At 36.9% G+C, this 288,358-nt stretch overlaps 1 pseudogene; it reads left to right on the top strand.

The window, feature by feature from the left end:
- Window positions 1–78,417: 78,417 nt before the first annotated feature.
- Window positions 78,418–208,480, top strand: LOC114649387 (uncharacterized; annotated as a pseudogene).
- The last annotated feature ends 79,878 nt before the right edge of the window (window positions 208,481–288,358 follow it).

Below are 288,358 nucleotides of genomic sequence, written 5' to 3'. Positions count from 1 at the left end.
TGGCTCACCTTGCAGAGGAGCTTCGTTGTTGCTTCTTACAAGAAAAGGCGATGGAAAAAGAAAAGGAGGATGCAACATCGACAAGATTCTGTTCCAAGACTGCCGCTTCCCCCAGGAAAGCAAACTCAGTCAGTGTCAGTTATAGGAACGACAGCATAGAGAGAAGTGTATACATTGCAACGTGTACATGTCGTAAATGTAGGGAGGACGGTCCTTGGGTGTGTGGGAACTGTTAATATTTGTATTTGATGATTGCATATAGCGCGGAACTGACCTCTCTGTACTGTATTCTTTTCTCTGCATGTCCTGGAATACAAAAGAAATACCACCATGTGCCAAAATGTGGAGACTGGGAAAGATGGAAAAAAAACCCCACTCTGATTGTCACTTGTTACAACTGCAAGATGGTATGTGAATGAATATGAATAATATGAATAATGTTGCATCCGTGCCACATTGTTTTCCGAAATGTACTATACAGGTCATAAAATGAATAATTTCAAATATCATATATAAATATGTCACTGTTTTTTGTCAGTGCGGCTTTGACATCATGGACCATAAAGTGCATACTAATTCAGTGTAAGCAGGAACACTCAATAAAGTTGAAAAAAAAAAAATCAAGTGACAATGAGATACGAATATGGCAGATTCACCAGCGTTTGTGTGTCAGCCTTTAGCCATCCAGAATTTCCAGTTCAATTGTCTCAAAACACCACTTGCATCTACAGTTATTCCCAGTTTCAAATAAAAACAAACAGCGTCAGATCCCTTAGGGTGGGGTTGTATGTATCGTGATCATGACTGAGAGAATAAATGTGAAAAAAGTACAAGTACTATAAATTTACACCAGCTGTTACAGACGCAAATCAAATATATGTTTTTATTGTATAATATTAACAATAAGAGCAGCTCACTACTCAAAACGGTAAATATACAAGGTAGTCAGGATCGAACCAGGGGAATTTTGATTACAAGTCAGCAATTCTTACCACTGTGCCACGGAAGCTGTTGCATCATCCTTGAACCTTTTGTGAAATTGTTTATTTTATCTTTGGACTTCAGGTTTCACATTGCATAGTTTATGTCTACATTTTGTCCTTTATTACTAAAATATGAAAAACGTTTCTGTTTTAATGATGTGATTACACAGATTATTGTAGAAACAGAAAACACACATGAAATGCATGTGTTCCAAATAACGATCTATTATTTCCATTCTAAAACTCTAGCACTTCACTCCCAGATAATTAAGTCTGGAACTGGGAGAACTTCGTGCTTGCTCTGCTGTGTTGGGGGGATGAATAGTAGGCTGCTTGTCTTGATCGGCACATTTACAAGACAAAAGGCGCTGATGGAGAGGTGCGAAGGGATTTAAGGTGGGCTGGATTTACGAGTTGTTTCATAGGCTTTGGTAATTCTAGTGTTAAACAAAACCTGCCCAATTTCCCTCATCTACCACCTACCTCCATTCTGGAAAAAATATTGATCAGTCTCGAGGCCTCAGACAGCATCTCCATAATATATAAAAACATTTTAAAGTGCCTCCCTTTCAAAGATCCCAGAGTACAGTGGGAAAATGATCTCTCACCCAACATCTCAGAAAAGGAGTGGAATGTAGCAATGCACAGAATTCATTCAAGCTCCATATGCGCAAAACATACAATTATTCTACTTAAAATTATATATTGGGCACATCTGTCTCGTTTAAAATTGTCAAAAATGTTTCCAGGGCAAGATCCAACCTGCGAACATTGCAATCAAGTTCCAGCCTCATTGAGCCATATGTTTTGGATATGCACTAAATTTATATAATTCTGGGTCAAAATCTTTAAATGCCTTTCAGACAGCCTTGGTGTCACAATCGCTCCTTATCCACTAACAGCTGTGTTTAGTGTACTTCCAGATGGGCTTAATGTGGAGAAGGACAAACACACTGTAATTGCCTTTACTTCACTATTGGCACATAGACTTATCTTACTCAACTGGAAGAATCCTACCTCACATTTTTTTTGTCAGTGGGTAACTAATGTTATATACTGTATTATCTGAAGTTGGAAAAAATCAAATTCTCGCTTAGAGGATCTGTACAAAACATTTTCAAAACTTAGCAGAATCTAATCAATAACATTTTAGAATAAACATTTAAACTGAGGAAGCAGATTCTCTCCCCTCTTTTTTATTCTATTTATTTTTATTCATTTATTTATTTACTAATTTTTACTATTGTTAAAGGTTTGCTCTGCTGGCCTGGCTCTCTTTCTCATGGGTAGAAATTGATTCGTTTCGAACCTAGTTTTGTTAAACTTGACTTGCTTGCATGGATTGTTGTTTGATTCCAATAATATTAATAAAATGTTTTTTTGGTTTTTTTTAAAAGAGCAATATAATCTCTCCTCTGGTTGGGCACACCCGAAACACATGCCAGGAAGGTGTCCTGTGGGCATCTTAATCAGATGCCCGAACCACCTCAACTGGCTCTTTCTGATGCAGAGGAGCACTGGCTCTTCTTTGACCTCCTCCCGAAAGCCTATGCTCCTCACCCTATCACTAAGGCTGAGCCCAGACACCATGCAAAGGATACTCATTTCTGCCTCTTGCATCTGTAATCTAGTTGTTTGGTTACTACTTAAGCTCGTGACCATTGGTGAGGACAGGAACATAAATTGACCTGTAAATTACAAGCTTTGTCTTTCAACTCACCTGTCGCTTTACCAGGACTGACTGGAACAATGTATGTATTACTGCTCCAATCCACCTATAGATCTCCTGCTCCCTTTTTCTTTTTCTTGTGAACAAGACCCCAAGATACTTAAATGTTTCTGTTGGAGGCAGCACCTCATCCCAATCTTGTAGTGCTCCAGGTGTGGGCAGGCATTAATACAACTACATACTGTAAAATCCTTTTGTGATATAACATGCTTTACATTTAAAAATATTCACAAGATCTTCAAAAGCACCAAGAGTGTCCTCACAAGGCACAAAACTTAAAGCTAGAAATAGTTTAATGTCCACTGAACTCAACACCTGCATTGTTTTCCAGAGCAACTACCCGAGATGAAAAGAGCAGCCCATCAGCACACATTTTATCTGTGCAAATGTGTCGCTGTGTTCTTTTGTTGGTGCCTTTTTTTAACACTTGTTTGTGTGCCCGAGAAGACCCACCAGTCTCAGCATTTTAATCAGCATCCTCAGTGCAGTGCTGCTATTTCTAAGGTTGTTACATATTACTCTCTTATATTGCTTTTTAATTAATTGGAATTGTTTTTGAATTGCCATTACTAAGTCTTTTAAAGCTGCCTTCATCCCATAAATTCAAAGTGCTTAATCCCAAGATGAGAAATGTGCTGATCAGCTTTGGTGGTAACACTGTGTTAAATGCTGAGCTGTAGTTTATAAATAGGCCACTGGCATATAAGTTTTTATTATTTAAGTATGCCTGGATGGTATGAAATGCGAGGGATATGGCATCCTCTGTGGAACAGTTCTGACAGTATGCAAACTGGAAGCAGCCCAGCCAATCTGGAACATTCTGTTTAGCATGTTCCGGCACCATTCTCTCACACACTTTATCACAAGACTACCTATATTTTTTTTCTAAGGCTGAAGGATTATTTTTAATACATGGCATGTCATTTTGGCCACTAGTCTATTTAACTTATACTGTATATCATGTTTCAAGTGTAAATATCAAAACACTTTCCCCTAAAGAAATAATAATAAAAGAATAACTAAGTACTTCAACAAAAAGGATAATAAACCATTAAAATACATTATACATAAAATCATAGTCTTTCTTAGCTGTAGCACTTCTTGTAGAGCAGTCTTAGGATATACTCACACTGACAATTCATTCCGTGCCTGAGCATGTTTGTCAGCAAAGTCTAGTTTGTTGGACTAGTGTGATCGTTTTGTACCAGGCCAACCATATCATGCCCTGGCCAGCTTGGAAGAGGTGGGCCTGAACATGGTTCAGTAGCATTCAGGAACATTGTGATCTCTGAACGTGCCCGAGCACGGAAAACAGACATGATGTCAATGATGCGACAAGTCAGATAGTGCATTTCTCATTTCACTCAATACCATTTGAATTGTCCTCACCTTACACATGAACATGAATTGTAGTTGGCAAGAAAAGCTGCAAATTCCTCCCTTAACATCATTTGCCTCCGGAAACATTTTCTCGTACGTGCAGCATGATTAACAGCAAAACACTGCTCTGCACACTCAATAAATCTGTATCTGCCCTACACGACTCCAAAACAACCACAAAAAAGTAAAATAATTTTGACGTGCATGCTGTCACTCCATGTTTGGATCTTGTTTTGGCTTTACACAAAGATGTATGGTCGTGGCAAAAGAGTGCCCAGGCCCAGAATGTTAAGCTTACTGTGAGTACAGGTCAGTGGGGGAGTAGGGAGGGGGAATAATTGCGCTTGGGCATGGTACTTAACAAACGTGCCAAGTGTGAGTACACACTGTGGTGTGTGGCCGGCTAAATATTCCGGCCCTCACCCCCAGGCCACTAGGTGGAGCTCTCCCAACAGCGTAGATGTTCCCCGAATTCCAGCAGGGCCTCATGGACTTTGTAGTTTATATGCACAGCCCTGCTGGATACCATGGGGACCACCAGGAGTCGCTGTGGGGAGGCTGCCGGACTCTTACTTGCCCTATAACCCGGAGGTGCGTCATGATCACATGACAAGAGGAAACGACGTGCTTCCAGGTTGAAGAAAGGAGCTTTTTATCCGACCCGGAAGTGTTCATGATCACATGGACAGAAGGGAGAAACACTTGGACTATATAAAGGACTCTGGGAAACCAGTACGCTGAGCTGAGCTGGGAGGAAGGGTGGCAAAGTGTCTGGGAGTGTGGAGGATTGATTAGTGTATTGTTTAGTGATTTATGAGTATTGTGGAGTGGAGGGTGCTTTGTGCATGTTATTGTTCCAATAAAAGTAATATTTGGACTTTTGTTTGGAGTATTGTCCGAGGGTTCAAGAGGACGATAAGGGCCTCAATCTGTCACAACACCTAGATGACAGACATTTGTCTGTTTTTAGTTTACAAAATTGTATTCTGGGATTGAAGAGGTTGAGAATATTAAAAGCCTGAAAAAAATGATCCCAATAGATGTGTGTGTGTGTATGGAGCACAGCCATTAGATGGTGCATGCATGCACTTTTACATTTTTTCGGCACTTGCATGCACCTCACCTCTCACTACAAAAGACCTGTGTGCAGCAAACCCCGCCATGCAAAAACAACATTGTGCTAATGACACAGATGAAGAGACTCAACATCAAAATGAAGCAATAATCGCGACTCAAAAATGTGCAAGTGAAACATCTCAGTAATGGAGGGCAAGACTTGAAGTTTTCACTAAAAACATTGTCTATCTGGATGTATTTTCTTGATAAAACATTAATAGGCTTCATATGCCAGATAAAATGCCAGAGATACAGCTAATACTGTATATGGTATCACCTGTGTCTCCTTACAAAAGCCAGTGTGGCAGCAAGCACAGGTAGGTCCACGTCCTCTGCACTAGGTAATTCTTAAGAGTTTACAAATTGGATATTAGATGTTTACAAATTTAGTAAAACCACTAGGGAGTCTTTGGGTTGTGAAGACCATACGCAGCTAGTTATACTGATTTAGTTTTCTGCTTTTCAAAAATTCTGCAGAGGGATTATAAAAACAATTCAAATGTATTTTTGACTTTACATAAATTTGTAGCAGGCATGAGCTGTTTCTTTAAGGGTTGCATTTGCATTAAAATAAAGGGATGTATTGACATCTGATTAAGAAACTAGTTGGACTGAAAATTAGGAGGAGTGCCATTTTAATTACCAAACAGAAAAACAATTCTTTTAGAAAAGTAGATTTGAAAATGAAAAATTAATACATGAACAGATTTTCTAAGAAATTTCTTTAAATGAAAAAAGGACGTTTTCGTCATTTTGTCATGCAACTGTTTGAAATCACTTAAGTGTCTGATTTCTTATTGAAAAATCTTGCATAAATGAATTGAAGGAATGGGATAATACACTTAAATGTAATAATGTTTTCATGATGTCTATACTAAGGTTAATTTCTCACTTTTGTTAAAAGTAGGACAATAAGTTTATTCAAGTTTAGTTTATATAGCTTCAGACGTCTATGGCCTTTCAAAGATTTGCCTTTGAACTTCCATAAGCTGAATTGTTGAAAAGAGCACCTGCCACTACAGTTTGCATTCTGGAGCCTTGCAGTGCAGTCAAACTTCAAAGAGCTTCACTGCAGTGGTTGATGTGCTTTTTCTGCATCTAATTTATTTTTATTAGATATGCCAGTCTGAAGTGGGTTCATGTGTGGGGCACAGAAAATCAATTCAAAACAGAGCTTTGGGAGCAAATTTATTTTAATAACACTGGTTATACATCTTTATATAATGTGCAAATGACATTCAACACATTCCTCTCCTGAGAATGTTAGCAAATATACTATGTATAGCAACATACATATAAAAAAGTAAAAGGATCTCAAAAAAATTAATAAAGTTACTTATATATGAATACAAGTTTTGATTATATCCATAAATGTAGGATTTTTCCAATTTAATTATGCATACAAGTTAAACACCAATTTAAAGAAATTCCAAGGAAAAAAGTGTTTTATTCTTTATGGCAAAATATAATAAAATATATCAATCTTACATCCTTAGGACAAGTTGTACAACTGTTATGTGGAAAGTTCACTTATTGTCTTTAAAATATATACAAAGAATGTAAATATATATATATATATATTTTATTTATATATATATATATATATATATATATATATATATTTACATACATATATACAGTGAGGAACATAAGTATTTGAACACCCTGCGATTTTGCAAGTTCTCCCACTTAGAAATCATGGAGGGGTCTGAAATTCACATTGTAGGTGCATTCCCACTGTGAGAGGCAGAATGTAAAAAAAAAATTCAGGAAATCACATTGTATGATTTGTACAGAATTTATTTGTATTGCACTGCTGCACATAAGTATTTGAACACCTGGCAATCAGCAAGAATTCTGGCTCTCCAAGATCTATTACTCTGTCTTTAAGAAGTCCACCTCTACTCCACTTAGTAATCTTAATTTGTAGCACCTGTCTGAGCTCTTTAAAGACACCTGTCCACCCCACAGTCAGTCAGACTCCAACTACTACCATGGGCAAGACCACAGAGCTGTCAAAAGACACCAGAGACAAAATTGTGGACCTCCACAAGGCTCGAAAGGGCTACGGGGCAATTGCCAAGCAGCTTGGTGAAAATAGATCAACTGTTGGAGCAATTGTCAGAAAATGGCAGAGGCTAAATACGACTGTCAGTCTCCCTCGAACTGGGGCTCCATGCAAGATCTCACCTCATGGGGTATCACAGATGATAAGAAAGATGAGGAATTGGCCCAGAACTACACGGGAGGAGCTGGTCAATGACATGAAGAGAGCTGGGACCACAGTTTCAAAGGTCACTGTTGGTAGAACACTATGCCGTCATGGTTTCAAATCACGCATTGCACGGAAGGTTCCCCTGCTCAAGTCATCACATGTCCAGGCCCGTCTGAAGTTTGCCAATGACCATCTGGATGATCCAGAGGAGGCATGGGAGTCATGTGGTCAGATGAGACCAAAACAGAACTTTTTGGTGTAAACTTCACTCGCCGTGTTTGGAGGAAAAAGAAGGAGGAGTTGCATCCCAAGAACTCCATCCCTACTGTGAAGCATAGGGGTGAAAACATCATGCTTTGGGGGTGCTTTTCTGCGAAGGGGACAGGACGACTGCACTGTATTAAGGAGAGGATGAATGGGGCCATGTATTGTGAGATTTTGAGCAACAACCTCCTTCCCTCAGTCAGAGCACTGAAGATGGGTCGTGGCTGGGTCTTCCAACATGACAATGACCCGAAGCACACAGCCAGGATAACCAAGGAGTGGCTCCGTAAGAAGCATATCAAGGTTCTGGAGTGGCCTAGCCAATCTCCAGACCTAAATCCAATCGAAAATCTTTGGAGGGAGCTGAAACTCCGTGTTGCTCAGTGCCAGCCCCGGAACCTGACAGATCTAGAGGAGATCTGTGTGGAGGAGTGGGCCAAAATCCCTGTCGCAGTGTGTGCAAACCTGGTCAAGAACTACGGGAAACGTTTGACCTCTGTAATTGCAAACAAAGGCTTCTGTACCAAATATTAATACTGATTTTCTCAGGTGTTCAAATACTTATGTGCAGCAGTGCAACACAAATAAATTCTGTACAAATCATACAATGTGATTTCCTGAATTTTTTTTTTTACATTCTGTCTCTCACAGTGGGAATGCACCTACAATGTGAATTTCAGACCCCTCCATGATTTCTAAGTGGGAGAACTTGCAAAATCGCAGGATGTTCAAATACTTATGTTCCTCACTGTGTATATATATATATATATATATATATATATATATATATATATATATATATAAAAAAAATATATGTAAAAAAAGGGGCAAGTGTGTGCACCGCTGCTAAAAATGCAGTTTCTTTTCTCCTCTGTAGCTCCAAAAGGCTGCCCAAAGAGGGCACCTGTGCAACACCCATTGTCAACTAAATCCCACCTCTGTCTGTTGGGACTATACAGTATATATTTGAGGGCTTCTGGAAGATAGCGTCTTAGTCTGAGGAACACAGCCCTGCATGACAGAGTTCCCTGAAACAGACACACTGGAGAGTGACACTTATCTGAGAAGCCACAGAGTCTGAGAAGGCATTTGTTGCGCGTGATCTCTGTTGTGCCAGCACAACTGAATATGTCTTCTAATGGTAGACAATGTCATAAACTTTTCAAAAGGTAAGAAAGACATAAGTTTTGAGGTAAGCTTGTTATACTCAAAAATCATGGTACTGGAGAGGGGCAATGTATTAACTAACACATGTAAATAAGAATTTTACTATACAGTAATCCCTCGCTATATCGCGCTTCGCCTTTCGCGGCTTCACTCCATCGCGGATTTTATATGTAAGCATATTTAAATATGCTTACATGCGGATTTTTCGCTGCTTCGCGGGTTTCTGAGGACAATGGGTCTTTTCATTTCTGGTACATGCTTCCTCAGTTGGTTTGCCCAGTTGATTTCATACAAGGGACGCTATTGGCAGATGGCTGAGAAGCTACCCAACTTACTTTTCTTTCTCTCTCTCTTGCGCTGACTATCTGTGATCCTGACGTAGGGGGTGTGAGCAGGGGGGCTGTTCGCACACCTAGACGATACGGACCCTCGTCTAAAAATGCTGAAAGATTATCTTCACGTTGCTACCTTCTGTGTGCAGCTTTTAAGTATGCTGCACGGTGCTTCGCATACTTAAAAGCTCAAAGGGCACGTATTGATTTTTTTATCTGTCTCTCTCTATCTCTCTCTAACTCTCTCTCTCTCTCTCTCTGCTCCTGACGGAGGGGGTGTGAGCTGCCGCCTTCAACAGCTTTGTGCCGCGGTGCTTCGCATACTTAAAAGCCAAACAGCCCTATTGATTTGTTTGCTCCTTTGAAGAGGAAGATATGTTTGCATTCTTTTAATTGTGAGACTGAACTGTCATCTCTGTCTTGTCATGGAGCACAGTTTAAACTTTTGAAAAAGAGACAAATGTTTGTTTGCAGTGTTTGAATAACGTTCCTGTCTCTCTACAACCTCCTGTGTTTCTGCGCAAATCTGTGACCCAAGCATGACAATATAAAAATAACCATATAAACATATGGTTTCTACTTCGCGGATTTTCTTATTTCGCGGGTGGCTCTGGAACGCAACTCCCGTGATGGAGGAGGGATTACTGTATTCTATACTTTTGACAGTAATGACCCTATAAATATATAAGCCTATAATAATTAAGGTGGATTATAGGCTTATATGTTTTAGGGTCATTACTGCCACAAGGTAAAAGAATATGTGTCTGTGTTTCTGTGTCCGTCCAGTTGCTATGTCTCTTGTCTTTACATCACAAACATTTTTAGTAATAGTATGCATTGCATTTATCATTCCAATAGATGGTGTATGACAGCATTAAGACTGCTTTTACGAATCTGATACCAAACGGCATATAACACAGGCATATGCATTACATGGTGCACTGAAAATGTTAATGCCGAGATCTTCATTGATTACCGTATTTTTCTCTTCTTAAGATGCACCTAGGTTTAGAGGAGGAAAACAAGAAAAAAAATATTCTGAACCAAATGGTGTACAAATACAGTATATTTAATAAAATATAGCAGAATAATATTTCAACCATGTAAAGTCAACAGCGGTATTAACAACCATCATCACTGTCATTAACAAATGAGGAGAGACTTTAAGGTTCAAGCACTGTTCTAGTTTTCTGGAAACCCCAAGAACTCCTCATCGTTAGTCTCAGAATTTATGAAGGTCAGTTGCTCACAATCACTTTGCAGGAGCTTATACCTATCATCACACGGCATAACCTGTCCAAAGCCACCAGGGGACAAAGCACATTTGGACCAATGCTCCATGAAGTTATATTGCCAGTCTAGTTCCATCCATATTTGTAATGCCACAAAGCCCTTCATCTCATCTTTTGTTGTGGGTTTCTACTTTGAAAAACAAGAATGGCGTGCAAGCGCAGCCCGCAATTCAAAAAATAGCATTGCAGACCTGTTTGTCTTGTCTGACAGTAGCTGAAAGGCAGCTTCAGGAAAGACCAGCCTGAAGTAGTCCAGCAGCTGGTAATCTGTCAAGTCCAACAGCAAGCCATGCTGTCTTGTGAAGTCTGGTAGCCAGTTTGGCTCCCACGGATCAATGTCTGGGTATTCCTCCCACACAAACCTTGCCATAGGTGCATCGGCTGCGCGAATGCACTCAGCTGGGGCGGCATCGGCTGGTGTCCGATCAGCTGATGCCAGTTCCTCGCTCTCTTGCTCGATCTCCTGATCACTCTCAAAAAAATCAGATTCTGAAAAACCAGAGTCCAACTCAGCGATAATGCGCAAAACATTGTCTGCTGAGTATTTTGTTTTCTGCACTCGCCTCGCTCCCTCGTGAGATGTCGATACCATCTTGCCTTTGTTTACATTTCATAACTCACGCACACGCAAGGATTAGATGCTGAGTCAATGAGTCTAACATTCCTCCAAGCAGAGAGGGAATGCCTGTAACGTAATGGTGAGTTTTGTCGCCATTAACAGCTGATTGTTGCCCTCTACCCCTGGATGTCAACTTTTGTCAAGTAATACACATCACGGTCTGTGACGCAATATTCACTCCTTAAGATGCACAGACATTTCCACCCTTCTTTTGGAGAAAAAAAAGTGCGTTTTATGGAGCGAAAAATACGGTACTTAGATTTCAACCTGTCTTAGACTGATAGCACAGTTATTGAACTCATAAATAGGGACAACATTACCTGATATCCAACAGCAAAAGGTATACAAAGTACATGTAAAGGAAAATTGTAAGCTAGGATCTATAGGTTTTATAAAAAAACTGTGGAAGTTATGATAAGTAATGAACGAAGCAAAGCTTCCATTTTATAATTTCATGGAATTCTAATAAACAGGAGTACATTAGATATAAAATTAAAAATGTGTAAAAGAAACAGGACCAAAATCAAATTTATGGAGTATGATGACCATTAAATGCAAAATGGAAAAATAGTCTGAAAAGGTACATGAAAAAAAAAATATGGCTGCTGCTATAAAGAATACAGATGTACACATGCAAGAAAGGAACAGTGCCAGCCATGAGGCACAAAAATATACCATAGAGCAGCTTTTGCAAATTTTCATTGTTCTTTTTCTGTTGCAATATAAGAGATAAACAAAATGAGGTAATTTTATTAAATATGAATAAACATTACAAAATCACATGACTAGACAACATGATGTACAACGTACAATCGACAGCATGTTTTGAATCAGGTCTACAATTGATTTAAAGGTCTCTGTAAAAGTTACAATATGTAGTACTTAAAATTAAACATTACAACCAATTATGCTAAATTAAATGTGTGATGTGAGCTGCAAGGTATTTAAACATTTAGAGACTATGCTTTAATATTGTAAAAGAATATGATAGAATGAGAACACAGAAAGTCTCAATAATGAATTCTATGATCAAAATGATGCAGGGCTCCACACCTGACATTTTTGTGATGTTTTGTGCATTTTATTTTTTATTTTCTGCATTTATGATTTATTTTCTACATTTTATTATTTATTTTCTGCATTTCTGATTTATTTTCTACATTTTATTATTTATTTTCTGTTTTTCCTTGTGATATTCCATTGTTTAAGATGGCCACAATGGGAGACAGATTGAAAACAGATACAAACTAATGTGCTAACGCCATCCTTACAAGTTAAATCTGAAGAAGAAGTGTGTCTTGTGTTACTGCTCTGTGAGAGTTAATTAAAAATAAATTTTGCTCCTAAAACATTTTGGTAGTTTTTAATGCTTTTGTCCCTTTCAAAGGGTTTTAGCAAACGTAGCTGAGTGTTTGGGGAAATGTGGTAAAATGAGGGAGGTCAGAGGGTAGGGTGTAGATGGGTACAGAATTGACTGAAACACCAGAAGCAGAGGGTTATGATGTGAGGAACCTCATCAGAAGTGGGTTAGGATAGATTGGATTTGGATAGGAATATAAAATATAAAACACAAATTGGGGAAGTTTGCAGATGATACCAAGCTAGGAGGATTAACAGATAATCTAGAATCATTACAGAGGGATTTGGACAGCATACAGGTTTGGGCAGATTTGTGGCAGATGAAATTTAATGCAAAATATTGCATGTAGGAAGTAAAAATGTTAGGTTTGAATACACAATGGGAGTAATGAAAATTAAAAGCACACCTTATGAGAAGGAATTAGGAGTCATGGTGGACTCATCATTATCAACTTTCAAACAGTACCCATAAGCCATTAAGAAGTCTAACAGAATGTTAGGTTATATAGAACCATGTGTAGAGTACAAGTCCAAGGAGGTTATACTCAGGCTTTATAATACACTTGTGATGCCTCATATGGAGTACTGTGTACAGTTTTGGTGTTCAGGTTACAAAAAAGATACAGAAATTGCTAGAAAAAGTTCAGAGTAGATTGCCTATGCTCATTCCAGGACTGCATTAAAATTAAAATAGCTAAGCCTTTTCAGGTTAAGCAAAAAGAGGTGACATGACTGAGGTGTTTACAGTTATGAAGGGAGTTAGTACAGTGGACCAAGGCTGTTACTTTAATATGAGTTAAATGAAAACATGAGAAAAGTTCCAGGACTGCATTAAAATTAAAATAGCTAAGCCTTTTCAGGTTAAGCAAAAAGAGGTGACATGACTGAGGTGTTTACAGTTATGAAGGGAGTTAGTACAGTGGACCAAGGCTGTTACTTTAATATGAGTTACATGAAAACATGAGAAAAGAGTCAGAAACTTGCTAAAGGTAAATTTCGCACAAATTTTAGGATGTTTTTCTTCACATAGAGAACCACAGACATATGGAATAAGTTTCTAGCTAGTGTGGAAGACATTAGGGGTATAGAGACTTTGAAAACTAGATATAATTTTGGAGAAATTAACTTTATAGGACTGTGTCTCTACAGAGAATCCTTGGATACCCCTGGTTTGAATTTGTGTCAAACGAGCGGTTACTCACGGAGTCCTAAATGAGGCACATTATCTGCATTGTGAGGGAGTGTCAGTTACTGTACGACAGCCATGTGGTGTTTTTCCCCGTGGGTGAACCGGCTTACAGGATCCTCACTGTTGGAGGCCAAGGGGACGCCCACATAACATCTGGCTGCAGCAGACAGATGGCCAACCAGGATCCCGAGCTGTTTTGTTGTGTTCTGAGTGCAGCAACGCTCTGTACCAGTGCATGCTCCCCAACCTGACCTGACCTGATCTGACTGGCAAGCTTTGTTGAGCTGAATGGCCTATTCTCATTTAGATTATTCTAGAAAATCCACAATTTTGGAAATGTCTGCTATTGCACAATGAGAGCAGCAACAAGCCATGAAATTAAAGAACGGGTTTAATTAATGACAAGACTCAGCACCTCATTAAGGAACTGGTTGGAGTGAAACTGGTTGGAGTTTGAGGCCCTGATTTAGTTGGTCTTCTGTTGGCTCACTCACTTCAATTTGGGTAACATTTAAGGAAAGAAATGAAGCAATTCAGAGGAATGATGAAGAAATTCAGAGAAACGTTTCTTAAAAACCAAGTCAATTAAAATTAATTCAAAAGAAGTTAATTAGCAGCAAAAACAGATCACTAATTAAGAAAAGGGTTAGAATGAAAATCTGCAGCCACTGTGGCCCTCCAGGACTGGAGTTGGGCATCCCTGATTTAACACATCACAACATGGTTTAAATAGAGGCAAACGTTTTATAACCAGGTAGGGAGGATTGTTTACATTTCTCTGACTGACCCAGACAACCTGACTACAGATCCACATTGTATGGAAAAACTCATCAAAAACTTCAAAAGACTTTGTTGGACGGTTATCATATCAAAAGATCTTGACTATACATTGTTCTCCTCTCTTGCTGAATAAATATGAGCCTGGAGAGGGCTATTAAATAGATAGATAGATAGATAGATAGATAGATAGATAGATAGATAGATAGATAGATAGATAGATAGATAGATAGATAGATAGATAGATAGATAGATACTTTATTAATCCCAAGGGGAAATTCACATACTCCAGCAGCAGCATACTAATACAAAAACAATATTAAAGAGTAATAAAAATGCAGGTAAAAACAGACAATAACTTTGTATAATGTTAACGTTTACCCCCTGGGTGGAATTGAAGAGTCGCATAGTTTGGGGGAAGAACAATCTCCTCAGTCTGTCAGTGGAGCAGGACATTGACAGCAGTCTGTCACTGAAGCTGCTCTTCTGTCTGGAGATGACACTGTTTAGTGGATGCAGTGAATTCTCCATAATTGATAGGAACCTGCTGAGCGCCCATTGCTCTGCCACGGATGTCAAACTGTCCAGCTCCATGCCTACAATAGAGCCTGCCTTCCTCACCAGTTTGTCCAGGCTTGAGGCGTCCTTCTTCTTAATGCTGCATCCCCAGCACACCACCGCGTAGAACAGGGCACTCGCCACAACCATCTGATAGAACATCTGCAACATCTTATTGCAGATGTTGAAGGACGCCTGTCTTCTAAGAAAGTAAAGCCAGCTCTGTCCTCTCTTGCACAGAGAATCAGTATTGGCAGTCCAGTCCAATTTATCATCCAGCTGCACTCCCAGGTATTTATAGGTCTGTACCCTCTGCACACAGTCTCCTCTGATAATCATGGGGTCCAAGAGGGGCCTGGATCTCCTAAAATCCACCACCAGTCCTTGGTTTTGTTGGTGTTCAGGTGTAATTTTTTAATTTTTTACATTTAAGATGTAAAGATTTACATTTAAGATGATAAGGGGCCTGAGTTACCTCAAAAGCTTGCATATTGTAATCTTTGTAGTTAGCCAATAAAAGGTGTCATTTTTGCTTGACTTCTCATTATATCCAGTTTAGATAAAATGCAACCAAAATGCATTGTACATGACACTCTGTATCTGCATTTTTTTATCCATTTGTAAATCGAGTAAACATTATTTGAAGGTTTTGATCTCTCTTTTTATGAGCAGTCTGTAACTTTCTCTCTCACCACCACTTCAGCTACATAAATTCATCCAATTCGTTCTGGCATTCATTGTATCAGCATTGACTATATGATTCTCGATCACTGCAGTACAACTCCTCCTCAGACTAGCTTCATCTAGGCCTCAATATCCATCTTTTATTTTTCATCTGACACACTACTGATGTTATTTTGGAGGGTGAGAGATTAAGTACCTAACTATTTTGTAAAATCACATTCAAAAGCAAAAGAAAAATCATGATCAACAAGTGCTTATAAAATTCCCAACACTCAAAATAAAAGAAAAGAATTTAGAATTCATTGTCAGGAAATATATGGGTCTGTAGCAGAAATTCATAATTCCAAATCAGTGAAGGTGTCAGAGTTCCTAAAAGAACCAAAACAATTTGCTTCAAAAAGAAACAAACAAAAGAGCTGCTGCTTTCTTTAAGATTATTAGATAGAGAGAAAGAGAGAAGGGCTACAGAAATGAGGCAATTGCCACCTAAGCTGAGAGAAGACCTGCTGTGGAGACAAAAGAACAATGTCACCTTGGGAATTTTTGCATGACTGAAACAAGACAGTTGCTTTACTGGACACTCAGCTGAAGAGTAATTAGAGAACCTCAGCATTACTGGATGCCTGTCTACACAGGAGTGGGATAATCACAACTCAGCATTACATGGCCAGATTTAAAAGTGGTTTCTTTGTGAATGTAAGAGTGCACACCGATTGCTTATTTGAATCACACACAACTTTGTAAAAGCAGTAAAAGATGCAAATAGTTTAAGTTCTATGTTGGCAATGGTTCATGGAAACTTCTGGATTTTAAAATTGAAATAGTTGTTGCTGAACATGTGAAAAGAATGTGTTAGATGATTTAATCCATTAAAAAATATCAGATTTTGGCCAGTATTAGGTTGTTGATGTCTGTATGCCAAGATATAAAATATAAAGGTTTGCCCACAATGTGTTTGAGCTTGACAGCACTCACATAACATTTACAACTGTCATTCAAATTATAAAACAGGACGTGAGTCAAACTATTCAACACAGCCCTTGTCTTACAGTTTGAAAAGCATTATTTGAATATGTAGGTAGCTGTGAATTAATAACTGAATTCAGCCTCTCAAATGTGTCCTTTCTTCCTGAGCTCCTCTACTTATAAAGCAAATGGAAAGCTAAGGCCCTGCTGATCACCAGCCCATTTTCTTTTTAGTCAAAAAAACTGACTTAAGTGGTCTTAGATATTTTTGCATGTTTTAGGATTTTCTCCTATTTTCCTGGTTTTCCATGAAACTGTGAACAAGCAAACTGTTGGCATGTTTAAACTAGACATTTAAATGCCTTCTTATGTAAGAAAAGCTCATTTCTTTGCTTTACAAACAATTCATCCAGTCCATAGGAAACTTGTTTGAACTGTGTTTTAAATTTGGCTTTCACTAATCCTTATGTAGTATTGCAGATTTTGAGCCTTCTTGAATCTGATATTGATATTTATGCTCCAGATTTTTGTATCTATACTATAGTAGAAAAAAAAAGATATTGTATTGTTATTATTATATTTGACTGACACCTTTATTTAAAAACAGTTACAAGATTGAGATACAGTAACTTTTGTATTTTTTTTAAATTTTTTTAACAGTTGGAGCATAGGATGCTGAAAAGATTGCACAGGGTCACACAGTGAGTTTGAAGCAAAAGTTGAATCAGCAACCTTTCAGTTTAAGAATAATGTTAGCTCTACAATAGCATGCTCTCACTTCCTGCCTCTGATATAAAATATATTATTTAAATAGAATTCACACAATTATTCTTTACTTTTATAAAAAAAAACCTCTGACATAAGCAAGATATATGTTACGGAAGGCTGAAGAAGGATATTTGTAATTTAAAGACATCATTATCTTTAGAATGATTGAAGGATTTAGTTAAGAACAGTTAATTAAAGATAAAGATTAAGAAAGATTGTGTAACACAGTGTACTTTTCTGAAAGCATGAAATTCAGTTTTTACAAAACTTGCATCACATAGTTTTTTGAACTCTTTCAAATTGTGAAACTCTCATTTGTCCTTTGATTTTCATCTTGTGTCTGCAAAATTATACAAATCAGTGGTATTCAAGTTCTTCCCTTATACATTTAATTAAAGCTTTTACTTCATTAACATTTACATTTTGCAGTTTCATCATAATGTAAATGTCACTTTCTTGAAAATTCTGACATCTACTGTACTTCATGCTCAAATTATATTTTCATAAATTATTGTTCTTACTGTGTTGTACTGCATACTCGCATGTATTGCATTATAAATAATAAAAGTAAAAATCTTAAGCACTGTATTTAAATAGCTCAATGTCCTTTATGGTAATTCTCATAATTTATACAAATATACAAAATAATTTTCCTATGTAAGAAATATACAAACGATGGGTTAACTTAGAAAATGAAATACAAAACAATACCTAATGATAATGACTTTAGGGACTGGTATTTCAATTTCATTCCCCAGACCAAGCTTTGACACACGACTACAACTCAAGAATGCAACAAAGTGCTGCCCTAGAAATGAAACCTTAGGATGAGGACAAAATGAGCATTCTCAAGTAATGTTCATTGAGCTGGATGTTTAGAACTATGTGGAGGTGAAGGTTCACAACTGTATAGGTAATATCTAGTGTAGAAGAAAGAGATGACAAAGATAAATAACTTGGGTGCCGAGATGGCCACCCAGTATAATTTTGATACAGCAAAAGTCAAAAAGCATATAATTATTGCGGTGTCATCTATGCAGATGTAAGTTCAAACAGAACTGGCAAAGATGGCGGAGATTCTGGCTTTCAGTCCTCCCAGTATGAAGAGGTGGGTCCAGGTGGACAGACACCAGAAGTGACGTCAGAGGACTTCTAGCTGTCAACCATCTGATCTGCAAATGGGGAAAAGAGAGAAAGATGTTAAGCCAGAGCGCCAAACCCTGGTGTGGTAGTGGAATTACAGTCACTGGAGCCCTTTAGCAGTCCCCTGTGCGCATGAACATGACACTAAATATGTTTTTGTTTTTTTAGGAATGATATCTAGACTCTTCTCAAAAGGAAAATCATTGTGACTTCTCAAGCACTCATTAGATAAGCCACATTCTCTCAGTCAACAACCATAAATTCTAATGAGACAAGCCTGTCTCATTAAACCATTAATCTAACAGGACAAGTTATTTTGATGGGATATCAAGGAAAGAGATAACAACAACAACAACATTTATTTCTATAGTGTATTTTTGAACACTAGATATAGCTCAAAGTGCTTTACAAGAATCAATTACCAACAAAGAAAAGCTAATGAAAATTAGGTAAGAATAGCAATATAATGCACACTTATATAAGTTAAATATATAATTAATGAAATAGAGTCCTTATATATAGAATTGTTTTTTAGGTTTCTACAGATGAGTCTGATAATAAGGTCAGTTGACCGGGGAGGACATAGAAAAAAAACAGTAATCCAGATAAGCTAGAGAAAAAAAAACAAAATCTGCAGGAGATCCAAGGGCTAAAACACCACCCAGCTCTCACTGGCAATTCTACCTAACATACTGTAAATATTCTTAAGGGTTGTATCTTAACCCTTTGAACCCAGCAGGCTAATAATGTTCAGGACAGCTGCAAAGTGGCATACATCCAAAAGACAAGTATAATGGCCCACCTATCTACGATCATAACCCTGCTGGCCTGAATAATGGCCTGTGAATATCTGTTACACTATGCTACTGTTACACTACTCTGCTCTTTAAATATTATAATCAGCTGCCGTAAAGACATATTCCTGAAATGTCGCTACACTCCTTTGCATTCTATATTGCATTCTCTATTAGACAGTGCACGTAATATACCACTGTGTAGTTACGCAAGAGATGCTGCTGTTTTTTAGCTGCAAGTTAGTTCATACTTCATGCAGGGTTCAAAGGGTTAAGTATCCACGCTGGTTTTTTTTGAACGCAGTGGGACTTGTGTGACGTGTCATAGATCTGTGAAAGACAAATTTCTTCACCATATACTCTTGTGTATTTTCCCTTCTTCACCCTTAGCCATACTGCTCATCATTTATAAAGTAAGAAAATATGCTGCATCAACCTGTTCAAAATATTTTAGAACTTTGTTAAATGACTCATAATTACTACTTGTGTTGGCTTTCCAGTTCTGTTGTCAATAGGCAGGTTTTCTTTTATGATATAAATTATTGATATAATAGTTATTAATTTATAAATTGCTGTAATGTGTTTTTCTATTCCAAATGTAAAATGATGTTAGAAAATACAAGTTTGGTACATTAATATATAGAAAAGCTCAGGCATGGTAGGGACTTTTTTAGTATGAGATACATTAAATACACTTACTCATAGTAAAAAATACATGTGTTAGTTTAAAGTATGTCTTTACTTGCTTGGTTTATACTGGGACAAAGGACTCTAAAAAGTATACAATAGAAAACATATCCCTAAGAAAGATGGAAGCCTGCCAGTGGCGAAAGGATGAAATACCTCATGCTGTTTCAAAAATGAAACACCCCCCCTCCTCATCCGATGAGAAACAGTCACAAATATCTCATATTGATTTTTTATTTTCAGCAGTAATTACTCAAGAGTATAAACTAACAGTTTAAAAACAAAGGGCATCTTTAGCATACCATTTTGTTTCCTTTTACCCACCAAGAAGTAAAGGAATTTTTGGTCTATACAGTATTTCTTTACTCGACCACTATATTTAAACAAACTGATTTCCCTAGGAGCCAGCACTTTTTGCTGAATATTGATGGATAACATTTTGTTGCTAGTGATGTTTTGATTTTATGTTAATTCAGTTCAAAACCATGTTCTATATAAGATTTCCTCTTTCATTTCTGTTATAATGCAAAAAATTATTATGTGGTATTACAAACATCTTCTTTTGGCTGCTTCCGTTAGGGGTCGCCACAGCGGATCATCTTCTTCCATCTCTTTCTGTCCTCTGCATCTTGTTCTGTTACACCCATCACCTTCATGTCCTCTTTCACCACATCCATAAACCTCCTCTTAGGGCTTCCTCTTTTCCTCTTCCCTGGCAGCTCTATCGTTGGCATCCTTTTCCCAATATACCTGGCATCTCTCTTCTGCACATGTCCAAACCAACGCAATCTCGCCTCTCTGACTGTCTCCCAACCATCCAACTTGAGCTGAACCTCTAATGTACTTATTTATAATCCTATCCATCCTCATCACACCCAGTGCAAATCTTAGCATCTTTAACTCTGCTGCCTCCAGCTCTGTCTCCTGCTTTCTGGTCAGTGCCACCGTCTCCAACCCATATAACATAGCTGGTCTCACTACCATCTTGTAGACCTTCCCTTTCACTCTCGCTGATACCCGTCTGTAACTAATTACTCCTGACACTCTTCTCCACCCATTCCATCCTGCCTGCACTCATAATGTGAAAAAAACAAACTTATGCAAAGCTCTTTCCAGACTGTACTGTATATGCACAAGATTGTTTATACCGCACATACTTTGACTACACGACTCTTTGACTACACCACACTAAGCAAGCCACAAGTGGAAAACCACTTTGAACCAAATGTACTCAACTCAGCTTCGTATATATTAACTACACGGTGGTGATGAAAACTGTGCCAAATACAATGTATGTCCTTTATAACATAACAAAATCTAATATTCTCAGACCCACTCAAGGTTACAAGAGACAGAGGCCTGGCTTAGAATGTAAGGCAAAAACTAGCATTTTATATTTTTGCATAACTAAAAAAAATATAACAATGTTGCTGTTTCTATTTAAAAAAAACACCAATATAATTGACTATTGTGAAATTATGTTGATTTGAAAGACTGTGTAGTCTATGTAAGACGTTCAGATGATGAAAATTCAGCATGTTTAGCGCTTTAGTTATGCACAGAACTTTTGACAGTCAAACAGTGTCTTAATTTCAGAAAGGATCTAGAAAATAAAAATATCCTAATGATTATTTTATTCAGTCATTCTTTACAAATGAGAAGAAATGATAAACTGAACAATACGTAAGTCAGAGCACTATGCCCTGCGCTGCAACGCCTATGTTTTTGAATAGATGATAAATCCTGAATTTCAGCATGGGATTTCTAGAATTATTCATTTTATTGCAGAATGTCATACAGTTCAGCTTAATAAAGCAGTCAAATTCTGCTGCTCCTTTAAAGCAATTAAACTTGAAATAAATCCATCCATCCATTTTCCAACCCGCTGAATCTGAACACAGGGTCACGGGGGTCTGCTGGAGCCAATCCCAGCCAACACAGGGCACAAGGCAGGAACCAATCCCGGGCAGGGTGCCAACCCACCGCAGTGAAATAAATTGAAACCTTTATTTCCAATGTATCTAATCTCAATGAAAGTTTGGTGAGTTCAATATCATTGGGTTTCTGTTGTACCTGGTGCAACATTACAGTTGTCACTCCATGGCTGTAATTTACCTTTAGCCAATCAGTTTTAAACTCAGTCTTCTGATATCATAAAGGGCAGATTTATGCTTTAATAACAGATGAAATCTGTTTAATCTGGTAATCTTTTAAGAAAAGTCGAAGTTTCTCCTGTCATTTGCCTTTATGGATTTCAATTTGTTACCTTGTTTATTGAGAGCACTGGAAAAAAATCACATTGCATAAACACCACTTCCAGGCACTTGCAATTGTATGCTTTAATTAAACAGTCCTGGTCCACATCAGTTCTACTCTGTAGTGTCAGAGGCTTTAAAAGTTCACTCTCAAAAAATGTTCTAATTAGTATGGCTGTTAAAAAATAACCAGCAGTGTGCCACTAAAACATCAAAATGTAATAAATGCCCCTTTTCACATTTGAACAATATGGGAATGGCTGAACTGCAGTCTGCAGTTTGTAGTACTTATATAATTATATATTTATATAATTATATAGTTAAAAATTATATAATTACTGTTAAACCTGTTGTGTTATTCGACTAATCCTGGTTGTATCTGTTGAAATAAGCACTTGTAAATGTCTGATCAGTTATATGAGGGTCTTGAAAACGAAGGAACAAAGTAATCTTTTTTAGGAATCAATTGATAGGTACACACAAATCATTATTAAATTTTATATTTCATTAATTCTATTAATCAATTAATGTTTCCAGAAATATGAAGTAGACAATACACAACATCCAACAAAAGCAAATGTAGGATATCTGGCAAAGTTACTTTTTGGCAAACATAAATGAAAAATATTACAAAATCATCTTAAAAGAGTTGTTGTGAATGTAAATCCCAAATAATTTGTATTTTCTGGTTCGTGCAGGACCGATACGATGATGTTTGTGTACTTATATCAACACTACTGATTAAGTATTATTTACTTTTCCACTACATAAAATAAAATGTAAATAAGTAATTTATGTGGGGAGGCACGGTGGCGCAGTGGGTAGCACTGCTGCCTCACAGTTAGGAGACCCGGTTCCCTTCCCGGGTCCTCCCTGCGTGGAGTTTGCATGTTCTCCCCGTGTCTGCGTGGGTTTCCTCCAGGCACTCCGGTTTCCTCCCACAGTCTAAAGACATGCAGGTTAGATGCACTGGTGATCCTAAATTGTCCCTAGTGTGTGCTTGGTGTGTGGGTGTGTGTGTGTGCCTTGCGGTGGGCTGGCACCCTGCCCGGGGTTTGTTCCCCGCCTTGCGCCCTGTGTTGGCTGAGATTGGCTCCAACAGACCCCCGTGACCCTGTAGTTAGGATATAGTGGGTTGGATGATGGATGGATGGATGGATAATTTATGTCAACATGTGCACTTTCTTACTTTAAATATTCTATAAAGAACTTTCTTTCTAAACTCCTTGCTAAAATTCCCCCCTCCACCAATTCAGTCTCAAAATCCATATCATTTGCTGCTATCATTAATAAAATCCTCACTCTTGGTCAAAAACTAAATTTAGGATCTGGTGTGATTGTGATTGTATTTATGATTGCATTACATACACAACATGGTGTTTTGAACTTAAGAATAAACATTACTCTTGTTTATTTTTGTGATCATTCAAGGGCCATTGCTGGACACTCACAGACACAAACAAATAAAACTACAGTTAATAAAACCATTGAAATCGGTAAATCAATGAAATCAATGATTTTGGAGTCATTGATTTCAGAGAAGCACCGCTTTCTCTGGGAAAAGGCAGAGTAATCCAAGAATACATGTGATATTTGAAAACCCTGCAGATACTGACCATGCTGGAATTTGGACCCACTTTCCGGGAGCTATGAGGTAAAAGTGCTACCCCTTGTCAGTTTTATTATAAAAATATATACTAGACCTTAAAAACTATTTGTAACATTTACTGATTGATTACTTATGCCTCATATGTAGAATTTTATATACTGTAAAATGAGACAGCAATGATACTAACTAGGAAAGTCACTTTGCTAGACATTTGTCTAGCAGTTTTACTTTCCATCTCCCTCAAACCAACATAAATCACAGCAACAAGATGTGGAAAACTGTCACAAACTGGCAGATTGTTCAACAGGCATGTAAAATAAAAAAATATTATGGCACAAATGTCTCAAGAGTCATGTTAATTCAATAGAGACAGAGATAAAGAATATAAAACAATGACAAATTAATATATCCATAATTGGCAATAATTCTGTGCAAAATGACACTTCAAAAAAGCTCATCCACCCATCCATTTTCCAACCCGCTGAATCCTAACACAGGGTCACGGGGGTCTGCTGGAGCCAATCCCAGCCAACACAGGGCACAAGGCAGGAACCAATCCTGGGAAGGGCGCCAACCCACTGCAGGACACACATACCCACCAAGCACACACTAGGGACAATTTAGGATTGCCAGTGCACCTAACCTGCATGTCTTTGGACTGTGGGAGGAAACCGGAGCACCCGGAGGAAACCCACGCAGACACAGGGAGAACATGCAAACTCCACACAGGGAGGACCCTGGAAGTGAACCCAGGTCTCCTTACTGCGAGGCAACAGCGCTACCATTGCACCACTGTGTAAAGTTTGGATGATAAAAAAAGCTCAAAATAGTTAAATATTCCAAACAGTGTTTCCTCGTTCATGTAGCACTGATATTATAATTGGATACTTTTTTCAATAGCACTAATTAAGCATTTAATTTTTCACTACTTCAGTTTCCACTAAAAATTAATAATTTAATTAATTATTATTATTTAATTAAAAATTAATATGAATTAGGACAGCTAATGGTCTATCATGTCTTCAAGCCTCCTTTTATAGGAAAGAATGGCTGGCTTGATATCAAATATTAATGCACATGGCCACACACCACTTGCTCACCATGTGATGTCATATGTCATGTATACCTTGATGTTTGGAGTAAATGTGAGATCACCAAAAAAAACATAACAAAAAAAAGCAGTGAGAAAAGTAAGAAATCCTCTCAACCAGCTGCATTACCTCTTAATATATATATCCTCACTGTCTACAAGTAAGTAAAGTAAATCTTGTAAAAACTGTATGGTCACTGCAAATTTACTTTGGATAATGGGCTGCATAGACAAGACAGAGACAAGGAAGCAGCTGCCAAAGCTGTGGATCAGACAGCTATTTAGACAAGGAAAGTTGAGATTCAGCTGATTGTACAGTTTAACCATACGCAAGCCGAATAAAATTGAAACATAGTCTTCTCAATGGACAAATGACAACTGTTTTCTGGCTGGAGGTTGAAAGAAAAGAATTAAGACACGGGATATAACACTGATTAGCCACCCTAAAACAAACTGGATGCTCATTTCATAGCTTGACAGCTAGGATGGCAGCGATAGGATGTGATGGGTTATTGCACGAATACAGAATGAGATGGAGAGGCACTTAGGTTTTAAGCAGTAGTACATGGCTCCTAGCTACAAGGGGAAGACAATGGCTGCATAGGAACAAAGGTTTTATAAGAGTGCTGACATGAAAAAGATACTGTCAGAAACAGAAAAGGGTTCAGGGCAAAAGATTTACCATAGAAGCTTACAATGAAAGCGTAGAGGCGAGTCTCACATTCTCACAGATGGATGTGCAACATGAGGTGAGAAGCACTTTGAAAAGTCAGTAAAGTGTGGAGTCCTAGGTTAGGGAGCACATGTTTCCCTATTGGAGGACTGGGATTGATAAATGAATGGGATTGAATGAGCAATCCCCACGGTGATTTAAAAGCCTATACTTTAGGATTACAACTGGTCTTTTGTTGTCTGGATGAAGAGGAAGAAAGCCCTGAGGAGCAGAGAGCATGAGTGTGAAGGGAGCTGAGGGAGCCAATATTAAAGTACCCAAATACCCTTGAGTAATAGAAATAATGGCTATCTTGATATCAAATATTGATGCACATGGCCACACCTCACTTGCTCACCATTTGAGGTGTCATGTGTCACATGTATCACGGGGGTAAGAGAGGTAATTTGGACAGTTGTAAACTCATTGCTTACTTGCAAATATTTTTATTTTTTGAAGTTTTTTTTTCTCGTTTACTTTTTCTGGTGAAGAAATATTTGTGCTTTGCTTTCTATTATTTCCTTTTTGTAAAGAATTTGATCACTGTATTATAAAGCACTCTCTGTTTTTTTTATATTTTGTTTTTAACTTTTCACATTTGTGTTTGTCTCTTGGTGTCACCATCACTGATTGGTTTCAGTTAATGAATTACAACATACCCACGTTTTAAGGTCATGCCAGGGGGTGAATGGACACAGAGTATCACATAGGACAGGTTTTCCTAATTTTAGCTTGATTCTATTTTGACCTGATTGATTCTGTTGGATTTTCAGCTATTATCTTTTTATTGATTCTGACCTCATTTAATGGACAGGCTAATTAGCCTCTTTAGCTTGATATAGTGAAATAATTTGTCAACGAAAAAGAATAAACACAAGATAAATAAAATTGATATACAAATGACGGCACATTCAAACAAGTAATTTTCGTACTTTTTCAAAGCATGTAATAGCTTGATGACATATTTTTCATTTATATAAAAGCTGATCCTGTCGAGATCTGAGAATATTTGAGGGTTTTTTCTTTTGAACTGCTTTCTGATTTGTTTTAATGTTTTTTTGGCTGTCAATCATGCTGTGTCTGACTGATCACTACAGCTTCCTTCATTAGGAATTGAACAGCACATCCTACTGTCAGATCACTAATAGCAGTTATGAATTGCTAGACTCAATAACAGTGGAAACAGAGAAGGTCCATTCAGAAATAACTGTAGCCAAGAGTTTTAAAACATATAACTGCTTAATCTGTTTAAAATTATTTACACTGTAAGATATACTGCTTTATATAAAAGTAGTGGTAGATTTCATATTGGAAAGGTAATCAGACCTGCTGACGGCAGAAGGAAGTCTGTGGCAGTGTGTGGTGATGAGGAAGTGTAATGCAGAGTGGCAAGACAGTGTGTTTTAGTAGAGTCGGTAGTGTGACATGATATAAATATTAACTGTTGCTGTACACATTCTCTGGAATTGGAACAGCCCAATTCAGAGCCCTAGGTCAAGAGTAATTAAATTCTTTATATTCCTTTGTGATGATGAATATTTTCTTTATTTTTATGTAGTTTGGATGATAAATATGTAAAACTGCTGTCCTTGTATAAGAATGCACCAAATGATTTGTAGTGCAGAGTGGCACTTGCCAGCGCTGAACCTGACATCCTTAACACTAGAATTACCAAAGCCTATGAAAAAACTCATAATCTTGGCTCACCTTAAATTCCTTCGCAGCTCTCCATTAGCGTCTTTTGTTTTTGTAAATGTGTCGATCAGCACAAGCAGCAAGCAGACTACTGTCCCATCCCCCACATTGACAGAGCTCAACTTGGGCAAAAAGTTCTCCCAGCTCAAGCCATGGCTCCTTATCTATGTGTGAGAGTGCCTGGAGTTGTATAGGGTAAATAATACAGTATATCATTATTTGAAATACATGAATTTCATGTGTGTTCCGTGTCTATAAAGATCTGGGTAAATGTAGGATGAAAGGAAATGTGAGGCAAGAAATACTTAACACATACCTAAAGCAGAATTTTTTTCCATGTTATGCTAATAATAACGTGAAGTGTATAACGTGTGAAGACTTTAGTCCAAATATCAAATAAACACTTGCTCTTTTATTCGAACATTTAACCAAAGAAAAAAAAAATCGATTTACATGTTGCTATCAATGAGTTAAAAACCCAAGCTCAAATTTCAATTGACAGGAAGTTGATACGTTTTCTTGAATGGCGCAGAGGTAAGAACTGCTGTTTATAACCCAAAGGTACCGGGTTCGAGTCTTGGTGCTCCAAGTATTGAACTGCTGCTATTATTATTACTATAATATAATAAAAACATACATTTGATTTGAGTCTGTAACAGCTGGTGTAAATTTTGGCTACTTGTTAAAGTTAACACTTGTTTTTTTTTATTATCCAGTTTTATTCTGTTAGTGATGTTCACACGGTACAACAAACTTGCCTCTTCCTCTCTGAGTAGATGGCATTTACAATTTGTCCATTCTTTTCACAAGAGCAGCAGTAACCACAATTGGTGCTGTGGCTGACGCCTGCTCAGAACTATCTGTTGTACCAGCAATTTTGTTGAGAATTGTGCTTTGAGTTACAACTCAAGGCAAAGACTTTCAGAGTCTGTGGTCATAAAGCTTATGGAGCTGTTTCTGGACAAAGGCAGAACCGTAACAACAGACAGCTTCTTCATAGCGCTTTCCCTAGCTAATAGACTGCTGCACTGCAACACAACTCTGCTTGGCACCAGAAGTAAAATGGGACATTCCACTTGCAGCTAAAGTCACTTTAGTATGCGAGCAATTTGCCATGCTTGTGTTTAGATCAGATGGTGTTTATGCCCAAAAATAAGAAGCTTATGATTTCATTCTGCTTACATGTATTTAAGTGCACATATCCCTTGATTTTATATCATTTAATTACATACACTCAGCAAAATCAACAATGTTAAGTTTATCAGTATAAGAATTAATATAACTTCTACATAATAAGGTTTATAAAATAAGATTATCTTTAAATTTTACCAATCACAGTCACTCAAAACACATCAAGGGTCACTATCAAATAGCGACTTAACTGAATTTACTAGTTGTGTGGGTAGGACTTCTTGGAGGGAAACCATTTAGGTTTTATTAGCAAAGAAAACAAACAGAACTGCAAAACATTCTGATGTCAGCAATGAACATTTTTGCAATGCCCCAAAGGCAAGTAAAACTCTCACCATTAGCTGTGTTAACTTTAGTGATGGATTTGACACCAGCACTACTAGTGAGTATATTGGAAAATCTAAAACCACCAATGCCAGAATGGGCCACCAACTCAGTCAGTATTAAAGTTTAAGTATTATTCCAACTTCTGTTACAGCCAGTAAGGTGTACAGTTCTGTGGCACATTACTACAACAGATAATAGTACATGGCTGTAACACAGAATATCAGATTCATGATTTCATTAAGTGGAAACACACCCATTAGGTATGCATGCATTAATTACAAGGAGTGGCAAAACAGTAATTCATCTGTTTGCTATTATATAATGCAGATGGTCAAAAAGGTAAAAGATGTAATTTGAGTGTGTTTGCCTTGTGATAGGCTGGTATTTTGTACTATATGTACATTTTCAAAAAGGTAAAAGATGTAATTTGAGTGTGTTTGCCTTGTGATAGGCTGGTATTTTGTACTGTATGTACATTTTCACCAATTATAAGTGGATTTTAATTAGTATTAACAAAAATTATTGATGGTAGACATACAAAAAAAGATGGCGCCATTTGTGGTGGTATGAGTGGAATACAAAAATATTCTTTTAAAATGAACGTGCATTTAACAATAACCAAAATAAAATTAGAACCACTTGTGATGAATTTAGGTCCACCATCGTATGAAATCCTGGCACTGTTACTAGCATGCGCACTAACCTTCTCTTTAAAAACTTTAATGTTTTGTTCTCTAGCTCATATGCAGTCAATATGCACAGGACAGCATGAAAACAAAAATCTATAGGCACACAGACATGCACATCTGTGTAAAATGACCTCTGATGAAATTTATGTTATGCGTGCCCATGTGGCTACAAGGATACACGAAGTACAAATGGGCCTTTACACAGCCCATCCCCTGAATAGTCAGTTGTCCTTGCAACCATTTCTAGTTTTTTACATTGGTGCACAAACCCTTCCAAATATATATTGAGGGCACAGTGAGGGGGAGTATTGAGTGTGCACTGTTAAGTGGCTCAACACCAGGATGTGTAGCTTCTGGAGATCCAGATATGCCAGGACAGCCACCAAATACAGGGTCTCCTGCAATTAACAGAAGTCTGTCTTACAAGGGTGTGTCTATTGGTTGTAGTAAGTGCATGTGGTGGAACTGCTATAGCCATAAAGGCTCTGACTCTTCTTAGACAGTAAGACACCAAAACCAAGAAACTGTCGAACTTCTGTACATTACTGGCCTGTGGCCAGTAACATATGGCAGCAATTGAAGATGTGAGTTCCAAAATCTGCTAATTACACCTTTTGGTAAAATTCAGTGAACACGTGATTGTGACTTTTCATGCTGTTGGTCATGCGGCGAAAATATGTTTGAGCTTCAAAACCTGCCAATTGCAACAGTGTAGCACTATAGTTTTAGGGATTTAGTTTCAAAATCTGCTTACGGACCCAGATTTTCCTATTTATCTCCAAAATTTATCTTTTGTACTTAGCTGATTTTGGAACTGAGCTCTTCAATTGTTTTAGAGGCAGTAGCTATCCCTGTTGCGCTAACCAAATTTAGTCTGCCAGCTTGGAGAGCTACAAACATTTCTGAAAAAAGTGGTCTTCTCATGTGTCTCAGGTGTTAAAGCCAATTGCCAGTAGCCAATGGATAGATCCGGGGAACTAAACTACCTTAAGCTGCTCATATGGTCCAGGGAATCATAAAATCGAGATAGCTGCTATGACTTTGGATTTGTAACAGCATTTAGCTAGCTGTAGTCAATGCAGAAGTGTAAGATGACATCCTTTTTCTTGACTAATACTGCTGGAGATATCAACTCACTTGAATGGGTCTCTCTCATGCTTGTCACTGACATTTCTTAGATCTTTTCTTCTAGTATCTGGTGCTTGGCAAGTGGTCAATGGTATGGGAATAGACAGACTGGAGCAGCACTACCAATGCTGAGGTAATGCTGAATCAGATCTGTTTTATTGCAGTCCTCATCACAAGCAACAGAGATGCCCAAAAGGCTCTTTTAATAGACGGTGACTGTACTGCACAGCCACAAAGCCATGACAACTCTATTGATAGTCACAGATGGAGGCCCAGTAGGTGGGTGTTCATGTGCCTATCAGTGCTATGGTCCTTAATTGCACACAGTACTTAGGAACTACCTTGACCCAGATGTATATTACAAAAAGATAATGCGACAGTAAATACAAAAATAGAAACAAACAGTAAAATAAAATTATTTCTTAACCACATACTGAAAAATTGTAAAAATAAGAAGGCTACCTTGAAAATGAGCTAATTTAGAAATGTTCATCCTCTCAGAATTAACATGTATTTTTTAAAATGATTTTCAGGTTGAATAACATTTTAAACCCATATATTGGCAGGTGTTCATTTTTTAAATGTTGTCATAATTTTCATGCTGTTTTTTATGATTGTATGAATATCACATAATAATATGTTACTTATAAAAAAAGGAGGCTCGTTCATTAAAAATTACTCAGTTTTTGGCCTTTCACAAAAAAGAATGCAGATATACATTAATAAATAAAAGTCTTTGAATATTTATTGAAATAAACACCTTTTTATTCACCAACAAGTTACAGTTTTAATGATGTATAGTAATTTAAGGATAATGACAAAGAAACTAAAAAAAATATTAGGTAGGCACAACAGAAAGTTGTCTGTGATGAAATTTTGAAGAGGTTAAATATTAACTTGGCCGAGAGATTCAAGCTGTCACATGTCATCCATAACTGTTTACCTCAAACCTTTGAGAAACTGCCACCAGGAGATAATCACCAGACTGTTCAACAACAGATATGGCAGGCAACCTGCCCTGAAGCTGGCTTTAATGAGTTCATATAACAACATCCTACAATTTGTTGGTTATAATAACTTAGAAAAAACATATACAGCACACTAAAATCACAGCTAGGCAGATAAAATGTTATCTATTTGGAATATGTTGTTGAATGATCATTCTTAGTAAACTGTAGGTATTAATTACAAATCAGTAATTATAAATATCACATCTTTCAGAAATACCAGTAACCATGTAGCACCTAATAAATAACCTGTCAGTGTGTCTGCTGTGAGGCAGTAAGGAAAAAAATATCTGAAGAGAACATTTTAGACCCATTAACCCTGAAATGCTATCTGTTAATGTCCAAAGCAGTACTTTTAAGAGCATATCTTGTGTAATTTAATGTATTATGATATACAAGGTGCTTCAGCTATACATTAAAACATATCAGAATGGTATTATCGTGAAGAATCTATCCATCCAGCTATACATATAGTTATTAATGTATATTATATGTATTATACAACAGAATACTTTTCACTTGATCTTGTGTCTGACTAGGAAATAATACACACTATGAATACTATTACTAAATTTACTTTCAAGGTACTTGGGCAATTACATATCCAAAGAGTGTCATATTTATACTTTTGTTTTTGTCAGTCAACTCTAGTCAGTGCAGTCATTGGTAAGATATGAACAGTTCAGCACTAGTTGTTGTGTTAGAGTTAGACACAATAATTTGAAAAATATTTTACCAACAAATCACATTTGCACACACATTATGTAGCTTTGTTGTTAAACTCAAAATCACAAAGTGTCAACAGTATTATGTAGAACTTCCTGATGTTTCTGCAGCATCCAATGAATAAAACAAGTGCCAACAGAGATGGGTGCTTGCCTATATTTGTCCAGCTGGGCAGTACCTCCAACTTCAGAGACACTAAATCCACACCATTGAGGAACATTTAAGCTGCTTTCCACTGTGGAAATATTACTATGCTTCTGTGCTCATGTAGTTTCTCATTGTTAGTCTGTCTTTCCAAAGGAATGAAACAAAGTTATTAAAAATATCCCTTTAGTTCACTTAAAGTCACTATAGTAAGTAAGTCTCTGGGTTTGCATTGATTGCAACCATTAATTCATCTGATCTTAATAAAGTGAATTTTGCTCCCAAAATGTTTCCATCTTTACCATTGTGTTGTCTCAGATTATAATATGAAATAATGAAGGTGCTACATCAAATGTCAGGGGTGACACAAGGTAGATTAACAAAAGACCTAGACTGTGTTCAGGTAGAAGACCCCCTGGGCTAATGTTAAGAAAACTAATGTTAAGAAAGATGGGATCACAGTATTCTTGATTATCGGTATTTGCCTCATGAAAAAGCAATTGCCTCAGGTGACACTTTGTTAAGGGTGGCATTTTTTTTTTATTTATTTTTTTACTAAAAAAAATATTAAAAAGTTAAGTGTGAACCTTAAGAATTACATACCCTGTAGCAAGCTAGAAAAAAGTGGCAATGTTAAAAAGGACTTGAAAATTTTGGGTTAAGCACTGCTGTTTTTGTTTCTATGCTTCCAAACTTGTTTTTGTAGTTGTTGTTTTGTTTGTGTGCTGTTCTTGTGGCGACCAGCACAGGAGTATGACTAACTAAAAGCTGAGGTGTTGTTGAGATATGGTGTCAACCTGGACCAGCAGGCGTATTGTGAGTGAAGGTTTGACCATGAGCAGCCAACCCGCTCCCAAGCATTTGGACTATGGGGCAGAGTTGGGTGCTGGTTGGGATCAGAAGAAGCAGTCCTAAAATGTTCATTGAAAAGTTGGCCTGTGACTACCTGGTGAATACCCTCCCTGATTTTCTCGTCCGGCTGGTCCGTAGGCAAGGAATGAAAACCATGGACAACCGCATCACAACCCTCTAGCGACATTGGACACCCTCATTACTTGAGTATTCAGAACAGCCTGCTAATCACAGAAAATCCCGGATGGAGCATGTCGCCAGCCATGAGCCTATCTGATGCGAGATGAAACTGGTGGTCAGTTCATGGGAGAAACACATTAACCCTCACCGCTACCACAGGTGCAAGGAGGTGGTGCAGGAGGTCTTAGTGAATTCATGGATCTCCTTAGCTCTGGTTGATTTGTGAAGAAGTGACGCCTTCTTCTGGGTTGTTGTGTTTTTATAGTAGGAAAGGGTGGAGTCATTTGCCTTCAATGGGTGGTTTCAATAAGTGATGCCTCCTTTTGGATGGCTGGGCATTTATGGTCCTGGTACCATAGCCGTGCATTCATGTCAGATGGTTACCTTCTACCGCAGGCTGAGAGGGTGCTCTGCTGCTGTGTTATTTTCCTTTGCCTCCACAGTGTAGAGGAGCTGCATGGTGAGGACAACTAACTCCACCCTTTTCCATCCCAGCACCATAAAAGCCAGCTGCCCAGAAGGAGGCTTCACTTGGTGAATGCAGAGTAGAAGAGATGGAGGTCCTTATAGCAAACCATTTAAAGAAGCCTTGACAGGCAGTTATTATGTTTGTAAGAACACCAGAGGACGAGCACTGTTTCTTTAATAGTTTGGAACTAAATGGCGAAAGTGAAGTTGGTGCCCGAACATTTATCTTTTGACCCATCATTCCCTAGGACAAACACAAAAATATATTAATATTGTGAGGTTTCTGAACTCTTTTAGGATGCCCCCAAATGGGACAACACACTAAAGTTGCCTGTCGTGTTTATGGAGGATTGCTTCTCAGTTGCCGAGGCAACCACAGGTTCGCAGCACAGCAGCTGAGCATCGCGGGAACAGCTATCAGCTGATCGAGACCAATGGGTGATGCAAGGGACATTATAAATGCAGGGAACAGTATAACTTGGCCACTGACCTGGCCACAACTATGCCTGTTTGCTGTGTCTGTGTATAGGAGAGTAGCAGATCCTGCTACAATAAATAACCCTGCTCTTCCTGTTTGAAGTTGAATAAAGCTGGTTTTTCTAAAGTACTGAGCCTCGTGTTTACAGTACTGTGCAAAAGTTTTAGGCAGGTGTGAAAACATGCTGTAAACAAAGAATACTTTCAGAAATATAAATAATGATTGTTTATTATTATCAATTTACAAAATGCAAAGTGAGCAAACAAAAGAAAAATCTAAATCAAATCAATATTTGGTGTTACTACCTTTTGCCTTCAAACCAGCATCAATTCTTATAGGTACACTTGCACAAAGTCAGGGATTTTGTAGGATTATAGTCAGGTGTATGATCAACCAATTATACCAAACAGGTGCTAATGATCATCAATGTCACACGTAGGTTGAAACACAGTCATTAACTGAAACAGAAACAGCTGTGTAGGAGGCTTAAAATTGGGTAAGGAACAGCCAAACTCTGCTACCAAGGTAGCAGCAACAACAAGACACAAGGTAGTTCTACTGCATCAGCAAGGTCTCTCCCAGACAAAGATTTCAAAGCAGACTGGGGTTTCAAGATGTGCTGTTCAAGCTCTTTTGAAGAAGCACAAAGAAATGGGCAACGTTGAGGATCGTAGACACAGTGGTTGGCCAAGGAAACTTAGTGCAGCAGATGAAAGACACATCAAGCTTAATACCCTTCGAAATCGGAAGATGTCCAGCAGTGCCATCAGCTTAGAACTGGCAGAAACCAGTGGGACCCAGGTACACCCATCTATTGTCCGGAGAAGTCTGGCTAGAAGTAGTCTTCATGGAAGAGTTGCAGCCAAAAAACCATACCTCTGACGTGGAAACAAGGCCAAGCGACTCAAGTATGCACGAAAACATAGGAACTGGGGTGCAGAAAAATGGCAGCAGGTGCTCTGGACTCAAAATTCAAAGTCAAAATTTGAAATATTTGGCTGTAGCAGAAGGCAGTTTGTTCGTTGAAGGGCTGGAGAGCGGTACAATAATGAGTGTCTGCAGGCAACAATGAAGCATGGTGGAGGTTCCTTGAACGTTTGGGGCTGCATTTCTACAAATGGAGTTGGAGATTTGGTTAGGATTAATGGTGTTCTCAATGCTGAGAAATACAGGCAGATACTTATCCATCATGCAATACCATCAGGGAGGCATATGATTGGCCCCAAATTTATTCTGCAGCAGGACAATGACCCCAAACATTCAGCCAAAGTCATTAAGAACTATCTTCAGCGTAAAGAAGAACAAGAAGTCCTGGAAGTGATGGTATTGCCAACACAGAGCCCTGATCTCAACATCATCGAGTGTGTCTGGGATTACATGAAGAGACAGAAGGATGTGAGGAAGCCTACATCCACAGAAGATCTGTGGTTAGTTCTCCAAGATGTTTGGAACAACCTACCATCCGAGTTCCTTCAAAAACATGTGCAAGTGTACCTAGAAGAATTGATGCTGTTTTGAAGGCAAAGGGTGGTCACACCAAATTTTGATTTGATTTAGATTTCTCTTTTGTTCATTCACTGCATTTTGTTGATTGATTAAAATAAATGATTAACACTTCCATTTTGAATGCATTCTTTGTTTACAGCATTTTTTCACACATACCTAAAACTTTTGCACAGTACTGTACTGTCTGTATATATATATATATATATATATATATATATATATATATATATATATATATATATATAAATTAATTTTTTTCCTCAGAATTCTGCACACAACACCCCATAATGACAACATGAAAAAAAGTTAACTTGAGGTTTTTGCAAATTTATTAAAAATAAATAAATTGAGAAATCACATGTACATAAGTATTCACAGCCTTTGCTCAATACTTTGTCGATGCACCTTTGGCAGCAATTACAGCCTCAAGTCTTTTTGAATATGATGCCACAAGCTTGGCACACCTATCCTTGGCCAGTTTCGCTCATTCCTCTTTGCAGCACCTCTCAAGCTCCATCAGGTTGGATGGGAAGCGTCGGTGCACAGCCATTTCCAGAGATGTTCAATCGGATTCAAGTCTGGGCTCTGGCTGGGCCACTCAAGGACATTCACAGCGTTGTCCTGAAGCCACTCCTTTGATATCTTGGCTGTGTGCTTAGGGTCGTTGTCCTGCTGAAAGATGATCCGTCGCCACAGTCTGAGGTCAAGAGCGCTCTGTAGCAGGTTTTCATCCAGGATGTCTCTGTACATTGCTGCAGTCATCTTTCCCTTTATCCTGACTAGTCTCCCAGTTCCTGCCGCTAAAAAACATCCCCACAACATGATACTGCCACGACCATGCTTCACTGTAGGGATGGTGCCAGGTTTTCTCCAAACGTGACGCCTGGCATTCACACCAAAGAGTTCAATCTTTGTCTCATTAGACCAGAGAATTTTCTTTCTCATGGTCTGAGAGTCCTTCAGGTGCCTTTTGGCAAACTCCAGGCCGGCTGCCATGTGCCTTTAACTAAGGAGTGGCTTCCATCTGGCCACTCTACCATACAGGCCTGATTGGTGGATTGCTGCAGAGATGGTTGTCCTTCTGGAAGGTTCTCCTCTCTCCACAGAGGACCTCTGGAGCTCTGACAGAGTGACCATCGGGTTCTTGGTCACCTCCCTGACTAAGGCCCTTCTCCCCCGATCGCTGAGTTTAGATGGCCAGCCAGCTCTAGGAAGAGTCCTGGTGGTTTCGAACTTCTTCCACTTACGGATGAAGAAGGCCACTGTGCTCATTGGGACCTTCCAAGCAGCAGAAATTTTTCTGTAACCATCCCCAGATATGTGCCTCGAGACAATCCTGTCTCGGAGGTCTACAGACAATTCCTTTGACTTCATGCTTGGTTTGTGCTCTGACATGAACTGTCAACTGTGGGGACCTTATATAGACAGGGTGTGTGCCTTTCCAAATCATGTCCAGTAAACTGAATTTACCACAGGTGGACTCCAATTAAGCTGCAGAAACATCTCAAGAATGATCAGGGGAAACAGGATGCACCTGAGCTCAATTTCGAGCTTCACGGCAAAGGCTGTGAATACTTATGTACATGTGCTTTCTCAATTTTTTTATTTTTAATAAATTTGCAAAAACCTCAAGTAAACTTTTTTCATGTTGTCATTATGGGGTGTTGTGTGTAGAATTCTGAGGAAAAAAATTAATTTAATCCATTTTGGAATAAGGCTGTAACATAACAAAATGTGGAAAAAGTGATGCGCTGTGAATACTTTCCGGATGCACTGTATATAGTGTCGCAGGTGGCTGGGGGGGCGACCCGGCTGGGACACCCAGGTGGACCGGAAGAGGGCTTACGCCCACCTCAGATCACGTGGGGGCGACCACCCTGGTTGCTATGGGGACCACGGGTACAGAGGTTTGAAGCTCGATCCTTTAGTGGCCCGCCAGGGGGTGCCCCGATGCCTTGGAAGCCCTGGGCCTCAGCACTTCCGCCATACCCGGAAGTGCTGGGGGGAAGAGGAGCAGGGACACCCGGAGTGCTTCCGGGGATGCAGCTGGCACTTCCGCCACACTGGGGCGTGTCAGTGGAAGATTGCCGGGAATCACCTGGAGCACATCCGGGTGATTATAAAAGGGGCCGCCTCCCTTCATTCAGTGCTTGAGTCGGGTGGAAGAAGGACGAAGCTGGAAGGCGAGGATTGGAGGCGGCCTGAAGAGACAAGGCAAGAGTGTGAGGCCTGGACTTTGGGGGAGTTTGGGGTTGTGTGGCACTTTATTATTGTAAATATTAGGACTTGTAAATAAACGTGTGGTGATTTAAAACATGTCCTCCTATCTGTGTCCGGGGCTTAGTACACACTATATATATATATATATATATATATATATATATATATATATATATATATATATATATATATATATATACTGTATAATGAAGTAATAATAATAACATTTCATAACATGGTTATGTACTGTGTATGGTTGGAATGTTTATTGTTGCACAGACCACAATGACATATTGATTGAATTCCAACAGTATATTCCAACATTCTTTATTTTATTCTTATAATCCTGAAAACATCAGTTTTAATTTGTGTGTGTTACTCTAAACTGGCCCTGTGTGAGTCTGGGTGTAAGTCAGTCCTGGAATAGACTGGCACCCCATTCATATATTTTCCTAAGTGCTCTTTAGGTAGGCTCTGGCTCCCTATGACGCAAATAAGATTAGGCAGTTTTGAGAATATTGTGTTAGGTTATATTATTATTCCTTTGTTGACATCAGAGTTATCTTCGTCTACTATGGTTATAAGATATTTGATTTTTATTTTCATACATTCTATTCATACTAGACAGCAGAATACAGTTTACTGAGCAGATAACATATCAGAAGAAACACAACATGCTTTGCTTAAGTTAAAGCATATTGTTTTACATAAGGTCCCTTGTCAATTACTAGACACTCTATTAGAAACAGATTTTCATGGCGACTAAATGGTGCACCAACAGAAGAATACCGTGACATATGTGCATAGAAAAAATATGCTCATCAAAAATGTGTGCAGTTAGTGGAATGTAATTTATTGAACACTTGAAAAAACAACAAAATGCACATTAAAATGATATTAGCTAGTTTAAGGCATTATGATATAGTGTATATGCTCCCTCCAGAAGTAGAGGCACCCAAATTAAGATTGTCATGCTTAATTTCCACCTGCAGCATATGGACAGGTGCCACATCTAGTCTTTTGCGAATGGATTGCACAATTTGGCTGTAAAATTGCACAGTACAGTTACTCTTTTATTTACATGGTTCTGTGCACCCTATTAATTTATGTGCAGTGTTTGTCCACATATTATATGTTTTGTTTTTTTACATTTCCTTTTTTCATTTATATTATTTTTTCTAAGGAACACTTTCTTTCTAGAGGTTAAATAATAATTCAAAAAAGGCTTATATATTATAATTGAAACAATTATAGGCATGTTGTTTATGCAGGGATGTGGAATCATTACAAAATATCCCAACTTCAAATGAGACTTCAGCTTTAGTATATGCCACATCCATGTCAGTGAATGAGATAAAGTACAAAGGAAGACAAAGAATAATGTGGGTGATGGTATATAACAATGGTCAGCATCAAAAGATTGGAAAACAAAAATAAAGGCAGAAGATAAGAGGAAGTGGAAGGCCATGGTTGCCAGTCTTCATCAACAAAGGCACATAAGAAGAAGAAGAATGCTGATAGTGAATAAAGATGTGTGTCAGATATGTGCATTGGGCGTGGGATCCTGCAGAACTCAACCTGAAAATTGTGGTTATGGGACTTTTTCATACCATTAATGAGAAATGCAAGATGACTATTGAATACATCTGGTGCCCATACCTTCAATCACCTCTTGTGACTGACGCCTTCACCCAGGAGAAGATGTTGTCAGGTGGTGACCAAATTTCATTGGATGTTTCAAACCTATATACCACAGCATAATCCAGCTGGTGGGTCAGAAGTGGTGGCCAGTCACTGCTCATCTTCTCCTGCAAACTCCAGAGCCAAAAAGAGGCTCCTTCTGCTGCATCCCCCATCCTACGAGCATTCTCTTCCTTCTGTTCCCAGGGCTGTGAACATCTTCCACGCTGATTGTGCCAGGAAACCTCTGCAATCTACCTTGACTGGTAGTAGCCAGACATGACACCTTTTGTCCCTGCATTGTTGGACCAAATCCTGATACTTGGTGGCTTTCCTCTCTGAGACCTCTTCACATCCATCTTCCCATAGAACAGCCAGTTCTATCAGAATGATCCTCTTCGCCTCCTATAACCATATGACTATGTCAGGCCTTAGAATTGTTTGAACGACCTAGGGAAAATGTAGTATCTTACCCAGGTCCACCCTCATCTCCCAGGAACGGGCCAGCCGCAAAAGACTTTTCTTGGTCTTCTTGGAGGAGGATGGCTTCTTCCCCTATCTGATAAACTGGATTGATTGAGCTATAATCATGGTGGTTGGACACTTTTTCCATCTCTCCTGCTTGCTGATGACACTAAACTGGCCCTAGTGTGTGTTTGGTGTGTGGGTATGCGTGGTTGTGTTCACCTTGTGTTGGACTATGTTGCACTCTATGCGAGCTAGGATATGCCCCTGCTACACTGGTCTGGATTAAGCAGGTTAGAAAATAACAGATATTAAATGCATATTGAAGAAATCAACTGGACACATAATTACAAAGAGGCAATATTATACACTAAAAATTGAAAATTTGATTGGTTGAATGTGACCAGTCAGAACTCCTACTATAAAGTGCTCAAGCAAGGCACTGAAATGTTTTGTTTTTTTTCATAAAAATTAGCCATTTATTTTTCAATGGAATATTTTTGAATACAAAAGATTATCAAGGGTGAAAAAAGCTAGTATATAAAACTTAATGATTTAAGCCTTCAAATCAGCAGTGTGTAGACTTATATTTTTCACTATATAGGAATACTAATGCACCTATGAAGAGTAGCTGTGCCTCCTATATTCAAACAGGCACACAGTTTAAATGTAAACTATTAATTTAGCTAATATTAAACATTATTCAGTGCTTAAACAATTCCAAAATGAAAACCAAGACAATAACTACATGGTGCATATTATAAGCATCTCCAAGTGATTTTCTGCAACAACTTTAAATGAAACTATCAGATTCCACTGAAAACAACATGCTTAAAAAGTGAGGATGCAATAACCTTGCAGATGAATCCCAATATCATGAAGATGTATAACTGGACAGATCTCTGAAGAAGTCTGGAGAATGAGCCAAATATGCAATTTACTCGAACTGAGTGACAGAATGTCAAAGATTACTTCCAGCTGGAAGAATGGAGACATCTGCACAAAAGATTAAATTAACAAAAACACGGTCACTACTGTTGGGAGCAAAATTAAAAGCTTTCTATAGTATGCATTTTAAAAAAAGAGGAAAAGATAATCAATGGTTTAAAATATTTTTGAAAATGCACTTCAAAAAGTATATTTAGGAATTACTTGCTTGTTCAACATGATACTAGTCTCTGTTTTATTAAGTGGCATAACATATTTAATCTGTGTTAAGTTTAATATGATAAAATACACTACAGATGTGCAAATAACAGAATCTATGTATAGATATTTGGGGTAACTGTACAGAATTTTACACACCTTGCCATTTATGGATATTTTTTTTAAATTTGACTTCATATTTATAATTAAGCTATTTTCATTTCCATGTCATAATGACAGGACATTCAGATAACTTTTACTTGTTTTAAAGACTGCTAGGCTAACACTAATACATACCGCATGATTTTAGAGATCAAAAACTAATTAAATAAAACAGTAAATGTGTATATTCTTTTTTCTTAGACATAACTGACCATTTCAGCAGCATGAATTTATATTATAAATTTCTTTTGATCTTTTTAAATGTATTTGTCGCTTTGAAAGAAAACATTTTTAAGGAAACCATATTATCCCTAGTGATACCAAATGAAGGTGATACATTAAATATTTTGTCACTGCAGCTTAAAACTTGCATGATAGCGGATTTCTGTCATTTACATTTGAATAGGCTGTTCAATTTTTATCCTCAGTTGTTTTGTGACCGGCATTTGCAATGGTCAAAAAACATGCTTTATCTGTTGAAGGCACCTTATTAAATCCTTTTCAGTGATATAATAATAAGGTGGAGTGTATAAGCTTTCCCATCAGTCACTATAACAATAGAACCATGATAATGTTTCTTACAATACAGAACTGCTATCTTTAAAAGGGAAAACACAATTTTATTACAAAAAGGAGATATGACTGATATTATTGGTTTTAATCAGATAAGCAAATCTTTGATACATATCATCATACAACAACAAAATTAATTGATTAATCTTTCTATAACAGGTCTCAAATATAATATTTATGAAGACTAGGTACTATTTATAAATTTCTTGTGAAATATAAACCTGCTTATGTAGAAAAGACTACTTCATAACTTTTATTGCAGCTTTTGTTCTCATGATCATTATTACTTTTATAGTTCAACACAAAAATATTGTGTTTTTCATCATCATCCTACTCTGCAAATGTCCCTCTAATGCAGCATGTTGTCAGTTATAGGGTATTGCAATGATGATTATATTAGAGTACACATAGGTTATTTTCAAATGCTTATGGTATAGTGCAGGGGTGGGCAAAGTCATTCCTGGAGGGCCGCAGTGGTTGCAGGTTTTTGTTCTAACCCAATTGCTAGAAACACTTCTGCTTCATTTTAGTCGTCTCCCTCATTAAGATTTTGAACCCTTATTGCTTATTTAAGTCTTAAACAGCTGCATTCTCTGTTTTTCATTATTCTTTATTAGCAATAAGATGCAAATGACAAAAGAAACCAGCAGTTATCCATTTTGCTTGTTACCCTTTACACCTGTGTGTATTTATCGTGCACTATTTGGTTTAATTAAATACTTGGAAGGAAAGAGAAAAAAGTGAAGGATTGAGAATTACCCATCCATTTTACACTTCAAAGTATTTGGATGATATCCTTAGAATGGAAAAAAAATCTAGGATATGAGAATGACTTGACTTAGCAGAGTTAAAGCACTAATAAGCCATTAAATGTAATTATTGGCAAGGATTGTTTTCTAATTAAGCAACTGGGTTGGAACAAAAACCCGCAGCCACTGCGGCCCTCCAGGAATGACTTTGCCCACCCCTGGTATAGTGAATGACGAGGTATGTGGTGATGAGCAAATTTTAAATAAATAAAGTCATTATGCTCATGGTCCAGGTGGGAGAGATTCTACAGTATGTGGGCACTCTGGAGGTTCATGAGGAAACTGGCTGGTCATGCACTCATATGCAGATATATGCAGTTCAGCTGGTTTCCTCATTAGTGTTCCAGGGTTCCATGATCGTGGTACGTGTGCCCGACTGAAGTATAAATGGATCGTGGGCAAGAAACAGCTGGAGTCAAAGAAAAAAACAGAGAAGAATATAACAAGAGCAGATCAGAGATTAAAACAAAAGTAAAAGAAGTGAAAGAGATGGCTGGTGCAATTGTGGAGAAGAAGGAATTATTCAGGAATGAGGGCCTGAAGAGGAATGTATAGCTGTCACTCAAGAGGGTCAGTGGTCACTCATGTTGAGCATAACCTGAGCAGGAGCGAACATCCGATCTGGAGGTCTCCCAGCTGGAGGCAGAAGAATGCCTGGATTGGTGGTGAGGACCTGAGCCAGTTTTATAAAGTTGACTGTGCTTGTTGTCGGGCAATCTTTGACTGCTGAGCAGACAGGTATAGGTGAGCAGCAGAAATGCAGCTTTTATTGGGAAGCAATGTGGCTCAAGGGATTGTTTAAAGAGACGGCTCCTGCTAGTGATCGAACTAATTATTGCTTATTTATTGGATTTTAATGTTCATGGGAAGAGCCACATGTTTTATTGAAATTATTAATTGACATATTTATTTATTATAATGGAAGGGAACCCAGACTATGTTGCTTAAAAATAAAAATACTGTTTACACTTTTGCACCTGTCCTCATTGCCTGGCTCATCCTGATCATGACTATCGACAATACTGGGTTCAAGAGGGACAGCTGTGACAATACTACTATATACTGTAATATTGTACAGTTAAAAAAACAAATACAGTGATCCCTCGCTATATCGCGCTTCGCCTTTCGCAGCTTCACTCCATCGTGGATTTTATATGTAAGCATATTTAAATATATATTGCGGATTTTTTGTTGGTTCGCGGATTTCTGCGGACAATGGGTCTTTTAATTTCTGGTACATGCTTCCTCAGTTGGTTTGCCCAGTTGATTTCATACAAGGGACGCTATTGGCAGATGGCTGAGAATCTAGATTGCTTACTTTTCTCTCTCTCTTGCGCTGACTTTCTCTGATCCTGACGTATGGGGATTGAGCAGGGGGGCTGTTCGCACACCTAGACGATACGGACGCTCGTCTAAAAATGCTGAAAGATTATCTTCACGTTGCTATCTTTTGTGCAGCTGCTTCCTGAAACGACATGCTGCACGGTGCTTCGCATACTTAAAAGCTCGAAGGGCACGTATTGATTTTTGACTGAAAAACAAACTCTGTCTCTCTCTATCTCTCTCTCTCTCTCTCTCCCTGCTCCTGACGGAGGGGGTGTGAGCTGCCGCCTTCAACAGCTTTGTGCCGCGGTGCTTTCGCATACTTAAAAGCCAAACAGCCCTATTGATTTGTTTGCTAGAGATTGTTTTCTCTATCGATGTGACATTCTGTGCTCCTGACACGCACTCCTTTGAAGAGGAAGATATGTTTGCATTCTTTTAATTGTGAGACAGAACTGTCATCTTTGTCTTGTCATGGAGCACAGTTTAAACTTTTGAAAAAGAGACAAATGTTTGTTTGCAGTGTTTAAATAACGTTCCTGTCTCTCTACAACCTCCTGTGTTTCTGCTCAAATCTGTGACCCAAGCATGACAATATAAAAATAACCATATAAACATATGGTTTCTACTTCGCGGATTTTCTTATTTCGCGGGTGGCTCTGGAACGCAACCCTCGCGATGGAGGAGGGATTACTGTATTTAAGTGCCAAATACAGACTTAAACATGTGTAAAGGCCAGTTAAGCACTTTCCTGTTACAGGCATACACTGAATTAATATATAGACTTATAGAATGCTTAAATCAATAAAAACAATGATATGAGAAGAAACCTTCAAAGAAAGTCTGAAAGGGTTAAGTGTACTGTAGTAAAAAACTCTGATAAAATGTGCTTGACTTATTCTGTCTTTTTGTCACTGTAGAAATATCCATCCATCCATTTTCCAACCCGCTGAATCCGAACACAGGGTCATGGGGGTCTGCTGGAGCCAATCCCAGCCAACACAGGGCACAAGGTAGGAACCAATCCCGGGCAACCCACCACAGGCACACACCCACACACCAAGCACACACTAGGGCCAATTTAGAATCGCCAATCCACCTAACCTGCATGTCTGTGGACTGTGGGAGGAAACCAGAGCGCCCAGAGGAAACCCACACAGACACGGGGAGAACATGCAAACTCCATGCAGGGAGGACCCAGGAAGTGAACCCAGGTCTCCTAACTGCGAGGCAGCAGCACTACCACTGCACCACCATGCTGCCCGTAGAAATATTAGATTTGAATTTTATTTAGATCTCGTTATGTATGCCCTTACCAATCATGACATCTTATTCGGAGGACTCCATCTTAAAAGCATACAGAATCTCTCAACTGAGTGATTATGTTGGCCACATCTGGATATACTGAAAAGGCGACACAATGTTTTATTAGTTGTAAGTATCTCCAATACTCAAATGCATTTTACTTATTTGATGTATGACTCTGAAAATTGTCCCTATGTGTTAACATTTTGGTTCTCTGGCAATGGATTGATGATAAATCCACAGTTAGTTTCACTGTGGGAGGAGGCTTGCAAAGTATTTGTTCCATATGAGACTTCCCAGTATTACAGAACATTACTAAAGGTATGAAAAGGTTTTCCTTAAGGTGAAATATAAAGTGGATATAAGGTATTGAAAAACCTGCATGTATTGTTTAAATTAATTATTACATATTAATTAAATATACTGATATGACTAATGTTAACTTTCAATGCTACATCAGAATAACCAAATGATTACACTCTTGGAAACTGCATTGCAATTTTATAAATATTTTTTTGTTATATGGACAAACAAAAAATATTTGTCGCAATAAAATAAAATGCTGACATTTACTTAAAGAGTAGCATGTTGGTGCAGTTGGTAATGATACTGCATCACAGGTCTGTGTCTGACACAGTGTCATTGTGAGTGTGAGTGTGTACATGAGTGTCCAGTCCAGGACTATTTCCAGCCTTATACCCTGTGCTACCAAGGCAGGTGTCAGCCCTCCACAATTCTGATTTAAGGGGTTTCAGAATGTTATTATTCTTTAATTCATAATTTATAAATTTGCAATAATTAAACTACAGCACCTGCGTTGGGCTGGCACCCTGTCCGGGGTTTGTTCCTGCCTTGTGCCCTGTACTGGCTGGGATTGGCTCCAGCAGACCCCCGTGACTCTGTGTTAGGATATAGCGGGTTGGATAATGACTGACTGACTAAACTACAGCACAAAATTACACGTAGCATCAACCACCATAGATATAACAATAAAAAAATGTAATTATATACAGAACTATATACAGTACAAATTTTTACAAATTGATAAATTTTTACAAATTGATTTCTACTGATCTAGATAATTGACTGCATGCTCCAGTATTGACATTGCATTACAGAAGAAGAGAACAACAGCAATGCTAGCAGAAAATCACAAAAGACAGAAAGTTCATGATTAGTAACAAACGATGAAATGATTGATGTCAAGATCGTTTAAATCAATTTTTTGTATCTTTTAGACTTACAACCCCTCCTCATAGCATTAGCAACCTCCTCCACAAGAACAAATACAAACATGGTGGAAATGCATAGCTGTACATACATTGGTGCTTAAACATGCACAAGTCCTTTACATAGCTATGTGACATGTGCCCAAAACCTACGCTAAGAAAAATAACTGTTTGCAAGATGTTAATTTTCCTTGTCTCAGGGGCTCCAGCAACCCCAGTTTTCTTCCACACCATACTGATCCCTTGACTCAGGTTCTAGGACTCTACTTGGTTACAGCCAGCTTTTGCAATATACAAAATGAAACACACAACAAAAAATGTTGCCAGGCTATAATAGCAGTACCGCTTGGACACATCAATTATAAAGAAAATGGTTTTTCTGCAGTACAAATCACATTTTTACTATTCTGTTGGTGATGTGGAAGATGTTGTATCTTAAGGTTTGACATTGGAGAAAAGATATATAGGTCAAGAATGAAGTGGTTAGTATTTTTTTTTAATTTAGCCTGTGTATATAAACATATGTAAAAAAGAGCAACTCAAAAAGAAAAGTAAAAGAGGACATACTCATTTTAAAGGTTGGTATTTCAAGACAATCTTGTATTTTCTTAATAATTTCCACTTTCACTTGCCATCTTCACTCAGGATTGTTGGGGGAACATAACAGAAACATTCATGTACTGAAGCATTTTGTGATTTATTTTACCGAAGCCATTTAAAAAATATAATGCCATTGGCACATCTCAATAATTGTTGGATTCTGTAGGAAGAACTGAGAGGGCCTCTGTGGGAGAGAGGGGATAAATGAATAGCTCCAAATATCAGGTTATTTTGGCACAAAACCTGAAGCCCTCTGCCAGATTGTTGAAGGAAAAAAATTACTTTTCAGCGCGACAGTGATCTAAAGTACACAGGCAACTCAACCATGTAATGGATTTAAAAACTAAAGATTAATATCCTGGAATTGCCATGTCAGCGAATCCTACAGAAAATCAATGGATTTTAAATAGGAGATCTCTCAAAATTTGAATGAGCTTAAACTGTTTTTGCAAAGAAGAATGACCTAATAATTGCAAGTTGATACAGACCTACTCAAACAGACTTACTGCTATAATCGAAGTAAAATTTGCTTGCATAAATTATTTGAATTTGTTCCTACTGGAAACATTTCAATCTGGCCTTTATTTGGTTGGAAAATAGTGACATATCAGCAAGGCATATATATTTTTCAAGATTTCTATTGGAAATGTAGCTTTTTCAGTTAAAAGAGGGATCAAGGCTGTGAGAAGTGCTATTTAATTACTTTTGACTGTTGCTAACAGCTAAGGCAGATGAGCAGACCAGATATATCATAAGAGCACAAAAATGGCTGGTTTGAACATAATAAGGTGCAAAAGCAGAAATGTAAATATGGTAGTAGTAGTAAGTCAAGTCAAGTTATACAGTATCTAGTTTATTATCATGTATACAGAAGGATGATGTCTGTACACTTGTGAAGTTCCTGTGTTGAGGATGTAAGACTGCCAGTAATACATACTGATGTCTGTTGGTTAAAGACCCAGTTGCAGAGGGTGGATCCAAGTCCTAAATTGAGTAGTTTGGTAGTCATCTTTGATGCTGCAACATAAGCTGTACTCTATAAACAGGACACACTGGCATAGCAGTTTGTACTATTCAGATGTATCAGAATGGCATGAAGAGCAAAGAATATGGCATCGTCTGTGGCCTGGTTGTGAAGAGGTGATTGTGACTACCGTATATACTCGTGAATAAGTTCTCCCGTGGATAATTTTTTACCGTATAATTTCTGGTATTTTATAATGTTGGTCGTAATGCTATTGGGCCAAGAGATTATGTTATTCTAACGCCCACCTGAGAGAGTAACCACGAACACACTGCCTTTTTTTTCCTATGTATTGTGCCTACATGACCACACGGTAAAACCCAAATTATTCTGAAGCAACGTTTGCACTGATTTGTGTTTTTTATATCTCACACTCTCATACACCTTTATCGAGCATCCCTTAACTACGATGGACCATTCGATCAGAAGAAAATATGAAGCTAGTTTTAAATTAAATGTCTCTGAAACAGCGAAAGAAATTGGTAACTGCGCAGCTGCAACAAAATTTAATGTGTCTGAGAAACTGATGCAATACTGGAGGAGGCAAGAAGATGTAAAAAAAAAAAAAACTGTCGCATTTTTGAACGGGTGTATAAGTTGGGGTCTGATTTAATGATCAATTTTTCTTAACTTATACATAAGTATTTATGGTATTTGGAATATCCTGTTTAATGTGCTCCAGCACAAGTCACTCAAAGCAATTCATTATGACTGAAGTGAGTGACAACCAGGTGGAGTCAACAAGTTCTCTCAGTAAATTTTTAAAGATGTCACTGAAGCCATGAGCTAACTGGTTGCTACAGGGTTTTAAAATGTGCCATTAACTTGTGTAATAGTCCTCAATATGTCATGTACAGAAATCAAGGGGGATGAATCACATGGTGCTGTAGGCAATAAATGGTGGGTGCTTGTTTTCACAATCAAAACAGGCATTGAAAATATTAAGTTGGTCTGGAAGGTAAAATGTGGATATTGTGATGTTGGATTAGGTTCTACTTTACAGTCAATAAGTATTTGTAATCCCTGCCAAATTCTGCATGAATTGCTACAGCTGCTGTACTCAGTTTCAGGTTTTCTTCAATGATGATATTTAGCTTATATTTAGCAGGTTTATGTCTCCATTTCTTGCCTGTTTTCCTTGTCACTGTTTTGAAATGCATTGCTGCTTGCCTTCCTGAAATTCCTGATGTCAGTAGTGATCAACTGTTTTGTATTGGGAAATATGCCAAAAGGTTTTGTTAGTACACATCACAGACATATTTTCTGATGAATCCTGTTATGATGTTTGCATACTCGGTCAGTTCTGATTAGGAGTCTCTAAACACTGTATCAGTTTTATTGCCAGCTCTTCACGTGTCAGTGTCTGCTTATAAGCTGGCAGCAGGAGTACTGATAGGTGATTGTCTAAGGTGTGGGCACACTGGAGGGCGGCAAGAGTCTTTTATTGGTATGTAGCAGTTATGCAGAGTATTGGCACTCTTCATGGGGTAGGTGACAGGGTGGTGTTATTTAACAAATGTACAAATTCTTTAAATTAGATTTGGTGAAGCAAATCGGTTTTATTGTTTAAAACAAAGCACATGTCCCTCTTTGGCTTTTCCTGACAGTTCAAAAACACTAATTTTCCTAATAACTAATTAACTGAACTCATTCTTAAACATGCCCAACCTTTCTATGGGAATGTACACTTATTCATTCACATGCACATACTCGCAATGGGCCAACCTAGAGTTACTAAATAATTTGGAATACATGACTTTAGGATGTGAGGCTTAAAAAGTCTAAATAGAGAGTGAAAGACCAGGATTCAAATCCAGTCTTCTGAATCAATGACACAGCCACACTACTCATGACACCACAATGCCACCCAATTGTCAAAAATATCTGTTTATGTTTAAAAAATCTTCCTTTTCCATATTCAGTCTAAATATGTGTTGTTCACTTTAGAGTTCTCAAAGCTGAATGTAATGAATGTAATGTACTTCCCTTGATGTTAAAGCATTAAATGAACATACTAAAAAAGGAAACAGCCAATTAAAATGATTAACCAGCCTGTGGAATAGAAGATGAAAGTAATTTAAAAGTGTTTCCATATAGTGACCTACTTGAGAGATATGATAGAAGATTGAGAAAAAAAAACTTTGGTTAATTATATTTTTCATGCTTGTAAACCTAATTAAATTAATAGGTATAAAATGTCTGTATTAAACACACGAATGGATTCAAGACGTGCAAACACACAGCTGCTGATTAGAATAAAAAACACTCAAAAAATGTTATGTTTGCTCACAAAGCACAAATATGCATGGCAGCAAATACTTCTTTCATTACTGTTATTCAGTGTGACCTCCCCCCTTCATCTGGTGTGGATATGGTTGAAGAAAATTTTCCTTAAGCAGTCACACAATGTTATGCATGTTTAGCTGAAATACAGTTAAAGTGAATTCAATTATAGTGACAGGGTTCTACATGAACCATTCCATTCAGAGTGTGGAAATTAGTGTGAAATGCAGAAGCTGTTGATTAACTCTTTAGCATTGACGGCATCTGCCACCATAACACTTTAACATGGATGTGTTTATTTTGTAGTTAGACTTTTAATTTGCAGGTTAATGTTTATGTATTATTGAACTGATTATGTCATTAAACTCAATACTTACGTTCCATGTTCATTCAGAATTATTTTGTTTTTCTAATGATGTTTAGTGCAGTAGGTCAAAGCTGTACTGAAGATCTTTTCTAGAAATCTCTTTGAGTGCCTTTTACATTGTCAATTTCAAAATGGAGAAGTTCAGTACAAACTTATAAGTCCTAGTAACACATTAGAAATTAGTTTACTTCATTATATTTTTTTATGATATTATTTATATTTATTTTCAGCTTTTATGTATTTTAGACATATCACAGGATGTCACTGCATCACCATTTTGTATTTTTGTTTTTTTTTTTGTGAGCACAACAATCTTCTCTTTCTAAATTTCATGGAGTCTCTGTTTTGTATGTTTGGTCACAATGATTTTGCTTGGTTGCTAGGCTCATGATGCATGTACATGGGAACCATGACTTCATTAGAATGTCACATGTACATGTGAACCATGATTTCATTCCAATGATGCATCTACGTGTTAACTATGACCTTATGCCTGCCACAACGGCCTTAAGCAAGTGTGTGATCTTGAAATCTGATTAAGGAAAGTTGAAAAAGCCCAATTTTTCTTTTGCCAGGAAACACTAAATAAATCATTTTTCAATGAGCAAGTCTTTCAAGGAGCATGGATGATCAGAAAGCTAAGGTGCTGACCTTCATCTCATTGCCATCATGTGCTGCACACTTCTGGTGTGACTCCAAACTCCACTCACAGAAATTAGTTTTGAAATAAAGGCCCAAAAATATTTTTTCAAAGTAAAATCAATTTGTATTTAAAAAAAATAGTAAATTTGAATTCTGCATAGTTCAAAACCAAAGCACAGTATACACATAATATGGAAAGCAATGCAGAATGGTCACAAAAAATGTAAAACAATCTTTACTCATCACAAATACCAATCCAAATATACAATAGTAAAAAGAAAGTCAAATAAACACACCAACTCTTATCTCCTTAAAAGTATCTTTAGCATTAGCTACTGCATGAGAATTTGTTTGTAATATCCAAAAACTTTGATATAAGAATTTGCATGCCATCATCTTCTTTAGGTGTGGGATGATGACTGAAAATCTCACATAATGGGCATATCAAGGTGTTAATAATATGGCCGCAATCATGCAGACAGCAGTAAAACTGCATTGAGCCAACAAAACACAGAATAGCTATGACTGCAATACAAAACAACACTCAAAATGGCAGCATGAAAAATGTCATAAACATAATGATAAAATGTTTTCATAATCATAAAACTATGTCTAGAGTGAAAACATTGCATGAGAACTCTTCAGCAAAGTAAAAACTCTAAAATCATGAAATTGCTAAAAGCAGCCTGATCAATACCAGTTGATTGTCATCCTCCCATCCATCTACTGAACATAGCTTAATGAAATTCAGGGTTATGGGAAGTCAGAGCCAGCCCTGGCAACATCAGACAAAACACAGGAACTAACACTGGATGGAGCATCTATCCTTTTCAAGCAACGCTCACACATTAACTCTCAAAGGACCAATTAAGAGTCAGTGACAACCTGTCATGCATATTTTGGGAAGAGAGAGAAAAACCTCATTATGCTAAGAAAAACTAACACAGGGAGAATCTGCATACTCCATATTGACAGTTATGGTGCTGGCACACATATTAATCCAGTCTGCTGAAACAGTGAGATAGCAGCACTGACCACCACTTCTATTTTTCCATCAAGAAACTAACAAAACTGTCTATTTTATTTGTTACAGGAATTTTAAATCTATGTGCGTTTACTGTACAAAAGTAAAATTCAATTTTCCTGATTTTGCTTGTTAAGATTTTTATTTTTTAAAAATGTTTTTCTTAGAGTGGTAAGGTGGTATAGTGGTGCCTCACCCTCCCAAGAACACAAATTTGACTCAAAGTGTGTCCAATGCCTGCATGGAGAGTGTATGTTTTGCCATTGTTTGCGTGAGTTTCTGTCTTTGTGTGTGGGAATAAGTGCCATATGATAATTCTTTTAATTTTGCATTTGTGCCAAATTAAAGCATATGGTGAGTTTAAGTACTCCTTTCGAAGTCACATCAAGGGTATGTCAGGGTTTCATTTCATCACCTATGCTCTTCAACCTGGCTATTGATCACATATTACAAACTACACTGGATGCTTTCCCAGCAACAGGTGGTATCAGTCTGTTTTCCAGCAGTAGGCACCCATCAGACTTGATATTTACTGATGTTTTGGCAGTTCTTGCAGACAATGCAGAAGATCTTCAACTAATGATCAACCATACATCCAAAAATATCATCAAAGATTGGCCTAAACCTAAACCCTAATAAATGTAAAATCCTAATAAACTGTTTTTATACAAATAACATTATAATATCAAATGGAGTGAACATAGAATTTATGAAACACTTTCATTATCTTGGCAGCCAGATTTGTACTTATGGAAACATTTCTTGTGATATAAAATACCATCTGCAACAGGCACATAAGGCTTTTAGAATGTGTAAAAAATTTTAGCGACAAAAGGATATCTCAACAAAAACAAAAATTTGAATTTACCATGCTACTCTTTAATCACTACTCTTGTATGGCTGTGAAACTTGGTCACTAAAGGCTAGTGCTCAAAACCATCTCGATGTCTTTGACTGCAACTGTCTTAGAATTATTGCTGCTATACTAGGCGGCCATATTTCAAATGAAAATCTTATTAAACTATGTTCCGTAAACCAAACATTATCAGAAACTTCAGCCTTAAGTTGTTGGAAATATGTGGAGCATGTGTTGAGAATGGCATCATCCAGAATTCCTAATGCATGTCTCTTCCTGGGACCTGAATATGGACAGAAAAGACCTAGAGGGGGAGTTCCCTTAATGATGAAGCGGCAACTTCAAAAATCAGACTAAAATTTTAGTATGGTCCCATTTGGCTTGAGCAGAAAGAACTATAACAAGACATGATTAGGGCATCTCACAAGCCTGGCAAGGGACCGGGTTCAATGACGTGAGGTGCCCTCTAATGCCATTGAATGATCAAAGGATAGTCAAAATTGACGAAACTATAAGTACTATGGTAAAATTTATGCTTGCCTCCAACCTTGTCCACAATGCTGCCAGGATGACCTTTAGTGGTCTGTGACTAGCAGTGTTTGGAAAATGAATGGCTGGGTGATTACTTTAGTTATTTAAGATGTTATATGCACAGTATTGCATATAAAATTTCAGTAACTTAATCAGTATTGGTGCTATATTTGGTGTCAAATTTATTACTATTATAAATATAAATAAGGGACCAAATACCTAAGAAAATTAAAAAGAACAAAAATTAAATAAGAGCTCTTTATTTAAAATGTATGGAAAATATAGAAATCTTTCTAACTTTTTTGCAAAATAAAATAATTTGAATTGCATGTTTTCTGACTATAAAATAAGATCAGAAAATGAACAAGAAGAGTTTTTCTAAAAGCTGGAATAAGTAACTTATTATAAAATTAGTTCTAACACCAGCTCTTTCAGCTGCCATTCATCCACACTTGACAACCAATGGCAATAAAAGTTAATGTCCTTATTTGTATCTGAACATTAATAAAAGCCTATGTTTCAAACCTCTGGCCAATCCTAAATTCACAGATCAAGTTGAGAAACATGACAGAAAAAAGATAGACTAACAATGCATTTTAAAAACAACCAGTAATTAGTCTCAAATTAAAACTTACAATTACCTAGATCTAAATAAATGAAAGGGCATTATTAAAAGTGAGTTTTTCCTTATGTTATTTAAATGTATTAATTGTAATCATCTGAACCTCACCTGAATATCTTTAACTTAATTCTTGAAGCTTGATGTTTCGCCAATATTATTTTCAAAAATATTAAAGGTTACAGCCTATACAGCACAGTCAGACTTAAACCTACCGAAAACAAAAGAGACAGTGCCAAACAGAGAGTTCTGTGGACAGGTCCTGTGCACAAAGGAAACAAATCATAACTAAAATGCAGTCTAAAAATAAATTCATTTTGTATACAGCTTCTAAATATTACTCAGAACTCAATGTTTCTCTCCTGGGAACTGTAGAAATCCCTGCCACCTCTGCTTGACTTTACAATATTCTAGGCTATCACAAGACAATGTTTCAATATTTTCAGTCGGTGAAGATTCATTTCAGTATTAGAGCAGGATGCTAGCCTTATGAATCATACCTGGGGTTTAACTTTTTTTTGCAGCAATCACATTCTTACTGTTAAAAAAAAACTATAGCTTTTTTCAATATGTATAAAATTAAATAGAAGAAGAGAGGCACCTTCAATAATTGTATTAAAAAACAGAATTGCCAGTAAGGTCATAGAAATTTTGTAAGACATTTATTAGAGTTGTCTTTTTCCAACATTACCCTGCTGTATTATATATATGAGATGTAATCATAAAGACATACATTTAAAGAGGGGAAACAAATAAAATCTAAAAATGTAAAAAGGGCATTATGAATATTTGAGTTTTTTTCCTTGCATTAATTAAGTTATTACACTTCATTAAATGCAATAATATAAAACCTCTGTTTAGACCTTACTTGATCCTGGCATATTAATTTTAACACACCCACATTATTATTTGATTATTCCGTAATTGTCATTTACAGTTAAATTTGTTTCATTACGCTTGCAACAGTTTATGTATATTGCCATTATTTAATTGTTTTGAGTTTATTGCTTAACTAACCCTTTTCAGTTAATTAAAGGAGATAATGTACTCCAAACTGATCTTCCTTTCATGTTGTTAGTAATTAGATTTTAAAATCACACAGCTAAGAAATATTGTCTATTAAAGTGAAAATTATCAAAGAATCTATGTGCCATTTCTGCAAGTGCTTTTCACTCTATTTTATCTATAGTAAATATTTACAAAGATGCAGATAAAATGTTACTTTTTATTCCATGTTAGAATTATTCAGAGATTCATAGAGAACTGCAACAATAATTTTACAGTATTTATGCTAGTGAAGTGTGTATTTTTTAAAGACACACATAGTGATGCAAAAGACTTAAAACTCTCATTTCTATTGACAAAGCCAGATTACTCTTATTTCTATCTTGTATTTTTCATTCACTTCTCTCTGTTAGGTGCTGGGCCTTTCAGTGTCATTTTATTTTATTCTGGTTAACTAGAATTACATGTTTATCCAATTCCTATTAATAGAAAGCTTTACTGATTAATTACTGGTTACCCTGTTCTTTTTTATAGTTTTTATGACTAATTTAATGGCAACCTTAAACAAAAGTGAGGGAAATACCCTATAGCCTCTCTCTTTAGTTAATAGTAAAAATAGTTCTTTAGCTTTTCCTCATGCCTAGCAGAAATTGACCATTTTTACACAACTTCTAAATTAGTTTGATTGCTTTCTTAACTAAGAAATCTAATTTATAGAGTGAATTAGTATAGACTAAAAAAGGCTCTTTACAAATGTTTCCATATTTTGTTAGCTACACTGATAGGTTTCACTAATGTCTTATGTAGTCCAAATAGTTTAACCTTTACCTACATTCTCAGAAGAATTCTGCCCATCCAAAATTTCATGTGCCACAATTTCATTTTATTGAAAGCTATTCCAGGCATAAAGTAAAAAGATGGCTTATTCATTATTGGTCAGAAGTGTCACAGCTCCATTTGGGCACCGATTGATCATCTTTTTCTCCCTACACAGCAATGCTAAGATTCAGTATATTTTGGCAGTACAGTTATCCCTCGCTATATTGCGCTTCGCCTTTTGCGGCTTCACTCCATCGCAGATTTTATATGTAAGCATATTTAAATATATATCGCAGATTTTTTGCTGGTTCGCGGATTTCTGCGGACAATGGGTCTTTTAATTTCTGGTACATGCTTCCTCAGTTGGTTTGCCCAGTTGATTTCATACAAGGGACGCTATTGGCAGATGGCTGAGAAGCTAGATTGCTTACTTTTCTCTCTCTCTTGCGCTGACTATCTGTGATCCTGACGTATGGGGATTGAGCAGGGGGGCTGTTCGCACACCTAGACGATACGGACGCTCATCTAAAAATGCTGAAAGATTATCTTCACGTTGCTATCTTTTGTGCAGCTGCTTCCTGAAACGACATGCTGCACAGTGCTTCGCATACTTAAAAGCTCGAAGGGCACGTATTGATTTTTGACTGAAAAACAAACTGTCTCTCTCTCTCTCTCTCTCTCTCTCTCTCTCCCTGCTCCTGACGGAGGGGGTGTGAGCTGCCGCCTTCAACAGCTTTGTGCCGCGGTGCTTTGCATACTTAAAAGCCAAACAGCCCTATTGATTTGTTTGCTAGAGATTGTTTTCTCTATCTATGTGACATTCTGTGCTCCTGACACACACTCCTTTGAAGAGGAAGATATGTTTGCATTCTTTTAATTGTGAGACAGAACTGTCATCTCTGTCTTGTCATGGAGCACAGTTTAAACTTTTGAAAAAGTGACAAATGCTTGTTTGCAGTGTTTGAATAACGTTCCTGTCTCTCTACAACCTCCTGTGTTTCTGCGCAAATCTGTGACCCAAGCATGACAATATAAAAATAACCATATAAACATATGGTTTCTACTTCGCGGATTTTCTTATTTCGCGGGTGGCTCTGGAACGCAACCCCCACGATGGAGGAGGGATTACTGTACCATACATTTTATTGTCTAATTCTATAAAAGGTATTTTTATCAATATAAAAATGATCTGTGCTTACATTTACAGTACCTACAGCACAGAACAGTATTAGGTCTATCTGCCCACATTATAGATTTCTCATAATGAAATATCATCATTAGCACATAATACATGTTTAAAGTGGGTATGTTTGTACAAAAACAGTATGAATGTGTATCATCCAATGGGAATACACTGTAGGCATTGAATGCAGTATGGCAGTGGCTGCCAGACAGAGAGGCATAGTGTAGCAATCCAGCCTGTGTCTGCATTCACAACATTGTCAAATTAGCCAAAAACAGTCTGTGGTAGCTCTCTGCTTGTACTTGAAACATGAATGAAAAGATATAACAAACCCTAAATGGACTTTCCTGAGTAATAGACCATCTACAGTCAAAAGCTACTTTGATATCTGCAAGGCTGCAAATAGGGTGCAAGTTTTGGGCAGATTTTAAATTTTTAGTCCCAATTTCACACAATAATTAGAAGGCTTTGTTTAATTTGCATCATCTACAAACATATGATATTGTTAATCCTTAGTACTAAAAGATAAGTAATATTATATTTATAATCTGTAACTAACACTCTCCTAATCTGTTTCTCTTTTCGGTACTCACATGTGTCACTTGTTATCACTGGTCTATGGCCAAGTTGTTCATCTGTCAATGGAAAAGTCATCTCTGATAAAGGAGCACTGCAATCATCGGATAGAAGGGCCCTTTCATCAGATTGGCCGGCGCAGCACTGACTCAGCTGTGGAACGTTCAGTAGTGGGGGAGGCAGCTTGTTGGCCGAGGACTCTGTATCCTCATATGTGATTGTTCTGTATTTACTTAGTGTTATAATCTATTCTTGCATTTTGGTTTGTAGATTGTACTATTACTATTGTACTATTGTATTGCATTCCTGAGTTGGAAATGACAGATTGGCCATCTACCTCTGTGAAGAAGCTTAATTGTGTTCTGTTTTCGGTATTGTAAAGCCCATTGCGACATTCTTTGTGTAATTTTGGGCTATACAAGAAATAAATTGTTGCTGTAATGGACCCCCTTTATTTCAAAATTGATCATTGCTGGCTCATTAACTGAGCTTACTATTCTACATTGATTAAGTTTTATTGAGACATTAATAGTTGCTGGGCTGGCTGTTTCCAAACTGAATTCTTCAGATGGTTTTCTTGTTGCTTTTTTCTTTTCTCATATGCTTCAGTTAAAACAGTCATTTTTAAATTAAGAATAAGCTATATGAAATATGCATCACAATTGTTGTAGCCATAAATTAATACAGTAGTTTGAATTTTATCATCTATCCATACATTTCCTAACCTGCTTACCTAGTTCAGGATGATGGAATAGAGTGCCAGTCCACTGCAGAGCTTACTAACTGACTCATATGAGTTTTGAGTTAACCTGTGTTAGCATGAATGTGTGTGGGATGTGGGAGGAAAGTCTAAAATAAGATAGACGGGAATGTCTAAATTTCATACAGAAAGTGCCAGGAATCAAATTTGAACACAGGAATTTAGAGTTTGTGGGAGCAATATTAACCCTTATATCCTCATACTGCCCAGTTATTTTAAATTATTTACATGTATATTGTTAATTTTTGAAATGTGCATCTTTCTAAATTAATCAATTTCTTAATTAGTGTTGCGCGTACATTCCCGCTCTTAGATTTGTGAGGATGGAACAAGAGAATAAATCACTATTATAATTGTATTAACATGCTTTGAGTAAAACGCAATAAGAATTTTTTTTTTTTGTTTATCAAAAATAAAAAGGCAGAAAATATTAAAGGATGTATTACTAGATGTAAATTATAATGCAAGCCTAGGGAACTCCTGTGAAATTAAGACTTAACTTTGTTCAAATGGCCCTGTTGACACTTTGCATCATTTTAACTCTGACAGTTGTGTTGGGCTCCTTTACCTTGATCATTCAGGCCAGGAGTACAGTCTTCAAAATAAACTCTATGAAAATGGCATGTCAGCTTCATTTCTATGAGGAATCAATGAAGACGTTGGGTAATGCAGATGCTGTCATCTTAAAAATTACTTTGTTGCAATGGGCAATGCGTTTTCTTCTCTCAATAATAATTTGTCGAAAAGATTTTGTCCCTGTGGTACCTTTGACTGACAGCTATGCTGTGTGTGTAGAATATGGTAAATATCTCTTACTTAAGTAGTATTATCGACTAGACAGAGAGCCCCTCTGAATTCTTAAACTGTAAATTAAGGAATACAATATCCAAAGTAATATTAAATCTATTTAAAACTCTGTACAATAAATAATAAGGCGAAAAACAAATAAAGTAAACATTACGATATAGGTTTTTCAGCCCAATTTTAAGCTTAGCCTACAAGAACATTTTTTTAAGAAGTAGATATATAAAATAGTACATAAAAAAAAAGAATATAATATTGAACCTTGGAATTCTAATGGATTCTGCTTGCTGGGTGCTCTAAATACTGACACCAAATAACAATAATCGAATATTTTTAATAATAATTTATGTTTATACAGTATTATTCACGGACTGTCTAAGCCTTCTGAGACAATCCCCAGCCATTAGGACCATCATCGATATCACCACTAGCCTATATAAAATGCAACCTGGAGACCTAATACAATGATATTTGTTTAATTTCTTAAACTGAGTCCTTTGTATATGCATGTTTTATAAAATACAAGATCATTTGCACATGGTTTCTTTATGTTGTGATCTATTAGCTATGAGGTTATATTACTGCTGTGTACCTATCAGGTGAATGGAAGCATTTTATCGAACACTGTATTTAAATTGAACATTCAAAAACAGGGGAAGTCCTTATCAGGATGTCCATATTCCAAAGATCTTTGAGAAAGTTCTAATTTTCACAAAAAGGGAAGAACACTGATAAAGTGTAATGCCACAATTAGAACTTCTATAAACCTGGCTCTCCAGTAACATTGAATTGAAGACATTTCTGTGTTAGCAACAGAAACATCGCCAGTCCTTGGAGGCAAAGGGTATAACTGTGCTGCTATTGCATCTTTAAAAAAAGCAGAGATAAGTACTACTGTATGTTAACATTTGATTTTGATTTTGGTTTTGACAGAATTAATATATTTATCGTTGGATTTGATTGCTGATTGGGATTACTTTAATCAAAACATGAACAGATATGCCTTAAGTAATAAAACTTCAGTAAATAATAAAATGAATAAAAGTTTGGGACTGTCAGGGGCTTTGCTGCTTGTTTTTATTGTCAATCCATTCTCTGGTTGATAAAAATTTTAATTTCTATCTGCCTGTGATAGTCTGGAATTTCTGCAACCAAGTCCCACGAATGTGACATCTGTTCAGTGAAATACTTAAGATATTAACAGAACACAGAAAATGTCAAACAAAACTACAGCATGGTAAAAATCAGAGAATAAAACAAATCATTGTCATTGCATCAATAAAAGGGTCATTTATACCCCACCTCGGATTTCTAAAGAAAATTATTTAGACAAATTTCCATGACTGCAGTGATAACATGTGAAGTTAAAGAGTAGTCCCAGATTTAAAATCGGTTTATAATAATGTCACATTGCTAAACTGTGTCCTGCAATAGCTAAGAAAGTTACTTGGAAAGAGTTTACTGTGCCTGTATGAAAATGAGAAGAGAATAAAAAATATTTTAAAAGCAGTATGCATGATAGTAAAGCTTAATAATAAATGGAACAAGCAAGTAATAAATCATGACTTAATGTGCCACCTCCTCTAGAATAGGCTTGACAACAATACAGGATCTTTAGCATAATATATATAAATATTGGTGAAGTATAATAATATGATCTTATTTCCTAAAGCCTGTTATTATCCTCTGAACTGTACAATGGACAGAGAAGACTGCATGAATGTCAGTAGTCAGTTAGCTTCTTGTCTCCTAAACATTATTGTAGAAAGACACAATGTAAGTAACAAATGCTAAATTTCAAGCAGATCTAGCAAAGCAAAATGTAAACATCTTCGTTTTATAGTTGGCAGGATTCAGTTAATTGCAGAATTCCACTAAGAGATCTTTTCTTTAATTTTATCACATTGATTAAATAAATAACACCACATGCACTTAGTATTACAATGAAAGGAAGTTTTATGTATGATTTCCCCTGATGGAAACATTTCGTTTTAAAAATATAAAGCCCAGAACTGATTCCTGTCTTTGTTGACATGTAACACCAGGCAATAACAAAGAATGAAAAGACACCTACAAACAAACTTTGGGTGGCTTTTTTTCTGTAGGGAATTGAAATCCACAGGCAAAGCCTCAACTAATAAGATGATGTCTGTATCTAGGCCAAGTTTCACTAGGCATAGTTGGAAATTATCCTTACTATAAATGTCTTAATCAGGGCATTAACATTATAATACAAACAGAATTCTTTGAGGATTAGTGATTATTGTGATGCAAAAGCTGTCTGAGAAATATTATTCCAATAGAGTCTAAACAGAGGACACTCTAAAAAGATGTGTGTGAAGCAGGTGCCTGACAACATCCCTTTGAAGCAGGGTCTTGACCTGGATACGTTCTGGATAGTCTGTGCCAAGAGAGACATGAGTGATGCCCAGTTAAGATTTTTTGTTTTAGTTTGGCTTCAGTTGCTACAGGTAAAAACAAAACAAAACAAAAAAACCTAACTAAACAAGGCAGGCCATGCTAGACTGAATCAGTGAGCTGTGTAATGAGTTAGCTGTCACTGCAAGAGCAAGCAGGCAGACTGAAAGAAACCCCAATTAGCTGATGCCTAAGTAGAAGGACCAAGGCACAGAAAAATGGGGAGTAAATGACTAATACAAGAAACCCAAGTTTTTTGCTTTATTCATTTAAGTTTGTGGAAATGACAAAATACTGTACATGTACAGCAGGGATCTTCTATTGGCTCTTCAAACAAACACACTGATTTATGTGGCATGTTAAAAATGGTGAGTAAATTAGTCTGGTAAAGCATTGTTAAGTTATAGCTTGTAAACCTTTAACCTAATTCATTTCATCCATTCATTTCCTAAACCTTGTTTAGTCCATTACAAGGTTGTTGAAAACTAAAGCTTATTCCATCATAATCTGGCATATGGCAGGAAACCAATCTCTGATGGCATGCCAGTCAGTCACAGGAAGATTAATAACATGCCTAATATTTTGAACGTGATACTGTAAGTTAAAAAATAACTGGAGTTTTGAAAAAATAAAATAAGGTTTTATTAGATTACTTGAAAATAGTGCAATTGTTATAGTTTTGATTTTCTTTTTGTTACACAGTAGGAGACGGTTTTTCATTTGGCTATGCAAAAATAAGTTCAAAAAAACATAATATTTTATTATGTCTTGTGATCCGTAAGTAAATTTATACATACGCCAAAACACATTTTAATTACTACCGGATCGTGTGGGTTTAGCTTTTATCTGCTACATTTCCTATACACATTCAGAAAATAACTGAAGATTTGTTAGGGCTCTTGCATTGCAACTCAGCATGCTTGTTGAATAGAATTCTTTTTTTCCTGAATCCCTGCAGCCTTTTCACTGTTCTATGGTAGACATGCCAGTATGTCTATTTAAAGAATAATGGTAGCCCTTGTAAGGACAGCCTCACACCTGCTCTTTGGCCTAAGTATACAATCATGTATTTGGAGTGGATGAAAAGCTTATGAGGCAGCTAAACAGGTTGTTAAGGGATTTCCAGGCCAGTTGTCAACAATCTTCTTACTGTGGCTAATAATTAGAGCTTTGTGACAAAAGTAAGACATCCTTTTAGAAAATAGAGGAAGCGGGCATATAAAATAAGTTACAGGAAAATTATATTTTAGACAAACCTTTAAGCTTATAATAAATATGTCGCAGTGTTTTTTAAAAAAAGGTTACAGGTATTTGATATATTCTACAAAGTATTTTCTTTATCCTTGTGATAATTTTTGTGTTTTTTTGGCATACCATGGTTTAGACTTACAAAAGACAGTGGGTTCTCTGCATTGCAACCTGTCATAAAAACAGGAAGCACCTGGCCAAATACATAAAAGTATGAAAAGAATTTTCACCCTCCAATGATTTTACAATTTGAAAATAACATGTAGTGCATCTCTGTTGCAACACTACCCTTACTAGAGTAGTGCCAAACTATTGGTAGGAACAAGGGCAGTGAAAATGACTGAGTGTATTTTAAGGGCTTAATTTATTAGGGACTTTTTGTTTTGCATCAGAGTAAGTACAAACTTACATTTACATTTACATTTACAACATTTAGCAGACGCTCTTATCCAGAGCGACTTACAACAGTGCTTAGTAGTCTACGACTGTTCTTCAGTCTTTTTAGGCTAGGATTAAATCTACTGTCATTAAACAAGTTACCGCTGACCAAGTTGTACACAAAACCATGCTAGAAGAAAAGAGTAAGTTTAGTACAATTTTTTTTTTTTTTTTTTTTTTTTATAAAGAGAAAGGGTAGAAAAAAAGTATGGGGACTTTAGTCCCCCAAGTGCTGTTTAAAGAAGTGTGTCTTCAGACGACGTTTGAAGACAGTGAGGGTCTCCGCTGTTCGTACAGCAAGAGGAAGTTCGTTCCACCACTGAGGAGCCAACACTGCATCCAACTTATCACATGCATTCTGTTTTACTAATGCTATAATCATCAAAATCAAATTTAGACACCTCACTTCTATATGAACTAATTATATAAGCATGAGGGAAGAGCTAGAAGCTGCAAACCAAACAGATGCATTGATCAGCCACAAGATTAAAACTACCTACCTAATATTGTGTAGGTCTCCTTCGTGCCACCAAAACAGCTCTGAACCCTCAAAGGCATGGACTCCACAAGATTTTCTGAAGGTGTCCTGTGGCTCCTGGCACCAAGATATTAGCAGCAGATCCTTTAAGTCCCATAATTTGCAAGGTGAGGCCTTCATGGATTGGACTTGTTTTTCCAGGACATCCCACAGCTGTTCAAATGAATTGAGATCTGGGGAAACTGGAGGCCAAGTCAACAGGTTGAACTCATTGTCACCTTCCTCAAACCATTCCTGAAGAATATTTGCAGTGTGGAAAGATAGGGCACATTATCATACTCGAAGAGGTCCTGAAATAGGCCACTCCTCTCAGGGAATACTATTGCCATGAAGGGATGCATGTGATCTGCAACAAAGTTTATGTAAGTGGAATGTGTCAAAGTAACCAACACATGAATACCAGGACCCAAGGTTTCCCTGAAGAACAGAGCATCACACTGTGACTGCTGGCTTGTCTTCTTCCTGTAGGGCATTGTACCACCATCTCTTCCCCAGGTTACAAATGCACACATACCTGGCCATCCACCTGATCTAAAAGTAAATGTGATTCTTCAGACCAGGCCACCTTCTTCCATTGGTCAAGTTCTGATGCTCACATTTACATTGTAGATGCTTTTGGCAGTGGACGAGAGTCAGCATGGGCAATCTGACTGGTTTGTGGCTACACGGCCCGATACACAGCAAGCTGTGATGCACTGTGTATTCTGACACCTTTCTCTCATGGCCAGTATTAACTCTTTCAGTACATTGTGCTACTGTAGCTCTTCTATGGGATTGGACCTTCACTGCTTGGGCACTCATGATCTTGTCATCAGTTCACTAGTTGTCCTTCCTTGGACCACTTGGGTTAGGTGCTAACCACTGCATACCCGGAACACTAAACAAGACCTGCTGTTTTGGAGATCTTATGACCCAGTCGTCTAGCCATCACAATTTGGTCCTTGTCAAAGTTGCTCAAACCCTTACTCCTGCTCATTTCTTTCTGCATCCAACATAGAACCTTCAAGGACTGATTGTTTTACTCTCTGCCTTATATATACCACCCCTTGACAGGTGGTATTGTAACAAGGTAATCAATGTTACTCACTTCACCTGTTCATGTTTTTATTGTTGTGTCTGATCAGTATATATTATTTGTGGAAATAGTAGAGATGGCTTCAACAATAATCCTCATACAGAATAAATTAATAACCACAAGTTGAATCTAAAGAGGTATTTGTCACACTGACTGAAGAAAAAAAAAAATATATATATAGTCAGTCATTGTCCAACCCGCTATATCCTAACACAGGGTCACGGGGGTCTGCTGGAGCCAATCTCAGCCAACACAATGTGCAAGGCAGGAACAAACCCGGGCAGGGCGCCTGCCCACCACAGGGAACACACACCCACACACCAAGCACACACTAGGGACAATTTCAGATTGCCAATGCACTTAACCTGCATGTCTTTGGACCTTGGGAGGAAACCGGAGCACCCAGAGGAAACCCACGCAGACACGGGGAGAACTGCAAACTCCACTCAGGACCCGGGAAGTGAACCCAGGTCTCCTTACTGCGAGGCATCAGCGCTACCACTGCGCCATATACAGTATATATATATAATTTTTTTTTTGGGGACTATAAAGGAACAATGAAGAGTCCTTCATACTGATCAGCTAAAGAGACTTTAAGAGAGAATGAAGATAAGACAAAAAGTACAAAGAAAAAAGATGATGACTTGAATTAGATAGATAGTTAGCAAGTGATAAATACAGAAAAACTGTACTCTTTTTTAATGCAAATCATGCCTGAAAGCTTCATATGAGATACACATGAGCAACTGCAAGCAAAGGACCCAACAGCATATTACAAGGTATTTTAACAACAACAGAGACCTTTGCATTGGACAATATTGAATTCTTGCCAACAACTATCAATCAGGAAAGGACAGTGTCAATAAAATAATAGAATAACGTATTAAAAATGAGCAAAATAAGCAGTGTCTGCTGAGTTACTTCATCGTGGATAAAGGAAAAATTATCATTTAGATAGATAGATAGATAGATATTTACTTTGGATGGATGATATATAGGATGACTGGAAGGTTAAAATTGTGATTCCATTATTGAAAATTATACAGCAATAAGCAGCCATACCAAGTAAGCCAAATGAAATAGTAGAAAAAAACTGCAACATCATAAATGGCATAGTAAGTTCAGAAAAGGAAAGCCTTGCCTAACAATCAAATTCTTTTTGGTACAAATATGTGTCTACATTTAAAGTAAGGGTAAGTTACAATGAAGTAATTTTAGTGAGTCAGTCTCATCAGTTAAATCAGGTGTAGCAAAACTAGTCTAAGGTTACACAAAAATGCAAGATTCACTGGAAGCTAGTCGGTCTGATCAGTCGAGCTAGAGGACCACCGCTCAACTATGTACATAGTCACGGAGACTGTATATTCCTCACTCACTGAAAAGAGACAACAACAAAAGTTGTCTTTTTTTCTTGGGTTTTTTATGTTTAATCCAAAGCTTTAATTCCCATGGTGGATATTCCAGCTGAATATTAAGCACGCTGCCCAGTACATCATAATGCTATGATCTGGTGATTTCCAACATGCAAACCCCCGGGGATCTTGAGGTAAACTGGAAAAACATGCAAAACCAAAACATTACAATACTATAAATAACATGAAAAAGCACCTGCAACCTCCAATGTATTGACCCTGTTCTCGCAGTCCCACTTCAAGACACTGTATATGACTGCTGTGATTTTTCATCTTAGTGAATGCTCATATACAGGTAGAATGTGTGTTCAGTGTCAGTACACTCCTACAGTGCACACTGAAAAAAAGCACATCAGCACCAAACGTCTGGCACAAGGTAGACCAGCTTTTAGTTACTGGTATTTTTTTTGTAGTAACTGAAATTTTTCTTTAGCTGCCCATGGTACCCCATTTAGTATATCATACCAACACAGTGTCTTATTAATGATTTTAAACTGCATGACACGTCATATGTTATGTCATCTGTGTGTAGGTTGTTGAGGTTTCACAGAGATGAAACTGAGAACTTAAAGAGGCAAATAGTTAAGCTTCACGTAGAAATAGAAGCTACCTTCCACAATAAAAAGGAAAAACAAAATGAAATATGTAAAAAAAGTTGAGGTTTCTTGATTATGTTAAAATGAGTTAGGATGTATACATGTGTTTATTCTTTGCCATTGACAAAAATATTACTTTTATACAGAAGCTTGCACATCTGCACAGGAAGTGACTTTCAACAGGTATAGTAAGTAATGGTATGGGCAGTGTACAGATTCTTCTGAGTATTGAAAATAAATAACATTTTCTTTCTGATTATACAGTAGTCATCTGTTTGAATCAACAAATACTGCCAATCTCTTCAAACTCTTTCTCAAAAAAAGTTGAGTTTTAACAAAATTGATCCTTATTTTCTGAAGATAAATAAATATAAAATAACTGCTAGTCAACTAATAGATAGGTTAGAAATGTACATTATAAACATGGCTAAAAATAATGATATAAATTAACATTTATGTGTAATTTTTGGCAGGTAAGGACATTAGTGTTGCTCTTTGACATACTACATCAGTAAGGAACTGTCACTTCCTGTTCCGAATTGATCAAACAGTGCAAACATATAGCTTTATACATAGATGTCACTGGTTTCAAATTTAGACATTTTAAGAATAAGCATTCAGTTCTGAAACAACAATGTTGGCTACTACTTAATCTCACACACACACACAAAAAAGACAGGTTTATATCTATCTAATCTGAAAGTTATCCAGTTAATCCAATTAACCACCTACAAGTAACCAGGATTTGAGATTGAAAAGCACACAAGTTAAATTTCTTTATTTTTGGAGCAAATGTTCTTTCAGTATGCATTCCTTTTTTTAATAAGCAGTACTTTTAAAAATTAATTTTTTATTTTACTTCAAACTGGCTGAATTTTTCTTTTCCTTTGTAACTAAATCTGTATTTCTGCCACAGTTTAAAAAAAAAACATGTTTTTTTTCCTACACACACTCACCAGAATCTTTTAAAGAAATGAAACAAAAGATCAATAATCAAGTATAAAAAGATTTAGGTTGCAATTCTAAAAGAAGCTTTGTTAACTGTTCTCCTTGATTTTATATTGTGGTTGTAACTATGAGCCTTTTAATAAAATTCATAAATTATTTGTGCAGATGAAAAGTTAGTTAGAAAGAGTAGTAGTTAGTGCACCTGTCACACAGCTTAAAGACACTGGGCTCAGTCACTCTCTGTGCATATTCTCCACATTGCCCACATGTATGTGATTTTTTTCTACAACAGTTAAATAAGTACTCGATCTAAAACAATATTTTTTATCTGTTACTTACACTATGTTGTTTGTTGTAAGGGCCAAGAAAAAAATGTAACCTGATGTTTTTATGGAGAATGGATATAACAATAGGCTTTTATCAGGACTAATACTGAGCAAACTGCACTCAATTACCAAACGTCCAAGAAAAAAAATCTTAATTTATCTGGTCATATGTTTACAACACTTCAATCCCATGTATTATGGCTAAAACACTGCTAAATAAGCAACTTTTTGAAAATTCTCTCATGTACAGCTGAAGACTATGCTCAACTAAGGACAATCTTTTGAACTGAAAACCTTTTCCTCCTGTTCATTATTGGTCAGGAATCCTGGCCGATGATAACTCATTCATTGGCTCCCGTGCTGCTTCACGCCAAATCGATATTGTAGAGAGTGGTGTGACAGAAAGTGAATAATTAGGAAAGAAAGTAAGTGAAAACATTATCAGGATGAAAGTATGGCTCATGTTTTCACATATCCGAACAACGAGTAGGTGGTTGATTTAACAGTGCAATTCCACAAACTGCATTAAAAAATCCAGAAAAATATGGCAATGTGGCTTAATGTCCTATGAATGAGGGAAGGGCCAGATGTTCTATTAAAAAAACTCTTTCCCATTAGGATGTACTCCCTAGCCATTCATAAGAGGATTTTATGAAAGTGGTTAAATTAACAATGTTTTTAGCAAAAATACAGTACATGTATTTGGGATGTTGGTAGTGTACGACTCAATATCTTACATAAGGATTATGCAACCTCAATAAACTGAGATTTTGTATATTATTTGCCGTTGGTTTAAGTGCTGGTCTCCATAGAAGCCTACTGTGTGATGAACTTTGTAATCTTTGTTCTTCATAAAAACAGATTAAATATTTTTCTTTGATATTACTGCAAGCAACATGGGGTAAGTGACAGATAAAAAAAAATATTTGTGGGGAGGGTAAAATGTTAAATGGCTTGGTGAATGACAGTATTTGCATGGGTATTTTCGGCATTGAGCTGAGACTCTACCTAAACTTGGTTCCACTAATGTTCATCAAAGTACCTTACTTGGCTCCAGTTCCAGCTGTTAATTTTTTTGGCATGTTCCTTATTAAAACAGCATGTTGTATGGATTTGCTTGTTTGTGCTCACTATCTTGTCTTATTTGTATCATGTATGCTCTGTAAGCCCTGAACTTTATCATTTTGTCTCTCTATATATTTGTATATGGTTGAGGTGACAATAAAGTTTACATTGACATTGGCATGTCCCTGGCTGTGATGGTCTATCATCTTGCTATTATTTAAATTATAACAGATGCTAAATACTTCCAGAATCTCTGGATAAAGCTTGTTCAGTATACTTTTATTTTCACAAAAGAACTGAATTAATAATTTCCGCTATTAGCAATTTTGATAATTTTGTCAATCCAATGTGCACTTGGCCATCTTCTGGGGGACTTTTTATCTAGAGGTGTCTATTCCAGTATTTAATTTTGTCTCTTTTGGTCATGCAATGTGACATCTCCATTTGCATTTGACAGATTTTATTTAGCATTTTTCATTTCATACTTCTTTGTGTGACTTTGATTTTTTGAGTAGTAATGGCATTTAAAGTACTTGTTTTGTATCCTTAGATTAAGGCTTGTAAGACACAATGGTCAAAAACTTTCCATTTGAGATATAAGAGAAGGTTATTTTTGAAGGTAAAGTTAAAGTGACCAAATGTTCTCCATTCTGATTTAATTGTATTATTGGCATTCCACGTGAGACTGTTCTTCCAAGGTATATGCAATTTTCGACTTGATTAGAGGGCTTCATTTTTTGATTTTGATTGGTTATGAATGTACACTGTTGGTGAATATTAACTGAGGTTTAAGTAAATTAATTTTCATTCCTGATTCTTTTCTAACATCATTTGGTTCTGTGATCATTTGTTGCAGGTCTTCTGTATTATGATAAATATTTTTTGATTTTTATACTTTTGTTATTCCAGTTCAGTTTCTTAAAGGTTTCTTCCAATACAGGTATGAATAGTTTGAGGAATTAGTATTGTGTTGTCTAATACATTTTAAAAATTTTATATGTACTGTAGTGAAATTTAAATATATCAATGACATTTCATTTATATACATTTCTTAAAGTACTTAATGTAGGAAAAAAATCAAAGAGCTTCTACTTTTGTGGCCGTTGTAATTGAATCAAATGTTTTTTCATAGTAAATGCAGTTGCTTATTTTTGAGGTTTCCAAAGCTCTAAAGCTACTGAAATGCAAAGTTCAAGCACTGCGCATAACCCATTTGCAAAAATTCGAGTCTAGTTATCTTTGTTTTAGACTTTTTAATTAAGTTCAAAGTAAAAGGAGATCATGCAAATGAAGAGAAAATGCCATAGAACACTGTAATGTTTAAATTTCAGGCATCAATATCTTTCATGTGTTTCTTTAGTTGCCATATACATCTACAAATATGTAATGCAGTATATAACAAAATGCCACACTCTCTTTCTCTCTCTGTCTATCTCTGTGTATGTGTGTGTGTGTCAGGTCTCTGATTGGTTAGTTTGACTTTGGTGGCTGAGTGGTAGGGATGATGACACAATAGTTTAGGGGTGTCTGATCGTGACTTTTTTATTTATTTTTACAAAAAGAGTTTAAAGTGAGTATGTCATCAACAATAATGCAAGTAACTTACTGAGTAGCATTGGGTCACTAAATACTAACAAGGCATAATCTGAGTTGCTTTCAAAGACGGGAAGTACTTGCAAGAATGCAAATGATGTTTTCACATAGCACGATGGGGGCTTTTCTATTGTTGGTGATAGTCAAAAAGCGTACCAGGGGCCAAGCAAGGAACCTTGAAATGACAGAGGTTGAAAAGCTGGCTTTATGGGAATGCGATCTAGAGACAAAGCACTGGATAAGAGAGGTTAAGACACTCTAGGATACTGCAGAAGGGCAAAGGAGGAGCGCTATAAGGGTACATATAGCACAAGTGACGCTGAGACAAATGAGGGTGCCGAGAAGAGACACAGCAGAAATGCTTAGGGTACACGTATGGCAAGAGAGCTTGAGACACCCAGTAGACAGATGCAGGACACATGTTTTTATTTTTTTTATTTTTCCTCATGGGAAATGCCTTCCCCTGTTTCCCACCTGTACAGCACAATTAAAGCATTAAACACATAGCACAAAACACTTTCTTTTCTTCTTCTTTCTCCCTTTCTCAATCCACCTCCAGCCCTCCTGGTAAGCTTCATCCTCCACCTCACGACTCTTGCTCCTGGAGTAGTGGTTGCTGGCTCCTTTTATAGGGCACTCAGAAGTGCTCCAGGTGTCTGGTTATCTTGTTCCAGCAGCACTTCTGGGTGTGGTGGGAGTGCTGCACCAAAGGGCAGTTCTTACAGCATCCCCTTGAGGCACCCATGGAACCCAACAGGGCTACTCCAAACTTCAACTTTCATGGAGCCCTGTGGGAGTCCAATAAACCACTGCAACCCACTGGGTCTGTCACCTAGCTCTCCAGGGCAGGTAATGCCTTGAATAAGCCCTTTTCCCAATGGTCCTTCCACTGTAGAGGCATCCCGGTGGGGTAAGGGCCTGGACTGTTGTAGAGGTGCCCCAGCCATCCACCACACCCCTTATACCTTGCCGTTTAAACACACTCCCTGTACTTATTTTACATTTCATCAGAATTCTCATAAGGACTGTTCCAATTACATGTTAACTTATCGGTGATATCTGTTTTATTAGGGTGAGGTTAAATCTAACAGAGTTTCTATTCTTTGGCATTGTTTACATTATCGCAACATCCAGTAAGAAACACTTTTCATTTTTTAGTGTAAATCAAAAAATATAAATCACTGTGGGTAAAAGGGTTTTATTTTAAAATGTGCAATAAAAATAACATATCAAGAGTTTCTTAGATCTTCTCTCATCCTTGGTATTCAATGATACAATTTTATATGTAGGATATTTAATAGAATGCATCATCACGATGTATTTTACAGATCAAACAAGATTACAATACACTGTCAGACTGAAACTCATGAAAAGAATAAATAGAATCTTAATGCTTTCTTCTGTCATTAAACCTTAATGAAAGTGATTCTTGAAAGTTCCAAAACCAAACTTCTTCCTGGCCATTAAGTCTGTTCTTATATGCCTGGAGAGTGTAACTGAGATATGGGTGTGCATATTATGTGTTATTTATAAAGTTATTCAAGAGAATGTAGTCATTTGTAGAAATATAGTGCAATGTATCACAAGAATGTTATATATGAAAATAAATGCAAGAGAATGAATTCATAGGTTTTCGTCTACAATAGGTCTGAGTAAATTATAAATGTTTAATTATAGCACTTACCCATTATCAAGTCATTTTCACACATCAGTCATTGAGATTGATTAAACAAAGCAGATTGCATTGCAGTCAGCAGAATGTACAAATAATTAACAGTTAAAAGATCGGCCCATACGTTCCAGGTGTTATAAATAACCTACATTTGAAACTGTTACAAACACATTAAATATGTTACTTAATGACTCCCATTCCTGAGGGAAGACCACTAATGGCAATCTTTTTTTTTTTTTTGCATTTTGTAGCTTCTTACACAGAAACGGAAGTATTATATAATTATTCCTCAATGTATTATATAGCATGACCTAAAGCAACAGCTTTTCATCCAGTTTATAACTCAGGCATTGCCTGATTAATGTTCAATTAAATAGTGTACTTTAAACGTGTCCATGTTCTACATTGAAAATGATTTTACTTCCAAAGGCAATTTTAAAATGTAAATTTAGTATTTCAAAATAAACAGGTAGCTATACACAGTAATTTCCTTATTAGTTTAAAAGTTAAATACCATACCCACACTCACTCACCTCAAGTCTGAAATTAACAAAATGACAGGCAGGTCACTGGAGCTGTTAAGGGAGCAAAGCAAATGGCTGTTTTAACACCAAACTCCATGTAATACAGAATCACATCTGATTTTCTGTACTTCTTGTACAGTTGAGGGTCAGCGCGGATTTTCCTAATCCTCTTCTCCAGACCTCCTCATTAGAAGTCCACACTATCCCATCTATTTTTTCAAAATCGTGACCAGCAACAGTCATAGAACTCTGTACTGCTTCAGCACAAGATACCTCAGGCTACATTGTCATTAGCATTTCCCCAAGTCACTAAAACAAGTGTAGACTTAAATTGCAATTAAATGTTTCTTCCACAATTCTATCATGAGGAAAGAATCTGCATTAAATCCAAGTTAATAGGTCTTCAGAATAACAGTAGTAATCTATGCTTCTCAACACACCTCACTAATAAGCATAACGTTTAGAATTTTGGGTCAGATCTCATTCACTCAGGAACTCTTGCCATCACAGGGCTTTTTAATTATCAGAATAACCTCTGTGGCGAGCGGCTGGGGCAGAACCCAGCCGGGGCATCTGGAAGGACCGAAAGAGGGATTACGTCTCCTCCGGACCACAAGGGGGCAGCCGCCCTGGTTGGTATGGGGACCACGGGATGCCTGAAAAGCCCTGGACATCAGCACTTCCACCACACCCAGAGGTGCTGGATGAAGGATTATCAGGGACACCCGGAGTGCTTCCGGGTGCTCAGCCGGCACTTCTGCCACACCAGGAAGTGCCGGCGGAAGTTCATCGGGAGGCACCTGGAGCACATCCAGGTGAACATAAAAGGGGCCGCCTCCCTCCATTCGTCAGCTGTCGTCAGGCCGCACCTGGCCGTCTTCTTGCCCATTGGGAGGTGTGGTGTCCCCAGGGTCCTAACGCAACAAACCACAGGACTGCTCTTCTTACTGTGTGTCGCGGGAGCGTGCTTCTCCGTGCCGCGGCAAAACTGCGTGCATCTCACGCTGCTGTGCCGGCTACTCTCACCAATTATTTAACGACGGGTTCCTGCCTTGCACCATGCAGAGAGTCCCATCTGGGATGCCATGTAAGAAGTAGCCCAGCCACAGACAGATACGACAATGCAGTGTCCACAACACACACGTTTATTTACAGGAATATGTACAACACTATTTACAGTTCACAGTCCTTGGCTCTCTTGGTCGCCTCCACTCCTGCCACGCAAGCTCCTGCCTTCTTCCACCCGACTCCGGCTCCCTGATTGGAGTGAGGCAGCCCCTTTTATCCTGTTCCAGATGTGCCCCAGGTGCCTGGCGATGAACTTCTGACAGCACTCCCCAGTGTGGCGGAAGTGCTGCCCTTGCACCCGGAAGCACTCCGGGCATAAACCATCCCTGGTCTCTCAGCACTTCCTGGTGTCCGAGAAGTGCTATCCCTCCCGGGGATCAAGGACCGGCCAGGTGCCCAGGGAAAAGAAGTGCCGCTCTCCTGGTTCCTCCTTCCTCCAGGCGTCCTGGCGGGGCAGGGTTCCTGGCCGTCTATCACACCTCAGTTGCATAAAATGGGTACTAGATGTTTCTTGCAGTGCATTACAAGGTTGGCACATTTGCCAGCTTTAGGAGTTCCTTTAAATTGTCAACTTCCTACTCAATATTATCTCCTGTCAAGGTTTTGCATTTTCCTAACTTACTTAAGAACAGCATGGTTGACATTCTGCTTGTGATTCCTGAATCCTTTAATCATTTCCTGAACATTTACTCTCTGTGATCTCATTAAAATACTGAGCTTTCTGGTCTCTGTCCAGAACTTGATGTGTGGTAGTAGGGTTTTGGTGTGGTAGTAGGTGGCATTTTAATAAGATGTGTAAAAATAATTCTAAGCAGTAGTTCATGTTAGGGGGTTTTAATAAAGTTTATTGATTTATTTAAAAGAGGAAGGAGGAGAAATTTAGTCAGGGGAAGTGGTGAAGTGAAGAAAAGTGTTCTTGGTTGCTCTCAGCTACAGAAAGAATGTGGTCAATATTTGACCGTTAGCTCGTTGATATTGTTGGGTCAGTCCATCACTTCCACCATTATTTAGCTTTCCTAACTTTCACCATCATCAAAGACCACAAACCCTTGGTTGGTTTTAAAAATCTTCCTTTAGACCAAGACCCCACAAGAAGAAAAATGTGATGGTCTGTTGAGTTAGACCTCTGTGACTGGCATGATATCCATTGTCATGGAGATAAGCATCTTAATGCTGATGCCCTGCCTCGGTGGCCACCTGACCCTTCCCGGCTCTGTCATTATCTGGAACTCAGACTGTTACAGTTTCGACCCAAACAGATGTTGCCTCAGCACTCAATTAACTCTAATTCATTGCTTCTGAAATTTATATATTACGGCCAGTTTCAACCACTGGTCTTGTGAACATTCAAGGGGATTGGAACATTGCAGAACAGCAACAGAGGAACCCTGATCTCACATCTGTTCTCTCTTGGCTAGAGAACGGACACTGACCCCCTCTCTGGAGAGTTCATAATGCATCCCCTTATCTAACTCAACTATGGTCACAGTTTGGTCATCTTATAATAGATGATGGACTGTTGCATTGGCTCCTGTGCCAAACTTCTAACAGAACAATTAAATCAAATTATTATTGCTACCTCACTGATTCTCCAAGTACTCAATTATGTTCATGGACAACCTGCAGCTGGTCATTATGGATTGGCCAAGACAATGGACAGAGAAATACAATCCTTTTACTGGCCCTATATGTCTTCGGAAATTGCTAATTACTGTCAACAATGTGTTGCTTGTCAGTCCAGGCGGTTTGCCGTACCTCGCCCATAGGCTACTTTGGTTTCCATCTCACTTGAGTGCCCATTCTGGATTGTTGCTACAGACAGAATAGTGCTGCCACTTTCCACAAAAGGTCACCGTTAAGTGTCAGTAATGATGGATTTTTATACTAAATTTCTCAACCTTTATCCATTAAGGGATCAGACTGCTGTCTCAGTTGCACATTGTATTTTTGAACAGTTTATCCCACAACATGGAATTCCTGAAGTTAGGCACTCATCATTTCGAGTCAGATGTCATAAAACACCTTTGCAGCTGGTTGTCAATTCACAAGCTCCACAGTTCTCCCTATTATGCACAGTGTGATGGAGCAATGGCACGTTACAAAAGCATCTTAAAAGAGGAACTGGCTAAATATCCGTTTGACTTAGTTCAAGGATGGGACGATCATTTAACTCAAGTAGCATTGGCATATAACCCAACAAACCATGCCAGCACAGGTTTCACAACTTTCTTTTTGGCTCATGGGTGGGAGGCCCAAGTTCCACTTAACATACTTAATAATGAAATCAGCTATTCAGCCTCTGCAACGGCTGGCACCCCTGAAGTATATGCAGTCTCATTGAAGACATAACTGACAGATGCCTACATACCATATCTACAACTGCATTTAGAAATAAAGCACAACAACATTAGCAGCTGTACTACAATCGCTGTGTAAAGTTGCACACCTTATAGAACTGGAGATCTAGTACTGATGAATAATTCAGCACATTGTCAAAACAAATTAACTGCACGTTGGATTGGCCCTTATGGGATTCTTTGCCCTCTACAATCATCCGTAAATGAGCCTCCTGTCATCTTTAAACTACATGATCTGTCAAAACCCCAGACTAAACCAAAAGTCATCCATTACAATCGACTGAAGCCATATATCACAAAAACTCATCATATGGATTCTCATTATTGCCCAGACTCTGTTTCACCTCCTTTAGACAACTTATCAGGTCTTATTCCAAGTCCTGTGTCACTAGCTGTACCTTCAGGTTCCAACACAGCTTCAATCTCAGCCACGATTGCCTGATCATACTGTTGCAAGCCAGAGCTGTACTCCCTCCACAGCAGAACCAATTCCCTCACCACCCAGTTTCCCCAGGAAGAACACAAGTTTAGGTAACCCAGGATCATCATCTTCTTCTCCAATTGTTACAAACTTGCCTCCATGTCAGAGGAACATACCTGCACGATTTAAGGACTTTGTGTTATACTAAGTGCTATTGATTGTTAATATTGTTTTGATCAGAGCTAAGTGCTCTCTTACTTTATACTAAATCTGTGCACTCTTTTATGTTAAAGTATTACTTGATGATTTGACTTTCTTAGAACACTATTCCTTCTCATTTAATTTGGAAATCCTCCTTTAGCTGAATTTATTGTTATTTTAGAAAATATTATAGAAATGAGAACATTTCTTCTCAGGTAAGGGAGTAATGTAATCAGTAGTTCATGTTACGGAGTTTTAATAAAGTTTATTGATTTATTTATAAGAGGAAAGAGGAGCAATTTAGTGAGAGGAAGTGTGGAAGGGAAGAGAAGTGTTCTTGGATACCTCAGTATATTCACCACTGCGTTATAAAAAAAAAAAAAACAAATTGGCAAGTAGTCCAAAAAGTCCATCTCTGTGTGCCTTCCTACACATGAAGAACTCCTCTGCTATACTACCAAGGTCACTTGAGACCCAAGAAGAACCCAAACTTGATTCTGATAAGGTGAGAATAGCAGACTCCTTCACATGCTTTCACAGCACAGCATCAAGAATGTATTGCTCTTACATAATGCATAGATGACGGATAGGGAGCTACTGACCATCAGAATAATTCCAGTTAGACTGCTGTCTCTGTGGGCCTAGCTATTGGGCTACAAGCGAGTGGATGAACTATCAAAAAAGAGATAGAAAACATGAGTGGCCCACACTGCATTCTCATGTCACATGACTGTACTACCTTTTGGCCATCTCCCCATGCCCTAACCTAAGTGTCTAAGCAATAAGCCTTGTAATAGGGAAGTACAGGACACAGGTGAGTGGAGAGGCAGAGAAAATATCTCAAAAATGGGAGGGGAGCTTAAAAAATAGGATAAATAAATACATCACTTCAATAAGATGCACCAAAATGTAGTAAAATTAGAAATATATTTGGAACTGCTCAGAGCAAGGAAATGCAGTGGTGTCAGCAAGTAGAAGAGGTCAGGTCAGCTGAGGGTTTATTTACTCTGACTACTTAAGATGTCTTGCAAGCCAAGACCATTCATCAAAGCACTCAAATTAAAAGAAATGTGTAGTGATTTATTAATAAATGTATTTATTTATTATCTTAATGGTGAATAGTAAGTTCAAAGTTTACAAACATGTAAACATTTAATGTGACACAAGACAACATCATAGTCAACAGACTACTTCTTAATTTTATTTGCTCTAGTTTAATGTATCCAGTGATCTCAACTGTTTCATGCTTTATTATATAAGGAATCCAATTTTCAAACTCATGCGGAATACTCAAGTCCATGTGTTAGATCCTCACACATTCATGGTCTTTTGTCAAAGAACAGCATTTGGTTAATAACAGGAGGACAAAGGAGCTGCAGGAGTATTAGATAGTTTGGGAAAGGACAGAATCTGTTCAAGGAAACCAGAGAAAGGAAGAGTCAGGAAGATATCTTAGGCCGGGTTTATACTTCATGTGACACGACGTGCATACTTGCGTGTATACTTTGAGTGAATCTGGAAGACTCCACCAGGCAGTAGTACGAGATATCATCACAGTAAGAAAACAATGTTTGGCTTCGCTGTGTTGTGAATTGCCTGAAACAGTAATTAAATTTCCAGGACACCTTGCCACAATACCTCTGAAAAGGATAGATGTTTAATGATTACATCCATCAATCCAGGGACGCGTCCATTTCAGCCAGCATCTGGTGCAAGGCAGAAATGATTCCTGGATGGGGCATCAGCTCATCACAAGGTGAATACAAGCACACACATACACTAGTGTCATTTTAGCTTCACAACATCCCCAAAACTAGCATGTCCTTGGAAGGAAATCGAAACACACTGTGGAAACTCAACAGGAAAATATGCAAACTCCAGGAAGGGAACATCAGGGACGTGATGTGAGACACTAGTGCTACCATTCCGCCACTGTGCCACCCCCAAATGTGTAATTATTAACAGTATTATTTAATGAAGTTAACAATTTACCTGTAAAATGTAACATACTTGCTTTAACACATTTCATCATGAAAGTGATATCAAGTATAAATCTAAGGATTCTAATTGTCCAGAGAGATGGAATATCATAAATTTACTGTGTTCTGTGGCAATCGCTGCCTGAAGCTGTGCTGGATTGCCAGAAACACATAGCATTTAACAACTGGGTCAGTTTTAAGATGACGTTTACAACGTTCTACTTTACTGACAAAATAAACTACCGGATTAAAGTTGACATTTCCTCTTTAATAAAGTATCTATCTATCTATCTATCTATCTATCTATCTATCTATCTATCTATCTATCTATCTATCTATCTATCTATCTATCTATCTATCTATCTATCTATCTATCTATCTATCTATCTATCTTAATCATGATATAAATCTTTTTTTTGTCACGCTGTCCCTAATTTTTTTTCTCTCTGTGGCACAATTACACTTCCGTACATTCTGATGCTGTTGCAAAGATGCAAAAAAATAAATAAATGATCTTAAAAAAGACAGCACAGAAGATGGTATGTGAGACCTTTAAAATGTATTGCATCATTAAGATGGGGAATGTGCGATGCCTGTATTGCTTACAGGAGAAATAGATGAAGAAAAGCACCACAAATACGTTTGTATTTCAGCATTTAAGTCTGATGATTTGCTTCACCACATCGAACCATTCATCAAACATCGAAGCACACACATTGATCCTGTAGAATCTGCAAAGTATCTTGCTGTTACATGTCGATAGTAAACAAAGACTCTGATGTCATGTTCCAACTTGATCATACTGCACCCCCTGATTTTTTGCTGGTACCACAATGCATCTCATTAATTTCTGAGGACATGCTCAGATGATGTGTCAAATTAAAACTGGGAACGCTTGGCAGCCATGATGCATGCGTGTACGCGTTCTAAGCGTTAAGTATAAACTGGCCCATACAAGTTTCAGCAGTCAGTGTTAGATAGAGTTAGGGATACAGGAAAGCATCTATAGAGCGTGTGCTTTTGTGTCACTTAGTATATGATACAAGTACAGTAATCCCTCCTCCATCGCGGGGGTTGCGTTCCAGAGCCACCCGCGAAATAGGAAAATCCGCGAAGTAGAAACCATATGTTTATATGGTTATTTTTATATTGTCATGCTTGGGTCACAGATTTGCCCAGAAACACAGGAGGTTGTAGAGAGACAGGAACGTTATTCAAACACTGCAAACAAACATTTGTCTCTTTTTCAAAAGTTTAAACTGTGCTCCTTGACAAGACAGAGATGACAGTTCTGTCTCACAATTAAAAGAATGCAAACATATCTTCCTTTTCAAAGGAGTGCAAAGCAAGCAGTCAAAAAAAAAATCAATAGGGCTTTTTGGCTTTTAAGTATGCGAAGCACCGCCGGTACAAAGCTGTTGAAGGCGGCAGCTCACACCCCCTCTGTCAGGAGCAGGAAGAGAGAGAGAGAGAGCCACAGAAAATCAATACGTGCCCTTTGAGCTTTTAAGTATGCGAAGCTCCGTGCAGCCTGTCCTTCAGGAAGCAGCTGCACACAGCCCCCCTGCTCACACCCCCCTACGTCAGCGCAAGAGAGAGAGAGAGAGAGAGGAAGAGAGAAAGTAAGCTGGATAGCTTCTCAGCCATCTGCCAATGAAATCAACTGGGCAAACCAACTGAGGAAGCATGTACCAGAAATTAAAAGACCTATTGTCCGCAGAAACCCGCGAAGCAGCGAAAAATCCGCGATATATATTTAAATATGCTTACATATAAAATCCGCGATGGAGTGAAGCCGCGAAAGGCGAAGCGCGATATAGCGAGGGATCACTGTAGTCTCAAGTTCAGTCCTTGGCCCTCCTGTAGATACAGGTTTTTGTTTCAACCTGTTTCACTACCAGTGATTCACTTTTACTTTTAATAGATCTAAATGTTTATTTCACTAACTTTTTTCACCTCTAATTTTGTATTCATAAAGTACTGTTTTGTGGTTTTTACGATTATAAGAGAGTAAAAAAAACTTTTTTTGTTCATATCTTTATATGCTTAACTGTAATTTTGTTTTTATGTCACCTTTTTATGAAATTTGCTTTCCTAATTGAATCCACATACTGAGAATTAATTAATATCCAATAACATTTCAAGACGTGTAATCAGACCAGGCAGGCCATTAAATAGAAAGATTTGTCATCAGGGGAAAATGTAGCTTTTTTACACACATACACTGTGTTCTGAACACACAGCAGATTGACTAAAAAGAAAGAAAAATTCTGACTTGGCAGTGACTGTCACACTGAGAGATTACGCAGGCGTATTGCTGCTAGTATAAAGGAACCCTAGTAGTGCTTCTTGACCCATGTCTGCTGAATAATTTGTTGGCTTTGTTGTGTGTCTGCAAGTGGATGTACAGCTTTGTTCATAATAGAACTCAGTGTTGTTTTAATTCTCTCCTTTGCTATGACCTTCAGGGGGTCAAGAGTGCCTTTTAATTTGCTTTTTAATTTGATGGAGCTCTCTTCAAGTGATGTTACTGTCCCAACACTACAAGGTAGAAAATCACACTGGTCATCACAGAGTTATACAAAATGTGAAGGATTTCACTTCCCACATTAAAGGAATGCAGTCTCTGAAGAAAAAGAGAGTCTGATCTGCCCTGTCTTATGTAGTTCCTCTGTGTTATGAGACCAGTCCAACCTGTCATTGATGTGAACCCCAAGTAAATTTAGGAGTGGACCACCTGACTTTTATACTCTGTCTCATCCCCCTTAGCAATACACCCCAAAAGTGCAGAATCATCTGAGAATTTCTAGATGTGTTATATGTATAGTCTTGAGGTATGTACAGTATGAACAGAAAAGTAGTAATTCCTTGTGGTGCTCCAGTGTTGTTCATATAGATCAGAAACACAAGCACTTGAATCTCATAAACTGCAGTCTACTGGACAGATAGTCCATTATTCAGGACACCATACACTCATCCACCTGCATATCTCTGAGCTCACCCCTTAAAAAGGATGGCTTTATGGTATTGAAGACACTGAAGAAATCAAAAAACATAATCTTCACGGTGCTACCAGCTTTCTCCAGACGAGAGTAAACTTTATGGAGCAGAGAGATAATTGCATTATCATCACCAATCTTTGTCTGATAGGTAAAACTTCAGTTGACCAGGTGGTCTACCACAAAAGGACTCATATAGTCCAGGACCAGCCTCTAAAAAGGTCTTCATGATGTGAGATGTAAGTGCCACAGGTCTGTAGTCTTTAGGTGAAGAGGCACTGCAGTCATTGGAACAATACAGGATGTTTTCCACAGCAGCTTCACTTTCTTAATAACAGACTGAACAGGTGACAGAGAATATCACAAAGTTGGTCAGCACAGGCCTTAAGAAGTCAAGAACTGACTCTATCTGGTCTCTCTACTTTTCCTGTGTGTTGCTTCCTTAGTTGTCTCCTAACATGCTCTTCAGTTATGTATAGCCCATAATGATGATTACTCTTAATAAGATGTGTACAGGTGTATTCAAGATTACAATTTCATTTTTATTTAAAGATTTCTTAAAAATTATATACAGAGTTGGACATTTGAATGTGAAATTGGTTGGATGAACTGAAGCAGTATCAAAGGTCCTCTAGCATAATGTTTTATACCTACCAACATATAATTTTCTGTATTTATCTCTTATTTGCAGAAAAATTGTAAAATTATGCTTTCATTTTTCTTTGTATTTGCAAAATGAAAACTCTTTTGTCACTTTGAGCATCACAGTGTTTATACATAATTAATGCATGTAAAATTTCAAGTTATATTTCTAACATCATATTTCTGTGCTTTTCTGGTGGAAAAGAGTTCCAGCAGTGAGGAAAACATCAATACCTTCTAAACTATCAGTAAAGGAGGAAAACGGGGAAAATGAACAAAATCTAATTATTCTAAACACAACAGAATGTATTGTTTTTAGTTTAATAAAATTATATCAGTGACATAATTTCGGTTTTTGCCTTTCTATTCAGAAATGTGGGGATTAATTTCAAATGTTCTGAAAAGGGTCAAATTAAGTTTTTTTTTAGAAATTTTTTGAGATTCAAGGACAGGTATATTAATATATCATTTAGAGGAGGAGAAATCAATAGCTCTGCTAGCGGCACAGTTTTTTATGTGACTTAAGTGCTGTTTTCCTCCTCTCTCTTTGTGGGCTGCCATTCATTACTCACTCCATAGCATTCCTTTCTATACACCTCAAGGAACCACGTAGTAGCCATTTGACACTGCGGGAGGAGAAGCCTTGAGGTTAGCCACATACTGGCAAAAGAGAAACATCCACACAACTAAACAACAATGAAGGAAAAAACATTAATTTTGTTTTTTACCGGGTACATCTGAAAGATATAATTCAAATCTATGAGCTAAAATTTGTGCCAGTTTCTTTACTAAATTGCGTAATGTTAGAAAATGAGAAACAAGAAGTATTAGGAAAATATGGATTACAAAAAAAAAAAAACACACATGTTAACCAATGATTAATAGATGGGTGAAAATGAGAGGACATGTTTAGCTCATGAAATACTATATGGTATTAACCAAACTGCTTGTTTCAATTTTTTTTTTGTTTAAATTGGCTAAAGTTATTATCAAAATAATAATTTTCTTAACAGCTTTAATATTAGGAAGAAATGTCATAAAAAATATTTGTAGTAATTTGTAATAAAAAAATCTAATTGCCAAAAACACAATTATTGTAATAAATTCCTTGCACTCAATGCACACTACCATTGTATTAAAAAAGTCTGAAAACTTACTTAAAAAATATTTACTTTTTATGCTAAATCTATTCTTCATTATTGTCAACACTCAATGTTTGTCATATAATGGCTGGATTATATTATTTTAAAGCACTCTCCAATTTCACACAACATCCACTTTAATGTGAGGGATATGAAATATCTGCTGGTGTTGCTGAAGCAAACATTTTCTAAAAGGAAATTTTATTCTAGGTCAGTAAATCTTCAGGTTTTGACAGACACAAGTAGCAGGAGGAAAAGAAAAATAGAAAGTTTGTGATACAAATCTCCTTTAGTTAAAAGAAACAGGAATTTAATATTAACTGTTCTTGGTCTTATTTTTTTTACAGTTTTTTTATCTTTATTAATAATATTTAATTCAAGATAACATTACAAAATATTCTGAAATAGCAATAGTGCTCTGTATAAGATAGCAATTACAAAAATGTATAAGATTAAAAAAAGATGTTTACTTGTTTAACTTTTGATACCTTTTTTCACCTATTTACATTGCCTGTTTGTAATACTGTCTTACTAAACATACTGTCTCATTCAAGAGACTCTAATAGTCTGACAATGTCAGAATTGCATAAATACACCTCAGATCAGGGGTAGGCAACGTTGGTCCTGGAGTGCCACAGTATGTGCAGGTTTTTGTTCCAACCCAGTTCCTTAACGAGAACTCAATTATTGCTGATGAAGCACATATTGCTTAAGTGACATTTTAATGCTTCATTTTAGTGATCTCGCTTGTTAAGGTTCTCCAACCTTAATTGCTTATTTCAATCTTAAACTGCTGCATTCAGTGTTTTAATTGCTTCTTATTAGCAATAAGATGTAAAACAGGGGTAGGCAATGTCGGTCCTGGTGAGCCGCAGTGGCTACAGGTTTTCATTTCAACCCAATTGCTTAATTAGAAACCAATCATTGCCAGTCTCAGACCTTATTTAATTTTATGGCTTGTTAGTCTGTGCAATGTAAGGCTTTTATATCGTAGATTTTTTTCCTTTCCAAGGATATCATCCAAATGATTTGAAGCCTAAAACAGATAATTTTCAGTCTGTCACATTTTTCTATTAAGTGTTTTATTAAATCAAACCGTGCATGATGAACACACACAGATGTAATTGGAAAAAAGCTAGCTGGAGAACTGCTGGCTGCTTTGTCTTTTACATCTTATTGCTAATAAGGAGCAATTAAAACACTGAATGCAGCAGTTTAAGATTGAAATAAGCAATTAAGGTTGGAGAACCTTAACAAGCGAGACCACTAAAATGAAGCATTAAAATGTCACTTAAGCAATATGTGCTTCATCAGCAATAATTGAGTTCTCATTAAGGAACTGGGTTGGAACAAAAACCTGCACATACTGTGGCACTCCAGGACCGACGTTGCCTACCCCTGCCTCAGATAATTCTCTAAGAAATGTCTTGAAGACAACATGATGTTCAAATAATATTGAGATTTTCAGTTAAACTATCCATCCATCCATCCATTATCCAACCTGCTATATCCTAACTACAGGGTCACGGGGGTCAGTTAAGCTATCTTTTTCTAATTACTCTTTCATGGGTGAAACAGTTTTATTGTATTTAATTACATTATTAATATTAAATATATTTGTATCTCATGAATATTCTAAAATACTTTGATTCCAGAGTGCATAAAAACCAATATGCTCTAAAAAGAGAAATGATATGGCACTGGGTCAGAAGGAACAATAAGGAAAAATAAACACAAAAACCAAAAGATAGCATTAATCAAAGGTTACATATAGAAATGAGAAGTAGCACATATTACGTGGCTTTCACATGGCAGAAGGATTAAAACGCCAGTAAGGTTTTTCCTCAAATTTAATAGTAAAGAGAAAAGATGTACAACTCATGTTAAGCCAGCCACTTCCTTATACAATTCTGTGTACAGGGCAAACGTAATGGGAGGAGTAGATTGGCACAAACAGAACTGCAGAAGGAAGCCATATCAAATCACATAAAAATATGTGTATATACATATATTTTAAGTTATATTAAAAGAACATTAAAAAACTAAGCAGGAGTTCAAAATATGAATTGGTAGGCAAAACTCAGAGAGATGTATCCAACAGACTAAAGAAACGGCAAAATCCAAAATGTACACAAAAGTCTGAACACAAAAAATAAAGACTAAACTTGGCAATGGGCTGTTGCACAAGGTGGCACACTGAGGAAAGAAGCCCAAAGCAAGTAACATGCAAAAGGAGGAGCCAAAGATGAAGCCCAAAACCATCCCAGCTTTCCTGCCCTATTCTGAACCTTTCACACTCACTCTGAGCAAGTTTATAACAGATATAGCAGCAGTGATTCAATTTCTATATGTGCTTTACATTTTATTATTCTGTTTCTTAAAATGAGTGTTGTTCAGTTACCGGGATATACTTTAAGGCTAATGGCCAGAAAAAATGTTTCACAGAGAAAACTAAAGAAAATAAAGCACATACAGTAGCTTACCTAAATATTACAATTACTAATGTCACCAAAAAGAAAGCTGACAATTAATTATTTAACTTTTTAATATCAGTCCATTCATTCTTCTTCCCCATGACGTACAGCAGATAGGTAAATATATGTTTTTCAATTAATTTAAAAACACTTAATTCAGGGTTGAGTTTTGCATGGGTAGGTACAGTAGCATCAATATATTTGCAATCAACTCTGTTGTATGCTTGCTTAGATTACAAATAGAAATTCCCCAATTACACCATCAATTGAAAAGTTTTCCATCCTCACATTTACTGTATTTCATTTTGTATAGAGATTTTCATACTCACAAACAATGAGATTATAATCAGCAAGAGTTCTCTTTCCTCGCTAAAAGACAGTGTGCTCTGGAATCAGTTCATCCCATGAACATCCTTTGGCTTGTTAGAATAATGTTGATAATTTTAGCATAAGGATTGGCTCTAAGGGACAGGCCAGTTGGAATGGGATGCAAAGCCGGTAGGGTATGAACTAAGCTCCATATTAAGCATGGATCAGCCTATTTTCAGAGGGATGAGGACTGGGTGTGGAAGTGCCAACTCAACCTGCACCTAGAAGCTAGCTTACAACTAATGTAGACTGGTTCGTTAAAATCAAGAATCATGAAGAGCAGTGAATGGTGCTGATGTGATGTGATTTCTGTCTGAAAGATAAGGATAGATACATAGATAGATCTCTATTTGGCCTCAGGGGAAAATCTGGATTTGAATGAAAGCACAGCTTTCCACTAATGTAATTGCTTCTTTATGATTAAACCAGCCCTTGGAGTTCATGTAAGTAAAGTGCACAGAGTGAACACGAATAAAGAAAATATGGAAGTTGCTAGTATGCATAAGAACTGACAAAACACTGATGGATGCCAACAAGTTAGAGATAAAAATTGTTGTTGAGATGAATATTTCAAGGAGAGATTAACAGTCAGATGTTGGATGTGCAAAGTTCAAAAAGGCAACCATCAGTACAGGACATGAAATAATGAGAAGTGGTACTGGAGGTCCCAGCTGTATGTCAAAATAGATGGAAAAGGTCTTCAAAATATCAGTGATGTACCTCATGTGAATAACTTTGTGATGGATGGAAATTTCCTTATGAACAGTAGCACATGCAAGTGGACCTCACAATCCCTCTGGCCTTTTGGAATTTATGTGGGAGGTTTCAAAAATGTTAACACAGAGATAACTAAGTTGCTAAGATAGCAATCACAGCAACACTACATTTTGATCCTTTAATGTAGTAAAAGAAATATGTTGGCTTTTAATATGACTGTGAAGCAGATTTCACCAAATGTTGTTCAGCCAAATGCAAGCCATGTTTAGGCTTTTCTGACCCAGATTAGTTAAATCCTATTGATGACTTGTTGTTGCAATTGGAATCCTCTTCTTTAGTACAAGACATACCACAATTTCAGACATTCAGTGTATTTGATGTACTGAAGAACCAAAGGTGAAAAAGCCACCATCTGTAGGATTATGACTGAACACCTCTAAACCAGAACCTCACCTAAACATGACAATATCCTATCTCCATGCAGTTTCAGTGGGCTAAGGATAGCCTTTGAATTCAAGAAACAATTTGGCTAAAATCATATTTTTAGGCTTTAGTTTTTATTATTGTTACATGAATTTATGTTTTAAAGATTCAGCATCTGCGGTGGGTTGGCACCCTGCCCAGGATTGGTTCCTGTCTTGTGCCCTGTGTTGGCTGGGATTGGCTCCAGCAGACCCCCGTGACCCTGTGTTCGGATTCAGTGGGTTGGAAAATGGATGGATGAAGATTCAGCATTACATAAATACTGTTACAAATATAAATATATATATATATATATATATATATATATATATATATATATATATATATATATATATATATATGCTGCACCATGGAAACTGCATGTAGTCTGTAAAGAAGGTACAGTACATTCACAAACTGTATAAGCTGCAGAAGGCCTTAAAACTCAGACGCCAAGCTTAATATTATATAACACATACAGACATTATGAAACACATGCACACACTTTCAATCACACCGTATGTGATAGCTAATAGCTTGATCCCTTTCCAATTCCACTTTCACAGCAGGAGCAAGGTGTGATGGCATTTTTGTGCAATTTTCCATGAACATCTGTCTTTAGGTTCACTTAAAAATAATTTCCTGAAATAAAGAACTCTCTGCAAATCTTGACATTTTCTTATGTTCTATGAGCAAGTGAATGACAGTCATAAATCCAACTGGCCTTTAAGAGAACAGAAAGTAATTTATGGGAAAAAACCAAATAGATTCTTAAAATCAGGTCTTTTAAATTAAACCATTGAATTTTTTTATTAAAAAATACACATTTTCTTTAAAATAATTAAACTTATTTTTATTAAATCAATAATACAAAGCAAGTACGTCTGATAAAGGAATTTATATAGTTGTTGACTTATGGTAAATAATTTTATTCAGTTTGTCAGTATGTTAATACATATTGCATTTGTTATTGAATTGGGTGATTTCATTCTTGATGGTTGTGTGTGCACTCAGGTAGGCTTTGACATATTTGATGCAAAGCAGATGCAACAGAGGATTCTGCTGCAAACTGATTTCTCCAATGAACAGTTCAAGTTTGATGGTATGTCATCTGCTGGTATGCGAACAATCATTTATAGATGCTTGCTCCTGGACTGGTTTCCATCTTCTTGAAATTCTCTTGGTGCAGGTAGAAATGTCTTTCAGCTGTCAATGGTAATTTTCTGATTTCCCAGTTGCATTGTTGTGATCTGTCACTGAAATTTATGGCATCTTTGCTGACTTGACTATATTATATTTACTGTCAATTCACCATAAAATGAACCATTCTTTTGATCTATTCTAATGCCAAGTGACAATACATGAAACTTTCATTGTAAGAATTTAATTTCTTACTCATTTGTTGTCTCTTGTGTAATTGGTCCTTTGCATTCAATGACATTTTATAACATTATAGATCTCAGCTTAATATTAGCAAATCTACTTTTATCTACAGTACCATTCTATTAATTTGTTCCATTAATTTGTTCAACTTCACTAAAGAAAACTAAAAGGCAGTTGGAGAGAAGTAACTGCAGAAAAGGTGAAAAATTATTATATTTTAGTAGTAAAAGAATGGTCATGGAGGAGATAAAGGAGAGCTAGAACATACAGACAGTGAAATAAAAAATGCTGTGCACTTGTATTTTACTGAATTTTATATTTGTGAAGAAGTCGTAAACCTCCCAAAAGAAACAGGGATTACTAAGGCGGTACTTAATAAACTGGAAGTTGTAGAGGGAGAAGTGCTGCTTACATTAAACATGTTGAAATCTAACAAAGCACCATGACCAGGAAGTTAGTGAGTACATATTGTCAAGCTTGGGTCACAAAGTTGCACAGGAGAGTGCAGAAGGATTTCCAAGAAGTAGAAACTTCATTGCTGTCCACGCAGATACAAACACAAGTCTCTTTCAGAGGTGATCCAGCCTCACAAGAAACAGCTGTCAAACTTGATGGATCGGCCCCAATTCCTGCTCAAAAGAACACAGAGTCTTCTTCATCAAGGGGGTACAGTGGCTCGTAAGCAGTGGCTGGAGCAGAAGGAGTCTTGGGGAAGAGAGACAGGAGAGTGAAACGTCAGGATGGCCAATGGCGCAGTCTTTTAAATGTTCGAAGCCCCGTGCAAGGAGCACATCACGCGGCAAGCCAGCAAGCTTGCAGCTGATCCCACAAAGAGGAGCTGTAAGAGTGTGTTTGTTTCCCATTGAAAAACTGTTTAAGGGGCAGCCGCGTCCCCCTGCAGCAGTGGACAATACAGTATATACACCCAAGATGCATATTTTTTGAAAATCAAAAGGATAACTGGCCTCATCCAAGTAACTACAGCTCAGTAAGCCTGCACCTGGGAATATTGTCAAGCAGTGGAAGGAACACTTCGAGGACCTCCTAAATCTCACTGGCACTGATTTGTAAGTGCAGTCAAGGACTTTAATGTTTCCAGTTCAGTGATTACAGGAACACACCTCTACTCTTTGCAGATCTGGTCCTGTTGGCCCTATTGGGTTGTCCTCTCAGGCAGAAAAGGGTGGAGTGGCCTCTCCAGGTTGGGGATGAGGTGCGGCTTCAAGCGGACGTGTTTAAGTATCTCTGGGTCTTGTTCATGAATGAGGTAAGAAGGGAGCAGGAGGATCAGAGCAGCATCTGTAGTCATGCGGACGTTGTACCAATAAGCTGTGGTGAAGAGAGAGCTGAGCTGAAAAGCAAACCACTCGTTTTACCAGTGGATCTAGGTTTGTGCCCTACAAGCATTGGGTGGTGACCAAAAGAACTAGATTGCAAATTCATGTGCTTTTCTTTTTAACATACATAAACAATCTAGATAAGAATATATATAACAGGCTTGTTAAGATTTCAGAACACACCAAACTAGGTTGAATTGCAGATAATGTAGAATCAACTAAATTGTTACATGAGGACTTGGACAACATACAGGCTTGGACAAATTTGTGGCAGATGAAATTTAATGTAAGTAAATATAAGGTATTATATGTCATAGTGGACTTAATACATCAAGACAGTGCACAGAAGTAATCATGGAGGCTAATATGATATTTGGCCATTTTGCAAGATTTGTAGTGTTCAAGTCAAAGGAGGTTAGGCTTAAATTATGTAATGTACTAAGTAAGAGCCTCATCTGGAGAACTGTGTGCAATTTTGGTCTCCATATTACAAAAATATGTAGTCCAGAGAAGAGAGACTAGGCTGATTTTGGAACTATGAGGTATGAGAGTTTGAAGGAGTTCAACCTTCCCAGTTTAAGCAAACAGAGAGTATATGGTGACATGATTGAAGTGTTTAAAATGATGATGGGTATTTGTACAGTGTATCCCAGCTGTTACTTTAAAATAAATGCAAGAACAAGGTTGAAAACTTGTTAAGGGCAGATTTCACACAAATGTTAGAAAGGGTTCCATCACACAATGCACCATAGACACATGAAACAATTTAAGTACTGTGGTGGAGACTTTGGGGACCTTCAGACTTAACGTTATTTTGGACAATCTAGATGAAGAGGATTGTTGAACTTGTTTGGCTAAATGACCCATATTCTTATGTTATAAACTCTTCTAAGACAAATTGGGCATTGCCCTATTTTGCTAAGCTTTTCTGTGCCACATAAGGCCTAGTAACAGAACCGCATTAAAAGGAATGCACAAAGCCACCTCCAGACCAGCCACCCCTATATTCTAGGAGAGTGTAAAACACAGCTCTGCCAAAATTTGGTTGGCTGCTTTCAAACTTTCATCTGATAATAAGAGGTGTTAAAATCAGACAAAAAGGCACCAAAAAGAATTATTCATTTTTAAGCTTAAAACTGCAAAGTAAACCTTTTCAAATCTGATTGACAAAATAATACACCTATAAACAAGCACTGGATCTATAACTTGAAGGAGTCTTGGTGAAGTAAACTGACACTTTCTTAGAAGCAAGAAAGAAGTTTCTTTGGACCAGGCAGATTAGAACAATGGAGCTAAACTTTCTGAGGTAGCTCTAAGGCCCATTCCTCCAAACTTAAGGTGTGTGCCAGTGAGTAAGCTCAGTCTTAGAAGACTGAAAAGCAGCATTACTTCAAGAAGGCATTTTCAGCATCTAAATTTTCATGCCAGAAAAAGTCATGTTATTCCCTATGACATTGCAATGGACAGGGTGAAGAACCCAACACTCAAAGAGACCCGAGGGAGAAAACACCACACCACAGGCAAGGGATCACGAGGCTACTCTATAGCAAACAAAGTTCTTTGCTCACAAACAACTCCACACCATCAGACATAATTTTTAAAAAGGTTAAATTGTGTGTCTAAGCCAAAATAAAATTTAACCTTTAAGAGGCTAGTAAACAGACATCTAAGTACATTCTTTCTCATATTTGATTGTTACTGTGTAAGAAGCAAATGAAGAACTGTCTGGTAAGTACTCGTTTAGCAAGCTTTTAACATAAATTGTGAATAAAAAAAGAGCTTTAAGTCTTAGCCTAACGGTTAAACCCACTCTCACCCGTTACATCAAGAGTGAGCAAATGGTGACATGCTAAAATTCTTTTAGTGATTAAAACTAAATTAAGTCAACTGAATTTACCTATGGACTGTAGATGAGAATTTAGCAAACAATTTAATCAATGTTCAACATTTAAGAACACTTGATTAATTAAGTTCAAACAAATCAAATGTTGTAGTTCTATTTTAATAGAACAAACCTCCTAGAAATATTGAATGCAGCTGTTCAATGTGCCTAGGTAATAGATTTTTATTTTACTTGCTTTACATTATTTATTTCAATCCTTGGAGCCTGAATCGCTTCTGAATTTCACGTTTTTCAGATTCCTGAATGGTATAAACCTAAAATTTTGCTACAGTACAATCAGGGATACGGGTAAAGAAATACCAACAGCTTTTTATTTAGAGGTAAGGAGATGCCCATACCCTACAGTCAATGCCCATGAGTGGGGACCTTTTGCCTCTGATTGATGCCATAGGAGTGTAAAGTGTAAATACAACTTTTAAAAGAGGAGTTGTGCTTTTTTATAATTGAAACAAAGTGTGTGAAGATAGTGTGCTGTATTTCCTTTTAAAGCCTCTATACATGTGCAATGGGGTGTGAATTTGATTAATTTTATAAAATGCATCCTGCAATTGACTGCTGTCTTGTCCTCTGTTCATCCAGTGTGTTATGTGCAAAAGTCAGTCACTTTTCAAATGACACTCAGCATGATTGCTATCTGTAAGTGCGTGTGCATTATGTAAAGAATAATAAAGCAGGGAGTAAAACAACATTGCACATCTGTTAAACAGAGCCACTCTCAATGTGTTCAACTTAAGGAAAATTAAAAGGGTTCTCAGGTAAACATTTGGAATTTTCCGAAACCTGGTTTATTTCAATATATAGAAGGTTATACTGTAAACCACACTTAGCTGGGAGGCAAAAAAGTGTATGTCAAAACCCAGGAAATTGCTATTCTGATTTCACTTTAATCTTTCCATATATTAAAAGAGCTAAAATGAAGCAGTTCTAAAACTTCTAAAACTTAAAGTGAATCAGAACCTAGAAAGTGTGTAATTTTATAATATTCATTCTAAATTACATTCACATGCACAAAAGGCTTAAAACGTGCACCAGCATTTGCATTTGTGCACCATCTGGCATCAGGTCACATTTTGTACAAAAGAAAATAAAAAAAACAGAAAAAATTAAAAACCACACACACACTCACATATATATATCGTGGAAGACAGCATGGACACAGACAAGTAGACATGTTTAAAAGCACCGCCACACGTTTATTTACAATACTATTATTTACACAAGTGCACACAACCCCCAAAAATCCCCCAAAGTCCAGGCCTTCTTGCCAATGCGTCTCTTTCTCTGGTCCGCCTCCTCTCCTCTCCTCCAAGACCTTGTCTCTCATCTTCCCGACTCCAGCCATCGAACGGAGGGAGGCAGCCCCTTTTATAATCACCCAGATGTGCTCCAGGTGCCTCCCGATTAACTTCTGTCGGCACTCCCCAGTGTGGCGGAAGTACCGGCCATGCACCCGGAAGCACTCCGGGTGTCCCTGGTCGTCTTCCCCCCAGCACTTCCGGGTGTGGCGGAAGTGCTGAGGACCAGGGCTCTCCAAGCATTGGGGCGCCCCCTGGCGGTGACCACGGGCCCCTATAGGGTTGAGCTTCCAAGCTCAGTTCCCGTGGTCCCCAAAGCCACCAGGGCGGTCGCCCCCTTGTGGTCTGGAGGAGGCATTACCCCTCCTCCGGTCCTTCCGGGCATCCCGGCTGGGTGCCACCCCCAGCCGCTTGCCACAATATATATATATATATATATATATATATATATATATATATATATATATATATATATATATATATAAAACCATGTTGCCTGATAAAAACAGCATTCACAACAGGAACACTAGCCACAGATGCTGTGGCCTCAATCCCATTGTTGACTGAATGCCAGAGGGCACAATCATACACCTCTACAAAAGCTAGTTTAGATTTAGATTTGCTTTTTACCTTGACACAGTGCTTTGGACAGTGAAAAAAAATCCAGATGTGCCGTGTCTCTGCTTTTAGAACTAGAGCTGCTTGCATCAAGTAGCTGAGCTAGAGAAAAAAAAAATTATTTACAAGAAGAAACAAACATTGCAGAGGCCTCTTTTAACATGTGGGTTTGTATTGACAAGTTAAAACCAAATTATTGGTAGATAAGGGAGTACAGCAGAACTGCAACAAAAATAAGAATCTTAAAAGGCTTCTGGTACACGTGTGAAGACAAAGGTCATGTAAAGTCCAAGCAGATTAGTAAAGCAAAAACAAAATCAAGAAACTTTCCATAATAGGTATCATATGCAGCATGCCTTTGATCAGATACACTGAGGTCACTGGCCCCTAAACAGCTTACTGCTGCTTCAAGGGCGATTTTCTCTCATTTTTCAAAATGAAGGTGTTGACTGGAGATAAAAATCAATTGGACACATCTGATATAAATGTTACAAAGCCAGAACTATGATGGTACAGGCAGTTTGATGACACTATTGTAAATCTGTAACTTTTTCAATAATTCACCTTTACCATCTGCTGGTCTTTTTCAATAAAAATTTTTGTCACTTGGAATTACTTTACGAAAGTGAATAGGGTGAGTGTCATGTCACAATTGTTACCTTCATTAAGCTTCATTATGTAATGTGATTGAGCCTGATAACAATAAAACAATTCTTATGTTACTGAACTTCCTTCTGTAAAGTGGTCAAACTTGATAACAATAAGCAGTACTGTACCATATAAATTGAAAAACATTTCTCAGGTTTTTGAGGATACCATACTACCTATAAAGATTTACCACATATTTTTCACCACTGTGAAGTGACACTTCTCCCAGAACACAGAGAAACTGATAAAAAGTTTGAAAGGGATGATTAGACTTTAACTTGTAAATATAATACAGTGATGGTTTATTGGATTTTTATTACTTTTTTTTACTATTTTTATTATTATTACAGCTGGACTGAGAAAAGCACTCAATATTGCTGGCAATATTATATAAAAGAATAATTTGCATATCCATCTTAACACTTCACTGTTCAGGGGTATCGTCATCCAGTTAAGGGAACTGGCATATTCATCTCCTTTAAGGCTACCAACAAAAAAGATGAAGTCAAGAAGAAAACAGTAGTTCCTACAAAACAGCTCACCGCTGTTGATGAGAAAAGAAAAAACATCTAGTGCAGCCATAAAATCAGAACAAAGCCTTCGATTCTAAAGAAAGTCTCTAAGAGCCTTTCAAAAACCCTAAAAAGAAGTGAATTGTAAGTATTTACAAGGAATTCCACACAGATTATTTTAATAATTAATTTTAGTAATCACCTGCGGCGGATTGGCACCCTGCCTGGGATTGGTTCCTGCCTTGTGCCTTGTGTTGGCTAGGATTGGCTCCAGCAGACCCCCATGACCCTGTGTTCGGATTCAGCGGGTTGGAAAATGGATGGAAGTTAAATTAAATATCAAGTCACATCAGAAACATTTGTGAGCAAAAAGCTAAATATACATTAGTATTTTGTACATCATGAAACATAATAAAATATTACATTTTTAAAATACTACGGAGCTTTGCCCTCTGCTCGCCCACCCCCTCCCATCCCCCCCCGGGTGCACTATGCTCCAGCCACTTCATGTCTCTGTTGCTAGTGTTGTCAAGGGGTGGGGGGCTGAACGCACGCTGAGGAGATGCAGTCTGATCAGCTGCTGTCTTTCTGCTGCTGAGCTGCATGTTCTGCTTGTCGCACTGCGCATCGATCATTTAAAAAGCCTGTACAGCAGCTGTCCTTTTGTCTCACTGCCTTGTCTCACGTGTTCTTAAAGTGTCACTCACGGAACGTCAGATTGTTTTCAGAGAAGATCACGTATCATCTCCTGCCAAGATTTTTTTATAATAGAGAGATAATAAATAATATACTATATAAATAAATATACTATATAATGAATTTAAGTATCGAAATATTTTTGCCACATTCTAAAACATGTTGGGCCATTCATAGTGGATTTGATTACGTTCCCATAGAGCTATGGAGGTTGCAGTATGGTTCTACCAATTGAGTAAGACAAGACAATAAGTGTGTAAATGTAGTATTAGAACTCACAATGGATCTTCTGACCGAATATTGTTTTATCTGGTGTTATTTGGATAATGCCATAAGATGATTTGGAGCAACTGTAAATCTAAAACAACTGCAGAAGAAAAATTAGTTTTAGGGGGGCACATAGTCATTTAGGCATAAAGCACATAAAGTGTTTTGGTATGCTTTCCATATTAAAGTATAGCATCTACCTTAGAAGTAGTATAAAGGGTTAATAAATGTCAAAAACTCGTTCAAGCATATCAGAAAACCAGATAAAGGTCATGTGAACAAAGAACAAGAAGGTCCTAGGTGATGGTTCCAGTAGTTGGCTGACCATCATGTACCCAGTAAGACTTGACAGATGTCATGTACACAGGAACTGAAGAAAAATGGAAAAGTATTGTAAGGACCAAGAATACAGTGAAATGAGACTTATTTAAGGGTATGTAAGCCGGTTATAATTTGTGCTGGAAACATCTCATGTCTTTTAACCAATCACAGTAAATATTGAGATGGTGCAACCCAACAAACCAATCAGAGTGAATGTCAGAATTAATTCAGCCCTGTTATGTAAATTCAGTTGTCTATACATATGAGCCTGTAACTTAATTTACTGACCATTCCATCACAGGCTGCTGTAATAGAGTGTATTCCTCTTCATGAAGAGAAATTAAAGGCACAATGGACAAGTTTCTTCCTGTCTGGTTTCTGACTCAAAAATGTTCTCACTGAGGACACAATTTATTCCTTTAATACATTTCCAATTTTATTTCTGCCACACTATCTAGCAAATAAGCAACATTTTTCTCAATATGATTCGAAAGTAGGGAATTTCCTAAGCATATGACCCATGAGACTGTTTGACTTTAAGTATGTGGTAACACATTTTAAGCAAATAGTTCATCACCAAATTGCTGGTAGATTAATGATAATTATTAGGAGCAGGAGCACAGGGTAAGGCACACAGTGAAGAGTTTAAACAGGAACTCCTTTCCGGGACTAATCATGCAAGTAAAGTTTGGTACTTTCTGCTTCCTTTAAATTTTTTAAAGTATGGTAGCCAGGTAATTAAATTGGAAATTAGGTAAAGCCATGTGTTCCCAATTTTAGGCATTTGCTAAAATGTTTTTTTCCTGTTGCCTTGTGTTTCCAAATGAATAAGGCAACAAGTGTATCAAATTCTAAAAGATCTGCTGACATATAATATAGGTAGTTGCATCCTTTACATGTTCTGTAACTCTGTAACAGCTAGTGTGATTTTTTACAATGTATTGTGCTGGGCTAGTAATATCACTTCAAGACAGGCCCACTGAATTAGCAAGCTAATATTAAAGGCAGGCACATTTGACTCTCTGAAGATAGTAACAGAGGAGAGAATTAAGCTGAGTACCGCTATGAACAATGCTGCACATCTTCTCTTTGACACAATGACACTGAGTACCTTCAGCCCCAAGAATTATTCACCAGATGTGTGTCAGGAAATGCTACTTGGGCTCCTTTATACCTACGACAATACACCTTTATAATGCCCCACTAACTTTAGCCAAGTCAGACGATTGTTATTTTTCTTCTTTTTTGTAATTGATTTGATGTTTGGCTGGTTTTTTTTTATTTGTTATAACATTTCTATGTTTTTTGGGTCTCTGTGCTAAATTTGTCTCTGGAGACACATTAAGTACTACTTATCTACCTATATACTATCTATATTTCATTGGATACTTAGCTGAGAGTGGAAAGTCCCGAGTGGCCCTGTGTAAATGATATAGATATCATCTTATATGTTCAGACAGGAATGCTATTTTTGTGAATAGCAAATAGAGCAATCCAGGACACATCACCACTAAAGAGGTTACACTATGTAATCAAAATGTGATAACCTGACAAATGTTATCAGCATGGCATTTATTTGAATGTGACCATCCCACTATTGGCTAATGCTGTGAGCACCATGGAATTTCTAAGTTTAATTTCATTTCATAAACTTTTTAACACAACAGCCACATCCTTTCATAGCAATTTCTGCTTATGTTAACTATGTATTAATTTCCTTTACTCTGCCTAATTTGTTGTGCTAATCTCTCTCCCTTCTCTCTCTCTGCTAGGAATTGAAGCAGAAGCAGAAGTCGGCCAACTGTGAGCTGCAGCACGCTGAAACCGAACTCTAGACCACAAAGAGACAGATTCAGGAGCTCCTTGCTAGACAAATCCACCTCAGAGAACAGAAAGCTCACTTGTAAAAGAGACCTCCTCAGAATCTGAGATCAACGTGACTTGTCTCAACTCGGCAACATCAACCCTGAAATTGTGCCGCTTGCACACTGGGCCAAGAACGTTTTACCCCCACTCCTACTATGCAATCTGGGTGTTACAGCAATGCAAAGGGGGCTCAAGTCTAGAGCACCTATGTCATCTCAGATAAGCATCGCCATCCAAAACTGCTTTGACCTTCTCCGCTTGTGGTGATGTACTTGTTATTGGGGATTTGATTATATGTCACCTGAGTATTTCATGCCATAAACATAAAACTTTTGTTTCTTGTTTTCCCAGTGTATGAGTGTGATATTAAGAGAAGAGCCCCGACAGTAATTGAGAAGCAGAAGGACAGGGCTGTTGGGACCATTGTACTACATGCAAGTGTAAACGATATTCGATGTAGAAAGTTGAAGGTTCTGAAATCGAACTTCACATCCCTAATTCAAGCATCGAAGGAGAGGTCCCCAACTGTGAGAATAATCATTTCAGGTGCTTTGTTCTTGGCTAGAAGGTCAGATGAAGCCAACCATTAACTACTGGCCTTGAACAACTGGATGAGAGGGTTCTGTAAGAGATAAAATATTGGTGTTATGGACAACTGGGATCTTTTTTGGGAGAGACCATGGTTCTACAGATGTGATAGCCTACACACCAACAGACTCGGCGCCAGGGTGGTCTCTGAAAATATCTCTAAGGTAATTTATTGTGCATGCCTACTTAATTTTAGTCCTTATGTTGGTCATAAACTCGTATTAAGATATGACATTGTTTATGACAGTAGGTTTATCTGTAGATGTGCACTATATTATCACTTTAGTTATAAATCATAATTTAGAAAAAAGGTCTGTACAAACCAGTATAAATGTGGACAATTTATTTGCCATCTCAAGCTGTACCAAAACTTCACTGCAGTTGTGTTCTTCTGAGACCATCAGTATGGCACTGCTTAATGTGAGAGTGTTAACCAACATGACATTTGACATTAACAATCTTATTACTGATAGGAACATAGACTTTCTAACAGTGAACTGTTACTTAGTAATGAAGGCGCTACAGTAATAATTAAAGTAGTACTTCCAAATTATAATTTTGTTCACGCTGTTTGTCAAGGTAAAAGAGTCGGCAGTCTAGTGATTATTTTCTTAAGCTGGTTAAGCTTTAAAGATGCCAGTTTTGGTACTTTTGTGTCTTATAAGTAACTTGGTGTAGCTATACAAGGAGTATTGCAACCTCTAGTACTGACCATTTACCAACCTCCTAAGTATAATGTGTCTTTTACTGATGAATTTTCAGATTCAGTATCTATAATAATAACAAACTATGACAGGTTCCTAATAGTTAGCAACTTCAACTTCCATATTGATAACCAGTCTAACCCCAAAGCAAGATAATTTATTAATTAACTTCATTCTTTTGACTTTAGCCAGCAAGTTAATCAGGCTACACATATTGTAAGGGAGGACACAAGTTGGATTTAGTAATCTCAAAAGGGTTAATCAATAATGTGAAGCAAGTTATAGGCATCGGTATATCTGACCATTTTTGCATTTTATTTGATGTAGAAATATTGGTGATTAGAACTAAAAAGCAGCATATCATTAAAAAATATTATTTTGATGCAACAGCAGCCTCTAGGTTTTCTAATATTATGCCTGAAAAGTCTGAGAGTGTTGATTGTCCTAATACAGCCAGCATTGCAACCAATAAGGTGGAGAATTTTAATGCTAAGCTGAGACCTGTAATTGACATTAAAGCCCCAAATAAAACTTGAAAAATCCACCAGCACAAGAATATCCTGGAAGACTCATGTTCTGCCTAAACTTAAGAGGACATGCCACAAGGCAGAGTGTAAATGGAGGAAAACTAAATTAATACTAGAATCCCTGAAGCCTACAAAATTGTCACTGTCCCTGAGTTCCATAAATTTTCCTTACATACACCAGGAAGCTCATAGCTCCTTATCACTGCGCCAACTGCCCTCTTTTGTTTTGCAAATGTGTCAATTATCAGTACACAGCCTGCTTTCAAGACCCAGTTCAGCCAGATGAAGGCATCACCCAGCTACAGTTCTCACAGTTCAAGTCTGTGTTGAAGTGTTTATCTGGCAATGAGTTGTAAGGCATTATACAGGCAAATTAAATAATGTGATTTGAAATACATACATTTCATGTGTATTCGGTGTCTACAACAATCTGTGTAAATGTAGAATGACATAGGAAATGCGAAGCAAGAAAAGTTAAACACATAACTAAAACAGAACATTTTTTCATATGTTATAGTAATAACAACATAGTGTTGATATGAAGTGTAGAATGCATGAAGACTGAAGTTCAAATATCAAATAAACACTTTCACAAAAGGTATAACAAATCAAGTGTGCTTTTATTCAAGAATAAAACCAAAAAAAAAAGAAATTCTCAACTGAGGTATGTTGCTGTGGATTTGTAAAAACTGAAGCTGATATATCAGTCTATATAAAATCAAGACATTTGCATGTATGTGTGTGCTTGCGTATTTCATTTTCAACCGGTTACATTTGATAGAAAAGCAGGTATCACAGTGGAAACACAGCAGTCTTGCAGCCCCACACAGGTTATGCAAAATGTAGAGCAGTTGCCTCACAGCCAAGGGGGTCATGGGTTTGAGTTCTAGGTCTTCACTTCGTCCTCACATCTGAATACTTCAAGCGAAACTTGCAAAGCTTTTGCAGCATTCTTTAATCATAAAATAAATTATATTAAATGTAATATAATTCATCTGCGGTGGGTTGGCACCCTGCCCAGGATTGGTTCCTGCCTTGTGCCCTGTGTTGGCTGGGATTGGCTCCAGCAGACCCCCGTGACCCTGTGTTCGGATTCAGCGGGTTGGAAAGTGGATGGATGGATATAATTCATCCCTCAAAGGTCTATACCATTGACCCTTTTTGAGGTCACTATAGTGAACTAAACTCTGTCACACACGTGCGAGTGGGAGGCAGCTGCAGGGCTTATATAATCGTAACAACTTGTCAGACCAGGGGGCGGAAGGGTGCACTGACTGTCTTTCTCAGTTCCCTACAGACCGGGCCTGGGAAATCCCGCCAGATGCCGAAGCCCAGAGGAAGACACTTCTGGTCCCGGCCTCGAAATTTTGAAATGGCCCCGTCCACGAACCAAGCGGCAGGTCTAAGCCTTTCTCAGGTTAGCCAGGTACTACTGCCAGTTCGTACCTCGGTTTTCTGAGAGAGGCTCCCAACAATGTGGTATGGTCCAAAAAAAAAGGGGGGCTGCATTCAGTGACTTAAAACAGGCCCTTAATTCAGCACCAGTTTTAATGTCCCCCAACTTTTTTCTTCCATTTGTTCTCCAGATGGATACTTCAGACACAGGCCTGGGGGCCATGTTGAGCCAAAGTGTCAACAGTGCTGAACACCCCGTCATGTACCTGAGCCGGAAGCTGCTGGACCAGGAGACAAGGAAGCCTTGGTGATCAAATGGGTGATTATGCAGTTGAGGTGCTACCTCTTGGGCCACAAGTTCACTCTGGTGACGGATCAAGCCCCTTTACAGTGGTTGGTCCTTCACAAGGAGTCGAATCCGCAGTTTCACAAGATGGTTTCTGAACCTACAACAGTACAGTTTTTCACTTGTTCATCGTAAAGGTTCTCTCCATGCCAACGCTGATGCCCCCTCTCAGGCACACGACTTCTCGATGCAGGCCACCCAACCCAATGGGTCTGGGCTAAGGGGGGGGGGGGGGGCCCTTGTCACACACGTGCAAGGGGGGGGCAGCTGAAGGGCTTATATAATCGTAACAACTTGTCCAACCAGGGGGCAGAGGGGTGCACTGACTCTCTTTCTAAGTTCCCTACGGACCGTGCCCGGGAAATCCTGCCAGGTGCCGCGGCTCAGAGGAAGACACTTCCGGTCCTGGCCCCGAGGGCGACATCACTTCCGGCCCCGAGGGCGACATCACTTCCAGTCCCTGTCCCGAGGGCGACATCACTTCTGGTCAACTCTCCATAAAAGCCGCTCCCCTTCCTCTGGTCATCACTTCTGTCTTGGACTCAGTAGTGCAAGCTACCCTGTGCTATTTTACAAATTACCTTTTTGCAGCCTGGATTACAATATACAGGTGGCTACCCCACACCTTCTTGCGATGTCTGGACTCATTTATTGTGACAACTCCTTCATTTAAACAGGTTTACCTGAACTTTATAGAATAATTACTCAGTTAAAACCTTCCACTTGTACCCTTGACCAGTGCCAGCACGCTTTTTTAAAGAAATTTCTGATGCGCTCATTGATAGTGTACTTGATATAGTTAACTTCTCATTACATACTGGGGACAACAGTATTTAAACCTCTGCTCCAGAAAAATAATACTGATACCTCTGTTTTTAACAACTTTGGATCTATTTCTAACTTGCTTTTATTAAGTAAAATTCTAGAAAAAGCACTGTTTAGCCAGTTAAATAATTACTTCAATAAACACACCATTCTTGGCACATTTCAATCAGGATTTAGATTGAATCACAGCACAGAAACTGCATTGGGTGAAGTATTTAATGACCTGCAGGTTAATACTGATGCAGGCAATATATCTGTTCTCATTCTTTTAGACTTGAGCACAGCATTTTACACCATAGACATCAGCATTCTTATTAATCGTCTTAGCCAATGGGTGAGTCTCTTCATTAATGTCATAAATTTGTTTTCATTCTTGTTTAACCCACAGGAATTTTTTTGTTAGTTCTGGCAGTGGTGGGCCGTCAGGGCCTGCAAGACCTTCTCTGCTGGCCTAAAAAAATATCTGAATCACAAACTGATATTAATTATATTTTGTCCATGAATACTTATGAAATAATTCCAAATACTCTGTCCGCTTCCTTTCATAGCTTTTCCGATGGTTGTGTTGCTTCCAGGCATGTATTTTTGTATTAAAGCATTTAACCAATCACATTTCAGCCATCATTTGTTGCCAGGCAGGGTCAAAGTCAAAGAATTCTGCCTGGAGGCCTTCACAATCTGTTCTGCAGGCCCTCTAACACAAAATAAATGTCGATTAAACTGTTGCTTCAACCAATCAGATTTTGAGTTGGTGTCACTAGGGCCCTCTAGCAGGCGTACAGCAACGTCACCATATTCAGACCCATTGATTGGATAGGATGGTGTAAGTATGCCATGGATGATTTTGCAGGAAAATCTCCCACTGATCTCCTTGACTTCCTTCATCAGAAAAATCTGAATGAGAGCATGGGGCAGCTGTACACATTGGTATGTTTGGCAGTGACCATTCCTGTGTCCATTGCTTCTGTCGAGCGGACATTTTCAGCCCTAAAGTGAATTAAAACTTATGCCAGAAATACGACAGGGCAGGTTTGACTTTCAGCATTAGCTTCGATGGCGATAGAAAGGGACTTCGTGACGGAACTGAAACGCACGGATAATCTGTACGACAGAGTAATTGAACTGCTTTTGAGGAAAGAGAGGAGGATGGATTTTGTATACAAATAATCCGAATTTTTGGTGAGTAAAACGTTGCAATTTTCCTAAATAATATTGCAAGTTTATGAGTTATTATTGATGTTCTTTATGTGTGTCGCGGCTGTAGCTGCAGTAGAAAGGAACTTGTTCACCCCTGGTTTGTCTATTCAATAAAGGCATTTATTGTGGCTACAGGAGTTATCTATCTGCGATGCAAAGGCTCTTTATACTGTATTTCTGCATATTAAGATGGTTTTTATAACCATAAATTAGTTTTTGAGGGGCGGGGTGATTCAGACGGAGCACTACTGAAGGCCTAGGTGTGAAATGCACGGTCTGCCACTGAGTTCTGGTGATCCTTTAGCAACATTTTGAGCCTCACCCCCTCTGGCATGTTGTTTTTGGCCATCTTTGTTTCTTCTTTTCAGATAGATTTCATCTGAGAGCTACTTTTGGGATATATTCTTGGTCAATTTTTAATACATTGCCCTAGCTTCTCAGACATTGATGATTGATCTCAAGTGCTGCACTCAGGCATCTCATCTGCCTGTAGAGTTCACCATATAAAATCATTTTAGGAAGGAATATCCCACAGATTCATCTTAGACATCCATTTTGGATGAGACTGAGAGAACTCATGTCACTTTCAGTTCTATCTACAATATTATAAAAATGGTTTGTGTGGTGGGCACAGGAACACAGTGGGTAGCACAACTGCTTCATTGATCCAATGTCATGGTCGTTGTCTAAGTGAGTTTGTATGTTCTTCCCATGTTTGCATAGGCTTTCCTCTGGGTATACTGTTTTTTCTCCCACATCCCCAAACTTGTGCTGGTTAGGTTGACTGGTGATTCTATATTTTCCCTGTGTGTGTGTAATTGTGTATATGAGTGGGTTCTTCGATGTACTGTGCTGGTTTCATTGAAATAAGTGCTGCCAGGATAGGCTCAAGCCATGTGTGAACATCTGTATAGTCGTGTTTAAAGTAATGTTGCTTATAATTTGACTAAACTGACAAAATTAATAAAAAAAAATCCATTAAAATACTGTAAACAGGTAAAGAGATTTTTTCTTAATATAAACCTAGAAAAAATCCATAGCAGAGTAACTAGGCTGATTCTGGGAGTGAAAGGTATGAGATAGGAGGAAAGATTGAAGGTGTGGAATCTTTTCAGTTTAGCAAAATGGTGATTAAGAGATGACATGATAGAAGTGTTTGAAAAATATGAAGGGAATTACTTCAGAGGATCTGTACTTTTTAAGTACAAAAATAAAACCAATAACATAGGGTTTTGGTTAGAAAAACTTGTTAAGGCCAAATTTCACACAAATGTCAGAAAATTTTAGTTCATGCAATGAATCACAGACACATGGAATAAATTACCAAGTAGTGTAGAGAGAGTAGGACTTCATGGAGCTTCAAGTCTCGATTTGATGTTATTTCGGAGAATCTATATGAATATCACGGGCAAGTTTATTGGGCTAAATAGCCTGTTCTCATCACAATTGCCCTAATGGTCTAATCTTCAAATATTTAAGAGTAATTTGCTTTGTTAATAAAAACATGGCAGTACATTTAAACATTTAAATGTAATTTACAATGTAAATAAAAAAAAAATTATAGTAATCACTGTTTTGATTTCCTTTGGGTACTCTATTTTTTCACCCACATGATTATGTCCAGGTTAGGTTTATCGGTGACCCTAAATTGCACCAGGATGAGTGAGCCAGTTCCTGCTTTGCACCATATGCTGGTGGGAGAGGCATCAGCTCCCCTCTCTACCCTGAAACTGAATTAAGAAGGTTTACTAAAATGAATGAAGGATATATAGAGTTTTCAGCTTCTATTCAGCAAAACATGTACCTGCGTAACAGTAGTTGCTCTTTCACAGGAGTTCTCTGTTCTTTCCAGAAAAAGAAAAATGAATAATCACTCATTTCAATTCTATATTTTTTACATAACATCTGTGTTACAAAATTAAGTATAATGTGGTAATGAACATAGCCTTTTTAGTGAAGAGTGTGTAATTCAGCCATTTCCATTTTAAACATTTTTCCTGCTGTCTGAGAGAAGGTTCAGAGGTAAGCTACCCATTTATCAGCAGAAACTTCAAATATATTGATGTGTTTTGCTTTCTAAGTGTACAGATCATAAAGTTTCAATCCACATAAGCAAACCTATTCTAAATATGTGGAAAATATGCCTTGGTAATAGTACTGGTAATGGTGGATTAGTTGAGTGAACATTATGGTCATTCAGTTGTCCCAGAAGAAAAGAATTAAAGGCCACTGAGAGGAAAAGAAGAGGGGCGTACTATTATATTATCAGTGTGGTAATTCTTCAATTTTGTTTGTTTTAAATAGCAGTTAAGATCACTTTGCTAAGGACTTCTGTTGCCAGGAAAGCTAAACTTAGAGCACAAAGGTGTTATAAGAAGAAATCAATTTTACAGAGCTGACTCCCTGATATTTCTATTGTTTTTAAAACATCCAAAAATTCCCTAATCTGTACCTCAATATCCATGATATATTTTTTTCTTATACAGTTTATTTTTTTACTTGCAAATCCTTTCATAATGTGCTGTGGAGTTGCACCAAGATTTAAAATACACTACTAAAATGGCAGCTCAATTATTCAAAGTTGACTTATTCAAATCTTGACTTGATATTGTTTTGTAGAATCATGGTGAATACAATGAACGAGTCTGTTGTTGGAGAATCAAAGTGAATACAATGAACGTGTCTATTGGCCTGAAAGGCCTGTTCTTGTCACAGTTGTTCTAATTGTTCATTTGTTGACAGTTGTTCTATTGTCTACAAAAACATACCTTATTAATAAAAAGCATGGCAATACATTGACATTAAAGTGTGTTTGTTTTTCTCCGTGTACTCTGGATTTTAACCCAGGTTAGGCTAACTGGTGACCCTAAATTGTGCCAGTATGAGTGAGTGAACTCCTTTATGGGCCTACCTTCATAGGTGGGAATGACTCTGGCTCCTTTCTAGTAATGAACTAGAAAACTAGAAAATCTAGGGGATCTAGAAAAATGCTCAAAATTACTCACTACAGGGGTAAACTGTCAGATCCAGCTAGTCATAAGAACAGCAACATTGAATCTTTATGAAAAAAAGCAAACTTATTTTCAACTTATTTCTGTTACACAATGAAGCTCCGAAGGAACACCAGGGAATGCATGAAAAGGCAAAGGCAATCCAAGGCAAGCAAGTATCAATCACAAATCCAGCAATGTCAAACCACAGAGCATAGAGGTCAGAAATTCACAAAATAATCAAATAGAGAAATACACAGAAGAGCTCACCACCACCACAAGCACATTCAATGAACCGCCTTTATAGGGCTGAGGACAGTCCCTTGATGGTGATAACAACGCAACACACATGGAGCACAACAGAATACACAAGAACATAAAGAAACTAAACAATCAATACTGTTTAACATAAAAAATGAACAAACTCAAAAAAACAGAATTTGAACCTGCGGCAGGTCTCCTGACTGTAACATAACACTACCTTGCGACTAGATTAAAACTGTCCATTCTTATGAAAACTTGCTACTGTTAGATTTTTGCGATATTGGTATACACTTAAAAGTGTATGACCTGTCCCTGAAAATTGTAATCTTAGCACTCATTAGGAAAGATTTAACATGTGAATAGGGGAAATGAAAATACTACAGTATTTCACATATTATTAGTTTTTACATTCCTATGCATTTACAACTATTTATTCAAATTTTAACCAAGAGTGTTCATTTTGCATTTCATTGTCTGAAGTATCAGAGAGAGGGAAATATATATCAGAAGTGAATTAGCACGCTTTTAACAGAGAACCAAATGTACTAAAGCTTTGAAAATAATGTCAGGATGATAATTAATTTCAAAAATAAAGAGGATTGCTAAAAAAACAAGTTTCATGTTAAATACTGCACAACACAAAAAGTTTTCTCCCTGTTTATTTATCCACAGCCCAAGAATTAAAGTAATATATAGATTTTAAAACTCTCACACACTTGAAAAAGAACCATAAACCGTTCCCACTGAGAAATACAAAACATTTTTTTTTTGTTTGTTTTTTTATTTTATATACATATATAAATATAACTTAGAGAGAACATTGAATTTATACTGGTGGCCATCTGTTGGAATTTGGTGTTTAGCAGCAGGAAATGTAATTTGATTTTTTTTTTCAGCAAGGTAAGATCCATTGAGACATGACACCTTTCCTTATAAGAATGTCCTGAGGGCAGAACAGCACACACACAAGGAAGAGCACTCAATCATACATACATTTACAATGCAGCTTTCTACCCTCATCCACATTCTAGCAAAAGACATTTTGACATGCTTCCTGTACAGTACTACTTGTGCTTGCAGATGTACAGTGCATCCGGAAAGTATTCACAGCGCATCACTATTTCCACATTTTGTTATGTTACAGGCCTTATTCCAAAATGGATTAAAATTCATTTTTTTCCTCAGAATTCTACACACAACACCCCATAATGACAACGTGAAAAAAAGTTTACTTGAGGTTTTTGCAAATTTATTAAAAATAAAAAAAACTGAGAAACCACATGTACATAAGTATTCACAGCCTTTTGCTCAATACTTTGTCGATGCACCCTTTGGCAGCAATTACAGCCTCAAGTCTTTTTTGAAAATTATGCCACAAGCTTGGCACACCTATCCTTGGCCAGTTTCGCCCATTCCTCTTTGCAGCACCTCTCAAGCTCTATCAGGTTGGACGGGAAGTGTCGGTGCACAGCCATTTTAAGATCTCTCCAGAGATGTTCAATCGGATTCAAGTCTGCGCTCTGGCTAGGCCACTCAAGGACATACACAGAGTTGTCCTGAAGCCACTCCTTTGATATCTTGGCTGTGTGCTTAGGGTCGTTGTCCTGCTGAAAGATGAACCGTCGCCCCAGTCTGAGGTCAAGAGGCGCTCTAGAGCAGGTTTTCATCCAGGATGTCTCTGTACATTGCTTGCAGTCATCTTTCCCTTTATCCTGACTAGTCTCCCCAGTCCTGCTGCTGAAAAACATCCCACAGCATGATGCTGCCACCACATGCTCACTGTAGGGATGGTATTGGCCTGGTGATGAGCGGTGCCTGGTTTCCTCCAAACATGACGCCTGGCATTCACACCAAAGAGTTCAATCTTTGTCTCATCAGACCAGAGAATTTCTTTCTCATGGTCTGAGAGCCCTTCAGGTGCCTTTTGCCAAACTCCAGGCGGGCTGCCATGTGCCTTTTACTAAGGAGTGGCTTCCGTCTGGTCACTCTACCATACAGGCCTGATTGGTGGATGGCTGCAGAGATGGTTGTCCTTCTGGAAGGTTCTCCTCTCTCCACAGAGGACCTCTGACAGAGTGACCATCGGGTCTTTGGTCACCTCCCTGACTAAGGCCCTTCTCCCCCCGATCGCTCAGTTTAGATGGCCGGCCAGCTCTAGGAGGAGTCCTGGTGGTTTCGAACTTCTTCCACTTACGGATGATGGAGGCCACTGTGCTCATTGGGACCTTCAAAGCAGCAGAAATTTTTCTGAAACCTTCCCCAGATTTGTGCCTCGAGACAATCCTGTCTCTGAGGTCTACAGACAATTCCTTTGACTTCATGCTTGGTTTGTGCTCTGACATGAACTGTCAACTGTGGGACCTTATATAGACAGATGTGTGCCTTTCCAAATCATGTCCAATCAACTGAATTTACCACAGGTGGACTCTAATTAAGTTGCAGAAACATCTCAAGGATGATCAGGGGAAACAGGATGCACCTGAGCTCAATTTTGAGCTTCATGGCAAAGGCTGTGAATACTTATGTACATGTGCTTTCTCAGTTTTTTTATTTTTAATAAATTTTCAAAAATCTCAAGTAAACTTTTTTCACGTTGTCATTATGGGGTGTTGTGTGTAGAATTCTGAAGAAAAAAATGAATTTAATCCATTTTGGAATAAGGCTGTAACATAACAAAATGTGGAAAAAGTGTTGCGCTGTGAATACTTTCCGGATGCACTGTATGAAGCAAAGTTCTGATGGAAAAATATTTACATTGAACTTTTGTGAATACTATATAATAGCCTTAAAATATGTACCTTTTGTTTTTACAAATGTTCATAATCCTTTCAATTTGTGCAAATCACAGGGGTGTCATCTATGGTACTCTTTCTTAACTTGCCCTCATGTCTCCTGGTGTAAAATAAAGTATTTTAATATTCATGCTGAAATTGTTCATTTTTAAGGGTAATCACTTTGATTAATCAGGTTTTGGAGTGTCCACATCTATAAATCAAAGAAGACAGTTTAATGCAGTTTTTAAAAAAGCACATTTAGGCCAAAAAGCGAATAAATAAAAATAAATAATGTTCTGCATTTTTTATCTGTCCGTTAGAGTTGATCTGAACATGAAAGAAAATTAAATTCCCTGGCCAGTAGTAAAGCTTTTCTTCATTCAAATCCATATATCATATAATTTAGGTCATTTTTTACTGTGTGAGATTGATTTTTAAAGTTCTCCTTGGGAATTTTCATTTTATTTTATTCTTACTATGAACAAAAATTTGCAATCTATTCTACAGTATATTTAATGCTGCTATCATACTGTAAATGACAGAAGCCTTCACCTATTAAATATACAACAGAGGAATATTTTGAAATATCCATATAGTGATAAGAGACGAGGGCAACTAATGATTTTTTAAATGTGTGCAACAGTATGAGATTATTGTCTTCTTCATATATAAAAATATGTATAAAATTAAATTAACTTTAAGAATTAACATTTAACAAAGTATATCAAAAAAATACACAGGGGAACCAGAGTGCTGGGAGCACTCTGCGAAAATAACAAAATGATCACGCTAGATAATTGGTTCAGTTTTTATTTATTTTAGTATACAGTACATGGGACAGATTCTATATGAATTCTAAGTATGCCTTGAAACAGGGTGACCAGTTATGTTGAACAAAGGATATGCCCTACTGGATCTGAACAACAATACAAAACTGATTTTCATGCAACTGCCCAAAAAGATTACAGTGACAAACAGCTACCAGATTCAGTATGAAGTTAGGACAGTTAAGAGTTGGTTTGTGATGTGAATTAACAACCGTTGTAGGAACAGAAGGAGCCAATTAGAGGACAGCTGGACATGAACAAAATCAAAATAAATACAATCCTCTAAACACCAGCAGGACAGCAGGAAACATCATAAGGGCACATTTGTGCATGTTCATTTTAATGATGTTAGATACATGACAATGCAAAATTGTGGTTTTAGCCAATGATTCATTGGCTCTTTACATTTTACAAAAATTATATAATAAAAAATTATTAATAATAGATTTTATTTAAACAAACATCATTCATATGCCCAAGGACACTGTGCATTAATATAAAATATTAACATTTCATTAACAGTCCAGTATGGATACATAGTAAAACAAAATCCAATAAAAAAACAGTATTAAAAAGGTTATTTTAAGTTTATATTGAAAAATAGAAAGTGAGGTACAAATACTGTACAAAGCTCCAAATGTAGGACATTCCATAGCCGGGGTTTGATTCACTAAAAGCTCTATCACCTGTAATTTGCATTCTGTAGAGTGGGACAGTTAAGATCATAGAACTGGAAGAGCGAAGTGAGCATGATGGAACATACAGGCTCAATAAGATTAACAAGTAAGGTGGGGCCAGACCATGATGGCCTTAAAAACTAGAAGGAGAAGCTTATATTGGATGCGAAAAAGGACAAGTTACCAATGTTATTTTTGAAGTGTAGGAGTAATATGCTCTCAAAGTTCGAAATGTTAACAATTTTGGACATACTATAGCATTTTAGGCTCTGTGCAGGGAAACCACACAACAATACATTGCAATATTTAAGTCACGTGTGACAAAAGCATGGTTAAGTGTCTACGCTACAGTATCCAAAAGAAAAGGACACAACTTTTGAGATCTGCTTAAGATGGGAAAAGCCACCTTGGTAATATTATTAATATGTGGCACAAAGGAGAGTGTGGGTTGTATAATACCCACCAAGATTTTTGACCTCTGCAGATAGAGATGTAATAAAGACTGGAATTTCTAATGAAAAATTGGAAACTTTCCTTAAAGTACCTGGAAACTAAATAATTATATGATTAAAACCTCAGCTTTTTCACTATTTAGTCTGAGGAAGTTTTTAGACAAACAGTATTTTTATTAACAGCCAAATCGGGAAACAATGCAGGAGGAGGTAATGTTCGTGTTAGTCCTGTGTGTAAATAAACTGTGTGTCATCTGCATAACAATGAAATCCTAGACTGTAGCATCTAATAATGACACCAAAAGGGAGCAAATAAATAATAAAGAGCAAGGGGGCAAAAACTGGTATGATATAAAGTGTAATATTTGTCTGAAAACATTAGTAGTAATCTGCAAAATTCTCTCAAATTACTCATGTCAACAATTGTATATTATAAATGTGAATGAAGTAAGACAAAAATGGCACATAAAGGCTTGGGTATCAGATGTGAAAAACCTGGTTTAATTGTTGTTGAACAATAGATGGGATAATTGAATTGCTCAAAAAATGCAAAAAAGATTGGGTGACTGCATTAGAGCATCTGTCAGTCCTTTAGATGACCTCAACTTCCTAGATCTCCAGCTCATTAAAGAGTTAGAGTGAGAGGTGAAGTGACATCAGTGGTCCTTTTACAAAGTATTTTCTTTTGAGTCTAAGGGTGAAAATGAACTAATGAGTGATTGTGCAACATCTATTTTATTTCAATATACACGCATGGAATTGGTTCCGATAGAGACTTACCAACTCCACTTGAGGGACAAAAGTTATAATATTTCATGTTTCCCTTTTTATCATGCTGGATTCACTGATGTGGCAGTATAAGAATTACTTGTGTAGTTTTCATGGGACAATTGCCACCAGGCCAGATGAAGAACTACACATAAAAGATAATTGCTTACCCATACTAGATGGCTGGCTTCACAGTAAAACCATAGTTGTCTTTCATAGGAATCTTTTCTGAAGCCCTAAACTGTTATAGGAGAAACCACAACACAGGCTCACAGTCACATATCTAAACCTGATGTTTTAATTATGAATCAGAGCATCTTAAACAGGAAAGTAATTAGGACACCAAGTCAGAAGATGTGCCTGGGACAGTGCCAATAATTCAAAACTGAAAGAGCTGTCCTGCAGGCTGGCAGTGGGAATAAAGAATTGCTGATTGAAGGGGACAAAAAGAAGCCACTGCTGTGCTGAACAGTTGCCTTAAGAGAACAGGACAGTTGCTGCTCAGTGTGACATGCTGGCATCTGAAGGCAGGTAAGCAGTGCACTGTGTTATGACAGGTTTATTAGGACGGGACAGCCACTATTTAGAGTGGCTCTGCCAGGTTCTCAGGAGGATGACCAGGAGAAGGTATGTATTACTTGGCATGAAGCAGTCAGCTTACAAGAGCAAATATAAGAGACCTGAACTATTACCATGAGGCTCCTATTGTACAGTATCTCAAGTCTAAACCAATAGCAGACTTCATTTTGCAACAAACAAAGCAAAAGCAAATAATACTTTTCATTAAAACATTAAGTTAAATGAGTTGTACTTTTTTCTTTTTTTTTTGGCCAACTGGAAAAACAAAAGAAAATGTAACCAATCGTATGTGAAATGTTGTAAGTTACTTTGGATAAACGCATCAGTCCAATAATACATGCACAATATGAAGTCTTGAAAGAGATTAAAATAAGACTAGAAAGAGCTTTTCACAAATACACCATGCTTTTCAAACCAATTATGACTCCTTTTACAGGTTTATCTCATTTATTCTTTTTGCCTAAAGCTATTTTTTCCTGAAGAATTTTATGAGACCACATCTTGTGATAAAGTTGATTCTTAAATGAAACATAAATGAGAATCCCTTTTAAGTCTCATGAGCCATTAGACATCATCATCAGAGATTTACTATTGAGCAGTAAAGTTTTCCTGGCCTAGCTCAAATAGGTTGGGTGAGTCTTGTTTAAATAAAGCAACCCAGAAAGAAAAGAAAATTTCTGGTCAGTGAAACAAAATAATCTCTAGGAACCAACCCAAATAAACAGGCTGCATCTGCTGCTGAGGCAAAAACACAGCAGTCTCAATGTGACATCTGCTGCCCCTCGGTGATGGTTGGCATGAGGAAACAAAATAGTGGACCCTTGAGGAGAGATGGAGGTGGACTGTAACAACAAAAAAACATACAAATAAAAAACACTCTGAATTATTACACACTTGGTCCAGAATGCTAGGTCACTTATAACTGTTTTTAATCAAAGTGAGGGTCTGAGAAGCTACCTATTAACAGTCAGAATTACATTAAAAAATACAAAATAAAAATGACACCATAATTAAAACTAGCAAAATATCCGCGCTTCGCAGCGGCGAAGTACTGCTTTACAATTTTAAATAATAAACTGAGGGGAAAATGTACCCAATAATTTTTTGTTAAGGATCTCTTTGTATACCACGTTGTCAGTTCGTCCCCTCCGGTTTGTAATATTGACCAAGCTGTGCGCTAAGCTTACTCTTGAGCATGCAACGGTATAGTTGGCCATGTGAAAAGCAATCTTGCCTCAAATCAATGCCAAACTTTTGTAGGCTCTGTCCCTGAGACTTATTAATTGTCATTGCGAAGCAGAGCCTTACTGGAAATTGGAGGTGTTTGAATTGAAATGGGAGATCAGAGGGTATAACGGGGATGCGGAGGAATAATAACTCTCTCTCCTGAGCCACCGCCAGTAAGAATAGTTGCCTCAATTAGGTTCTTTTGCAGGCATGTGACCTGAAGTCTCGTACCATTACAAAGTTTCAGTGGCTGTAAGTTTCTCAGTAACATTATTGGTGCCCCAACCTTCAAAATTAGATTATGCTCAGGAGTGCCTGGAGGACTCAGAGTGTGGACCGAGCTGCAGGCTATGGACGTATATATGTACGTAAGTAGGATTCAGTTAGCGTTGGGAACCGGCATACCAAATTTCTTGAAGATGGGCCCATTAAGTAACAAAGACCATTGGAAAGTTCAATATGGCGGCCAACAATGGTGTCATACCACCAAAATAAGTACGTACATCGGTTTTGGTTAGCGCAGGGAAGCCGCCTACCAAATTTCATGAAGATGGGGGCATAAATAAGAAAGTTTAACATGACGGACGTTTGTCGACCGTTATGACCGTTACGTGTAGAATTTCGAAATGAAACGTGCTTAATTTTGTAAGTAAGCTGCAAGGAATGAGCCTGCCAAATTTCAGCCTTCTACCTACACGGGAAGTTGGAGAGTTAGTGATGACTGTGTCAGTGAGGGCTTTGCCTTTTATTAGTATAGATGTATATGTGTATGTGTATGTGTATGTGTGTGTGTGTGTGTATGTATATATAATATATATATATATATATATATATATATATATATATATATATATATATATATATATACAGTAATCCCTCCTCCATCGCGGGGGTTGCGTTCCAGAGCCACCCGCGAAATAAGAAAATCCGCGAAGTAGAAACCATATGTTTATATGGTTATTTTTATATTGTTATGCTTGGGTCACAGATTTGCGCAGAAACACAGGAGGTTGTAGAGAGACAGGAACGTTATTCAAACACTGCAAACAAACATTTGTCTCTTTTTCAAAAGTTTAAACTGTGCTCCATGACAAGACAGAGATGACAGTTCCGTCTCACAATTAAAGAATGCAAACATATCTTCCTCTTCAAAGGAAACAGAGAGGAAAGCAAACAAATCAATAGGGCTGTTTGGCTTTTAAGTATGCGAAGCACCGCTGGTACAAAGCTGTTGAAGGCGGCAGCTCACACCCCCTCTGTCAGGAGCAGGGAGAGAGAGAGAAAAAAACAAAGTCAAAAATCTATACGTGCCCTTTGAGCTTTTAAGTATGTGAAGCACCGTGCAGCATGTCGCTTCACGAAGCAGCTGCACACAGAAGGTAGCAACGTGAAGATAATCTTTCAGCATTTTTAGACGAGCGTCCGTATCGTCTAGGTGTGCGAAACAGCCCCCCTGCTCACACCCCCTATGTCAGGATCAGAGAAAGTCAGCGCAAGAGAGAGAGAGAGAGAAAGTAAGTTGGGTAGCTTCTCAGCCATCTGCCAATAGCGTCCCTTGTATGAAATCAACTGGGCAAACCAACTGAGGAAGCATGTACCAGAAATTAAAAGACCCCAATGTCCTCAGAAATCCACGAACCAGCAAAAAATCCGCGATATATATTTAAATATGCTTACATATAAAATCTGCGATAGAGTGAAGCTGCGAAAGGCGAAGCGCGATATAGCGAGGGATCACTGTATATATATATGTGTATCTATAATAATGAAAGGCAAAGCCCTCACTGACTCACTCACTCACTCACTGACTGACTGACTCACTCATCACTAATTCTCCAACTTCCCGTGTAGGTGGAAGGCTGAAATTTGGCAGGCTCATTCCTTACAGCTTACTTACAAAAGTTAGGCAGGTTTCATTTCGAAATTCAAAGCGTAATGGTCATAACTGGAACATATTTTTTGTCCATACACTGTAATGGAGGAGGCGGAGTCACGTATCGCGTCAATCACGCCTCCTACGTAATCACATGAACTAAAAACAAGGAAGACATTTACAGCACGAGTCACACGCGGGAACGAAGGTAAATGACGTTAATTTTTGACTGTCTTTTAATACTGTGTAAGCATACATATTAACACATGTGCAATTAAACGTGTGCATTTACGGGGTGATTTCTCAGGCTTAAAAGCTCACCTTTTATCAAACGCGGGGAAGAAAGGTAACTGACGTTGTTCACTGTCTTTTAATACTGTGTAACCATACATATTAACACATGTCCAATTAAACGTGTGCATTTACGGGGTGATTTCTCAGGCTTAAAAAGCTCGCCTTTTACTAAAAAGGTAAATGCAAAACTATTTTCAATCAGTTTATTGAAACGCTCCCGTTAAGGATTGCAATAACATATTCGCGAGATAAAAGAACGAAGTAGGGGGAAATGGAGGAACAGCCGCAAACAGCGAAGAGCAAAAAAATTAATTAAACAATTGAGAACGGAGCGAGTTAAGCATACAAGCATGTTCATAAGGGAAAACAAAGCACGGTGTAAAAACGGAAGTTTAAATTAAGTTTATAGAAACGCCCCCGCTGCGGATTGCAATAACATATTCGCGAGATAAAAGTTTAATGAGAAGACACGAGGTATAAACGAACCACACGCCGTGGCGCAACGTTAGGGGCAACAGTTTCAACCATTCTATGATCTGCTTCTCGCAACTGAAAGACGGCACATGGCGGATGTTAGCCGACTTGCTGACCGCAATGTTAGGGGCTTCAACTATGGCGCTGACGCCACATCTCAGTGCCAACACTTTGCAGACTCTACTTAAAAGACACGCCCTCCTCACTGGACAGTTAAAAACACCAATCAAACTAACGATGACATCAAGTATTACCCAATCAAAAGTAGGAAAGGAGCATCTTCATAAAATGCGTGTGGGATGATTTGCATGAGACGCTGCTTTAAAAAAAAAATGATAAAAAAAATACGGGATAAATCCCGTCCAGTATTGATTCACAACGGGACGCGCAATTTCATTCTCAAACGCGGCACGATTCCGTATTTTAAAGGACGGGTGGCAACCCTACAGTGCCAGGTAACCACCCATACAATCAGATTGTGATTCAGACTAGGAATGCAATGAATTGTAATTACCCCGATCTACATACAAGGCGAAAGTCTTGCAACATTCAAAGATGATGGTTTGTGATAAGTACACCATACAACATAAAAGAGCTTATGAAGCCTTGAACCGAAAAAAAGCAAGATCTCAGAGATCGTAAAAAAAAAAATTAGGAGGTAATGTCGTTTTACTCGCTGTAGATTTTAGTCAAACATTACCAGTTATTCCACGAGGGAGACCAGCAGAGGAACTCAACGCGTGTTTAAAATCCATGCTTCTCCACGCTCGGTTATATGTCGCGTGTTCTCGGGTAGGTGCACCAAAAAATTTATACATTTAAGCATGTAATGGGCAAACAAAAAATGAGGTATACCCGAAGGCACTGCAGTAGTACTTAATGTAACTTTACTTCTTAAATGTTAATGTTTTACTGTTTAATAATTTATACGCTTCTTATATGTTGTTCAAATTCTTTTATCAAAATACCACTGACAGCGCAATGCACGATAACATGGAGTGAATACACCATACGCATCCGCCCACGGCTGCCCTGCTGTGCGCAGATAGGAGTTGATTCTACAATAAAATAAAATAAAGATAAAAAGAGTAAAACAATCATCACCCATAAAGCGTGTGTGTGTGTATATATGTGTATATATATATGTTGATATGTGGATGTGTATATGTATATATATATATATATATATATATATATATATATATATATATATATATGTAGATATTTATATATATGTGTATATGTATATGTATATATATGTTTATATGTGTGTGTGTGTATTTTATATATATAAAACACAGCAACACTCATAACAATGACAACACAATTACATTGACAATCATGTTACGTTATTTTTAAAATGTTTCCTTTTTTTTTCATAACCTCTTTAACACACTACTTCTCCGCTGCGAAGCGCGGGTATTTTGCTAGTGTATATATATATATATATATAGATATATATATATATGTGTGTGTATGTGTATATAAATATATATGTATATATATATATATATATATGTGTATATATATGTACATATATGGTTTTGGCAGCCAAGCGCTTTTTTTCCAACCTAGAAGACGTCTCTTGAGATCCGTTTAATCGCCTCGTCGATTGCATGTCTTCCAAGGTAGTTTCAATACCCATTTCCTGCACCGAGTCATCTCCCCTTTTATGAATGACTGTGTTCGTGGCCGTACTTTGTACAGGTCTTTGAACGCACTGAATACTTGTAACTGGTGTTGCCCGTCGGCTACTTTCGATAGGGAATGGAAACAATTGTTGAGTAACAAAAATTATTTGTAAGTGATTTTGCATTGAAGAAATAGTAAAAACTTGATCACTTGGGTCAATACCTAAAGAAATACATACAGCAAATGCAATTGAGAATACACCAGAATCTATATGATTTAATTGTTGCTGTGTGTCTTTATAAACTATGGGAGGTTTGTAAGGAAACAAAGCATGAAGGAAACGAAGCTGCTCTTCGGTGAGGTTGAATTTTTTATCAGCATTTAAACTGTCATAAACATGAATTACAGCACTATCATAATAGGTACACACCCAGTGAGTCACTCGTTCAGTAGCTGCAGAAGGTAATATTTGAATATGTTTTCCATTTTGTGGAATGGGCCTTATAGGTATGTCAGGAGTCCACATTAGCAAAACCTCTTGAGGTTGGAAAATTGTATGCGCAGCTAAAATTTCGTTGAATTTGCTCATGTGATCTGTTGATAAATAATCATTATTTACCAACTCATTCATTGCAAAATCTGACAGTGGTAAGATCACTCCTTCCATAACACTAAACACAAACACTAAGTAGACACTAACACTAAAAAACGGCAACAATGCCGGGAAGAACACTAAATTGTGAATTTCCCCTTGGGATTAATAAAGTATCTATCTATCTATCTATCTATCTATCTATCTATCTATCTATCTATCTATCTATCTATCTATCTATCTATCTATCTATCTATCTATCTAAATGAGATAAAGTAAAAGTCTACTAAACTTCTTTATTATAACTGCTTTATTGTAGCAGGTGAGGGGACGCTGGCGCACGCTTGTTGTTGCCGCTCCTCCCTGCTAACAACACTTCGCAAAATTCGCCTCAATTCTGCACTTTCTTACGCTTGTTTTACTTCGTTTATTGTACGTATAGTTCGTGGATACAGCTGACTCGAATTGCATGGATTTGGCTTAATATTTACAGATTTTATGGGCTCCACTTTACTGGGAACAGCTGAGTCTGTGGATCACAGGACGAGACCTACGAACATTTCTTTGTACCTGGCGATCTAGCACCTCGGGATGATCTGTCTCCGTGATTATATTCGCTATGCTGATCTGCTCCCGTTTCATCTTACAGTACTCTACGACCAGGAACTGATCTGATGTTCATACTAGCCTGGCTTATGGCTCAGGGGCGATCACACCTGAAATTACCAAGCGTTACTGTTTATGGCTGTGTATTGGAACATCCAAATCCTGCTTCCTCCTCCTGCTGTGCTTTGTGCTGCTTGCTATCGACGCTCACCTACGCTACCACACCCGCCTGTCCTACCTCCGTTGTGCTGTGCTGCTTCTACACTGCTATCAGCTAAGTATCACTCACTATTTTAGCGCTTTGAGTACTGAGAAAAGCACTATATAAACGTAACGAATTATTATTATTTATTATTAAACACTAAAGTACAAAAACGAAGTAGAAAGTAACACTAAACCGCAACACCGTCGGGAACACCGGCACACTGCATCTACTAAACACTAAGAAACACTAAGTAGAAACACTAAAGGAAAAAATACTATTCAGTAAGTACCGCGTCTACTAAACAGTAAATCAGCAAAGAAGAAAGGACTAAACACTATGGAAAAAGAACGGCAAGACCGCATCAGCTGCGGAGCTCAGCTCGGAGCGAAATGAAGTGAATGAAATCAGGTGAATGGGAGGGGAGATGATCACGTGACTCCAACACCTGCTTTAACTCTCCATCCCTCCACAAACACAGTCTCTCGGATCCCAACTCTCCTTTATATATATAGATAAAAATAATATAATTACTCTCAAATTACAATATAACTTATGGGCCAGATCAGGTAAAGGTTCTACAGACCAGAAGAGATTGCAAGCTCTGCCTAAGATGTTTACGCACTCCTTGCAGGGCTAACTGATAATGCATTTAAATATAAGTTGTAAAATGTTAAAAGCTAAGAGATCTTGGAAAGAAATAATTTTGTAGTTAAAGATTAGAAACTGATCTTTAAATACTTACGCTCTGTAAGAGTACTTTGAGTCACAAAAGCTAAAAAGCCACACAAAGTTAGTGAGATTTTAGTGATGGTCTGCATTAAACATGTGCACTCCTTACAGGACTACCTAAGAAAGACATCAATCGGTTATAGTTAATGCAGAATGCAGCAGCAAGAATCTGAACTAGAAAAAGAAAACCTGAGCGCATTCCACCAGTTTTAGCGTCATTACATTGGTTACCCGTGTCATTTAAGATTGACTTGAAAATACTATTAATGGTTTACAAAGCCTTAAATAATCTCACCCTGTCCTATTTTTGGAATATCTGTCTTCTTACACTCCAAGTCATAACATCACATCTTCAAATGAAGGTCCGCTTATAATTCCAAGAGCCAAACTAAAAAGAAGTGGTGAGGCGGGCTTTTGCTGTTATGCACCAAAATTTGAAATACTTTACCAATAGAAATTTCCCTGGCTAATACTGTAGAACAATTTTAAAAAAAATGCTAACAACCTGTTATTTTAAAATGGCTTTTTTGTAGCTACATTTTAGTTGTATCCCTAGTCTACAGTATATGGGCATTAAATTCATCATTTTCCTCTAGGTTCTGCAATTCCTTACTAATCTGTGTTATTCTCTGTTGTTTTTTCCGGTTCTTCTGTGTTGGTGATCTGCGCCACCACCACCAGATCAAGGTACCATGCTGCCCCCAGTGTTTATGGATTGAAGGGTGGATGTCCCAGATGTCCACATGACCATCATCATCAATTTCATCCATGTGAAGCCTGAAAACCATTAGGATTAATTTAGAACATCTGAGTTAGGTAGAATGCCCAGTGGGGGCTGGGTGGTCTTTTGGCCTTGGAACACCTGCAAATTTTTTTTTTCTCCAGCCTAACTGGAGGTTTTTTGTTTGTTTCTTTCTTTCTGTCCTCCTGACCTTACATTTTTCTTTGTTACATACTGTATAATATTATTGCCTGATCTTGTTTATATTTTACATTAACTTTCTTTTATTTAATTTTGTGAAGCAATCTTTATATATAATACGCTATCGTGGCTGTTCATTCGTCTGTCCAGGATTTTAAATCACCTGTAGCTTGCAAACCATTTTATCTATTGACCTGAAATTTGGTGTACATATACTACGTGACTTCTACTATCTGCTTTCGGGGTGATGGTTGACCTCCAAGGTTATTCCTCTTTTTATTTTATTGTAGAATCAACTCTCGGCAGCAGCCAGCAGGGTGGCCGTGCGGCACATGCATACAGGCGCCGTTCACATCCATACCACCTTCGCCGTCACGTCCCCCTACCTCTACATATCTTAAATCATTCTTCAGGCAGATTGAAAACTTAAGTGCCAGCTTATTTGAAAAATTAAAGAAAATGTACTAATTGCAACACAAAACACTGACTTAATCAGTTTTAACATGAAAAGATCCCGAGGAAGAGGAGAAGAAGCGGGCTGCTACGGTGGAGAAAAGAAGAGCTGCTCAGGAAGCAGCAAGCGCATCAACCTCTGAGCAAACGAATGCTAAACGTACAGAGAAAGAGTATAAAAACTAGGAATGCTCAAGTCAAGTGTATTCACTGCACATTATCATGCAGTGCGCTGTTTCTGGTTTGAACTATATTGTTTGTATGAAAATGTGCTTTTAAATAAATGTTGCTGTTGTTGCTGATGTCTTCATGGAAACCGCTTCAAAAAACTTGCCTCAGATGCCACTTCCGGATGACACTATAACCCACTGAATAGTGTCACAAACACTGTCTTACTGTTTTTTTTTCCAACATACATTTAGAATGTTGACTGCAACTGAATGTAGCATGCATCCAATATGAATGTGCCATTAAAGTGCAGACATAGGAATGTATACTAGGACTACACAGACTGTACAGATTTTATTCTTAAAATTTTGAAATATTAAAAATTTACAACTTTTTACTGTTATCAAAAAAGCAATGATAAATGCAAATATCCCAACAAAAATTCATAATATAGCACAATAAAGGTTTCATAATAATTGTAAATATACTTCACTTACTGGAGGCCTTGATTGCAGGGGTTATTCATGGAAAAATTGCAATAATTTAAAAGTTCAACCAAAAAACAACAAAGAAATGATACTTGGAAATTTATCAAATTAAGCAAATTATTTCAAAAAGAGAAAGTCTTATGTACTGCAACAAAAGAAACAATTCATATATAATAAAGTTAAAATAAATTATATGACTTTAGACATTTACATAGGTTACATATTAAATGCTTTTTCTGTAAGAATTAATCTCATAAGATAAAACAATTGTAAAAATGCAGTGATCTCATTTTTTAAAGTCACTGTATAAAAGTTCATTCTGCATTTACATTTATTTTTACACATTGGCAGTTTCCGTCTAATGATTGCTAGTTAGGTCTTAATCTCCCTACAGCATGTTGCCTAGAGCTACAGTAGCTACAGGCTTGCCTTCAGCTCTTATCTGCCCATGTCTACAGAGGTAATTGTGAATTTTCTGGCTTTGGCAATCATTATCCAGTATTCCTCTCCCCTATAAGGAAATAATTCATCTTTGCCCATAAGCCAGAAACAACGTCTGCCGTATGCAATCAATACCAAGAAACAAACTAAATCTATAGTAACGTTTAGAGGCAATCTGGAGCATATAGTACTGTGATCAGAATGAAGAATATTGGGCAGCAAGGACATCTGTGTGGCAGAAAGCAGTATATTTCATTTGCTTTGCTTTTTTAAACACACTTTACATATTCCCTAGCCACAGAAACAGTCGAAACATCTGCTAGTTTTCTAAATTATTATAACTGTCAAGGTGACACATCAGTAAATCAGTGATAAATTAAAATCAGTTAAAAAGAGTACTGCATTTCACTGAGATGCTTAATTTTGGTCCATGTCTTTTCATTTTAAACAACAACAGATATTAACAAAATGTAGTTTAATCTTGATAGCTTTTATCTAATCAGTTAAGTTGAGGTAGTCTGACCTCTTAGCCACTGTCTAGGTTAATTTAGTTTTGGAAAATTTTAAGATTTTTTTTATATTATTGTGTTTTATTCTAGATTAACAATGTTTCTGACATATTTAAAAGGGTGAATCAACAAAAAGAAAATGTTCTTATAGCTCTAAGTATTCATAAATTTGGAAATATAATTTCCCATTAATGCAGAAAGGTCCACTTTGATTTCATTAGACTACAAAATATTCCAACATAAATCTGTGCAGTCCTTTGACTGATACAGTGAAAGCATTTTATGGGCAAGGAGATTAACATGGTTTGACATTTTGAACTACACTGGAGGACTTACACGGACATTTCTTTTTTAGAACTGTTATTTCAGTCACTTTAGTATAATGTAAGTTTTATTTTATATGTGTCATTCAGACTTTAATGTAAATGTCCTATGAGTTATGTTTACAACATTAAGCACACCCACTACACAATTATGGGAGGGCAAGTTGAAATACTGCATGCATTCCTGCTGGGAAATTTGAAATTGCCATGAAACAACTAATTCAGTACACTGGTGCAGCAGTTAATATTGATGTCTCACAGCTCCATGGACACAAGTTCAAATCCTATTCCAACCACATGTTTCCTTGTGACATTTACATGTTCTCTGCATGTGAGTTTTCATTTTCTCCAGGTACTAGAATTTACTCCCACATCCCAAAGATATGGGCATTTGGTATACTGGATGCTCTAAAGTGGTTTAGATAGATAGATAGATAGATAGATAGATAGATAGATAGATAGATAGATAGATAGATAGATAGATAGATAGATAGATAGAATTTAAGTGAGTGTGAAAGTGTGTTTGCTTTTCCACCCTGTAATGGAGTGGTATGCTATTCAGGTTGCATCAGATGCAACTCTGTAATGGAAAATTAATGAACAAATTAATAAGTTAAACATTAGGAAACATTTACATCACATGTATTGCATATTTCTTAGGATAGAGTACTACAGGATGTTTTACAACAGTTTTGTATAGTACTCAGAAAGCAAAAGAAATTATAGCAATCTGATCATTAGTGCTTATAAAAGCTTTCAGTTATGCCTACATGTATAACACGTAGAAACAATGACAAAATAGAAAAAACAACTAAGTAAAATATTTGAAAGAAAAAACAAAAAAAGTTGAAAAGCTTACACATATGCAGTTTTGCTTTTATAGTAGAGCAAACTGGAGTGGATACTGCCCAGCTGAACAACAACAGCAACAACAATTTATTTTATGTATAGCCCAAATGGTAATTCAGAAAAAAAACCCTTTCCAGGTAGGTTGGGTGTGCAATGGTTGTTAAAAATGGGATAAATACAATACAATACACAAAACAGCAGACAAGTAATCATCTACACAGATCTAGATGAACAATATATCATTGCCACTTCAGAAATACAATAGTAACAATACAAGTACGAAACAAAATGCAAGAGCATATTATATCACATATGAGGATTCAGATTTGTTTAGAGTCCTGGAGACCTCGGCCAACAAGCTGCCTCCCCACTACTGGCAATTCCACAGCTGAGTCAGTGCTGGGCCTGCCATTCTGATGAAAGGACCCTTCTACCCAATCATTCCAGTGCTCCTTTATCAGCAATGACTTTTCCATAGGCAGGAAAACAATGTGGCAGCAGGGCAGTGGCACCAAGAGAGATACCCGGGTTTAGCACAGTTAGAGCGGACAGAGACGCAAGTACATGCGGAAGCACAAAGGAAGAGGACTTGTACTCTATGTCAATAAAAGATGGTGCAACTCTGGACATGTTAAAGTTAAAATCTCCACTTGCTGCAGGGAGAACTGTTGGCCGTAAGTGTACGTCCCTATTACTTGCCCAGAGAGTTTGGACACGTCATTGTTGTTACTGTATACATCCCTCCTCGGATGGACGTGGAGATAGCGAGTGACATCATCCATTCCGATTTGGCTAAATTACAAACACAACACCCCGAGGCACTTGTGCTAATGCTGGAGACTTCAACCATTTAACGCTGGACAAAAAATTATCTGCCTTCTTCCAGTATGTGGATTGTAACACCTGGGGAAATAGAACTATTGACCTACTATATGCAAATGTTAAAGACGCATACAGCGCCACCCCGCTGCCTACGCTTGGGAAAGCAGATCATAACCTGGTTCTGCTTCAGCCTCACTACAAACCAAGAGTGAGGGTCCTACCTACAACCACACGCTCATTCAGGAAGATGTCCCCTGAGACAGAGCAGGCTCTGAGAGACTGCTTTGGAACTATGGACTAGGATATCCTGCAGGGATCTTATAGTGAGAACATTGAGGAGGTTGTTGACTGCACTACTGACTACATCAACTTCTGTATGGACATTGTAGTTCCAGTAAGAACAGTACGCTGCTATGCTAACAACAAGCCATGGATTATAAGTGACATCAAGGGCCTTTTGAACAAGAAGAAAAGGGCTTTGAAAGGCAGTGATCAGCATGAGCTCAAGTGCGTGCAGAAGGAACTCTTGAGTCCAGCTCAGGGCGGCGAAGGAGCAGTACAGGAGAAAGCTGGAGCAGAAGTTGCAAAATAACAGCATGAAGGAAGTGTGGGATGGGATGAAGATCATCACTGGTTGCAGCTCAAAGTGGGGTGCCACCATCGAGAGAGATGTGGAGAGAGCAAACCAGATGAACACATTTTTAAACAGGTTTGACCACCCTAACCCACTCTCACCTCGGAGTACTGCACCCTCCACCCATCCTTATGCTGATACCAGCATAGGAGAGAGTTTACCTCAGCCCACAATTACAGCAGCCCAGGTAAGCAGAGAGTTGAGGAGACTTTGTGCCAACAAAGCAGCTGGTCCAGATGGAGTATTGCCACAACTGCTGAAGGCCTGTGCGTTGGAGCTGGGGAGTCCTCTACAGCGCATCTTCAACCTAAGCCTGGAACAGGGGAGAGTCCCGAGGCTTTGGAAAACATCTTGTATCACCCCAGTCCCAAAGGTATCACGTCCTAGTGAGCTGAATGACTTCAGGCCGGTCGCACTGACGTCAATGTGATGAAGACCATGGAGTGGCTGCTGCTTCACCACCTGAGGCCACAGGTTCAACACGCCCTCGACCCTCTGCAGTTTGCATACCAGGAGAAGATGGGAACGGAGGATGCCATCATCTACATGCTACACTGATCCCTCTACCACTTGGACAGAGGCAGTGGTGCTGTAAGAATTATGTTTCTGGACTTCTCTAGAGCCTTTAACACCATCCGACCTCTGCTCCTTAGGGACAAGCTGACAGAGATGGAAGTAGATTCATATCTGGTGGCATGGATCATGGACTATCTTACAGACAGACCTCAGTATGTGCGTCTCGGAAACTGCAGGTCTGACATTGTGGTCAGCAACACAGGAGCGCCGCAGGGGACTGTACTTTCTCCGGTCCTGTTCAGCCTATATACATCGGACTTCCAATACATCTCAGAGTCCTGCCACATGCAAAAGTTCGCTGACGACACTGCTATCATGGACTGCATCAGGAGTGGGCAGGAGGAGGAGTATAGGGACCTAATTAAGGACTTTGTTAAATGGTGCGACTCAAACCACCTACAACTGAACACCAGCAAAACCAAGGAACTGGTGGTGGATTTTAGGAGGACCAGGCCCCTCATAGACCCTGTGATCATCAGAGGTGTTCTTTAGCTTGTCCTAATTTTTGTTTGGGTTTTGAATCATGAAGATTTCATTTTTACTTTTTATGAATGATTTGAATCAGGACTTGAATCAGTGTTATGTTTTCAAAATACAAGGACTCAGTTTGTTTTTTTTATGGGCCACCATTTTCTTGTCCTAATGTCACAATGTGTCGACAGCTCATTGCCAGGGACATGTTCACAAAGCTAAGCAATGTAACTGTTTGTAAGCCGGTGCGATGCTAGTGTACTTCATCTAAGTCTGTAGATACATTCTCAGAACATTTTGCAAGTGCTTTATTAAGAATTCCGGTTATGAAAAGTTAAGCTCTGTGATTTGATTTTTTTTGTTTTGTGATTTGTCTTTGATACACAATAGACTAACCTTTCAGAATTTCTAGGCGCAGCCAGGGCGTTGAGGGGGTCCGGTTTGGTGGACTCAGGATTGGGTCACTGCTTTTTGCAGATGATGTTGTCCTGTCTGCTTCATCAGGCCGTGATCTTCAGCTCTCTCTGGATCGGTTCGCAGCCGAGTGTGAAGCGGCTGGGATGGGAATCAGCACCTCCAAATCCGAGACCATGGTCCTCAGCCGGAAAAGGGTGGAGTGCCCTCTCAGGACTGGGAGCGAGATCCTGCCCCACGTGGAGGAGTTGAATTATCTCGAGGTCTTGTTTACGAGTGAGGGAAGAATGGAGCGTGAGATTGACAGGCGGATCGGTGTGGCGTCCACAGTGATGCAGGCTCTGCATCGGCCTGTCGTGGTGAAAAAGGAGCTGAGCCGCAAGGTGAAGCTCTCAATTTACCGGTCGATCTATGTTCCTACCCTCACCTATGGTCATGAGCTATGGGTAGTGACCGAAAGAACGAGATCGCGAATACAGCGGCTGAAATGAGTTTCCTCCGCAGGGTGTCTGGGCTTTCCCTTAAAGATAGGGTGAGAAACTCAGTCATCCAGGAGGGGCTCAGAGTAGAGCCGCTGCTCCTCCGCATCGAGAGGAGTCAGATGAGGTGGCTCGGGCATCTGATCAGGATGCCTCCTGGACGCTTCCCTGGTGAGGTGTTCCGGGCACGTCTAACCGGGAGGAGGCCCCGGGGAAGACCCAGGACACGCTGGAGGGACTATGTCTCTCGGCTGGCCTGGGAATGCCTTGGGATTCTCCCGGAAGAGCTAGAAGAAGTGGCCGGGGAGAGGGAAGTCTGGGCATCTCTGCTCAGGCTGCTGACCCCACGACCCGACTTCAGATAAGCGGAAGAAGATGGATGGATGGATGGATGGATAGACTGACCTTTTGGTATTTACCGCTGCTTTGTTTTTGACTTCATTTCTCATCTTCTATTCCATTGTGCTCTGTTATTTTCTGTCCAAGATTCACCTTTTAGCAGTACACTAGCACTCAGTAACTTGCTTATTTTTTCTTTTTTTAACAGCAGTGTGGTTAGCATACTGGGTTGCACTAACAAACACAAGCTGAGTACAAGGGAATGCCCACAGACAAAGAAAACAGATAACTGAAAACTGGACAGCTAATAGAGGCTGGAAGGACAGTGCACAATTACAAACAAACAAAACAAAAAGCAAAACAAATAGCAGCCACTACAGAGAGAAACAAGGGGCATGACAAACAAAATGCTGCAATTATAAAAAATATTTGTATATGTAAAAAAATAGTGCCTGTAAAGTGCTTTGGGATGATGTTCACAATAGATTTGTGTTTGTTTGTTTCCTTTTTTTATTTTTTATTTTTTTTGTAGGAGCAGCCATCACTCCTGCTTTACACACACAAAACACCACCCACAGTGCTACCCTACCATAGGGATTTTTTTTAACAATTTATTGATTTTATTAAAATCAAATAACATTACATACAAGCAAGTCAAGTTTAACAAAACTAGATTCGGATCAAATCAACCCCCACCCATGAGAAAGAGAACAATGCCAGCGCCAACAGAGTAAAACTTTAATAATAGTAAAAATATGTAAATAAATACATGAATAAAAATAAGTAGAATAAAAAAGAGGGGAGAGAATCTGCTTCCTCAATTTAAATAGCCATCCATCTATCCATTATCCAACCAGCTATATCCTGACTACAGGGTCACGGGGGTCTGCTGGAGCCAATCCCAGCCAACACAGGGCGCAAGGTAGGAAATAAACCATGGGCAGGGCGCCAGCCCACCGCAGTCAATTTAAATATTTATTCTAAAATGTTATTGATTAGATCCTGCCAAGTTTTGAAAAAGTTTTGTATATATCGTCTAAGTGAGAATTTGATTTTTTCCAATTTCAAATAATATTTAACATCAGTTACGTATTGACTTAAAAGAGGTGAGTTAGGATTCTTCCAGTTGAGCAAGATAAGTGTTTGTGCCAATAGTGTAGTAAAGGCAATTACAGTTTGTTTTTCCTTCTCTACTTTAAGTACATCTGGACGTACACCAAACACAGTCATTAATGGGTTAGGAGGGATTGTGACACCTGTGACACCAAGGCTGTTTGAAAGGCATTTAAAGATTTTGGTCCAAAATGATGTTAATCCAAAACATATAGCCTAATGAGGCTGGAACTTGATTACAACGTTTGCAGGTTGGATCCTGAGTGAGAGATCCTTTTCCCTCTGTACTCTTGGATCTTTGAAAGGGAGGGACTTTAAAAAGTTTTTATATATTACAGAAATGCTGTTTGAGTCCTCAAGTCTGGTTAGTATTTTTTCTGGAATAGAGGTAGGTGGGAGGTAAGGGAAATTGGGCAGGTTTTGCTTAACAAATGTGTTGCTAGAAAGTTAAATTTGGAGTATAATTGTTAGTGGGATGCAAAGATGTTGTCTATGTACAGATCTCTTAAGTGATTTAATCCCAAATGTTTTCCAGACATTAAAAACTGCATACATTTGAGAAGGTAGGAAAAGGTGCTACTCGTGCAGAGGTGGTGCCACACATAAAAGCTTCTCTATCTTAAAATACTTCCTATATTGGTTCCATATTCTGAGTGAGTGAAGCACAATTGGGTTGTTAGTATATTGTTGTACTTATTGGGGTACAAAGCAAGGAATATAAAGAAGTACTGTAGGATTTAATATCTATTGCGGACCAAGCCTGTGTCTATTCATCTATTTGCTTCAATGTCTAGGTTTTTACAGCTGGTATATTTGCCACCCAGTAATAAAATTGAAAGTTAGGTAGAGCCATGTCACCTTTTGCCTTAGGTCTTTATAGGGTTGCCCTTTGGATACGTGGATGTTTTGAATTTCAAGTAAATGAGGTTATGATTGAATCTAATTTCTTGAAAAATGATTTATTGATGTATATTGGAATGTTTTGAAATAGAAAAAGAATCTTAGCAAGGATATTCATCTTAACAATGTTAATTCTTCCAGCTAAACTGAGGTGGAGCGTAGACCATCTATACAAGTCTTGCTTAATTTTTTTCTATGCAGACAACAAAATTTTGTTAATAAAGAGCTTTATGTTCATTTGTGATGTTTACCCCTAGGTCCTTAAACTAATCTGTGATGATAAAAGGGAGGGTGTCCAATCTAATACTGTTTGCTTGAGAATTCACTGGAAAGAGCACAATTTTGTTCAAATTAATTCTGAGACCAGATATCTTTTGAAATTCTGCTTGTGCTGTTAGGAATGCAGGTACATTATTCTGTGGATCTGATATATACAGTACCATATCATATGCTTATAGAGAAATTTTCTGTTCAAGTCATTCTCTGATAATCCCCTTTATCTCATAAGCATTTTGACAGTGAACTGCCAGTGGCTCAATGGTAATTGCAAAAAGCAATGGTGACAAGGGACATCCTTGTCTAGTACTACGTTCGAGTTTGAATTAGTCTGAATTAATGTTGTTACTACAAACAGTAGTATACAAAATACAGTAGTTTCAGCCATGCACAAGTGTTCGGGACAAACCCAATTTTTTTCAATATAGTAAAAAGGTAGTTCCATTTAACCATATCAAATGCTTTTTCTGCATCCAACAATAATAATATCTCCGGGGTGTTAGACTTTGTGGATGAATATATTACATTAAATAGGCATCGAAGATTGGAAGCTAAGTGTCTGCCTTTAATAAATCCAGTTTGGTCTTATTCAGTTTGGTGATATTACCAAATGAAGAACTTCCTCAATCCTTCTAGCTAGGACTTTGGAGAGTATCTTTAAAATCATTATTCAAAGGTGAGTTTGGTTTGTATGATGCACATTGTAATAAGTCCTTATTTTGTTTAGGAAAGATGGTAAGTAAAGCTTGATGAAAAGTTTGAGGTAGAATTTGATTGTCTCTTGCTTCTGTAAATTTTTCTAATAAAAGAGGAGTTAGCCTAATTAAGATTTTTTTTATTAAATTCGGCAGGGTAGCCATCACGGCCTGCTGCTTTCCCACTCTGAAGTGAGTTTATAGCATCTAGTAATTCTGATAGTGCCAGAGGTTTATCCTATTCCTCTGCACTGAGAGTATCTAGTTATGGTGCCTGTAATACATATAGAAATGCATTAGATTGTGTCTTGTCTTCTTTAAACTCAGTAGAATATAAGGACTTATAGTAGTCTCTAAATGTGTGCATTATATTTTTATGGTCAATGATTTTGTCTCCATCTGTGTTGGTAATTGCTGGGATTGCATTGTGAACTTTCTGCTTGTAGATTTGTTGAACTAAGATCTTATTAGCTTTCTCTTATAGATCTTATTAGTAATGATGTCTTGATTTAAAAATGAGTTGTTCTGTTTCTTTAGTTTTCAAAGAGGCTGAGTGCTGAATGCAGAGCCTGCTCTTTTCCTATGAGGTGCTTTATTTGGACACTTGGCATGTTCTTGATCTATTCTGGTAATTTCACTGATTAGCTCTGATACCTTCTTGTTTTCCAATTTAGTTTTGTGGGAAAGATATGAGATAATCTGTCCTCTTAAGAAAGCCTTCTGAGTTTCCCAGAGTATTCCTGCAGAAAATTCCATCCATCCATCCATCCATCCATTGTCTCCACCTTATCCGAGGTCGGGTCGCGGGGGCAGCAGCTTGAGCAGAGATGCCCAGACTTCCCTCTCCCCGGCCACTTCTTCTAGCTCTTCCGGGAGAATCCCAAGGCGTTCCCAGGCCAGTCGAGAGACATAGTCCCTCCAGCGTGTTCTGGGTCTTCCCCGGGGCCTCCTCCCGGTTGGACGTGCCTGGAACACCTCACCAGGGAGGCGTCCAGGAGGCATCCTGATCAGATGCCCGAGCCACCTCATCTGACTCCTCTCGATGCGGAGGAGCAGCGGCTCTACTCTGAGCCCCTCCCGGATGACTGAGCTTCTCACCCTATCTTTAAGGGAAAGCCCAGACACCCTGCGGAGGAAACTCATTTCAGCCGCTTGTATTCGCGATCTCGTTCTTTCGGTCACTACCCATAGCTCATGACCATAGGTGAGGGTAGGAACATAGATCGACTGGTAAATTGAGAGCATCGCCTTGCGGTTCAGCTCCTTTTTCACCACGACAGACCGATGCAACGCCCGCATTACTGCGGATGCCGCACCGATCCGCCTGTCGATCTCACGCTCCATTCTTCCCTCACTCGTGAACAAGACCCCGAGATACTTGAACTCCTCCACTTGGGGCAGGATCTCGCTACCAAAGAAAATTCCAAGGATGTATTTGTTTCTGAAAAAAATCGATTTGTTTGGATATAAATTCAGTTCTCATCTGCTAATAAAAGTGGGTTAAGACGCCGGGTGCGAGATGAGTATGTGGGGCATAGTGATTTTAGCTTCAGGATCAAAGGGGTGTGGTCGGAGATAACAATAGCGTCATACTTACAAGATTTAATCGTAGGCAAAAAATTGTTATCTATAAAAAAATAATCAATTCTTGAGTAACAGTGATGCACTGGTGAGTAGAAGGAATATGCTCTTGAGTTTGGATTTAGAAATCTCCAGGGCTCTGATAAGTTGTGATCAGTTACAAACTGTGTAATTGTTTTTGCAGTGTTAGATGTCATCGCCCCTGTAGCAGTAGACCTGTCTAGGTCTGGATTTATAACACAATTAAAGTCCCCAGCCATTATAATTTTATGAGTGTTCACATTGGCAATGGATGCAAATACATTTTGGATGAAGTCCCTATCATTCACATTGGGTGCGTAGATATTTATCAAAATCACTTTACAGTTAAATAAATTACCCATGACAATTACATATCTCCCTTCAGGATCAGATACTACACCTGATACTACAAATGAGATTGTTCTATGTATAAGAATTGCAACACCTCTAGTTTTCTTTGTTAAGCTCGAGTGGAATATTTGGCCAGGCCAGTCTCCATGCAGCAAAACTGACCCTTGTTTAATAAATGGGTCTCCTGTAAAAATACTGTTTGAGCATTTAGACCTGCTTGGTGAGAGAAGACTTTCTTTCTCTTTAATTCGTGATTGGTCATGGAGACATTGCTTCTGAACTTTTGTTGTCTTTTTGCAGTCTTAACTTAAGATAAGACAGCTTTGACCTTAATTTCCAATTTTCCCAGGAGTTATTGCCATAAGGCCTAATGCTACATTAGTATTTATAATTATAAGAATTAAAAGGATAGATTAGAAATAGCTTGCTCTCTTTCTCTCCCCCTCTAGTCCCTTGCCTTCCCATGTGAGGTTAGTCCACACTTCACAATGTCCCAGTCCTCTGACATACCCAGAGACGGAGCACATCTTAATACAAATTCGCCTGCCTCCTCACTCACTCACTCACTCACGTCCGTCCAAAGCCGAATGCGCAGTTGCCTTCTGCGCACGTCCAAAGCCAAATGCGCAGTTGCCTTCTGTGCAGCTGCCCGAAAAACCTTATGAGACCGACATCCAACCCCAACATCACAGCAGGCGGCGGATTTACGGACGCAAAAATTCAAAGAGAAAGGTGACTTCGATTAAAGCTCTAGAGGCCTGAAAGGCGATTTTGACTACAGCTCAAGGCCTAATTACGCATTCTGATTCAATTACGCATTCATTCAATACACCTATATCAGGTTTCTGGTGCTTATACTTATTACTATTCCATATTGTACTAGAACATTCATCATTCAATATTATAATATAGGCCTGGAAAATTCATCAACTAACAGTACAAGCCTGTACAGAAATGAGTAAAGCGGACTACAATCATTACAAAACAACTTCTTCGTTACTTATCATTTGTTCTTCATACACTGCTGACACAAACTCGTGCCCGTTTCATCCTACGTTGTCGAAATGGGCTCTTTGTCTAGTCCAAAATAAAACAAGCCTCCCAGCAGCGGCGTATAAGGATTAAATTCTATAAGCATAAAATACAATCTTGAACCATCTTGAGACAGTAAATCCTGGGAATGATGTTAAACACTAGCCCTGGATAAGCATAGTAAGCCATAATACAATAAACCAAGGGTATGATGTTAAACAGCCTCCTTAAAAATGAAAAAAACAGTACACATACATACATATACACAAATAATTGTAATTAAAACATAAACAAAAAGTGGCCAAGAAGTAAATAGGATGTATAATTATGATACCAGTATCATTGTAAGCGGATCCAAAGATTTTCTTTGCCATGCCCGGACAGCATGCAACCCATTATCGTATTTCAGAAAAGTGTTGGGATCAGTTTTTTTAGCTCTTTTTCTGCTACCTCCGTAGAAGTAAAAATGTAGTGCTTGCCTTGAATGTTAACTTTCAGTTTGGCAGGATACAAGACACTGTATCTGATGTCAGCTTTCCATAAGTGCTGTTTATTGTTTTAAAATGCGGCACGTTTAGCAGCTGTTGAGGGTGAGAAATCAGGGAAAATACAAATGTGGTTATTTTCAAATATAATCTCTTGTTTTTGTCTAAGAAGTAACATTATATGTAATTTAAATTATAATTTGTCAAAATGCATGATGAGAATCCTAGTTATAGAGGTATTTGATCCCCGTATACGGTAAGCTGCTGCAATCTCAGTATCTGATTTGAAGTCCTCCCCAGTTATTTTAGAGAATACTTCAGCTACAAATTTCACTGGGTTTTGACTTTCACAATTCTCAGGGAGACCTTCCAGTGCAGTTAGTCTGTCTCCGAGTACTTTGCATTTGGAATTTGCAGCCGTTGCTTTTCTGTCAGCGGTAGATGCCAGTTGTTCAGCTGTTTCAATATGAGTCGTGAATGTTTGCTTAATGTCTTCCAACTGAACACCAAGTCCTCTACATTTATTCTCAAACTTAGATGCTTTTTCATGTATTTGTTCCTCAATTTTTTCTAACATACCTTTAAAGGTTGCCTCAAATCGATCATTTAAACGTTTTTCTTGGTCTTTAATATCCCGATGCATCTTCTCCTTTGTCTTGTGTATGTCCTTTATATTTTTCTGTATATCATTTATGTCCTTCTTTATATTATTCTTAAGCACTTTTATGTCTTGAGCGGTGGGCATTGCGGCATTCATTACCTTCAGCTCAGATCATTTCCATTTTCTTCATGCTCCGCGGATGAAGTGGCAAGCCCAGTTGGAATCAATGTTTCCAACTAGTGAGGAGTAGTTGACAAGGCAGAAGGTAAGGTCATTTTCAGTTTCAATGAAACTTCTGGAATCGGCAAGGTATCCTGGCCCGACTCACCTGTACAATCGCTCCCATTTTCACAGGAAATCTGTACTTTTGCCTATCTGTTCCAGGTCATTCTCTGAAAAGCCGTACTTTGAGCTTGGATTTGATCCCTGTCTAGGCTTGGATGAAGCTTTAGCTGTCTTTTGTGTTTCTTTCTGAGCCCCTTTTCTGTCGGTTATGTTTATATACAGTATGCTTGCATATATAGTAATTGAACCTCCTCAGGTTGAGTAAATACAGCATACCATGGGATGATAAAAAAGAGAAAAAATAACACTGCTACTAATGAAGTTTCGCTACAGATGTCTATCTCCAGTAACGGACAAGACCGATTTTATCCAAAAGTGACATCACACTGTGACACATGCACAAAATCCATGGTCACATCCACCATACACTGCTATGGGAAACAGAAATTAAATAGGAAAACATAAAATAAAACAATCACAAAATGAACTCTAAAATAAACAATACAAAATTAATAAAGAAATGTCAGCAGTTGAAAAATCTAATGGTCTGAAGCCACAAAAACTTAATTATAGGCAATTGGGAACATGGCCAGACTTAAAAGATGGCCACCACCTTAGTGCACTTGCAACTGAACAGTAGTAAAATAAACTGCCATCTGTCTTAAAAGGACCGAAACACGTGACCTAACAGGAGTAGACTCCTAATGTTCAGGAAAGTATAGTTGATTTCTTAATACTTGGGACAGCCAATATGTTGTGAGATGAGGACAGCCTCTATGAATCAGGCGAAGCAGAACACAGTTGAGATTAAGAAGAAAAATATTTCTAATAGGAATGAAACTTAATCTCAAAAATAATTTGATTAATAATCCAGTACGCTTATTGTCACAACTAGTTCACAGATGATCCCCTGCCCTTTGTACTACATACCAAATTGGCAGCCTGGTTAATAAAAAATGTAATGCCAAAGTTCCATTTAAAGTCTACAACTCAGCATTTAACATTTACTACTCCAAAAGGACTGATCATCAGCTCCTAGATCTAGGACTTAGTGGAATCTTTCGGGAGTGTTATAATAGTTAATCCTTAGAAAACACGCAATTCTTAATGTAACAAATGAGTTTTCCAATTGTTCTTGTTTGTAAGGCAAAACATGATTTGTGATTTTTGAGTAAGTCCCCCTACATAACATGCAGTGGCTATGTATTAATCAAATTGTTGCTCTCTTGAAGCTAACTTTATGCATAGTCATTGATCAATGTTGCAATGGAAATTAAATGTGATTAATGAAGAAGGTGCAGTGTCTAATGGTTACAGTGAAAATAAAACTGCCCTAAGGGTATTTGGATCAGTTTGTAAGTATGGATAAATCACTGAGTTTAAAATCCATTCAGAAATTTACATTTATAAACACAAAATTATTTGTAGGCAGGTCATACTTTCCACATATTCCATGCCCAAAAGTGCTTCATGGAAGCATCTTTACAACTCCCAAAGCATCAAGCCATAGGCAGAGATTCAGCAGTAAATGGAGCACACAGAAAGAGTTTATATGAAGTGTCATTATTATTTAAATGATTACCTTTGGTTTTGTAAAATTCTTAGTCTTGTAATTTAAACGGTATTTAAAATTTATGTTTTGGAATGAAAATAATCCTGTGTTATTCAATTTTAAAATGAAATTGTTCATATCAAAGAACTACTTTTATGTATTTAGACTGGTGTTCATATGCAGTGAGTTACTTAAAGTTTATTATCATTAAAGAATACATTCTTTGACATGATTGTTTATCAGGTCAAATATTTAAGCTTTATTGAATAACAAAAGGAGTTCGGCTTTTGCAAATCTCCCTGTAGCACAAACACATGCCATTATTTTGTAGATAGTGTACAGAGATGGACATTGAAAATCAGAAAGGATTTTTATTAGAAAAATCAGGCCACCTAATTTAATTGTATAATAGATCAGTATTCTTTTTTTGATACAGCCTTTACTAAGATTGTAAATTACCAACCAATCCTTAAGAGATGTAGTATTTTCAGAGTGGAGGAAAATTCTCAAAATGAGAGGAAATTGACTTTCTGATGGGGTTATTTTCATTGTAGTACCTAGGAACCCTGGTTTGTGTCATTGATTGTTGTGGAAGGTGAATCATTATGGCTTGAATTACTAGTTTTCTAAATTACAAAATTATGTTTTCAGTATTGGGTTGCCTTTTTGCTTTATTTTTATGATTTTTTTCCTGCTTTGCCTGTTTATCCTCCTTTATGATTATTTAATAAATTTATTAAATTACAATGGATCTTTGTTTTGTTTTACTCCTTCAAGCAGAAAGTTTATAGTTTATCCTCTCCTTTGAAGTGAAGCTTTTCATATTTTCAGTGTTTGTGAACTGTTAAAAACCCAAAACACATTTATGGGTTTATGCAGCCCTTGAAGCCTGTCATTTGAGTTTAGGGACAAACTCCAGATTATGAAAAAATCCATTACAAATGCAATGTTCTCCTACATCTTAGCCTTCTCTGCTCTGAACTAAATAACTAGAGGAAGAGCTCAGGTGTGATGATGTCAGGGTGCCCCCAACTCCTGGGGCTCCACCCACAAAGACCAAAGAACATAATTTAATGTACATAAAGTACATAATTACAGCATCATGTATGAAATCAACAGAAAAAAACATAAAGATGTGAAAAATTGTAATTCTAAATTTAACAAAAGCAAAAATAAAACACATAATACACATAATTTCAACCACATACATAACAGATTCTTGTGAGTATTGCTATTTTTTGTTTATTTTGGCTATGTGGATTTAATTTTGCTTATGTTTCTGGTTTTCTCTTTCAGATTGTTAATTTGGATTTGCTTGCACTTTGATTGCCTATTAGGCAACTCCTTTTGCCTATTTTTGCTCTTCTGAGATTTTCCTTCTATTTTTCTACTTTTGTGAAGAAATTATTTTTAAACATGCTTTGTTCACCCTTTTAAGAACAAGCCCAAGGTTTATTTTCATCCTCCTCCTTTTGGGGCTTTTTGTTAAATTTTGGATCTTTTCTCATTATTTTGCCAGCTCCTTTTGCTTGGGGCCTGCTAGGCCAGAATCCTGCAGCTAGCAGTTGTCAGACTAGCTGGATGTTGGGGGAGTCTCCGGATGGTTAGGTTGTTGCCCTGTCTTCATCGTTCGTTTAGGAGGCCTCATATCAATTTTGCTTTATTAGAAACTCCACCTCACAACAACAAGAAAATGCAAAAAAAGAAAAAGCACTGCAATAGTTTTTTACTCTACAGGGTAAACTCTGTTCACAGTGTAGTCTGCTATGTAGCCCATTTCAGATCAAAATACTATTTGAAATCAATTCTTTGTTCTAAACAGATGAAATGAATACTGGTGTTAAATGAAAAGCATTTTTTTCAGACAAACAAAAATAGAATACAGGCAAAACTTTATAAAGTATATATGTCATAAAATTTCAAGGGTCTGATAAAGCAAATTTCCAATCATTAGTATAAAAACTAAATTAAATTTTGGCAATGTTTTATATATTCATTCAGAAGTGTCAGTTTATGAGTACAAGCTGTCCTACATTCATTTGTGAGATGAACAATACTAGTATAAGTGACAATTTTCTTTTTGTCTCCAGTTAATTAAAATAAATTAAATCCCATTTCTCCACCAAAATTTCTGACATTGGAAATTCTTACATCAACCACTTAACTCATTATAAATGATTACAGACACTAGAACGTTACTTTTCATAGACAGGAAAGTCAAGGTCCTCCCCAGAAGAAGACACCAAAGCACTGACAAAGTAAACTACTCTCATACATGATGTTACGCAACTGCAATTATAGTTTTAAAATAATAAAAAAAACATTTTTAGTTTAGTTATAATTGCAATATGTTATGCGTGCCTGTTTTAACTTAAGGTAGTGGTGTTCAATGGCAAGTTCAAGTTATTTGCTATATCTAATCAGCACATTGCAATGCCTTCTCACATTTGATCTTTCACTAGACATCCACCCATTTACTGAATTTAATCATTGGAGCAATAGAAGCAATATCTCATTCTAACAACATAGAGGGAAATGTTTGAATGTGTGCTAGTAACTAAATATAAATAAGTATAAAGACAATTCACTAATTTTGCAATATTTCAATTAATAGTATAGAAATGTATAGGAAAAAAGTAATACAAAATCCAGGAATTAAAATATATTGGTATGTGTGATAGAGCTGATTTTGCTGAGAACTGTCCTGCTACACAGTTTATCTGAGATAATACTTACTAAGTGAAGGGACTATAGCGCTCATCCAAGCAAAGATTAACTTAAATACAGCTGGTATAAAGACATTAAGACATTACATCGAACTGTTGTTTGCCCTGTCTGTAATTAAGAATAGTACTATTTTTGGGACTGTGTATTTCTGGTATTGAACACAGGTAATAATAATAATAATAATAATAATATTATTATTAATATTAATAATACATTTATATAGCACCTTTCCCATGCTCAAGTGCCATGCTGGCACCCTTACTGGTTATCTTGTTCTGAGGATAAATAGTGAAAAGAACAGACTGTTTAATGTATTAGTTGGGTCCAGAAACCATGAACGAGTAGGAAATTCAGAGTTCAGTGCTTTTTTATGACTTTTATCCACTCCTTCCTGACATTTCACAGACAGAGCTATCACTTTAGTTATGAATTTAGTATTTTGAACAATGTGAAATTATTATTATTTATTATTATTATTTTGTGCCACCTTGTATATTTTGTGGCCATGTTGTTGTTGGTAGTGCTTCATTGCCAATATCTTTCTACCATAAGTTTTATGATTTCATCCATTAAGCACTGTTTAAGATGGCACCAAGCTACATCTGGTGTTCCAGATTTTGGATTGTAAATAAAACTGCTGTGCATTGGAACAAAATCAGTTTAGAGAATTAGGAGTTATTTATCCTTTTTTTGAGTTTTGTCACTCATATTGTGCTTTGACATTGTGGTTTCTGTTTTTTGCTTTCCAAAACAGGGTATCTCAGTAAAGACAGAGAACTCATTGGCTTAAGACAAAGGATCATCCATCATCCAAAGTACTGGGCCACATCACTGTACAGTGCTGAACACCTGAACTGTAAATTCTGGCTTCTGTTTATTCTGTTCTATTGCTGTATTTGGAATTTTGAGTTGTAATTGTTCATATTTTTGTGTTATATCTGTCAGTTTCACTTATCACTTGATGAGTTTTATCTCTATAAATATGCTGGTATTCTTTGCATGTTGTGAGTGGAGCTCCTGGTGTTGGGGACACGCTGATGTTACTGCTGCTGGGTCCTCTATCTGACTTTAAATGTTTACTAAAAAGGATTTAGTAGTGGTTCACTGAGTTTGTTTGGAGTGTACTGTAAGTATCATTTTCCTTTTTGAATTTTCTGTTTTCCTCAATTATACTTCTGCCACTGGATATTTGTCTTTGGTTAACTGTATTGGGAACTTTTAGTTTTTGGATTGCCTTTAAGGCAACTCCTTTCTGCTCTTTTTTATTTTTGCAATACTTGCCTCTTTTTACCTTATTTCAATATTTATGTTTTACAGAGCTTTTAGTTTCATTCCAATGTAAGGCATTTTTGTCAAATTTTACCATAACTGTATTTTTGAACTTTTAAAGCCAGACTCTCTTTTATTGGTCTAGGCTGAAACATGGCTAGGTGGTTTGTGGTTAGCCTCTTCTGAGGTGTCCAGTGACAATCCTGGCCAGTTTTGTATGTCTTTTGGAGGCCTCACACCCCTTTCACTATATTTGAGACTCCAACATACAACATTGGTTTTATCGTATGGTGAGAATGATCATTCAGGCCCTCATCTTTGTGGTCTAGAGGTTCTACAGCCTCAAATTTAAGACACCATATGCTTAGGATATTGCAAAAGCTCATATACAGTATATATATATTTGTACACAGACCCTCAGCTAAACATCTGGTTGAGACTGACAGAACCTCAATTCATGTGGTTATGTGGGTTTCCAAACCCATACAGATTTGATGATTACCTTAGAAGTACTTCCAAGAACTTGCTCACAGGTGGGGTAGGTTGTGGGTTAGATTTTGTGTATTTGATTATTATTTGTCACCAAGCCTATAAGAGATAACAACTCATGTCTTGGGTTTCGCTATTAAAGTATTTTTTGAGTTAATGAAGCACCTCTATTATAAGGGCATTGCTACTAGCTTTTGTATCTGGAGGAGTGTAGGAAATTTACTGATTGAATCATTTCTCTCTACTTTTCTGTAAGTCTCTTTGTCACCATGAATTAATTTCAGCATTTGGTGAACTTTTAGACAAGAGTCATTCAGTGCTTTGAGCATTATGTTAGGGGTTGGAGGATGTAAGAGGCACTCACAAACTGCTACTTGCTGCTGGGTATGATATCCTTTATTTCTTTCCATTAGCAATACTGTAGTTGAATAGATTAGCTTTCAATAAGGATGTATTGCAGCTAAGATGGAAAATAGTGTGTCCAAGAAGAAAAAAAAAGATTCAAACAAATTAATTGGAGACTTTAGTTAAAAGTCAGAAGCCAAATATCAGAAGGAAAAGCTAGTACAAGGATGAAATCCTAACAACATTTAAAAGAAGGCAGGCCGGAATTCTAAACAATAATTAATAGCCATTTCCATAACTGAACTAATAATTTGCTGTTTGTTTTTTAGTGTATCCAAAAGCCTGAATGTTGAGTGATGTGTACAGCCATTGTCAATGACATTGATGTTGTGACACCATGTTTAATGGCAATGATGGATCACACCACCAACAAGATAATTTCAGCATGGCTGCTGCATTGCAAACAAAGCCAAAAAATTGTGCTATCCAAGAAGAGAGTAGCCACAGAATGGCACTGTGATGAAGTAACTAAGATAATGTTAATTAATAACAATAAATAAAACCATACCAATAAGTTAACAAATAATGCAGAAAAAATTACTTATTCCCAGCAGGGTGATAAAATAGTTACCTAGATATCAGTGCTGTTTCACAGCTCCATAAACCATAATTGGACTTCTGGTCAGGCTGCTATGATTGCAGAGTTTATATATTCTCTATATATCCATATGCCATTCCTCCAGCCACCTACAGCCCAAAGACATGCATGTTACATTAACTTCCGACTGTAAATTGTTCCACTATGTGTGTGTGTGCCCTGCAATGAACTGGCATTCCATCTAGAGATGCTGCCAGTTTGTGCACTGGCTCCTTGTAAACCTGAAATGAAAAGTCTGATCTGAAAATTGGATACATGTGTGTATGTGGGTATTAAGAATTCTTTTCACCACATCTAAGTTGCTTTTAGTGCAAAATATTAAGCAGCTGTTTCAAACAAATATCAATTGAAAGTCAGCTCCTGCAACACTAACACTGCCAGAGATAAATGCAGTAGAAAAGGACTGTTATGGACACAGTGCTGGAAGATTATTCCAGCAATATCTTCTGATCAGAATTAGGCAGCATTGGCCATTTTGTTTTTGGGAATGGGTGGCTGCAAATGCTGGTAAATTTTTTTTTTAAATACTGTATTATAGGCCAAGGCAGAAAAAATATGAGGCCTTCTAGGAATATACTGTAGGCATTGTATAAATTCCTATTTGAAGTAAATAATATGTTGTAAAGATAGTGACTCTTACGCAGTCAAATTGCATTTTATAGCAATCTACAGGCAAAAAGGCAGTCCTTGATTTGCAGAAAATCACATTAATGGATTGTGCATATTAACATATTTTAACACTGGTATCAGTAATTGATCAAATACTTTTTTTTTAGTTGAAAACTTTTATTTAGTGACAATTTTATTATACTTGCTTTTTGCTTCATTTACTAATTTTGAATTGTTCCTATTACAGTAAACTCTGAAGCTACATATTAAATGTAACTTGGCAATTGCACAAATGTCTTGGGTACAAAAAGCCAACATAAATTAATAGAGTAAAGAAACATCTCATTATGACAATAATGATAACACATTCAAAGTTTGAAAAGGGTAAATGGCAAGAGCTGCTTGTTACTTACTTATAGATTAAGTGAACATTTCTTGATGAAAAGGATAATACACTAATATGAGCCAAGGTTTACTTAATAAATTGAGAAATATACAATTTATTCAAGAAACAACTGAACCCACTGTGGAGTATGTTGCATTTTACTTTATGGTCAGATGATGCTGTTTAGGTTTTTGTTTCCATTATAATATTTTTGTATGCATGGGAGAGAAAAGTGGGGGAAAAGAGGAATGGATGGATGGATACAGATGTACTATGGAACAAATATAAAATGCTGTGTACAGTGTAGAATTTTAGGTCTTACAGTTCATTTGTTTTTATATCTGATGAAAGTTACAGACCTTTGGAGGGGTAAATTAGGAGCTTAACAGCTATTAGGCAAACCAAAAGTTACATTTACTCAGTTTGCTTTGTTAATTCAACTGTTTATTGTTTGGCTTCAGTCCACTTCTATTCCACAATGTATTCAGGGCACAGCTGAAATTAGCAGTAATAATGACTCAGATAGTAATTATGTATCAGTGAGACAGTAAGATGCTCTAATGTGGTCCCTTGTAACCCAGATAACAAATATGGACCCAGAACTGGTGTACAGTAGCATGACCGTATGGCTGTTAGGGCTAATAATAACATACCAAGATAATATACAGAGGAAACAGTATATAGCTGGCTGTGTTCCTTTCACTGCTTGTTAATGATCTGGTGTACAAGTTCAGATAGCTTCCTTCCTATTATGAGAGGATTTATATTTTATTCTAAAATATGTCTGCCATATTATCTGATTGTTTTATAAAAGCACCATCCAGGCCAGAGTCTAAAATCACAAGCTATTTTTTTATTTAATTCTTTCTGTTGTTCTTCAGTAGCTGCTACCTACAAGTCATCTGATAACTAACCAATGCAGATAATCCAATAATCCAATAGTCCACCACCAAGTAACCCAATTCATATAAAAGTAAAAACATATTCATAAACAACATTGTAGTTTAAAATTTTGTTTGCTAAACATTTTCTCATTTGCAAGTAAAGCTAGTTAGATTAGCATAGTAAATTTCTAATTGTTGACATTTGGCTTAGTAACACTGATGTTATTCCTTACATTGAGGCTACACAGGATGATTTTGTCTTCCTTTACAAATCCAGAATAGTTGAGAAAGTTGTTGTGGAGTAATTTTATATGATGAACTGCATACCAACTCAGATTAATCTGGTGATTTTACATCCTTTAAGGTTTTGATATTTGACATTAAAACATAATTTAGCAAGCCTACAGTACATTTTTACTAAACACATGGGTTATATTCCTTAGTAGTCTGTTATCTGTCCTAACTATAAATTATAAACATAGTGAAAAAAGATTATTTTGTGGATGTTTTATACATTTGTTAGAATTGGTAGGTTTTTTGCCTAATAGTTAAAATGTCCACTGGTGCACTAGTTAAAACCACCCTACTGGTTATTCAAAGTGTAACCAATACAATCACAAATAGATGAGTGCAATAAGTACATTGAAACACTACATTAAATATTTGGATATGATGAAAAATTGAAAATCTAATTGTGAAGAGCAATATAGATCATTTGACATAGGACTATAACATTTCTAAATCAGAAACAGCAGACACTCCCAAAAAATTATTATATCAGGTTTCAGTTTAGACGTTGCTCTTACCCTTTTTTGTTTCTAGTTTTTCCTTTCCTTTTCCTAAATAGTTTTTCATTTTGTCAGTTAATTTGAGTTTAAGAGGAAAGAATCTTCAATTCCTTCAATTCAGTTCTCCCTTAGCTCAGTTTTGGAATATGCCTGGAGTCCCTTTCATGCATTAAATTCATTTTTGAAAGTTCTTTTAATTTGGTCTTTGGTAGGGTATGAGCATTTAGGACTAAATCCAGGAAGCTCTTCTTTATGGAGAGTTGTGGTATTCTGGAATTAACTACCAAGTCATGTAATTGAAGCAGAAACCTTGACAACCTTTAAGGAGTATCTGGATGAGATATTGGAAAAGCTTAGCTATTAGCTGACCAAACCAGCTTCATGGACTGGTCTCCTCTCATTTATCAAATTTATTACATTCTTTGTTCGGTGTTCTGGTCTATGTTACAGCATATACTGTAAGTTATTTCCTTTAGAGAAAATGTTATTTCCTTTTTGGGTCCTTCATTAGAACTAACATTGAATGAGCTATAGCAGTTTGATTTTCAAAAAAGAAAACACAGAAATATTTTAGATGGGCAAGTTACAGATATCAACAAGTTCATTTTTAACTTAATGGGCCTTCATAATTAATTTTTCTAAATCAGTATGCACATTAGTCATTATTTTTGACACTAGTGCACCATACTCTATAAAACCTGATTTTCTACCTAAAAAAACAAGAAAATTATTATATTGCCTTAATTTGCAAAATATTAAGGGAATCCATTCACAGGATGCATTTTTACCTTTCAGTTAATTCAACACTCTGCTTCAAGAGTCATTACCAGAACTAAACCATATACTTTAAAGCTCATATTCTTACATCTTTAGACTGGTTTCCAGTGAAGTTTAGGGTAGATCTCAAAATGTTGCTCCTAATATATGAAGCCTTAAAAATTTAGTTGTTACTAATAGTCTCCTACTCGTTCCAATCAGAGATTAAGGACCCTAAATTTATAGAAGATCTGGCCAGCTTTATTTATGGGAAGCCCAATTGGGCTTGGCATTTAAAGCCAGACGGAAGACTTGTTTCTTTAGTCAGACATCTCGTAATTAGAGCTGCTAATTAACTATGCACATTACAACTGTTTGTTAGTGATATTGAGTACTGAGAAAATCGCTATATAAATGTAATGAATTATTATTATTATTATTATTATTCAGAAATTAATAGCTATTATTAATCCTCCTCAATTCTGTTCCTCTTCTCTTTAACCTTTTGTGGAACTGGTGCCATGGTGACTTTGATAGACTCTACTATTGGCAATGGAAAGTTCCAACAGAGTTATTGGGAACCTTGGATTTCAATGATAAAATAATTTAATATGCTTTTTATTACTCTCTATGCAGCAAGTTATTATGATTTTGTAGAATAATGGAAAAGCCAGTGCATTGGCCTTTATCATCAGAAATGTAACTTATTTGACTGTGACTGTTATAACTTATTGTGTTCCACCCCAAAGTTTAATTTTCCCCATGAATACATTTCACTGCAGTTGTTTTCTTTTCTCCTCTGTTGCAAACTGCCAATATCTCAACTCTCAGGCTAATGAACCCCTTATCTGAATTTGTTTATGCTTATCATTGAAATTGCTCTGTACAGCTGTGTGTTTAATTTGTGTTTTTATGTATATAAATGTTGTATAATTTGTAATTATAAGCAAGAAGCCTGTACTCAGTGAAAAAATTAACTGAATTGAATTTCTCAACCTTTACTTACTAAATTCATGAATGGACTAGGGTTTCAATTAAAGTTGTGAATTCTCAAGTCCACTCTAAGGATAGAGCTGCCAGGCAAGAGGAAAAGAGGAAGGCCTAAGAGAAGGTTTATGGATGTAGTGAGAGAGGACATGTAGGTGATGGGTGTAACAGAACAACATGCAGAGGAAGATAATGAACAAGATGATCTGCTGTGGCAACCGCTAACAGGAGCAACCAAAAGAAGAAGAGGCAGGAGGAACATTTGAAGATGCCAGCTTAATATTTTTTTGCCAGGAAATATTAAGTTAGAACTCCATCCATCACTACAGTTTATGAGTTTTTTTATCCTAGTCAGAAAAATTGAGCCTTATCCTAAAAGGCATTAACAGTGGAATAATGTTTGCTAGACTCAAAAAGTACTCCATCATTAAAAATGCTTAATTTGTATTTCTGTGTGCATTTTAAAATTAAAGCAGCAATTAAAGTGCATTAATACCTAAAATCACAACATACAGGAAGTACCTACCTGCTAGGAAACTCTGTAAAACAGTATCTCTAGAAAAAGTAACAAATAAATAAAAAGAGATAGATACAGTATTTCCAGTTGATGAATGTCCGATTTTACATTAAAAATAACATTATAACGGACTGCCTTGAAATAGCCTTAATATTGCAATTAAAGGAATATTCCACCCCAAAGTAACTTTTTGATCCGTTACTTATCCCATGTAGTGATGGCTGAGAAAAATTTTTAATTTCATGTTTTTTATGGTGAATGGAAATAACAAAGTTCCTGACACAATAGGCTTCTATGGCAAAAACACTGAATAAACAGCAAACAATATCAAAATGTTTGTGAAAAAAAAACTTCACTTACTCATGTTGCATAATCCATATGACATATTCCCAGTCATATTCTTAGAATGCCCCAAACACATGCATCTTGGGTAAAATATTACTAAATAAAATACTTCTGGAAAATCATCGTATGAATGACTTGGGAACTCATTTAAACAAGAACAATAATTTTAACTGAGGACCTGCCTGAGGGCCTTACATAAACTGTGTGAGTGCAGACATTCCAAAGAAGTGCGCTTTGAAGTCTTCTGAGCCACACAACAGATTCCACAGCAGTCATCACCTAAATATATGTGTGCAGATATTCTGGAATGATCTGACTCAACATCTAAAATAATGCCAACCTGGCTAATAAAGATGGGTTACACCTTTTTTTAGGAAAAACAGACAAAAGGGTAAACTTATTATTTATATTAAACACAATTTGAAAGCATGTCTTCTTCAATTCAATGATCAGCCACATGTTTGAAAGGAAGCATTAGAACGTTAGAAGGCATTAGAGATACAGACCTGATTTTGGGAGTGCAGTCAGTACTTTAAATGTGTATCTTTTTAATAATATTTAAAAAAAACAAGTTTAGAGAGGGATATTATTGTCATATGAGACTTTACCCACATATTAACTAAAACACCAGTGAGACAGGAAGCCTCTCTAGATTCAGTTTTTTGTAAAATTCAAAATAGAATTCAGAGTGTAGAGTTGAATACACCAATAGTATCTAGTGGTTTTAATATAAAACATTCCACAGTGTTATGGCAGAGCACATCTACAAATACTAAAACTGCTCACTTTACCTTTAGTACAACAAATTTTGAGCAGATGTAGCAAAGTCTTTAAGGGATAAAATGAGACTGGCTTTTAATTGTGGAGGCAGTTGAGAAGCAGTGGAGGATGTTTAAAAACATTTTACATTTAATGCAGGGCAACTTCATTCCAAAATATAGAAACAGTAAGAAATAAAAAAAAAAAACTAAAGAAAACCCAGGAGGGGGGTAAATAAGACCATAAAAAGAAGTTGCAAAGGAAAAAACAGCTACTGTATGTAGGTTGTATAACACTAATAACTCCAGTGCTTATGAAAGTTAAAAATGGCATTAGAAAAGTGAAAAGAAAGTTAAATGGAAATATTAAAAAAAAAGATTACATAAAGAGCTTCTTTAGTAGTAACAGAATGGTCAAGGTGAAATACATGGTGTAAGGAGAACTAAGGGCAAATTAAAATACACAGACACTGAAATATCATATTCTCTAACCCAACACTTTTCTGAAGTTTTTACCTTTTAAAGAAGTCAATAGCCGACCAGCAGTAATAGAAACTGCCATGGAGATACTTAGTGATTGGGAAATTGTGGGAGAGAAGTGATGCTTGGATCAGAAAAGCTGATATCAAAGAAATCATGCCCCAAAAATATTTATCCTATAGTGCTTAAAGAGGTTATGGTTTACATACTGTATATACACCTTTGACATATATTTTTTAAAAATTACTGCACGGTGGCTAAGTTCCAAAAGACAGGAATATAGCATACATTATTAATTAATGTAATAAATGAAATTAACAGGGAATTAATAAGGAAAAGACTATGCATCATATAGCAAGAACTGGTGTATTACTGAACAGTCAATGTGGCATCAGACTGGGGAAGGTTGTGTTTTACTCATATGCTGTAATCCTATGAGTAAGCAACAAAATATATGATCATAGAGGCGCTTGTGATATTATTCACCATGAGTTTCAGAAAGCTTTTGATAAGGTCACACATGAGAGGCTAGGCCTCATACTAAAAGAAGGTCAAATTCTGGTCATAGTGTGTACATGGATGAAAAAATGGCTCAAGCACAAGGCTACGAGGAACCTTTTCAGTATTAGATGATATTAAAAGTGGAGCCACTCGGGGAACATTGATGGGGTCTGTTGCTCTTTTCAAAAACTACCTATATTCAGAAAGTGTACAGAAGATATTAAGAAGGATAAAATGATGTTAGATTACATGTCACAATGTTTAGAGAAAATGTAACATGAGGTTATGCTTAAGATTTATAATGCATTAATGAGGTCTCATCTGGAGTGCTGCATGTAGTTGTGGTCTCCAGACTACAAAAATGCCAGAAAAGAGTGACTCATCTGAATTCAGGACTGTAATGTATGAGTTATTAGGAAAAACTGAAGAAGTTAGACCTTTTCAATTTAAGCAAATGATTCAATTTTTTAAAATTTTGAAAGGAAAAATGTTTCCCGTGGATCCTGTGTGTTACTTTAAAATACGTTCTTTAACAAGAACATAAGGTCACATTTGGAAACTCCTTAAGGCTAAATTTTGCACAAATGTTAGCCACTTCTCCTTCAAACAGTGAATCATAGACCCATGGAATACATTACCAAGTAGTAGGACAGGGAGTTAAATGTCAGGGACCTTCAAAACGCGACTTGATGTTTTTTCAGAAATCATTAAGTGGATAGGATTGGGAAGCTTTGTTGGACTGAATGGCCTGTTCTCATCAACACTGTTGTAATATCCAATGACAGAGCTGCCACTAAAGGTTCTTCATGTCACTATTTAATAAAGTAGTTGAATCAATAGTTTTTTTTGATACGTATTCATTTCTGTTATTTCTATCATCTTGGTATATACTTCTGTTTGCATACTGCATGCTATTCTTTCTTATGTTTAGAACTATGTCTTTGTTTTTTTGTTATTTTGATTGACTTGAGGAGAGCACATAGGTGTATGACTAAGTGTAGCACCCAAATGCTTGACCATATGGACCATGCGGTTTTCCTGGTTGTTTTAAACACAAAAACAAACATTGCACAAGATTTGCCCTCTTAGGGTGCAGAATAAGAAAGCTGTATTATGTCCTTGAAAAGGTGCACCTAAAAGCAAGAGAGACTTCAGCTCTGTTTACCGTTGTTTTGATTTGCACTCTTTTAAGAGGCTTTAAACTGTGTGTACCCCTCAATGATAATTCTGCTCGCTTCTCTAATAAATTACTTGATTTTCATGGAACTTGCTTTCTTTGGTTAGTGACCATGCTTTTATATAGTGCCTAGGTATGCAAATGCTACCACTTAAAATTAAATTGACAATCTGCTGGTCGAAAGTTAAATGTATGTTTTATTTTCTTGCCAGCTATATGAGGAGACATGTTTTTAATTAGATTGACTTTTTTAATTTAAAGCATTGAATATATCTTTATAAGTTTAAAATAGTCATTATTGTCAGGTTTACAGAGTACAGTGAAATGCGTATATATTTAGCCTACGTTATATCAGTCAATTAAAGAAAACTATCAGAAATGCATTTTTATTTACAGCAGAAAAAGTTCTCTGTAATGTCTTTAGGTACACAGGGAGCAAAGCATACAGCAGGCAACAAATAAAGAAGTGCCATAAGTGAAAAAGTCACAAATACAGATTTGCCATTACTGTAGTGCAAAAAAAGGGTTCAAAATAATGTACAATAGCAGAGTCTTTGAAATAAGATGTTAATATCCACAGTAAAATATTATTTTATACACTCTGAATAATTTTTACCTATAAATGTGAAGATTCCCTGATACCTGCCTTGCTGCACAGCAAATTAGCCATAGCTTGATTAGCTAAATATATGTTATTACTAAACTATCAATTTATTCTGGCAACTTCATTTTTAATTCTTAATGGTGAAAAAAAGCAGATGAAGAATGTTGCAGTGAAAAAAAGGAAAAAAAATGTTGAAAAACTTAATTGCAGAATACAAAATTGCAAAAAGAGTGAAGAGGACTCCAGTCACCACCAGCTAAACAAGGAGTTCACTACGTCTGAATGCAAAATAGGCTGAAACTCAAACTCAAAAGACAGGCTTCAAGTCCCACACATACTCAAAATTGGGTTCAGTTCAAAACTCTCAAAATACTCTTCAGTGTGGTGAAGATGATCCCAAGGCTCTGGCTTTAGGAGACAAAAGCAAATGAATACTCTTTATGAATTAAACATGTATTCATAGAAGTTATTTATATTAACAAGTGAAGAACAAATAGAGAATAAAGCCAAAAAATAGACAAAAGGGTATGCATAAATTCCAAAGACAAAGGAAAAATAACCATGCACCAGAGAAATCCAAACAATATTTAATATGATCCACAATACATAACAATCAATGACAATCTGTTGGATCCATCTCCAAGCGTCACTATAACTCTTCACCCACAAAACACAAGGAACAGGCCTTGAAGCACAATAGATATCAGTTAAACAATATTAACAAAAATAACATAAAAACAGAAAACGTCAAAAATAATTTAAAAATAACAAAAATAAAAGGAAAATAGAAATAAGGAAAGGAACAGTCCCTGGCTATTACATAACAGCTGTAGCTTTCATCATTTGCCGCTGGTAGTAACAGAGTAAGTGAAACCTAACATATGCCAGACAGTAAAAAGACACATGTTAAATTTTTAAATATTTCAGCCTGATTTAGCCTGGTAGTTTTATTGTACTCAGCATATATGAATTTGTGATTTTTCCCCCAGTGAAATAGCATAGCCACATGTCCTCAACTGGACTATGAAGTGTAAATTATGAATATGGAAGTTCCTGTATTTTAGAATAGTGTGTAGTGCCTTGTGTAATTCAAATTCAAGCTTTGCTAAGACAGTTTTTCTTTGGAACTTTGGAATGCAACATTGTAATCTGAAAAACTGAACAAAAATTAATTAAAACATTAGTTTACATATTAGCCATTGAACAGAAGAAAAAGACTATGTTTCATAAAGGCACTAGATTACAACTCATTTACTCTGAACAGTGGATTTTTCACAGCTCATCTTTGGTCGCTATCATTTCTAATGCAAAGTGATGGATCATACTTCACTTCATTATGTTGCATAAAGGTAGCATTCGATCGTCATGCTGTTGTCATTACTGCTATTGTTTTAATAAGACTGATAACACTGACCAATACAGCTCCTAGCACAGAGCAAGCCAGGCTTCCAAGGATCTGGATGTATTCCACTCGCCTCTTCTTACATAGAGATGAATATTTTAGACAAAATTAAGTAAGAAAATAAATATGCAAATAAATAAAAGTTTTGTGAAATCTGACAAGAATTAACAATAACAAAATGAAATGTGAGAATTAAAAATTAAATATGTCACAAAATATATCTTTTGTGAATCTTTCGTTTGGTGAACACAGATATGACTCCATTAAGTGTCACATTTATAGCAGATGCTTTAGATGCAGACTTCTAATGATGAATTGGGAGAATTTTGAGGTAAGGTAGCCATTTTTTACATTTCTAGCACTTATGTCTGTCATTACTTTGAGCTTGTTCATGAGCCACAGGATTCCCAGGTCAAGCTAGAGCATACATGCACAATTCACCAGTCAAAAAGCAGTACTCTTAAGAGCCTGGCCTCTCAAATTTGACAATTGAAAATGACAGTTTTCATTTCAAGGCTCCTTTCATACTGCATGCAGCGTCACCAAAGTAAATAACGGAAGAAATACTTGAAATGATACAAAAATAAATAGGTAACAGCAAAACACATTTGTCACACATTTAATCATTTTAGCTAACATTATTTTGTTATTTATTGTGCAGTGGGGCAAATGATGAGGTAGGGCATATTTAAACACAAAAAAAAAGAAAAAATTAAGCCAAACACACACTCGATGGTGCTGGGACAGTTGTCTCTCTCTAGTGACGTCAGGTACAAAATGAGACGCTTATTTCCGGGAGCACCTCCCTTTTATACAGAGTGGACAGGAAGAGGTAGGACTTCCTTGACTTCTTTGCCCTCAAGTGGCAGTTTCTTGAGGTTGTGAGAGAAAAAAGGAGACAAGATTATTAGTGACAGTGCCCTCTCTCTTCCCTGGGTGGTATCACTTTTCTTAGGTGAGCCTGGAAGGTTATCCTCTAGCACACATGTGTGACAATTATCACATTTCACAGTACATTCATTTTTCTGTGCATTTATTAATTTATTAATTTTGTCCAAAATAATCCTTTATAACATAGTTTCTTATAGTATGGGTTGCTGCCTTTATGGTCGCGCATGGTCTTGACTCTCCATTGTAATCAATAAGAATGTGTTGGATATGGTTTGTGAAGTATCTCACATTTGAGCAATTGAAATTGCTTTGCTATGACTGTCATTGGCAATTGAATAAGGGGAAATGACTCCACCATACAACTAAGATTGATGCAGGCAATTGTCAACCCCTTATCTGAGGGACAACATGGATTGGGTCTCAACAAAACTTAGAAGGATACGACTGGATTGCGAGGAAACAAAATGGTTAAGAAACACCACTTTAGAGTGACATACTAGACTCAGTGCACCCCTTTTTGGAACTCTAAGCAATGTGGTGGCAAGGATCCAGAATTTTGCATTGTGTCATCTGAGGAGCAGTGGTTTCAACAAAATCCCTATTGCAATGCTGCATATGACATTTTTTGTTAAATAGTTCAAGCTCTTTAATCCCTGAAATGTATATTTATGCTTGTTGTTGATTCAGAAAATAACTCGGTTTCTCTCATTAAATGCCCCTATTAGTTTTTCCAGGCCCTGAAACCAAGTTGTATAAAGCCTGAATGTATTTTGAGTGTTTATTTCTCAGAATCTTCAAGGATTAAGTACCTTTAGCCAAAACACTTGACAGAAATAAAAGGTCAATACCCTTTTAAAAAGCAAATAGATCAGCTGTGTAGGCAAAAATCAATAATATTTGATTCCCATTTACTGTAGGCATTACCAGTAATAAGGTTATTTTACTAAATTAAAACATAGTTTTAGTCTTGAGCTATATTTTTGTTTGAGCTGTTTATAAGAACAAATGTATAGTAATACAATAGAACCATTATTAATATTACACTGCAGCAAATGTCATAAGTTTAATAATTATCTGTATTCTCAAGCAATCATACCACAGTAATCATTCACCTCACGCCTGAATATATAAGCCTTTCTCCTTTTAATGAATATTTATAAGGTGATGCAAAGCAGGCTACTTCTTTTCTCCCTTCAGGCTAGACAATTTGGAGTTCATCAATATGTATTACTGAGGACTTCTATAAAAGGCACTTCAAAGGAAAATCATCAGGCATTCCTTTTGTCTTGATTTCTGTTAGCCTGCTACTTCCTCTTTTTTGACAAGTATCAATAAATTATTCTCCAATAGCAAGAAAACCTGATGTCTTACTCAGAGGTCTTGCTTTACTACTGTAGAAGGCATGAAGTTTTCAGTTCAAATATCCTTACAAGCCTCCTATGAGAGACAAGCAGACACTTTGCAAAAAAGCAGGATCAATTTGCATCCCAGCTTAAAAAATAAACAGTTAATTATTAAAGCTTGTAGCAGACCTAAATACCATGTTTTTAATTAATGGAGGATATTATGTTTTATATGCAATGCAATGCATTCTGTCAGTAGGAAAATGAGGAGGACAAGCTAATTTAAAACTTGATATACTGTCTCTACTAGCCTTATTCCAGTGAGAAATTGCTAGGGCTTGTGAATGTCAGGCTATAATAAGCTCATTAAAATCAGAATCTGTTATAAGAGGCATCTATGATTTTTAACCTGCATGTTAATTTAGCAATTTGTTAACAACTAAAATTGCTGTATTAGTATTTTGTAATAGCAAGTGCTTTATAACATAATTAATATCTTCAAAGCAAAGTTACAAATACAGGCATTAATTCAGTCCTTGGGACCTTCCTAGTTTACAATTAAGGGCATGTGCAGGGCTTCAACAACTTGGTTCTAATGCCTCCAACAACTGCTAGAGGCAAAACAGGCATACTACATTCATGTATACAGGGTGCCACCTTGTAAACATCTGCTAAAATAATAACGTGCGTAACAATTATTTGTTATTGTACTGAGGAATAAGAAGAATTCATCTGTATTGCAGGTTAACAAGATTGTGTTAGAGGCTCAATGAGAGGCCAAACCACATTGTAGCAAGGCTACATAACGGACAGTCGGGTTGGCCTTCTGAATTGTCCGTCACTCTATGAGGTTGAATGGGAGGGTGTTTTAAATAGCCCTTCAGGCACCTTTGGTGATGTCCCATTCTGGGAGGATCCCGCCCGACTACACTTTCCAGCTGCCTGTTGCCGGCGTGAGGTTGCCATAACAACAGAGGGGGGCAAGGATTTTCGGCGGGAAACTTTTTCTTTTTAAGGGGAATGGTGGAACAAGTAAGGAGGGAAAAAGAAAGGATAAGGCTGAAGGCATCGCAGCGACTATCCACGCTCTAAGAACTATTCAGGATTTTACTTCACCCAGGGACGTCTGCTATTCATGGGTGGCCAACCCGAAGAAATATTCAAGGACGAATCCCCGAGAAGAGGCCAGGGTCTGGTGTTCTCCGGGTGCTCCCGTCTGGTGAGTCGGATTCCTGAGTTTCATTCTTCGTGATAGTCCGCGGAGAAGCCGTTCCGCCAAAGGACGGTTGTGTTTCCTGCCTTCACAGGAGGAACTAAACTGCAGTGTTTCTTGTTTTTCGTATATTTTGGATTAAGTGAAATCTTCCTGTTGCATTCTCAAAGAACAGTTTTTCTTATTATTTACTTTTTTTCTTTTTTTTGTCTGTGTCAAACCGGGGGTTAGTATTTGGGCGCTAGGGAGGGCGTCTGGGGAAGGGGTTCACTAAGGGGCACTCAGGCACCAGTCAAGTTAATGTAATAGCAACTGTTAATATATTTTTTCTGTTCCACTTCCTGTTGTGTTTTATTTGCTGCAAATTATTAAGAAGGGAATCGTGGCAAGAGGGGACGAGGACCGAATATGGTTGTGCTATTATGCTTTCAAACATCGTCCACCCCCCTGTACGGGTTGTGAAGTGTAGGAATCTCGTTCCCGTATTGTGCGGTTGCTACAACATAGCATCTTTAAGTGATACGTCTGCTCAAAGGGAAGCTCTGGGAGTCAGTAAGATAAGGTATCTTAACATGCATCTCTTAGATTTTAGACCAGTAATGTGTAAAAAACCCCTTCTAATTTATGACATGGAAATCCACCATAGGTCTGTGATACCCCAGGCAATGGCATCTTTGTATGTGCTTGGACTCTGGAGATTTAGAATGATATTGTAGAGACCAGGGTGAGAAAACTGAGAAATACAGACACAAAATTATAGAAAATATAAAATTTGTTTATTCTAAATATGCCAAATTACAATCTTGAGTTGTCCTCAGCGTGCCTGTATAAAGGTCATATTGGAAGATTCAATAGTATCCGAGACTGGACCAAAACTACCAATTTACCAAACGTTGATGTAGGAATTGGCATTGACTTGAAGTAAAGGGTGCCACAGAGACCCCAAACCCCAGACACGCAAGACCCAACACAACTCCAGGTTGAACAATGGACTTTTAATTTACACAGCTAATGATACAATAAACCAAAAAACACACTTAAATGCTCTCTCTCTTCACCGACTCCTCCTCTCCTCCAGTCAATGATGCTCACTGACCCCTGACTCTGACTCAGTTAGGTATGGCGGTGAGCTCCTTTTAATCTGGACCTGGGATTACTGCTGGTGGCAAGTTGTGACTTGTTGGAAGAACTTCTGGGTCATACGGAAACCAGGGAGGTCCTACCCTGACAGCACCATCTATCATCACCCAAGGACAACTACAGGGCTCTGTTTCCGGACTCTAATTCCCATGCAGCTTTACGCATATCCAAACAGTGATTATTGGTGATGAGCACTGACACCTATTAACTTTGGGGATGAACTATTCCCGGCTTCTAGGTCTCAACAATGCATTATTCCTACTGGTATCCCAGCCAGGACGGAAATTATAAGGGTAAGAAATCCTGCTCCATTCTGACCAGGATGAACAAACATTCTCCTGGGCACTTACAATATATAGTTTTGGCACATTGGTTCTGTTCTTTCTCCTGCTTTTCACTCTTCACTTTGGACTGGCTGCAGTTTTTGTAGATAGTAAAACATAGTACAACTAATGCTCATGACCAAAGCAGTGACATTTAGTGTCTGAGGATGCAAGACTAACAAGAAAATGATTACTCATGGATACCCCTCTCCTCAATCACTGTATGATCTTGAATAATTCATGTAACATAATTTGCATGCCACCTGCAAGTATGGTCTCGAACAATTTCTGTTTTTACCCTGATGTGGTTCATTTTCTGAAACTTTTTATGAGAATGCCAAACAGTGCAACTGCAACAAGTATTTCTCTGTATAAGATACTGAGGTCCAGTGACCAGTGTTTTCATCTTAGCAACTTTGTCATCAAATACCATGCATTTTGTAGTGCAAAAATTCACTCTGGTTATCTATAAAGGTAATTCCTTTTACTGCTAAGTATACACTAATTGCAACAAGTGCAGTGAAGTATACAAAGTACAGAAAGTACTGAAAAACTGTTAAGGCAATTTAGTGTTCCCTACATTGGCAAAAGCACATTGCCCTGCCATGATTTAAAGCCAAATTGTATGTTACAGTAGGAAACATTATAAAATCATAGTGTAGTAATATATTGTAGCATATTAAATTACTTTGAAATTTCTTTGATTTTTAGTGAGAGTTTTGGCAACTATTTTCTTCTTGAGAAGTGAAATTTGATGATTTTCAAAAGTTTTTTCGGAAGGCTCCTTTCTTTCTGTAGTTGCCAACACTGACCAGCATACACTAAATAAATGAGCACATTCTGGCAGAAAGACAAGAACATATGGTTTTGTTTTGAAAAGTGGTTTACTTAAAGCTAGCATTGCAAAAGTAATCCAAACTAATAAATTATAAAGTGAAAATCACTACCACACCAGAATTTGAAACAAAGCAACCAAACTAGCAGTAAAATTCACCTTACATTCAAGTGATATTTTAATGTTTCATTTTAATTTTCACAATCTTGTATGCCTTGCCATGAAAAAGTGCCAAAGCTAAGCTTTTTATTATAAAAAAAATATTAAAGAAGACATTTTATAATAGGAAAACTCTAAGTAACATATCAGTAAACAGAAAGAAACCCCAATGAGTCCACAGGGCCTAAGTAAAATATATGAAGTTCCCTTTCTAATGAGTGGGGTGGCTCTTCCTCAAAGCATAAGCATACTCTATTTGTTTCCCAATCTCTCTGTCTCCTTCTCTCAGTTTCCTTTGAGTGTACTGGTGAAGAAAGAGGAATGAATGTTAAATGAAGCAATGACTGGCACGGTCAAAATGAGAAGACCAAAAGAGACTGGCACACCTAATCAAAATGCAAGCCAGAAATAAAAGTCAAAAATATTGTGCAAGCTTTGTAGTTCAAAGACAAAATTATCGCTGTCCTTTCATTTAGGAAATGCCCCCCAAAAAAGTCAGTATTAAAAATGGCTTGGTTTAAACTGGCATAACTTCCTGCACTAAACTTGATAATTACAACTCAGTGATGGTGTGCATCCCAAAAAAAAAGAGATGTTGTCACAGAAGGACAATAAATAACAATGTTTTTTCTTTATATTTCTGATTTATTTAAAAAGCTTCTGTTAAAATCTAAATTTCTCCCTGAAGACAAATAAAGTTCTATCTATCTATCTATCTATCTATCTAATAAAACAAAGTTAGAGTGAAAGTGTGAAGGTGTACATAGGTTCTGTGGTGTTCACTGGTTTTATAGATGAATAAATAGTGTGCCCAGGCTCAGGAGGTATGTAAGTGCAACAGATAGTATGACAGAATGGCTCAATGGTGTTAGTAAATGACTGGCCAGCTAATCATTCACATACAGATGTGCACGGCAGTCAATTGTCTCATTTGGACTCTGGTGTCCTGCACCTGTACCCAAAAGAAAACCAAGCCTGAGCAGGAACACAGAAGAGAAGGAGAAAGAGAAAAGAAACCACTGAAAGACTTGGAGGTTAAAATTGAGAGTGGAAGAGAAGGCCAAGTTCAGAAGGGGGGGTCAGTGCATATGAATAGTGGAAACAGGCAGTTGGGTTTGGCCACAAAAGCAGCGCACGGCCAACTTGCTTCTGCTCAGCAACCCCAAGGAACAGAAATGACCAACAGCTCAAAGTGGGCTCCCATGTAAGACCAGGGAACAGCGATGGTAAAAAAAAAAAAGCAAGGCTCAGCCCCACCATAGGCCTAGGAGTGAAGATGGGGTTCCAAGCCTGATTTAATGGTTTCATACTTTTTGGTATTGAAATGAAGCTAGTTCTATGAAAAAGGAACAAATACGGTACTATTAAAAGCATACTGAAGAGGAGTTTTTAAAAATTAGGTCCATGCAAATGTAGCAGTAATGTTTTTATATGTATATTTTTATCTATTTTTGGGATTTTAAGTAGAAGGATTCCAATTCTTATTTTATTTTCACATTTTACTTGTAATTTAAAAATTGATTTTCAGTAATGTCTCAGTTTTGTTTATTTATTTGATGCCGTTTTGAAGGTTACCTGACCTCTATCTTGCACCAATGATGTAATGGAGGTTACACTACTGTATAAATAGATTGTACTGTGTGTCATCTCCTGGTGCATGCACAAACATGATCTTCATAGTGGCAATTAACTTTATTTTCAAGCAGGCTTTAGTGTTAGGATTTTGTGTTGTGGTTATGATGCTCCATATCAAGTTTTAATCCCACATGGGAATTTCATTAGAGTCAAATTGTAAGAAGCAAGAACAGTCAAAGTATTTTTAAAATTTATTAAAAAATACTGCAGTTTAGAACACAATTTCATGTGGCAGATTAATATGTACCATGATTGTGAAGAAACAACTTCAACTTGAAAAATAATCTTACCCTTTAACACTGGAATCCCTGAAGCCTATGAAAAAACTCGTAATCCCAGGCCACCTTAAATTCTTTCGCATCTCTCCATTAACATCTTTTGTTTTGCAAATGTGTCGATCAGCACAAGCAGAAAGCAGCAGTGGGTGAGGTGCCTGGAGTTGTAAAGGGAAATAATATATTGTTATTTGGAACACATGCATTTCATGTGTGTTCTGTGTCTACAACAATCTGGGTAAATGTAGGAGGACAGCAAATATGAGGCAAGAAATGATGAACACACACCTTAGACAGAATCTTTTTTCATGTTATCGAACTAATGACAAAATTTTGAGTATATAAAGTGTATAATGTATGAAGACTGAAGTCTAAATATCAAATAAATACTTTCACAAAAGGTACAAGTATAATAAAACAAGTGTGCTTTTATTCAAGAATATAACCGGAGAAAAAGAAGTGCTAAGAACTGCTGACTCATAATCAAGAGGTTGTGGGTTCGATTCCGAGCATTTCCTAGCTTTACTGTTTTGACTAGCGAACTGCTCTTATTGTTACTGTTATCCTCTTTAATAAAATCCCTGTGTGCATCCAGGTGTCCGTATGTGTGTATCTTCTGGTGAAGTGTGCATGCACGGGGCACGGTACGATGCGCGATATTACTGTCAGAGAAAGTTACAGGCATTTTACGGAAATACAAACCAGTATTACTACGAGAGGAAATTAAAGGTACACAATACAGTGACTCATATTACAGCCACATACAAGCCAGTATTACTGTCAGAGGAGATTAAAGGCATATTACCGACACGCACGCCTGTATTATCGCCAGAGAAAATTAAAGGTATATTACGGACGTTCAAGCCAGCGGACGCACAAGACAGTATTACTGTCACAGAAAATTAAAGACACACAATACACGGCGGCAGCCCACGGAGAACGGTCAGCTCAGCAAGTAAACATCAACAAAAGAAAGGCTGAAAGAAAGAAAAATACGACCAACAAAAAGAATGAGGTCAAAGTCCCTTGCCATTTAATATAGACTGTTCCTACTAATGTTTATGCACTACTGTTCTTGCGCCCATTATTGTAACGGGCTAAATGACTAGTAAAATAATAAAAAACAAACTGTCACACACGTGGGAGTAAGAATACAGCTAAAGGGCCTAAGTAATGGTAATTCCACGACAGACCGGGGGAGGCGGGGTGCACTGACTATCTCTCTCGATTCCTTGCAGACCACTTTTGGGAAGTCTCGCTGGCACCACTGATGATGTCACTTCCGGTTCCGGTCCTAGAGAGGATGTCACTTCTGGTTCTGGCCATAAAGATGACATCACTTCTGCTTCTGGCCCTAAGGATGATGTCACTTCCTTAACCGGCCTATAAAGCCGCTACCTTAGCTGTAAGACTTCAGTTCTGTTTTGGACTCCGACTTGTGAACATATCACAATTATTTAAAACCTTTTGCAGCCAGGGCACATTATATGGGCGGCTGCTCCAAACCTTCATAATGGCTTTGTCTCATTATTTTGACAGTGGCGTAGTCGGCAGAGCCCAGAAAAAACCAGGACAGGACCTGAACATTAACCAGGTGTGAGAGTACCGGGGCCGAGATTCTGAGTGGGGGGTTTGTTCAGTGGTTCAGAATGACCTGGTACAGGATCCGCGCCTGATAACTATAACCGGGCTAGTTAAAAAACAAACGGAGAGTGTGGAAGAGACACACAGGAGTGGGCTGGTTCCTTTGGGGAAAGCGAAAGGGGCTTATTATGCTCTCTTGGAGGAGAGAGCTGTTCGCCCCACTAGGGTCAAGATCCCAGCCAAACGTGGGGAATCCCCAGGCCAGCAGGTTGAAAAATTAAAACAATGGAAATTCAACCTCGCAATCCGAGAGGGCAGAATGATTGTTTAGCGGACACCAGGGGGATTATGTCCCACACAATATGCCAATCTCACAGAAACCGGAGCCTGTTCCGAAGTCCCAGGACCCGCAGGAGTGCAACTCACTCGTAGCTGTTGTAAATGGTTTCAATGTAGAAGCGCTCTTGATTCCGGAAGGAACATTTCCATTGTTGCTTGCTGATATGTACTGCCACGACAAAGGACGAAAATAAAGACCAGTATAAAATGCATACACAGAGAAATTCGTAAATATAAAACCGCCCTATGTTTCATCAGCCATGAAGGTTCACTAATGAAATTCCCCGTAGCGGTCCTTCCCAGTCCACCTTTTGCAGTGATTCTGGGGCGGGACTGGTCTGACAATAAATGGGGCATACTAATGACTACTCCCGATAAAAATATGGGCCTAATTATAGATGGGGATAACCCAACTCAAGCTGTCTCCACACAGTGTAACCAGCCAGCGAAGAGAGATACAGAAGTCCAAGAGATGGAGATTCCAGAGATTCCTGGGCCATCGCAGACGGACACGTCATTACCCCAGGATTCCTCGCCCCTTGAGGTCCGACCAGACCCTCTCTATGAGATACATTTTCAATTTGGAGAGACACCGGGTTCTTTTAAACGGGGGCAGTGGAACGATGACTCCCTGAAATTTGCAAAAAATGCAGTTGTGCTAGTCAATGGCCAACACACTCAGCAGCCCATGCCACAGGGTCCTCATTTTGTGATGGAAAATGATCTATTATATCGAGTGGTGGAACATGAGGGGGAGGTGCAGAAACTGTTAATCCCACGAACCTACCGGTGGCAGGTTTGTGAATTGGCACACGCCCACCTCATAGGAGGCCATTTGGGCACCGAAAAGACTTTAGATCGTATTAAGCTCAGATTTTATTGGCTGGGAATAAATGGAGGTTCATCGTTTTTGTGTCTCTTGTCTGGAGAGTCAATTATGGCAAATTCCTAGGAAGGACAGAGCTCCTCTCATTCCCCTTCCCTTGATTGATGTCCCCTTTGAGCACATTGGGGTCGATATAGTAGGACCCCTAGAACCCTCAGCCCGAAGACATAAATATATATTAGTCCTCATGGATTATGCAAATCGATATACTGAGGCAGTTCCCTTGCGTTCAGCCACCTCTAAAGCGATCGCAGGGGAACTAGTAGGGGTCTTTGCGTGTGTTGGCATCCCTAAAGAAGTCCTTATGGACCAAGGGACGCCGTTTCCCTCGGAGATGTTCAGGGAAACTGCTAAGTTACGGAAAATGAAGACCTTAAGGACCATTGTGTATCATTCTCAAACTGACGTCTAATTGAGAGGTTTAATCAGACTCTGAAACAAAAGCTTCGCAAGGTGGTCAGCGGGGATGGGAGGAACTAGGATCAGCTCCTCCCCCTTGTTTTCTTTGCCTATCGGGAAGTCCCACAAGCCTCTACGGGGTTCTTGCCTTTTGAATTATTATATGGATGGCAACCTCAGGGACTATTAGATATTTTGAAAGAAAGATAGAAAGGAGAAGCTCTTCCCTCTACTGCTATATTAGAATATATTGCGCAATTATGTGATCGATTTGGAAAAGTTCAACCCATATTAAAAAGTCACATGGAGGAGGCACAAGCAGCACAGGCCCACTATTATGGCTGTGTCACGGCTCTCTGAGAATTCCACCTGGGAGATCGTGTCATGGTTTTAGTTTCTACCTCCCAGTCTAAATTACTAGCCTATTGGCAGGGCCCTTATGAAGTTAACACTAGAATTACCAGAGTCTACGAAAAAACTCGTAGATCCAGCCCACCTTAAAACCGTTCTCACCTCTCTTTTGTCTTCTAAATGTGCCGATTAAGATGAGCAGCAAGCAGCCGGCTATTCCATCCCCCACCGCCGCAGAACGTTCACTAAGTTTTCCCAGCTCATGCCTTGTTTGATTATCTGGGAGTGACTGAAGTGCTGGAGTTTTAGAATGGAAATAATAGATTGCTATTTGGAACACACACATTTCATGTGTGTTCCGTTTCTACAGTTATCTGTGTAAACATATTTTTAAAACAGAAACGTTTTTCATATTTTAGTAGTAAATGACAACATGTAGGCATAAACTATATAATGTATGAAGCCTGAAGTCCAAAGATCAAGTAAACACTTTCACAAAAGAATCAAGGAATAGACAACAGCTTCAGTGGCATAGCGGCAAGATTTGCTGACTTGTAATCAAGAATCCCTGGTTTGATCCCCACTCCCTCCTATATTTGCTGTTTTCAGTAGTAAGCTGCTCTTTTTGTTAATATTATACAGTACACACATACACTTGGTTTGCTTATGTACTTGCACTGTTACTTAGAGTCAGATGGGGGTGGGGGGAATGTTAGAGCGCGTGTTCTTATTCAGTGCAGCAGGATCAACGCACATGTTGATGTTTTTTTTTTCTTTCAGTACATGTGCCTTCCCTGTTTATTTATATTTCTAGTGACTTTTCTGCCTGTCTGTCTCTCTATTATGCAGTGCTCTGTCTGTCTGTGTGTTATGGATCTTAAAAATAACAGTTATAAGGACACTTGTTCATGTTAATTGCAGTCTCAATTGTTAAAAAATATTTTAAAAGGAGCATCCCACATGAAAATATAACGATCTCATTAACTGACAGTGCATACCAATTTATAAATTTTATGTCTGTTTGAGGTTAAAAAGAAAAAAAAAAAGAACACTTTCTCCTCAACAGGGAATTGAACTCAGGTCTCTGATGGAGAGTAAGCCTGCTGTGCTCTGAGACAGCAAATCATACCGCTATGCCATGGAAGCTGTTGTATTGGTTTTGAACCTTTTGTGAAAGTGTTTATTTGATGTTTGGACTTCATGCTGCTTCACATATTCTATAGTTTATGCCTACACTTTGTAAAATTTATTAGTAAAATATGAAAAAATTTCTGTTTTCACAATGTGTTTACACAGATTACTGTAGAAATGGAACACACATGAAATGCGTGTGTTCCAAATAACGATCTATTATTTCCACTCTAAAACTCCACTTCACTCCCAGATAATCAATCAAGGAATGAGCTGGGAGATGCTTGTGCACGTTCTAAGTCGGTGGGGGGATGGAATAGCTGGCTGCTTGCAGCTTGTTTTTATCGGCACATTTAGAGGACAAAGGACGCTGGCGGAGAGGTGCGAATGGTTTTAAGTTGGGCAGGATCTGCAAGTTTTTCATAGACTCTGGTAATTCTAGTGTTAAGGAGAGGAAAAAGCTCATCAATTATTTGGTGAAACAACCCAATCATCGAGCGAGTGCGTGGATTTATCATGTGAACTTGCTGAAGCCGTGGAAGGAAAGGGATCCAGATCATTCCTACTCATTCTTTGCTCAGCAAAATATCCTTAACTTCAGCGCTGAGTTAAATTCTAGACAGAGATGGGAGCTGGAAACAGCTATCCTGTCCATCCCGGACGTAGTAAGTGAAAACCCGGAAGGATCTCTCTGATTGCACACGACATAGTGACAGAGCCTGGGGTTATCGTTATACATCGCCCTTTTCGACTTCCCAAGGCAAAGAAGGCAGAATTGGAGCTGGAAATCAAGTGCATGCTGGAACTAGGAGTGATAGAGGAGAGTTATAGTCCCTGGTCCAGCCCGATTGTCTTGGTTAGTAAGCCTGATAGTAGTTGGAGGTTTTGCAATGTTTTTCTTATTTTGTTAGTCAAATAAGCATAATCAATAAAGAAAACCTGGCGATCTTGAATGGTATTTCAACTTTCCCAAAAACTGATTGAGAAGTCAATAAAGAATTAAGGAGGAAGAAATTTAGTGATTCTCATAACAAATGGCTTTTTCATCCTCAATTAGGTCCAAGTCTGTCTAGACCACATTTGGCAATAATAAGTAAAAGAATCAGATGTGATTGATCTTTTGAGCAATAGAGAGCATAAAATGGTTACATTTAAAAGTTTATTAAAAAGCACTTTGAAGTACATAAAAACAAAAAATGTACGGATAAGTGCTCTATCCCAAAAATAAATACAATGAAAAAGAGAAAAATAATAAACTAATTGGGTAAATACAAATATTACTGAAAACATAACACTAAAAAGATTGACATCTATAAAAATGTAAGAAATGAGAAACAATGAAGACCTAGAGGAATACCTGAATCTTGTAGAGAAATAACTGAAACTGGTTGAAAAATAGTAGTCAAAAGTAACAGAAGAACAAATTTCTACTGAATTTAGGACAAACAGGAAAACTTTTTTCTAGCTCTACTACAGTGAAAAGTAGTAACAGAGAAGTTAAGATTGAGTGTGACCACTAGCAAACCTTAGACACAACCTCACAGACACCAGTTCTGGTATAAGTAAAAGTTTTTTTCACACCAGATATCTCATACAAAGGCTTCAGAAGAAACCAACGTAATTCTTCTTCTTCTTTTCCCTCTCTCCTTCCACTCATTGAAATAAGCTTTGTCATTCTACCACCCGACTCCAACTCACCTGGATGAACTCAAGGGGTCTCTTTTATCTTGGACCTGGGAGTACTTCCGGTGCTAGAGCATAGCCCGATTGAAGTACTTCCGGCTCAGTCAGAAGTCCCAAAAAGTAGGCATGGCCCCCACGGAACCCAACAGGGTTGCCCCATAGGACTACTGATCCCAGCATGACCTAAGGGCATTCATGTGGCAGATCCAGGTAGGCTGCCACTTAGAATATTGAGGGAGAAAATGTAATGACTGGCAAGGATCCTTGTTGAGCCACACTTTATGGGCTATAACAGAAAATCGAAGCTTTAATAGGTTTGAATGCTGTACCAGTGAATTTTAGATAAATCTGTGACCTGGTCGATTCACCAACATTTGTCAGCTGGGTGGTCATAGAATTTCCAGCATTCTCAACAGTAGCGTTGGTAGCATAACTATCAGTAAAGTTAGTATAGCTAATGGTGGAAAATGGCAGAAATTGTCAATGCTTACATCAGACTCTGGCACCTTTTGCAGTTTTGTTTGTTTCCTTTCGCTAATAAAACCTAAAAAAGTTTTTTTGTCAATACATTATTCATGTACAGTATGTCTTGCCCTGTTTACGTTTCTCTCAAACAAGACCCAATACAACTAGTAAATTTAGTAAGTTACTATTCTTAGCCTCCTGCTAAAGTCATGTGTTTTGATTGGTAAAATTTTAAGTCATTCTTATTTTCTAAACCTTGCTACCCAGTCGTACACCTTATAATCGCCATCCATATACTGTATGTACTTTTACAATATTTTTTAAGAGTTAAAATAACTCTTTGAGTGATAAAGTTAACACTGGTGATTTTTCTGTGTACTTTTATAATCAAGTGATATTTTAATCAAGGGTGAGGTGCATTAAAATGTATCTATAAGGTGTGATGATGCGGGTTCTGCTCCATGCTCCTATCCAGCTTCTGGGATCCCTCAAACCCAACACCGTTGGTAATGTCACTAATGAGCTGGACAGTGAGACACAACAAAGCAAGGGGATGGTGCAAAAAGTGCTAAGTGCTTTTATTAAAAATTAACAAAATCAAAAACAAAGTGTCCAAATAAATAATGCAGTGTCTCTCAAATCTTCAAATAAATAAATAATCCAATAAAACAGCGGAATCGGTGGAGGTTAAAAACACAATAGAAAAATCCTTTTAAAACAAGGTTAAAAACAATGGCTGGAAGCAGTCTTTTCTTAAAACTCCATTTCTTTCTTCTCCCTTACTGGCAACTTCTTCCCCATTAACATCCGTTCCTTCTCTCTCTCTCTCTTCTCTCTCTTTTTCATTCCCTTTCATCCACCTCACGCTTCTATTAAATATTATGGGGACGTGGATCAGGTGTGGCAATTAGCAGCTCCCGACAACAATTGTGGATGCGGACGACTCCTCATCTATGCACTTAAGTGAGGACCATCCACATCACAAATCACCCGGGAACCACTACAGCCACACTACCACACCCCCTCTCTAAGTCGCGAGGGCGGCAATTATTTATTTAAAAAGTGGCCTTTGATCTGAGCTGTGGACCCACTATACCACATAAGGTATATTTTTCATTTGAGAAAAAAAAAATTAAAATGTTTAGGTACAAAACAGAGTGGGCCAATATGGTTGTGGGAATATGCCTACCCAGGCCATATACTGGCACCATGCCACCGTTTTTACTGTGCTTTAGCTGGCTCTTGTAGCACTCTCTTGTACATGTGAACCTTTGTTTTAAGTGCTTTGTTGTAGAGACCCGCATCACTGTAGGAGTTATGATGGGCTCAGCAGGTTGAGAAATAAGATGACTAGCTAAATTAATTTCAAACTTTAAAAATGCTTCTTTTTTCACTTCCTACATAACTGTAAATTGTTGTTAAGCTACCTCATTATGCTGCTTAGAGTGGGAAAGATTTCTGCCCTAAATTAGTGTCAAACTATTCATGGTGGCATCAGCTTAAAAACTTTATCAGCACTGAGGATCTTTAAAATGGCAATTTTAAACCATATTGGGCAAAACATATGGCAGTTATTTTGAATTGTTGAAAATAAGAAAGCAAATCAGATGCCATTGGTTTGCCACAATGGATGTTTAAATATTTTAGCAAAGAGTAGCAACTGATTTATCCCTAATCATATACTATATGTGTATTTTATTTGTCATGATATTCAACCTAATGACAGTCTCTTGCAAAGGTGGCATTGAATTTACATAATGCTTGATTGATACTTAGAGACAAAGGATACAGGTTTACTGCTGCCATTTACTTCTGTATGAAACTGGGACGAACACTTTCAAAACTTGACTGGACAGGAATTTATTGATCAGACCAAGACAAGAAGGGGGAGCTAGGATGTGATTGGGTTTTTATATTGATTGATACGTATAACGTATTCTATATTTTCTGAATTTATGATGTATATCAGGCAAATTTATGATGTATATTAGAGGTGGGCGGTATGACCAAAATTCTATATCACGGTATTTTTCTAAATTCTGACGGTTTCACGGTATTAGACGGTATTTTTTTCCCCATGCATGAGTGGATGTTAACCACATTTTCCACTGCAATTACTGCAGTAGACTGGCTAAGAATAACCTATTAGACTGTTATGAGAATTGTACATCGTACAAAAAGATATTTTAATGTTCACACAAGTATTAATCCAGGTTTGCATGGCCCCATAAAGTGATAGTTTTCAAGGGGGTGGCACTAAAGAGAAGGAATCACATTGCATGACAGATGCAGTCAAAATATAGAACCTTTAATTAAACAAATTTTGCAAAAGCTTAAACTATGATTTTGACAATATATTTTCAACCATCCAAAGAGGCATTTAGACTTAGTAAAATATCCAGAGGTGTTTGTCAAAAGTTGGATTGCACTGAACACGTCTTAGAAAAGGAATAAATAGTAAATATTTTTTGTAAACCAACTACACTTTCTGTTAATGTTAACAATCTCTGTTCACTGACACGTTAAAGTGACTTTTTAAACAATTTTACCATCATTAAACTGCATAATATTTAAAGTAATAAATAATAACAATAAAATACATAATAGTATTACTGATAGTTGCACCATTACTTCAAGGCTTCAAGCCCAGGTGCATTACACAGTATTCACCAAATTAAAATAAAATAAAACAAGTGCAACATGGTGATGACATCTTACCAACTGTACCATCATTTAGGCAAACTGCATTAATATGGACCTTGCTTCAAGCTAAGCTATATACATAAATAATAAAAACTGCAACTTGCATTTATAATGCTGTTTGTGGTATAGCCCTATGGAAGCGCTTTAGGGCCACTGTGAAGAAAAAAAAATATGGACACGGAAGAAAAAAACAAACTATATGTCGAGAATAAATTCGACATGTTGACTATGTCAAGATTAAAGTCGACATTTCCACTTTATTCTCAGTTTAATTTATAATTAATGTAGAATGTTGTAAACTAAACTTCATCCTAAAATCAATGTTTAATTTACTAGATTTTCTCAAACCCCGTCACAAGTTAATGCAGCACATCAAATACTTTGTGTTAAGTGTTCCCCGACCCAGTCGTTAACCACTACGCTTCTTAAACTGACTTCCTCCGCACTAAGAGCAGGCGCCTGCAGCAATCACCGCACAGAATCCATTCACTTCATGATATTCCTGCTCTCTACCAAAACCACATGATAATTACCAATCACCACACGATAAACGTCTTTGTGAAATTAAAACTAGTTATTAACTTAGCCGACGGAGTGTTCAGAACTTTAAAAATATCTTCGTTATACATGTTTAATTATGCCATCCATTCAGAGTTGTGCCCATCTCTGAACGAGTCGATAGCACATCGCAGAATGAATACAAGCAAAACATACACTAGCAAGTACAAAAACAAGTACAACTTGGCTTGCAGTATTATCCAGTAGTATAGAAACAGTATTTACACATCTGACCTTTTAAAACTAAAGTATCTCCAGGCGACGGATGTGACTCCTTTTTTTCGGCAAAAGTTCTTCTGTTCATCACATGTTCAACTTTACTTTTAGTTCAGTTTCGGAATGCTCTCTGTCCATTTTCACCGCGCGGCATACCTATGCTACCGCCCACTATTTGGTGGTGTAGCAGTGAAAAAGAGCCCTAGTGCAACAAATCTGTGTTTAGCGGTGTAGCAGTGAAAAAGGTCCCCACTTAAACAGTTTCCCGCTGCGCCACGTTCCAAACGTCGTTTAGGCAATTTAAACCGGTGTTGCGGTATAAGAAAAATCCATATCATAAAAAAAATAAAAAACTGTTTTCGGTATGAACTGGTATACCGCCCAGCACTAATGTATATCACGCGAACCACTTTACAAATACAAGCAAATCATGAGTATTGACCAATAATAAAGATTAAGAGCACTGCACTGAAAATTATGTATATCTAGGGCATGAAAACATATAACATAGATCCTTTGTAGAAAATACCTTGTGGGGCAAAAAGAAGCCTCAGCAGGCTATAGTTTGGGTAGCCCTGGTCTAAGTAATTAAAAAGTATGTAATATATTAGACTATATTGTATGAACTATTCAATGTCAATCAAGGGAATGTTATGTTCAGACATAACATGCTGTGAACAGTTCTTGACAGAGTGTTACAAAAAAGACATAGCAGCTCTATAAACTGTGCAGAGACAAGCAGCCAAGTGCATCCACTTAATGAATGGCAAGTCATATTCAGACTTTATGAGGGGTGTCACATGTGCGTATCAGAGGCTCACCCTCCAGGATCATCCAAATTAAGGAATACCTTTCTGGGACGAGAGGGGATGCTTTCGCTAATGGTTACTTCTCTTTCTATTCCCCCAGTTTCAAGAAGATCACCAATGAGGGCAACTGACTCCATCCCTTCCAGTCTGAGGACTATAAATTCTAGACACTCCTGTGAGGTGGAGTCTCATTTGGTCGTAGACTCAGCACAAGACACAGCTCTGCCCCAGACATGATCGCTTAAGAGAGACACTGCTCTATTAAATGGGGCCACCCGGTTGGCACACCAACAATTATTTTGGTTCTCGGCCACAGGGGATTAAACCTCTTTAGTCTTGAGTTGAAAAGGTTCTTTTGAAACCTAACCCATTTCTTTCAAAATGTTCATAGATATTAATAAAGTTGATGCAGCAGACTTTAAAAGCTCATTTTAGAATGGAGGCCAGGAAACACTTGTTACACAAGGAGTTGTGGCAATCTGGAAGAAACTACCATATCATAAACTTGAGAGGAAGCTGGTACAAATTTTAAAAAACATCTGTAAGAAATAATGGAATGGTTTAGCATATGCATGCTGTGCATAAACCAAATAATCTGCTTTGGTTTGCGAAACGTCATAGCATTCTCATGTTATGTAGGCCTGACATGGTATAATACAGTGCTATTAAATCTTGAAGCTGACCACTCAACCTTATGTTAACTTAATCTATTATTAGAAGCATTCATAAAGTCATTGCATTTACACTACAGGTCAAAAGTTTTAGAACACCTGCCAGAGGGTTAAATTTAAAGTTTAGTTTAGCAAAAACTGAAAAAAGGAAATATCAGAATAGTACAAATGGATCTTCTTCAGTGAACAACTATGTTCTGGAGCAATTAAAGTAAATTAAACCTTTCATGTTGAAGAAAACAATTTGCACAGGTGTTCCAACTTCTGTCGATAACTCAAAAACCCTCTTTCTGTCTTAAAGCAGAGTTGGAACAGGCCCAAAGTCACAACAAGCACACAAGCATTGTGCATAGTGAATTTAGGCTTGTGTGCTGCTGCTTGGCCATGAAAACCTATTTCCTGAAGCTTCCTACACACAGATCTTGTGCTGATGTTGCTTCCAAGAGGTAGTTTGTAATTCTGCTGTGAGTGATGTAAAAGAGGAAAGGTGATTTTTACATGCTATGCACATCTGCACTCAACGGTCCACTCTGTGAGTTTTTGTGGTTTACCACTTTGTGGCAAAACTGCTGATGCTCATAGGTGCTTCCATTTACAATATAGAACTTACAGTACTAACTTGTGGCAAAGGTGCCATGCTATGACAGTGCCTCACTTAAAATCACCCAATCTACTGTGTTTGTCAATATGCACTTGATTTTATTCACCTGTTAAAAATGGGTGCAGTTGAAACATCCGAGTTACTCATTTGAGAGGTGTCCACATACTTTTCACCATACATTGTATATCTCACAGTTCTTGTTCTGAAATCAGCATTTATTTCCAAGGGAGTTTTCGTAAGAATACAGATGTCAGGCTTGTAATGACTTCATGTGAAGAAGTATTTTTTTTTTTGTTGTTTTTAACATATAACTACTTATTTAAATAGGCACTCCTAGTGGAAAATTTGACTTTAATTTAAAATCTCATTATGGATTGTATGTGTTGGCAGGAGTTTTTATTTGTAGATGATTTGGAATTTGTAGTCAAGAGTATATTCTCATAGTGACTACAGAGCAAAAATAAATATTGAGTAATTTACAGGCTGTAATTTTATGATCAGAGTAATGAAGTCTCAACAGTGCTCTAAATATTCAACTATCTAGTTCTGTTGCCATATTTTAGGAAACAATAAAATATCCTTTCCAGTTATTTTAGAGGCCATTTTTCTTACGTTCAGTCAGTTCCCAAAAACATACCAATTATTCATATTGGCTGTGTTTGAGATGCATTCCAGGTTTCTAACCAGAATTTCAAAGATAACTGCCAACTATAGATTGCATCTCTTCTATAAAATCATGGTAAGGGGTCAGATACAATTAAATCCTGACTTCTTCCTTTAGCCGGTGTGCACATAGTTATGAAATATTACCTCAGACTGGTAAAATGAGTGCCATTGGTGCTGACATGTGGCATTAAGTAAACAACATCATTGTTAAAAAATTCAATCAATTTAGAGTTAATGTCATAAAATATGATATCCATAAAGCATTCTCCATGCACTGCTAGGTTTTACAGTTAACTGAAACTCTGAACTATAGAATCACCAACTATGAGCACTTCAGATTTTGTAGATGGAGACTTTTACTAATGTTTAGTTATAAATGAATTATTACAACTGTAGCTCAGCCAAATTAAATGACTTTCCAAATGCTACACAGCTGTGTGAGAGGTGGGGAATGAACTGGCATCTTTATGATATAAAGTTTAATGCAATACACAGCCTATATTTCATGCATTATGGTGCTGTATAAATTGGACTTGAAATTGAATTATTTCAAGTGTATCCAGTAGGGGGCACTAGCCATCATGAAATTAGGTATTTTTAACAATAGTATTCAGTTATTCCCTGCCAATTTAATACATATAAAATAAATGAGTACACATAGCATGATTTTTTTTTAATGCTGACTGCTCAAAATAAATTAAAAGAAGACTATTTGAGAAAAAAATCATGATTTTAATTTAAAGCCAATTTTTATTTTCAACTGTACGGTTGAATATTTTGGGCAAAAATAAATAAATAAAAGTACTGTGAAATGTACAATAAGTAAATAATAATATGAAATATCAGTACAAATAATTAAAATATTGGGATTGGGTATCAGCACTGATGTCCCAATTCAATTTGATTCCGAATCACAATGCCCCAATTCGATATCAGTGTTATCTTGACAGAATTAGCTTACGCTGATATATTTGAAGTGGTGGCTTTTTTAGAGATTACTTACCCATGCATAGAGAATATTAATATAATGTGACAAATTTCAGTAACACTTTATTTGAAGGGTATCTACATAGTGACATCATAACATATGCATAAGCATGGAATTACATTTAAGAAGAAATACTTGATTAGTAAGTTAACATCAGTATTTGTAAGATCTGGAACAAAATATCTTTGCTCTTTAAAAAACTTTTTCACAGCACTACACTCATTCAAAATTCATCATAATTTAACTAACATATGTATCGCCACATCAGAGTCAGTAACCCCTTATTGACGGGGTACTGGCAGGTTCCTTTAATGGGCTCTGCAAAGGCTAAGACTGCATTTAGCACCCCTAGCGGTCACTGGCAGTATTGTGTCCTTCCATTTGGATTACATGGGGGACCTGCAACCTTCCAACTTCTATTCCAGCACCTGGGAGGAACACCTACAGCATATCAAAGTGGTATTGCCGACACTAGGAGAAGCCGGGCTTCGTATTAATCTGAAGAAATGTTTCTTTGGGATGAACAATGCCAAATATTTAGGCTACATGGTGGGCTGTGGTACTGTAAGAAGCGGGTGAAGAAGCGATGAAGCGGGAAGCTTTGTCAATCAAATGGGCGATTACACAGCTGCAGTACTACCTCTTGAGTCGTGAGTTCACCTTGGTTGCAGACCATGCACCTTTACATTGGATGGCGTTACACAAGGAGTTGAATCCACGGGTCACAAGGTGATTCTTAGACCTGCAGCCTGATAAGTTTTCGCTTGTTCACCGACAGGGCTCTCGTCACGCCAATGCCGATGCTCTTTCTCAAGTTATTGACCTCTCCGTCAGGAACCCCCGACCCGATGTGTCTAGGCTGAGGGGGAGGCCCATATCACACACATGCGCATGAGAGGCAGCTAAAAGGCTCAAAGGGAGGTATTTCCACACTAGACCAGGGGATGGCAGGGTGCAATGATCCTTACTCTTTTTCATCGTCAGACTGATCATGGTAAATTTCACCTGGGTCCGATGACATCACTTCCTTTTCCGGCCCGATGATGCCACTTCCTGTTACAGGCCCAATGCCATCACATCCGGTTCCGGGCCTGATGACATCACTGCAAGTTCTGATCCCGATTACGTCACATCTGGTTCATGCCCTGATGACATCACTTCTCCTGCCTGACTTTAAAGCCGCTATGTTTCCCTACCTATTGTTCTTGTTCTGGACTAAAATCTGTAAACTTTGAACCACAACCTTCGCTTTTGGCAGCCAATTTCAAGTATATGGGCAGCTGCCCCAAACCTCTTTCTGTGTTCTTTTGAATCCTTTCACAACACATATAATAATAATAACAATAATATTTATATAGCGCTTTTCTCCCTACTCAAAGCACTTTGCTAAAAACACACATGGAGAACCAGGGATTGGACAACAATATCATATTTCATGGTGGAATTTTGGGAACTGTGGAAGACTGGCTTAAACTTTTTAAGTGGAAAGGGCAGGAGGGAGATTAATGTGAATAAACATTCCTAAAAAAACGAGTACATTAGAATTGAAACTTATCCTAAACTAACTTAAATTAACTCATCCTTACTGAATTTGTCCAAATGATTCACTCGGTTACAAACACTATTTTTGAATCATTCTGACCCTAGAATGCTGGTGACTTCAACCAGGGAACAATGTAAGGAACAGACTTCTATCGGCCTTTTTCCATTTGTGGACACAACAAGCTGGATCTGCTCTATGCAAATGTTAATGCCTTTAAATATAAACCAATGGTATAACTGTGCAAGTCTGACCACATTTTACTGCAACCTACATGTCGGGTATTGACAGTAGCAGCTTTCTTATTATTCAAACAAGATGTTCTTGTGTGTATTTGTGGGTTTGTTGTTTATTATAATATTTACTGTATATTTCTCTTGAGTTTCTGTAACTAAGCCTTTCTTTACAATCTGCTTTACTAATAATTTTTTGAGACAAATAACATTTGATTTTTTAAAAATACTTCATAACAAAAGTTTATTCACTGCTATCTACTTTTGAAACTCTGACCTTGGCAGTAAACAATAACTGTCATGGTTATACTCACAAATCATAGGAACATTCCAAACACTGCCAGCTATATAGTATGTGGTATAACAAGCATTGTTTTGTAGTGACAAGATAGATGATCCAAATAAATCAAAAACTTTGAAGACTGTATGGATTTGACAGTGCTCTGAGAGCTTCTTTTAAACTTAATTTCAATAGCAAGGGAAACATTTAAGTTTGGTGCACTTTTTTATAATTCATGTTAAACTGTGCACTGTATGCTATGAGTCACTGGGAAAAGTGCTTAAAAATATTTCTTTGGCTTTTATTATATCATCTTACTGCACTGGGGAAGGAGAAATGTGTTGCTGGTACACACTACACATACACACAGAGCAAAAGGTAACGCAGTATGAGATTCAGTCCATTGAACACCTCACATATAGTATTTTAGAAAGAAAAATATTGGGCTAATCTAAATCATTCATCTTTTAATCTGGTTTGTACTGCACCATGGTTTAAAAACAAAATTAGCTAAAATCTCAAGTTGTTCAGGCAGGCATGAAATAATGGAGCTATTGGTGTCTGCATAATGCTCAAAAAGCCTATTATGTTACGTTAAATTTCTCTTAAATACTGAAGAACAGGTCTAAATGGAAAAGAAATTTTCACTAAGCTTTTCACTGATTTCAATCCCCAGTTTTGCCATGCCCATTATATATTTATATAGTGTTTTATAAACTATGTTGTAATGATGCACTTTGTAAAATGAGTTATATAAGGATTGTTGTGAGAATTTCTCCATAAAAATTGAGTGTTTTGTGCCTTTCACTTTCTGCTATGCATACTGTTAAGTTTTTCAGACTGTGTAGATTAATTTCTTTATGTTCATTTCACTTTATGGGACTTTGCAGTTTAGTTTATTTTTTCAGTAGCCATTTAGTATTTGTTGCAAGTAGTGGCATATCATCACCAATATCCATACTGAGAAACAAAAGATAAATGGAGAGTCTCTTTCTTTTTAAGAGAATAAGCAGCACATCTTGAGTGTTTTAAATATTTCAACTGTATATTATTTTGAAGATGATTTTAAATGATAGTGGGGCCATTTCAAAAATGGAATTAAAATTGAAGTTGTTTTAGTAAAGAGCACAGTGTTTTTAATGTATAATTATATTAAATTGGGAGAACTCATTTTTAAATATGTTTGCAGCAAATAAAAATGTAACCATTTTAATATGAGAAGAAGCAGTTACTGACTGTTCCTGTAGTAGAACAATAAAGTAAGAAATGTGCACAAAAGTACTGAAGATTTTGTTGTCAGATTGCAATTGAAAACAAAAGTTCTTGGTCTGGTTTAGAAAATTACAGTGCAACTCACTTCAAGCAATACTGGGATTAAGATAGCCCACCATTGTTTAAATTATGACCCTCTGGGTCATATTCCCATATTCAGCATGATTTAATTATAAAAGTAATTCAACAGGAAGAATTTATCTTTTCAGATTCCTGCGAGAACAGTGAAAGATGGATAGCATTGTCCTCTTTTTTTAACAGTTATGTCGCCCTAAGCTTCTGAAAGCCATTACATATAGTATTAGTGTAACTACAGTGGTGGGAAATGGCAGCCACTATTGACTCTTACCAAGCTCATTTGTCACTTTTCCCTAAACATATCTCTAAGGATCACAACATATAAAATGATATGTTTTTTTTTTTTATCATATACAGTATTTATAAGTGCCTGCCTGAAAATGTAAATACCATAAAAAAACATGCTTAACAAAGCATTTTAATGCTAGCACAAAGGTATTTTTTTCATCTTCGTAACAGTTACAGTTAAATTAGAGACAGCTGAAATTTAATCCATTCTGTAGTAAAATTCTAGCTGACCGAGAATAAAAAAGATAAAATCTTGCCATTTTAAATTTAATTTATGAATATGAAATTAAAAATATACACATATAAATGAAAATGGTGTAATATATATGAAATGACTATTAAGTTATGACAAGATAAAAAGTTGATATTTATAATAAAACAAGAATAAATAGAATTTCTGACTTTTTCCTAGGCACATTTTTGGGTGATCAGAAATAATCTTTTTTCTCTCACCTGCTCTCTTTCTAAAATTGACTGGAATACAGTTTTGCTCATAACCCAAGCTGGGTTAACAAATACATGTCTGCATATTTTCAGTTGTTTCTGTTTTGAAACGGCATGCAGTGTAACTTGGTGCTGGATGTACTGAACTGAATACGTTGCTGAGAAATGGGGACTGGAGGTCTTTAATTAAGGAACAGCATGCATGGTGTCTAGAGCCAGGGCTGAGGCGACACCGAGGGTGTCTGTCTTTCCCAGGATAAGGGATGACAGATCTGAAGGCAATGGTGACCTTACTGCCATTAAGGATCATCCTGCAGTTGTAGACCTTTGGGCCTAGCACCTGGTGATGGGTGTTTAACAGGTTTAGTTATCCATTGTAGTCCAGAAGCCCCTACAACCCTGTACTTCACCTCCTTAGACCCTGCCTAACACTTCAGTGAAACACCTAGTTTGTCACCCCCCAGTGAGAACCTCTGGGAATAGGAAAATCTAAAAATTTTGACAAAATTATTATTAAAAGTTTTTATCTTATTTATTAAAACACAAAGCAAAACATGATAATGAAAACTAAATGAAAATAATATAAAATTTAACGCTTCAGTTTGATTCCTGCCTTTAAAATAGTTAAAATATAATAACAAAGAAAAATAATGATCTTACAATAATTCAGCAGTACTGGCATAGATTCTGCCCTTCAATTCTGCCTTCACCATGGATGTTACTACTCAATCAAATCTATTTTGTATTTATCTTTGAAATTGTAACAGCTTTTCCCAGATGCTCCCGGTTGTACACTTTTGCTCAACCCCACCCACCATGCCCCTGCCAAATTTGTAACTACCTTTATCCAAAAAATGACATTTAGTTATGGGGTGGTAAAGAATTTCCCATTTTCTTTTATTTAAAAAACAAATAACAAAAGATAATAAAAAATAAATTTTCTTATATGATTAGTACTTTTTATTTACATTTATTTTAATTTTAATTCTAATCATTTAATCAGAATAATGTTTTATTATCTTAAAAAGGAAATATTTGTATATATTAATTACAATAAATATTTGTAGATAACCCTATTCAAAGATAAGCTGACCCTCAAATTTTTAACCAAAATACCATGAAAACTGTATCACTCACAGATAAGCTAAATGTGAAAATTTAAAATGAAATCAGTTTTGGAAAACATAACTTTATTTTAAAAGTAACAAACAACATGTATTTTATTGAAATAAAAATAACTATATTACTTCAAAAACAAAAAGTAACTACATTATTACAGAATATTATTCCCACCAATCCAAAAAATAAAAAAATAACTACATTATTTCACTGAAGTATTGCCTTGTCAAGTTGTTGCCTCCTGTTTCTTGACTAACACTGTGTGCACGCATGTGTTCCAGCCATTTGATGACAGCTATTAAACGAGGTTAAGCACATGTGATAGTGTACAATCAAGTGAAAACAACTGAATAAAAGTTATTAGTATACATTTAATCCTGCATGTGCTGAGGGGAAAATTTAATTGGCTCAGTTTAGGATCACAGTGAGCCATTGATTATCACAACAGCACTGAGTGTAAAGCAAGTAGAAAGCATATTACACCGGACCTTTGAGCACAATTGCATAGCCAAGCAGAAGTGTGCTGCTTTTAATCCAGTAACAGAAACCTATAAAGAAAGTATCAGTTCAGTTTGAACCCAGCTATTTGCTACAGATATTTTGAAACAGGGTAATCTGGTGGCATAAAGTGGCTAGTGTTCATTCCATAAATCATCAAGGGCTCAAATTTGGGGACAGAAAAAGGGGATGGATGGTATTTACTTCAAAACACATGAAGGACTAAATGTATTTATAAAACATAAAACAAATATTAAATTGGACTGTGCTTCTGGGCACAATGGCCAATTATCGTGAGCAATGCGCGGCAGTGAAATTTTGTTTTCTTCTTGAAAAAAGTGTTGCAGAAACTATTGTTAGAAACGGTATGACAACCCTGAACCACCCACCCTACTCACCGGATTTAGCTAAGTGTGATTTCTTTTTGTTCCCTCGGATGAAAAAAGACTTGAAAGGAAGGCATTTTGCTGACGTCGAAGAGGTAAAACAAGAAACGACCAGAGCATTAATGGGCATTACTTCAGACGAATTTAAAAAATGTTTCGAACAATGGAACAAACGGTTAGATAAGTGTATTTCCGCCAATGGAGAGTACTTTGAATGAGACTAATTGTAGTTTGTACAGAAAATTAAATTAAACACGTTTTAAAAATATTTCCAGTTATTTTTTGGGTCCCCCCTCGTATTGCACAAAGACACAAAAATCCCAAACCTATAACATTTTTAAACAGATTACTGAATTCTGTCCAATATTGCATAAAGATATCAGAAAAAAATAAAACAATTGTAAAATTCTACTGAGCAAACTTTAAGTTGTGTGACAGAAACACTGGTCTGTCCACAGCATCTGGCTTAGAGCAACAAGATTGCATGTTACATTTCCTACCGTACTGAAAGCCCTCTCAGAAGGGTGGCCTGAGGTAGGGATGCACATGTTCTTTTCTGCAAGCTTCTTGTGTTTTCCACCACTCAAGTGGAATTATATCACTGTTCACCTCAGGTATTATGAATTTGCTCTTGATCTCTTTTTCAATGACGGTGTGCAAAAACTTGCCTTCTCTGAAATCCTGTGTTTTTTTGAAACAGCTTCCTAAAAACTTTTTCTTTTTTCTTTTTTGTGGCCTCCTTTGTGTCATCATCTGCTCCAACTTCTCCAGCCAAAGTGCAAGGTGAAGCAAGTTCAGGGGCCTGGGGTAGGGCTGTCTTCCTCTGTCGCCACAGCCATGAGCTCTGTTGTAGCTGCTGTTGTAGTGGCTTCGACCCTGTCATCATTATTGTTGCATTTTTTGTTTAAATTAACCATTAATGGGTTGTTACATCATTACAGTTTGTGGGCTTTGAACCAGGTTAACACCTAAGTGATAAACAGAAGACAGCAGAAAGAAACTCCGGTTAACAAGAGTGGCACAGCTGTTTGCAGTTCAAAATCACCTACACTACTTTGATCACTGCTTTCATGAGGCATTGGATTGGTTTGGACAAGTGAGCCGTCTAACAATTAATTTTTAAGCAAAATGTACTCATGTTTGTCTCCAGAAGTACATATTGTACGCCTAGCACAACAAGACTAATTGTTGGTACTCTCTTTTTTTGTAGACTGCTTGTTCCTCCTTGTGATGCATTTCATATTTTAAGCAATTTCTAAATCAAGCAGGTGTGGGGGTGCCCCTAAGAGTTTTCAGTGCGCTATTAGAAGTATATCGTATTGAAGAGTGGGCCAGGAGGTGGAGTATGCTGGAAGGGAGAGAGTGTTTACTGTTAAAGTGCGAGGTTCTGTAGCTATTTATGGCAGGTACTCTGCCGCTGAAATAGAAAAATGCCACACTTCAAGGCCTGACGATGTGCTTGCTCAATATTTTCTCTCACTGAAGCACATGTGTGCTTTAACAATCCAGCAGCACTACAGAGTGTCTTTGCAAAGTATAGAAAAAAATCTTCTGTATAGTAAAAAAATATAAGGCGATTGTTTGACTTATCCTTTAAGTGTAAAGTAATTTAAACATTTTCCTCCTTTATTAAAAATGCTGGGGTTTCCTAAAATGAAATGTAAATGCTTCTGTCACCATAGCCATGAGTTCTGTTATAGCTGCTGTTGTAATGGCTTTGATCTTGTCATCATTATTGTAATGGTTTTTGTTTAAATGAACTGTTAACATGTTGTTACATCATTACAGTTTGTACACACTGTTTGTTGCAGTGTTAAACAGAAGACACCAGAAAGAAACTCATTCTAAACTGGATAACTTAATATTTTGGAGCTTCCATTGCATTTTATGACCCGATCATTTTGGGAGGAAAAAAAAACAAGTGTTTTGGTAGATTGAGTTAATCTTCCCGTTGGGGCAAACAGGATGGGATGGGGCGACAAACTCCAAGCCACAAACATCTAACTATGCAAACACAGATAATGTTACATGGGTGCGACTGAAATCCTAACCCTGCTGTGTATGTACACACACCCCTCTGGGCTCTGCACCTCGACTCCCTGAGCTCTGTCTCCACCCATCCCACGACCAATGTGCTCTGCCTATGTGCTCACTTTGTGCACACGCAGTAGTCTATCCTGTTAGTTTAACTGAGTGACATAATAAAATAATTTCAGCTCACACATTGTTAAAACAACAATTAAGATAATACCGTAGATGATACACATTGCACACTCCTATATATAGCATATTTATTTCCTTTTTTTTTGTAAGTAATGCGAATGTAATTAATTGACTTTTAAAAGTAAGTAACCTTCCCAACACTGTTGGCATATGACAGGCTTTAATACTTTGTCATACTTCACATTACTTTGAGGGCGATCCTGATATCATTACTCAAACAAACCAAGCATCTATTTTGGAAATTTTGCCTCCATGTAAAGTATTCTTGGGCTGATATGCCTTCCATGTTAGCTCCACATTTGTCTAGTAAGCATAACATATGAATTAAGTCTCTAGAATTTTTGCAATGTTTATAAACTTTTTTGATTTGTGTGAACTTTCCTTTATTTAATATCATTTTTAAATGTTTTCATCAATCCATTTAATTTAAAGAAACAGTCCACACAAAAACTATATTTTTTAAGTGTTACTTACTCCAAGTAGTTTGTAGTAATGGCTGAGAAAACTTTTTAATTTCATGATCTCATGTAGAATAAGAGAAAACACTTTGGGTCAGTTGCAGTGTGCTATGAGCTCAGGATGATCTGGTCGTACTTCGTATTTACAGCAACAAGACTAACTTTCAGGTTTAGTGTTGTTGCAGTGTGCCCCAGAGATGCAGACTAGCAGTGGACCAAGATTTTGACTAGGTATAGTTGCAGTTTATTTCATGGAGTAGAAGAAGGTGAACAAAGTAATATAATAACTTATAACACCTTGTGAGGAGGTTTAACAGACATAGCATGGTGGATAATGATATAAAATTAATTCTGCATGTTTCAGACAGACTGTTATGGACATGAAAAAGCATTTATTTGCTAATACAAAATATGGAAACCATATCTTATAACTACTGTATATTTGGACTGAAGTATAGTGTAATAATGAATCAAATATATTTAACACAATGCCACATAAAAACACAAACAATGTATAGAAATACTATATAAATTTTGTGTAATGTAAGATATAGAAATAGGAAAATATGGATCAACACACATTTAATCCCTAATCTTCAGTAACAAATGAGTGCCAGTACTCTCTATTTTCATCTGCTTCTTGCTCTTCCCATCATGCATTGCAAATTGTACATGATTTCTTAATCAAGCGGGATATGGGTCAATCAGTTTAATATGCATACATTACATTGGACAGCTTGGGAGTTGGGGGTCTGCTTCATGTTCAGAGTGCAACCATTTACTGCCAGTAGGCTGCAGCAAAAAATGAAATAAAGCCAACTGTCTTCAGTAAAAATACACAGAATATGTATCCATAATTAAGAAATTATGGTTTGGAAAGTGCACATTGAAAAATGTGGTCAGTTTCTTCCATGTTGTATTCTTTCAGAATGTAACAGAGATATCTTTGCATTTGTCCCCCAGATCTGATATGAGATCTCTCACAACATGTATTGTATAGAGTTTGTGCTATATTGTGAAATTTGCATTACGTTTAAACATTCTTTATGAATACTGTCCAGCTTCTGAGTAGGTATCTTATACGCTTTGGTGACTGTTGGATTAAAATGGTTGTTAGGAAAAGCTGGGATAATAATAAATGACAACTCTTCTGTTTTATCTATGTGATTGGGAAATGAGTTACAGTGCGTAAAATGAATAGACTCGACACACTTAAAAAGGTTTGGGGCAGCCATCCGTATATTATTCCTGGCTGCAAAAGGCTTTTAAATAGTACAGAGATGTTCTCAGTATGGAGTCCACAACAGAACTGCCTAGGGTTTGCAAAGATGGTGGCTTTAAGGGATCGGACAGGAAGTGACATAAGGGAACCAGAAGTGATGTTCTTCTGATGTCAGATTGTGTGTCGGAAGTGATATTCCTCTGGGCGCCGGAACCGGAAGTGACATTCTTCTGGGTGCTAGAACTGGAAGTGACGTCATCTGCTCTGAATCCCGCGGCTGGTCTGTAGAGATAACAGGAGAAGGTTTAGTGCACCCCGCCACCCCCTGGCCTGGCGTGGAATTACCTTTGCTTGGTTCATACAACGTCCTCCTATTCGCACATGTGTAACAAGTGATAGAATTAATGTTTCAGATATGATTCTACTAATGTGTATTTCTCATCATCAATACTTTCCATATAGGGATTTCAGAGCCTTTTCATGCACTCGAAGAGAATAATGTTTAAAAAAAATTGAGCTCTGGTCCACAGATAAGCCAAACCCAATTTTTTAAAACTATTTTGGATCCTAAACTTCTCAGTTTATTCGTGAGTATACACTTTACGGTACTTATTTAAAAACAATATATTTTTCCTGATAAATCAAATTAGTTCAACAGTTTACTTTAAGCTGCTTTTGTGAAAAGTACTCCTATTCCCTATTATTTTAATCTTCTATTCTGGTGTAAAGTTTAGATTTTTAGAAGTCTTGCTTTATTTTAAAAATAGTGTACATTTATTTTAATATCTTGAGACTCTCTGTTCCATTTGGACAAAGGTTAAGTGAAGCTTTTGGTAGTGAGCCAGGGTGGCTGTTTTCTCAACAATGATAATTTGACTCAGTTGTTAGCTTAGGAGGGCAGGGCAGAGCCATGTTATGATAGAGCACTAGATCCAGTACAAAAGATGCCCAAAATAAAGTTTATATTTACAGTGTTCATTTTAAAATATTGTGTTTTTGACCTTGAAACAAGTGCAAAGCTGCATGCATTGTCTTTAAAGCAAGCATGTACATGTCATGACCTAATAAAGACGCTAGAGACTTAAAAAATCTTGTCCTTTCTACAAAGCTCAAAACTGCTGTTAAGGGAGAGAGCATATCAGCAAAAGTGACAGATCATTTTGTGAGACCAGGTAGAATAGTGGATCCTGTTACTATAGCCACGTGTGTTTAAGCATTTCATACAGTTAAGTATCAAAACAGTTAATGATCAAAGGAATACAAACTTCAAGCTAATATGGGCACGTCAGATGAAATGAATAAAGCCTATGTGATGCCCTGTGTAGTGGGAATTAGCACTATGCTACGCTCTGGGCAATTGTAGGTCATGGACTGAATGTACTGATGGTAAGAGATTTAGGCGACACAGATAAAAAATTGTAAAAAGGTGAAAAACAAAGTGTTCTTTATTCACAGGAGAGAAAAAAAATGTGTAATGTCAGTAAAGTGTCATTAAATATAACACCGTCCCAATGACACCCACTCAAAAAACAAGTACAAATGACAAAAATGGCAACAGATATTTACAACAATATATATAGTTCTTTTCCCTTCTTCCTGCTCCAAATACAATTAGGAAAGAAAGATAAAAAGTCCTGCACACAGAACATTATTGATAAAAAGCAAATCCACCTTCCCCTTTCTTCCCAGCCAAAAACAAGATAAATGAATGTAGTGAGAAGTCAAGCAAAATGACACCTTTTATTAGCTAACTACAAAGATTACAATATGCAAGCTTTCGAGGCAACTCAGGCCCCTTCTTCAGGCAAGACCCTCTCACTACATTCATAATGGCTAACATGATACAACACCCTAGTAATATGAAGGACATGAAAAAATGGTTCTTCCTTTAATAAAACCATTTATAAAAAATTATTTACAAAAATCAATTCTTCCTTTTTTTCTTGTCATTAAAAAGAAAATGGTCAAGGAAAAGGAATCTATTTACAAAAAGAAAAGCTCTCCGCTATCAGTACTTATCCCAAGCGATTTCTAGGACTGCTATACAAGCTCTCTGCACTTCTTTCAGTCTCTTATTGATTGTTCTGAAAGCTCTAAGGTGAATAGTCCATCTCAGTTAAAAGATGACCACTTGTGTTCATCTTGTGTTTTTCAATGCCAAGGAGACTGTGGTGCCCAATCCCTGCTGACGTAAACTTGATTCACTTATTAAAGAACATTCAACAATGCAGCTCACGCTGCACTTCCCTTCCTTCCAGTACTCTTCCACTTATTTGTATCATAGCTGGACTGTGTGCCTTAAGGACGTGAACTGCACTTTGTCTCTCTCACTCTCAAGTTTGCACTGTCTCCGGAAAATGCTTTTTGTTTTACTTTTCAAACTTTTGCCCAGAACTTTTACTAAAACTCTCACAGATTTTTATTTAATTTGGCAATGCATCAATCTTATTGTTTTCTTATCTTGAGCAGCAACTGGTTGATGATGGGCAATTAGTTTTGACAGTCTACTGTAGGTACTTGGATATTCACATACTGTAGTGGTCTGTGAATCGGGTTTGTATAACCTTTGAAGCCACATCCATATCCTAAGATTCCATTTCCTATTAGCTATTTAAACGATAGCTATTTAAAAAAAATTAAAGTAGGGCTATAAATAAGTACATTTTGTGCCAAGCTTGTCTTACATTGTGGAAAAAAAATATTTTTGTGTGTGTATGTGGCTATGTTTATAGTCACGAGAAAAAAAATGTTTAATTAGTTTCTTTATTAGAACTGATAAGGGAGTGGATGCAAAAGTGGTACCACATTAATAACAGGTTGGACTGGACTCGTAACCATACAGGAACTATATAAGGAAGGGCAGAGCAGGGGCTTTTGTCTTAGAAGACTGTGTTCCTTTAATGTGGGAAGTTACATCTTTCACATCTTTTACAACTCTGTGATGCTAGTTTAATTTTCTATGCTGTGGTGTGCTAGGCTGGTAACTTCACTTCAAGAGAAGCCCACTGAATCAACAATCTAATTAAAAGTGCAAGCTCGGTTACAGGATGTACCGTGGATGCCTGGGGTAGTAGCAAAGGAGAGAATAAAAACAAAATGGAGTGCCATTATGAACAATGCTGCACATCTTCTCTGTAATATATACCAACAGCAGTAGACCTGCATAATGCCTCACTGTGACTGGAACTGCCATGTTAGACAAAACTCTTTCTTTTTAGTTTATCTATCTATCTATCTATCTATCTATCTATCTATCTATCTATCTATCTATCTATCTATCTATCTATCTATCTATCTATCTATCTATCTATCTATCTATCTATCTATCAAATTTGCCCCTGGGGACAAAAGAAAATTCTATCTCTCTAACAGTCTTCATTTTTAAAGACTTTTGTTGTCTTAAAGGGACAAACCTTTAAGTTTAAAATGGGACTATATTTTTGTCTTTTCTTTTTTTCCATTATGGCAGAGAAACAGCAGCCCTGCAGCTATTCAACAACTTTACTCAGAAGCTTAATAAAAAATAAGAAGTTTACATTGATTGAATATTTGATTTGATAAAGTAATAAAGATTTGGTTTCAATTCCACCATTCAGTTTCCCTGTCCTCTTTTATAAAAATCTGCATGTATTTATTTGAGTATGTACAGGATGGGCATTTCATTACATGCTTCATCTCTGAATAAAAAAAGATTTAAACAGTCACAAAAGTCAGAGGGAGGACAACATACAGTCCCAATACAAATTTAACTCACTGACTCACGGCTTTGATTGTGCAACAGCAACTCTCAAACTGTCATGCCACCTTTTGTACTTTCATTTTAAGAAAATAACATTATGAGCTACATGGTGGTTAGCAAAGGCACCATACAGGTCTGGTATCCTAGTTTAATTCTGCACTCACAGTTTTTTCTTCTGTATCCTAAAGACTTGTATGTTAGGTAGTAGCAATTCTACAACACCCCATATTGGTATGTGAATGATTTGGCTATGTGATTGACTGGTTCCCTATCCACATTTGCATCTTATGTTGCACTTAATGCTGCCAGTATAGTTTGTTGCCCCACTGAGATTCTGACTGTTAAGTGAGTCCAACATAGTTATAACATTACTGAAAGACCTTCCATTCATCTATCAATTTTCAAAACTGCTTACCTAGTGAAAGGTGTAGTGTACTGTACACTAACAGATGTCTCAAACACCATGGCAAATTGTAATAATCTTTTAATATTTTAATTTTTGTATGCACAAATGTATTTATATAGTACTAGGTTCTTAGTGAGTTGGCCTAAACCTATGAGCTCTTGCTGACCTGGCTCAGCTTTGCCAACCTTTCAATCAATGCAACAATTTCTTTTAATACCATATTACTTTTTTCTTTGTCTTTATTCTGTAATAGTATGGTAGAGTCTTGAAAAATTATTTTTTAACTACCTATTAAAATGTAGCTTTCCTTTTTCACTTATATTTATTGTGTATGGAGAACAGGTGTAGTTTATCATATACATGTTTTCTGGACAAATAGGATTTTTAATTATGATAGAATCTAATCATATATTGTAGCTGTACTTAGACTATATATCTCTTTGGGAACTAGATATTTCTATTTGTCTTTTGCTCACTATTTGAATTTGCATTTAAATTATTCATTTTTCTTACTTGTTAAAGATGAAAAGAAGCATCAGTAGAAATCCATTGTCAATGGTGCTTGATTGCACCATATCAGAAGTGCTTTCCAAGTTTTAGCTTGAAACAGACTAAGAAATACATGCAGTCATTTCACTGCAGGAGGCACTGAGAAAAAATGCTTGTTTTCATGATTAGAAAATATCCAATAGTGATAATGAAGTAAATGGTAGGAAAAATAATTTCTAGATAATATGCAACTGAGGAACTGACCCACTTCAGGAATGCAATAATTGCTAAGAAGTCAAGAGACGTAATCAATCAGTCTGTTCTATAAATTGTACAACATAAATAGCACACTTTGTAAACAAAGGGTGCCATTCTCAAAGTCAATATCGGACCTTTTTAGAACAGCCTGCTTCATGATTATTTCAAATACATGAGCATTTTCTTTGTAATTTAGTTTGTGAGTAGCCTTATTTGAGCAACAACATTATAAACTTCAGTTTTTAGCATGCATTGCCTTTTCGAATGCTAAATCTTTTAGTTTACTTCCATGAGGAAAAGTATGTAAGAAAGGAAGACCATTACAAAACAAATAAGGTACTGAATACATAAAGCAAATTAAAAGGAGAGGTATCAGTATGTCATGTTAGCAAAAATGATGTGGTGGTGGTAAAAAATACATCATCATAATGAAACTAAGTGTCAAGTTAAGTTTAACAGTTTGAGTCATTGGAACAGCTTAGGAAACATTTTTAATATGGATAAAACTCAAAAAGCTAAAGCAATGAAAGACAAATTCACCATCTGTAAAGAGATAGCTAAAATATTTACACATTTTTTAGGTAGTGCTTTTAGAAACACTATATACTCAACTTTTACAAACAAGTTTGCCATGACGTAAGACATGATTTTACAAATGACTGTTTAAAGAGGAAAAGTGTGGTGGAGGGAATTTCTGAATTGCAGAAGATCTTGTAGAACCTGTATCAGCAAGTAGGAGACATATTCAATTCAGTTAAGTTCAATTTATTCTTATTAACTACACACAATTCCTCTTATGAAACCTGCACATCATCACAGAATTTTAAGGCCATCTGCTTCTAGATATCGCCATGAATGCCCTGAAGAAGAGGCACTAGTAAGTTCTCTAAGGAAAAGGGAATGGGGGTGAGGAACTAAACCGTTTATTACTTTAAATATATTAATATATATGGATTTTAAATTTGTCTCTAAATTTAATTGAAGGAAAGGAGAATGATTTAAGAGCTGATTTTATATGGCTTTCCAGTTATATTTTGAAATTGTTGTGTGGTAAATTAATTATTCAAATGGCTAAACAATAAAGAAACATTACAGTTGTGCTTACGGCAAATGAATGAACTAGCTTTTCAAGATCTTGAAGCTTAAAAATTATCTAAAGATAACAATATTTTGTATGAATTTGATCCACCATAATGTTCCTTTTTAAACAGTCATTTGCAAAATTTTATCTCACTGACCGAAGGATCTGAAACTTGGTAATGTTGTTGAAAAAAGAAAATTACCATACCTCTGTATTTTATTTGTTGGTATTTGTCAGTAATAATGCTGCAGAAAGTGGGGTATTCTTAGGTAGTGCGTCCTTTTTTGGCTCAGCGCTGACAAGTGATAGAAAGGAGATATAGGGTTTGCAGTTCATGCAAATGAATGTTGCAAGTAGAAGAGTGCCACTGAGCAAGCTGCATCTGTAGCTGCAGAGAAATGAGGCTGGCAGCAAGTGAAGAAGGGCAGCTGTCATGCACTGTAGAAAGAGACAACATGGTGAGCTGTGTGGAAAATGAGACGTAGATAAAGTAGACAAAGGAAAGTTAGGCGAAGCTTAAGAACATGTGGTTAGCAAAGTGGCTTCTTTGGGTACACACCGTACACTCTATCCTATTTCTTTTTCCTCACAATGCAATATAAGATGCATAAAAATTCAAGCAGGATTGGATTGTCAGGTGTGCTTATATACATATGCTGTACTTCAAAGAACGCAGGGGACTCCTTGTTGATAAAATACTTGTAATATTGAGTAGAACTGCGGTGTCCCCTTCGAGGTCAATCTGCGATGTGCCCCTCTGCTCCAGTTCGCAAAACAGAAACTGGAAAGTGTTGCTACCCACTTCAAGCCTTGGGTACAACACAAGCCAGGAGCGACAACATGACTTGGTCAGATTAACGGCTCAGTTAAGAGTTCCCACACTGACAGAACATAGACGGTCACTGTGTGTAGTTCACAATTTTATTTCTTTTCACCTGTTCGTTTTTGTACAATGCTTAAGACATTCAGTTCATTTCACGGACCATGTAAATGCGCAGCCTGCAACTATCAATACTGTATTTGATAAGTTAAGTCAAACACAATTTTGTGTATATTGCTTTTTATCTAAACCCTCAATGAATTTTAATTGTACAAGATTATAGATCAAAGCATTACATTCAAAACTTGTTCAAGGTAACACTTTTACATGATATGCTACAAGGTGAAATTATATTTATACCCATAACTACCGTTATTTCTATTAAAAATAGACAATATTCATTTAAACTCCATTGAATACAAAGACATCAATATATTTAAATTGCAGTTTAAATGAAAGGGGTAGCGGCATTTCTGCATTAAGGGCTAGTGGGGCATAACTCCACCAGATGTTGTACAAAATATTATTTATTATTAAAATCTTTATATTAACCCTTAACTTTGTCATCTTTGAACATTTTTTCCCAATGTTCCATTATATGCTAAGTGTAATTTTTCATCTAGAAAGATATTGCTGTTTGTAGTATGTGAAATTGTCTTTGTACTAAGTGATACAAGCTAGCCAGTTTCAGGCTAAAGGGGGTGGCTTTATTGGCCCCACAGTGTTCTGAGTTTACTCTTGATGGAGTGTGTGTGTGTGTGTGTGTGTGTGTGTGCAACCTCAACTTTCCAGTTTTGGAATTTGAGCTTGACGGTGTTAGCTCCTTATTCTCAATATCAAATGAACACCATTATTTTGAGTAATTCCACTTACAGTTCAAGCAGTCAAACCTATGCATTGCAAACCAGCAAAATGGTAATAAAAATCTACTATGTTTTGCTCTCTATACGGTAGCCATAGTATTTTGAAAGAAAAAAAAGGAAAAAGATTAATATCAGGAATGCATCTTAATATTCTCCCACCATTGAGGAGGATCGGCCGATGACTCTTATATGTGTGTATTCATCATGACAGCCTTAGTATTCTCTTTCCACTTTTTGAAAAAGAAACCAGCAGTTGCCCCAGTTTTAAAGAAACACAGACAGTGCCTGTAGATAGAAATATTTTTTTCAAATATTTGATGGCTTCATGCTGTTCAGCAAACTACTGGCTGCCTGAAGGTTAGTGCTGATACCAAAGAGCCCCAGAATGTTGTGTCTGAGTCATGCAGAATGCTTAATCTGCACTGCATGTTTCTTCTGTTTTATCATCACGTGTCCTTTTTTACTTTAAAGCCATTCAATTCTAAAATTGAGGTGTTGCTGTTTCAGTTTAGGCAGTTTGTAGCCAATGTATTTTCCTGGGCAGTGGGTGGTTGCAAGGCTCTCAGTTCAAATCTATTCTAAGATGATGACAATGTCAAAAGGTATCATAATGATTTGATCCGATTGTTTGATTGTTTTGTGACTTGATCAGTGAATAGTCTTGCATGTATTGCAAACAATTAGCAAAAGATGGACAGATATTATTTGTTAGGTAAGTCTATGTTAGTGTTAAAGAAGTCTGCACACATAAAAGAAAAATGAATAAAGAGAAAAACCAAAACAGATGATGTGCTCCCACAAAAAAAAAAAATCTAGGCTCTCATACCTATTATTTCAACAATACATTGTTATCTAATTGCACACACCGTAGTTTGCTAAACAAAGAGTCTGATTATAAAGCACTGATCCTGAAAATTGTCACAAAATCTACTTATGCTCAAACCATTCCTGAAAGAAAAAATAAACAAACAAACATGACACTTAATGACCAGTTTACATTTATTTTCTTGTTAGAGCCCTACCTTTCAAAAATCATTTTGAAAGAACAGGCCAGTGGGAGGAAGGAGAGATTAGGAGCAAAAAGTAGAGATCATGAGCTGAGAACATAGGTTGATGGACATAAGTTAAATTGTTTTGTTCTTTCTGAAGTATACCATAACAGAACTAAACAGTATTTTAATTGTACACTTGGTGTTAATACTATACAACATTTTGTTTTTCGTTTCTACAGCTGTTTCTTGCTCCTACAATATGAAGGTTGATCGGGTGCTAAATTAGATTTGAAATGCTGAACACTTTTTCACGCTATATGACTTGTCTAGTTTTATCTTTTCTTGTGCTTGTTGTTTGTATTAACAATGTTTCCATCAAAGAACATTGATCTATCCTCAGCACAATCAATAAGTCTTTCTTTTTTCTTTGCCAGCTATGCATGAATGTTCTGAAAGTAAAAAGTAAGCAAAATTTTAAAACAATTGTCAAAGGCCTTGTCTGTATTTGGTGGATATAGATTCACTTCTTTGCATCATTTAATAAATGAGATTTTTTGCTTAAGGTCAGATTTTTATAATTCAGTCAATCATAGTTATGCATGACTACCTGCGCAGTTAGGTGATTCAATCATAAGAGGAATCTTGTACTCTGTTGGCCCAGACAACAGATTGTTCATTTATCAGAAATTTCTGTTTTATAGCTGAAGAAGAACAATTGACTGGCTCTTTACTTAATATTCTGCTGAGTACTCCCAAATGTATATATTTCCATAGGAAACAGCTAGTTTTAATTCCTAACAGTCATTTTAATTTAGAGTGCAATTTTTATTAATAATTCATATATACCCCAATGCAGGAGGACCACATCACTGATTAGATTGTAATATTTATGGTGGGATGCTTCAAGTAGCAAAGATTTGGAGACACTCAGACACCTCAGAAACACTGATTTGAAGAAAGAGTTGAGAACAATGTTATAGACAGTGCAAAGCACTAACTCAACTCAAGTCACTTTTTTTCGACCCCTAACTATGGTAAGAGGGTTGTTTGCCCGCCACACCTATAATTGTGTGCAAAGGATGGACATATATTATCAGTTAGGTAAGTCAATTTTAGTAATTTTACCCGTAATTATTTGGTCCATTGATACAAGTGTTACATGCAAATTCATTTTAAGGCTTATCCATTAATGAGACCAAATAAGGAATCCAAACCAACCATTATACCTTCAGTATAAGTAAGTTATTGCCTAAAGGAATATTTACATTCCTTCTCACAAAGAATCTGATACTTAAAACACCTAACCCATTTTTAATATGCTGAAGTTGAAATGTATGTCCCTAGCTATGTTTTTGGTCATTAGTATTTTTTGAAGACTAAATAGTGTACATGATCAACTCAACAAATAAACCAGCAAAACTGGGAGGATTATGAATATTACAGATATTTTAAAAATAGATGACAAATGATACTACAAGAATTAAAAATGAATGAATTCTTGTCATTGGAATTTCTGACAAATTATATTTGATTTTACATGTATGATTTTATAGAATAATGTGAAAAGACCTGTTTTTTCACATCATTCTGCACAGCCTATACATAGTGATGCAGCTGGGAATTAAATATAATTTTCACTTTTCATTCTTGAGGCATATTTTTAAGAGATCAGGGATGAAAGCACCGCAAGAATGCCAAAACACATTGCATGCAAACTACAGTAAAAGAAAGAGGTGTTCCTTTGAGAATCTATACTAACCTGCTTAAAAATATCATTATGATATATACAGGGGTGGGCAAAAGTAGGCTTACAGTTCTGAGTTTATCCTTGTATTATTATTTCTAAATTATTGCATTATTTATTTGTATTATTTGTCCCACGGGCGGCACGGTGGCACAGTGGGTAGTGCTGCTGCCTTGCAGTTAGAAGACTCGGGTTCGCTTCCTGGGTCCTCCCTGCGTGGAGTTTGCATGTTCTCCCCGTGTCTGCGTGGGTTTCCTCCCACAGTCCAAAGACATGCAGGTTAGATGCATTGGCAAATCTAAATTCTTCTTGGTGTGTGTGTGTGTATGTATGCGGGCCCTGCCCGGGTTTGTTTCCTGCCTTGCGCCCTGTGTTGGCTGGGATTGGCTCCAGCAGACCCCCATGACCCTGTAGTTAGGATATAGTGGGTTGGATAATGGATGGATTATTTTTCCCTTATTTGTCTTATTATTATTAAAATATACTTGAGTGTATCAGTCATAACCTGCTGTATTTTCCCATACAAACAACTATAAACCACCTTTTGCGCACACCTGTATTGTATACATAGTAGTTTCTATGAGCAACTGAACATTATGATAAATTATAATCGATCTATTCATATAATTTCAATGAGTACTGTTATTAGTAGGATGGCACAGTCATGTAGTCGTTCATGCTGGTTTATCTAGCTTTGGCAATTGAAGTTTAAATACAGATGCTTGGGATTTCTCCCCCATTCTCCGGTCCTGTTCAGCCTATATACATCAAACTTCCAATATAACTCGGAGTCCTGCCACGTGCAAAAGTTTGCTGACGACACTGCTATCGTGGGCTGCATCGGGAGTGGGCAGGAGGAGGAGTATAGAAACCTCATCAAGGACTTTGTTAAATGGTGCGACTTAAACCACCTACAACTGAACACCAGCAAAACCAAGGAACTGGTGGTGGATTTTAGGAGACCCAGGCCCCTCATGGACCCCGTGATCATCAGAGGTGACTGTGTGCAGAGGGTGCAGACCTATAAATACCTGGGAGTGCAGCTGGACGATAAATTGGACTGGACTGCCAATACTGATTCTCTGTGCAAGAAAGGACAGAGCCGCCTGTACTTCCTTAGAAGACTGGCATCCTTCAACATCTGCAGTAAGATGCTGCAGATGTTCTATCAGATGGTTGTGGCAAGTGCCCTCTTCTACGCAGTGGTGTGCTGGGGAGGCAGCATTAAGAAGAAGGATGCCTCACGCCTGGACAAACTGGTGAGGAAGGCAGGCTCTATTGTTGGCATAGAGCTGGACGGTTTGACATCCATAGCAGAGCAACGGGCACTCAGCAGGCTCCTATCAATTATGGAGAATCCACTACATCCATTAAACAGTGTCATCTCCAGACAGAGGAGCATTTTCAGCAACAGACTGCTGTCACTGTCCTGCTCCACTGACAGACTGAGAAGATCATTCCTCCCCCAAACTATGCGACTCTTCAGTTCCACCAGAGGGGGTAAACGTTGAACATTATTCAAGTTATTGTCTGTTTTTTAGCTGCATTTTTTTTATTACTCTTTAATTTAATATTTTTTGCTGCTGGAGTATGTGAATTTCCCCCTGGGATTAATAAAGTATCTATCTATCTATCTATCTATCTATCTATCTATCTATCTATCTATCTATCTATCTATCTATCTATCTATCTATCTATCTATCTATCTATCTATCTATCATCTTAAAAAAGATGCATTTAAAGCTTGTTGTTGACTTAAGATTTGCTCTTTGTGAACCTTTATATTAAATAGTGCACCAATCTACAGTTTGTTCTTGACTTGTGGGAGCCTTTAATGGAATCAGTGGGTTTGCAAAACAAATGCATGTACAATTATAATTTAACTCAAGTAAAATATCCACCCAGAACTAAAATAAAAGGTATTGTATGTGAATATACCCTTTAAAAAAAACTACATTATATCTAATGTGATGTTACCAACTGAATTCTAAATTAAGCAAAACATTTCAAAAGACTATGTGGTACTGTAACTATGCAGCGAAAAATTTCTGTCTTATTAGCAAAGCTAACCTCCTACAGGGTCTTTTGGTATAAATTCAAGATCGTGTTTGGTTACATAAGTTACCATGCAGTTTATTTTAGGACAGTTCATTTATAAGTCAGCCTGCATGCTCATATCTGAATTTAGTTTGTGAAGTAATGTAAATACAGAGTTCACTAGAATATGTCAATAACGTTGTCTTTTTGATAGGAATGTCATGAATAAAACCGCTTATTTAAAGAAGCAACATGCATGAAGTCTAATCCCAGTGTTTTAAAAACCATTACACTCATCTAAAATTAACTGAAGTTCCCATCACTGCAATATTAAGGATGCAAACTGATTTGGCAGGTTTTATCAAAATGTAACCACTTTGCAAAGTGATGCCATTTAGTTCTCAAACAATATATTCTAACAATTAGTTATATGCCAAATCAGAAAGTTCAATCAAAAAAAATGTCTTCTCTGTAAATGACATGTTTCTTCCTGTGCTTATGGATAGGCTTCATTTTAACTTCATAAAATTACAATAATTTGATAGTTTTCTCTTATATCTACTATCAATGTCTTTGACCTCAGAAGGTTTAGATTACTGTAACAAAAAATACTAGGAACATTTTTACCTTGCTGTATGATAAAACAACCTAGGTGTCTGGTGAATCTACTGTATATAATGTTTCTGGTGCTAATATGAATATGCATCTGTTTGAAATTGTATAAATTTGGTCCTTACTTTGCTGATATAATATACACTACATTGTAATGGAAAGTGTCTAAGCTAGAACTGCTAAGTTTGTTTAGATAGATAGATAGATAGATAGATAGATAGATAGATAGATAGATAGATAGATAGATAGATAGATAGATAGATAGATAGATAGATTAGATAGAATTTCCCCTTGGGATTAGTAAAGTATCTATCTATCTATGTCTAGTCACATAGCTCACCTCAATCATGCAGTTTTCTCAGTCATTCATCTTCTGAGGTGAAAGTCCTAAATACAGTTTATCTGTCTTGCTAAATTATTCGAAGTTCTGGCTTTTCAATAGAAAACACTTCAACCATTGCTTCTTTTTTGTAAAATCTTATTTTTTTGTGCAGTCATGTCAGGTAATATGCTTTTTGCAAAGTAACTAAACCATGTATTGTATTTTTGTGATCTGAGCCAAGCTTTGCATATCAGTGGAGAGCTGTATTCATCAGCAAGAGTGGGAGTTTCACCAATCTACAACCTGAAGGATAGTGTAAAAAAAATAATGGAAAATACACCTAATAAAGCACTACTGCTGCCCAACAGCTGCCTCTGACCTAAAACATCCCGGATCTGGGCTACAAGTGTTTAAAACTCATAAACAACAAACTTAATTATATTTTATATGAATGTGTAAGCTTAGCACATAGAAAAACATTTTCATACTTTGTATAATTTTTCTTTGAATGTATGCATAATCATACCAGCACAAATAATGCATCTAATTAGAGCCCCGGGCAGCATTGAATGATTAATTTCATAATTTCATGGACCTTTTTTATTCAAAAATCAAAAAGAAGTCTTAGTGAACCTGCTGGGTTCTTGATTAGCTTAAAGGACCAATTTGTTCACATCTGTAAGCAACCTGCAAGCTAATATGATATTGCAAATTAGACTGGACATAGAGAGGAAACAAGACAAAGCCAGGTAAAACTATAAATATAATAAAAGTCTGGGCTGACCTGCTTAACCTATTGCCACCACAGCCCTTACCAGGAAAAGCAGATAGGAAGATGAGATGAGATATGTTCCTATTAATGTTTATGATACAAACAAGATCACAAAATTAAAAAAGGTAGGCAATGTACAGGAACTCAAGCAAACCACGGACAAAGGTATCCAAATCACTAAACAAAATCAAAAAGTCAGACAAAAGACAGAAACACTAGAAACAAAACAAAATGTTAGACCAGATTGGACTAAGCTATAAATCTCAAAGATGCTATTCCCGTACAATGCTGTTAGTACTCCATTTTTATTTTACCTTTCCTTACATTTCACGACTAGTATATGAGAAAGTGGCCTAGCAATAGTGTAAGATAGATGGAACCGGGGGAAAAAAGCACATGATTGATGGGGCATGAAAACACGATCACAATATACAACCCAAAAGACATACCTACCAAACAATATGAATATATACAACAAAAGCAGATTCATTTTGCCAATTGATGATAAAATATCCCTGAATCTGTGAACAAAAGATCGTTAGTAGCTGTGCAGTATTTTCCTCAGTGTAGTAAAGCTTAAAAATATTGAACTAGCTACACTGTATGCTCAATAATTAGCATTTTAGTGTTATTTTACAAATATACAGTAGTGGTGAAAAAGTGACATCTTATATTTTCAAGACTGAAAATGCTAACTCACACCTATCCTGCTTGATTAGGTTATTTCCTTTGAGAGCAAAGATGCACCATGAGTTAAAAGATGAACGTGGATATGAGGCTAAGGAATAAAGACACGTGTCCAACAAAAATTGGAAAGATGGTTGCTGTCAGTACCACCAGACTCTTAAATTGGATGTGAATAAAAAAAATAAACTAGAACAACATGCCACAATATAACAAAAACATGAAAATGCACTCAAGTAGTTAAAACTTGACAGTGATTTGTTCCAGGCAGATACAGATTACATAAGATAATACATTTCGCAAAATTTATTTTTAACTATCTTTTATGAGTATCCCCTTGTTCTTGTTAAATATGTATTTTAAGTAATTTCTGATATCAACTTGGCTTAATTGCTTCACAATTTTAGTCTATCATTTCACCTTTTATTCTATACTTAGATTTAAAAGATCCAACTCTTTCCACCTCTGCTCTTATCTCAAAAATCACACAGTCCTAGAATCTGTTTAAGCGGCCTTCCCTGGACTTTCTATAGCATTATATCGCTTATAACGAATAAAGCTGCACATATTATTCCAGTGATGGTGTCACAATTCAACTAAAAAATAATTTCTTCATTTGTATATTTATTAAACCTAATACATAATTCATTTTTCTTTTTACCTTGTCTGTATACTACTGCACCCTGCCAGGTTTTTCATAATGACGAGTCTACCATAAATCCAGTGTTTTTTTTATAAAAGTCATACTTTCTGTTTCTGGGTCCCCACTGTGTAATCATGGCTAAGATTATAAAATTACAAAGCATTTTTTTTTTTACTTTAGATCGAGTCATAATCTTAAAAGTGGTTGATACCTAAAATGAAACAAAACAAAGAAAAAAAATGTTTGCCTTTGACCAGAAATACCGTTATAATACCCGTTCAGAATTTAGTCAGGAATTTCAACTTTAAGTAGGATTAAATACCACTCAACGTTTTTAGCATAGTGTATATAAAAATTAAACAAGAGTGGAAATTGTTTTTAAACAAAGGAAACAAATAATACATGTGCAATTTGAAAGGAATTTAAGCATGTACTGTATATGTTACGATTAAATGAGCATTAAAAATATATTTTACATTCAATACTTTTTTGGGGAGCTTCCCATTCAAATTTTTTGTGGGGTTTAACATAGCACAGAAAATTTCTTTACCATTATTTTGTTAATGTCTCCACAATGTTGTTTATGAGTGCTGCCATTTTGTGGTTCCAATTGTCTAAATGTGATTCCTAGTTGCTGGGAATCACACTTTGTTAACATCACCACTATGACTCTTTATAGGTCAAATCCACAAGTATATGTAGATTCTTCCAAGATTGTTAATAAAAGTAAAAGAGTGTTGTGCATGTTATTTTGTTAGTTCTAATCTTGAAAGCAAGAGATTCCTCTTTGAGTTCATATTTGGCTAGTGTTTGGGCTTTGGTGACAGCTATTTTGATTTCCTAGTTAAGGAATCATCTCTGCAACTTACACTACACTTCATCTCCCAGTCTGTTTAACATTTGAAATCTGTGAAGTTTTATATTGGCAAGACAGTATAAAAATATCTGCAACTCCAATTGGTATGCACACTTATGTTTAACACATTTTTGCAATTAATTATTGAAGCATTAATGTAACTTCAAATTATTATTTTAAGAGATTGATTGATATGTTTTGTGCCAGCTTAACACATATGTCTGACAATTATTCAAACTCAGTCCTTTTTATAATGACACAACCAAGGAAATGTGTTCTCATAGCTCCTTAAAAATAAACAATTTGGAAGTACAACACATTTCAGAGCTAAGGAAATACAACTTGAAAATGGAACTTGAACAGTAGACAGCAATTTGTCCATAATGATTTAGATTATATGATTACCTGTACCTGCGGTGGGTTGGCACCCTGCCCGGGGTTTGTTTCCTGCCTTGTGCCCTGTGTTGGCTGGGATTGGCTCCAGTAGACCCCTGTGACCCTGTAGTTAGGATATAGCGGGTTGGATAATGGATGGATGGATGGATTACCTGTACATCACTAGGTCTTATAACATGTATTTCACAGATGTTGTTCTAGTTTACTGATCTGATGGATGTTAATCCCTAAGTACTGTATGTAGAAACATACCCATTCCATACCATACTCGCACCATTTGCCAGACTGATAAAATTCATAATCAGCTTATTCAATAATTCATATTTCTAAAGTTAAAAAATATATTAATTTGTTTAAAGCATAACACTTATCAGTAATTAAAATCAAGTACTGAATGGTATAAAACATTACTTTACAGGCAGTCCCCGGGTTACATACAAGATAGGGACTGTAGGTTTGTACTTAAGTTGAATTTGTATGCAAGTCGGAACAGGTACATTATTTTAATAAATGCTATTGTTGATCGACTATAACCAAGTGCTCTGCCAATGAATGATGGAGTTTCACCTCTCTCTGACCCTTTTATTATTTCTACTTTATTTTCAATGGTGATGTTTTTTCTCTTCTTTACTGTATCACCACCACTTGCATCAGATTTGTTGTCAGAGACATTCTTGAAGGGTGAAGACAAAAGGTTAAGATGAGCTCTTCTGCACAGCACTGTACATCTATCACAGCAGGAAGGCATCCCTCGTCAGCACGTCTGGTGTACTGACAAGAGACAACTTCCTGCTATGTACATAACAGTACAAGCAGGCTTGCTATTGAGAATGAATGGGAGTAGCGAGGGGCAGTTCACCACCCACCCACCACACAGTCACCTCCACTACAGTATGCAGCCTGCAGCATGCGTCCGCCCACCGAGAACGAACACGGTGCGGCCAACAGGCATCCACCCGCAGCCACCCCGTTCACCCTCCATTCAGCCACAACCGGGTCACTGCTTGCAGCATTACCAGCTGCCCACCGAAAACAATTCGGGGGGAGCTGTATGTAGTGGGCGGGCAGTGAAATGCCCTACACTGCTCCATCCAGCCAGTCAGGAGCAGTAGCTGCGGCGGCATAGTGGGCGGACAGCGAACTGCCCCATTAAGCCTCCGTCCTGCACACGAGCGATAGCTGTGGCCTCAGTGACTATGGACCACGGGTCACTGCTCGCTTGCCGCCAAGAGCCGCCCGAGGGACACAGGGACACTACACTTTGCGAGCAGCGAAATCACACCCCTCCAGCCACTACTTGCAGCGTCCTCCGGCCAAAGATAACGGAGCGGCAGTTAATGAGGCGCATGCGTCACAGTTGCGGCCTCTTTCGTAAGTTGTAGGTAGGGTTTCCATAACCTGGGGACTATCTGTATACTATTATTTATATATATATATATATATATATATATATATATATATATATATATATATATATATATATTGCATAGTTTACTGTCAAATAACGCAAAGAGTACGCAACACGTGTTTCGCCCTAATTTGGGCTTACACACTCTACTGCTCCTCTCCCCTTGCGGGGATTGAACCTCGGATGTCAGCATCAGAGACGTGGCCCCTTTACGCTGCGCCACGGCGTGTGGTTCATTTATTTGACAGCCTGTAGGTCCGGAGTGATTACATTCATTGCATTTGTAGTCTGAGTCCCGACCTGATTGTATGGGTGGTTACCTACCAGGTAACGCATGTGGTTGGTCTGCCCTTGGCGGTGCCCACTTCAGTTGCGAGAAAAAGATCATGGAATGTTGCACAGTTTACTGTCAAATAATGCAAAGAGTACGCAACATGTGTTTCGCCCTCATTTGGGCTCATCAGGCGTACACACTCTACTGCTCCCCTGGCGGGGATCGAACCTCGTACATCAGCATCAGAGACGAAGCCCCTTTACACTGCGCCACGGCGTGTGGTTCATTTATTTGACAGCCTGTAGGTCCCGAGTAATTACATTCATTGCATTCAACTATGCAACATTCCATGATCTGCTTCTCGCAACTCAAATTTAATTAGTTGAAATGCAATGAATGACTTAAAATGATGAAAAGGTAAGTACATAACTGCCAGAGGTTTAATTTTAAAGTTTAGGCTAGCTAAACTGAAAAAGAAAATACAACCACAATAACAACAGCATTTATTTATATAGCGCATTTCATACAAATGGTGCAGCTCAACGTTCATATGTGACAAAAATAAGTCAGGCAATGCTAAGTAACAAAGAATAAAGTATGCTCAGTTGGTCAAGAGGACAAAAAAAAAAAAAAACTCCAGATGGGATGGAGAAAAAAAAAATCTGCAGGGGTTCCAAGGCCAAGAGACAGTACAGCCCCCACTAGGTATTCTGCCTAATATAAATATAAATCAGTCCTTATGGTTTTCAGGCTTCATTTGAAAGATTTTATTGATGATGGTCATGTGGACATCTGGGCTACTGCCTTCAATCCATCAATGTAGGGACTGCATGGTGCCTTGATAAGATGGTAGTGGCACAGAAAATTAATACCCATCCATTCAGATACACAAGTAAGTCAGTCAACCAAGAGAGTCAGGGTCATCAGGCACTATTGATAAATACAGTTGTGAGTCATCATCATAGCTGTGGCAGCTCACGTTATGTCTTGAGATAATCTGACCTAATTGAAGCATGTAGATCAAAAACAGCAGTGGATCAAGGATAGTCTTTGAAATACAATTACCAAACTAACAAAGAATTTTCTACCTGTTAAGTAAGACTCAAACCAATTTAAGACACTGCAAGAGAGGCCCACCCACGGACTATGGCGATTTGTAAGAATATTGTTATCAGTGGTATCAAATGCTGCACTCAGATCTAAGAGAATGAAAACAGATGAATGGCCTCTGTCCGCATTAACCTACAAGTCATTTACTACTTTAACCAGTGCAGTTTCTGTACTGAGATTTGTTCTAAAACCTGACAGAAACTTGTCAAGAATAACATTTATTCAAGTGATCATTTAGCTGTGTAATGACTGCCTTTTCTAAAATTTTACTTAAGAAAGGCAGGTTAGAAATAGGTCTAAAATTGTCAAAAAACAGAGGAGTTGAAATAATTTTTCTTGAGGAGGGGTTTAACAATAGCAGTCTTTACACAATCTGGGAAAACCCACGTATTTAATGATGAGTTTACTATGTTAAGCACACTATCAATTATTTGAAAAAGCTTACCACACAAGCTGGTTGAGCTCGCACTACATCGCCACCATATTCCCAGGAAAATCAAGGATCTGATCCTGGATTACTATAACAATTTCAGGATAAGGGTCACTTCTGGGTCAGAAATATCAGACTGGCATTGGCTTGGCAAGGGAATAATAGCAGGGTGCACCATCTCCGTTATTCTTTTTGCCCTTGCTATGAATATGGTGGTCAAGATAGCCGAAATAGAATGCAGAAGGCCCCTGACTAAGTCGGGTGTATGACAGCCCCTGATAAGAGCCTATATGGATGATCTAACCATCACGACAACATCGGTCCCAGGGAGCAGGTGGATCCTACAAGGACTTGAGAGACTCATCACATGGGCAAGGATGAGTTTTAAGCCTTCCAAGTCAAGGTCCATGGTACTAAAGAAGGGGAAGATGACTGATAAGTACCGATTTGCTATCACGGGAACAGTCATCCCATCCATCACAGAGTAGCCAGTCAAGAGTTTGGGGAAAGTCTTTGACTCAAGTCTAAAAGATACAGCTGCTATTCAGAAATCCACCCAGGAGCTTGGGACATGGCTCACCAAGGTTGATAGGTCTGGCCTGCCAGGTAGGTTTAAAGCCTGGATCTATTAGCACTCAATCCTGCCCTGGGTCCTATGGCCTCTGCTGGTATATGCAGTCCCATTTTCAACAGTTGAGTCCCTTGAAAAGAAGATCAGCAGCTAACTTCGGAGGTGGCTGGGACTCCCACACAGCCTCACCAGCGCCGCACTATATGGATCAAGGAACATCCTGCGGCTACCATTTGGCGGCCTCACAGAAGAATTCATGGTAGCACGCACCAGAGAAGCCCTACAGTACAGGGACTCCAAGGATAGTAAGGTATCAGCAACTGGCATTGAGGTGAGGACAGGCAGGAAATGGAGGGCGGAGAAGGCTGTGGAGGTGGCAGAGTCACGCCTGAGACAGAAGGCTCTGGTGGGCACCGTGGCAACAGGTAGAGCAGGTCTTGGCTACTTCCCAAAGACCCAGGTCGGCAAGGCCCAGGGCAAGGAGAGAATCCATCTACTCCAGGAAGAAGTCCAAGCAGGGGTGGAGGAAGAGAGAGAGAGCAGGGCAGTAGGACTCCGGCAACAGGGTGCGTGGACAAGGTGGGAGAGTACTCTCCAGCGAAGGATCACCTGGTCGGACGTCATGCAGGGAGATTTCTTTCGTGTCCGGTTCCTGGTGCAGGGGGTCTATGATACCCTGCCAAGCCCAGCAAACCTCCATGTCTGGGGAAAGAGTGAGACACCATCCTGCCCACTTTGTTCAGGAAGAGGCTCTCTAGAACATCTACTCAGCAGCTGCCCTAAGGCACTAGCAGACAGCCGCTACCAGTGGTGCCATGACAAGGTGCTCAAGGCAGTTGCTGAAAGCTTGGCTGCAGCCATCAAGACAAGCAGACTCCTCCACGGCCCAAAGAAGGCAGTTACCTTCGTTAAAGCGGGAGAGCAATCCCAGGCAAAGGCATTAATAACAGGCCTCTTCCACATAGTCTCTGACTGGCAGCTGCAGGCTGACTTGGGAAACCAGCTAAAGTTCCCGCAGCAAATTATAACAACAACACACCAGCCAGACATGATCATTACATCAGAGGCCTCAAATCAGATGATCGTGCTGGAACTGACAGAGCCCTGGGAAGAGCATATCGAGGAAGCTAACGAGAGGAAGCGCACCAAGTTCCAGGAACTGGTGGAGGAGTGCAGGGACAGAGGCTGGAGGGTACTCTATGAGCCCATAGAAATTGGCTGCAGAGGATTTGCTGGGTGCTCACTCTGCAGAGTCCTCACACGGTTGGGCATAACAGGAACGGCCAAGAAGAGGGCCATTAAATCCGCAAGTGAAGCTGCAGAGAAAGCCTCAAAGTGGCTTTGGATGAAGAGGGCTGATCCATGGATCACTACTGGGATACAAGCTGGGGATTGATCAACCCTGGCTGGGTTGCCTGAGCGAGGGTGTATGATGTTGCGAGACCCGAAACGCCCAATGACCTCAGGATACAACACTGATGATGTGTCCTAATGCATCCAGGTGATGTTTCTTATATTGTTGATATTGGGTCAAAGACACAGCTGGATGGTTTCAGTTGAGAAATTATTCTACATAGATCGGGTAAATCTATCCTGGTGAAAGAATTACATTTTCTTAAAATGGAACATCGGAATTTAATAGGATCAGCTTTGGGGGGATGTACTATATAATTTCTAATATCATTAATTTTGTGTTTAAAAAATATAGAAAAAGCCTCACAAGTTTTACTGGTAGTTGTTTGGAGGCATTCCATTGAGTGACCTGGGTTTATCAAACGATCAATAGTAGAGAATAAAACTGTTGGATTACCAGCATTATTATTTATAATTTTGTAGAAGTAGCACCACTTCTCAAGACGGACCATGTTGTTATATTTCGTTATTTTAGCCTTTAGTATTACATAGCGAACTATCAATTTAGTTTTACTCCATTTACGCTCAGCTCTCTGGCATGTTATCTTTAAATGAGACACTCTTTGGGTCTTCCATGGTATAACAGTGCTGGAGGATTTCTTAACTATCTTTTCAGGAGGGACTGTCAGTGGCAGCTCTCACTATAGCATTACATTTTTCCACTTTACCATTTACATTATTATTGCTATTGTAGTAAGCACTACAAGCAGACTGGTTGTTTAGATTGTTTGCAAACTTTGAAGCTGCAGATGTAGCAAAATAGTGATTTTTAACAATATGCTTCTCATTAGTTGTAGTTATTGTGAATTTCTCATTGGGATTAATAAAGTATCTATCTATCTATCTATCTATCTATCTATCTATCTATCTATCTATCTATCTATCTATCTATCTATCTATCTATCTATCTATCTATCTATTAGTATTTCTATATTAAATAATATGAATAAATGGTAGGATATACCAATATCCACGATCTGCCTCATGTCAACTTTTAATCCTTTAGTAATCACTAAATCCAGTGTGTGTGTCGCCTTAGGCGTGGGTTCGCTAACATGCTGGCTCAGATCAAAAGAGTGCAGGAGCTTCATGAATTCTTTTGCTTTGGGGTCACACTGCTTGCTTATCAATATAAAAATTAAAGTCACCAACAATTAAAAACCTGTCATTAAGTCCAAGAATCCCTCAGTGAAAGATGCATTATATTTAGGAGGACTAAACAAGGACAATACCAGAGACAGGGAAATATCAGAATATTACAAATGGGCCTTCTTCAGTGAACAACTAATAGGTTACAATGTACAGATGTTCTACAACAACTGAAGTAAATTAAGCCTTGCAAGTTGAAGCAAACAATTTGCACATCTGTCCTAACATATGTTGATCTATCTATCTACTTAAAAACCCTCTGACTGTCTTAAAGCAGAGTTGTAACAGACTTTGTCAGTGTACCCTCTGAAATACTACACAATTTTACACTGTAGAAACTTTTAAATTCCAGTGATAATGGAAAGAAAATGGCAATTAACAAATTAAATGAGACAGAGCCTTTCATTAAGAGAAAGTGTCAGTGATTATGGTGTAGTACACAATCTGAAGACAACTGGAAACTGGAAGAAACTCAGATAGGAAGGGATGTGGCAGACCCTAAATGAAAGAACAGCTTCAAACAGAAGATTAAAAATGTTGAAAAGTCTCAGTTTCTACTGTGAAAACGACACTTTGTACTGCTGGTTTGACAGAGTGAGTGGCAGTAAGAAAGCCTTTCCTTAAAGGACAAAATAGGGCCTTGAAGTTTTGTCTTATGGACCAATAAATCAAAATTTGAAATCATTGGTTCATCAAGCAGAGTGTTTATACACCGTCAAGTTGGTGAAAGCATAGTTCCTCAGTGTGTCAAACATGGAAAAGGAAGTGTGATGGTCTAGGGTTCTTTTGCTGCAGGCAGAGTGGGAGACTTGCACAGAGTGACTGACATTCTTAAAGAAAAGGGTTGTCACAGTTTGGCCGTTATATTAGCAAAAGATTCATTACTTTGATGAATGAAAACATTTTATACAATTTTGTACACTTAATGATTCCTTGAGTTACTTTTTTTATTTGACATTGTTTATTTGTTCAATTCCTTGATTTTGTGAAACATTAAAACATTAAACTGTGTGCATTTCCATTAAAACAGAAAAAAAACTGAGGTGTTTTTGAACTTTTGATCTTTATATATATACTGTATATTGTGAAGGATTGCCGGCTTTTTACTCCGGCCCTCACCCCCAGGCTACCAGGAGGAGCTCTCCCAGCAGCGTGGACGTGCCCCGAGTTCCAGCAGGGCCTCATGGACTATGTAGTTTTTATACACAGCCCTGCTGGATACCTTGGGGGCTGCCGGGAGTCGCTGTAGGGGGGCTCGTGGACTCTTATGTGCCCTATAACCCGGGAGTACGTCACGGTCACATGACAGGAAGGAACGACGTGCTCCCGGGGTGAAGAATGCAAAAGGACAAAGGTCCAAGTCTTTAGAGTCCTGGTGCTTCCTGTCTTACTATATGGTTGTGAGACATGGATGCTATCCAGTGACCTGAGACAAAGACTGGACTCCTTTGGTACTGTGTCTCTCCGGAAAATCCTTGGGTACCGTTGGTTTGACTTTGTGTCGAATGAGAGGTTGCTCATGGAATCCCGAATGAGGCACATTACCTGCATTGTGAGGGAGCGTCAGTTACGGCACTGCGGCCATGTGGAGCAATTCCCAGAGTGTGATCCGGCTCGTAAGATCCTCATTGTTGGGGACCCAAGTGGCTGGACCAGGCCAAGGGGTCACCTACACAACACCTGGCTGCGGCAGATAGAGGGTCATTTCTGAAGGGTAGGACTGGACCACGTGTCTGCCTGGGGGGTTGCCAACCGGGATCCCGAGCTTTTTCGACGTGTAGTGGGTGCGGCAACGCACTGTACCAGTGCATGCTCCCCAACTTGACTTGGCTGTATTTGGATTGTGGACAAGTGTTACTTTATATATTAAGGGTAAATTTTAGGGAAGACCGAATACAAATTCAGTATTATCACACTGTTAAAATCACTCAAAAATATTATCTCAGTATGCACATTTTTAATAAAAAATTATTTTTATTGAAGTAAAAAGTACTTTATTTTGCATGAAAATGGAACATTTTAGTGTTATTTGCAATTGGGAGCAATTCTAGGTCTTTGAGAACTGCACAGCCTTTACCTTCTAACCATCCATTCATGTTAAGTTCACATGCCCAATCTATATGACAATACCTAATGCAAATACTCAGAATCTATTTTAGAACACCTTGTTTAACAGCACAAGACATCATCACCATATTTTTGCCTTCTCGATACCTGTCGAGACAACTTAGAAGTTTCTTTTAAGGTCAGAACAAACTGAATTTGTTATCCAACAGGCAGAGATTTTAGGAACATTAGAAAACAGTAGACAAAGATAAGTATAGTCAAAACACTAAAGGCCAATAACCATATGTTTTAAGGAACATCGCTAAAATGAGTGTTGCTAACAAAGCCATGACTGTAACCAAAAATTCTAAAGCAGAAGTATGCCAAAAAATAGTTTCTCAGAAAATAGCACCTTTATTTTGTAGCAAAATTCAGATGTGTCTTAAATGAGTGGTCATCTTAATTAATATGACCACTCATAATGTCTTGCATGATGTGGCACAACATGTCTCATGTGTCTAGAAAGCACACAGCATCATAGCAACCAGGTATACAAAATGGGTTTGCGTATAAAACCCAGAAACAGAAATGGTGGCACTCATAGGTACACATAAGTATTGGTTAAATTTTTAAATTAACAAATTAAACAAACTAGAGTATTATTTTTGAAAACCTGACAATACCAATCACAAACATAATGTTAAAGTACTTTCATTTTCATTCAGATGATTAATTTTTATTTTTGTCCTAATTTATTATCAACATAAATAAGGCAGATGCAGAACATTTAAAACTTGGCTTGATGGTATTGATTCTTAAATTCACAAACAAAATTTTCTTAGAAATATCACATATTAGATTCCTTATGTTACACCGTGGTAATTTACATTAAAATAATATTTTCTAAGGAAATATGATCCTTATCCGTAATGTTTTATAAAGTTAGTAAAATTATTAAAAATCACATAGGTATAATATTACAATTTTAGTATATTTGACTCCTGTGCATAGTTATGTGATTAAATACAAACACTGAAATCCTGAAGTACTTTTCCATGATCAGTCAACTAAAAACGAAGTACAGTTTTATTTGTTCAGAAAATGCAGAAATGTTCCCATAGATACAGTATTTCCCTTGGAGATATGCTAGACTTTCATAATTATCATCACATTTCATTATTCAATAGTCACCATGTTCCATTCAATGAATGAATGCTAGAATTATACAGTATGAACCAACAGGGAAGGAAGATGTGGTCTGTTAAAAAGCTACCAAGGGAAATTCGCTCTTTATCCTTTCATTGCTAGTTTTGCTTGGCTGCCACATTATTTAGATAAAAACACATTTTCAGGTTTCCATTAAACTTTAGGTGGAAGCTTAAATTATGAATCTTTAAAAAGTAATTCTAAACCAGTTTACAGTTGCACTATAAATATGGTAGACATTATAAGCATTATATATACTGTATTCTAAATATAACATTACATTTAATATTCACATGCCAAATAGCTGTTTGCATTTGTAGTGTGCATATAGGTAGAATAAATGTATAAAAAATACACAAAAGTAGATCAAATATATGTTGATTAAGCATATTCAGAAATGGATGGAGACATTGGACATTGGTGTTTGTAAACTATGAAAGTGGTGTGTCTCAAGAACATCTTATTTTAGAAGTATTGATTTTTCATTTAAAAATTTTATTTAAAAACCAGTGCAAGTTAATCTGCTTACAGAAACATTACAGTTAACAATAGAAATGTATTCATTTTTTATTTGGGGAACATTTTTCTATTAATTATACTTTTTTGGCATAAATGTTTTTTTTGGTAAATTGCTTGATTTATACTCTGACGTTAACTTCCTCTTTGGATAATAGCATTCCAGTGCCTTAAAATTACATCCACTAAAATAAAATCCACTAAAAGCCAATTAAAATTATGTGAAGAAAAGAAATGTTTCTTATTTAAATTGGGTTATTGAAACAGTATGTATGTACTTATAAATCCCAAAAACTGCAATAACATAAGGAGAGTAAGTCAGATTAATCTTTATTTCTATTGTTTTGCATTACATAATAGTCTTCTTCTGCAGCTTTATGCAAAAATAATTTGGTTTGACTTTCATTTTTCTCCTGCTTTTTTCTTACAATGAGATGGCTTTGCTAACTTTTAATCTTTCATCCACAGCTTGCTATGATGCATTTGGATGCCTCCGCACATCCCGACTGGGGTCAAATGGAATAACTATCTCCTGCTCGCACCCATTGCACCTCCATGCTATGCTCACTCATGGACCTGCCTGTTTCTCACTCTAAAGGAGTCTTCATGGCACCACCTTTCAACCTCTCAATGTAAGGCAAGGCTTGTGTGCTTAGCTTACTCTGTTGAATACCTCTCCAACTGTTCAGAGAGAAAAAGAAGAGCACATATTTTAACATGCTTTTTTAACATGTCCACTTATATAAAAAGAATATCTGACATGTGATGAACAGCATTGTAACATTAAAATATCAAAGCTATCTTTGATCTATGAAGAGAATGAAAGATCAACAGCCAGAGAAACCAATATGATGAACTACAAAAAAAATTAAATGCAGCAAAATAGTGCAATTCTTTCTTTAGTTGCTTTGGTCATCTGGTTTGTTATCATTCTGGTTTAAAAGCTCCAGCCTGTATGCTACTAAGAATTTTGTTAATTTATTAAAGTGCAGAAATCATTCACATGATCCTCACTTTCATAACAATCTAAAGTGTATAAAGTCTTACAGAACTTTTAGAAAAGTTAGTTGTGTTTGCTAACTTTATGCAATGATTTGCAGTCTTGTTTATTTTTTTCCTGTTTTTTTATTTAGAGTTAGAAATCAAAACTAACGTGTTTTGGGGTTTTTCAAATATTCAGAGTTGCTACTCTGTTTCATTAATAGACATTGTCCTGTTTGAGATTTTACCAGTAGCATGCTTTGTCATCATGGCAATTTACCATGATCCTTTGGGAAGTACACATTTGATGTTGTGTTGCATGACGGTATAAAGGATCATCTTGGGACATTATTCAGTATCTAAAATTGGATAAAACTTGCCAGTTTGTGTGATTTACTTTGTCACTTGACCCCTGCAAACCTTTTTCCACTACTATTCTTTTGGTTTGCATTTTAGTTTTGATGATTAGTTTTCTTGATCTTCTGGCATTGACTTAGCTGTAGTCAGGAAAACAAAGCAATCTTCTTGGTCCTTTCATAAAAAAAAATCTTGAATCAAAAAGATTGTGGGACCCTGAGATAAAACGGATCTCTTCTGAGATTAATAGCGTCAGAGCAGCAGTCACAAAGGAAACAAATGTCTGGCTACTGATGTTTATTTCAATATATTTGATGAAACAGTAACTATAGTAGCACAGGATCATATTTGTATTCAGAACAGTTAGAATATTATTTTTTGCCCCTCAGTCTGTTGTTCTAACATTATTATTTAACCAAATGAATACATTGAGATTTTAGATGCATTTAATAGAGATCTGTCAGAGAAACCATCACCTCATGATTGGCCAATTGATTTGTTACCTAGCTCTCCCCCTCCTAAATGGAAAATATTCTCTCTTAGGTGATCAGAGACAATGACTATGGAGGAGTATACAAAAGACTATCCGAAAAATGGTTTTATTGTTCCATCTAACAGCCCCGATGGAGCTGAGTTTCTTTTCATAGAGAAGAAAGATGAAGGTCTGCAACATTTGTATGGATTATAGAGAATTAAACTGAATAATGGTGAAAAACAATTATCTTCTTCCTCTGTTCTATTCTGTGTCATGTTATGGGGTCTACCATTTTTACTAAACTTGATTTCAGGAGTTTTTATAATCTGATTAGAATACATTAAGGTAGAAGAATACCGAGTTAACTCATTAGATACGGTGGTCTTCCCAGCTTTTCTAAAGACTGCTCTCCCAGAATTAATACAGCTATGCAAATGACACACAGATTTACTTATCGACAGCACCCAATGACCTTGAAGCTCTGGGCTCTCTGATCCAATGACTTAAAAGCATTTCTGAATGGATGAGTAAATAAGCAAAATAAGGAAAAGAAGTCTTACTTGTTGGCAAAAAAGTAAATAGTGAAAATCTCAGAAATATCTTTGACCATTAAAAGTCGGAAGTAAAGATTTTAGGTGTAATAATGAACTAGGACTTAAACGTAAAACCACACATTAACCATATTACTAGAACTTCATTCTGTAATTTAAGACACATTACAAAAATTAGACCTCCTATAACACTGCAAGATGCTTAGAAATAGTTGATAGAGTACTGTAATGCACTCCTAAAAGGACTACTCAAGAAAGTCATCAATCTTTGCAGTTAGATCAAAATGCAACAACAAACATCTTTACTAGAAGAAGAAAACTTGAGCACATCTCACCAGTTTTAACATCATTACATTGGTTATCCATGTCATTAAGAAATTATTTTAAAACATTATTAATGTTATAATAATAATAATAATAAGGTCGGGAAAGTCCTAGCTCTACCTCTTTGTGGTGCCCCTGGGCGTCTCCTGAGACTTTGACTGCAGTTTGTTAACACCCTGGGTGTTCACCTACTAGGGGAAGAGCTGACCTGTACCGAGCCCAGAGATGGCTGACAGAACAGGCAACCAAACAACCTTGAATATTAGATTCACAAGAAAGATAATTAACGAGAGAAAGGGGAGCCACCAAGTTATGAGTGTGGTTGTCGCATTCGGCAGTGCGGCTTCTCAAGAAGATCTAAGCGTGAGTAGCGGGTGCCCTGAGGCTGTCTTTTTACAAAATCTCATTCACCACAACACACTCCTTTCATTATATGGGCAGTACCCAGACAGAGACCAGTACTCAAGTTGGCCTGCCCGTCCCAACATCAACCTTCAATGCAGCGAGAGAAACATGATCAAAGCATTACTGAACAAAGGAGGAGTACCAAGAAGTGATGTGGGCCTACTGTTACTCTGTCCTCAACAACTTGGACTTGCTGAAGACCCGAGGGACCTTTTGCACATTGAGGTCAAGGAATCTCAGTCTAGTTCCTCACATGACTCCACTGAAGATGAGCACGCATAAGAGAAACATCAAGATACATAAGCTACTGATGGCATTTGAGATCGAGGAGATCATCACTGATGTCAAGGTGCACTGTGGCCAAACTGGACCGACAAAAACACATTCAACACAGCAAATGCTCTCGAACATAGCCACAGGAGGATCCCAGAGGATCAAGCTAGGGATGCAAGAACCAGCTTTTCATCAAAAAGATGAAGATTAGAGATGACAAGAGCAGGAAGAAGCATCTGAGGATGGTGTGGATAGTGTGCATTGACTACTGATTAAATAACCTCGCGCCAAACTACATCAGTGACCTTCTCCATCACTATGTGCCTGCCCGCCCACTAAGGTCCTCTGATTCTGGTAATCTTGTTGTGCCCGTCACTAATCTACACTCCATGGGTGACAGGGCCTTCAGCTGTATAGCGCCCAGACTCTGGAATGACCTACCAAAATTAATCAGGTCAGCTGACTCCATGAATTCTTTTAAAAAACAACTCAAAACTCATCTGTTCAGGAAGGCTTTTAGCTCTACTTGACTTTATTACCTTTCTCTCAGTTTACTTCTCTGTCAAGATGCTCATGTAACCTGTATGTGTGTGCGAGACCATCAATTATGTTGTCTGTTTTTTTTTTTTTCAGAATTTACTGTCTTAATTTTCTTTGTTTATTTATCTGGTTTGTACAATGCTATATACTGTATATTCTGCCGTTCTTTATTTATTCTGTAAGTGCCTTGAGCATGGGAAAGGCGCTATATAAATAAAATGTATTATTATTATTATTATTACTGTACCAGAAGGTCTTTGATAGTCTGCCACACAGCTGGAGCCTGCAGAGCCTGAAGCGCTACCAAGTGCAATGAGAACAAAGCAAACCAGGGTGAATCTGCTCTACAGCAGCAATTTCTTCCAGAGGGATGAGATACACATTAAGCAAGAAATTTTCCAAGATGACTCCCTGTCTCCCATGCTTTTTTACACTGCCATGGTACCTCTCAGTGGCATTTTCAACTGAGAATAAGTGGGGTACAAAATTGAGACAGCTCAGTGAATCAGCCACTTGTTTTACATGGATGACCTGAAGCTCAACACATGAAGTGATGCCAAAATACACAAGGAACTGGACCTAGTCAAGCAGTTCAGTGAAGACACATGGATTGAGTTAGGCCTTGACACAGTGCTCCAACGTGACGTTGTACAGAGGAAAGCTTGCATCAGCTCCTGACATAGTGATGAACAACAAGGAGACAATCTAGAACCTATAACAAGGTGAGGTGCATAAGTACCTTGGCGTTGACGTGAGTGACAACATCAAGCACAATCTGATGAAGTCCAAGATCACCAAGGACTTCTAATGCTGAGTGTGAAAAAAAAAATCTCAGCCATAAACAGTCATGCTGTAAATCTTTGGCATTATATTCTGGTTCTCTTTGGAGCTAAAGGACATGGAAAGAAAGACCAGAAAACTCCTCAAGATGCACTGCCTCCTACATCCAAAAGCTAATACAGATTGTCTCTACATCTCCCAAACCTAAAAAGGGTGAGGACTGTTAGAGCTCAAGAAAGCAGAAGAGGTTATGATTGTCGCTCATTGTGAGTATCTTGAGCTAACCAGTTTGTGGCTACTGCAACTGCTGGTCAAACACCACCAAGCACTGCACCAGCACAAGTTCATTGTAAAGAGACGTCATGAGATAAAAAAAAAGGTATGGTGTTTGGTGTTGCCCAAGGCCACTAGCGCTAGCAGCGAGAAAACCAAACAGTTACTCAAGTCCAAGCTCATTGAGGCCAGGATGCAGTGCTACAAGGAGAAGCCATTGCATGGCTAGTTTTTCAAAGGCCTGGATAGGTTGATAAGGACCTCATTCATGCATGGCTTCGAAGTGTGGGTCTCAAGAGGGAAACTGAAATACTCAAACGAGCTGCTCAACATCAGGCTTTGAACATCTGGTACCATCAAAAGTACATCATAGATACATCAGTCAACACAGCAAATACCCTCTTTGTGAAGAAGCTGAGGAGACCATCAGCCATATAGTGTAAGAATGCCATGTACTGACCCAGAAGAAAAATATCTTCAACATCACAACAAGGTCAGTATGTACTGTAACTGCACAAGGCATTATGTCAACAACTGGATATTCTGAAGATGTAGAAGTGGTACAAACACAGTTGTTGACACCAAAGACTGTGTCAATATGTGGGACAAGACTATTTCCACAGACCGTACCATCAACAGCAACATGTCGGACATCGTATTCTATGACAAGAAGAACAAGTTGGGTATCTTCATCAATATGACGATTCCATATGACAATAACATCCCAAGCAAGGAGGCAGAGAAGATCATCAAATATAAACACCTACAGATCGAAGTCAGATGCATGTGAAGTACGAGGACAACTGTGGCTCCGGTAGTCATAGGCGCACTGGGAACCATCAAGACTAGGTTCCAAGATAAGCTGGACAAAATCACATCACAAAAGAGATTCAGATGATTGCACTTCTGGGCATAGCCGGCATTCTTTGACGAGTCCTCAGCTGAACAACAAGCTGAATTCAAAACCAGAGAGGTCTGGGTGACCTCTGGCAAATGCACCAGTATACACTATAGAGCACTGAGAGGAGTGTATGATGATAATAATAATAATAATAATAATAATAATAATAATAACAACGTTCCCCTTAATTTTCCAGTCATAACCTTAGATATTCTTGTGGTGATCTGCTTATTATTTGAAGAGCTAAGCATAAAAGAAGTGGTGAAGAAGCCTTTTGCTATTATGTACTAAAACTCTGAAATACTTTACCAATAGTTATATATACCAGACCAATACAATGGGACAGTTTCTAAAACTTATAAAAAACCCACTATTTTAATTTGGTCTTTTTTATCTACTTCTAATAGATTATAAATGCATAGAAATATCATATTCTTTATGTACTGTATTTGCAACCATTATTAACCTCAACTTTTCTCTGCTTACTTTTTATTTTTCTGTGGTAGCATTTTCCAACACCATCAAATCCACCTGATGAAAGTATTATATGCTGCTTGTGATGTTGGAACAACTGTTGATGAGACCCAAATCAAATATCCTAGGAAAAAGCATAATAAACAATAAGAAGCGACACAAGTACATTTATGTTAGGTAGAATGTCTAGTGTGGGTTGAGTGGACTTTTGGCCCCTGGAGATTTTTTTTTCCAGCATCTTACCTCTGGAGTTTTTAAGATTTTTTCTGTCTTCCCATCCGGCCATCTGATAATAGCATCAGACTTATTCTTAGAGACTTAAAAAATGAATCTATATATCTTCTTTTTCTATTACCTGTATACTGTATATCCATGTTATGTAAGTACGGACTGATTTATTCTTATGAATTATTTTTGATATCATTTATTGATTATTTAAATTTTTTTGAATTTGTTTTTCTTTTCTTATTTTTTCTGTGTCACCTTGTAAAGCACTTTGAACAACAGATTTTGTATGAAAATGTGCTACAGAAATAAATGTATTGTCTTACTGCCACTAGTCTTAGGGGGGGGGGTTAAATGCAAATAAGAAATGTAAACTTAAACTTAATGCTGATTGTAATCTTTAATAATGTGCCCCTACACAATCTTGTTTCCAACTTTTAAGTTTTCACTATTTATTTAGCAATTTATAAAGGTTAATTGAGGAAAACACTCAAACAGCTTTAAGGGAGCATGTCAGTTCAATTAACACTTCACAACTAAGTTGAATTCATGTATTTTCATTTTTTTCTGACTGTAATTCTCTCACTACTCTGCAACTGTATAGTTCATTTTACCAGAAAAGATAAAACCTGTGTTTTCTGTGTGCAGGTACTGATCTATGCAGACTATCCATATCTTTTTCTTCAGATTATTAAACAAGATGGTGTGTCAGAATTTTCTTTATGCACCACTGAACATACTCCTTTGCTGAACAAGGAAAGTATTTCTAATCTCTTCCCTATGTTATGATGAAATTTTCACAAAGTCAAAAATCTCACATTTTTAATCATTGCAAACACAAACATCGGCCATTTATCATATGTATCTAGTGTCCAACCATGGTAGACATGTTGTAGAAGGATTTGTTTTGTGGGCTATGTTGTTTCTAAACAGAATCTTGATCTCACCAATATAATTAAAAATATAAATGCACAGTAATCATGACAACAAATATGAAATGGTTAAGAAAGTGTTATGATAAAGGCTTTTTCTGGTAGTATTATAAGAGCATTTGTTTATATTTTATACAATCATACCTGAAAAAGTATAAAAAGCTGTAAATACCACCTGTATACCTACTGCATGCATCATTTAACATCACACTTGCATTCATATATGCATTTAACTTTGTGTGTGTCATTTTATTTCAACTCAAGAAGCTTTATTGTCTTACCATCCGCACACAGTATTGAGCATACAGTAGTATGAAATAATGTTCCACGGGATATATACATTAAACACAGGACAAGTGCAAGAGAGGTAAACAACTATACTAAACTATAAATAAACTAACAATAGGTAGGTAAAAGGTAAGTAATCATTTGAAATAGATAATAATAAATAAGTAATAACAACTAATAATAATGAAAAACAATAGTAGAAACAAGAATAACAAATGTACAGTACTAACAAATGTACTGCATATAAATAGACTACCAGGAGCAGATCTGATGGCAGAGGGGCAGTACAGAGTTCAGAGTCCAGACAGCCAAAGGATTGAAGCTGTTGCAGAATTGGTCAGATGGATGTGTTACAAGGAGACTGCTATATGCTTTATGGGTCAGGTGTTTTATAATGATGTCTTTAATAGAGGGCAAAGAGGTCTCAATGATCATTTCTGCTGTGTGCACTATCCATTGTAGGACCTTATGGTCCAGGACATTGCAGTTCTCAAGCTAGACAGTGATGTAGCTGTTCAGAATGCCCTCAATTGTGCTCCTGTAGAATCTGGTGAGAATGGGGCGGGGGTAGGCTTGCCTTCTTCTGCCACTGAAGGAAGAAAGTGGAGAAGCTGCTGTACCTTCTTGGCTAAGGTGGTGTTATTTGACCAAGTAAAGTCAGCTGCAAGGGCATACCAAGGAATTTGGTGCTCTTGATCAATTCAGTAGCAGAGCACTTGATGTGCAGTGGGATTCAATTGGAGACAGTGTTGTACTTGCATCAGTCCACCAGTCATTGTATCCCCATTTTGTAAGCTGATTCATCCCATTTGCTGAAGAGAACCACCACCATTGTATCATATCCAAATAATGATGGTGATAGAGCAGTACACAGCTGTGCAATCTTGAGTCAGCAGAGTGAACAGAAGTGTGCTGAGCACATAGCTCTGTGGGCACCAGTACTCAGCAGGATGGTACTGAAAATGGTGAACTGTCTGGGGTTTCTCTATCAGAAAGTCCAGCTGCATATTGAAGTATTCAAGCCTAGCAAACTCAACTTCCATATGACCTTCTGAGCGATGAATACGTTGAAAGCTGAACTGAAAAGCATTGAAAAGCATCCTAGCAGTGGAGCAGTGTCTCTTTTGTTCAGAAGGGACAGGGCCAGTTGAAGGCTAGATGATATGGCATCTTCGGTAGAATGGTCCGAGAGACAGGCAAACTGGAGAGAATCATTGATGTAAGAAACAGAGGATTCTTTTGGCACTGATATGATTATAGTGGTCTTAAAACACTTTGCGATGATTACCTGCCTCAGAAATTTTGTTTTTTTTGAATTTGAAGATGACTATAAGATACTGTATCTGTCAGCTGATTTGCACCATTGGTCAGGTATGTTGTCTGGTTGAGTAGCTTTGTGTGGATTTACATTAAACAAAGTTCTTCTCACATCAGCAAGTGGGCAAACCCAGCACCTATTCCTCCTCAGGAGGGAGGGGCTTCCTTGTCGGTATGTCATTCAGGGCATCAAACCTCACGTAGAACATATCTCTAGCATCTGAAAGGGAGATATCTCCACTGCAGGCAAGTGGTGGGGTCTTATAGTCTGTGATGGCTTGGATTCCCATTTTTATTTATTTTTTTAATTATTATTTTATTTACATTTATTATTTATTTTCCATTTTTATTTACAGTATAACTTTTTGGTCAGAATAAAATTAAAGAGGGTGTAAAGAATTTTTAAAAAATTGTGCTAAAAATAATAACAAACAATATTTACTGAGTGCAGCATGTCTTAAAGGAGTCCATTCCTTTTAGTGTTTTCCAAATCCTTTCCTTATTAGAGGGCATAACATGAAAGAAATCAGAAGAGATCTAGTACTTTGGAGGTTGACAAGTAATTCAATCCTTAATTATTTAATAAAGATAATATTTCACAAAATTGCTTTTTTATTTCCCATAAAGTAAACTTTATTTTTTCCAATTCCAGATAGCAAAGTACACCCCACTGCAAAAAAAGTTGGTACAGAATTCTTTCAGAACAGTAAAACAAAGACAACTATACTGGAATAATTATTCATAATGGATGTACTATCAAGGACAACTCCAAAGAGGACAATGAAAGGATACTGATTTATTGAAATGCCTGAAGTCTCTGACAGGAGAGTAAAAATATGACGCAAATTGAGAACAAAGCCAAAACAGGTGACATAGGAAAGATGGGATCTGTTAGCACCTCTAATAGGTGGCATCTATTCCTGGATAGAGATAACCTAGTCTGAGTTTGGACAAGGGTATACTGTATGATGTACAAATTTTATTTTTAAGCCATTTCTAACATAAAATGAGAGAGAAGTATATTCTTTGGAAAGTGATAGCACAATATCTTTTTCCAAATGTTTCAAGAATTCTGAATTTAAGTATTTTTATACAGGTTTGTAAATTAGAAATTGTTGCTCTTCCTTTATGGTTTGTAGAAGAATCTCAACAGTAGAAAAAGCAGGTAGTTCTGGAAGGTGAGATATATTGCAATAAACATAATTTATCATCTGAGAGCTTCGTTTTTCTCAAAGCTGTTTATATGTGGTCAAACTCACTTCTATGTATAAAGCTGAAGGAGTCTTGATTCCATGCTCACATTGAAATGCTACTCATTTGAATGGCAGGTAAAGATATACATGATTGTCTTTTAAGGTTGCGTGTCATGATTCTTCCACAGACAAAGTAAAATTATGTTAAGAATTAAGAGTCTCAGCATGATGGTACTGGAGATGGTGGACTGTCTGGAGGTTTCTCTGTCAGGAAGTCCAGGAAGCGTTGTAGCCTAGCAGACTCAACTTCCGTATGAGCTTCTGATGGATGATGGTGTTGAAAGTTGAACTGAAGTCAATGAAAAGAATCAATGCACAAGTCTCTCTTTTGTCCAGATGGAACAAGGCCAGATGAAGAGTAGATGGTATGGCATCTTCACTGGAATGGTTCAGAGATGGTCAAACTGGAGAGGGTCATCTGATGTGGGAAGTCTGGCTTTCAAGACTAGCTTCTCTTCCTTTATGCTTGAAGATTAATTATTTTAGGTGATAGATGTCAAAAACCTATTCATTAAACAAAAACACCTAAATAAATTGGTATGTTTTTCATTAATCACTAAACATTAACTGTGGTTGATACCAGAACTTAAGGTCAGAAACACCACAGTCGAAGACCAGGAAAAAATTATGTAATGTGTTGTGAATGGACGGATGAGGCAGCTGATGCTTAAATAAGACTGGTCAGCCATGTAGAAGAATACAGGGACAGAGATGAATTTAATCAGCTGTTTGCACACATAAAACTAAGGTAATGACATACACTGAAAAATAGCTGAAGAGGAAAATAGCTTTGTATAGCTCAGTTGGCAAAACAAAGATACAATACCTGGAACAACAAGGAAAAAGTGACAAGCAACATAGAAAACAGCTAATGAGGAGTTGGGTGCCTGGACATGCATAGAACACAAGGATGTCACAATTTGGTATGTGACAATAGCAAAATGAGCCTTCTCAAAGCAGCTCAGTGGGATTTAATGGGATGGATGACTACTATTAGAATAACTGGACAGGTGCATTTAAGTAAAGGCGACCATCCATCCACTATCCAACCCGCTATATCCTAACTACAGGGTCACGGGGGTCTGCTGGAGCCAATCCCAGCCAACACAGGGCACAAGGCAGGAAACAAACCCCAGGCAGGGGGCCAGCCCACCGCAGCAAAGGCAACCACAAAAAAGGAAATTGATTGCTGCCCCAAAAATTGAGACAGGTAACGCACAGGAATAAAGTTTTCTACAACCCATGCTTTGTCCAAGATTCCAGGAACATAAAATCAAAAGTACTTTTATTCCAAAAACACCAAACTAACATTTTTTCATTTTCTATATTTTTTAAAGAACACCATTTCCTCCAGCCTCCTGGCTTTCCTAAACAAAAGAGTCTTGTCATGTGGCTTTTAATCAAAATGATTCCCATGATAATGGAAACAAACAGTTGTAGCGTCACCAACCATGTGACAAAACCAGATTTTCATTGTGTTTCAAAACATTGAATTTTTGTATACTTAAAGCATTTTGTAAATAATGATGCACATATTCCTGTATTCATTAAGAAATAGTAAACTCCATATCTATAGTAAACTGTGCAGGCTGAAAAATACATAATTCATGACAATATTCTCATTACCCATAAATGATAAGGCAGCATCAAACATGTCACCTTCTTAGATTTAATCAAACCACACCTTTCCTATTTCAAGTAAAGGATGGTATAGCTCTATCTCTATCCTTGAAAAAACATATAATTAAAGCACCTATAATTAGGTCTATATTGAAAAAAGCATAGTTTTGGAATATTAATTTTAAATACATTCATTCTTACCATCACACAGATGTATATTGGCCTGGTTACAAAGGTCCTACTTAATGTTCTGAAACACTTTCTTTTTCATAATTCTGACTCTGAAATTTGTGTGACACCTTCAGATGAAACTGTTCAGATTTAGATTGATGGATGGTATAATTTACAGAAAATAATATGCTGTACTTGGTTTTTGTTGAACCTGGAAAATCTTTGGATTTTTGTTCGTTATCTATAACAGATGTCAAAGAGGAGGGTCTCCTGGTCTTGGAGTATTATATTGTCAGTTCTGGCAATGAAAGAGTTTATTCACAGATTCTGATGTGTTTAATGTAGCATAATAATTCATAAACACCTTATTTTTAATTTTTATGGTTCTTAAAGAATCAGAAAGAAAAGGCATTTACACACATACCACATCATTGACATACATCAGCTGCCACAGCACTCAATTATATTTCCAAAGACTCAAATATAATTGTAAAAAACTAGAGTTACACAATGGTTAAGTATTTTAACTTTTGTGAAAATGTCAGCAACTTACAGTCTAACTGGCTATAATTCTGTAGCACATAAGGCTTACAAGGGAAAAAATAATTGGGTCATCAATAACATGATTACTAAATTATGTCCGTTTCTTTAATATACTTGCTCTGAACTGTATCTAGAAAAACAGGTTCCAACTGCTTTCAATTTTCTGTATGTTTTGCAAACTGACAGTATAGTAAAATAATATAGTTTTGTGTTAAGTGAACTTAAAAGGAAATCTGAAACAAATATTTAAACAGTAATAGGCCTTAGGTAAAGTTGATTTTTCAGCAAGCAATTGTACGGAAATAACAAGTGTTTTATGATGTGGTTTGCAGATTTACACTGTGGTAACTTCTGGTGGCCAGCCATAAACCTGCAGCGTCTGGATTACAACGGTCTTTAGAAGCAGTTTCTTACAAGATATTGCTTCTGAACACTGAGAGTGGAGAGTTTGGTGGTGACGTCAGCTGCACTCAAACTGTGTCACATTCAGCCCCCACCATCTTGCACAGCACCCCCATCTCAACTCTCCAAAGGCTGCTGACTACTACTCCAAGTATTTTATCGTGGACGCACACACACCACTAGCCATCTCATTTTGCAGATTTGCAATGTGGAAACTGCTTGTGTCCAGCTGAGAACCTGCAACATCAGAATTACAATGGCCTTCAGAAACAGTTTCTTATCAGCCTACTAAAAGAAAGCTCCTGGACTTGGCCAAGCAGACACTGCTTCCGAACACAGTGAGAGGCAGTGACAGTTTGTAATGCAGGGTGCTGAGGCACCGCCCTCACAAATATTTTAAAAACTCTCCTTAAATTAATTAGGTAATGTGAAATTATCATAAAATAAATGTATTTATTTGCAAAACGTGCTTCGTGTCAGCGCACATCAACATCCATTAAAAATTGATTCTGACTTGTATTTGTTTAATTTCTGCGTGAATAAAACAAAAATTCTGTGTGAATACCTACAAGGTGTGATCAAAAAGTATGGTGAATGTTGATGCAGAGTACCATCCAAGAGCAACGCAAAACAATTCAATGCAGGCCCTGACATGTCCATCCTACAGCCTAGTTTGTGACAAGTTTTAACTTGTTTGATACTGTCAGTTGTTTGTGAGCCACTGTTGAGTTCAAGTGTGTTTTTCAAGTTTGTCGTTATAATGGATATCAAGCAACGCATTAACATGAAATTTTGTTTCAAATTGCAAAAAGCTCAGGAAACCCATCAGATGTTAAAATCAGTTTATGGTGACACTGCACCGACAATTCAGACTGTTTACAAGTGGTTTGATCGATTTCGTAATGGATCTGACTCGGTTTTAAGACGAGAAAAGATCAGGACATCCCTCAACATCAATAACCAAGGAAAATGTTGAAACAGTTTCATTCTTCATCATGACAACACTCCTTATCACACATCCCTTCTAGTACGACAATTTCTGTTGAATAAAAACATTACGCTGTGTCTGCATCCACCTTATTCACCAGATCTGGCACCATGCAACTTCTGGCTGTTCCCTAAATTGAAAATGACCATAAAAGGCAAACAATTTCAATCCATTGAGGACATCCAGGCAGCCACGACAGCCCAACTAAAGACACTCTCGAAAGAAAACTTCCAGAACTGCTTTGCATGGCAGGAGCATTGGGATAAGTGCATTCGAAGTAGAGGAGTGTATTTTGAGGGTGACTAGTAGTTGTAAATCTTTTACTGCAATAAATGTTTCTTTTTTTAAAACATTCACCATATTTTTTGATCACACCTCTAATATTTCTGGAGTGAAGGACGCCGGCCAAATGAGAGTTTATGTAAGTCCTTGATCTTTTGGTGAAGCAGGTGACCTGAAGCCTTTAATTGGTTGCTTTCCGATTTTTCCGGACACTCCCACATTTATTGGCAGTGAATTAGTATTGTTCTAGGCTTTTTTAATCTAATGTGATTGGACAGTCGATGGTGCACTATGTCATGTTGATGTCAATGGTTCACAGTTCACACCCACCTTTAACGTGATGTAACTACAGACTTTAAAGTGCGACTTTAATAGCAAATTAATGTGGAACTTCATAAATTAAAGAAAATTTGGTTATTTCTTTAACAAAACACTCCTTCATAAATCATTCACTTGATGAAAAAAAGAAGATAAAGGAGCTTGGACCAGACAGACTTTCCTTAAGGATTCAAGGATGAGTTTAAATGTGAACTTTTTCTAGCTTTGTCTAGCTGGGTGTGGTATAAGTAATGCCTTTTTTGCTTTCCCTGTTTGCTTTTTCAAATTGTTGGTACTGAAGCGTTGTGGACAATGATGGGGGTACAAGATCTAAAACATCTTTCTGAAAAATGCAAGTACCATGAAAGTAGCCATAATTATATGGAAAATAGCATTAGGCTACATTTTTTGGCTGGCTTAGTATTATTGAACAGCTAGATGAAGGCTACAGAATTGGCATTAGAAGTCACAACGAAGAGGTGATCAAAAATCAGCACATCCTGTCCAGAATAATAAATGAGATATATATGTGTTTGTGATTAGTAGAATAGTGGTATGCTTTTGATGATTTTGGTTACAAAAAGTGCGCCACTACAGAAAAAAAGATTGGGAAACACTGCTCTAGACTTTAGTATTTGGCTATTTTTTCTTGGGGCAGGCTTAGTGAAATGACTCCATTTAATCAGAAAGTAACTGATAAACTTTCAGACCTGAGGGAAAGGAGGGCAAAATTAGGTATCCTGATCGCAAAGTTAGAATAAGATTTAGGCTGAACTTGTCCTGTGGGTGTAGTACAAGACAAGGTTGGGGGGGGGGGGGGGGGGGGTTTTTGTTTTAAGATGGGGTCTATGGATCCTACAGTGTGAATTTGTGCCCAGGTGAGGTAAGTCTGGCAAACGTTCATAGGGCTGGGCAGACTGACAGCAAATGTAGAATAAAAATAGGGTGGGAATGACTCTGTGGGTGTGGTAAATGATAAACTGAGATACACGACTTGAGAAAAATCAGAGGACTAGTGATTGTATGAGTGGAAATGGCCAAGGACTGGGCATTCTATTAGCAACAACAACAAGAACAACAACATTTATTTATATAGCACATTTTCATACAAATGATGTAACTCAAAGTGCTTAGGCAGAATAAGATTTGGATTGGGCTTTTGTTATGAATATGTTATAGGACAGACAGAAGTCCATGTTACTGGAAGATTACAGAGGTTGGGGTGTGAACATTATGGCGAATGTTTTGACAGAATGGGGAACTAGGCAAGTTGGCAGAAGATTGGGCAATTTAGCCTGGCTTTGTTCTATGGGTTTGGTACTGGACAGGCCAAGATGTGTATTGGCACTATGGTGAGGACCATGTGGAATGACTAGATAGAGAGATAGATATGAAAGGCACTGTATAATAGATAGATAGATAGATAGATAGATAGATAGATAGATAGATAGATAGATAGATAGATAGATAGATAGATAGATAGATAGATAGATAGATAGATAGATAGATAGATAGATGTGAAATACACTGTATAAAAGATAGAGAGATGTTAAAGGCACTGTATAATAGATAAGTGCTTCTTCAGTTTGTCCCCTAAAATCTGCACTCCCACCCAAATTTTTTCACCAGCTTTTTCACTGGTGAGAGGAGTACTTCCTGGTGACAATAGCTGATCTTTCTCTCTCTTTCTCTTTCTCTCTCAGCTCCAGCCTTACTGTGCAGCTCTACTGCCTTCACAGCAAGAGAAGCAGTACTGACAAATGATTCCTATAACATTCAATGATCCACTACTAGATCTTTCTTCTGACTGACCTAAGCAGCCACAGGGAGGACCCTGAAGCAGTGACATCACAATGGCTCTGTCTCTTGTGGATCCATCCATAAAACACACTTTAGAGAAATGGTACAATATAAACAAATAATAAACGGAACTCACAGAAATAACATTATAATAATAACTCAAGCATAATAACAACATTCATAAAACAGAATATAAATACAAGTCAATGAAAAAACTCTGGCTGTTACAAAACAGAAGAAGCCAAAAAGACAATATACAAGTATGCACTTAACTGGTATGCAGGTATGCATGCGCAATAAAAATCATGGATGTGTAACATCATTTATGTCACTACAGCACCTTTGTGTACCTGACAATCAGGTCATAAACACCTCAAATCTTGTCAACCTATGTTTCTTTACAGTATGTCCAAAAAACAACAGACATTAAGCAGCTACTTTGGTCTTTCACCACCAGCAAAGGAATGGCAAACTGAGCTGGAGCAAAAAAAGTTTTTTTCCGAAAAGTGGCTCCAAGATGTGCATTGGCTTGAAGCTAATGATGATGAGCACATGGAAATGTGGTGCAATATATGCCTTAAACATCCACATGTTGCAGACAAAACAAGTGTATTTTACACAGGCTCAAAGAATTTCAATCATCCTTTTTTTGACATACATGAAAAAATCAAGGAGCACTTGAATGTGGTAAAACCTAGTTCTAATAAACAAGCTAGTCAAGAATAAATATCTAGGCGGCCACTGGCTAGATGGCGAAACAAGCTGAATGAAGAAAAACGGCAAGCTCTGTGTAATATTTTTCTCCTCGCCTTTCTTAAAGCTAAACATGCACGTGCCATGTCTTCCTTTGCTGAGGATATTCCTTTACTGGAGCGGCTATGAGTAAATGTCGGAGGTGCATATCACTCACATAAAGGGGGAATGCGAATCTTGCAGACCATTACGCACACTATCAGTGGGGAGTAAGAGCCAGGTTGGAGTCTGTTGAATTTTGGGGACTGATTTGTGATGGATCTGAGGACATCACTAAAACCGAGCAGGAGTTCATTTACATTGTGTCTGTGTCCAGCAATGGAGAGTTTACAAAAGACTTCTTCAGACTGATTGAACTGGGTACTGACTGAACCGCATAGGCCATAACAGACAGACTTGTAATGTTTTTCCAGGACACAGGCTTGGAAGACAGGATGACAAAGTTGATCACTGTGTGCAAAGACGGGGCTGCTGTCAATGTTGATATGTACAACGGCATTGTGCCAAAACTACGGAAACTGGCTGCATTGGGAGACTCTCTTGTGCAAATTCTGTGTACAACACACACACTGGAAAATTGCGCAAAATCATCTGATCGCAATGTTCCGTACTGTGAGATCTTTAATCACTCTGTGGTCAAGCTGCTGCAGTTTTATTTACAAGAAGGTGGAGGAAAAAACAGGCAAGTGCTGAAGAAGTTGTGTGAAGAGAATGGGATCTCCTTTGTGAAACTGGGTAGGTTTCATAATATTAGATCGTCTGCACACTGTTAAAAATATCAAGACTATCGCCAGCCATTCAAATGTAACTGTCCACGAGTGATAGCAGTGACTTGCAGCATATCTTCACAGAACGTTTTCAGTTTTTTCTGGTCAATATACTTGACATTGGCAACATTTTAATGACCACATCTATTAGGTTTCAGAAGGAAAAGCTGACCATTGGAGAATGTAAGGAAGAACTCATGGTAGTCATGGACAGTTCACACTTCTGCTTAATGGTAAAGGCCACAACAGGACACATGCTGTTTCTAATGCTGATGTTGACAGGGACAAGACAAACTTACTCAGGGGGTTAATTGAAGAGTTTGAAATCAGATATGACTCCCTCAAATCATGTGATCATCTCTTAGTATTTGATCCTTCAACTTGGCCTCAGGAAAAGCAAGACTTCTGCTGTTTTGGCAACACAACAGTTTGCACTATTCTTCAGAAATATGATGCCACCTTGCAGTTTGACAGACACACCACAGTGACAGAATGACAGAATGGATGCACTTAAAGCAAGCAAGAAAACGCTTGGCAGCATTCTCTGTGTATGACTTAGTCTACATAATAAATACAAGCAATCTAGATGTTTACTCCAATATCATCAAGGTGGCTAAACTGTCTCTTTCGCTGCCTTTGAGCAATGCAGTCTGTGAGAGGGGATTCTCACATCTAAACATAATAAAGAAACAAGTACAGATCTCGTCTGTCACATCCTCACCTCATAGCCCTGATGCACTGTCACCTGTCACAGAGACATTTGACCCAATGCCAGCTGTTGACCTGTGGATGGAGACAGCTAAGAGGAGGCTCAACCAGAGATAGGGTGGTGGATTTACAGCATCTTCATCATCTATAATGCAGGAAGCTGAGGTAGAGGATTGTAAGATAGACACTGTGGATGACAGCAAGGAAGACTGCACTCACTAAGACCTTGCTACATATGGGGTGAGTACCAAACACCATCTCCTGGTACTCACCTGAGTAACTCACTGAAAAAGTTATGTGCACCCCAGAAAATATAATCCACATACAACATAGAAGTTATTTTTTATGTTTTTCTGGTCTGAGTTATTTCTTGATATCCTTACCAAGAATATTGTGACCACTGTTATTTTAAAAATATGGGCATGGAATCCAATTGTTTCCATATACTGTATATATATTTTTACAACTGGAGTATTAGTATCTTAAATGAATTGACCTGGATGAGTTAGTGAGTCAGAAGTAAGGACTGATTCATAAATCCATGAGTTCTAAAATCCAGTGTCATAGTCTTTAAACTGCTTATAAATTCCACAGTGAGCATGTAGACAGGATTGGTGGCTCCCCTCACTAGCCTAATAGCTCTTCAAAGAGTTGGCTTAATGTTACATGGTCAGGATGGTATCAACATTGATCTTTCTGGAGAATTTGTTCTAGTAGCCCACCATAAGTGTTCCTAAGGTGTCGGAGGAGTATTATTGCTCATTAATTGGAACACAATGTCTTCTATTTATTAAAAATAGGCATCACTGTCCCAGTCTGCTAGTCTCAATACACTGTTTCCACATTCAATGCAAGACTGGAGAATCATGTTAACCAAGACACCCTATACTATTCAGTGCTTCCAGCATTTCAAACCTGATCTCATTCACTCCTGCAAGTTTGCCCATATAGAGGTCTACAACCAGCAACCCATCACATCTGTCACAGAAGTGGACCCAATCTCAAACAATGTTTCTAAAACTGTCTGAAATTCTTTCCACGTCTTGCTTATAAGCTCAGATTCACATTTCCACACGCCTGATTAGAAAAACGTTAAACAAGTATCTTCTACTCAGATGATTAGCCACAACATCCTTAACGCTGCCCAAATCTTAGCCATTCATCCATTTATTATCCAACCCGCTATAGGCTAACTACAGGGTCACGAGGGTCTGCTGGAGCCAATCCCAGCCAACACAGGGCGCAAGGCAGGGAACAAACCCCAGGCAGGGTGCCAACCAACCTTCTTAGCCATTATAGCTTAAAGTTTTCTTTCACTATGCAATAGAAATATATTCTTAATATGTATTATATATTTACAATATTAGCAACATTATTACTTTATCCTTTACTTTTTTTGTTTAATGAACTTCCATATGCTTGCATTTAGCTTGTAGGAGTCAAGCACAAGATTCCTGGAAATCATGTTTTAGGGAAAAGGTGCACATGATATGGACTTTGCTATTACAGGACCACTGAAACCTCTGAAGTGATTGCAGTGCTTGACTAGAAGTGGCCCTGGGATGGAATTTATACCTGCCTCATTCTCTTTAGCACTTTGACTATGGATTCAGGAGATGAATTAAGAGAAAGCAGTCATCTGGTGGGAGGAAGAAGCTAGAGCATTAAAAGAGGTGAGGAAGGTAGGAAAAATGGGGTATTGGAGGAGTATCAAGTTTGAAAATTGAGCTACTTGTTCCTGGTAAGTAGTGTAAATATCTTATTTAGGAAGGCCCAGAGAGATCCCAGAATTTGGATTTATGTCTATTTATTTAACCCATCGTCCTGATTTTGGAATTCCTGCTTGAGAGTTTTATGTCGTATAACAAAGACAACATATTTTTGTTTATTTTAATCTTGAATGTGTTATTTTGGGTTTGGATACACTACAAGGGTACAATTTTCTGTAATGATTAGATCACATTTCAGGTGAAGGTGTAAGATAAAACTGGAAAATGTCAGATATTTTTGTGAGTTTATATCTCAAATATTTTTAATACTTAAATTGTGTTTATTTAACAGGAAAGCATGACACAGAGTGTCTCTTTCTTTTACAAACAAGTATTCTAGTCTAGTCTAAATTTAGCAACTACTTAATTGACCATATTTACATGTGATTAGCATATGTGACTGTTATGGTGCAGTGACAGCACTGCTACAACAGAAAACAGCAATGCAAGTCTCTTCTGCTACTCAAGATAATTTCAGCCAGTATAGAGCTTGTGTATCTGTTCAACAAAAGGAGTACAAACATTAGGGCCAGCTTTTAGTATTTGGTGGTGACAAGCTTTTGCTGTCACTAAAAGCAAACTCAATGGTTTTTACAGTGTAACATATCCCTTTTAACTTCTTTGGCTATATGCATACACTGGTTTTATTGATAATGTGAACTTACCACTATGCCAACTTCTGTTTAAACAACTCCTAAAATTATTTAAATTACTCTAGACCCCACTCTGCAGCGACACTGATTGAAAGTGAGCTCTGCAGCTACATTACTGTCTGGTTTGAGAACTACAGTGCCTAAGGTCCTACAATGCATTTTGCATTCAGCAGAAATGGTCATTCAGACCTGTCTGTCCTCCATTAAAAACTTCTTTATAAAGCATTGCATTTGCAAAATCTATAGCATTGTGGAGGAGAGCCCAGCCCTCCCACATTTTCTTTGTTCCACTTCCTGACAGAAGGTACTGTAGCATTTGAACTAGTTCTACCAGGTACTACAACAGCTTCTGTCCCTTTGCTGTCCAGACTATGAACTCTGTGCTTCCCCTCCTGCCCTCAGTTCTGCTGTTAGTAGCATATTTATATGCAGTACATTTGTTATGAACTGTTGTTGTGTTCACATTATTTTTTTTGTTTTTACTATCTACAGTATTTCAAATTATTACTACATGGAGATTAACTTGAAAGAGGCCCCGAATATTCTGTAATAACTTTCACTAGGATGAAGCAATCTGAATGAAACAACGTGCAATGTGCTCCTCAGTATATGCAGCTTCAAACAAGCCAGGATGCCCCTGCGTCAAAGCGATGAGGTGTGCGCCGGACAGCAGTCGTGACATTTATCCTGTGTTTACAACTTCTGGGTGCATACCGCCCATACCCCGTCACTCTGTCAGTCGACTTCTCATCAGAATGGTGGTGTACAGTATTGAGCAGCGCATCTTCATGGTAGAAACCTATTGGGTCACCAATTCATTTAAATGATGTCAGAATCAACTAGATGATCATGAGTTAATGGAAGGTTACTTCCAACCATATGGAGCAATGTGTCACACATCAATACGGAGAATGGCAGAAATCGAGTCCTTCTTTGGCAACATGGTATTTTCAAAGGGGCTTTGGCCACCACAGTTGCCGGATCTGACACCACCAGACTTCTTTCTTTGGTGTGCACTCAAAGGAAAATTCTATTGGAACAAGCCTCGCACTGTGGAAGATTTGAAGGAAAACATCCAACGTAAAATTATTGCTATTCCCCCAGAGATGCTTGTAGATACGTTCAGGAACATGGCGTGCCATGTCAAAATGCGTCTGGCAGAAAACGGAAACCACTTCCAGAATTGCATGCAATGCAATCAATTACACATACGTCAACGTATATAGCGTATTTTTTTGGTTCAAATTGCTTCATCCTAACAAGAGTTACAACAGAATATTTGGGGCCACTTTTGAGTGAATCTCCCTGTATTTTTTCACTAACCTATCATTTATTTATTTATACTTTACCTGTCTTTCACTTGTGCTGTCTTTATGAATATGTTGCACCGTGGTCCTGGGAAAAGTTATTATGTGTCACTGTATGGTGCAACACTGTGTATGGATGGTATAACAATAAAGCCACTTGACTTAATTTATCTTGACTTGTAGTTGTCATCAGTGTCTGAAGTGGAACCAAACAAATGCTGGTACTGGCAAACTTTACTCAATGTCTTAACTGAGCATGGGGGATGTCCCCCTCATAGTTTTAATCGAAAGATATTTGTACATTAGACCAAAAAGCAGGGTGGAGTTGGGTTCTATCACGGAGTTTCAATCGGGACCATGAAGGGAGATTTTCGATCGGGATAATTTCCGTTCATTAGGTTATAGTGATGTCCGTTCATTAGGTTATAGTGATGGTGGTGGGGGTGCCTCCTTGAAGGTCGGAGTGGGAGGCGCCAATACACAAATATTTATAGCTGACACCCATAATTTACTGCTAGTATGGTGCAGTGAAAAGTGGAAAACTGACGGTACTCTATACTCCTGCATACCGGCTCACTTTAAGCCTGAGTTGTAATCAAATGTTTAACTGTAATGACTACTTCAACTGAATAATTCTTACAAGCTTAATTTCAAAAAGGAAGCATATGACTGCTTTTTGAGTGGATCACTGAAATATTTAATAGAAAACTAGTTAAAAAAACTGTTTCATTGTAAACAATAGCTGTATTGTTTTCTCTGTATTTGTTTGCAATTGATAATTAAGAAGCAAAAACAAAAAGAGAGGAAGAGTATTGACAAATAAAATGAAAGTAAAGCTAGAGTGGAAATTCATTCATCCATTTGCCAAATTTATTTTTTACTACCTAGGGAATAGGGGACTATTGTATCATCAGTTGGGTGGGATGACAGTTCATCACAGGGTGAACTTTGCATTTACATAGGTTCAAATGAGATTCTCTAATCAAGCTGACATACATGTTTGTACTATGTGGGAAGAAAGAGGAGAACCCAGTATCAAAGAAAATTTACGCAAGTATATTGTGTAGGCTACTATAGCTATAAGGCCACAGCACTAACTACTTTAGCACCACTGTACATAATACAAGCAAAATATAATCTGAAAGTGTCTCAGACAGAAACCTGGAACCCAAAAGAGCAAAATTAGAGTCTGTAAATTGTATATATCAGGGTACTAAAATGTCATAGATCTACTTCTCCTTGCAAAATGTGGGCTTACTATGACAAATAGCTGTTCATAAGCTTCAAAAGTGTCCTAACCACTTACTTAAGTGTCTTCCAATCATGCAGTACGTTTCTTTGTATACCTTTTGTTACATTCAGCAATAATGAGGATAATCTGAGCCTTGCCCTAGTTTTATAGGTATAAAAGTATCTTTGAGATATAAAATATGAATGATTGGTTTGATTTGTATCATATGGTTTGCTGAGCCAGCAGTTGTAATTATTCAGCTGCACCACTAGATGCTGAACTAACTGCTGAACTAGCATTTTAATAGGTGAGTAGGTTTGTGTAATTATATAGTCATTGCACTGAGTGAAGCCTGAGAAATTTTTTACTCTTAAAAAATAGCCATGAAAAAAAATATATTGCCAGAGTGAAGTGCCATTTTAACAGGTGAAAAGTAGAAAAGCACACATGCATGAACTTTACGAATTTTATTTTTAAAGAACCATTAGCCAAGACAAAGCAGCTCTTAAAAGACAAAGAGAGAAAAAGGGAGAAACCATCACTTAAAGAATCATTAGCAGAACAAAATAGCTTCTAAATCCACACAAGCCAGAAAAATACCTCCTTGCATAAAGACACTTTACATAAGGCATCAAGAAAATCCCCATTGGCCACAGCTTTATTTTTAAAAGCAAGCCATTTAATTCAAACCACTTTTAAATTGCACACATGCTAAAAATGACCTGAGCCTGGAAAGTTAAAATTTAAGAAAGCAATTCCTTTCCAACAACAATACAGAGCTTTGCAAACAGAAATAAAGTAAGAATGCATGAAATGTACAATTTATTTTGTCATTTTATAAAGAAAATGTTCTCTTGCTCTGCATGTGCCACAGCCTTTCCCGGCTGGCTCCAGTTTTGTGCAGCAGAATGGCGTGTGTAATATATGTGAAACCCTTGATCCAAGGGATCCAAGGTGAATATCTTTTTGAAATCTTACTACAAAATTAGTCTCATTAATAAATTACACATTTTTACGTGCAATGTAATGCATGAAGCACCTATTGCAATAGCCATGTCTGTCTGTTTGTCTGTCTTCATGAAACAACTTGGCCCCCAGTGGATCAATTTTACTGAAATTTGAGACACTTATTTTTCAAGGAATGTTGTTGAAACAGTGCAATTTTCATTGAAACATCTTGAACAGATCTTGCCTTACATAGTTTTAAAACATCAAATCTCCCCTTGAAAAGCACTGGTGAATTTGTCTAACTTAAAACAGAGAAACGTTCTGCGTGCCTTCAACTACGAATGAATTTACTGTTTCTGTTTTACCTTAAGAGCGGGTACAACAACTTGTAAATTTTGTATATTTAGTTCATTTTCTTCTTTAACCAGAACTACTGATGAAAAACAGGACCTCAACACAAGTGAATGGAAAACCAGCAGACTGTGCAGGATAGGAAGTCACATTCACTGACCGGCTACTTAAATGCGTGCAGGATTGCAATCCTGTTATCAGTAAGTCCAGCAAGGTGTGTGCATAAACCACTGCATGTATCTTCCTTTTCTAAATGCTTTAATTAATAAAAGGAAAGTTAAATGAACATACTAACCATAAAAGTATAAAATGCAAGTAAGGAAAACAAATGGTTATCTACATATGAATGAAGTACCCTGTGGCATGAAAGCTGTTGTGCACACAGCAAATAAACATGTAGTCAGTACAGTACTATTTACCTTACACTAAAGCAAGCTCACAGCTCAGTTGTTGGCACATTATAAATTATTCAGTATTTCAGTGTCAGTACAATTTACTAGAGTGACCAGACATCCAGGTGTCATGGATACTCCTAATTTTCAGGCAATGTGCCTCAATAAGCAATGTGGCAGATGACCAGGGACCTTGCCTTACCAGGATGCCTGGAGAAGGGAAGGATCGGGAGAGGAGCAATATCTTCCCCGGGGTGCAAGAGGGCAACCCCCCTGAATTACATCAGGGTCATAGATTGGAAGCTTGGAAGCTCAACCTTGTTGGGGCCACTGCCAGGGGGCGTCTGGACAATCCCGGAGCCTTGCATGGCAGCATTTATACCACACCAGGAAGTGCTGTCAGAAGAGGAACCAAATGCACCTGGAGTGCTTCCGGGTGCCTATGCAGCACTTCCGCCACATCAGGAAATGGCGCAGGAAGTTCATCAGGGAGCACCTGGGTGCAGTATAAATGTGGCCGCCTCACTCCATTCGGGGAGCCAGAGTCGGGAGGCAGAGGATGGATCTTGCGAGTGGAGGAGTGAGGGCGGCAGAGAAGAAGAGAAAAGACAAAGGCAAGTAAAAAGGACTAAGTAACTGGTGATTGGTGCACTGTGCTGTGCAGAAGAGAAAAATAAAAAGTGTGTGTTTCTGTGTATGTCCTGTGTTTGTATGTCTGTGTCCGGGCTTCTTTCACAGCAATTAAAGAAAATCAAAATACCTCAGTCTTTACAGGCTGCTGGTCTAGTAAAACATTGCTCTGCTGAAACAAACATCCTCACAATATATTTAGAACAGCAAGGGGGGATGTCCTCCCCCCATACCAAAGATCACAGTTCAATATAACATACATATTAAAGAGTGGTCAAAACTCTGACAGAAGTTTAATTAGGAACTTGTATTAAATTTGAACACCACTGCCAACACAACTAAGAAGCAGACAAAAACAGACAGTACTGATATTTATTTGTTAACATTTCAATTGAGAAATCATATGTGTTCATTTGTGGGTTTTTCTCTGCTCTTGAACCCTTGGTGTTGATGCTAAGATAAAGCAGGCAATAAACAAATAATGCCAGGCTTCCTGTGTGGGCATTCATGTTGCACATGTGTCCAAGTTTGGAACTTTGAAAATCGGGTCATTCTATAACTTACCGTCAGAGTACCACATTCACCTAATATACATAAGGGTCTGTCACTGTAATAAAGTTTCACTTTTACTTCTGTTTTTTTCCTAACATTTGTCATAACTGAATAGCTTTGCACATCCCATTTCATGAAAATTACTACGACCATGCTCAAGCAAATAATGAATTAATTACAAAGGTTATTTATTTATTTGTTTGTTTAAGTTATGTTAATTAGCACTTGCAATTGTCACTGTGTACGAATGTGGTGTGTGTCTGTGTGTATAAGAGTGACAGTAGTCCTTGTGATTGACGAGAGCCCTGTCCAAGCCTGTTTTCAGCCTTTTGCCCAGTCCTGGTGAGATGGCCTTTGGCCCCTGCAACCCTGAAATAGACTAAGAAGGTTTTCGAACTTCTGAACTCAGGCCATTGAATGTGTACATTTTCTAAACTGTTAGCATTGGAACTATCACTTCACACACTTCTTATGGGATGTTAAAACTGGCTTCTAGTTCATGTTTCTCTTCTAGCCCCTGTAGCCCCTCTACATAACATAGCTCACGTGAGACAGTTATAGTTAGGAAACCCACTAAATGACAAGAGAAATCACAAATTTGTTGTATTGATTTTTCTGTCAGGAACATATTGTTATTTTTGGAGTTTATTTTTACATTTTTATCACTACTTTGTTTAGATTTTGACATTTTTATGAGCTAAACATTTTGATATGATTCACCAGGTTGCTTGCAATGTGAAACATCCATGTTTTTAAGACAATAAATTAATGACTTAAGGAGAACAGTGCACTCAAGCAAACAAATTATTTTGTATCTGGTTACAATGTGCATTACGTATCTCCTTCGCCTTCATAGAGTGCTGATGTGTTAAAAGTATCTAACTATTCTTTTCAAAATTCCTAAGTAAAGACTTTAACTATTGTCTGCCATCTGCTTCTTACAAACCATCCTTTAAGACATTATCTCTGTACAATATGAACACAATACTTTCCAGCTTTGCTTGACAAATACAATGTTTAAAATGATGCTGCCCTTCTTTCTAAATTGGTTCCTCTGTATGCATATGAAGAGGACTTTTCTCCCAAAGCTTTTGAACCTTGTTAGAGATCAACGTTTTGGTAAGAAATCAGAACGTTTTGCTCTTTTGTTTTTATTTTTTACTTATTCTTATGTATTTTTGGTCATTAGTTGGTGACATAACCTGTGCTACTATGGTAAATGTGTTACAATAATGGCATCATTGCTAAGAGCATGTCAGATGCTTGAGTGCACGTGTAACATGTCACAATGGCCAATCCGCCAAACATGCTCAGAAAGCTTCTACACTTTTATTCTAATAACAAAAAGACTATACATTGAGAAAACTAGTTTCTTGAGTACCTTCTTTTCAAGGGCTTTTACTTTTGACTTTGATTTCCTTCCCGACTTCACACTTATTTTGTCTGTTTGATTTGGTGTTTACTCTTTTCTTGTAATAATCCCTTTTTATGACTGATGATACTCTCTTTTTACTCATGTGAAATATTCTCTACCACCGCTCACTCTAAATGATCAACCTTTGTGATCCTTTCTTTTTCGTGTCCCTGGGCTTGTCAGGGTAGAGGATAAGGCTGAATTCAACTGATTGTTCTCCTAATCTGAGGGAGCATTGCTGTAGAATGAACAAACTTTTCTGAGTTTTACTATGTTGTATTTGTCAAGTTATCTGAAGTTGCTATAAAAGGATTGTTTTCTAAATATGAGTTTCCATTGCAGTTAAAATAAGGACAGGATTGCAGCTTGTAGTAGGTTCAGCTTTAAGCACCAACTTTCCACTTTACTCTTATATTGACCAGAGATTAATTTACATTTTTATTTTTTGTTGCATACCCATGCCATATTACAATCAGTTTACAGGATCAACTGAAGAAGCATATGCAATGCCACTATTCATATCCCGGAATATGTTTATTAATCTGATCTGTCATTTAAGGCATATACTGTAATTCATTGTGATCATTTGGAAGATCCTACTAAGAATTTAGGTCACAATTAATATATACTCAGATGTGTTATGGAATGGGAAGGTTCAAGAAACTGTATTTATATAACTTGCCTAAACTAAAACATGCATTAAAATCAAAGGTATCACCCTTAATCCTAAAACAGGATGTAAATAACAGCTTCATTACAGAACGTTTTTGACAGGAGGCTTCAAAGATTTTATAAAAAAATACATTGAGCATCACAAGACTGCTCACATGTGTTTCTCATATGCATTCTTGAGCATTTGCATTCTATCACTTTACATTTGTGTTCACAAGAGAAATGGGCTGATGATCAGAGGATTCCTCTCAGACTTCCGAGTACACACAAAACAAAATTAATGCTTGTGGCTGGACAACCTAGAATAACAAACATGTATATAACACTGGCTGTCTGGTTTTTCAGAGTCTTACTTTAAAAGTGCTTATTCAATTGGCTGAGCAAAGGAGAAAAAAGTGGCAGCATATTCTTAAACTGTTCACTTAAAAAGAATGGCATACTTAAGAAAAAGAATCTCAGTAAGCAGATGAGTGATAGAATCTGCCTGCTGCTTCTTACAGTTATGCCAAAGACAACTTATATTTGAATTATAGAACTACACTATTAAAAAATAATGTTAATGGTTCACACACAAGCCACAATGTTAAAAGAGGCACTGTATACTACATTCCAGCTGAGGCTTGTGCATGCTGGATGTGTAACAGCCAAAGTTAGAAAGTTAATGCTTTAAGTTAATGCTTTTACTCATATTTGTGTTTGCTTAATTTGAATGGAATACAATTATCTCTAATAGCTACAGGTTATGGTATAGCCTTTTACCCCCCTGTAAGTTAACATGAGATAGAACCTTCTCAGCTATATCTGTGTCAGTGTGTGTTTGGATTAGTCCCATTGCTAACATGAACTGATAGACCGATTTGCAGTTTGCAAGTGGGATAAGAATACAGTTTTCTGACTGGTTAGAAATTGTTCAACTGTATTGGAAATCTTAAAGAGACAAACAAGATATATAAGCCTTAAAAAGAACTTTTCTTAAAACTATAACTACTTTGCAATATCAATTTTTTTCTCTATTTTTGTGTGAACTGTTTTACCTTGAACTTTTACTAAAGGATTTAAAACCGAAGATATTTTGTCTGTGGAATCATTTCAACATATCAAGCTGTTGCTAGAATCCCACAAAACAAACTAGAGCTGCAGAACTTTGGTAAATTTGGGTAAACACAACTACAGGATGTGTAAGCATTCATTGCATTTGGAAATGCATTCTTACCCTTTTAATATAAAATATATAATTATGCCATAAAATGGATTTCAAATACAACTGAATAATGTTTATAAAATATTTTCACTGCAAAATGCCACAATTATTTTTTTTTACTATCATTTACTGCCTACTTTAAAAATTTGTTTTGAGAGATTTGATTAGTTTTGTTTATTAGAAAAGGGAGTAGATGTGTTGTGGGATCTAATGCAGCAGAGAACACCAGAGGAGTGGGGGAACAGTGTGATTGCACCCATTTATAATAAGAAGGATGAATTACATCAGTATTGTCCAGGATATGTATGAGGGAATAAAGACCCAAGCTAAAAACAGTGTTAGGGTAACAGACATGATCCCAGTTAGAGTAGGTCTGCACCAGGTATTTTCTTCAAGTCCTTAACTCTTTGTTCTGGTTATGGAATGTGTAGATTTAGTAGATTTAGAATTAGTGTTCCCTAATTTTAATTCTTATTTATTTTGTCTTTTTTCTCTTTCTTCATATTGTAAAGCACTTTGAGCTACATTGTTTGTATGAAAATGTGCTATATAAATAAATGTTGTTGTTGTTGTTGTTGTAGAGTCATAGGAAAAAAGCCCATACCCCCAGGGCATGCTTTTTGTTGGTGGCAGCATGTTGTGTAGCACCAAAAAAGAGGAAGTGAACAGAAGGTTGCAAGAATGGAAAAGGGCTTTGGAAGATACAGGGTTGAAGATAAATAGGAAACACACAAAATATATGAGGTTTAAGGATGATCAGGATGTGCGGAGTTACAAAAAAAGGACAAAATCAGAAATGAGACCAACACTGGTACAAAAAAAGTGTGAGGAATTTCTAAGAAAGTACTGTATAGGAAAGTAGTTTGTAAATGATGGAAATGGACGTACAGGGAAAGAGAACGCTAGGGAGGCTAAAGCAGAAGTGGATGGATAAAATAAAAGAAGATCTGAAGGAAAATGGCTTGACTAGAGAGAAGGTACACGACTGAGCTGTTTGGAAAATGTTAATCAAGAACATTGACCGCACATAGAAGTGGGAAAAGGCAAAGATGAAGAAGGAGAAGAAGATGCAAAGCTGCATTATTCAAATCTAGACTGAACTCTACAATCCTGTGCTCTCAAAACTGAATTCCATGAGTTTGGCTGAAATGAGATTATATTGGGTAAGTGTTCCATTCCATCTAATACAGGAAATCTGAACCAAGGGGCAATACCATTTTTCGCTACTGAAATAAAAGTGGGCCACAAACAGCACTACTGGTATGGTGGTTGGGAAAATAAAACACATGATAAAAGAGTTTATAACTATAGGTTTGCATTAATTCTTAATATGAGTTCTTACAGTCGTAGAAATTATAATTATAATAAGCCATCAATAGGAGCTACAGCAGTCTCAGGTTTTATTATGAATATTAATTATTTGGATCCCTAGAGATCTCTTTATCCATATTTGAGGAAATGCTATATTTTAATGTATAATCAATACATTTACTAATCACTAAGCAATTCACAACATAATTTCTTCACAGTTTTTCTTTTAGATCAAGGCAATGCCAAAATATACATAGAAACATTTTGGAGACAACTGAAAGAATATCTGAGAAGTGGAAAAACTTATTGCTCCCACTATTAAAACTAACTAACTAACTAACACTGTTTAAAACTAACTAAAATAAATTGAAAGCTAGAAGGGTATCAGTACTAAAAGCTCTAGAATTGATAATGAATGTGCAAACTCACCTCATAATATGCTACACACAAAGGCTGGCACTAGAAACAGAATTTCAAGAGAAATGGTGCAGTTAATTTTTAAGTCATTCCATTCTTACCATCACCATGGAACATGGAGAAATGGCCAATAAAATTCTAAACCAAAAATACTTGAAAGTAAGTGTGTTAAACAATAACAAAAATAAACAACTCAGCTCAACAAAAAAAAAAAAAAACAGGAATAAGGAAATAACTACATGTTTATGGAGTATTATAAGTCTGTCTACATTTTAGATTCTGATACAGGAGAAGCAAACAGCAGTTTTCTGGATGAATTAAAATAGTAGAGCTTGATAAACTGCTTATAGGAGAACTGTACAAACCAGTGAAGCTGTCAAAATACAAGGTGCAGCTTAATTCAGGAAAGCTGTGAGTTTTATAAACATATATCCTAGGTTAGATAATATTGTACCCTATATTCCGTGCCAATTATCTTTTGCTAACTTTACAAAGAACAGTAAAGACCATCTTTATTTTGCATTTTACATGCTAATATTGTTATTAAATTATGATGTCAAGGTTTTGGTGAAGGTTGTAATGAACAGAATAGAGAAAACGCCTAACCTTATATCTGTTCTGTTTAGGAGAAGAAAAGGCAGTCCACTCAAGAGAAAATTTCTTTTTTGAGGAAATTGCTAAGGAGATAAAATACTAAATAGAGTCATGGTAAAAGGAGAAGTCAGAAAAGGGGCTGGGGTCAAAAACATAAAAAAATCAAGTGACCAAAATCATAAAAGAAAAAGCAAGAATTGTGTGCCAAAATGCCAGAGTTTAGTTCAAAAACCTGACTACACTTGTTCTCAAAATATTTCTCCAGCTGAAAAAAAAGCTTTTTGACATTTTTGATTTATCCTAAAGTAAGAATACAAAGCAATAATGATGTCACACATTGTGGGGACGGTGGTCATGAAATTAACTTAAACAAAAATAAACAGAATTGTGATGCCCACATTCATAACAACAAACAAAAATAAGATGATGCTAATGTGACATTATTAAAATAACCTTAAAATGAACAAAATCTCCCAAAATAGAAATATTTATTGCAGACTTGAAAAGAAAATGAATAGCAACAATATCACAAGATCAAAAACAATTTGTTAAAGGCAGAAATCTGTAGCCAACCCTTTGATATTTATTTATTTATTTACTGTACTCTATACAATATGTGTGCATCGTTTACCCGTGGAAGAGATACCAGCAAGATGCAGTATGGGAAGAAGGGAAGAAGGCAAGCCAGCAGAAGATAATGTGATGCTCTGGACAAAGTCCTGCTGGCAAGTTTTGGGTCCTCATATTTATGTGGATGTTACTTTGACACAATCCACCTGTCTAAAGATTGCTATACATCACGTATACCCCATTCATAGCAGCAGTATTCCCTAAAGGCCTCTTTCAGCAGAATAATCCCCATTGCTACATTGCAAAAATTGTTCAGGAATGGTTCCTGTTCAGTACAGGAATATGACAAAGCATTCGAGGTGTTGACTTGGCTCCATATTCTCCAAATCTCAGTCTGATACAGCATATGCGAGATGTGCTGGAAAAACATATCTGATCCATGGAGGCCCCATCTTGTTACTTATAGGACTTAAAGGATCTGCTTTCAGATACCACAGGACACCTAAACAGGTCTTGTGGAGTCCAAGTCTCGATAGTTCAAAGCTGTTTTGGCGGCACGAGGGAGACCTACACAATATTAGTCCACATTTAGTGATGTTTGAAGTTTTTTAGTAATCATCTGTATATAAGGTATACTTTCTTCAAACACTGTATGTACAAAAGCCATGAAAGACTGAATATATTTTTCATTTTTTGTAAGTGCTATGGTGTAAAAGCAGGCAGCTCCGTGTCTTTAAGCTCTTGAATACGTCATGCTCAACATACTACCCTGCTGTTTTTACACAATTTAAATTTGAATGTTGTCTTCATTATCAGGTTGACTCCTTTAGAAACAATGACCAATTGCTTTGATTATTTGTAAACTGTTCATATTATTAAGCGACAAAGTTAGAATGTAATGAAGCTGTAATTTTTTATAACCATTCTTAGTAAATTGTTGAATTGTAACTCGGTAGAGAATACATTTAAAAATGGATAATTTTATGAAACCATTTAATTGAAAAAAAAAGTATCTTTATTTTTATGATTTTAAACACACCATTTTTATGTTAATTTAATTCTCAGTATTTGAGTGAATAGTCTGAATAAACATATTCTGATAGCTACAGATAAAGTAAATTTTGCTTTAACCCAAGACACCTGTAATTATAATGACATCCACAAAACCTGAGGTGTGCTAAATGTAAAAGACTAATGCTCATTCTGGAAGACAACCTACTGTGAAGCTTCAGAGGTTTATAACAGCCCAATGACCATTTCAGTTCCTATTCATGTTAATGGATGCAGACAAAAATCAGTGGACTGCATCTGAATTGAACACTTCTCTTGGGACTAATTAAACAGTGGGATTACGAATTGGCAATCACCCCTACTAATCATGACAAATTAATCTTGACCCATAAAGAAGAAGGCACATATTTTTCAAAGCAATTATATTCTGTTCATTGGGTAGAACTCTGCTGTAGGCCTGTCTTATATTAGTAAATGGGTTCAATGGCTTTTTAAACAGTGGGAGCAAACTAGAATAATCTTTAGAATGAATCTGTATGTTAAAGACACTGATGTAGTCATTGCCTTACAAAATATTTCTCTTTATCCACTGGAAGCAATTGAATTCCAGACTCAGTAAGGAATCATAAAGGTTAAAGTACCATCATTTTAGTACTGTAAGACATTAAAAAGCATTTTATGTGATAAAGTGTGACTAAGTATAGGATAATTACATTCACATTATTTGTAGTCACTAGGTTAAATTGACTTATACTAATTTAAACCTAAATATGACACCTCCAACTTTTCAAGGAGATAATAAAAAGTGTCAAAACAAAACAGTAGCACTAGTACTTCTTTAGAAAATGTAAACTGGTTGGCCCTATAAAGTAATATTTCTTATTTATAAACAGAAATCCGAGTGTTGGTCAATTAATTTCCAATTCTTGTACGTCCTTAACCTATTTGCATATTATTTGAACACACTAAATATTTACTTTGCTGTGTATACCAAGTTAATACGGCTACGCCAAGAAGGTGCTCTTATGCTTTTACCAAATCATCATAGAGGGTGCTCTAAATTACTGACTGCTTCTGTAGCCCTTAAGCAAATAACACAATGGTTTTCTGTATAGAGCCAAGGCTTTGCTTCTAGAGCCTTCTTTCACAAGCTTTGCCTCCCACCCATCCTCTTCCCTACTGGTTGCCTAGTATTTATCAGTCTGCTGTTACATGATAAGGACAAGGAAAATAAAACAGTAACTTAGACAAACTGTCTTCATTCTAACACTGAGATCCCAGGTTTGCTATGTGTAGAGATTTATTGTTTAAGAGTATTTTAACTGTATTTAACATTTTTGGATTATGGGCTTTAATAAATAAAATTAACTTATTACTATACATTCCCTAGTGTGTGCTTGGTGTGGGTGTGTTTGTGTGTGTCCTGCGGTGGGTTGGCACCCTGCCCAGGATTGTTTCCTGCCTTGTGCCCTGTGTTGGCTGGGATTGGCTCCAGCAGACCCCCGTGACCCTGTGTTCGGATTCAGCGGGTTGGAAAATGGATGGACGGATATACATTCCCATGGCTCTGAAGTCTTCTGATGCACTTCCAGGTCTACATGTCATCCAAGGCTCACAGAGCCAATAGTACTTGAAGAAATTGATCTAAATTTTTTGGTTTAGCCTTCTTCCTTAGTATAACCTTTCAACTTTGGCTGCTGGGAAGATGTCTCCCCAACTAAATTATGTCTGACCATGAAGAGCCTGAACTACTTTTAGCCCATTATAGTCTGTGTTGTTATACAGTATTTTACATAACCTGTGAAGGAAAGTTCACTGCAAAAGAAAGTGACGTGTGTGGCATGTTTGTTAAGCATGCAACTAAAGATTTTTACATGTGAGAATAAATCTAAACTTATTACACTGCATTGCATTTCTGTCATACGAAAACCTTATATTTTTGAAAGAGCCAACTCAACTGGTCACTTCAACATGATCACTAAGTTTGCAAAACCAATTAACACTCAGCATTACATACTTTCTGTGGTGTGGTGTGGTGTAGTGTATGCATGGATATAAAGAAAAATACTGTGGAAATGAATGAGGTCATATTACGCAATTTAGCTATGATGTTAGGAAACAAAATGAAGTACCACAAGACAATTACCATTTTTGTACTGCATGGTGAATCACTCTTGAAGAGAGTAAAGTAGAGAGAAACAGAACAATTGAGGATGGCATCATGGGCACCAACGTTAAAGGATACAGCATAAATAATTCAGTTTTGCTGAATTCAGTAGCCATAATTGATAATAACATTTATTGCCTGAGTTTAGAGATCCGCTATTGGAATTGAAAAATTCACCAGCAAAGAACTGCAGTAATCCACAGTAATTTTAATGCTTGATTTTAATAAAAGCATTTGATGAGTCTGAATATTTTTGATATTTTGAATATACTGAAAGATATTAGCAACTATTTTGTATTTTTTTCTTTCTTTTGATCTATAGGAAGTATTCATGCTATTTGAGACAACAAGGTTGATTTGAATTCTGTTACCAAAGGATCCACATAGCCTACCTTAAATGTATTAGAGAAGTACATGCAAAAACTTTTAAAATTAAAAGATAATGCAACAGAAACTTGTTACATCTCTCTGCATTTCAATTCAAGCCCTGGAGAGTTGTAACATTGGATCTTTATATTGGAGAATAGAAGGCTTTTGGAACTGTTGTCTAATTCTAAGACCGAGGGAGACTGCCCATACTAATAACTAGCAAATTATGCTGATGGTTTGGATCTTTTCTCACAGTCTAGTTTTTTATTTCTTTTTGATTGGTGGATTATAATTTTCAAATTGGCAGAGGTTAAGTAACTACAATAGTCAATAGAAAAAATCCTGGTAAATAACAAAACCAGGAATTGTAAAAAATGTATTAATCAAATGTTGATACTCCGATCAGGTTTTTCAAGGCCGATACCGATCACTAATTTCATGTCAACAGATAGGCAGATTCCGATTTCTTTTTCCTTTATCCCTTTAAAAAACTTTTTACACTAAGCTTCTGCATAACCAGACACATAGAAGCCTTATGTCCTATATCAAAGTGTATTTTTATAGTTAAATTACAGACCACGGGTGTTAACTGTTCATTTTTTATTAACAAAATGAAATTCTGTAGGGGCGGCACGGTGGCGCAGTGGGTAGCGCTGCTGCCTCGCAGTTGAGAGACCTGGGGACCTGGGTTCACTTCCCGGGTCCTCCCTGCATGGAGTTTCCATGTTCTCCCCGTGTCTGCGTGGGTTTCCTCCGGGCGCTCCGGTTTCCTCCCACAGTCCAAAGACATGCTGGTTAGGTGGATTGGCGATTCTAAATTGGCCCTAGTGTGTGCTTGGTGTGTGGTTGTGTTTGTGTGTCCTGCGGTGGGTTGGCACCCTGCCCAGGATTGGTTCCTGCCTTGTGCCCTGTGTTGGCTGGGATTGGCTCCAGCAGACCCCCATGACCTTGTGTTCGGATTCAGCGGGTTGGACAATGGATGGATGGAAATTCTGTAAACTTATTGTTCATTGACCATAAAAATACTAAAATAATTAAAAATTCCTTAAAATACATACTTAAAGTAATAAAATATGTACAAAAATATGTATCCATAATACATTTGGCATAAAAGAAAATAAAATGTTTTTCATAATTACAAGCTGTCATATTGTTACATTTTTTTGTGTAATGTACCTAAATGAAATAAGACTTAGTAAAAACAAAAAAATTATTTTTCAACATTTCTCTAACAAAAGTAAATTTATATATACTGTATATATATAAGTTGTGGACACTAGGGGTCGCGGTTGCCCAGCTAAACCCACCAGACAGACGTCCAGGACACACGTTTAAAAGCACCAAGAAGATTCTTTAATAATATTCTTCAAATAAAGTGCACAAAGCACCGCACACTCCATAATAACTCTAATAAATCAATAATCACAATGATCAATAACAATAACTAATCCTCCACTCCCAGCAGCTCCATCACACTACCTTCCAACTCCGGCTTGGCTTGCTGGTATTCCTAGAGTCCTTTTAAAGTCCATGACCCGGAAATATTTCTTCACTGGGTCAAACGCCACATCCTCCTTCATCAAGTATCCCGGAAGTACTGCGAGCTTCCGATCCTCGTGACTCCGAAGCACTTCTGGGTTAGTGTAACAGTAATAGTCCCCAGGTTCTTGGTGAGCGCCCCCTGGCGGCACCCACAGCATCCAACAGGGCTGAAGAAATTGACTCCATGTCCCATGTTGTCCTGAGGGAATCCGGGGAACCTTTTCCGTCCAGGGGAGCTGCCATCTAGCGTCCTGGGGATGTAGTGCCCTGAAAAGGCTGCTTTTCTTCCTTTTCTCTGTTGAGGTACGTCCCGGCCAGACTGATACACCTGCCATCCATCACAATATATATATATATATATATATATATATATATATATATATATATATATATATATATATATCTATATATATAAAAATGGAATGGGTGGGTCGTCGGGTGGGCCTTTTTTTCATTCCGTTGAAAGACACGCCCTACTCACTGGACAGTTAAAAACACCAATCAAACTAACGATGACATCAAGTATTACCCAATCAAAAGTAGGAAAGGAGGCATCTTCATAAAATGCGTGTGGGATGATTTGCATGAGACGCTGCTTTAAAAAAAAAATGATAAAAAAAATACGGGATAAATCCCGTCCAGTATTGATTCAAAACGGGACGCGCAATTTCATTCTCAAACGCGGCACGATTCCGTATTTTAAAGGACGGGTGGCAACCCTACAGTGCCAGGTAACCACCCATACAATCACATTGTGATTCAGACTAGGAATGCAATGAATGTAATTACCCCGATCTACATACAAGGCGAAAGTGTTGCAACATTCAAAGATGATGGTTTGGGATAAGTACACGATACAACATAAAAGAGCTTATGAAGCCTTGAACCGAAAAAAGCAACATCTCAGAGATCGTAAAAAAAAAAATACGAGCTAATGTCGTTTTACTCGCTGTAGATTTTAGTCAAACATTACCAGTTATTTCACGAGGGAGACCAGCACATCAACTCAACGCGTGTTTAAAATCCATGGTTCTCCCACGCTCGGTTATATGTCGCGTGTTCTCCGGTAGGTGCACCAAAAAATGTATACATTTAAGCATGTAATGGGCAAACAAAAAATGAGGTATACCCGAAGGCACAGCAGTAGTACTTAATGTAACTTTACTTCTTAAACGTTAATGTTTTACTGTTTAATAATTTATACGCTTCTTATATGTTGTTCAAATTCTTTTATCAAAATACCACTGACAGCGCAATGCACGATAACATCGAGTGAATACACCATACGCATCCGCCCATGGCTGCCCTGCTGTGCGCAGATAGGACTTGATTGTACAATAAAATAAAATAAAGATAAAAAGACTAAAACAATCATCACCCATAAAGCGGATAGTAGACGTGACGTACTATATGTGTACCACATTTCAAGTGTATAGGTGCAACGGTTTACGAGCTACAGGTCATTTAAAATCCTGGACAGACACACAAATTGCCACGGTAGCAAATTACAGAAGAAGATTTTACTTGTTAATAATTTATATTTATATGAAATGTGCTTCTTATATATTACTTCATATTCTCATATGATAATGATGTTAATGTTTATATTGATTTCTGTGTTATTAAAACTGCATGTATGTGTGTATATGTATATATATATATATATATATATATATACTAGCAAAATACCCGCGCTTCGCAGCGGAGAAGTAGTGTGTTAAAGAGGTTATGAAAAAAAAAGGAAACATTTTAAAAATAACGTAACATGATTGTCAATGAAAGCCCGTTTCACTCAGTAAGTCTTATGTGTGTGTTTATGTATGTGTGTGTATATATATGTACATGTGTATATGTAGATATGTATATATATGTATATGTATATAAATGTTTATGTGTGTGTGTATATTATATATATATATATACGAGCTGTATATACCCGGCGTTGCCCGGGGCACAAGTAACCTAATCGGTCAAACACTTACATATATACCAAAGTAAACCTAATCGGTCAAACAGTTACATATATAAAAAAACCGAACCTAATCGGACAAACAGCTTCATATATACAGAAGCGAACCTAATCGGACAAACAGCTAATCTATATACATAAGCAAACCTAATTGGTCAAACAGTTACATAAATACAAAAGCAAACCTAATCGATGAAACAGCTTCATATATACAGAAGCGAACCTAATTGGTCAAACAGTTATGCATGTGCAGAATAATTTTACAAAGATTATGCGTGTTAACAATCATTAAAAAGAAAAGATTGAGGAACTCTTCTTCTATATGTGATGAAGCTGGATGAAGCTGACTTGACGAAGACGTAGGTGGCATAGATTGGTTTTTCTAAAACAGAAGAAAAAAATGAGTATCTATTATTATTTTAAATTAGAATGAAAATGAGAACCTTGATTAGAGATAGATTATCCGTATTAAAATATGTGCATGAATAAACTTTTGCTAACTCTCTAGCAAAAGTTTATTCATACAAATTGGCATGGGATGGCTTTGTGAAAAAGTAAAAATTACATAAAAATAAATTGAGAATGCGTACTTCCATTTGACTGAGATTATGTGTAATGATGAAAAAAAAGTTTAGTATGTTTTTTTTTCCATACGGGAAGGATGTAAAACCTTACATAGGCACCCTTCAGCCCGTACTGAAGGGTAGTGTCAGATTCTTACTGACTAAAAAACACCCTTTTTATTCCACAGCTACCCCAAAAACCACTATTAGGCATTATTTTGGGGTGGCAGTAGTTTACTTATGAAACAGCTGGGTCCTGAAAAAAATCTGTCTGATTAGTGGCTTCATCACATATAGAAGAACAGTTCCTCAATCTTTTCTTTTTAATGATTGTTAACACGCATAATGTTTGTAAAATCATTCTGCACATGCATAACTGTTTGACCAATTAGGTTCGCTTCTGTATATATGAAGCTGTTTGATCGATTAGGTTTGCTTTTGTATTTATGTAACTGTTTGACCAATTAGGTTTGCTTATGTATATAGATTAGCTGTTTGTCCGATTAGGTTCGGTTTTTTTATATATGTAACTGTTTGACCGATTAGGTTTACTTTGGTATATATGTAAGTGTTTGACCGATTAGGTTACTTCTGCCCCGGGCAACGCCGGGTATATACAGCTCATATATATATATATATATATATATATATATATATATATATATATTCTCACACAATCAATTAATTGATATTAGTAATTAAACTCTGCTTAAAAGTAATTATACATGCACTTATAGGTTTTAATCATTAATTGCACTTTTGGTCTTAAAATATATATTAACCATATATATATTGGTGTGTTTTTTTCTTCAGTGTATTAGCTAGACATTCATAATTTGTGAGGCGTAATTATAAATATGGTTTACCATTTTAATTATGTAATGCTTGTTTCTTCCCAAAACGTATGCTGTATGACACACAGCAACAAATAATAAACACAGTACGAATCTTTAAAAAAGTTGCAAACGTATCAAATGCTTAACAGATTTATAGGAGGAGGGTTTTGTGGAGGGTAAAAAATGGCTTAGCTTTTGCAAGGACAGTCTGCTGTGTTAAGAACTTGCTTTATCAGATAGATTAGCGTTAGCATCTTTCATCTAGTCATGTGGGGAACAGTACACCCATTACTTTTCCTGCTGGCATTTCAATCTGCTATCTGTGTATTTCTTTCTTTCTTTAAATAGCACTTTTCTAAACAGAGTAATGGTGCTGTCTATGCTGTGCTTTCTCTTAATACTTACTATGTTGCAGTTAACTATAACTTTTTAAAAATTATAATCATATTTTCTGCTAAACAAGAGCTAACTAAACAAGAAAATTGTGTTTCACATATTACCTTTTCTTCCATTACTATATTTTGCTACTCTTTACTAAACTGATATTTTTTAAATTCATACTTTGGGAACAATAAATACTGTAGATGCTTTAATGCATTTAATACTATGTTTTTTTCTTTTAATTGCATTATATTTGCACCCAACTTTTGAGAATAATATATAAAATGGATTGAAATTGTTGATGGTATAATGTGAAATTTTGCAGATTAGAAGTTAGAACTCTGAATTGGCCCACATGTCTGTTTTAATGTGGGTATGTGAATGAGTAAGGTCTGTGATGCACAGATTATCCAGGAATGATTTTTTTATTTCTAGTAGCATTGACTACTGCAATGTGTTAGTCACAGACTTTTCTACTAGCATGAATTCAGTTCATTCAAAATTATCCTGCAAGAATTATTGCTAAAATAGTCTGTATGACCACATACTGTAACTCCTCTTCTTACAATGGTTTCTGATTACTCTTATAAATGTTTTTTTCACACTTTAAATGGCTTGATTCCAACTTACTTATCTGAGCCCGTCAATACATATATTAAAATGTCAAAATACCAATAAATCACAGATTCTAAGGATTAATAAATTAACAATAGGAGGTCAAGCTTTTAGCTATAGGGACCCAAAATTGTGTAATGACCTCCTTGCTTGGATAAGAAAAGGTTCACTGGTAGCAGAATTTACATTCAGGCTGAAAATTCATTATTTTAGTGTAGCATACCCCAAGTAGAGCTTATTAACTGTTCATTTTGCTTTTTGTTAGTCATTTGAATACATATGTAATTATGAGAATAGTTATAAATTGTTTTTGACCTTCTTCTATGCTGTTACTCTTTTCAGTATCCTGCTGTTTTGCCTGCCCAAGGAAAAATCTAGCAGGAATGTTGGGTGCCATAAAATTCAACAATGAAAGGATTTGATGTTGTTTTTAGGCGGAAGAGCATCTTGCATAACACCATGCATAGAATTCATACTAAAACATGGCGTATGGACAAAAGTGGAAATGTACGTATGCACAAAAAAATTCAGATGCACAAAACTGTGCGTTGGCCATCTTCCACACACTTTCGCTACATAAATCCTGGTCAGTGTGAAAAGTAATGCTCACTGACTCTTCCTAGAATTTTGCATATTTTAATATGCAAATCAATATATATAGCCCCTTATGTTTTGCATTCTGTGAGAAAACAATGGCAAAAGCACGGAGAAAAAGGAAGAATTTCAGCGAATACCAAGTGGAGGCAAGGAAAAATGTACTATTTGTTGGTTTAAGCTGTGGTATAAACAACAAAAGGAAGTTGATAGAGTGACAAAGAATGGTGGAGAAACTCGAAAGTTCAAGTTTGGAAAGTCACACAGTGCCCGAAATAAAAAGGATGTGGTCTGATATCAAAGTCGCCATGAAAAGGCAAGTTGCAGCCCAATGTCTGAGTGTCATATAGAAGCGTATTAGGGAACAGAGAAAAGAAAAAAAATAGGGACACAGTGGAAAAAGGAGGTTGAAATGTCAACTTTAACCTCAAAATTTCCACTTTAATCACATAGTTTATTTTGTCATTAAAGTAGAACGTCATAAACTTCATCTTAAAACCATTTAATTTAATAGTTTCTTGTATTCTATGTGCTCTTCTATGTACTCTATGAGTATGAATCACTACATGCTTCTTCAACCAGCTTTCTTTTTAGCCGACAGGACACAAAGTACAATACATTCATGACATTACAGCTCTCTGAACAATTTAAATACTAAGATGTATACTTGATATCATTTTTATTATGATAGGAATTAAAGCATGTATTAAACATGTGGGCACGGTGGCACAGTGGTAGCGATGAGCAGGCACCCTGTCTAAAGATTGTTTGTGCCTTCCGCAAGATGCTTACTGCGCCATGCGCGACCCTCGATTAAATAATTTATTGCAGGAGTACTGTCTCTTTCAAATGTACTAACCCCTAATTCCTATACTTCCTTTTCTTTCTCTAAGTAATTGATCGCCACACAATCAGCTCTGTAAGAAATGTCAAACCATCTATAAGCTTAGAATGCTGATTCTTCAAAACTTTTAAGGAACATTGAAATATCTTCGTAATACATGTTTAATTATTTCATCTAGCTATCTATCCAGGGTCGTGCCAGTCCCAGCAAGCATACAGCACAAGGCAGGAACAATCCCAGAACGAGGTGCCAGATCATCACTACCGCTGTGCCACTGTGTCCTCATGTGTTTAGTTATTAACAATATACATTATTTAAATGAAGTTAAAAATGTATTTGTATAATGTAGTAAATATACTGCATTTCATCTTAAAAATGATATAGAGCGCTCTAATAAGGTAGCACTTGGAAATCTAAATCAACTTAGAAGCCAGTCATCATCGTATGTAAATACATGTGCGCGCTTTCTTCTGTTGAATTGAATTTATTTATTGTTATTGTATGCTACAATGAGATTCAATATGCAAATCTTCCATAAACATATTTTCCTATAAAATAATAATAATAATAATACAATAAAAAACAATGAAAAATATACAATATACATATACATGTAGTACAGATAGTGAAATGGTTCATAAAGTGGCCTAGGTTGTGCAATATTACAACTGTAGTGCAAGTTTACGTTGAGGTAACTGTACCTATAAGTACAAACAGTTCTACCAGGAGGACTTGATGGACTGAGTGCGTTTAGAGCATTTGGGATGAAACTGTTTCTGAACTGCGAGGTCCCTACAGGAAAGGGTCTGAAAGCGTTTGCCGTATGGGAGAATTGCGCATAACTGAGGCAGCGTGTGCTATATGCTGTATTCCGATAATCCTCTTTCCGATCAGCTGCTGTAGAGCTGTGATTCCACACTCAGATACAGTAAGTTAAAATACTCTGAGTGGTGCACTGAGAGTAACAACGCTAAAGCAGCTATGGTATTTTGAACTTTTTTAGCCATTCCGTGAATCATTATGTTGTTAAAGGTTGATTACAATCAGATGCCTTAAACTAATAAATGATATGCAGTTAATTTCAGTGTATCTGATAAAGCTACGTCAGGGATGTGAATCTAAAAAATGACAGGATACCACTCAGGAGCAGTAGCACTGCTTTGATGCTGGGTGCCACCAGTTTGCAAAACCGAGCCGGAAACTTGCGTACATGATGGTTTGAGCTGGCGTGAGAATGTGTGTAGCTTTACGCCAAGTTCAGTTTTTATACATCGCAGTCTGAATGTGGAAACGGGCGTATGCAACATTTTTGTGTGTCTGACTTTATCTGTTACAACTGAGCATAGTACCACTAGAGGTATATTTTCTTATGCAATACTGTCAATTGGAGCTTTTATTTTCCTCTTCTCTATTGCCAGTGGGGCATTTCGTAGATAATATTTATAATTAACATGTTTGAGAACCTTGGAGATCATTTATGTATGTTATCATTATTTTTATGATATAACTAGCAAAATACCCGCGCTTCGCAGCGGAGAAGTAGTGTGTTAAAGAGGTTATGAAAAAAAAGGAAACATTTTAAAAATAACGTAACATGATTGTCAATGTAATTGTGTTGTCATTGTTATAAGTGTTGCTGTCTTATATATATAGCAAAATACCCGCGCTTTGCAGCGGAGAGGTAGTGTGTTAAAGAGGTTATGTAACCATATATATATATACATATCTACATATACACATATACATATATATACATTATATATATATATATATATACATATACATATATATATATATATATACATACACATATACAAATTTACATATCTACACACATATATATATAGATATAGATATAGATATAAATATAGACATACATATATACATACATACATTCACACACATATATATAGAGCAAAATACCCGCGCTTCGCAGCGGCGAAGTACTGCTTTAAAATTTTATATAATAAACTGAGGGAAATTATACCAATAATTATTTGTTAAGGATCTCTTTGTATACCATGTTGTCAGTTCGCCCCTCCGGTTGTAATATGACCAAGTTCTGCGCTGAGCTTACTCTTGAGCATGCAACGTATACTTGGCCATGTGAAAAGCAAATCAAGAACAGCAAGACCGCGCCAACTGCGGAGCTCAGCTCGAGCGAAATGAATTGAATGAAACGAGGTGAATGGGAGGGGAGATGATCACGTGACTCCAACACCTGCCTTAACTCTCCATCCCTCCACAAACACACAAACACAGTCTCTCGGATCCCAACTCTCCTTTATATAAAGAGATAAATAGCAAAATACCCGCGCTTCGCAGCGGAGAAGTAGTGTGTTAAAGAGGTTATGAAAAAGAAAAGGAAACATTTTAAAAATAACGTAACATGATTGTCAATGTAATTGTGTTGTCATTGTTATGAGTGTTGCTGTCTTTTATATATATAATATGCACACACACACACATAAACATATATATACATATACATATATATATACATATCTACATATACACATAGCTACATATACATACGTATATACACATCCACATAAACATATATATACATATACAAATTTACATATCTACATATATATATATATATATATATATATAGACATAGACATATACATACATACATTCACATATATATATATATATATATATATATATATACTGTATATATACATATCTACTTATTGGCTCCTGTATTTAGGATATGGCAGGTTGGATAATGGATGGATGGACATTTGTATGCATAGCCCTATTTGCCCATTTTCGTTTTTTTTTCTTTCTTCAGTAATATTTCAGCAAACCCGGAGCTTGTCAGTTCAAATCCTGGTACTGACACCACTGTGTGACCCTGAGGAAGTCACTTCACCTGCCTGTGCTGCAAAAAACAAAAGTAATGTAACAAATTGTACTTCAGATGTTGTAAGTTGGTGGAATAAAGGTATAAGTCAAATAGATAAATATGTATTATACACATAGGAACTATTCATTTATTTTCAGTTAAGTCATCTGCAGCAAACTTTTATAAATGAGGGTTTCTCCTTTTTAGATAGTGCAAACTGTTTCTTCTTCATTGAGGTTTTCTCTTGGAGAGCTTTTTTCATTTCATTGAAAATGAAAGCAGCAGCTGCCAAAATATGTAGCTTTCTTATTAATTTTTCAACATTGTGTAAAATAAATGTATAAAGTAACATAAAAGGTTTAAATACTGGTTATTCTTTTACACTAAAATATTACTACAGAGATACAAAAAAAGTAAAATGGATATGTTCTTTTTCTTTAAGGAGATTAAATATTACTGAAGAAAGAAAAAAAAATTAAACAGCCAAATGGGGCTATGCATATGAACTTAAAAGGTTTAAATAAAACAGAAATATATATTTTATTTTTACTTGGTTAACTTGTGGAGGGTGTATCCTGTAGCAAAGCCCTAACTTTTTTCGTGAAAGCCCGTTTCAGTCAATAAGTCTTATGTGTGTGTTTATGTATGTGTGTATATATATGTAGATATGTGTATATGTAGATATGTATATATATGTATATGTATATAAATGTTTATGTGTGTGTGTATATTATATATATAATATATATATATATATATATATATATAAAAGACAGCAACGCTTATAACAATGACAACACAATTACATTGACAATCATGTTACGTTATTTTTAAAATGTTTCCTTTTTTTTTCATAACCTCTTTAACACACTACTTCTCTGCTGCGAGTCGCGGGTATTTTGCTAGTATATATATATATATATATATATACATACAAATACACACATACATGCAGTTTCAATAACATAGAAATCAATATAAACATTAACATCATTATCATATGAGAATATGAAGTAATATATAAGAAGCACATTTCATATAAATATAAATTATTAAACAGTAAAATCTTCTTCTGTAATTTGCTACCGTGGCAATTTGTGTGTCTGTCCAGGATTTTAAATCACCTGTAGCTCGCAAACCGTTTCACCTATTGACTTGAAATCTGGTACACATATAGTACGTCACGTCTGCTATCCGCTTTATGGGTGATGATTGTATTATTCTTTTTATCTTTATTTTATTTTATTGTAGAATCAACTCCTATCTGCGCACACCAGGGCGGCCGTGGGCGGATGTGTATGGTGTATTCACTCCATGTTATCGTGCATTGCGCTGTCACTGGTATTTTGATAAAAGAATTTGAACAACATATAAGAAGCGTATAAATTATTAAACAGTAAAACATTAACATTTAAGAAGTAAAGTTAGATTAAGTACTACTGCAGTGCCTTCGGGTATACCTCATTTTTTGTTTGCCCATTACATGCTTAAATGTATACATTTTTTGGTGTACCTACCCGAAAACACGCGACATATAACCGAGCGTGGGAGAAGCATGGATTTTAAACACGCGTTGAGTTCATCTGCTGGTCTCCCTCGTGGAATAACTGGTAATGTTTGACTAAAATCTACAGCGAGTAAAACGACATTACCTCCTATTTTTTTTTTTACGATCTCTGAGATGTTGCTTTTTTCGGTTCAAGGCTTCATAAGCTCTTTTATGTTGTATGGTGTACTTATCCCAAACAATCATCTTTGAATGTTGCAAGACTTTCGCCTTGTATGTAGATCGGGGTAATTACATTCATTGCATTCCTAGTCTGAATCACAATCTGATTGTATGGGTGGTTACCTGGCACTGTAGGGTTGCCACCCGTCCTTTAAAATACGGAATCGTGCCGCATTTGAGAATGAAATTGCGCGTCCCGTTTTGAATCAATACTGGACGGGATTTGTCCCGTATTTTTTTTATCATTTTTTTTAAAGCAGCGTCTCATGCAAATCATCCCACACGCATTTTATGAAGATGCCTCCTTTCCTACTTTTGATTGGGTAATACTTGATGTCATCGTTAGTTTGATTGGTCTTTTTAACTGTCCAGTGAGGAGGGCGTGTCTTTTAAGTAGAGTCTGCAAAGTGTTGGCACTGAGATGTGGTGTCAGCGCCAGAGTTGAAGCCCCTAATGTTGCGGTCAGTAAGTCGGCTAACATCCGCCATGTGCCGTCTTTCAGTTGCGAGAAGCAGATCATAGAATGGTTGAAACTGTTGCCCCTAACGTTGCGCCACGGCGTGTGGTTCGTTTATACCTCGTGTCTTCTCATTAAACTTTTATCTCGCGAATATGTTATTGCAATCCGCAGCGGGAGCGTTTCTATAAACTTAATTTAAACTTACGTTTTACACCGTGCTTTGTTTCCCTTATGAACATGCTTGTATGCTTCACTCGCTCCCTTCTCAATTGTTTAATTAATTTTTTGCTCTTCGCTGTTTGCGGCTCTTCCGTCATTTCCCCCTACTTCGTTCTTTTATCTCGCGAATAGGTTATTGCAATCCTTAACGGGAGCGTTTCATTAAACTGATTGAAAATAGTTTTCCATTTACCTTTTTAGTAAAAGGCGAGCTTTTAAGCCTGAGAAATCACCCCGTAAATGCACACGTTTAATTGCACATGTGTTAATATGTATGGTTACACAGTATTAAAAGACAGTGAACAACGTCAGTTACCTTTGTTCCCGCGTTTGATAAAAGGTGAGCTTTTAAGCCTGAGAAATCACCCCGTAAATGCACACGTTTAATTGCACATGTGTTAATATGTATGCTTACACAGTATTAAAAGACAGTCAAAAATTAACGTCATTTACCTTCGTTCCCGCGTTTGACTCGTGCTGTAAATCTCTTCCTTGTTTTTAGTTCACGTGATTACGTAGGAGGCGTGATGACGCGATACGTGACTCCGCCTCCTCCATTACAGTGTATGGACAAAAAATATGTTCCAGTTATGACCATTACGCGTAGAATTTTGAAATGAAACCTGCCTAACTTTTGTAAGTAAGCTGTAAGGAATGAGCCTGCCAAATTTCAGCCTTCCACCTACACGGGAAGTTCGAGAATTAGTGATGAGTGAGTCAGTCAGTCAGTCAGTCAATCAGTCAGTCAGTCAGTCAGTCAGTGAGTCAGTGAGGGCTTTGCCTTTTATTAATATATATAGATTCCAGTGCCATTTGTTTTAGTATTTTCAGTGTTATTTCATGGTGCTAGCAATATTGTTGCTGGTCACAAGGTATGTGATGCTGCAGGTGCCACTGTGTCACTGTTATAAATTACAGTACTGAGACTGCAATTTAAGCTTTGGATTCTTTCAATTTTAGAGTTTATTTAGAGGAAGGATAACAGATAGCACTAGGACATTTTTGGCATTGCTTTCTTAACTATGGCTTTTGCCTATTGTTTTGTTTTTACATAATTAGTTTATCCTTGCACCTTACTGAATTGATCCTTGCCTGTGTGAACTATTCTGTTTCTTTTATCAGTAGAAAGATTTTCATCTTCCACTCTATTATTTTTAATTAATCCTTTGGACTTAACATTCATTTCTACATCTTGGCACAACATTAACAGTGGATTTACATTGTTATAAATGTTATGTTAGCTAAATTGGATTTGATCCACTTTACTATGTGTATAATTTAATTTGTATTTTTATATAATTTTCATTTACAGCACTCACTGAAATGTAAACTGGTTTGAAATAAAATCCTGAATTGCTTCCTGTCTTTTGCATGAAGCTACCTGTAGCAGACTCTGGCTAATCCTTACACTGTAATAAGTGAGTTCAGAAAGTAAATTATTGAATTTGATTGTGTTCCATTCATAAGAGTTAAAACAAATTATTCAAACAAAGCTTATTTATATAACATATTCCCATTAAGTTGCATTATTAGATATTTCACTGAGCAAATAAAACTTCAATATTAAACAATACAAAATACACAATTTGTTCTCTGTTCTTTTTTTCAAACTGCAAAATTAATTTATATGATGACAAGAACAAGATGAAGGGACTTCAGTTCATATTGTAGTAACCTAAATAAATGATAAAAATACTTCTTTAGTTCAGTAAGTTAATCTTTTCTTTACCTTGTAGATGGTCCAATAATGATATAACATTAGCTGTTACCGCACACTTATTTGATGTACCTGGTCAGCTGTGTCATAGTTGTGACTGGGTGAAGGACAGAATAAGGTTGTTTTGTAGGATTAGTAGCAGTACATTTGAAGTAGTAATACTGTCATGTGTGAAGCATACAGTGAAACTCTTACTTGCATTATCTGACCAGCATGCAACATGTTGCCACTGCCAGGCACTGTGAAATTTAACAATGAATTAAAATACAGAACTTAATTATAATTAACAAAGGCGAAATTGTCAAATTCTACTAGTTTTCAATTTAGTTCAATGAAACTGAATTTTTGATAGGGTATTTCCCACTAATACACTAATAGAGCTCTATTTATAAATATATTATGCAGTACAATAACACAAAGTAATAACATTCAATAAAAAGATAAAAAAAATTTAATATGTTTGTGCAATATGCAGTATGCTATAGAGTATAGGGAGACACAAGTCTTGTATTGTACTACTGCATATTTAAAGTAGCTGTATGAACAGTTTGTTCCTTTAAAAATATACACTAGGAGCAAATTGGTTTTAACAAAAACCTTGACGCCACTGTTGTCCTCCAGGACAGAACTTGAGCACCCTGGGTATACGCTAATGAAATGGTGGCCATGAATAAGCACATTTGCTTGTTGTACTTTGTAAACATATTGACTTCTACTAGATACAGTAAATCATAATCGATTACAAACATGATTCAATACATGCTGTTGCTTTAAAAATACCTTCATTATTCTTCACAGTCAGAACAGTTAGGATGCGTTAAAAAATTATAAAGACCATTTTTTCATGAAGATTATTTAGTTATACAGTACATCAATGGACAACAAACTTGCTTTCTATCAAGTCTGTTATAACTTATTGATGTGTTCATAATATTTATTTTTCTGTGATTCTTTTCACTTTGATACACCTAGATTTTCTCTTATCTGTAAATGACATGTATCATAGACATCTTCTTTTTCTGAAGTTTATATCTTTATAAATGTACAGCAGAAGTAAAGTAAATATAATACACATACACTCACTGTGCAAAGCATAGATAAAGAGGTGAAAAACTGCATGCCTCTTTATAAATGCAATTATCCAATCAGCCAATCATGTGGTAACAATGCAGTGCATAAGATCATATAGATACAGGTGAATAACTTCAGTTAATGTTCACCTCTAACACCAGAATGGAGAAACAAATCAGATCTCAGTGATTGTTGGTGCCAGTTGTTTGAGTATTTATGTATCTCGTGATCTTCTGAAGCTTTCATACACACCAGTCTGTAGAGGTTACTTAAAATACACAACACATTGAGTCTTGAGGCAGATGACCACGTAGGGTTTTACTCGTGTCAACCAAGAACAGAAATCTGAGGCTGCAGTGGGCACAGGTTTACCAAAAATGGACAGCTGAAAAAAGGTTTGAAAAATGTAGCCTGGTCTGATGAATCTTGATTTTTGCTGAGGCATGCAGATTTTATGTTCAGAATTTGGTGCCAACAGCCTGAATCCATGCACCCAAAGTGCCTTGTGTCAACTGTCCAGGATGATGGTGATGGAGTAAAGGTGTGGGGAACATTTTCTCTGCACACTTTGAGCTGTCACACACGTTTGAATGGGAGGCAGCTAATAGGACTGAAGAGTGATAAGTCCATGCCAGACCAGGGGGTAGTGAGGTGCACTGACTTTCTCTCTCAATCCTCTGCAGACCATTCACAGGAAATCCCACCAGGTCCTGGTGCCCATGATGACATCAATTCCGATCTCGGCCTTTAAAGCTGCCCTCTGCACCTATGAATCAGTTCTGTTTGGGACTTTGTACCGTGCACAACTCTACGAAATATACCCATTTGCAGCCAGGGCATATTATATAGGTGGCTGCCCCAAACCTTTGATGTCTCCATGTGTATTCTTATCACAGGGCCCATTAATACAAATCAATGATCACTTCATTCTGATGGCCTATTTGAATATTGTTGCGGCTTATGTGCATCCCTTCATGGCCACAATTTACCCATCTTCTAGTGGCTACCTTCAGCTTGATAACGCGTCACACCACAAAGCAAAAGTCGTCTCAAACTGGTTTCATGTTATGACAATGAGTTCAGTGCTCTTCAGTAGCCTTCTTAGTCACTGGATCTAAATCCAATAGAACACCTTTGGGATGTGGCAGAATGGGAGATTCATAACATGAATATGCAGCTGACAAACCTGCAATTAACATATAAACATGGCCCACTATCTCAAATGAAAGTTTCCAACATCTTGTGGAATCCATGCCATTAAGAACTGAGGATGCTATGAGATACAACTTTCAAGTGGAAGGTATTGAATATTTTAAAATCTTTTAAAATGTGAAACATAATTTATACCACATAATTTGTATCTAAATATCACTAAGAAAAGCTGACTTTTTATTCTTATTTAAAAGAGTAAATACATTTTGGTCATTCTATTTGGTTGTGCTACTATTACTTTTTTCACTTAATCTAAAGAACTGAAAGTCCAAATCTTAAATTACTCAGTTTTTAAAATCCTAGATATGCAAACATTCTCAAATAATTCACTGTAGTTTAAGCTCAAAGTTATTTAGGCTATTCATAGACTGCTTAAGATGGTATATTGAAAATGAATGCATACAAACAAAACTCAGCCTTAAGTAATAAACAGGTGAAAATTACAGAGAACATGATGTCAATACAGCAATAAACTCTACCTTAAATTTAAAAAGTAATTTAGTGTACTGAGGACTCATTCTCTCTCTCTCTCTCTCTTTCTCTCTCTGTAGGCAAATGTTTTGTACTGGATTTATCAAATAGTTGTGTTTTAAGTCCTTTCTCTGCTCTTAAAGACTTCAGGCAATACAAGTCACTGTGACTGGCAAAGCATCTTGCTGGCTTTGACAGGAGTATCTATAGGCCACAGGGCAAAAACTGGCATCACTGGAAAAGGTCACCATCTTCAGAGGTTTGTTTCAGGAATAAAAATGGAGAAGAAATAATAACAGCCCTACCAGGATTTAAGTCATTGAGGCATTTAGATAAAAATGTAATGGTGTTAAAAACTGAATTCATTAGATTCTGCTTTACGACACACTTATTTTCATTTTTTATTGTAATTTTTGGCTTATGTTATTCCTTACTAAAATTGTCATAAGATTAAATATATTAATCAACCTACTAAATGATAAAGTAGAACACTATCAGTAGTCACCAAAAATATTTTGAACCCCAAAACTGATGTTTATTTTGATATTTTGCATGAATATTCTAGCACTTGTTATATGTGTAATTATTATACATTATTATAATGTAATTAATATTAATTTCTTTAAATATAGCACCTTTAGGTTGTCAAATGTGATGCAAGTGCAAATGAATCAGGGACGCACAATAACACAATACTTAGTGCTACCACCTCATTGCTGTAGGGACCAAGGTTTGATCCCACACATTCTACAATTATCTTATCAAAAAAACAATAGGGAAGTGACAAAAAATTTAATTTGAAACCAAATTATTACAGCCACTATGTCTGTGACTTTACAAAATCTCCCTGCATTGGGGTGAGTTGTCATGGGTACTCCAATAATCTTTCTCAACTCAAAGATGCAATTTTTAGGGTGCTTGTAGATTCTCAACTAAGATATTAAGTATGTCCTGTGATGACCTGGTGCCCCGTCCACAAACAGACAATGCTGCACTCAACAAACAATCAAAAAAAAAAAGTGGATGGAAAGATAACTGATCCCAGGGTAGTACCCAAAAAGTTTAGAGAAGGCCAAAAGGAGTTGCATTGCGTCTTTGTGGACCTGGAGAAAGCATATGACAGGGTGCCTCGAGAGGAGCTGTGGTATTGTATGAGGAAGTCAGGAGTGGCAGAAAAGTATGTAAGAGTTGTACAGGATATGTACGAGGGAAGTGTGACAGTGGTGAGGTCTGCGGTAGGAGTGACAAATGCATTCAAGTTGGAGGTGGGATTATATCAGGGATCGGCTCTGAGCCCTTTCTTATTTGCAATGGTGATGGACAGGTTAACAGACGAGATTAGACAGGACTATGATGTTTGCTGATGACATTGTGATCTGTAGTGATAGTAGGGAGCAGGTTGAGGAGACCCTGGAGAGGTGGAGATATGCTCTAGAGAGGAGAGGAATGAAGGTCAGTAGGAACAAGACAGAATATATGTGTGTAAATGAGAGGGAGGTCAGTGGAATGGTGAGCATGCAGGGAGTAGAGTTGGCGAAGGTGGATGAGTTTAAATTATTGGGATCAACAGTACAGAGTAATTGGGATTGTGGAAGAGAGGTGAAAAAGAGAGTGCAGGCAGGGTGGAATGGGTGGAGAAGAATGTCAGGAGTAATTTGTGACAGACGGGTATCAGCAAGAGTGAAAGGGAAGGTCTACAAGATGGTAGTGAGACCAGCTATGTTATATGGGTTGGAGACGGTGGCACTGACCAGAAAACAGGAGACAGAGCTGGAGGTGGCAGAGTTAAAGATGCTAAGATTTGCACTTGGTGTGACGAGGATGGATAGGATTAGAAATGAGTACATTAGAGGGTCAGCTCAAGTTGGACGGTTGGGAGACAAAGTCAGAGAGGCGAGATTGCGTTGGTTTGGACATGTGCAGAGGAGAGATGCTGGGTATATTGGGAGAATGATGCTAAGGATAGAGCTGCCAGGGAAGATGAAAAGAGGAAGGCCTAAGTGAAGGTTTATGGATGTGGCGAGAGAGGACATGCAGGTGATGGGTGTAACAGAACAAGATGCAGAGGACAGAAAGATATGGAAGAAGATGATCCGCTGTGGCAACCCCTAACAGGAGCAGCCGAAAGAAGAAGAAGAAGAAGATGTTATTCTGCTTCCAGACAATAATACTGACCAGTATTTTTCTTGTGCACTATAGGTGGTTCAGTTGTGGCATACTGTTGATACTGAGCTGATTGTGATGACAACAGGAAAGGAACAGGCCAGAACCTCTGGCTGGCTGACCTCCTCCATGGAATAGTCAACATTTCGAGCCTTTACCAGAAAGTTATATGTGGGGGCCAGGAATGGATGACACTTTTTGAGTAATTTAGAGTTAACTAAAAGGAACAAAATGATCTTTGTGATCTTTATTTATTCTTCTTCTTCATGCAATTGAGTTAATTAGCTTTTTGTGCCTTTAAATGTAAGAGGTCAGCTTTTGAATATTGCCAAGCAGTGAATTATATCATTAATTCTGAGATAAGGTTAATAAATGAGTAGATTTACCAAAAACATTAACAGTGTTTCATCTATTTCATATGTCACGTATGAAATATGCATGGCTACCCAAAATCATTGTTAGGTGTGTTTAATAGAATGTTGTAGTCGATCTTGTCAAACAGCACACTTAACTCTAGATATACTGTTAAGTGCAGCATTTCCTGCAAAGCAGGTTATTAGAACTTTATTGCTTCAAATAAAATAAAGCAGCGTTATGAGGTATATCCAAGGAGAACAGCAGAATTAAAATTTTAAGAAGTGTTTTTTTCTGTAATTAGATTGTCTTTGAAATTGTTTTTTTTTTTGTTTCTGTCATTTTCATATTGGCTTACTACAACTAGACCTGTGCAATTAAAACTTAAAGCATATATTTATTCCACGTATAGTATGGAAACCTGATTAATGATACAGTCTACCCATCCAAATTAGGCACCTGTGTCTACTGTATTTTGGCACCATAATCTTAATCTAATATCTAATACCCTGGCAAAAATAACCTTTCCAGTTATGTAGTTGTGTACTCTACATTTTGAAAACGTTTATCATAAGCAGTGATGTTACTCATTTGTATAGAAATTCACATTTTACTTTGCCTAAGAAACAACAGCAGTCATACAGTATGTTTGGCAATAGTAATTCAAGCATCAAGATTACATTTCAGAATAAAAAAAAAATCAGCATACAATTATGTGTGTTTTAAATGTTAGGTAATGTGCTAGTATACTACAGTTAAGTCTATGTAAATGGGTTTAGTATGTTATTTATCTGGGTAAAGACTGCATATGCCTGGTAGTCCAATTCTGGATATTGTCATTAAACTGCTGAATAACAAACAAAAGTATTGGAAAAAAAGTGGAAGAACTTTCTAATTTTCACCCATTGGGTCTCAAAGAGTCAGAAGCAGAAAACGCAAGAAGAAAATGTTGTAGGGAAAGTGATCACAGTTCTGGTAAAAATAAAAAAAACACGCATATATATATTTATATATATATATATATATATATATATATATGTGTGTGTGTGTGTGTGTGTGTGTGTGTGTGTGTGTGCATGTGTGTATTAAGCATATTATGAATAATACAGCAAAATACAGTTTGTATATTGTATATAATTGAATATAATTTATATGTATTACAAACATTAAAAATCTAAGTTTGTCAGCTTGTATAAGGAAAATATCAAACAATATAAACAGTCTGGAAGTATGTTATGCTTTAACATAAGATTAAACAATAAAATGCAATCAAATCAAAACGGTAATTGGGTTACTATCATTAAACAAAGCCACTTTGCAGAAAAATATACAAGTGCTGCCAGTATTTTTGTCCATCTTTATAGATTTTTAAAAGAATCAATTCACTTCAGAAGGTGAATATTTTATATTAGTACAGCTTTGAGTGTTTTTACTTTCCGTTTTTCTCAAGAGAGGATAATGATGGCATAAAAACAAAGTATGACGAGTATTGCCTTAATAGAAAAGGCATTTTCAGTTTCATGTTTTTTTCTCCAATCTCCATTTATATTGTTTTTAAAATTGCGAATGTTATAAATATGTAATTGGAGGTTCAGAAAGCACAGCAATACTTGTCAGTTTATAAATAATAAACTACAGATGCATTTGACTTCACCTTAGAATGACTGACTTTGAAATATAAAAAGTTGTTCGTGTTGTGTGTTTTAAAGCAACCCTTATAAACACAATGCATTGGCCTTTTACCCAAAAGAATCATGTCAAGGTAGCAGCTTCTAATTATAAATGATATTGGTACTTTTTAAAACCATAGGAAACTATATTCTTATCATCCATCCATTCATTTTTCAAACAACTTTTTCTAACACAAGGTTGTGGACAACCAAAACTTATCATGGCAGAATAAGCTAAAAGGCAAGATACAACAATGAACACCTAAAAATGCATACAGACAGAGAGAAAACATACAACTCCACACAGACCTTTATCAGATCAAGAATTGAAACTGCTGCTCTGGAGTGCTAACGGGTGGACCACCATGTCAAACTGTATAACATACAATAAAAACAAATTACTTTAGTATTTCTTGATTTGGACAGATCTGACGGATTAAAACTGACTGGAAGATGAAAGATGCAAATTCTTTTACTGAACAGCATACAAAATAGTCTGAAGTCTGAAACCAAATATACTGTATTTTTGAACCACTAAACTAGAACATAAACACAGAAATCATAGTCAAAATTAACCTTGCAAGAACACAAAATTGAATTACTTAGCCCTCATTAACTGTAACGATTGTTGTTTAGGACATACCCATCACTAAAATAACAAGCTGCTGCATGCCACTATCTTATATAGGCAGAGAAGGATGACACAACATGTCTGTCACATGTCACTCTGTGTGACCTGACTGGCAACAGGCATAACATCAATAAGCAACATGGCCACTGCCATCTAAATATTGCCACAAAATAGCATCTGCAATATAGTAATACAATTAATAAACAAGTTGAATCAAAAACAAAAATTACAGAAATAAAAAAATTGATTACAGGGAAGCCACCAAAAAAGATTTTTTGTTATGGTTGTTTGAGGGTTTTTCTGTCTATCATATAGACTGGACTGAATTATCAAACAAACACTGAGGAAGAGAGCATTTATTTAATATGGTAAAAAATACATGCTGCACAGATGATAAAATCACTTTAAAAACTACTCACCTTAACTGCAGTATTTAATGTTCAAGTGCTATTTTTATATTCCAAAAGAGTTCATGAATATTCTCCATTCAAGTCAAGCACTGCACTGAATGGAGAGATAAATAATATTTTATTTGTCCATAAGGGGAAATTAAAGCTTTGCAGAAGCTCAAACAACTCCACAAACACACATGAGAACTTTCAGTTGCTGCCATCTGATTGTAGACTTGTAGGTAGGAGTAGGATTTGGCCAGACCTACCCAGTTTTGCCAAGCGTTTATATTTAAAGGCTTTAAAATTTGCATAGAGCGGGGCCAGCTTGTTGTGTCCGTAAATGGAACATGCTGACAGAAGTTTCTTCCAAAGCTCCTCTAGTCGAAGTCACCAGGATTCTAGGGTCAGAATGATTCATCATTACAGTGTTAGTAACAGAGTATATCATTTCTTTTGCTGAGTTAAAATACATTAACAAGGAGGATGTAACTTGTCTCTATAGGCAGTAACATTGATGAATTCAATCAACATTTTAATGTATGGATTATACATTTTAGTTTCATCTGTAATGGGCTCCAGTTTTAATCTCATATCAGATTGTGCCTGTTAGCCTTGACTTTTTGATTAAGTCTTATATATGTCACTGCTCTTTTTAATTAATAACCCACACTTTGTTCTTTGATTACACTTTGTCTTTGTCTCTAAAAACATTTGGAAATTCATCGTCTGGTCCTTTAACTCATCTTTTTGATTTATTAACCTGACAGTTTTTAACTTAAAACAATAATATTGATTTTTTGGAATTTAAAGTTTATTTTCCAATTTTGATGTGTGCCATTTACTATTTTTACCACCGTTACAATGATGTCATTGTGCCAACTTTTGAACAATTTGTTTTTATTACGGATGCTTGGATGCACCCACCTTATTATTAGCATCTATTGCTTGTTGATTGGCTTTGTTCAACATCACCATGAAAAAGTTGTTTAAGATGCCAGTGAGAGGAGTGTGGTGTCCTTGTTTTGGATTTCAAACATTAAAAAGATAATTATGCCTTAGTAATCTAGTTATTTTTTCAGTGTATTTTTGGGTTCTTAACTCCATTCTTTGCTTTCTGATTTATAATCAAGAGCTCTCACTGACACATTTACTTCTTTAGCTATTGATGGCAAGTATCCGTGTGTGCTCCCCAACATTTATAAGACCAGAGTGGAGGACACACTCACTGACTGTTATGATTACTTGTACAGGAGGACAAAAATCAAGAAAACACTCAAAAAAGCTTCCAATTCTCGTTAATTTATTTAATTATTAATTGAATTAAGAATAATACATTAAAGAAACATTGCACAAAAGAAAATATATCTTTTTAAAAGAATTAAGTGAGAAGTCGAGCAAAATGTCACCTTTTATTGGCTAACTAAAAAGATTACATTATGCAAGCTTTCGAGGCAACTCAGGCCCCTTCTTCAGGCAAGATAAAAGGTGTCATTTTGCTTGCCTTCTCACCACATTCATAATGGCTAACACGGTACAACACCCTAGTACTTAAAAGAATTATAAAAGTATATATATTAAAAAGCAAGAAATGAAGAATTAAATAACCAAATTAAGAGTAATCACCTAACTGGAAAAATTGAACAAATATAAATAAAAAAGTAGCAACTAATCTCAAAAGAAAGTTTAAAAGGCCAAAAAAACATAAATGTGTACCATAAACACCAAAATCATCTAAAGCCACATAAAGATGAAATCAAAAAGGTCTCTAAGAAATTAGAACAAAGTTAACAGACCGCTAAACCTTTTTACAAAAAGGATTAAGCACAAAGATGGACTGAAGCACCGCTCAGATCATGACTTCAAAGCACTACATACAGTATATTACTGGCACACAGCTGCCCTTTTCCCAGGACAAATATAACACATACTGCGAGAGAAAGGCAAAATATATTATAAAAGATCTGCATTAAATAAATCAGGAGTGTGCTATACTTTCTCGTATACTGAGATAGAGATAAAGGTCATCAGACCCACTTCCAGTTGCGCAATATTTCTCAAATATCATACCTCATTGTTTCTCATCATAACTAATTGATCATATTGAAACGAAATCATTTATCTCTATTATAATCAAACTTTATATTAAAATGATATTTTCGCACATAGGGAGGTCGAAAATGGTGGTGGAATTTTTTCATGATTACATATGCATTATCTAGATTACATGCAAAGTAAAAAGAGTTATAGTCACCTAAACACATAAGAAAAGTGTTAGTATTATATACTATTTTTTGCAATAAATTTGTATAGGTACAACTGTGTTTAGCTACATTTAATTATGATAGTGATGGTGGAAATAAAAAAAAAATCAAAATTAAACGTGTTACCAGGAGCACGACTGGGGCAAAGCATGTTTATTGTTCCCATTACAGCTTTATATTTACATGGCATGTTCAGTGTTTACATATTATTGTTAAACTGATGATAAATAAATTAAAATAAAATAATAGTTATTGAAAGAATATGTGTTATATTGAGTAGAGATTTTAATATTAAGTACACATTTATATTTCTATGATGCAGAAAAATTCAGATGATTGTTTAAATAAAATACTACTTCCAGTTCATTAATTTTCTCAAATTTCATATCTGTTTGCGTATTATCATTAGAAATATCTATACAAAATTTGAATCATCTATCTGTAATTATAACCACAGTTTACTTGAAAATTTGTGAAAGTATTCAGTTAAATTACAACTTCCGGTTGCCAGAAGTGGCCCAAAAGATGAAAGGACTCCTTTTTTTATGATATAAAGCAGGTGTACAAAATCTTGGTAAAAGCGTTTTTGAGTTATCGTGTTTACATACACACAGACACACAAACAGACATAATTTCAAAAATTTTCTGATTGAGTAAGGTCTAAAACGTCAAGATTCATCAAAATTTCAAGGTCGAATTTTTGTTACATTTAAAAGGTTTTTTATCCTACAAAAGTTTATTGATACATCAAAATATTTTTAGTCCCAGATGCCAATGTCATGTGTGATCTACACCCTCAAATGGATCACACAGTCAGAAAACAAAATGGATTACAGCAGAATTGCATTGATACCATACAATGGGTTTATTGTTGGTGTCAACACACCCACTCAAATTTACAGCATGTGACACTACAGGACACTGGGAATAAAAAAAATGGGGACACTTAATACATGGTAAGCAAAAGAACTGCTATTATTTTTATTTTTATCTTAACAAATTTCTCTTTCATTGATAAGTCTGTAACTTGCGATCCTAGATACTAATATTTGCCTCACTTCTTTTTTATCCACACCTTTCCCAAACCTCTCCCCAAGAGTTCCTCTTCCTCAGTTCTTTAAGAAGCATGCCTTATGCTAATTTTGAGTTATTCGTTATTCTGCAAGCACATGATGTAAAGGTGTGTAGTAATTAAACCATTATTCACCATTCAGTCAAAGAGTGCTTCAAATCCTTTCTATTCTCAGTGTTCTTTATATAATGTAGTACTATTTCTGGTTTGTTGATCCAGATGTTTTCATTCTGTAGGTTTCTTCATTAACTGTGTATTTTTTCAGACACATTTTACAATTTAGGCCATGCCCATGACTCAACCTCTAAGCGTGTTTATGTACCACTGTATTAGTTTATTATTGTGCCCCTTATTAGTTTATCAGCTTTAGTTTCCAGATTTCAGGTTGCTTTTTTCTATACCCATACTGTATGTGTTTCTTCATACTGTTTCTATTCTGCTACTGACCTCTGCTCCTGTTTTGACTATGGCTACTGTACTTCCCACAGCTGTAAGCTTGGCACCTGTTTGGATCTTGATTAGTCAGTCACCACTTAACACAATCTAACAGATGAATCCAACTCTGAACTTTTCTTACAGCCATTCTTGCTGAAGTTAGACAGCATTTAGGCTTTCACTCTCACTAAAGGGAGGGCTAACCATTAGGGGCCAAACTGTAGATGGAATACTGCCCTGGATGAGACAGAGCTGATAACAGATTGACATTACAGTATTTCTGCACCACGCTATTCCTTTAAACCATTTAGAGTGTTAACCTTTTGATCACAAGGGAGGATGTTAAGAATACATTAACCAAATGAGATAATTCCAGTATATTAGGAAACTCTGTATGTTTATTGATTAACAAAACCAATTAAGTTATAATGTGAAAAAATGGAAGAACAGATTTACGACACACTGTACTACCTTTGCCTTAAGAGTTTAAATAAGTTCACAATGTGAAACCCTCACAGCTTTTCATGCCCTCACTAGAGATTTATGATAGAAGAAACAATTTTATATATTTTCTGCTGTATCAATCAAAAAAAAAACCGACAACCTTGTATTTAAAAGTAATCCATGTAATACTTAACAGCTGTTACTTCAATTATCACACAACATAAACTGTTATATTTTCTTGCTTCTAGAAAAGTGCTTTAATATATTCATACTAAGCACAGTATGCAATTTTTAAGTTTTTAAACACTTTTACTAACAAGAAAAAGTATATGAGGAGTTTGAAAAATGCTTTGTTGTTGCCTAGAAACAGACTTGAATATCATAACCTCACATTTCTGCACTGTGAAGGTTGAACCAGCTCGTGAAATGGAAGCCAGGTTTGAAGTTTATCCTACCATAGACTTTCTGCTGACTTATTTTCACTAATTTCCATTTAGTTCCTGTATTAATTGGATTGCAAGGTGAATGAACTCATTAACACTTTTTTTTACTTTTTATTAGTTTTCAAATTATGATCCATATCCGATTTTTAAAAGTCCATGCTTGTGAAATCATGACATTCTGCTAGTTTTGTGTATGTCTTTATCTTTTGGCCATTCAATTATTTATATGCCTCATGGCTATAGTAGGAATTGTCCTGCTTCCAACAAATTACACAAAGCTGATAAATGAACTCTCTGCCAGAATGTTGAAAAGCTTGATTAATCATTTAACATCTTTGTTAGCAGAAAGAGCCAGTGTTTGGCTGGATCACTTATACCATTTAATTATCAGACAGCTATAGTAAGTGAAAGCCTATCTCATTTGCTGCATTGCTTTAATTGTAAAATGCAAATACATTAACGAGATTTAGGAGCTCATTTTTACTCAGTGATTTTAGATTCATCAATTTTATTTATAGCCTAAAAAAGTCACTTCTATAGCACTACAAATCCATAACTACCAACACTTTTTATTGAGTACAAGCTCCCAGGAGAAACATATGTTAACAGTTTTAAAATAGAGTACAGCTACTTTATGCCATCGTGCTAATTTATTATCAGAAAATGTTAAAATGCTTTTAAGGAGGATATGTTGTCTTTTATATAATAGAACATTAAAGTTTACATTAACATTACCTTGGATATTTGGTAGATCGAGAACCTGGAGCAAAACCGGTGAGACATGTTACTGTTTTATAACCTGTATTCATTTCTTGGTTACATTTAAGGAGGCATGGGAAAGCAATAGGTATTTACAAAAAGTAAAAGAAAACTCTCAAGCCATTGCTAAGCACAAAAAGCTGAAGTCTTCCCTGTTGTGAGCAGGTCACAATAGCTTGTCCCAAAGGACTGCATGGATGAGAACATGAAGGTACCACAAAATGAGAAAGGCAAAGAATCATCCATGAAAACAGACAGGACTAAGAACCATAATACATACAAAAATCAAAACATTATTGTACACATAAAGCCCCAAATGTCTAGTGAGATTCTTCACTAACTATAGAAATGCAAGAATTTCCACAATATCCAAAGTCTTATACACTGAGAGTAGCGTGTTGCCATCTTATATAGTTGGGTAGAGGTGACATAATATGTCATGTGACCATAATGGCCATAAACGATATGGCAGTGGCCATGTAGAAAAACACAAAGTGCCACAAAGCAGCCATATGGGACTAACTCGTTCCATTTTTTGAAGTAGCAGCTCCAAGTGCAGCGGGAATGTCTTTTTTGTTACTATGAATCTATGCAGATATTTTGCATTTTCTTCTTCCATCAAGAAGAAAACAGTAATAAACAGTAAACAGTAATAATTTTTTAGTTTTATTATTTCACAGCGTGCCCTGTGTTTTAGATGAGGGGAAGTCTCCTTTAGTCCTTTTTTTGGGAATTGCTGCAGTGCACATGGTCAATTTACGTACATAATTAATCATGCTGTGCTGTGCTCTGCTGCCAGCTCACAGGGATTAGTGTTATGTATCCGGGGCAGTACATGTAATATTGTTATTACTGTCAGCTGATGTGCCACTCAAATGACAATAATTAAAGTCTATATTTTTAATTTTTTTAAAATGCATGCGGGATGAAAATCTGCCAGTGTTTCTAAACCTTTGTGGCTTCAGGACCCATTTTTACCTTTTTAAGCTCATTGATGACCACCAAACAGCATCCAAAGTCTAAAGGCAGATTTGGGAGGTTGAAAAGAGTGGAGGAGCAAGGTTTCCAGTTTGTGAAATGAGTGTGTTTAGAGTAGGGAAAAAAAATCTCCTAGCACTGTCAAAAGCTTAGGTGGACAGGAGAGAAGGGATTTCAGCACATCTCAGTAGCTAAAATGGGCTTTTGTACTTGTAACCAGTGATGGCCACATAAGTAACGATCCAAATTTCTGAGGTTGCTATAAAATTTTATTGTGCATCGATCACAGTACAGTAAGTCCCTTACATACAAACAAATTCTGCTCCGAGAGCACATTCGGAAGTCCACTTTGTTCATAACACCAGCAAAGTTAGCCTAGGCACCCAATGAACATAATGCAATCCCCAACACCTATATAAAACATGCACATGTACATCTATTTGTACTTAAGAAAATGCTTCTTTATTTTCACCCCACATTTCTTTTAAACTCACAAGATGTTCAGACAGTGTAACTATTTAAATATTATGTTTAGGAGAGTTTTGGAGTTTCATGACCATTTTTAAGAAAATCTTACTCATGGATATCTGATAAATACCATAACTGAAGCAATGATCATTGCAGAAACCTTGATAGAGGTAAAGTAGGTAGGAATTGTTTGAATAAGGTGTGCTTTCAAACTTGTGTTAGTTTCTCTTGTACAGTACCTGCCTTAGAAAAAGGGATTACCATTAAAAAAAAACAACTCTTACAAAAGCTAGAATTTTTTAAATCAGGAAGGAAAGGGCTAGGACAAATTGTTTTTTTATTAAAAGTAGATCAAAACTAGAATTTGCTTTCTACAACCCATTTTGGGTGGGGGAATAGGTGCAATGCTATTTTCAGCATAAAGCAGGGACTTATTTCTGTTTTTATGACTTTAGTATTTACTAGTATTAGTACTAGTATTTCATTTTTGCAACAGTAAGTTTTTGTTAACAGTTTTGATATCATAATATTGTCCTGCTTTTACATCTTTTAAAATATGTTTTTGTCTTATATCTCTAGTGCCTCATTTTCTTTGTTTACTATTTTCATCTGTTTTGCTTTGTTCTTTTTCTACTCGATACACTTATTATGAGGTATTTTGTGCATTGTATACACAATTTAAAATTCACAGATATTTCTTTTCTGCTAAGATAAATATTATTCAGAAATAGAGCAACATTTAATGATCAGTACAGTATTTTGTCCTAATCAGAGGCTGTTGTTTTTGTGAAGACCTCTACCAAACAGGAAAATAAAAAAAAACTACCTACATTTTCAGTGATGTGTATCTTTAACTTTTTCTTATCTAAATCATCAAGAGGAAATTGTTTTTCAATGACAACCATAATTTGAAGAGCAGGCTGATGTCATTGTAGAAAGAAAAAAGCCCGATTACATTCATAAAACTAAATATCAAATAATTAGCCAAAGCTAAAATAAATAATGTCCAGTGCATCTGTATTTTTATATCTTCATATATCTTCATATAATAGATTCTGAAAAGATATTATGCTTAGTCAGAATGTATCATCTGTTTTAGATATTTATTACAGAATCCAAGGGAGAGAGAGGTGTGCTGAAAAATGCTATAATGCCAGTATTATTTATGCATGTACATTATACTGAAGTCTTGTACTTTACTGCTATAAAGTAATGTAATATATTAGTGTGTTTTTCTTTCTCGTTTCTAAAGAAAATTGCTGTTTTTTATAATATTTTGATTGACCTTTCATTTTTTGGCCACTGACATAGAGTCCCATTTGTTTTCTGTAAGATAGCATTGTGCCGTTATTATTTGCATATATCATTTCTGGAGTTCATATAGGTTGACTGAAGACAAGGAACATTTCAAAACTCATAAACAAGGACTCTCCGGTAACATAAAATAACTATGCAGGGACACATGTGTCTTTAGTTAAAAGATGTCTAAATAATATATGCTTTATTATTTTAAACACCTGTGATACATTTAATGAAAAAATGGATCATAGCTTAGCAAACAGATGTTAAATTTGGCTCAGGATACAAAACAGTGATTAAATAATATTATTAATAGTGTAAAGAGTACAATGGCATGTACCAAATCTTAACATTTTAAAGAACCTTTGTTAAAAATGATGAGTGCAATTTTTGCAATATATATGCCAAAAGAGGTTTCCCGGAATGTACTGCAGTATTTCACTGAACCTAAACTGGAAATGTTCTGGGAGATTATAGGAGCAATTAAAAACTAGTGTGAGATACAAATGTCTCATTTACATTTCTTTGAACAAACATTCCTGTGGTTTTGACATTCTTTGCAGAACTTACTTGTGTAATTCTACATGTAATTCTGTAAGGTCAACTTATAGAGCTATTTAAAACGCTGGAAAGACTCTTCGTTAATTATTATAATGGTCTAGTAGACATACGATGTTCGATAGAAAACTAAACTTTTGTCTATTATAAAATTTAATATTTTTGTATAAAAAATAGAAAGCATCTTCTTTGTTTTCTCAAACAAAAACAAATACTTCCAAAAGACATTTCTAACTCTTTCTTACTTTATTCTCATTCCAAAATAGTAAATATGAATAGCTATAAGGAACCAATCATGAATATCGTTCATATTCAGATGGCGGAGTAGGACTTTATTTTTTATTGGGAGACTATCAGTTAACTGGTTAAAAGCTAAATACTCTTTTCGCATGTATGCTTTACTTTTTCATCTAATAAATGGCTAATATTAGAGCATAGGCCTGAAAATATAAGAAACAAGCATGTTAATGTTAATTTATTTATTGCACTATATCAAAATCTTGTCTGAAATCAAAAATATTGGCAGCTTATGTTTTGTAACAAATGCTGATAATGCATTAGGAGGTGCAGATCCCAGGGCAACTCAATTAACTTACAGCATGGAAAGAATACTCAGGATGAAACGTGTGAAAATATTTACTTCTTAGTAAACTGAATGAGAGGACTTATGAATGCTTATGCAGAAGGAGAAAAAAAAACAGCCAAGAACTCATATGCTAGCCACATAATGGAGAAGAGGCATGTAAGATCTGGAAGATGAGAAATTTAATTGAGGAATTATAGGACAAGAGAAGTGTATTCATTGGCTCCCCTGTGGCAATAAGATGATTTTAGCACTGCTGTAGAACTTTAACCAGCTATTCTATAGAAAGGGATAAATGGCAGTTTCACTTGATGCATACAAAAATAGTATTACAACCATTACAGTGAACGATGAGTCAAATCCATGTGAGGACCGCTGTCAATCCACTTGACAATAAGTACCCTAATAGCTTTGGTCATTCCATAAAATGTACATCTCACTGGGTGAGCTTGAGGGCAATTAAGTGAAATGAGAACTGATGGGTCTGATTGAAAGCTTTGTATTCTACCCAGAAGACTGTCCTCAGATGGTGGTGATTGAAACAGCAAAAAGGAAAATTGATTGACTCTGCAAGGCTCAGGGGTCAGAGGCATGGTTCAAACAAATACATTTGCACAATCAGACAAGGGGGCAACTAATTGTAAAGTATTAAGATAGTGTGACAGCTGAAAAGGGAAAATCAGATAAAATGCCAAAGACATTTGACGCTTGAGATGACAAGGATGAAACTACTAGGGATACAAATTTACTTATTCAATAGATACGTATTCTTTATACTTTCAAAGTTTAATTTAATTTATCTGAAGTCTACATTTTTAAATAATTGTCTTCTGTCCTTCACATGAAGGTTAGCAATGACTGATTTTTCTCTAGCACTTGCCAATTTTGAAGACATCATAAAATTCCATTTGTTATCTATTTTTTTTTTTTTTTTGCAAAAGACAAATTCACAGTTAAGGTGTATTGTTTCTCATGTATACAATTATAGACTGAAAAATGTGTTTTTCACTTTATTTCTCTCTAATGATATGAAAATTTGAAATTCATTAATACTGAAAGCAACTAGACTCCAGGTTCAATTAAATGTGACAATTTGTGCTGATATGCCTTGCAAAGACCTTATTTGAGTAAAAAATACTATAAAAATGTAAAAACAAATTAGGTAAAAGGAACTTATTTATATTGTGCTTTGCTACTTTAAAACACCAGAGAATCTGGGTTCTTTTTTACATTCATCAGTCACTATTTAGAGTTTGCACATTGTTTTTGTGACCCATGCATTTTCAAAAAGTTTTTCAGTTTCCTTCCTCATTAATAAGATGGACATGTTAGATTTGTTTGGTCTAGCTTTTGTTAGTATGTAAATGAATCTACCATGTTATATGCTGGCATCGAATCCAGGGCTGGCTTCAGCCTCCTGCCTTTAGTTCTGATCTTGTATAAAGGGGACTCACAAAAGTAAGCAAACAGATATTTTATCAGCTTCATAAAAGAAAAAAAAAACTAATAATGATTTTTAATAGCACACTAAAAATGATTTTAATTGGCACAGCAGTTAGTATTCCCACCTTACTGTAGCTGGGTCTCAATTCAACTCATGAGGCTCATTCTCTCCTTGTGTTTGCTTCCTTATGAAGATGAAAGCCATGCAGTTATGCTGGTTGGCTATTTAAGACTGACCCAGTTTGAGTTCTTGTTATGTGTGTTTGAATGTCTTTTTTATAGTCCTCTCTAGGGTTGGATCTTCTGATGGTTTGTTCTAATTCTTAGTCACCTTTAAAAATGTTTTGATGTGTGGCTTAATGTTAATGAGTAAAATACAGATAAAGGAACCAGCATGTAGAAAGTAAGTAAAAAATGTTTAGTTGGTTGCACATTCACAAGGACATTTTCGTAATATTGAAATATAGCTTTGGTTGTTGAGTGTGCTATTTATACCTTTTCAGACACTTGTAATAAAAATTCAAAGTAAATAAAAATACTTAAATAACTAAAATAAGATTTGTCACACATGCCATATAAACTGACATTTCATGTTCTTTATTCTACAATGAAAATTATGTCAAATATTAATTATATGTTGGCTGCTCTCTGCATATAATGCTGTTTTACTGTGTATACCCAACCTATTGAAATGGCGACCTGCGGGCCACATGCGGTGGCCCAGCCTGTGGTTCCACCAAATACACAGAGAAAAACCGAGAAAAACACATTTTGCGAGCCTTCAGAAATTCCTGCATAAATGCCTACAGTAGTACAGATCATGAATGCAACACTCCAGTAGCCTAGCAGCATTCAACCCACAATGCAGCTCGTTGTTGTGTGTCTAGAAGTGGTGGCAGTAGTCTATGATACTGTGACAACCTGTCGAATAAGACACCCAGGAGCTGCTTCTCTGGGAGAATCTCTTCCTGCTCCTTTACTGTTTGCCCCCCTTTCACCCTGATTCTGTCAATCAGCTCTCTCTAGAGAGCAATCACAAAGTGCTTTCCCCCAAGATTCCACCAACCAACAGCCCAAACAGTAGTCAGACTTGTTATGAGTTTGTACACTGATAGTTTTGATAACATTGATAGTTCTTTTTATTTTTTTAAATGTACTTTGTGATGTAACTGGGTAGTATATCCACAGTGGTGCAGTGGTAGCTCAGCTGTCTCGCAGTAAAGAGATCAAGGGTTTGCATGATTAGTGAGTATTGAGAAGAACACTGTATTTGCGGTGTTCACTATGTTCAAACTGTTCTTTATACAGCCTCCAGTTAATCCAAAATACTGCTGCAAGAATTATTACAAGAACAAGAAAATACGAACACATAACTCCAGTTCTTAAATCCTTACACTGGCTCCCGGTTAAGTTTAGAGCAGATTTCAAAATCCTGCTTTTAACATATAAATCATTAAATGGCCAAGGTCTGGTTTACTTGTCTGAACTTACAAACCAGAGCGCACATTAAGATCTCAAGATGCCGGTCTGCTTATGATTCCAAGGATTAATAAAATAACAATGGGAGGTCAAGCTTTTAGTTACAGGGCCCCTAAACTGTGGAATGGTCTGCCTGCTACTATAAGAGATCCCCCTTCAGTCTCACCTTTTAAATCCGGCTGAAGACTCCCTACTTCAGTTTAGCATATCCTGACTAGCGCTGCTGATTAACTGTACAGACTGCATCTCTGTTGTTAGTCATTAGCACTAAAACATAAGTAACATGATAGTTATAATTTGTTACTAACCCTCACCTATTCTGTTTCTCTTCTTGGTACTCAAATGTGGCACTTGGTGCCATGGCCCACCTTCCAGGTTGTTTTGCCTGCCTAAGGTAAAGTCATCCCTGATGGAGGATCGCAGGAATCGTGGGGTAGAGGGGTCTTTTAAATTGGATTGGCTAGCCCAGCGCTGTTTCAGCTGTGGAATGTCCAAATGGGGGAGGCTGCTTGATGTCTGAGGTCTCCAGGACTCTAAACAAATCCAAATCATGTTATATGATATCGTCTACTGTTAAATTCTGCTCCATACTTATTTTTATACTGTCTTGAGGATTTGTTCTGTTCTGTGTGTTGTATTGTATTGACCCCCTTCTTTTTTACACCCACTGCACACCCAACCTACCTGGAAAGGGGTCTCTCTTTGAACTGCCTTTGCCAAGGTTTCTTCCAATTTTTCCCTACAAGGGTTTTTTTGTGAGTTTTTCCTTGTCTTCTTAGAGAGTCAAGGCTGGGGAGCTGTCAAGAGCCAGAGCCTGTTAAAGCCCATTGCAGCACTTATTGTGTGATTTTGGGCTATACAAAAATAAATTGTATTGTATAATTATATTGTATTTACAGTTACTTATGTTGGCTGACACCTTTATCCAAGGTGACTTACAACATTTATGATACGATTGGTTACATTTCTTATGGTTTTTCAAATGGAGCACAGACAGGTCAAGTGACTTGCTCATGGCCACACAGTGTCAGTAGCAGGATCTGAACCCATAGCCTTAGGGATTGAAGTCTAAAACATTAACCAGTACACCACACTGTCTGCCTACTATAGTAAATATATAAATATGCCAGATAAATATAAACTGTGTATTTAAGAATTGTATATGACCAATATACAGTATATATTTTATTTCAAAAGGGAAACAAATGTTATTGCTAATACTGTGCACTTTTTTGATTTTATGCACTTTGAGATGTGCCTGGGTCAGATGTTAGCAAAATTTTATTTTATTTCAAAAGGGAAACAAATGTAATTGCTAATACTGTGGTCTACTTTGTTTTTATGCACTTTGAGATGTGCCTGGGTCAGAAAAATGGAAAAAACACATTGCTACTACATCAGATACTGTTCACTTATAGCTTTTTATTGTTTTTAATTGCACTTGTTGATGTGCCTGGGTTAGATGTGACCAAATTTAAAAAGGAAACAATGAATAAACATTACTTATTTTTCAATATACAGTATATACATTTGTGTTGGTTTAAAATTTGTCTTTACCTACTGCTTACTGGCCGCTGAAAATATCTAACCCAGCTAAATTTCTTGGTTTGAAAATCTGGCCCAACTGAGTTTGTAATTGAATAGCCCTAGTGCATATTATTATTAGTTTTTGATTAATACCGTCAAGGTCTTTAACAGTTTTCTGACCATCATAATCATATAGGTTAGTGTGAAGCAATGATTGACTTTTGATAAATTTGTTTACAAAACAATTTAAAGTACCATAAAATGAAGACTAATATTGTGCATTTCAATAATAAGGTAAATATGAGAGTAATTTAAAAAATGTCTACACTTCTTACCAGTAATATGCATACAAAAAAGTGTAAACCTTGTTGAAGCACCATTGCAATTTCACAAATTTTTAAGAAACTCATATTGCTGGTAGTTTACGTATCTAAACAAATACCTTAATGGAATTATGTTGTTCTAGAAAATGTTTAGTGTTTCAACTAAAATACACATACTGCTATTAAAACTGGAATCTATGTATGTGTCAATGATTGTAATATACAAAAAAATACTGATTTTGTTTCATATTCAAGGGGCAGTTGCAGCCTAAATAGTGATATCTTTGCTTTCTTGCAACATAAATTTTTAATGTATTTCACACATATACAGTACATACAGCATATTTATTAAATTTGACACCAAATAAAAAATGAAAAAGAAGATCAACACATTTTCACAATTTGGAAATAGCATATCACATTAAGATTTAATTACTTTTAAAAGGTAAGTCATGATATTGCAGTTTATTGTGTGAATATTTAACACACATTAATTAAATTTCAGATATAGGGCCTGTAAACACATGTGATCAACAGCTAGTTGAAAAGAAATAGCGTTCCTTTCCATATTTTAGGTAGTCCCAATTTAACAGTTTATTAGCTTGTTACAAGCAGTCTTGATCAGAGTCACTCATTCTATGCATTTGAGTGAAACCTTCTCACCTGAAGAGCCATTTCCAAAGCCTTTACTTACCCAGTCTTGTCAATGTAATCACCAGAAGTGCTGTCCATGGTAGGAACAGTGGGGAATGAAAAAGACTCTAAAAGTTTGACAATGTCATAATAAATCAATCTGACAGTTCTATAATTATATTTGTAGCATTTCAGAACTGCAAAACAACTGATACAAAAAACAAAATATTATATAAATAGTGTATTAGAATAAACTTAAATAAATATAAAACTCTTAAGGTTTATTAAGGTTGCCTTATTGTTTATATACCTGAACAACAAATCTACCACTGTGTAATCAGTTTGTAATCTTTACATTTAAAAAAAAAATTAGTTTGATATATCCAAGAAAGAAAACTGACATAATTTCTTTTCGTTTAATCTTTAGATTTCCATGACTAGCAAACACCTTTATATATTTATGGTGTGTGTTACAGTGACTGGTTTTATTTCATTCCAAAGAAATATTTCAAGGAAAAGTACTTAAAATAGGAACTTAACCTCTTGTGATCTTTTTCTTCTGATCTTTATAAAAATGTAATTTCTTCTATGTAAGACTAAAAACTGCAAGTGTTATGAGAAATTATAAGCTCAAAACAAATCAGTGTTGTCCAACAGTTCTTATATGAATTACTTTGTTTTAGAAATTATTGCGAGTTTTGATTGAGTCTGAAAGATAGCTTTCTGAAATGTCTGAAAGCTATCTGATTGTACGCCATTTATTTATTGTATGCCATTTAGTAATAGTGCCAAAAAAGCCACTGTTCACTTTAGTGAATGCCACCAAGTGTCAGTTCAATACTCTGCAAAAGCTGGTAACTAACCGGATCATTGCAATGACCACTGAGTTTTTTTTGTAATTTGTACAAATAATGTAGACAAATAAAAATAAAAAAAAATTCACACAACAATAATTAGTTGGATTAGTAGGTACTGTGTAGTCATCTACAAACACATAAGCACTGCACCTATTAGAGAAATACATAAACTATTGCTGAGTTCTAATACACTGGTAACTCTCCACCATTATTACCAGTCAGTCAAAGTTTAAGCAGGGTGTAAACACAGCAAATACAAACTAGGGCCAATTTAGCATTGCCAATTCAAATACCCTACATGTCTTTAGACAGTGAGTGGAAACCACACATAGCCTTCTTACTTTGAGGCAGCAGTGCTACCACTGTGCCACTTCAAATATAATTTTTCTGTTACTGTAAATATGAGTATTTACTATTTGGTTTTACTTTTAATATTAGTGTTTACTCCTAGCATTCTTAGAAAGCATGTTAGTTAAAACCTTTTGAACTGTGATGTAGTTTCTCAGCTGCACTGGTATGTACAACTTTAAATATTGATAAGAGCTGGAATAAGCAGGAATAAGAAAACAGACATTCTAATTCCAAGGGTCTGTATTGTTAACTTGCAAGGACATAGCAAATCTCCACTAACCATGTACTCCTTTAATTAACTGTGTATTTAAGAATTGTAATCAACAGCTGTAATTCAGTCATCACCTTCATGGTAGAGCAGATGACTCCATGCGTGATAATAAAGCCATACTTTGCAGTCCTAAAATTGGCTTTGTGACTTTCTCTTTAACAACTGCCGTGCCTTTGGGTCAGTTTTGTACCACAGCATCATTTAGTGGATTGTACTCTTTGTTTAGAATGGTTTATTTGTTTTCAACCCAAACAGATATCCTAAA

Source organism: Erpetoichthys calabaricus, chromosome 3 (assembly GCF_900747795.2).
Source record: "Erpetoichthys calabaricus chromosome 3, fErpCal1.3, whole genome shotgun sequence".
NCBI classification, from domain to species: Eukaryota; Metazoa; Chordata; class Cladistia; order Polypteriformes; family Polypteridae; genus Erpetoichthys; species Erpetoichthys calabaricus.
Note: the sequence above shows the minus strand (reverse complement) of the source record. Positions and strands in the feature narration are given on the sequence as shown.